At 42.6% G+C, this 288358-nt stretch overlaps 2 protein-coding genes across 11 annotated transcripts; one reads left to right on the top strand and one right to left on the bottom strand.

Moving 5' to 3' along the window:
• Positions 1-232804: 232804 nt before the first annotated feature.
• Positions 232805-236045, bottom strand: LOC123435617. 10 transcript variants are annotated; one of them, XR_006626929.1, is made up of 4 exons: positions 235710-235802; positions 235356-235422; positions 235211-235270; positions 232805-232848 (listed from the first exon to the last, which is right to left on the bottom strand). XR_006626929.1 is itself a non-coding variant. In XM_045115584.1 (3 exons), the coding sequence occupies exons 1-2, from the start codon at positions 236043-236045 to the stop codon at positions 235357-235359; spliced, it is 402 nt and encodes a 133-aa protein (XP_044971519.1). In that variant the 3' UTR covers positions 234128-235283; position 235356. The 10 variants fall into 10 exon arrangements, 2 of the variants coding, with proteins under 2 accessions (XP_044971519.1, XP_044971518.1); XR_006626886.1 differs by having other exon boundaries at positions 232807-232848; positions 234719-235270; XR_006626892.1 differs by having other exon boundaries at positions 232809-232848; positions 234771-235270.
• A 16612-nt stretch (positions 236046-252657) lies between these two features.
• LOC123435601 (homeobox protein BEL1 homolog) lies at positions 252658-258094 on the top strand. Its single transcript, XM_045115582.1, has 4 exons — positions 252658-253917; positions 254758-255143; positions 256599-256659; positions 257167-258094. The coding sequence occupies exons 1-4, from the start codon at positions 253207-253209 to the stop codon at positions 257797-257799; spliced, it is 1791 nt and encodes a 596-aa protein (XP_044971517.1). The 5' UTR covers positions 252658-253206; the 3' UTR covers positions 257800-258094.
• Positions 258095-288358: the final 30264 nt, after the last annotated feature.

The following is a 288358-nucleotide window of genomic DNA, read 5'->3' as shown; positions in this document are numbered from 1 at the left end:
AAGATTAAACCCAAACCCGAGACTAAGTGCTTCTGTAATGAGGGGAACAGTCACTGAGGCGGAGCAACCCTAGATACTTGGTAGATAAGAAGGCTGGCAAAAGTCGAAAGAAGTATATTTGATATACATCATGTTGATATGTACTTTACTAGTACTCCTAGTAGCATGAGGGTATTGGATACCAGTTCGGTTGCTGAGTGATTAGTAACACGAAATGAAAGCTACGACATAAATGGAGACTAGCTAAAGGCGAGGTGACAATACGTGTTGGAAGTATTTCCAAGGTTGATATGATCAAACGTCGCACGCTCCCTCTACCATCGGGATTGGTGTTAAACCTAAATAATTGTTATTTGGTGCTTGCGTTAAGCATGAACATGATTGGATCGTGTTTATTGCAAAACGATTATTCATTTAAAGAGAATAATGGTTACTCTATTTTCTTGAATAATCACCTTCAATGGTTTATTGAATCTCGATCGTAGTGTTACACATGTTCATGATATTGGTGCCAAAAGACACGAGGTAATGATGATAGTACCACTTACTTGTGGCACTGCCGCTTGAGTCATGTTGGTATAAATTACATGAAGAGGCTCCATGCTGATGGATCTTTATACTCACTTGATTTCGAATCACTAGTGACATGAAAATCATACCACATGAGCAAGGCCTTGTTTTCATTGAGATGAAACAAGATAGTAACTTGTTGGAAGTGATACATTTTGATGTATGCAGTCCAATGGGTGTTGAGGCACGCAGTGGATATCATTATGTTCTTACTTCACTGACGATTTGAGTAGATACAGGAGTATTTACTTAATGAATCACAAGTCTGAGATATTGAAAAGTTCAATTCCGTTTCAGAGTGAAGTTTGTCGTAACAAGAGGATAAACTGTCTACGATATGATCATAGAAATGAATATCTGAGTTACGAGTTTTGGTACGCAGTTAAGACAATGTGGAAATTGTTTCGCGGTTCATGCCACCTAGAACATCATAGTGTGATGATGTGTCTGAACGTCATAGCCACACACTATTTGGTATGGTGCATGCTATGATGTCTCTTATCGAATTACCACTATCGTTTATGGGTTAAGCATTAGAGACAACCGCATTCACTTTAAATAGGGCACCACGTATTTCCATTGAGATGACACAGTATAGACTGAGGTTTAGAGAAATCTAAATTGTCGTTTCTTGAAAGTTTGGGGTTTCGACACTTATGTGAAAAAGTTTCAGTCTGATAAGCTCGAACCCAAAGCGGATAAATGCATCTTCATAGGATATCCAAAACAGTTGGGTACATCTCCTATCTCAGATCCAAAAGCCAATTGTTTGTTTTCTAGAAACGGATCCTTTCTCGAGGAAAGGTTTCTCTCGAAAGAATTGAGTGGGAGGGTAGTAGAACTTGATGAGGTTATTGAACCATCACTTCAACCAGTGTGTAGCAGGGCGCAGGAAGTTGTTCCTGTGGCGCCTACACCAATTGAAGTGGAAGCTGATGATGGTGATCATCAAGCATCAGATCAAGTTACTACAAGCCTCGTAGGTTGACAAGGTCGCGTACTACTACAGAGTGGTATGGTAACCCTGTCTTGGAGGTCATGTTGTTGAGCAACAGTGAACCTACGAGTTATGGAGAAAGCGATGGTGGGCCCAGATTCCGACAAATGGCTGGAAGCCATGAAATCCGAGAGAGGATCCATGTATGAAAACAAGGTGTAGACTTTGGAAAGAACTACTTGATGGTCATAAGACTATTGAGTAAAGATGGATCTTTGAAAGGAAGACAGACGATGATGGTGATAAGTCACTATTAAGAAAAGCTCGACTTGTCACAAAGATGTTTCCGACAAGATCAAACAGTTGACTATGATGAGACTTCCTCACTCGTAGCGATGCTAAAGGTCTGTTAGAATTATGTTAGTTGTTGATGCATTATTTATGAAATATTTTACGTAGGATGTCAAAACATTGTTTCCTCGACGGTTTCCTTGAGCAAACATTGTATGTGATACAACCAGAAGGTTTTGTCGATCCTAAAGATACTAGCAAGTATGCAAGCTCCAGTGATCCTTCAATGGACTGGTGCAAGAATCTCGGAGTTGGAATATACACTTTGATGAGATGATCAAAGATTTTGGGTTTGTACAAGGTTTATGAGAAACTTGCATTTCCAAAGAAGTGAGTGGGAGCACTATAGAATTTCTGATAAGTGTATGTGGTAGACATATTATTGATCAGAAGTAATGTAGAATTTCTATAAAGCATATAAGGTTGTTTGAAAGGAGTTTTCAAAGGAATACCTGGATTGCGCTACTTGAACGTTGAGCATCAAAGATCTATGGAGATAGATCAAAAAGCGCTTAATGAAAGTTTCAACAAAATGCATGCCTTGACAAGTTTTTCAAGGAGTTCAAAATAGATCAGCAAAGAAAGAGTTCTTGGTTGCGTTGTGAGGTGTGAATTTGAGTAAGACTCAAAACCCGACCACGGCAGAAGAAAGAGAATAGACGAAGGTCGTCTTCTATGCCTTAGCCGTAGACTCTAAAGTATGCCATGTTGTGTACCGCACCTGATGTGTGCCTTGACTCAAAATCTGTTGAGAGGTACAGAAAGTGATCCATGATTGAATCACTTATCAGCGGTCAAAGTTATCCTTAGTAACTAAATAAGACTAAGGAATTTTTCTCGGTTATGGAGGTGGTTAAAGAGTTCGTCGTAAAGGGTTACATCGATGCAAGCTTTGACACTAATCCGAATAACTATGAGTAGTGAAACGGATTCGTATAGTAGAGTAGATATTTGGAGCATTTCCGAATAGCACGTAGTAGTAGCATCTATAAGATGACATAAAGATTTGTAAAGAACGCACGGATCTGAAAGTTTCAGAACCGTTGACTAAAACCTCTCTCACGAGCAAGACATGATCAGACCCCATAACTATATGGATGTTGGATTCGTTGGAATCGCATGGTGATGTGAACTAGATTATTGACTCTAGTGCAAGTGGGAGACTATTGGAAATATGCCCTAGAGGCAATAATAATTAGTTATTATTATATTTCTTTGTTCATGATAATCGTTTATTATCCATGCTATAATTGTATTGATTGGAAACACAATACTTGTGTGGATACATAGACAAAACACTGTCCCTAGTAAGCCTCTAGTTGACTAGCTCGTTGATCAAAGATGGTCAAGGTTTCCTGCCCATAGGCAAGTGTTGTTACTTGATAACGGGATCACATCATTAGGAGAATCATGTGATGGACTAGACCCAAACTAATAGACGTAGCATGTTGATCGTGTCATTTTGTTGCTACTGTTTTCTGCGTGTCAAGTATTTGTTCCTATGACCATGAGATCATATAACTCACGGACACCGGAGGAATGCTTTGTGTGTATCAAACGTCGCAATGTAACTGGGTGACTATAAAGATGCTCTACAGGTATCTCCGAAGGTGTTCGTTGAGTTAGTATGGATCGAGACTGGGATTTGTCACTCCGTGTGACGGAGAGGTATCTCGGGGCCCACTCGGTAATACAACATCACACACAAGCCTTGCAAGCAATGTGACTTATTGTAAGTTACGAGATCTTGTATTACGGAACGATTAAAGAGACTTGCCGGTAAACGAGATTGAAATAGGTATGCAGATACTGACGATCGAATCTCGCGCAAGTAACATACCGAAGGACAAAGGGAATGACATACGGGATTATCTGAATCCTTGGCACTGAGGTTCAAACGATAAGATCTTCGTAGAATATGTAGGATCCAATATGGGCATCCAGGTCCCGCTATTGGATATTGACCGAGGAGTCTCTCGGGTCATGTCTACATAGTTCTCGAACCCGCAGGGTCTGCACACTTAAGGTTCGACGTTGTTTTATGCGTATTTGAGTTATATGGTTGGTTACCGAATGTTGTTCGGAGTCCCGGATGAGATCACGGACGTCACGAGGGTTTCCGGAATGGTCCGGAAACGAAGATTGATATATAGGATGACCTCATTTGATTACCGGAAGGTTTTCGGAGTTACCGGGAATGTACTGGGAATGACGAATGGGTTCCGGGTGTTCACCGGGGGGGGCAACCCACCCCGGGGAATCCCATAGGCCTTGGGGGTGGCGCACCAGCCCTTAGTGGGCTCATGGGACTGCCCAAAAGAGCACTCTGCGCATTGGAAGAAAAATTAAAGAGAAAAAAAAAGGAGGTGGGAAAGGGAAGAAGGACTCCACCTTCCAAACCAAGTAGAATTCGGTTTGGGAGGGGGAATTTCATCACTACTCAAAGTTTTGATATCCTCTACTCCACTTTGAGTGCTTTTAGCATCAAGGTAGATAGACTCCGAATCATTGGGGCGTTTTCAACCAAAGTGGATTCATATCCAGCCCCATCATCATTAGGATTGAAATTATAAAACAAGGATTCAATAGGAGTCACACTAAGCACTTTAAGATCTTCGTGATTCTCATCACGTATTTCAGGTTTAGCAGCCATTTTATTGACTAAGGAAGCTTGTTTATCAGAAATCTGGCCTACCAATTTCTCAAGACGAGCAAATTGAGAATTTAACACAAGGAATTCTTTGGATATATCATCAACCTCTTTATTCATATAAGCCATAAAAGAATTTTGCTCCCTTAGTTCTCTACGAAAGTAGTTGTTATGATCAAACTATGTAGACATGAAGCTTTTAACACTAGTTTCAATCTCTTCCAACCTTTTATAGTGAGCACCATAATCATTTGGTTGGGCCATACAGGTCTTAGCAGGCAGTCAAGCGCACAAGCAAACAGAAAGCAAGCGAAAGAAAAGGGCGAACGAAAAAGGCAAATATTTTTGTAAATTTTGTTTTTTGAGAAGTGGGGGAGAGGAAAACGAGAGGCAAAGGGCAAATAATGTAAATGCAAGAGATGAGTTTGCGATAGTTACTTGGATAAGCTTCACTTTGAATACTCCCCGGCAACGGCGCCAGAAATTCTTCTTGCTACCTCTTGAGCTTGCGTTGGATTTTCCCTTGAAGAGGAAAGGGTGATGCAGCACAGTAGCAATAAGTATTTCCCTCAGTTTGAGAACCAAGGTATCAATCCAGTAGGAGTATCAAGATGAGGCACCAATGTACCTGCGCAAAAACAAACAAACTTGCACCCAATTCTATGAAGGGGTTGTCAATCCCTTCACGGTTATTTGCAAGGTGAGATCTGAAAGGTGAAAAGTGCAACAAAGTAACTTTGTGGATCTGAAAATAGGATGTGAAGTAGACCCGGGGCCATAGTGTTCACTAGAGGCTTCTCTCATGATAGCAACTATTACGGTGGGTGAACGAATTACTGTCGAGAAATTGATAGAATCGCGCAAAGTCATGATGATATCTAAGGCAATGATCATACATATAGGCATAACATCCGAGACAAGTAGACCGATACTTTCTGCATCTACTACTATTACTCCACACATCGACCGCTATCTAGCATGCATCTAGTGTATTGAGTTCATAACAAACAGAGTAACGCCTTAAACAAGATGACATGATGTAGAGGGATAGATTCATGCAATAGATATAAACCCCATCTTTTTACCCTTGATGGCAACAACACGATGCGTGCCTCGCTACCCCTTCTATCACTAGGTGAGGACACCGCACGGTATGAACCCAAAACCAAGCACTTCTCCCATTGCAAGAATTATAGATCAAGTTGGCCGAACGAAACGCACAACTCGAAGAGAATTACAAGGATACGAAATCATGCATATAAGAGATCAGAGGAGACTCAAATAATATTCATAGATAATCTAATCATCAATCCACAATTCATCGGATCTCGACAAACACACCGCAAAAGAAGGTTACATCGGATAGATCTCCATGAAGATCATGGAGAACTTTGTATTGAAGATCCAAGAGAGAGAAGAAACCATCTAGCTACTAGCTATGGACCCGAAGGTCTGTGGTGAACTACTCACGCATCATCGAAGAGGCAGTGGTGTTCGTGAAGAAGCCCTCCATGTCCGAATCCCCCTCCGGCAGGGCACCAGAACGGTCCCCAAATGGGATCTTGCAGAGACAGAAGCTTGCGGCAGCGGAAAAGTATTTTTGTGGCTCTCTCTGGTGGTTCTGGATTTTTAGGGAATTTATAGGCGAAAGAAGTAGGGAAAAGGAGCCACGTGGGGCCCACAAGCCTGCTAGGCGCCCCCCAGTCCGTGGCTAGGGGGCTTGTGACCTCCGCCGAGGTCTCCTCCCTTGGTTCTCAAGTCCCCTGTGTATCTTATGTTATGGAAAAAATCATCCCGCAGGTTTTATTCCGTTTGGACTCCGTTTAATATTCTTCTCTGGAAAAGGTCCAAAACTCGGAAAAAACGGAAACTGGCACTTGGCACTGAGTTAATAGGTTAGTGTCAAAAAAGATATAAAATAGCATACTCATGCATATAAAACATCCAAAGTTTACAAGATAATAGCATGGAACCATCAAAAATTACAGATACGTTGGAGATGTATCAATGTGCTAATATAGTTTCTAAGGGTTATTGTCGATATGATTACTCATGATTTACACTGAAAACTTGGGTGCTCTCTAAGCGTGTATATGTAAACAAGAAAAAAAGAGTTCATACAAGTTTTTCTTTATCACTTTTAGTTTGTCAACTGAATTGCTTTAGGACAACCAATGGGTTAAGCTTGGGGCAGTTGATACGTCTCCATCATATCTACTTTTCCTAACGCTTTTGCTCTTGTTTTGGACTCTAATTTGCATGATTTGAATAAATCTAACCCGGAATGACGTTGTTTTCAGCACAACTACCATGGCGTTGTTTTTTGCAGAAATAAAAGTTCTCGCAATTGAACGAAACTTTATGGAGATTTTTTATGGAACAAAATAAAAATACTAGAACCAAGACCCACTGGGGGTGTCGCAGGCGGCCACTAGGCACTAGGGCGCGCCACCCCCCTAGTGCGCCTGGTGGGTAGTGGGGCCCTCGGGGCTCCGCTGACCCTATCTCCAACACTATATATTCCTATTTTTGGAGAAAAAAATAGGAGAGGAGGTTTTATCGCGTTTCACGATACGGAGGCGCCTCCGCCTCGTGTTCTTCATCGGGATGCTAGATCTGGTTTCACTTTGGGGCTTCGGAGAGGGGAATCTTCATTGTTTTTCGTCAACAACCCTCCATCATCGCCAATTCCATGATGCTCCCCATCGGAAGTGAATAATTCCTTCGTAGGCTTACTTGTCGGTGAGGAGTTTGATAAGATTCATCATGTAATCGAGTTAGTTTTGTTAGGGCTTGATCCGTAGTATCCACTATGTTTGGAGATTGATATTGCTATGACTGTTCCATGCTTAATGCTTGTTACTAGGGCCCGAGTGCCATGATTTCAGATCTGAAGTGTTTATCTTTTTACCATTATATCTATGTTCTTGATCCGATCTTGCAAGTCATGTGCACCTACTATGTGTTAGGATCCACATACCGCAAAGTGACAATAATTGGGATTCTTTCGGTGATTACGTAGTATGAAGAGTTCATGTATTCACTATGTGTTAATGATTTGTCCTGGTTCTCTATTAAAAGGATGCCTTAATATCCCATAGTTCCTTATGGACCCTGCTGCCATGGATGGGTAGGACAAAAGATGTCATGCAAGTTCTTTTCCATAAGCACGTATGACTATTTACGGAATACATACCTATAGTATATCGATCAACGAGAGCTAGTTCTATGTCGCCCTATGTTATGAATGATACATGATGAATACCATCCAGCAATATCACCGATCCAGTGCCTACAAGTTTTCCACATATTGTTCTTGCTAAGTTATTACTGTTGCTACTGTTACAACTGCTATCAAAACTATCATATTACTGTGCTACTGATCACTCTGCTGCAGATACTAAAACTCCAAGTGTGGTTGAATCGACAACTCAGCTGCTAATACGTGCAGATATTCTTTGGTCCCCTTGTGTCAAATCTACATATTTGGGTTGAATACTCTATCCTCTAACATCGTCTACCCCGACCACTTCATCTACTCCGACCATCGCGGGCAACATCGCCCCCCGTTGATTTTCGCTGCAATTGTGGTTTTTTTTTTGCTAGCCACCTCGACATGGCATACCAGTTTGTGCAGGTCCTTGTCTACGCATGCCCGATGCTGGCAAAACCAACATGTGCCTCATCCCCGGTGTGTTTCCAGGCCAGGCAAACTTGGAGCGACCTATCATCAACATCGAATTTGTCCGCCTACGCATGCTCGGTGCTGGCAACACCGACGCGTGACTTCGTCACGATGAGTCCTCGGGCTAGGAAAACCCGATGCAACACATCGTCGACTACATCTTCTTCCCAACGCATCACTACTTTGGCACCAGTGGATCCATGACTAACTCGGCGCCTACTTGTGACCGTGGCTCCACGACGACTACCTTGACACCGGCCACCCTGACTCGACATCGACCACACCGTTCTTCGCATGGCTAGGTCGACCACGGCTATGCCACCCTACGTTCTCGGCTACCTCGACAATAGCATAAAGGGCTATCGCCTTGCTTGAGCAACCTCATTGGTTTCTACTCTAGCCACGACTTCCGCAATGCAACAACTGTTACGACTTTGGGGGTAGGATGACCGCCGGCTTACCTCTGGATTCTTCTCGAGCCTCACCGTCTCTGTCATTACCGTTGTGACTGTGGGGGTGTTGAGTATAATGATTAGTTAGGAAATATGTGATAGACTAGGATTTTTCCTGCCTTATCTTGTACTCTAAGTTGATCATGTACTCCTATATATATGCCTAGGAGGCTCAAACAATAAACATCAATTCCTCCAATCCCTCTCTATCCCTTCTAACACGCAACTCTTTATGCCAGACCTGGAGCTTGCTTGATTCATATCAATGAAAGTTGTTTGGATGGTGTCCTGAGCAATGAAAAGCCTATGTGGCCTGGAGCATTTTCCATATTGATTAGCCTTGCTGGAGCATCATGCACGGGTGTTAGGCTGGTCGTAATGGTAGTATCACAAGTAGTATCATGCATGCCAACTAGGCAATATTGAAGAGATGGCATAGAATTAAATGAAGGGAGAGAGGGTTAAGTATCATATTATGATACCGTATCATATTAAATGTTATGCTGCTATGTGTCATGCATGACAATAAATAACATATCCTATGATACTAACATATGATACTATGCATTACGGGTGTAGTATCATACACTAGTATCATATGCATGATACTAGCATATGATACTCCCCATTACAACCAGCCTTAGCCTAGTGCAGGCTAATGGAAATGGACGCCTGGCCATCTATAAATCTGTTTGGGCACACCATCCAAAGCAAATTATTTGTCAAGAGATTTTATTACTATTTTATTCAAAGTTACTCTCAACGAATGTGCTATTACCTTGAGGACACCAACCAAATGCTTCATGCCTAGGCCAGCCTAGCCACGCACAAATCAAAACCAACTCAGGCCCAGGACAAGCGCTAGTTTTTCCCAAGCACAAGGCCAGGTCAGCATCCAAACCAGCTCTTAATCTGTGAAAATATTTTTTGCAGAGAGTAAACTGTGTAATTTGGTAAAAAAATATGTCATAGCAAGCCACGGTTGTGTGTTAATATAGGGATGAAACTGCCCGTTCCATGGCATACATGATTCGGTTGTTAGACTTGAATGACAAGTAGTTATAGATATTATCGTATACGGTTTTGACTTTATCCGAATTGAATAGTGTACAAGATCATCTAGGGGATTCTGGTATGTGCAACACCCATCCTCATAACTCAATTCCACTTGTGTTTGTTTTTTGCGAGAAAATACCATATTTGTCAAGCTGAGATTGAGTCTGAATTCTTCTAGATCATCATAGTTGAGTTAGTAATTTTACACTTTCATTTGGTCAGAGGTGCCCTAGACCATCTCGTTTTTTCCATTTGTTTTTTGAAAACTACATTGAAACCCCTGGCATTGTCGTGCACCCGACACTGGGAGCCTAGGACAACCACTTTTAGAGTTCGGTCAGGGGTTAAACACTCACCACCCTCTCCTTACACATGATGATGCAAAGAAGATGACATGAGGTTTTTAAGTTCAGGCCACCCATACGTGTAAAACCCTATGTCTTGTTGTTTTTTCATTATTTGCTGGAATGTTTACACTAGTAGCAAACGAAGGTTCTTATCTTTGATGAGCTCCAGGAAGAAGGACTATTGTTGTTCGTGGAAACAACTCTCACCCTAACCACACTTTACTGATTATCCAAGGTTGTGAATGGATCGAACCCTCTTTTACGTGGCCATGGACCTCCTTTTATATGCTTGATACGCTCATTTTGCATCATGACTTATTATTGATATTTGTGTTAATCCTGTCCATTATCCTTTATTGTCATGCAATTTTTATGTTCTTTCTGAATGAATATGCAAGGTACATCGCTGAGAGGGAAATGTCTTGAAACTGGAGTTCTCGACCGGAAACCGAGAAAAATGCAGAAAAATCAACTTGCTCCAAATGACCTGAAACTTCATGAAGAATTTTTATAGAATATTTAAGAATTTATGGGCCAAAAATATACCAGAGAGGGGCCACCTGCTAGCCACAAGCCGATAGGGCGCCCCAGGCCGCGCCCTAATGGCTTTTGGGGCCCCTGCAGGTCCCATGACCCCTCTCTTCTTCTATATTGTGTGTTTTACCCTATAAATAAATCATAAATTATCTTTTGGGACAAAGCGCCCTCGTCTCGAGGCAGAAACCTGGTCAGAGGCCCTTTTGCTCTTGGGCAGATAGATACTACTCGGGAAACTTCCCTTCGGAGGGGAAAATCGAAGCTTCGTCATCACCAACGCTTCCTCCTTCTTGGGAGGACAAATCTTCATCAACACCTTCACCAGCACCATCTCATCTCCATCTCTAGTTCATCTCTTGTATCCAGTCAGTGTCTCAAAACCTCAGATTGGTACCTTGGGGTTACTAGTTGTGTTGACTACATCTTGTAGTTGATGCTTGTTGGATTACTTGGTGGAAGATATTATCTTCAGATCCTTAATCATTATTATTACACCTCTGATCTTGAACATGTTGATGAGGTGTGAGTAGTAAATATTGTTCCCAAGGACATGGGAGAAGTCTTGTTATAAGTAATCATATAAAGTTGGTATTAGTTTGATATTTTGATGATATGGGTGTTGTTACTTCTCTTGGTGGTGTCATGTGAACTTCGACTGTAGGAAGCTTCACGAATTCTCAAAGGGTTACTAGAGTAGACAACTACAAAGGTGTACAATGGTGCATTAAAATCTTGAACACAACATAAAGGAGCATGTGTCGACGGACCGCCGTTGACGTTTATTTCCTTTGTTATTCCACGTTGTCCTCTCCTCGACACCGAAACTAGCGTTCACGTCTATGCTCTTCGGCGCCCAGTTAGTGACCAAGTACGCCACATATGAACATGCACTTGCCATGATTCAAGGGTACTTATACATGTTTGTTAGCGTGTCTGTTACTTCTTGGTGTGTGTTCTCATATTTATTCTTGTTCATGTTAACACCGTTAGGGAATAATTTATAAAACAAACATGTATTAAACATGATGCACATAGCTTGCTTAACTTTCTAGGCACATTTGATCTTTATGACATTGTTGCAACGGGTCATCTAGTAATGATGAATGACCCGCGGGTCTGTATGGGCTGAATTTACACAGGTCCTAATGGGTTGTGTGTATTTGGGTTGTAAATGTCCTACACGCAAGCTGGCCATTAGCAAGACTACTATCATGGTTATAAACCTGAGAATAATATAAGGATGTGCATGGATCTTAGATCTATGGAGGCGCAAACGGCTGATAAAAGAGATTATACAGGTTCAGGCCCCTCGGAAGTGGAGGTAAGAACCCGAGTCCTGCCAACGGTGTTCGTGCATATAGTGGTGTTACAGAAAGTTCCCAACCCTCAGCCCATCGGCCAAGAGTGTCTTATATAGAGTGTGCCATTCTCGAGGTATTAAGGTTGGTCATTAGCACTCATCATAACATCATATTTAATAGGTGTAGTATCCATTCTATTATAGTAGTAACAGACACATTAATTCTCTAGTGGAAACTACTAGTAACAATGTATGAAATTCATGGCACACCAATATCCCTCTCATAGTGTTTTTGTTAGTGCTTCCTACCATTGACTTATGTAGAATTCGACTGGAGGTCTAGCCGAATGATGAACATCTCAGTTGGTGAGAAAATCAACTAATGCATGTTCCTCGATCGGGCCTCCACCTCGACTTATGACCTTCCCCTGGTTGTTGATCTTTACCAGGTCGTGCATATGTTTGTGGGCCTGGGATTCCTTAGGCTTCTCAGTGGACATGGCCTTAGGTCATCATGAGTATACCTGATGAGGAATTATGATACGTCTCCAATGTATCTATAATTTTTTATTGTTCCATGCTGTTATATTATCATTCTTGGATGTTTTATGATCATTTATAACAACTTTATATCATTTTTTGGGACTAACCTATTGCCATAGTGCCTAATGGCAGTTGTTGTTTTTGGTTGTTTCTTCCGTCGCAGAAAATCCATATCAGATGAGGTCCAATTGCCACGAAACTTTACTCAAATTGTTTTGGACCAGAAGGAAACCTGGGAACCAAGAATGAGTAGCACATGAAGCCCAAGGGGCCACTAGACATCAGGGCACTCCAGAGGACCCTAGCGTGTCTTGGTGTCTAGTGGGGGCCTCGGGCAGCCCCTCCACCACCTGTGAGCTCTATAAATAACCCAATATTCAGAAAACCCTAGAGGAGTCGACGAAAAATCGTTTCAGCTGCACCAAGTTCGAGAGCCACGAAAGCCAATCTAGAGCCCGTTCCAGAGAGGAACACGATCATGGAGGGGTTCACCATCCTCATTGGTGCTCCTCCGATGATGCATGGGTAGTTCATATCAGACCTATGGTTATGTAGTAAGTAGCTAGATGGATTTCTCTCTCGTATTGTTTCTCAATACAATGGTCTCTTGGAGATCCATATGATGTAACTCTTTATTTTGCGGTGTGTTTGTTGGGATCCGATGAATTATGAGTTTATGATCAGATCTATGAAAACATATTCATGCTTGATTCTTATAGCCTCGTATTTATTCTCTGATATTTGGTTTTTGTCTGGGTAACTTGATATTTTATCTTGCAATGGAAAGAGGTGCTTTGTGATGGGTTTGATCTTGGAGTGCTCAATCTCAGTGATAGAAAGAGACATGACACACATGTATCGTTGCTATCAAGGATAAAATGATGGGTCTATTCCTACATGAATAGATCTTATCTACATCATGTCATCGTTCTTAAGGCATTACTCCATTTCTCCATGAACTCAATACACTAGATGCATGCTGAATAGTGGTCGATGTGTGGAGTAATAGAAGTAGATGCATGCAGAAGTCGGTCTACTTATCTTGGACGTGATACCAATATACATGATCATTTTCTTGAACATCATCATAATTATTTGCTTTTCTATCAATTTCCCAACAGTAATTTTTCTACGCACCGTTTGCTATTTCTCGAGAGAAGCCACTAGTGAAACCTATGGCCCTCGGGTCTATTTCACATCTTCTATTTGCAATCTCTACTTTGTTATTTGCTTTTCTACTTTATTGGTTCTTTTGTTTTCAGGTCTATATTATCAAGAAAACCAAAAATACCTTGTTGTGTTCTCTTTGCTATCACTCTTATTTGCATCTATCAATCTATCCTTACTTTACCCATCAGGGATTGACAACCCTTCATGCGTTGGGTTGCAAGGATTATCTATTTGTGTGTATGTGTTGCTTAGATAGTCTTGTCGATCTTCCTACTTGATTGATACTTTAGTTTCTTAACTGAGGGAAATACTTGTGGTTGTTGTGCTACATCACCCTTTAAGCTTGGAGGCAAACCAACACACAAGTGAGCGTAAGGAAGATTTCTAGCGTCGTTGCCGGGGAAGATCAAGTTAATATCTATCATGTTACTACACACAAATCTCATCTCCTTGAAATTACATTATTTGCCATTTGCCTCTCGTTTTCCTCTCCCCCACTTCACAAAAAATGTGCATTTTCATTTGCCTTCTTTCTGTTTGCCTTTTTCTTGCTTGCTTGCTTCTATTGCCTTCATGACAACACTTGAAAATAAAATAAATAAATAGGAAAAGTAAATACATATGGATCCTCATGCACTTGCTAATATTTTCAAAATTTCTAATTATTTTGAGCCAATTTCTCGTGACTCGAGTGCTCTTGATTATTTTTGTGAAGTTTTGCTTGAAAATCATGAATCTGAATATTGTGATGAAGTGTTAAAAGAAAAAAATTATAAAGTGATTCATGATATCTCCTTGAATGAAAGGTGTAGCGACCCGACTCAAGACGAGTCAAGCCTCTGTGTATCTGTGCCATCCCTGGATCAGTATGATGGCACACACAGTACATCAATGTATATATCAAAGTGCAATCACATGGAAATAGCGTAAAACTGATATATACCTTAAATATCTCAGCGGAAACAGTCAAGGGAGTGGAGTCCCAATAAACACCAACGGCAAGTTGAGTGTAGACCGTAACCCTGAATCGTACTCTTACTCGTCGAAGAAAAATATCTGCAACATGAGACGTTGCAGCCGTGTAGGTCAGCATATTGAATACGTCGGCAAGTCACATATGAGAGGGGGTAAAATATCATCTATACTATATGCATATATGGCAGGTGGTGTTGTAAGTTTTTAGCGTAAAGGAAATTTTCTTCTACAACAAGAGAGGGGCTAAAAAGCAAAATATAACTACGTAGTTGGTTGTTAATGAGATGGTTCCGCCAACCAGTTCTCATACCCGAGTTATCAATATTACCCTCATCAAATATATATATAATGGTGTTGAGAAATCCAGATAACTTCATTTCCTTTGGCTCAAGTTGTCCATGACCGTGGACACGGCTAATCGATTAGGTTTGAGTACTCTGCAGAGTTTTGCACACGTTCCCCACAAGATTTGATCGCCTCCGTGTATGTCCTCGCACTTGAGGGTGTTTGAAGACCGGATGATCAAAAAATGGTCTTTCAACGGGTCCCTCTGAATCCCTGTCGGTGCCCATCCATTCCTACCGTTCTTCTACATCTGCTAGCAGCGCCTGTTCAGAGTCGCCGCGTTGTCCAACCAAGCCAGAGCCCATAATGACTTGTGGCTGTGCAGGTAAGCCTTGGGTCTTGAAAATATCCGTCCGTCTCTTTGAGCCTGGGTGAAGCTTTCCGCAGGATGTCATGGCCTCTCCAGCATCCCGGGTCATCCACTGGGTTCTCCAGGGAGCTGATCAACCGTCCTTCACCCAGAGTTGCATTGCGTCCGAGGTCTTGAAAATCTTGTCTTAACCGGTCTTGATTATTTAATCAACCTCGCATCACTCGTGTTATGCACTCAACCGAAGTCCCGTCTACTCAAGCATAGCAATATGAAATTTGTCTTCCCGGGGCCAAGTGTCGGGGTTGTTGTGTGCCTACCACATGATACTAAAATCTATACTAAAATTACCAAGTACCTACTCAGCATACAATTGGGCATAGGATGGTAGAACTAAGATGCATAAATCATAGGTGATAGTATGATCAAAGTGACTTGCCTGGTGATGTTGACGAAGAAGAATTTCTCGAGAAATAACTTGATAGACTAATCGTCACTCTCCGATGAAATCTATATAACAAACATATCATTCACATAAGCACTCATACTAGAAATCATTCTAACAATCAAAACAAAAGAGAGAACGAATAGGAATCCGAAAGAAACTTCAAATAAGACTAGGGAGTCTTCTACTACGTCAAACACTAAATAGTTTTGTCTAACAGAAAATAATAACAAGGAACTAAGATATAAGTTTAACTAAGATAAAATAAAATATTTTTCACAAAACTATTTGAAAGTATTTCCGAACGGGATTTGAAACAGTGGAGAAACCAATTGCAAGTTACTAAGGAACTAGAATTGATTTCATGAAAACAAATAAAAATAAAAACTTGTTGCAAAACTACTGTTTAACTAACATAAACAAAACAATAATGTTTCTGAAATAATAAAGAAAATATTTTCAAACAAATCTAGAAAAGGAATTAGCCGCAATCCTAAAAGAGGTGAAACAGAAATTGTTTCACCAGAAACAGTGATCTAAAATACTCAAACAAATCTGAAATTTTTACCACTGATAAATATGGTCACTAGTGATCAGTACCAAAAGGAATCAAATTAAAAGCTATTTTTAACTCCTGGAATAGGCAAAACAAGGTTTAAACTAAATCTGATCTAACTCAAATTTGAAAATTTCAAACATAGACAAATTATATGTTTTTAAGAACTACAGGAAATTTGTGAGCTACTGGAAAACGAATCACTATCATTGGACTTCGGGATCAAAAGTTATGGCCAAAACAAAACAAAAACTTTGCTGTTTTTGGAACTAGACAGAAAAAGAGAATAATTGCTACAGACACGTGGCGCCCACTGATTGGCTAAGGGTGTTTGTTGGTAACGTTAGGAGCGAACGGCCGAAGCCTAACAAAAACTTGCTGGCTAATAGTTAAGTGGAATAAAAGCCAGTGCGGTTTTTGTTTAAAAACTGAAGGGGTAAGTTACTCTAATCTACACCATGGGATCTAGATCTAACGGTAAAACTAAAAAAACAAAACAAGTAAAAGAAAAAAAAGAAAGGAGGGAGCCTTACCGTGATGGAAGTTGCTCCCGTGGTTGGAGCTTTCTCCGGCGAGGTGGCCAGCACTGGGAAATAGCTCTGGCGGGGATGGGGGTCGCCGGCGGGGGGAGGTGGGGTGGCAGGGGGCGGTGGGGCTCCAGGGAGGGGAGGGAGGCGAGGTGGAGGGGTGGCTGCAGGGGGGCGAGGTGGAGGAGCTGCTGGTCGGGGATAGGCAGTAGCTCTGGCGATGGTGGGGAAGGGCGAGGGGGTGGGGCGATGGTGGAGGGGGGCGAAGGGGTGGAGAGGGCTCGGCAGGGAGGGGTGCAGCGAGGTGGGGAGGGCTGCAGGGGCGATGTGGAGTTGCACGGAGAGCTCACTGGTGACCGACTCCGGCGAGGGTGGCGCGCGAGCTAGAGGCGAGGAGAGGGGATGGTTTCAACGGGAATGGAACGAGGAGGCCATGGGGGTTCTTATAGAGGCGACGGGAGGTGCTAGGAGGGAAAGGATTTCGCGAATCCCGGAGGTGGAGATCTCCCTCTCCATGGAAGGAAAGCTCCTGTGACGTGAGGGAGAGTAGAGGTAGGAGATGATCCTCTCTTGGGCCAAAAATAGGAAAGGTCTTAATGGGCCAGCAGGTCTTTCCAAAATAAAGGGATTCCTTTCCTATTTTTAAAACTAGGAAACTAAAACGATAAAAAGGAAATCAAATCAATTCGGAATAAAGAGTTTCTATATACTAAAATTATCAGAAAAATAAAATATAAATGATGGGCATTTTTCCATGGCAAAAATAAAACTTCAGAAAAAATTATTTTCACAAATTTGCCTAAAAGATTTATTTTCTTTTGCAAATAATTTTCAAATGACCCTCTAAGTTTTAGGGTTCAAATAACTTTCGAAATGCCCGTGGGTTTGAGGGTCATGTTCCTCCTCTCTAGAATGTATTTCCCGGCATTTCTTGCACGAAGAAAACAAATGGACATGCAAAAGAATTCAATTGCAAATATCTCCGTTCAAATTATTTATAGTTGAAGAAGTCATGTCATCTTCTCTCTTTGCTTTCAAAAGATTGAATTTGAATTCACCGGAGATGGGGAAAGTCATTTTATTCCCTCTCATTCAAAAGTTTTTGAAAGGTTTCAAATTTCACACAAGTTTCAATCACTCAAGCAAACAAACAAACAAACAAACTAATAATAATTATATTAACATTCCAAAATTTATAATTTTCGGATGTTACAAAAGGCATGATTGTAATGATGTTATTATTGTTGGAAATATGCCCTAGAGGCAATAATAAATAGTTATTATGATATTTCTTGTTTAAAGATAATCGTTTATTATCCATGCTATAATTGAATTGAATGAAAACGTAGATACATGTGTGGATATATAGACAAAACAATGTCCCTAGCAAGCCTCTAGTTGGCTAGCCAGTTGATCAAGGATAGTCAAGCCTTTCTGACTATGTGCAAGTGTTGTTGCTTGATAACTAGATCACATCATTAGGAAAATCATGTGATGGACTAGACCCAAACTATAAACGTAGCATATTGATCGTGTCGTTTTATTGCTATTGTTTTCTGCGTGTCAAGTATTTATTACTATGACCATGAGATCATATAACTCACTGGCACCGGAGGAATACCTTGTGTGCATCAAACGTTGCAACGTAACTGGGTGACTATAAAGGTTCTCTACAGGTATCTCCGAAGGTGTCCATAGAGTTAGTATGGATTAAGACTGGGATTTTTCACTCCGTGTGACGGAGAGGTATCTCGGGGCCCACTCGGTAATACAACATCACACAGAAGCCTAGCAAGCAATGTGACTAAGTGTAAGTCACGGGATCTTGTATTACGGAACGAGTAAAGAGACTTGCCGGTAACGAGATTGAAATAGGTATGCGGATACCGACGATCGAATCTCGGGCGAGTAACATACCGAAGGACAAAGGGAAAGACATATGGGATTATATGAATCCTTGACACTTAGGTTCAACCGATAAGATCTTGGGAGAATATGTAGGATCAAATATGGGCATCCAGGTCCCGCTATTGGATATTGACCGAGGAGTCTCTCGGGTCATCTCTACATAGTTCTCAAACCCGCGGGGTCTGCACACTTAAGGTTCGGCGATGTTTTAGTATAATTGAGTTATATGTGTGGTTACCTAATGTTGTTTGGAGTCCTAGATGAGATCACGGACGTCACGAGGGTTTCCGGAATGGTCCGGAAACAAAGATTGATATATAGGATGGTTTCATTTGGTCACCGGAAAGTTTCGGGCAATTCCGGCAGTGTATCAGGAGTGACGAATGGGTTCCGGGAGTTCACCGAGAGGGGCCCACCCACCCGGGAGTGAGACCAAGGCCCTAGGGTGGCGCCACAAGTCCTTAGTGGGCTGGTGGAGTCAGCCCAAGGAGCCCATGGTGCCACATAAAGAAAATACCAAAAGAAAAAGAAAAAGAAAAGGAAAGAGGGAGGTGGGAAGGAAGAGGACGACTCCTCCTTCCCAAACCGAATTGGAGGAGGAGTCGTCCTCCTCCCTGGCGGCAGATACGTCCATTTTGCATCATGCTTTCATGTTGATATTTATTGCTTTATGGGTTGTTATATTACTTTGTGGTACCATATTTATGCCTTTTCTCTCTTATTTTGCAAGGTTTCTTTGAAGAGGGAGAATTCACGCAACTGGAATTCTGGACTGGAAAAGGAGCAAATCTTAGTCCACTATTTTGCACATCTCTAATTGCCCTGAAAATTTACGTGGAATTTTTTGGGATTATATAAAAAATACTGGGCTAAAGAAGTACCATAGGAGGGCTACCAGGGCGCCACAAGCCCTGCCACCGCCACCCCCTGGTGGCGGCTAGCAAGCTTGTGGGCTCCCTGACGGCCCAGTGGCCCCCCTCTTTTGCTATATGAAGGGTTTCATTCCATAAAAAATCAATCGGGAGCTTTTTCGTGGTTTCGCCGCTGCCACGAGGCAGAACTTGAGCAGATCCAATGTAGAGCTCCGGCAGGACGATCCTGCCGGGGAAACTTTCCTCCCGGAGGGGGAAATCGTCGCCATCGTCATCACCAACACTCCTCTCGCCAGAGGGGAGGCATCTTCATCAGCACCATCTCCTCTCCAATCCCTAGTTCATCTCTTGTAACCAATCTCCGTCTCACGACTCCGATTGGTACTTGTAAGGTTACTAGTAGTGTTGATTACTCTTTGTAGTTGATGCTAGTTGGATTACTTGGTGGAAGAGTTTATGTTCAGATCCTTGATGCTATTCATTACACCTCTGATCATGATTATGATTATGCTTTGTGAGTAGTTACTTTTGTTCCTGAGGACATGGGATAAGTCATGCTCATAATAGTCATGTGAATTTGATATTCCTTCGGTATTTTGATATGATGTATGTTGTCTTTTCCTCTAGTGGTGTTATGTGAACGTAGACTACATAACACTTCACCATACTTGCGCCTAGAGGAAGGCATTGGGGAGTAGTAAGTAGATGATGGGTTGCTCGAGTGACAGAAGCTTAAACCCAGTCTATGCGTTGCTTCGTAAGGGGCTGATTTGGATCCACTAGTTTAATGATGTGGTTAGACGTTGTCTTAATTCTTCTTTCGTAGTTGCGGATGCTTGCGAGAGGGGTTAATCATAAGTGGGATGCTTGTCCAAGTAAGGGCAGTACCCAAGCGCCGGTCCACCCACATATTAAACTATCAAAGTAACGAACGCGAATCATATGAACATGATGAAATGAGCATGACAGAAATTCCCGTGTGTCCTCGGGAGCGTTTTTCCTCCTATAAGACTTTGTTCAGGCTTGTCCCTTGCTGCAAAAGGGATTGGGCCACTTGCTGCACAGTTGCTACTACTTGTTACTTGTTACTTTTCGCTTGCTACGTTTCACCTCACTACACCATCACTTGTTACCGCTACTTTCAGTGCTTGCAGTTATTACCTTGCTGAAAACCGTTTATGAGAGCCTTCTGCTCCTCGTTGGGTTCTACACTCTTACTTATAGAAAGGACTACGATTGATCCCCTATACTTGTGAGTCATCAAGACTCTTTTCTGACGCCGTTGCCGGGGAGTGAAGCGCCTTTGGTAAGTGGAAATTGGTAAGGAATCATTTTTTATACCGTGTTGAAATTTATTGTCACTTGTCACTATGGAAACTGTTCCTTTGAGGAGTTTGTTCGGGGTATCTTCACCACGAACGGAAGCACGAGGAGTTGTTCCTCAACCTGAGGTACCTACTGAAAATATCTTTTATGAAATTCCTTCGGGTATGCTTGAGAAACTGTTGTCTAATCCTTTCACAGGACATGGATCTTCACATACAGACTTGCATCTGATCTATGTAGATGAAGTTTGTGGTTTATTTAAGCTTGCAGGTTTTCCCAAGGATGAGGTAAAGAAGAAAGTCTTTCCTTTATCTTTGAAGGATAAGGCGTTGACATGGTATAGGCTATGTGATGATACTGGATCATGGGATTACAATCGGATGAAATTGGAATTTCATCAAAAGTTTTATCCTATGCATTTAGTACATCGTGATCGGAACTTTATTTATAACTTTTGGCCTCGTGATAGGGAAAGCATAGCTCAAGCTTGGGGGAGGCTTAAATCAATGTTATATTCATGCCCCAATCATGAGCTCTCGAGAGAAATTATCACTCAAAACTTTTATGCTCGGCTTTCTCATGAAGATCGTACCATGCTTGACACTTCTTGTACCAGTTCTTTTATGAAGAAGGATATTGACCACAAGTGGAATTTATTGGAAAGAATCAAACGCAACTCTGAAGATTGGGAGCTGGAGGAAGGTAAGGAGTCAGGTATGAATTTCCAGTTTGATTGCGTTAAATCTTTTGTTGAGACAAACACTTCTAGAGATTTTAGCGCTAAGTATGGACTTGACTCTAAGATAGTAGCTTCTCTATGTGAATATTTTGCTGCTCATGTTGATCTTCCCAAAGATAAGTGGTTTAAGTATCATCCTCCTGTAGAAAGCAACATAGTCAAAACCAGTCTAGTTGAGGAGAAAGTCATTGCTTTTAGTGATCCTCTTGTTCCTTGTGCCTACGCTGAGAAACCACCATACCCTGCTAGGATAAAGGATTACTCTAAAGCTCCAACTATGATACGTAGGGGTTACATTAGACCACTTGCACCCCCTGGGGAGATTAGAGTTGAACCTAGTGTTGCTATTATCAAAGATCTCTTAACCGAAGACGTAGACGGGCATGTTATCAAATTCTGTGAGGACTCTGCTAGAATTGCTAAACCTCACGCGAAAGACAAATACGGACTTATAGTTGGCCTGCCCGTTGTTTCTGTTAAGATAGGAGATCACTGTTGCCATGGTTTATGTGATATGGGAGCTAGTGTTAGTGCAATACCCCGTTCCCTATATGATGAAATCAAAGATGAGATTGCACCTGCTGAGCTAGAAACCATTGATGTCACTATTACGCTAGCTAATAGAGACACTATCTGCCCTTTGGGAATTGTGAGAGACGTAGAAGTCCTATGTGGTAAGACGAAGTATCCTACTGATTTCCTCGTCCTTGGTACTGCACAAGATAGCTTTTGTCCCATCATACTCGGTAGACCCTTTCTCAACACTGTCAATGCTCACATTGATTGCATTAAGCAGACTGTCAAAGTTAGTTTCGAGGGTGTGTGTCATGAATTTAACTTCTCCAAGTTTGGAAGACAACCCCATGAAAAAGAGTCGTCTCGTAGGGATGAAATCATTGCTCTTGCCTCTATTGCCATACCTCCTACGGATCCTTTAGAGCAATATCTGCTTGAGCATGAAAATGATATGCATATGGAGGAAAGAGATGAGATAGATAAAATTGACTTAGAACAATATCCTACTCTCAAGAATAATCTGCATGTTGAACTGCTTGGGGATCCCCCCCCACCAAAGGGTGATCCTGTGTTCGAGCTTAAACAGTTGCCTGATACTCTTAAGTATGCCTATCTTGATGAGAAGGAGATATATCCTGTTATTATTAGTGATCTCCTCTCAGAGAACGAAGAGAAGAAGTTACTAAAAACTCTAAGGAAGCACCGTGCTGCTATTGGATATACTCTTGATGATCTTAAGGGTATTAGTCCCACTCTATATCAGCACAAGATTAAAACCGATCCTGATTCTAAACCAGTTGCTGATCATCAAAGGAGATTAAATCCTAAGATGAAAGAGGTCATTAGAAAAGAAATATTAAAGCTTCTGGAAGCAGGAATCGTTTATCCTGTTGCTCATAGTGATTGGGTAAGTCCAGTACATTGCGTACCTAAGAAGGGAGGTATCATCGTCGTTCCTAATGATAAGGATGAACTAATCCCACAAAGGAATATTACTGACTATAGGATGGTGATAGACTTCCGGAAACTGAACAAGGCAACCAGGAAAGATCATTATCCTTTGCCGTTTATCGACCAAATGCTAGAAAGGCTATCAAAACACACACACTTCTGCTTTCTAGACGGTTATTTAGGTTTCTCGCAAATACCTGTTGCACAATCTGATCAGGAGAAAACCACTTTCACCTGCCCCTTCGGTACCTTTGCTTATAGACGTATGCCTTTTGGCTTATGAAATGCACCTGCCACCTTTCAAAGATGTATGATGGCTATATTCTCTGACTTTTGTGAAAAGATTGTAGAGGTTTTCATGGATGACTTCTCTGTTTACGGGTCTTCCTTTGATGATTGCCTCAGCAACCTTGATCAAGTCTTACAGAGATGTGAAGATACCAACCTCGTCTTGAATTGGGAGAAGTGCCACTTTATGGTTAACGAAGGTATCGTCTTAGGACACAAAATTTCTGAAAGAGGCATTGAAGTTGATAAGGCTAAGGTTGATGCAATTGAGATAATGCCTTGCCCCACAGATATCAGAGGTATACGAAGTTTCCTAGGTCATGTTGGTTTCTATGGAAGGTTCATTAAAGACTTCTCTAAGATTTCTAGGCCTCTTACCAACCTCTTGCAGAAGGATGTTCCTTTTGTTTTTGATGAGGATTGTGAGGAAGTTTTCGAAATACTTAAGAGGGCTTTGATAACCGCACCTATTGTCCAACCACCTGACTGGAACTTGCCCTTTGAAATCATGTGCGATGCTAGTGATTATGCTGTTGGTGCTGTTCTAGGACAAAGAGTTGACAAGAAGTTGAACGTCATTCACTACGCTAGTAAAACTCTAGACAGTGCCCAAAGAAACTATGCCACTAGGGAAAAGGAGTATTTAGCAGTCGTGTTTGTATGTGAAAAGTTCAGATCTTATATAGTTGACTCCAGAGTCATTATGCACTCTGATCATGCTACTATTAAGTACCTTATGGAGAAGAAGGACGCTAAGCCTAGACTGATCAGATGGGTTCTCCTGCTACATGAATTTGATTTGCATGTCGTTGACCGAAAGGGTGCTGATAACCCTGGAGCAGATAACTTGTCTAGGATAGAGAATGTCCTTGATGACCCACGACCTATTGGTGACAACTTTCCTAATAAGCATTTTAATGTCATCCGCACTTCACATAGTGCACCGTGGTATGCTGATTACGCAAACTATATCGTGGCCAAATACATACCACCCAGTTTCACCTATCAGCAAAAGAAGATATTCTTCTTTGATTCGAGACACTACTTTTGGGATGATCCTCACCTTTATAAGGAAGGAGTAGATGGTGTTATTAGACGTTGTGTGCCTGAACATGAATAGGGACAGATCTTGTACAAGTGTCATTCCGAAGCCTACGGAGGACACCACGCTGGAGATAGAACTACCCATAAGGTTTTGCAATCAGGTTTCTATTGGCCCACTCTCTTCAAGGACGCCCGTAAGTTTGTGTTGTCTTGTGATGAATGCCAAAGAATAGGGAACATCAGTAAGCGTCAGGAAATGCCTATGAACTATTCACTTGTCATTGAACCGTTCGATGTCTGGGGCTTTGATTATATGGGACCCTTCCCGAGTTCCAATGGGTACACTCACATCTTAGTTGCTGTGGATTACATCACTAAGTGGGTAGAAGCTATCCCCACTAAAAATGCTGGTCACCACACCTCTATTAAGATGCTTAAAGAAGTCATTTTCCCAAGATTTGGAGTCCCTAGATATTTGATGACTGATGGCGGTTCACACTTCATTCATGGTGTTTTCCGCAAGATGCTCACTAAGTATGATGTCAACCATAGAGTTGCATCTCCTTATCATCCTCAGTCTAGTGGTCAAGTGGAGTTGAGTAATAGGGAGATCAAATTGATCCTACAAAAGACCATCAATAGATCTCGAAAGAATTGGTCTAGCAAACTTGACGACGCACTATGGGCTTAGAGGACTGCTTATAAGAATCCCATGGGCATGTCACCGTATAAAATGGTTTATAGTAAGGCCTGTCATTTACCTCTTGAGCTGGAACACAAAGCTTATTGGGCAATCAGAGAGCTCAACTTTGATTTCAAACTCGCCGGTGAGAAGCGGTTTTTTGATATCAGCTCATTAGATGAATGGAGGGCCCAGGCATATGAGAATGCCAAGTTGTTCAAGGAAAAGGTTAAGAGATGGCACGATAAACGAATACAGAAACGAGAGTTCAATGTAGGTGATTATGTCCTGCTATACAATTCTCGTTTGATATTCTTAGCACGCAAGCTTCTCTCAAAATGGGAAGGTCCTTACGTTATCGAGGAAGTATATCGTCCCGGTGCCATCAAAATCAATAACACGGAAGGAAATTTTCCTAGAGTGGTAAATGGGCAAAGAATCAAGCATTACATCTCCGGTACTCCCATAAATGTTGAGACCAATATCATCAATGTCATAACTCTAGAGGAGTACATAAGGGATGTTTATCAGCCTGTTTCAGACCCTGAAAACAAAGAGGTATCTGTTTCGGTAAGAAATTGGACTCCAATGCGTTTTCCAATAGGAAAGTTCCTCCGTTTCTGTAGCGACCCGACTCAAGACGAGTCAAGCCTCTGTGTTTCTGTGCCATCCCTGGATCAGTATGCTGGCACACACAGTACATCAATGTATATATCAAAGTGCAATCACATGTAAATAGCGTAAAACTGATATATATACCTTAATATCTCAGCGGAAGCAGTCAAGGGAGTGGAGTCCCAATAAACACCAACGGCAAGTTGAGTGTAGACCGTAACCCTGAATCGTACTCTTACTCGTCGAAGAAAAATATCTGCAACATAAGACGTTGCAGCCATGTAGGTCAGCATATTGAATATGCCGGCAAGTCACATAAGAGAGGGGTGAAAAGTAATCATCTATACTATATGCATATATGGCAGGTGGGGCTATAAGTTTTTAGCGAAAAGCAAGTTTTCTCCTACATCAAGAGAGGGCTAAAAGCAAAATGTTACTACATTGTTTGTTGCGAGATGGTTCCACCAACCAATTCTCGTACCCATGTTGTCAATAATACCCACATCAATATTATTATTTGTATTGAGAATTTCATATAACTTCAGTTCCTTTGGCTCAAGTTGTCCATGACCGTGGACACGGCTAATCGATTAGGTTTGAGTACTCTGCAGAGTTTTGCACACGTACCCCACAAGATTTGATCGCCTCCGTGTATGTCCTCGCACTTCAGGGTGTTTGAAGACCGGATGATCAAAAAATGGTCTTTCAACGGGTCCCTCTGAATCCCTGTCGGTGCCCGTCCATTCCTACCGTTCTTCTACATCTGCTAGCACCGCCTGTTCAGAGTCGCCGCGTTGTCCAACCAAGCCAGAGCCCATAATGACTTGTGGCTGTGCAGGTAAGCCTTGGGTCTTGAAAATATCCGTCCGTCTCTTTGAGCCTGGGTGAAGCTTTCCGCAGCATGTCATGGCCTCTCCAGCATCCCGGGTCATCCACTGGGTTCTCCAGGGAGCCGATCAATCGTCCTTCACCCAGAGTTGCGTTGCTTTCTGAGGTCTTGAAAAGTCTTGACTTAACCGGTCTTGGTTATTAAATTATTCTCGCATCACTCGTGATAAACTCTCAACCAGAATCCCGTCTACTCAAGCATAGCAATATGAAATTTGTCGTCCCAGGCCAAGTAACGGGGTTGTTGGGTGCCTACCACATGATACTACAATATGAAACCATAATTTCCAAGTACCTACTCAGCATGCAATTGGGCATAGGATGGTAGAACTACGATGCATAAAACATAGGTGATACATGATCAAATGACTTGCCTGGTGATGTTGACGAAGAAGAATTTCTCGAGAAAATAACTTGATAGACTACTCGTCACTCTCCGATGAAATCTATATAACAAACATATCATTCACATAAGCACTCATACTAGCAATCATTCTAGCAATCAAAACAAAAGAGAGAGCGAATAGGAATCCGAAGGAAGCTTCAAATAAGACTAGGGAGTCTTCTACTACATCAAACACTAAATAGTTTTTGTCCAACGGAAAATAATAACAGGGAACTAAGATATAAATTTAACTAAGATAAAATAAAGTATTTTTCACAAAACTATTTGGAAGTATTTCCAAACGGGATTTGAAACAGTGGAGAAACCAATTGCAAGTTATCAGGGAACTAGAATTGATTTCATGATAACAAATAAAAATAAAATCAACACTTGTTGCAAAACTACTGTTAACTAACATAAACAAAACAATAATCTTTCTGAAATAATAAAGAAAATATTTTAAAAGCAATTATAGAAAAGGAATTAGTCATAATCCTAAAAGAGGTGAAACAGAAATTGTTTCACAAGAAACCATAAGCTAAAATACTCAAACAAATCTGAACTTTTTGCCAGTGATAACTAAGATCACTAGTGATCAGTAGCAAAAGGAATCAAACTAAAAGCTATTTTTAAACTCCTGGAATAAGCAAAACAAGGTTTAAACTAAATCTGATCTAATTCAATTTTTAAAATTTCAAACATAGACAAATTATATGTTTTTAAAATCTACAGAAACATTGTGATCTACTGGAAAAAGAATCAACTCTATTGGATTTGTGGATCGAAAGTTATGAGCAAAAGAAAATTGAAACTCTCTCTGTTTTAGAATTAAAAACAGAAAAGAAAAAATTGAATCTAATCGGACACTGTGTACACGTGGCGCTCTCTGATTGGTCCTAAGATGTTTGCTGCGAGGAATTCTAACAAACGGCCGGAATCTAACTAAAAACTCCGACTAATAGTTAAGTAAATAAAAACCGGCACAGTTTTGTTTAGAAGACCGAAAGGGTATCCTTACTCTATCTACACCGTCGACTAAGATCTAACGGATGAAAACAACGGGGAAAGAGCTCACCATGGCAGGAGGTTCTCCGGCGATGGCCGAGGCGGAGAGGAGTCGCGGAAGCGGCTCCGGTGATCCTCCGGCTGTGGCGACGGGTCGGGGAGGCGGCGGCGAGTCCCCTTCGGCAATTGGTGGCGACGGCGAGGCGAGGGAGGCGCCGGGGTGAGCAGAGGAGCTCGGGGAGCTTCGGGTGGAGCTCGGCTCCGGTGAGGGTGACGGGCGGCGCTGCGGTGGCGGGGAGCTCGGGCTGGTTGGGGGAACGGGGTGCGGTGGTGCTCCCGCGTTCGGTGGTGGCTGCGGCGAGGTGTGGCGTGGCTGGAGGCGAGCAGGGGAACTCGGGGAAGCTTCGGCCGAGGCTCGGAAGTCCGGCGAGGTGGCAGGGCGGCGTGGGTGGTGAGGAGCTCGGTCAGGGGAGGGGAACAGGGTGCGGTGGCGTTGGGGAGTATTTATAGGGGGCAAGGAGGCTCGGGAGGGGAAGGTGGAGGGAGATCCGGGCGGGGATCGGCCGGCCGGCGAGCTATGGAAGGAGCTCAGATGCGGGAAGGAAAGAAAGAAGAAGGGAGGAAGGGGGTGGCCGGCAGGTGGGCTCGGTCGGCCAGGGGGGGCCCACCTGGCAGGGAGAGGGAACGCGGCGGGGTCCGGTCCGTTGACCGATCCGAAGGGAACCGGTCCCAGGTCAGGCGGGATTCGGCTATAAGGCGCCCGAGGCGCTGGTGCGGTTTCTAAAAAAATACCTTTCCTATTTTTCTAAAATAGGAAGTAAAGCAAATAAAAAGGCAGGTAAATAAAATCCTAAAATAGGGGTATTATATACCGAAAAAATCAGAAAAATATCGTCTACTCGATTAACATTTTTCCACGGCAAAAATAAAAACTTCAGAAAAAATTATTTTCACAAAATTGCTTAAAAGATTTATTTTCTTTTGCAAATAATTTTCAAATGACCCTCTAAGTTTTAGGGTTCAAATAACTTTCAAAATGCCCGTGTGTTTGAGGGTCATGTTCCTCCTCTCTTTTTTGTTTGACAGAATGTATTTCCCGGCATTTCTTGCACGAAGAAAACAAATATAAATGCAAAAGAATTCAAATGCAAATATCTCCGTTCAAATTCTTTATAGTTGAAGAAGTCATGTCGTCTTCTCTCTTTGCTTTTAAAAGATTGAATTTGAATTCATCGGAGATAGGGAAAGTCATTTTATTCCCTTTCATTCAAAAGTTTTTGAAAAGTTTCAAATTTCACACAAGTTTCAATCACTCAAGCAAACAAACAAACAATCTAATAATTATTTTAACATTCCAAAATTTGGGATGTTACAAATCTACCCCACTTAAAATGAATCACGTCCTCGAGATTCGAAGAGGCTAGAAAGAAAGGCTAGGGTTTGGGGGTCTTCTAGCAATCCAATCCCTTGCAAAGTGGGATGCTACCACACTTAAAATGAGAGGTACTGGTCCCTTAAGATTTTAACAATCCTCTGGGGTTTTGGCAACTAACATCGCACAGTCTTCATATCTTTCGTTATATTCATAACGTCTCCATCAAAAATGAGGGCTCTTCCGTTGATATAAGCTTCTTCAGTTACTGGGTCTTCTTAACTGACAGTCTCGTGGTCAATTCTAAATAACATATCGATGGTTCTCATGGTGGTCTACCATTTGTGGCTATCCTGCAGAGAGAGGGGTCTTGGTTTCATTCTCACCGTAAAATTTCCTACGCGTGATAACAAGTGCCATGTACATGGGCTTTTCTTATACCATTCTAAGGCTTAAACAAAAGCTTCAAAGAACGTCGTCTCTCTATATGGGTAAGTCTCTCAGATTTACCATTCCGAATAGCAAGATAAATGATAAGAGTAAGTCATCATGGTGATCAATCCATTCCGCACCCAAATCATTTCTCTGTATAAGGTTTAGCGAATCTCGCATTCTAACACTTGGGCATCCTCACAAGCGTTGCAGAGTTTCTCTTGTCCACGAACGAAGTTCGGATAAACCATTGGTTCTGCAAGCTGAACAAAACATCTATCGTTTTCTTCACCACTCTCAGATTGTCGTATGCTCCTAAGAAAACGTTTGCTGTTCCATCATAGCTTCTTCCATAAATCATATTCATTTCATAATCAATCCTTATTACATCCTTGCTTTCTTCAAAATTCTAACTCAAAAGTAATTTATTACAAATGCTGCCATCCACATTGTTTGGTATGGTCAAGCATTTCTGCCAACTTTATTCATCTGTCTCTCTTGGAGGTACTTTAGTTCTACTCGAACTTTCCGAGGTGCTCCTTGAAATCATCCATCTTTTGCTTCATCATGGTGGTCATGAGCTTCATCTCCATCATCTCCGCACGTACCGCACGCAGGTATTCCTGGGTATGACGGAGTCTTGCTTCAAGTATTTCTCCAATCTGACGTATGGCTTCCATGGCAGCTTCATGAACAGCATCAAAGAAGGTTGCTCGTGGTACACGTGAAATGAAGAAGTATTGTCCCATAGTCTTTGGACAAACTCCTTTCACATGGTGGAGGTGTACTTCCACGTACCAAAGTTCCACTCCATTTTCCATGAATGGGTAGCCTTTCTAGACTGCATCTCCTTCAAGGTGAATGTGCTTCATCATGTCCTTCAGGATTTTCGGGTAATCATGATCACTGGTCAGGGTCATGATCGTTTCTGGGCCCTTGAGGAATGACTCGTAGAGAGTTGTCATCTGCAGGTGTCAGTAAATAGGTACTCAGAGGAATGTATATGTCTCCTTGGTAGTTATGGCACATTCCTACTCAGTGGATCTTGTGGGTTTACTGATTACTACCACACTTAAAATGAATTATACTCATGCCTGCATGGACCATATTTTCTCATATCCTCATAATTGTTCAGAGATCTTTGTTCGAAGAGAAACAACGCATACAGTTTCAACATAGGCAATCATGAGACAATAAATTCCATTTATTCATGATGTTATTACAATCTCAGGGACTTCTGTTACAAAAATTTCACTCCATGATCTCATGAAAAACAAGAGTTCTTCAGATTACACTAATTGCCGCGGTCAAAACTTAACTACTCCTTGTTAACTTTCTTCCTTTGTGGACAATCGCTAGCAAAATGTCCTGCTTCCTTGCAACGAAAGCAAATGAGTTTTGACAAGTCTCGAGGCGTCTTAGTGTTTGCTTTTGCTCCTTGGGTTTCCGGCTTCCTTCCTGAGCACATGTATTTGTGGTGGCCAAATTCCATACACTTGTAACATCTGACATGACTCAGGTCTATATCTGCAGAGATTTGACTCTTCCGAGGGTACTTTTTCTTCTTTCCGGACTCCTTTATTTTGGCCAGTTCTTCTATTTCAAGTTGATCAATCTCCACTTTTTCCGTTGGGAAGATTCCCAGATACTCTTGGCTTCCCTTCGTGCAATCCTGTGAATAATGTCCTTCCTCTCCACATGAGTAGCATGCATTGGAGAAAAATCTGGTCAGACCTTCTCCATCAGGGTCTTCAATATTTTCGTTCATCATCGGTTCTTCTAGAATCTTCTTCTTGAGTGTTTCCTTTACTGCATCTTTCTGCTGCTTGACAACTTGTTGCGCCTTGGGGTAAATGTGACACTGAGCTGGGTAGTGGGTGGTTCCTTCACAAAGGAAACAAGTCACCTGACTACTTGGGCACTCCTCAGCTAGGTGATTTTCTTCACAATGAGTGCATACATCCTTGTGTTCTTCCTGGGTGTGTCCTATTTCTCCACAGATCTTGCATGCACAAGTATTCTTCTTCGGATTATCATAGCACTTCTGAATAAGTCGGGATCTTAACAGAGTGTTCTTGAATTCGTCCCAACTTTCTGCTCCACTAAATCCTTGTATGGCATGGTGCATTTTCCACCACATAGCAGCACTTTGGGTAAAGTACTGGAGAGCGTGTTCCACTTCATACTTCCTTGAGATCAAGTTGCTCCCGAAGTGGTTCTCCATGTTCTGAATCCATATTTCAGCCTCCAGCTGGGTCATTGGTCCAGACACTACAAGTCCAGCTTCATACTCCATCTGGTAGGGTTGAGGTTTTGGGAATGAGACGGGTAAGAGAGGGAGATACACACAATAGAAACAATATTTTTGAGAATAGGTTTTATTTGTGGCCGTCGGAAAACACACACCAATGATGGCTCACAAACCATCGTATCTAACGTGGGTATATAATAGGGGTTTGGACTTCTAATGGTCATATAAATATTCGAACGCTTCAGGGTCTTCGAATTCTTCGGGTCTTGAGAGTCTTCAATTGGTGTAGCTTCAATTGCATGATGAAATCCTCTTTACTTTGAAGTAGAACTCCGTTGATTCTTCATGAGGTCAAAGGGGTAAGGGTATTGTCTAACTATTTGAGGTGAGAGGGAACATTCGATGAAATCAGAAGAGATGAGAAGTAAAAGGTGTTGTCGAAAATAAAAATTTTGAGAGATCCTTTCCTAAGAAATTTCCAGTTTCTAGGGTCACGTCCTACAGTCAACATGTGCTCTGATACCATTTCTGTAGCGACCCGACTCAAGACGAGTCAAGCCTGTGTGTTTCTGTGCCATCCCTGGATCAGTATGCTCGCACACACAGTACATCAATGTATATATCAAAGTGCAATCACATGTAAATAGCGTAAAACTGATATATATACCTTAAATATCTCAGCGGAAGCAGTCAAGGGAGTGGAGTCCCAAAAAACACCAACGGCAAGTTGAGTGTAGACCGTAACCCTGAATCGTACTCTTACTCGTCGAAGAAAAATATCTGCAACATAAGACGTTGCAGCCGTGTAAGTCAGCATATTGAATATGCCGGCAAGTCACATAAGAGAGGGGTGAAAAGTAATCATCTATACTATATGCATATATGGCAGGTGGGGCTATAAGTTTTTAGCGAAAAGCAAGTTTTCTACTACATCAAAAGAGGGCTAAAAGCAAAATGTTACTACATTGTTGGTTGTTAACGAGATGGTTCCACCAACCAATTCTCGTACCCATGTTGTCAATCATACCCACATCAATATTATTATTTGTGTTGAGAATTTCAGATAACTTCAGTTCCTTTGGCTCAAGTTGTCCATGACCGTGGACACGGCTAATCGATTAGGTTTGAGTACTCTGCAGAGTTTTGCACACGTTCCCCACAAGATTTGATCGCCTCCGTGTATGTCCTCGCACTTCAGGGTGTTCGAAGACCGGATGATCAAAACATGGTCTTTCAAAGGGTCCCTCTGAATCCCTGTCGGTGCCCATCCATTCCTACCGTTCTTCTACATCTGCTAGCACTGCGTGTCCAGAGTCGCCATGTTGTCCAACCAAGCCAGAGCCCATAATGACTTGTGGCTGTGTAGGTAAGCCTTGGGTCTTGAAAATATCTGTCCGTCTCTTTGAGCCTGGGTGAAGCTTTCCGCAGGATGTCATGGCCTCTCCAGCATCCCGGGTCATCCACTGGGTTCTCCAGGGAGCCGATCAACCGTCCTTCACCCAGAGTTGCGTTGCGTTCTGAGGTCTTGAAAAGTCTTGACTTAACCGGTCTTGGTTATTGAATTATTCTCGCATCACTCGTGATAAACTCTCAACCAAAATCCCGTCTACTCAAGCATAGCAATATGAAATTTGTCGTCCCGGGCCAAGTAACAGGGTTGTTGGGTGCCTACCACATGATACTACAATATGAAACCATAATTTCCAAGTACCTACTCAGCATGCAATTGGGCATAGGATGGTAGAACTACGATGCATAAAACATAGGTGATACATGATCAAATGACTTGCCTGGTGATGTTGACGAAGAAGAATTTCTCGAGAAAATAACTTGATAGACTACTCGTCACTCTCCGATGAAATCTATATAACAAACATATCATTCACATAAGAACTCATACTAGCAATCATTCTAGCAATCAAAACAAAAGAGAGAGCGAATAGGAATCCGAAGGAAGCTTCAAATAAGACTAGGGAGTCTTCTACTACATCAAACACCAAATAGTTTTTGTCCAACGGAAAATAATAACAGGGAACTAAGATATAAATTTAACTAAGATAAAATAAAGTATTTTTCACAAAACTATTTGAAAGTATTTCCAAACGGGATTTGAAACAGTGGAGAAACCAATTGCAAGTTATCAGGGAACTAGAATTGATTTCATGATAACAAATAAAAATAAAATCAACACTTGTTGCAAAACTACTGTTAACTAACATAAACAAAGCAATAATCTTTCTGAAATAATAAAGAAAATATTTTAAAATCAATTATAGAAAAGGAATTAGTCATAATCCTAAAAGAGGCGAAACAGAAATTGTTTCACAAGAAACCATAAGCTAAAATACTCAAACAAATCTGAACTTTTTACCACTGATAAATAAGATCACTAGTGATCAGTAGCAAAAGGAATCAAATTAAAATCTATTTCTAAACTCCTGGAATAAGCAAAACAAGGTTTAAACTAAATCTGATCTAATTCAAATTTTAAAATTTCAAACATAGACAAATTATATGTTTTTAAAATCTACAGAAACATTGTGATCTACTGGAAAAAGAATCAACTCTATTGGATTTGTGGATCGAAAGTTATGAGCAAAAGAAAATTGAAACTCTCTCTGTTTTAGAATTAAAAACAGAAAATAAAAAATTGAATCTAATCGGACACTGTGTACACGTGGCGCTCTCTGATTGGTCCTAAGATGTTTGCTGCGAGGAATTCTAACAAACGGCCGGAATCTAACTAAAAACTCCGACTAATAGTTAAGTAAATAAAAACCGGCACGGTTTTGTTTAGAAGACCGAAAGGGTATCCTTACTCTAATCTACACCGTCGACTAAGATCTAACGGATGAAAACAACGGGGAAAGAGCTCACCATGGCAGGAGGTTCTCCGGCGATGGCCGAGGCGGAGAGGAGTCGCGGAAGCGGCTCCGGTGATCCTCCGGCTGTGGCGACGGGTCGGGGAGGCGGCGGCGAGTCCCCTTCGGCGATTGGTGGCGACGGCGAGGCGAGGGAGGCGCCGGGGTGAGCAGAGGAGCTCGGGGAGCTTCGGGTGGAGCTCGGCTCCGGTGAGGGTGACGGGCGGCGCTGCGGTGGCGGGGAGCTCGGGCTGGTTGGGGGAACGGGGTGCGGTGGTGCTCCCGCGTTCGGTGGTGGCTGCGGCGAGGTGTGGCGTGGCCGGAGGCGAGCAGGGGAACTCGGGGAAGCTTCGGCCGAGGCTCGGAAGTCCGGCGAGGTGGCAGGGCGGCGTGGGTGGTGAGGAGCTCGGTCAGGGGAGGGGAACGGGGTGCGGTGGCGTTGGGGAGTATTTATAGGGGGCAAGGAGGCTCGGGAGGGGAAGGTGGAGGGAGATCCGGGCGGGGATCGGCCGGCCGGCGAGCTATGGAAGGAGCTCAGATGCGGGAAGGAAAGAAAGAAGAAGGGAGGAAGGGGGTGGCCGGCAGGTGGGCTCGGTCGGCCAGGGGGGCCCACCTGGCAAGGAGAGGGAGAGCGGCGGGGTCCGGTCGGTTGACCGATCCGAAGGGAACTGGTCCCGGGTCAGGCGGGATTCGGCTATAAGGCACCCGAGGCGCTGGTGCGGTTTCTAAAATATATATATATATATACCTTTCCTATTTTTCTAAAATAGGAAGTAAAGCAAATAAAAAGGCAGGTAAATAAAATCCTAAAATAGGGGTATTATATACCAAAAAAATCAGAAAAATATCCTCTACTCGATTAAAAAATTTCCACGGCAAAAATAAAAACTTCAGAAAAAAAATATTTTCACAAAATTTCCTAAAAGATTTATTTTATTTTACAAATAATTTTCAAATTACCCTCTAAGTTTTAGGGTTCAAATAACTTTCAAAATGCCCGTGTGTTTGAGGGTCATGTTCCTCCTCTCTTTTCTGTTTGACAGAATGTATTTCCCGGCATTTCTTGCACGAAGAAAACAAATAGAAATGCAAAAGAATTCAAATGCAAATATTTTCGTTCAAATTCTTTTAAAAGATTGAATTTGAATTCATCGGAGATGGGGAAAGTCATTTTATTCCCTCTCATTCAAAAGTTTTTGAAAAGTTTCAAATTTCACACAAGTTTCAATCACTCAAGCAAACAAACAAACAATCTAATAATTATTTTAACATTCCAAAATTTGGGATGTTACAGTTTTGGAATTTTTGGAAATTTAGAAAAATAAAAAGCAGTCCGGAGAGCGCACGAGGCGGCCACAAGCTTGGAAGCCGCCACCTACCCCCCTGGTGGCGGTTGGAGGGCTTGTGGGCACCTCGTGTGCCTCCCGGACTCCGTTTTCTTTCGGAGCACTCCTTCTGGTCCAGAAAAAATCAATATATATTCGCCCGAAGGTTTTGATCTCTTTATCGCATAGTCTTCCTCTTTTTTCGTTTCGAGCCTATTTCTGTGGCAGATCTAGATCATCATGACTTCCCCAAACGCTCCTAAGGACAAGATCTTCGAGAAAGTCATCAATCCCTACCTCACGGAAGTGTTGAAACACTCTCAATCTATCAAGATGAGCGAGGGGATGTTGCACATCTGTGATGTTGAGGGGCCTAAGAAGACCGGAAGCGTGGAGACGAGGCTCGAAGCAATGGAGCAACAAGTCTTCAAGTGCCAAGGGATGGTGGAGCGTGGACTCAAGGCCAACCACATGATGATCACGGAGTTCACTAGCAATCACAAGATGGATGCCATTGACATTGGGAAACATCTCTCCAGGCTCTATGACAGGGTTGATCAACTTCAGGGCCAGATCTATGACCTGCAGAACCAAAATTGTGAGTATGAGTACAGATTTAAATCAATAAGGTTGGCTGCAGATTTGAGGATTCCGGCAACTCGTTCATCCTGCCATGATGGAGCACCTATGCCTTGGAAGACGGAGGATCAGACTACTCCAACAACTCCACCACCATCACCACCAAATGAAGACAACTAAGCATTGGTATGGGCAATCCCCTTGGCTTCTGCCAAGCTTGGGGGAGTTGCCCTGGTATCGTATCACCTTTATATCTTTTGCTTTTACCTTTGTTTTAGTTCTTTCCTTTTCAGTTTTTATTTCTTCTCTTAGTGGAATAAGTCTTTAGTGTTTAGTTTGAGTCTTTTGCCTTGTGTCTCCCCCGATGTATTCGAGCTTGCGAGCTATATAATAAAGAGTATCTTATTCAAGGGATTTGCTTTGTGCCATGATCAAAAGTATGAAAAGAACAATAGCATGAAAGATCATGAGATGATCTTATGGGAAGTGATAACTTCACATATGACACATATGATGATTGAAACTTGTTGAGAATAAATCAACATACACCTCAGTCATTGTTGCAATTAATAAGAAGTAATAAGGAAAGAGAGGTTCACATATAAATATATCATCTTAGACACTTTTTACAATTGTGAGCACTCACCAAACTATTACATGCTTAGGAGTAGATGTTGGACAAGGAAGACAACATAATGAATTGTGTTTTCTTGGTTCCAAACAATGTTATATGATTAGAGATCCCTTAGCATGTGACGATTGCTTCCACCTCATACTAGCCAAAACTCCCGCACCAAGTAGAGATACTACTTGTGCATCCTTAAACCTTCAACCCAGTTTTTCCATGAGAGTCCACCATACCTACCTATGGATTGAATAAGATCCGTCAAGCAAGTTGTCATCGGTGCAAGCAATAAAAATTGCTCTCTAATATGTATGATCTATTAGTGTGTGGAAAATAAGCTTTGTACGAACCTGTGATGAGGAAGACATAAAAGCGACAGACTGCATAATAAAGTTCTTTATCACAGGAGGCAATATAAAGTGACGTTCCTCCGCACTAAGAGGACACGCATTCAAACCTCAAAAGCGCATGACAACCTCTGCTTCCCTCTGCGAAGGGCGTATCTTGTACCTTTACTTTTTGCCCTTGTAAGATTCATGGTGATCTTCACCAATTCCCTATTTTTGCCTTTGTCTTGGCTACCGTCACATGCTTAGGAAAGATTTATATTCATATATCAACTTGGAGTTGAGTACTTATGCTTTATTGTTGTTGACTTTACCCTTGAGGTAAATAGTTAGGAGGCAAAACTATAAGCCCCTATCTTCCTCTATGTCCAGCTGAAACTTTGACACCATGAGTACCACGTGAGTTGTAACAATTGTGGAAAACAAAAGAGATGATTGAGTATGTGGGTTTGCCTTACAAGCTCTTATTTGACTCTTTCTGATGTTGTGATAAATTGTGATTGCTTCAATGACTTTGGACTGTTGTTGGTTACTTCTCGGTAAGGTTTTTCCTTCATGCTTTGCTTTGTGATGGAATTGTTACTTTCCCATAAGAATCTTTATGATGTATTGTTGTTCTATGTGTGATCATGATGCCTTCATGTCCGTATTATGTTTTATCGACACCTTCGTCCCTAAACATGTGGACATGTTTATGGAACTCGGTTTTCGCTTGAGGACAAGCGAGGTCTAAGCTTGGGGGAGTTGATACGTCCATTTTGCATCATGCTTTCATGTTGATATTTATTGATTTATGGGCTGTTATATTACTTTGTGGTACCATATTTATGCCTTTTCTCTCTTATTTTGCAAGGTTGATTTGAAGAGGGAGAATTCAGACAGCTAGAATTCTGGACTGGAAAAGGAGCAAATCTTAGTCCACTATTCTACACATCTCCAAATGCCCTGAAAATTTACATGGAATTTTTTGGGATTATATAAAAAATACTGGGCTAAAGAAGTACCAGAGGGGGGCTACCATGGCGCCACAAGCCCTGCCACCGCCACACCCCTAGTGGCGGCTAGCAAGCTTGTGGGCTCCCTGACGGCCCACTGGCCCCCCCTCTTTTGCTATATGAAGGGTTTCGTTCCAGAAAAAATCAATCGGGGGCTTTTTTGTGGTTTCGCCGCCGCCAGAGGCGGAACTTGAGCAGATCCAATCTAGAGCTCCGGTAGGACGATCCTGCCGGGGAAACTTCCCTCCCGGAGGGGGAAATCGTCGCCATCGTCATCACCAACACTCCTCTCGTCGGAGGGGAGGCATCTTCATCAACATCTTCATCAGCACCATCTCCTCTCCAATCCCTTGTTCATCTCTTGTAACCAATCTCCGTCTCACGACTACGATTGGTACTTGTAAGGTTACTAGTAGTGTTGATTACTCTTTGTAGTTGATGCTAGTTGGATTACTTGGTGGAAGAGTTTATGTTCAGATCCTTGATGCTATTCATTACACCTCTGATCATGATTATAATTATGCTTTGTGAGTAGTTACTTTTGTTCCTGAGGACATGGGATAAGTCATGCTGATAATAGTCATGTGAATTTGATATTCGTTCGGTATTTTGATAGGTTGTATGTTGTCTTTTCCTCTAGTGGTGTTATGTGAACGTCGACTACATAACACTTCACCATACTTGGGCCTAGAGGAATGCTTTGGGGAGTAGTAAGTAGATGATGGGTTGCTGGAGTGACAGAAGCTTAAACCCCCAGTCTATGCGTTGCTTCGTAAGGGGCTGATTTGGATCCACTAGTTTAATGCTATGGTTAGACGTTGTCTTAATTCTTCTTTCGTACTTGCGGATGCTTGCGAGAGGGGTTAATCATAAGTGGGATGCTTGTCCAAGTAAGGGCAGTACCCAAGCGCCGTTCCACCCACATATCAAACTATCAAAGTAACGAACGTGAATCATATGAACACGATGAAACGAGCATGACAGAAATTCCCGTGTGTCCTCGGGAGTGTTTTCCCTCCTATAAGACTTTGTTCAGGCTTGTCCCTTGCTGCAAAAAAGGATTGCGCCACTTGCTGCACCGTTCCTACTACTTGTTACTTGTTACTTTTCGCTTGCTACGTTTCACCTCACTACACCATCACTTGTTACCGCTACTTTCAGTTCTTGCAGTTATTACCTTGCTGAAAACCGTTTATCACAGCCTTCTGCTCCTCGTCGGGTTCGACACTCTTACTTATCGAAAGGACTACGATTGATCCCCTATACTTGTGGGTAATCAGCAGCCGAGGCACCCTTGAGGCCTTGTGCCTCAAGGCTAGCCCCTCCCCCTCCCTCCTATATATAGTGGAGGTTTAGGGCTTTTTGAGACATAACTTTGCCACGTGCAACTCTAGCCTAAACCACACAGTTCCACCTCTAGATCGGATTTCTGTGGAGCTTGGGCGGAGCCCTGTAGGAGTAGATCGTCACCACCACCGGAGTGTCGTCACGCTGCTGGAGAACTCATCTACTTCTCCGTCTTGCTTGCTGGACCAAGAAGGCCGAGATCATCCTCGAGTTGTACGTGTGCTGAACGCAGAGGTGCCGTCTGTTCGGCGCTAGATCGGAATGGATCGTGGGACGGATCGCGGGACGGTTTGTGGGATGTTTCGAGGGTTGTGAATACGTTCCACTACATCAACCGTGTTTATTAGCGCTTCCTGCTGTGCGATCTACAAGGGTATGTAGATCCAAATCTCCACTCATAGATGGACATCACCTTGATAGGTCTTCGTGTGCGTAGGAATTTTTTTGTTTCCTATGCAACGTTCCCCAACAGTGGCATCATGAGCTAGGTTCATGCGTAGATGTTATCTCGAGTAGAATACAAAAGGTTTTGTGGACGGTCATGTTCGATTTGCTGCCCTCCTTAGTCTTTTCTCGATTCAACGATATTGTTGGATTGAAGCGGCCCGGACCGACATAACTCGTACGCTTATGGGAGACTGGTTTCATCGATTGACATGCAACCTCGTCGCATAAAGATGACTGGTGGGTGTCGGTTTCTCCAACTTTAGTTGAATTGGTTTTGACCGAAGCGGTCCTTGGAGAGCTTAAATAGCAATTTGCACATCTCCGTTGTGGTTTTTTGCATAAGTAAGATGCGATCATAGTAGATACCCATAGCAGCCACGTAAAACATGCAACCACAAATTAGAGGACGTCTAACTTGTTTTTGTAGGGTATGCTTGTGATATGATATGGCCAATGACGTGATGTGATATATTGGATGTATGAGATGATCATGTTGTAATAGTTAATATCGACTTGCACGTCGATGCTACGGCAACCGGAAGGAGCCATAGGGTTGTCTTTAAACTAACGTTTGTGTTTGCAGATGTGTTTACTATATTGCTAGGTTGTAGCTTTAGTAGTAATAGCATAGATAACATGACAACCTCGATGGCGACACGTTGATGGAGATCATGATGATGGATATCATGGTGTGGCGATGGTGACAAGAAGGTCATGTTGGTGCTTTGGTGATGGAAATCAAGAAGCACAAGATGATGGCCATATCATGTCTTGCATGTGATGTTAATCCTTTTATGCACCTTATTTTGCTTAGAACGACAGTAGCATTATAAGGTGATCTCTCACTAAAAATTCAAGACGAAATTGTGTTCTCCCCGACTGTGCACCGTTGCTACAGTTCGTCGTTTCAAGACACCACGTGATGATCGGGTGTGATAGACTCAACATTCACATACAACGGGTGCAAAACAGTTGCACGCGCGGAACACTTTGGTTAAGCTTGACGAGCCTAGCATGTGCAGACATGGCCTCGGAACACATGAGACCGAAAGGTTGAGCATGAATCATATAGTTGACATGATTAGAATAGAGATGCTTACCACTGAAACTATTCTCAACTCACGTGTTGATCGGACTTGAGTTGGTGAATTTGGATCATGTACCACTCAAATGACTAGAGAAATGTACTTTTTGAGTGGGAGTTTAGCAAGTAATTTGATTAGTTAAACTCTAATTATCTTGAACATAGTCTAAGTCCACTTTGAAATATTTGTGTTGTAGATCAATGGCTCACGCGACAGTCACCCTGAATTTTAATACGTTCCTAGCGAAAGCTAAGTTGAAAGATGATGGAAGCAACTTTGTAGACTGGGCTCCTAATCTTAAGTTGCTCCTACAAGCTGGAAAGAAGGATTATGTCCTTAATGCTACGCTAGGAGATGAACCACCCGCTACGGCTGACCAAGATGTTAAGAACGCTTGGTTAACACGTAAGGAGGACTACTCAGTAGTTCAATGTGCAGTCTTGTATGGCTTAGAGACAGAACTTCAACGTCGCGTTGAGCATCATGGAAGATATGAGATGTTCCAGGAGTTGAAGTTTATCTTTAAGAAGAACGGCCGTATCGAGAGGTATGAGACCTCCGATAAATTCTATGCTTGCAAGATGAAGGAGAATTCGTCTGTCAGTGAACATGTGCTCAAAATGTCTGGGTACTCAAACCGTCTAGCTGAGCTGGGGATTGAACTCCCACAAGAGACTATCACTGACAGAATTCTTCAATCACTGCCACCAAGCTACAAGAGCTTTGTGTTGAAATATAACATGCAAGGGATGAACAAGTCACCCGGCGAGTTATTCGCGATGCTGAAAGTCACAGAGTCGGAACTCCGGAAAGAGCATCAAGTGTTGATGGTCAATAAGACCACTAGTTTCAAGAGAAACTGCAAAGGCAAGAAGGGTAACTCCAATCCAACGAAGAAACCTAAGGCTGGACCTAAGCCTGAAACAGAGTGTTATTATTGCAAGGGACTGGGTCACTGGAAGTGCAACTGCCCCAAGTATTTGGCTGATAAGAAGGCGGCCAAGCAAAAATCAGGTACATTCTATATACATGTTATTGATGTGGACTTAACTAGCTCTCGTAGTAGTGCCTGGGTATTCGATACCGGTTCTTTTGCTCATATTTGCAACTCGAATCAGGAATGGCGGAATAAGCGAAGGCTGGTGAAAGATGAAGTGACGTTGCACGTGGGAAATGGTTCCAAGATTGATGCAATTGTCGTCGGCACAGTTTCACTTCAGTTACCATCAGGATTAGTTATGAACTTAAATAATTGTTATTTAGTGCCTGCATTAAGCATGAACATTATACCTGGATCTTGTTTCTTGCGAGACTGTTACTCGTTTAAGTCAGAGAATAATGGTTGTTCTATTTCTATGAGTAATATCTTTTATGGTCATGCACCCAATGTGGTAGGATTGTTCATATTGAATCTTGATAGCGATGATACACATATACATAACACTGAGACCAAAAGAGTTCGAGTTAACAATGACAGCGCCATGTTTTTGTGGCACTGCCGCTTAGGTCATATTGGTGTAAAGTGCATGAAGAAACTCCATTTCGATGGACTTTTGGAGTCACTTGACACGTGCGAACCATGCCGCATGGGCAAGATGAATAAGCTTCCATTCTTCGGAACAATGGAGAGTGCAAGTGACTTGTTGGAAATCATACATACCGATGTATGTGGTCCGATGAGTGTGGAGGCACGCGGCGGATATTGTTATTTTCTCACCTTCACTGACGATTTGAGTAGATATGGTTATGTCTACTTGATGAAGCACAAGTCTGAAACGTTTGAGAAGTTCAAGCAATTTCAGAGTGAAGTTGAAAACCATCGTAAAAAGAAGATCAAGTTCCTACGGTCTGATTGTGGGGGTGAATATGTGAGTTTCGAGTTTGGTGCTCACTTAAGACAATGTGGAATTGTTTCACAATTGACACCGCCTGGAACACCACAGCGTAATGGTGTGTCTGAACGTCATAATCGTACTTTGTTAGAAATGGTGCAATCTATGATGTCTGTTACCGATTTGCCGTTATCGTTTTGGGGTTATGCATTAGAGACAGTTGCATTCACTTTAAATAGGGCACCCACAAAATCCATTGAGACGACACTATACGAACTGTGGTATGGCAAAAGACCAAAGTTGTCGTTTCTTAAAGTTTGGGAATGTGATGCTTATGTCAAAAGTCTTCAACCTGAAAAGCTGGAACCCAAAGCGGAAAAGTGTGTCTTCATAGGTTACCCAAACGAGACAGTTGGGTATATCTTCTATCTCAAATCCGAGGGCAAAGTGTTTGTTGCTAAAAATAGAGCTTTTCTTGAGAAGGAGTTTCTCTCAAAAGAATTGAGTGGGAGGAAGATAGAACTTGATGAGGTTGTCGAACCTCTAAACCCTCTAGATGGTGGCAGAGGGCAAGGGGAATCCCCTGTCGTTGCGACGCCGGTTGAGGAGGAAGTTGATGATGATGATCATGAAGCTTCGGATCAAGTTCCTATTGGACCTCGTAGGTCGACAAGATCACGTACTACTCCTGAGTGGTACGGTAATCCTGTCTTATCAATTATGTTGTTAGACAACAATGAAGCTGCGAATTATGAAGAAGCAATGGTGGGCCCGGATTCCAACAAATGGCTAGAGGCCATGAAGTCCGAGATAGGATCCATGTACGAGAACAAAGTGTGGACTTTGGAAGTACTACCTGAAGGCCACAAGGCTATTCAGAACAAATGGATCTTTAAGAAGAAGACGGACGCAGACGGTAATGTGACTGTTTATAAAGATTGACTTCTGGCAAAGGGTTTTTCCCAAGTTCAAGGAGTTGACTACGATGAGACATTCTCACCGATAGCGATGCTTAAGTCCGTCCGAATCATGTTAGCAATAACTACATTTTTCAGTTATGAAATCTGGCAGATGGATGTCAAAACGGCGTTCCTCAATGGTTTTCTTAAGGAAGAGTTGTATATGATGCAACCCGAAGGTTTTGTCGATCGAAAGAATGCTAACAAAGTGTGCAAGCTCCAGTGATCCATTTATGGACTGGTGCAAGCATCTCGAAGTTGGAATAAGCGCTTTGATGAGGTGATCAAAGCATTTGGGTTTATACAGGTGGTTGGAGAATCTTGTATTTACAAGAAAGTGAGTGGGAGATCTGTGACGTTTCTAATATTATATGTGGATGACATATTGCTGATTGGAAACAACATGGAGTTTTTGGAGAGCATAAAGGATTACTTGAATAAAAGTTTCTCTATGAAGGACCTAGGATAAGGTGCTTACATTCTAGGCATTAAGATCTATAGGGATAGATCGAGATGCCTGATAGGACTTTCACAAAGCACATACCTTGATAAAGTTTTGAAGAAGTTCAAAATGGATCAGTCCAAGAAAGGGTTCTTGCCAGTGTTACAAGGTATAAAATTGAGTAAGACTCAGTGTCCAGCATTTGCAGAAGATAGAGAACAAATGAGTTCCATCCCCTATGCTTCAGCCATAGGTTCTATCATGTATGCAATGTTGTGCACTAGACCAGATGTCAGCTTGGCCATAAGTATGGCAGGTAGGTTTCAGAGTAACCCAGGAGTGGATCAATGGACGGCGGTCAAGAATATTCTGAAGTACCTGAAAAGGACTAAGGAAATGTTTCTCGTTTATGGAGGTGACGAAGATCTCGTCGTAAAGGGTTACTTCGACGCAAGCTTTGACAACGATCCGGATGTCTCTACATCGCAAACCGGATACGTATTTATTCTTAATGGGGGTGCGGTAAGCTGGTGCAGTTCCAAGCAAAGTGTCGTAGCAGATTCTACATGTGAAGCGGAGTACATGGCTGCCTCAGAGGCAACAAAGGAGGGTGTCTGGATGAAGCAGTTCATGACGGATCTTGGAGTTGTGCCGAGCACACTAAATCCAATAACTATGTTCTGTGACAACACTGGTGTCATTGCTCTAGCAAAGGAACCAAGGTTTCACAAGAAGACCAGACACATCAAACGACTCTTCAACCTCATCCACGACTACGTCGAAGGAGAGGACGTAAATATTTGCGACGTGCACACGGATCTGAATGTAGCAGACTCACTGACTAAAACTCTTCCACGGGCAAAACATGATTAACACCAGAACTATATGGGTGTTAGATTTATTACAATGTAAATCGCATGGCGATGTGAGGACTAGATTATTGACTCTAGTGCAAGTGGGAGACTATTGGAAATATGCCCCAGAGGCAATAATAAATAGTTATTATTATATTTCATGTTTAAAGGTAATCGTTTATTATCCATGCTATAATTGTATTGAATGAAAACATAGATACATGTGTGGATACATAGACAAAACAATGTCCCTAGCAATCCTCTAGTTGGCTAGCCAGTTGATCAAGGATAGTCAAGGTTTTCTGACTATGTGCAAGTGTTGTTGCTTGATAACTGGATCACATCATTAGGAGAATCATGTGATGGACTAGACCCAACCTATGAATGTAGCATATTGATCGTGTCGTTTTATTGCTATTGTTTTCTGCGTGTCAAGTATTTAATCCTATGATCATGAGATCATATAACTCACTGGCACCGGAGGAATACCTTGTGTGCATCAAACATTGCAACGTAACTGGGTGACTATAAAGGTGCTCTACAGGTATCTCCGAAGGTGTTCGTTGAGTTAGTATGGATTAAGACTGGGATTTGTCACTCTGTGTGACGGAGAGGTATCTCGGGGCCCATTCGGTAATACAACATCACACACAAGCTTTGCAAGCAATGTGACTAAGTGTAAGTCATGGGATCTTGTATTACGGAACAAGTAAAGAGACTTTCCGGTAACGAGATTGAAATAGGTATGCGGATACCGACGATCGAATCTCGGGCAAGTAACATACCGGAGGACAAAGGGAATGACATACGGGACTATATGAATCCTTGACACTAAGGTTCAACCGATAAGATATTCGGAGAATATGTAGGATCCAATATGGGCATCCAGGTCTCGCTATTGGATATTGACCGAGGAGTCTCTCGGGTCATGTCTACACAGTTCTCGAACCTGCAGGGTCTGCACAATTAAGGTTCGGCGATGTTTTAGTATAGTTGCGTTATATGTGTGGTTACTGAATGTTGTTCGGAGTCCCGGATGAGACCATGGACGTCACGAGGGTTTCCGGAATGGTCTGGAAATGAAGATTGATATATAGGATGGTTTCATTTGGTCATCGGAAAGTTTCGGGCAATTCCGGCAGTTTACCAGGAGTGACGAATGGGTTTCGGGAGTTCACCGGGAGGGGCCCACCCACCCGGGAGTGAGCCCAAGGCCCTAGGGTGGCGCCACAAGTCCTTAGCGGGCTGGTGGAGTCAGCCCAAGGAGCCCATGGCGCCACATAAACAAAATACTAAAAGAAAAAGAAAAATAAAAAGAAAGAGGGAGGTGGGAAGGAAGAGGAGGACTCCTCCTTCCCAAACCGAATTGGAGGAGGAGTCCTCCTCCTCCCTGGCGGTCGGCGCACCCTTGAGGCTCCCCCTCCCTCCTATATATAGTGGAGGTTTAGGGCTTCTTGAGACATAACTTTGCCACGGGCAACTCTAGCCTAAACCACACAGCTCCACCTCCAGATCGGATTTCTGCGGAGCTCGGGCGGAGCCCTACATGAGTAGATCATCACCACCACCGGAGCGCCGTCACGCTGCCGGAGAAGTCATCTACTTCTCCGTCTTGCTTGCTGGATCAAGAAGGCCGAGGTCATCGTCGAGTTGTACGTGTGTTGAACGCGGAGGTGTCGTCCTTTCGGTGCTAGATGAGAACGGATCATGGGATGGATCACGGGACGGTTCGTGGACGGTTCGAGGGACGTGAAGACGTTCCACTACATCAACCGGTTTCTTAACGCTTCCTGTTGTGCGATCTACAAGGGTACGAAGATCAAAATCTTCACTCGTAGATGGACATCACCATGATAGGTCTTCGTGTGCGTAGTAAAATTTTTATTTCTCATGCAACGTTCCCCAACAATTATACATTCTGTTATTGTCTATTGTGGTAATAATGCAAAACTACAAGCTTGGGGATGACAATCTTGTCATGTCCACAACTCATTGTAATGATCATGATTGGGGTGATGCTTCTTATGATCTTAAAAATTTATTTATTCCTCATGATGAATATGATATTGATAATAATTCTTGCAACAGTATTGAAAGTGGGATTGGAAGAGTGTCAACTTTAGGTAATAGTGATCCCACTATTTTCGAGAATTATCTATATCGTGAATTTTTTGACAAAAGTGGGTTTGGAGCGGTCATGACTTTGGTTAATATTAACCCCACTACCTTGGAAGATTATAAGACTTTTATGCATGTGGATCATGAAGAGAATATTTTATGTGATAGCTATATTGTTGAATTTAATATGATCCTACATGTAATTATTATGAGAGAGGGAAATATGGTTATAGAAATATTCATGTTACTAAATTATCTCACTTCATGTTGAGATTGTTATTGTTTATTTTTCTTCCATGCATATGTTAGATATTTCTTGTCTTGAAATTTTTTTACTTATGAGATACCTATGCATAGGAAGTATGTTAGACTCAAATGTGTTTATCTTATGCTACATGATGCTCTATTTGTGTTTCAACTACTATATTTTATGTGAGCATCAATAGACTCTCAAGCCTCCCTTAATGAATAAAATTTATTTTTAACTTTTGCTTTATGTTCTTGAGTGTTTTTACAATTATGCTCCTGTTATAATTGTGTTTTTTTATTTGGTGTTTGTGCCAAGTAAAGCCTTTGGGATCATGTGGGTGTTAGTTGCTTTAATCACTTTTGCGTCCAGTATAAAAAATCCTAAAAATCACAAAAATGTCAAAAGTATCTTACTTTTTTACACAAGATTAATATACAAATTCCCTATGTTTTCCTAATTTTCAGAAATTTTGGAGTTAAAGAAGTATAAGTAAATTTTGAATCTTTCAAATTGTTCTATTTTAAACAGATTCTGTTTTCTTTGCGCTCTGTGCTTATTTTAATGATTCTATGGTTTATATCTGTCGGGACCCCGACCCTAAGCCATAGGAATCCAGCCTGTAACACATTGCATCCCTTTGCGGTCTCACGCACGATTATCCCCACGGCTGCCACCTTACCTTAGCCGGGACCGTTTGCGCCTTTTGACTCACGTATGCATTAGTGTCGCTAGCATTCCAATGTCAAAGAACCCGGGTCGACATATCTAGTCATAAACTCAAGTGGCTCGACTGTACAGAGACAGGCATACATAACCCAACAAAGCAGGTGTCGGTCAACAGCGAGTGTAGATGAGTCGTAGAAAGCTACAAGGACTCCATTACACCATGTGACCTTTCCCCGTAGGGATAGACACAGTAGCTAAGAAGGATACATGCCGGTCAACCAATGTGTCCGGAGCAGTAGCGAACTACCAAGGCTCGGTGGAATCACAAAGGGGCATTTCTCTGTATAGAGAGCTACTAAGGCATACGACTAGGTGTCGAATCCCATACATATCACAGTGCATCACACGTACGCATGACATACTAGATATGTATAGATACAACAATGGCATCACAACATAACCATACAACATTACGACATTTATTTAGAAGACTCAGAAGAGTCTTGCATAATATGTTCATATAAACAGGGGTCCCACGACCCGACACTCAAAGTACTACAACCAAGTCATACAAACCAACAGAAGCATAAAAGATGTCTGAGTACAGACAAATGAAAGGATAAGGCATAAAGTCTGACTATCTATAGATCCCTTCTGAAAGGGGCCAGGTCGTAGCTGGGACACCAGCTACTCGTCATCATCGATGTCTAGAAAGAACCCACCTGTTGGATCGTGGGTATCCTCTGCAACAATTATTAAGCAAACATGAGTACAAAAGTACTCATCAAGAGTATAGAACAGATCTATCTACTCATGCTCAGGTATCAATAAAGGGGGTTGTGGTGTTTCATGCAGCAAGCCAGCTTTGACTCTTGGCTAGACTAAACTACATTTTAAATAGTTTTAAGAACTTTGATTTCTCGCACACGAGTCCACTAACTCCACAACAATACACCACCATGGAATCATTCCCGTCTTCCTACGGAGATGCCATCCATGACACTCACACTTATCTTGATACTTTTATGAGTAGCCATTAAAGTTATCTATGAACAACATATGTCTCCAAGTAGTCCATATCCGCGGACGCGGCTATTAGAATAGATCATAACCCTGCAGGGGTGTACTTCTTCATACACGCTCTCACCACTTATCTCTATGTGCACGTCATGCACCTCGGCAACCTTCAAGCGGAAGCCCAGCGAGGGAGTTGGCCACGACCGTTAACCACATTAGTACCTAGTCCAGGTTTATCGCCTATTTGAGAGTAACCCGCACAGAAGTCCGGCCGAGGTTTCCGCCATGGCCCCAAACGATGTGCACAGGGTTCCCAAGCCCACCATTTGGGTGCCACTTGGTACACCGTGCCACTGCCTGCCGCATCATAGCCCACCTCTAAGGTCAGCACTATGTGCGGCCTCCAGCATGACTATAAACACCAGAAACTACTTGCGACTCCTGGATCGAGTACTAAGAGATTAATAAGTCGAGCGGGGTCATATTTCAGGGCCCAACATGTGGTAGTATCTCGTCTTGGATTACATACACGGAACTCAGTTCCTAAGGACGGTTCCAATGAAACAACCCACCATATACTCCTACATAGCCTTTCATCGGTACCTTTACCAAATCAGGTTCCACACTTATTCCTTGTCACTAGGACAAATTCATCCATTCCTGTTCATCACCCAGATGAAACAGACCTGACACAACTCTAGGCATAGCAAGCATAGTAGGAATGAACACATCACAACTCAAGCATCTACCAGGTATGCTAGGTTGCATGGTTTGGCTATTTACTGTGACAATGACAGGTCATGCAAAGGAATAGGTTCAGCTACTGAAGTAAAGCATTTGAAATATTTTGTCCTAATGCAATAAGTGGGATCAGGAGCAGGAACATGCGATGATATCGGGATGATCAAAAGGGTGCTTGCCTTGTTGCTCAGCAGAGGGGTAATATCTGTGAGTCGGATATTCAGATGTATCCGGAGGGGCAGAGCCTAACGAAATAATAACAATCAATCAATAACAATCATATGCAACAATATGATGCATGATCATGGCATGAATTGAGTTGTAGCATGGGTTTAAGTGGATATCAAACTTATAGGATGGTGCTGATTTGAATTCAAATTCAAATATTAATTGAATTAACATATTTATCATCATTTAATTGATTTGACCTGATGTTGTTTCATAACTTTGTTTTTAATGCATGAAAGTAGCACCATTGTGTTCATTGAATTTTTCTGATCAATTTGCATATATTATTTGTGAAATTTGGAGTTACATTCAAATTTCTATGAATTTTCAAAGTTTTGAACTTATTCCGGAATTATATTAAATTAGAATTGGATTTATTGCATCAGCATGACATCAGCAGGTAAGTTGGCCGTTTGAAAGTCAAACCTGACCAGTGGGACCCACTGGTCAATGACTCTGGCCAGAAATTAGTTAAGTTTTAAACTAATTTGGTATTTAACAGGGATGGACCCACATGTCAGTGTCTGTTTAACTTTTAATATAATCATTATTTTTATTTTGACTAAACATAATTAGCCAGGGGGCTGGCCCCACTTGCCAGTGACTCAGGGGAGTCAACCCCACCGGCGATGGGGTCAAACCCACCAGCGGTGAGGCTCCGGCGACCACCAGAACGGCGGAGGGTATCGGGTTTCTGCTTCCGGCAACCAAACGAGCGGCGAAGGGAACCAAACGAACGAGCAGACGATCGCGGTTCCATTTTTGCACAGCACAGGGGCTAAGATGGTCGGGGATGACGCCGGCGACGAGCTCGGCGGCTGCCAGAGCTCGGGCCAGGTCGAGGTCATCAAACATGTGGCTAAAATGGGCAGGGCTTAGCTCCTACGGCATCTACGCGTTGCCCTAAAGCTGATGGTAGCTTCAGAACGACCAACCGATCATCGGAGAACTACCGGTGACGAGCTCCCGCGGCGGATCTCGTCGGGCTCCGGTGGAATTGGGTGATAGAGGAAGGAATCGACGGGGGAAACGAGGGGGAAAGACTCCTAGGCTCACTCGGGTTGCAGGGGCGTCGAGATCGAGCTCGGAGATGGACTGAGGAGGGAGAATGACGGCGGCGAACTCCGGGGATGCGAGGAGGAAGACAACGTCGACAGCTCAATGCAGGGCTCGAGGGCTTGCGGGGCTCACTAGGAAGCTTCACGGGGTCGAGGCGGTTCTTCTGAGCGGCTCAAGCAAGTCGGAGAGGGACTGGAGCGACGGGGAGCTCGAGATCGAGCTCGCTCCAATGGTGGCCGAGAGGGGAGAGAGCAGGGGGCGAATGGCGAGGGGATGAGCATGGGGAAGGTTGCGGAGCTTATCTCCTTCACGCCAGCGCGACGAGGCGGCCAGGCAGGCACGCAGGTGCGTGGCCGCGCCGGAGGGAGCGGCGGCCACCTCCTGCTGCTGACTGGGCCAGGTGAGCGAGGTACAATCTTTTTCCATTTTTATTTCTTTTCTAGTTTTCTGTTTTATCTTTTCTGACTTAGTTTTATTTTATTTTGGGCTCCAAAACTATTCTAAAATAGTGGAAGCAATATTGGGGTGTTATTTGGAATATTTCCAAACACATATAAAGTTTTCAACATTTTTTTGAAAATCTGAAATATTTGAAATCAAATATATAATTGATTTCAGTGACTTTTATAATTAAAATAAAATGCTAAAAGCATTTTGAAAATATATTTCACCCCTGATATTTTGTTTTTAATAATTATCAGAAAAGATGAACTTTTAAGAAGGCCATTTTGGATCCATTGATTTGTCACCTAGTTTGAATTGTTTTGAATATAGAGTTGCTAGGGTTTGCTCTTGTTTTCATTTCTTTGCTTTTGACTTCATTTCATTTTCTTGGATTCAATGAACAAGACATGAGCACAATCTTGCTAAACTATATTAGGGATTCAGGGATGTGACAACTCACCCCCACTCAAAAGAATCTTGTCCTGAGATTTGGAAGTCGTCGGGAATAGCGCGCGATACTCAAGTCGAAGACGATCCTCTCTTTCCCATGTTGCCTCTTTTTCAAAATGATTTGACCATTGAACTTTAAAAAACTTGTGGTTTCGACGTCGAGTGGTACGCTCAGCTTGATCAAGAATACGAACAGGGTATTCTCGGTATGAAAGGTTATCTTGGAGATCAAGCGTTTCATGGTCCACTTCATGGATAGGATCCAAAAAGCAACGCCTGAGTTGCGAGACGTGGAAAACATCATGAACCTTGGAAAGATGCGGAGGAAGTTCCAACTGGTAGGCAACTTCTCCACGTTTGGCAAGAATGCGAAAAGGACCGATGTAACGAGGAGCCAACTTGCTCTTGATGCCGAAACGATGGGTACCCTTTAGAGGTGTAACCCGAAGGTAAGCCTTCTCGTCAACTTCAAAGGTCACAGCCTTATGATGACGATCATATTGGCTCTTTTGATGAGATTGGGCTGTTTTCAACTTTTCACGAATAATGCGAGCTTGCTCTTCTGCTTCCTGGATCATATCCGGACCAATGAGTTGCCTGTCTCCGGTTTCTAACCAATTAAGAGGTGTTCAACATCTTCGTCCATAGAGAACTTCAAAAGGGGCTTTGCCCAAGCTTGATTGATAACTATTGTTATAAGAAAATTCGGCGAATGGAAGGCACTTCACCCAATTCATACCGAACAATATAACACAAGCTCGGAGCATATCTTCTAGGATTTGATTCACTCTTTCTACTTGACCACTTGATTGAGGATGGAAAGCAGTGCTAAAAGACAGGTGAGTCCTCATGGCATTCTGAAAACTTTCCCACAAGCGAGAAGTAAAAATACTCCCACGATTTGAGTTAATCTCCAGAGGAACATCATGAAGAGACACTATTCAAGAGATATATAACTCTGCTAGTTGGCTAGCTGTTATACTCTCACGATTTGGAAGAAAATGAGCTACTTTGAAAAGATGATCAATGACCACAAAGATAGCATTATTTCCTTTCTTGGTCTTGGGAAATCCAGTGATGAAATCCATACTAACTTTGTCCCATTTCCATTCAGGAATAGCTAAAGGTTGAAGGGTGCCAGCACGCCTTTGATGTTCTGCCTTAACTGGACGACAAACGTCGCAGTTAGCAACGAACTCAGCAATTTCTCTCTTCATCCTAGTCCAGCAAAACCTCTGGCATAGGTCCTGATACATCTTAGTACTATCAGGATGAATAGTGAGAGGAGAATCATGAGCGTCCTTAAGGATCAACTGCCTCAGGTGTGGATTCTTAGGAACCACTAGATGATTCTGGAAGAACACAACATCTTCATCATTCATGGAGAAATGCTTAGCGTTTCCGCTAATAATATTCTCCTTGATCCGTGATATACCCTTATCACGCTTTTGGCCAGCTATGATTTGATCCCTAAGAGTAGGTTTCGCCACCGGGTTGGAAAGGAATCCTTGAGGAACAATGTGAAGATTTAACTTCCGAAATTCCTCATAGAGATATGGTTGACCTCGTTGTAGCATCACATTGTTACAATAAGACTTACGACTTAGTGCATCAGCCATAACATTGGCCTTCCCCGTGGTGTAAGTTATCCCTAAGTCGTAATCTGTGATCAACTCAACCCACCGTCTTTTCCTGATATTCAAATCCGGCTGGGTGAAGATATATTTTAGACTTTGGTGATCAGTGAATATTTCGCAACGATTACCAAGAAGGTAATGTCGCCAGGTTTTAAGTGCATGGACTACAGCTGCAAGGTCAAGATCATGTGTGGGATAATTATCCTCATGTGGACGTAACTGTCGAGATATCCCGCATGAGAATGCAACCTAATCCTTGTCGCGAGGCGTCACAATAGATAACAAAGTCCTTAGAAAAATCTGGTGGTAGCAACACAGGTGCGGAAGTCAGGCGTCTTTTCAGTTCCTAAAAACTATGCTCACACTGTGGTGTCCACTCGAACTTTTTATCTTTCTTGAGGATTTCAGTTGGAGGTTTTGCAACCTTGGAGAAGTTCTCGACAAAGCGGCGACAATAGCTCGCTAGGCCAAGAAAACTCCTAACTTGCTTAATCGATTCAGGTTGAGTCCAATCAAGGACAGCTTGAACTCTCTCGGGATTGACAGCAATACCCTTACCAAAGATTACATGGCCTAGTTAGGTCACTTCTGGTAACCAAAATTCACATTTTGAAAACTTGGCATAAAGGCGATGCTCTTGAAGTTTCATCAATACCAGCCTTAGATGCTCGGCATGTTCTTATTCATTCTTCGAGTAGATGAGAATATCATCGAGGTATACCACGACGAATTTATCCAAATACTCCACGAAGATTGAATTCACCAAGCGACAGAAGGTGCCTGGGGCATTGGTTAAACCGAAGGACATGACGGTGTACTCGTATTTGCCATAACGAGTGACAAAAGACGTTTTTGGAATGTCCCCGTTATTGATCTTGATTTGATGGTAACCCAACCTCAAATCCATTTTAGAGAATACTGAGGATCCAGGAAGCTGATCATACAGATCGTTGATCCTGGGGAGCGGATACTTGTTCTTTATGGTGACCAGGTTAACTGGTCGATAATCTACAACCATCTGGTCCGTTCCATCCTTCTTCTTGACAAAGAGGACGGGACAAGCCCAAGGAGAAGAGCGAGGACGAATGAAACCTTTATTCAAAGCCTCATCTAGTTGTTTCTTAAGTTCGGCTAGCTCCAAGGGTGCCATTTTATAAGGTCTTCTGGCTATTGGGACAGTTCCTGGGACAAGATCTATCACAAACTCCACATCCCTGTCAGGTGGAATTCCTGGCAGTTCTTCTGGAAAAACATCCGGAAAGTCACGGACTATCGGAATGTCTTCAAGCTCTGGAAGAGGGTTGGCATTGAGGGAATAGAGTTGGCATTTGGCAACTTGATTAGAGACATTGACTATCTCACCCGATGGATGGGTAAGCTGAATATTTCTAGAATGAGTATCAATCTTGGCATAATGAGCTGACATCCAGTCCATACTCAAGATGATATTGATATCCGAGGATTTCAGGGCTACCAAGGATGCTAGAAAAACTAGCATGTCTACTAGGATTTCATTGTCATAGGTTATCCTGGAGGTTTGCCACTTACTACCAGGGGTTTGGACAACTAATGGGATTGGCATATCACAAAAGGACATGTTATGCAACTGTGCATAACTTTCTGAAATGAAGGAATGAGATGACCCAGTGTCAAAAAGAACAGACACTGGGTGATAATTGACAAGGAGCATACCCAATATGACGTCGGGATCCTCTGGAACTTCTTCTGCTGAAACATAATTCACGCGGCCACGTGCAGAAGTTGGCTTCACATAGTAAGCTTTGCCCGACTTGCCTTGCCCAACGGACTTTCCAGGTTGCTTGGCACCTATATTCTGGGGACACTCTCGTGAGTAGTGCCCTGGTTCTCCACACTTGTAACAGATCACCTGATTGGCACGTGGTGCGGCATTGCTAGCTGGACCACCATAGGTCTTTGCTGGATGGTTGGTCTGATTCGCCTGAGGCGCCACATAGGATGGCCTCGGGGTATATCTTGGCGGCAGAGAGCTATTTGGGACCCACAGCCTGCGTTTTGGAAACGCAGAACCAGATGAGGAGCCAGAGTCGTGGGAGTGCTTCTTCGTGGCTTCGTAGTCGGTATGACCAGTCTCGGCACTAATCGCCTTGTTGACAAGAGCTTGAAAGCATGTACATTCATGGAGGCGCAGGTCACGCCGAAGTTCAGGGCTCAGACCCTTACGGAATCTTGCTTGCTTCTTGGCATCAGTTGACACCTCTTCAGTTGCGTAGCGAGCGAGATTACCGAACTCGTGGCTATAAGCATCCACGGTCAACTTTCCTTGGGTGAAGGCACATAATTCCTCTCTCTTACGGTCCATCAGACCCTCTGGAATGTGGCACAGACGGAAGGCTGCACTGAAGTCTGCCCATGTGGCTGCTGGTCCAGCGGGACGCATAGCTTAAAAATTCTCCCACCACAGATTCGCGGGTCCTTCCAGAAAGTACGCCGCAAAGGTCACCTTGTCCGCCTCAAAAATATTGGCAGAGCGAATCTTGCGCGATATACTGCACAACCAGTCATCATCGTCGAGAGGATCGACGGAGTGATGGAACTTCGGGGGATTCAGCTTCATGAAGTCATTGAGGGACACTGCATCATTTCGCGGATGACGAGGCGTATTTTTCTCAATACGCTCTGGAAGACGGTTGGTCTCTCTTTTGTTTCTTTCCACCTCAAGCATAACTTCCGCCAGAGAAGGCGGGTGAGGCAATTCCTCGTGTGATGCCTGACTACGTTCTCCCTGCTCATGGGCAGGGGCACGGTTCAGCCTGGTGAACACCATCCTGGCAAACAAACTCACAGCTTGGACTAATATCAACATCAATACTAGCTATGGATTAAGAATGCACTGAACACATGGAATGCGGAAATGAACATCCGAACAACATGGTAACAAGCAACGGCTATATATACACCATGGTTCATACACACCATTACATAGTTCAGTACAACCTCAAACCAAAGAGCAAACTACTGAAAAGATGATACTACTCATCAGAGGCTTTCCAAGCTTCCTATACATTATTTATCTATGCCTCCGAAATTCATCTTACAACATAAGCATACTCCATAAGACACACAGGAATGTGGAAGTACAACTACTATCATACTATTCTTCCACTCATGGGTTCAAGCATCCGCATAAAACATCTCATAAAGATTGACTCCATGGCCTGGGAGCTCATCCTGCGGATAAGGAAATACTCGAGCCTGAGACCCCTGGGAACCGTAAGGACACGGGTGTGGCCTTGGTCCCGTGAGTGGTGGTGGTAGAGGTCCCCAAAGAGGAGTGACTCCTCCTATAGCAGGTCAGTCAACATGAGCTGGAAGATGGGTCTTAACAGGGTTCAACATCTCCATATCTCCATACCATGTCTGGACTACAGGTGCCAGCTGTGTCAAAGCCATCCACAGACGGGCACGTGTAGCATAGAGCTCCATACGAAGGGCACGAGCATCTCTGTCTCTATTCTCTAACATCTCAGCGGTGGACTGGAGCAGCGGATCCTCCATAAAGGAATCAAAATAGACCCCACTGAGGTATCCTTCTTCTCCTGGCTGAGAGGCGGGAACATAGCAGAACTATGAATTATGCAGCAGTGCATGTCTGGCTCTCATGATGGTCAACGTTGAATAGGCAGCATCTTGTACCGCCATGTCAACAGTAACCCCCAATCCATAAGACCAATGGATCGGCTCCTCGGCTCCAGGGTAATCTGGGAATACCCTAACAGTGCACATGTACTGACTCTGATTGAAATCCCGGTACTGCTCCTCCACTTTATACTCTGGGTACCAGCGGTAACCGGCTACTGACATCATCCTGACCAGCATGGCCGTGTGACCCGACACATCAATGCACCTGGTCAGACGGACCACCTAACGAGAACGACGGCTAGGCGTCTAAAAATAGAGAGCAATGCAAAAGGCATTAGAGCTCTGGAGACAAAATTGGGCAGCATAACGGTTGTAAATGCTCAAAAACAATTTTGAGATAACCCACGAGAAAGGATAGGATAGCATAACCACTCAACTATCAAGTTCAAATCCATGGTCATCAAAACTTATTTTCTTTTCCTTGGAACAAAAGAAACTCGGAGTAACTCTCGACTCGTTTTCCTACAATCTACCGATTAGTAATACACTATCATGAGAGAAAGATAAGTAACCTAGTTCTTAATACCCGCAGAAAAGACGAGGATGACCAGAAAAGAATGACTTTAGAAGAGAAGAAAGAATCTTACGTTCCCTTCTACAAACAATTCCCTTATATCTCAGACAAAGAGTAAATCAAGATGATCAACACACAAAGCATACAAGATGTACCGAGAGGGATCAAGTGATCCCATGGTATGGTAAGCATTGTCCATTACGTGTTTGTGTACTAACCCATGGTCTTCGTGAGAGTTCTATGTGGGGGTTAGGTGTGTTTCCATGGGCTTGCGTCAAAGAGAAGATCTCATACAACCCATGAAGTATGACGTCAAGTTGTGATCGTCATCAAGATTGCGATGTGCAAGTTCAAGTGGATCAACACGAAGATATCACGCTTGAAGCTTGCTGTCCATTGTGGTGGCAATGGACTTGTGAAGATATGCTGAAGATTGGCTCACCCATAGTGAGTATGGGGGAGCAATCAACTAGTCTTCATCAAGCCAACGCAATCAAGAAAGGTGGTCCATCTTGAGGAAGCCAAGATCATCATCTTCTAGCTCAAGAGGACGAGGTGCAAGGTATAGGTTTGCCCTTGATAGGTTTTCTGTTTAGGATTGATTGTTGTACTATCAAGGGGGGCTCTCAAGTGAGTAGCTTGATCGTATCGTTCGTTGAGAGCTCAAACCATTTGCATTCTTGCATCATACTTCTTGGTTCTTTTTTGGTGTTTCTCTTTGTGAGTTTTAGAGCTTATGGTCATCTTCGTGACAAGCTCGAGTTCATCGAAAACGGAGTCCATATGCATCTACTATGTTGTTTTCGATGTTGGTGTTTTTGCCGGTTCTTCATTCATAGAGGACTCACATCTCTATATCATTGGCATTTTCATATCTGCATGGTCTCTATATCGCTGTTTGGATAGCTCTTGTCGTCCTGAATCCAACAAGCTTGGGTTTGCTAGATTCGGAGCTCGTATGCGAAAGTTATGGCTGTTTCAGTGGCGAGCGGTAGTACCACTGGACCTAGCGGTAGTACCGCTAGAGTTGGCGGTAGTACCGCTGGCTGGCGGTAGTACCGCCCTTGGTCAGCAGTAGTACCGCTCCAGGAGCTTAGTACCGCCTGCCTATCGGTTGTTTGTGGACGGACCTTTTTGCGAAGACTTTGTTGGCGGTGGTAGTGCCTTTGCACTACCAGGGGCCCAACGGTAGTACCGCTGGAGTGCCAGCGGTAGTACCGCTGCAGCCAGCGGTAGTACCGCTAGCTGGCGATAGTACCGCCCCTGGTCAACGGTAGTACCGCTGGAGTGCTAGCGGTAGTAGCGCTGCAGCCAGCGGTGGTACCGCTGGGCTCGGGCTGTAAGTGGGGGTAACGGTCTGATTCCTTCCCCCACTATATAAAGGGGGTCTTCTTCCCCCTTGGCCTAATCCATCCGTTGAGCTCTTGTTCTACCTCCATTGTTGACATTCTTAGAGCTTGCTTACTCTCAATCCCTCCAATAATTCTTGCTTGTTCTTGAGGGAGAAGAGAGAGGAGATCTAGATCCACATCTCCACCAATCACTTTCTCCTCTATGTGAGGGGAACCCCTTGGATCTTGATCTTGGAGTTCTTTCTGAGCTCCTTGTTCTTCCTCTCATATTTCTCCATAGCTTTCGTTGTTGTGGAGGGATTTGAGTGTGAGGGACTTGACCACTTCGTGTGTTCTTGCCATTGCATTAGTTGCATCGGTTTGAGTTCTCCACGGTGATATGTGGAAGTGAAGTTTGAGAAGCTTATTACCTTTGGTACTTAGTACCCTAGATATTGTTTTTCGCGGATGCTTTGGCGTCCTAGAAGCTTGGTGCTGTCTCGGAGCTCAATCATTGTGGTGTGAAGCTCCGGGCAAGCGTCGGGGTCTCCAATTAGGTTGTGGAGATTGCCCCGAACAATTTGTACGGGTTCGGTAACCGCCCCCAAGGGTTGCCACATGTACGGGTTCAGTGACCGCCCCCAAGGGTTGCCACGTGTACGGGTTCGGTGACCGCCCCCAAGGTTTGCCATTTGTACGGGTTCGGTGACCGCCCTCAAGGGTCCCTTAGTGGAATCACGGCATCTTGCATTGTGCGAGGGCGTGAGGAGATTACGGTGGCCTTAGTGGCATCTTGGGGAGCATTGTGCCTCCACACCGCTCTAACGGAGATTAGCATCCGCAAGGGTGTGAACTTCGGGATACATCATCGTCTCCCCGTGCCTCGGTTATCTCTTACCCGAACCCTTTACTTATGCACTTTACTTTGTGATAGACATATTGTTTATTATAATATATCTTGCTATCACTTAGTTGTTTGTCTTGCTTAGCATAAGTTGTTGGTGCACATAGGTGAGCCTAGTTGTTTGTAGGTTTTGTGCTTGACATATTAAACGTTAGTTTTATTCCGCATTCGTTCAAGCCTAAACCTTAATTATTTTAAAGCACCTATTCACCCCCCCCCCTCTAGGCGACATCCACGTCCTTTCACCAGCATTGACTCTTGACTAGACTAAACTACATTTTAAATAGTTTTAACAACTTTGGTTTCTCGCACACGAGTCCACTAACTCCACAACAATACACCACCATGGAATCACTCCCGTCTTCCTACGGAGATGCCATCCATGAGACTCACACTTATCTTGATACTTTTATGAGTAGCTATTAAAGTTATCTATGAACAACATATGTCTCCAAGTAGTCCATATCCGCGGACGCGGCAATTCGAATAGATCATAACCCTACATGGGTGTGCTTCTTCACACATGTTCTCGCAACTTATCGCTATGTGCACGTCATGCACCTCGGCAACCTTCAAGCGGAAGCCCAGCGAGGGAGTCGGCTACGACCGTTAACCACATTAGTACCTAATCCAGGTTTATCGCCTATTTGAGAGTAACCCACACGAAAGTCCGGCCAAGGTTTTCGCCAAGGCCCCAAACGATGTGCGCAGGGTTCCCAAGCCCACCATCCGGGTGCCACTTGGTACACCATGCCACTGCCTACCGCATCATAGCCCACCTCTAAGGTGAGCACTATGCACGGCAACCAGCATGACTATAAACACCAGAAACTACTTGCGACTCCTCGATCGAGTACTAAGCGATTAATAAGTCGAGCGGGGTCATATTTTAGGGCCCAGCATGTGGTAGTATCTCGTCTTGGATTACATGCACGGAACTCAGTTCCTAAGGGCGGTTTCAATGAAACAACCCACCATGTACTCCTACATAGCCTTTCATCGGTACCTTTACCAAATCAGGTTCCACACTTATTCCTTGTCACTAGGACACATTCATCCATTCATGTTCATCGCTCAGATGAAACAGACCTGACACAACTCTAGGCATAGCAAGCATAGCAGGAATGAACACATCACAGCTCAAGCATCTACCAAGTATGCTAGGTTGCATGGTTTGGCTATTTACTGTGACAATGACAGGTCATGCAAAGGAATAGGTTCAACTATCGAAGTAAATCATTTGAAATATTTTGTCCTAATGCAATAAGTGGGAGGAGGAGCAAAACATGGGATGATATCGGGATGATCAAAAGGGTGCTTGCCTTGTTGCTCAGCAGAGGGGTCATATCCGTCAGTCGGATATTCGGACGTATCCGGAGGGGCAGAGCCTACTGAAATAATAACAATCATATGCAACAATATTATGCATGATCATGGCATGAATTGAGTTGTAGCATGGGTTTAAGTGGCTATCAAACTTATAGGATGGTGCTTATTTGACTTCAAATTCAAATATTAATTGAATTAACATATTTATCATAATCATTTAATTGATTTGACCTGATGCTGTTTCATAACTTTGTTTTTCATGCATGAAAGTAGCACCATTGTGTTCATTGAATTTTTCTGATCAATTTGCACATATTATTTGTCAGATTTGGAGGTATATTCAAATTTCTATGAATTTTCAAAGTTTTGAACTTATTCTGGAATTATATTAAATCAGAATTGGATTTATTGCATCAGCATGACAACAGCAGGTCAGCTGGCCGTTTGAAAGTCAAACCTGACCAGTGGGACCCACTGGTGAGTGACTCTGGCCACAAATTAGTTAAGTTTTAAACTAATTAGGTATTTAATAGGGATGGACCCACATGTCTGTCTGTTTAACTTTTAATATAATCATTTTTTTATTTTGACTAAACTTAATTAGCCACGGGGTTGGCCCCACTTGCTAGTGACTCAGGGGAGTCAACCCCACCGGCGATGGGGTCAAAACCACCGGCGGCAAGGCTCCGGCGACCACCAGAACGGCGGAGGGCATCGGGTTTCTGCTTCCGGCGACCAAACGAGCGGCGGAGGGCACCAAACGAACGAGCAGACGATCGTGGTTCCATTTTTGCACAGCGCACGGGCTAAGATGGCCGGGGATGATGCCGACGACGAGCTCGGCGGATGCCGGAGCTCGGGCCAGGTCGAGGTCATCGAACCAGTGGCTAAAATAAGCAGGGCTTAGCTCCTACGTCATCTACGCGTTGCCCTGAAGCTGGTGGTAGCTTCAGAACGACCAGCCGATCACGAGAGAGCTACCGGCGACGAGCTCCCGCGGCGGACCTCATCGGGCTGCGGTGGAATCGGGTGATAGAGGAAGGAATCGAGGGGGAAAACAAGGGGAAAGACTCCTAGGCTCACTGGGGTTGCAGGGGCGTCGAGATCGAGCTCAGAGATGGACTGAGGAGGGAGAACGACGGCAGCGAACTCCGGGGATCCGAGGAGGAAGACGACATCGACTGCTCGATGCAGGGCTTGAGGCTTGCGTGGCTCGCTGGGAAGCTTCAGGGGGTCGAGGTGGTTCTTGTACGCGGCTCAGGCAAGTCGGAGAGGGACTGGAGCGACGCGCAGCTCGAGCTCGAGATCGCTGCAATGGCGGCCGAGAGGGGAGAGAACAGGGGGGCGAATGGCGAGGGGATGAGCACGGGGGAAGGCTGCAGAGCTTATCTCCTTCACGCCAGCGCGACGAGGCAGGTGCGTGGCCACGCCGGAGGGAGCGGCGGCCACCTCCTGCTGCCGACTGGTAGAAGGTAGACGACAGGGCAGGAGTTGGGCCGGGCCACGTGAGCGAGGTATAATCTTTTTCCATTTTTCTTTCTTTTCCAGTTTCTGTTTTATCTTTTCTGACTTAGTTTTATTTTATTTTGGGCTCCAAAACTATTCTAAAATAGTGGAAGTAATATTGGGGTGTTATTTGGAATATTTCCAAACACATATAAAGTTTTCAACATTTTTTTGAAAATCTGAAATATTTGAAATCAAATATATAATTGATTTGAGTGACTTTTATAATTAAAATAAAATGCTAAAAGCATTTTGAAAATATATTTCACCCGTGATATTTTGTTTCTAATAATTATCAGAAAAGATGAACTTTTAAGAAGGCCATTTTGGATTCATTGATTTGTCACATAGTTTTAATTGTTCTGAATATAGAGTTGCTAGGGTTTGCTCTTGTTTTCATTCTTTGCTTTTGACTTCATTTCATTTTCTTGGATGCAATGAAAAAGACATGATCACAATCTTCTTAAACTCTATTAGGGATTCAGGGATGTGACAATATCGGGGGTCATAAAACATGTTAAAGTTAGAATACAAAAGGTATAATGCAAAAACAAAATTAGAATGGGTTTTCAACAGTACCTATAGTAAAGTTTGGTTTTCTTATACTAATGGATCTCATGAAATTTTGTTGAGTTTTGTGTGATTGAAGTTTTCAAGTTTTCAGTGAGATCACGATGGATGAAAGAATAAGGAGTGATAAAATCCTAAGCTTGGGGATGCCCATGGCACCCCAAGGCAATATCTAAGGAGTACCAAGCACCTAAGCTTGGGAATGCCCGGGAAGGCATCCCCTCTTTATTCCAAAAACCATCAGTAATTTTACTTGGAGCTATATTTTTATTCGTTACATACCATGAGTTTTGCTTGGAGCGTCTTGTATCATTTGTGTATTTGCTTTCTTTGCTGGTTAGTTTTTCCTAATAAACCTTGCTGGACACACCCATTTGAGAGAGCTAAGTTATGCTATGATTTTTTAGAATCGCTCTATATGCTTCACTTAAATTTTTTGAGCCATGGAATTGCTCAAGTGCTTCACTTATATATTTTTGAGCACAGTGGTGTTGTTATTTTGAAGAAATTTGCTCTCATGCTTCACTTAGATTATTTGGGAAGTTGCTGAAATTTTGAAGAAATCTCTCTTGCTTCACTTATATAACTTTGAGACTTATACTCTCGTTCTTCACTCATATAACTTTGAGACTTATACTCTCGTTCTTCACTTATACTTGTTTGAGAGCTTGTTATTTGCATTGGCAATTTTCTTTAAATGAAAATTAGTCCCAAAGTGATGAATGTCCAGTAAAGATATAATAAAAACTTTCATGAAGATCATTGGATATTAATCTTGATTCTTTGCAATACTTTTGCGATATGAAGATAGTAATATGTGAGTTATGTTGATGAGTAATTATGCTCTAGTAAGAATATTGGTGTTAAGGTTTGTGATTCCCTATGCATGCACATGAAGTCAATAATTATGCTATAAAATTACATCCTACTTGTGTTGCATTATTCGGTGTTAGTTATGTTTGATGTTCACTTATGATGATTTTGTTCCTTGGTTGGGCTCTTCTCAATCTACTTGCTAGCCTTCACTTGTACTAAGCAGGAATACTGCTTGTGCATCCAAATCCTAAACCCAAAGTTGTGACAAATGAGTCCATCATACCTACCTATATGCGGTATTTCAACGTCGTTCCAAGTAAACTTGTATGTGCCAACTCTAATATTCAAAATAAAATTCGGTTTTGTGTGCCCGTACCCATCATGAAGCGGCCAGGGGTGGTGGGTATCTTCCATGTTAAATAGGTTACTCTCAAGATGAGTGTTTATTCATTTGTCATTGCACGAGAGTATGGCGGTAATAGGGATGCCTAGTCCCAAAAATAAAAATATATATTTTTTATGTTGTCAAATAAGAAATTCCTTTGGCGAGGGGTGGTCTGTACCAATCAACATGGAGATGTTCACGATTGAAACCACCTCATCTCACATGATGATCGAACATGGATTGGTGGATTTGGGTGTCACACTCGAACAACCTGAAGGTTGTGGAGTTGATTGGGAGTTCTTAAGTAATATGATTAATTGAACTCATTATCATGAATATAGTCAAAATGCCTTTGCAAATTATGTTGTAGATCAATAGCTTGTGCTCTAGCTCCCCTATATTTTGATACGTTCCTAGAGAAAACTAAGTTGAAAGATGATAGTAGCAATTATGCGGAGTGGGTCCATAAACTGAGGATTGTCATTATTGTTGCATAAAAGGCTTATGTCCTTAATGCACCGCTCGGTGTGCTGCCCACCAAGCGTTGGTTGTGGATGTTGCAAACATCTAACATACATGTTTTGATGACTACAGGATAGTTTAGTGTGTCATGCTTTACGACTTAGAATTGAGGCTCCAAAACGTTTTGAACGTCATGGAAGATATGAGATGTTCCAAGAGCTGAAATTAGGATTTCAGGCTCGTGCCCGTGTTGAGAGGTATGAGACCTCCGACAAGATTTTTGCTTGAAAAATTAAGGAGAAAAGCTCAATCAGTGAGCATGTGCTCAGATTGTTTGGGTGCTACAATCACTTGAATCAAGTGGGAGTTGATCTTCCAGATGAGATAGTGATTGACATAGTTCTTCAAAGTCACCGCCACCAAGCTACTGAGCTTCATGATGAACTATAAACATACCAGGGATGGAGAAGATGATCCCCGAGCTATTTGTGATGTTTGACACTACAAAGGTAGAAATCAAGAAAAAGCATCAAGTGTTGATGGTTAGTAAAACCACTACTTTCAAGAAGGGCAAGGGAAAGAAGGGAAACTTCGGAATGACAAGTCAGTTGTCGCTCTAATGAAGAAACCCAAGGTTGAACCCAAACCCGAGACTAAGTGCTTCTATTATGAGGGGAATGGTCACTGAAGCGGGATTACCCTAGATACTTGGTAGATAAGAAGGCTGCAATGTCAACATAAGTATATTAGATATACGTGTTATTGATGTGTACATTACTAGTACTCCTAGTAGCACTTGGGTATTAGATATCGGTTCAGTTGATAAATGTTGGTAACTCAAAATTAAAGCTACGGAATAAACAAATACTAGCTAAAGGCAAGGTGACAATGTGTGTTGGAAGTGTTTCCAAGGTTGATGTGATCACTATCGCACGCTTCCTCTACCTTCAGGATTAGTGCTGACCCTAAACAAATGTTATTTGGTGTTCGCGTTGAGCATGAAGATGATTAGATCGTGTTTATTTCAATGCGGTTATTCATTTAAGTCATCGAATAATGGTTATTCTGTTTACGTGAATAATACCTTCAACGGTCATGCACCCAATGTGAATGGTTTATTGAATCTCGATCGTAGTAATACACATGTTCATAATATTGATGCCAAAAGATACAAAGTTAGTAATGATAGTACCACTTACTTGTGGCACTACCTCTTAAGTTATATTGGTATAAAACGCATGAAGAAACTCCATGCTAATGGATCTTTGTACTCACTCGATTTTGAATCATTTGAGACATGCGAACCATGCCTATTGGTGTAAACGCATGAAGAAACTCCATGTTGATGGTTCTTTTGGACTCACTTGATTTTGAATCGCTTGAGACATGCAAACCATGCCACATGGGCAAGATGACTGAAGGCCTCGTTTTCAAGTGAGAAGGAATGAGGAAGTGACTTATTGGAAATAATACATTTTGATGTATGCAGTCCAATGAGTGCTGAAGCACACAGTGGATATCGTTATGTTCTTACTTCACAAATGATTTCAATAGATACAAGTGTATTTACTTTATGAGTCACGAGTCTGAAATATTGAAAAGTTCAAGCAATTTCAGAGTGAAGTTGAAGATCGTCGTGACAAGAGGATGAAATGTCTACGATGTGATGCTAGAGGTGAATATCTAAGTTGCGAGTTTGGTATACACTTAATACAATGTGGAAGTTGTTTCATAACTCATGCCACCTGGAACACCATAGTGTGATGGTGTGTCTGAACGTCGTATCTATGCCCTATTGGATATGGTGCGTACTATGATGTCTCTTATCAATTTGCCACTATATTTTGGGGTTATGCATTAGAGACAACCACATTCACTTTAAATAGGGCACCATATAATTCCGTTGAGATGACACTCTTGTTGGAAATATGCCCTAGAGGCAATAATAAATTAGTTATTATTATATTTCCTTGTTAATGATAATCTTTTATTATCCATGCTAGAATTGTATTGATTGGAAACTCAAATACATGTGTGGATACATAGACAACACATTGTCCCTAGTGAGCCTCTAGTTGACTAACTTGTTTATTAAAGATGGTCAAGGTTTCCTGGCCATAGACAAGTGATGTCACTTGATAATGGGATCACATCATTAGGAGAATGATGTGATGGACAAGACCCAAACCATGAACGTAGCATATGATGGTGTCAGTTTATTGCTACTGTTTTCTGCATGTCAATGCATCTGTTCCTATAAACATGAGATCATGCAACTCCCGAACACCGGAGGAATACCTTGCGTGTATCAAACGTCTAAACATAACTGGATGACTATAAAGGTGCTCTATAGGTATCTCCGAAGGTGTCTGTTGGGTTGGCATGGATCAAGACTGGGATTTGTCACTCCGTGTGACGGAGAGGTATCTCAGGGCCCACTCGGTAATCCAACATCACAATAAGCATTGCAAGAAATGTGACTAAGGAGTTAGTCACGGGATCTTGTATTACGGAACGAGTAAAGGGACTTGCCGGTAACGAGATTGAACTAGGTATGGAGATACCGACGATTGAATCCCGGGCAAGTAACATACCAAAGGACAAAGGGAACAACATACGAGGTTAACTGAATCCTTGACATAGAGGTGCAACCGATAAAGATCTTTATAGAATATGTAGGAGACAATATGGGCATCCAGGTCCCGCTATTGGTTATTGACCGGAGAGTGTCTTAGGTTCTGTTTGCATAGTTCTCGAACCCGCAGGGTGTGCACACTTAAGGTTTGGTGACGTTTTGATATAGTTGAGTTATTGGTGTTGGTGACCGAAGATTGTTCGGTCACGAGGAGCTCCGGAATGGTCCGGAGGTAAAGGTTGATATATAGGAAGTCCTGTTTCGATCTTCGGAAAAGTTTTGGGATCATCTGTAGTGTACCGGGAGTGCGGGGAGGGTGTCGGGGGACCATATGGATGGGTGTGATGACCCAAGGGCTTCATGGGCTGTGAGAGGAGGTAGACCAGCCCCTGGTGGGCTGGCGGAAGCCTCTCCTAAGTTCCCATGCGGCTGGAGTGGAGGGATAAGGCAAAAAGGCAAAAAGGTGGAAAGAGTTTCCAATTTAGGAAGGAATCCTAATAGGATTCCACCTCCCTTGTGGGAGGTGGATTCCTCCCTTGTTTCGTTCGGCTGAACCTGCTTGGAGTAGGGGACAAGGCTGCCTCCTCTCCCCTTCCTCCTATAGATATTGAGGGAGGGTAGCCCCTAATCCTAATTGCCACTTGTTGCCCTCTTCTTCCTCTAGAACGCGGAGGTGCCATCCGTTTGGCACTAGATCGGGATGGATCGTGATTGGATCGCGGGACGAATCGTGATGAGATTGCGGTACGGGCTGCGATTTGATCGCGAAGATGTTCCACTACATTAACCGCGTTATATACGCTTCCGCTTAGCGATCTACAAGGGTATGTAGATTCACTCTCCCCTCTCGTAGATGATCATCACCATGGATAGGTATTGCATGTGCGTAGGAAATTTTTTGTTTCCCATGCTTCGTTCCCCAACAGTGGTATCAGAGCTAGGTCTATGCGTAGATGATATCTTTAGTAGAACACAAAAGAGTGTGTGGGCGTTGATGTTCAATTTGCTGCCCTCCTTAGTCTTTTCTGGATTTGGCAGTATTGCTGGATTGAAGCGGCCCGTACCAACATTACTCGTACTCTTACGAGAGACCAGTTTCATCAACTAACATGCAACTTGTTGCATAAAGATGACTGGCGGGTGTCTGTTTCTTCAACTTTAGTTCAGTCGGATTTGACCGAGGCGGTCCTTGGAGAAGGTTAAATAGCAATTTGCATATCACCGTTGTGGCTTTGCGTAAGTAAGATGCGATCATACTAGATACACATAGCAGCCACATAAAATTTGCAACAACAAATTAGAGGACGTCTAGCTTGTTTTTGCAGGGTATGCATGTGATGTGATATGGACAAAGACGTGATATGATATATTGGATGTATGAGATGATGATGTTGTAATAGTTAAATATCGACTTGCACGTCGATGTTATGGCAACCGGTAGGAGCCATATGGTTGTCTTTAACTATTTTTGCACTTGGTGATGCTTTGCTTTATCGCTATTAGTAGCTTTAGTAGTAATAGCATAGTTAGCGCAACAACCTCGATGGTAGCACAATGATGGAGATCATGGTGTGGCGCCGGTGATGATGGAGATCATGTCGGTGCTTTGGTGATGGAGATCAAGAAGCACAAGTACATGGCCATATCATGTCACTTACGATATGCATGTGATGTTAATCCTTTTATGCACCTTATTTTGGTTAGGATGACGGTAGCATTATAAGGTGATCCCTCACTAAAATTTCAATATAAAATTGTGTTCTCCCTGACTATGCACCGTTGCGACACTTCATCGTTTCGAGACACCACATTATGATCGGGTGTGATAGACTCAACGTTCACATACAACGGGTGCAAAACAGTTGCACACGCGGAACACTCGGGTTAAACTTGACGAGCCTCGCATGTACATACATGGCCTCGGAACACAAGAGACCGAAAGGTCGAGCATGAATCATATAGTTGATATGATCAACATGGAGATGTTCACCATTGAAACTATACTCAACTCACGTGATGATCGGACTTGAGTTAGTGAATTTGGATCATGCGACACTCGAATGACTAGAGGGATGTCAATTTGAGTGGGAGTTCTTAAGTAATATGATTAATTGAACTCATTATCATGAACATAGTCCAAAGGTCTTTGCAAATTATGTTGTAGCTTGCGATGTAGCTCTACTGTCTTAGATATGTTCCTAGAGAAAAATTAGTTGAAAGATGACAGTAACAATTATGCGGACTAGGTCTGTAAACTGAGGATTGTCCTGATTGCTGCATAAAAGGCTTATGTCCTTAATGCATCGCTCAGTGTGGTGAACCCCGAGCGTCGTGTGTGGATGTTGCGAACATCTGACATACACGTTTTTTATGACTACATGATAGTTCAGTGCATAATTCTTAAACGGCTCAGAACTGAGGCGTTGAAGACGTTTCGAACATCGCGGGACATACGAGAAGTTCCAAGAGATGAAATTGGGATTTTAGGCTCGTTCCCGTGTTGAGAGGTATGAGACCTCTCACAAGATTCTTTGTCTACAAAGGAAGGGATAAAAGCTCAATCGTTGAGCATGTGCTCAGATTGTCTGACTACTACAATCGCTTGAATCGAGTGGGAGTTGATCTTCCAGATAAGATAGTGATTGACATAGTTCTCCAAAGTCACTGTCACCAAGTGATACGTCTCCAACGTATCTATAATTTTTGATGGTTTCATGCTATTATCTTGTCAAACTTTGGATGTTTTGCATGCCTTTTATTTATTTTTTGGGACTAACTTATTAACTCAGTGCCAAGTGCCAGTTCCTGTTTTTTTCATGTTTTTGACCCCTTTCAGAGGAGATTTTGAAATGGAGTCCAAACGGAAGAAAATCCCCGAAAAGATTTTTTCTGGAACGGAAGAATATCGGAGAACTTGGGAGCCAAGCCAGAGGAGCTCCAGGGGCCCCACAAGCCCCCACACCGCGACTAGGGGGGGCGCGCCATCCAGGCTTGTGGGCCCCCTGGAGGTCCCCTGACCTAGGTCTTGCGCCTATATATTCCCAAAAATTCCCAAAAAAATGAGGAGATCATCGCAATCACTTTTCCGCCGCCGCAAGCTTCTGTCTCCGCAAGATCCCACGTGGGGCACGTTCTGGTGCCCTGCCGGAGGGGAGATTCGGACATGGAGGGCTTCTTCATCAACACCATGACCTCTCCGATGATGCGTGAGTAGTTCACCATAGAACTACGGGTCCATAGCTAGTAGCTAGATGGCTTCTTCTCTCTCTTGGATATTCAATACAAAGTTCTCCATGATCTTCATGGAGCTCTATCCGATGTAATCTTCTTTTGCGGTGTGTTTGTCGAGATCCGATGAATTGTGGATTTATGATCAGATTATCTATGAATCTTATTTGAGTTTCTTCTGATCTCTCTTATGCATGATTTCATATCCTTGTAATTCTCTTCGAGTTGTGGGTTTTGTCTGGCCAACTAGATCTATGATTCTTGCAATGGGAGAAGTGCTTGGTTTTGGGTTCATACCGTGCAGTGACCTCACCCATTGACAGAAGGGGTAGCGAGGCACGCATCATGTTGTTGCCATCAAGGGTAAAAAGATGGGGTTTTCATCATTGGTTTGAGATTGTCCCTCTACATCATGTCATCTTGCTTAAAGTGTTACTCTATTCGTCATGAACTCAATACACTAGATGCATGCTGGATAGCGGTCGATGTGTGGAGTAATAGTAGTAGATGCAGAAAGTATCGGTCTACTTGTCTCGGACATGATGCCTATATGCATGATCATTGCCTTAGATATCGACATGACTTTGCGCGGTTCTATCAATTGCTCGACAGTAATTTGTTCACCCACCGTAATACTTGCTATTTTGAGAGAAGCCTCTAGTGAAAACTATGGCCCCCAGGGTCTATTCCACACCATATTTTCAGCCTTACACTTTTTACTTCGTTGCACTTTCCGCCTTCAGATCTCACTTTGCAAACAATCTTGAAGGGATTGACAACCCCTTTGAAGCGTTGGGTGCAAGCTTGTTTGTGTTTGTGTAGGTACTCTGGACTTGACGAGACCCTCCTTCTGGATCAATACCTTGGTTCTCAAACTGAGGGAAATACTTACTGCTCTTGTGCTGCATCACCCTTTCCTGTTCAAGGGAAGAACCAACGCAAGCCCAGCCTCTGTCAACATGTCAACTTCTGGCGCTGTTGTCTGTGGGATAGCAGAAGAATTTCTGGCGCCGTTGCCGGGAAACGACTTTTGTTGCCGTAGCAGAAGAATTTATGGTGCCGTTGCCGGGGGGGAAGATCAAGTCAAGAACTCATCCAAGTAGGTGTCGCAAACTCATCTCTTGCATTTACTTTGTTTGCCAGTTGCCTCTCGTTTTCCTCTCCCCCACTTCACCAATTTGCCTTTTTCGTTCGCCCTTTTTCTCGCCTGCTTTTTGTTTGCTTGTGTTCTTGCTTGCTTGCTGAAGTCACCATGAACGAAAACACCAAACTTTGTGACTTCTCGAATACTAATAATAATGATTTTATTAGTACTCCGATTTATCCTGCCACTAGTGCGGAGTCATACGAAATCAATGCCACTTTGCTGAATCTTGTTAAGAAAGAGCAATTCTATGGCCTTCCTAGTGAAGATGTCGCATCCCATCTCAATACCTTCATTGAGCTTTGCGATATGCAAAAGAAAAAAGATGTGGCTAATGACGTGATTAAATTGAAGCTTCTTCCTTTCTCGTTGCGAGGTCGCGCAAAAACTTGGTTTTCTTCTTTGCCCAAAAATAATATCGATTCTTGGGATAAGTGCAAAGATGCTTATATATCCAAGTATTTTCCGCCGGCTAAGATCATCTCTCTCCATAATGATACCATGAATTTCAAGCAACTTGATCATGAACATGTTGCACAAGCTTGGGAGAGACTGAAATTAATGATTAGAAATTGTCCCGCTCATGGCTTGAGCCTTTGGATGATTATTCAAATCTTTTACGCTGGCTTGAATTTCGCTTCTAGAAATATCTTGGACTCTGCCTCAGGTGGAACGTTCATGGAAATCACGTTAGGGGAAGCCACAAAGCTCTTAGACAACATCATGACAAACTACTCTCAATGGCACACTGAAAGGTCACCTACTAGTAAGAAGGTACACGCTATAGAAGAAATTAACTCGTTGAGTGCTAAGATGGATGAGTTAATGAATTTGGTTGCTAGTAGAAGTGTTCCTTTGGATCCTAATGATATGCCTTTGTCTTCTTTGATTGAGAGTAGCAACGCTAGCTTGGACGTTAATTTTGTTGGTAGGAATAACTTTGGCAACAACAATGCCTTTAGAGGAAACTATGTTCCTAGGCCTTTACCTAGTAACTCCTCTAATAACTTTGGCAACTCCTACAACAATACTCATGGAAATTACAATAGATTACCCTCTGATCTAGAGAGTAATATCAAAGAGTTCATCAACTCTCAAAAGATTTTCAATGCGTCCATAGAGGAAAAACTACTCAAAATTGACGATTTGGCTAAGAGCGTGGATAGGATTTCTTGTGATGTTGATGCTTTGAAAATTAGATGTGCTCCTCCCAAAATCAATATGGATGAAACTTTGAAAGCTATGCGTGTTTCCATGATTGAGAGCCAAGAAAGAACCGCCCTAATTTGTGCTAGACATGAATGGCTTAAAAAGGCGTGTTCTCGTGATGAGAATCACGAAGATCTTAAAGTGCTTGGTGTGGCTCCCATTGAATCTTTGTTTTCTTGTGTCAAACCTAATGATTATGGGGCTGATTATGAATCCACTTTGGTTGAAAAGTGCCCCAATGATTCGGAGTCCATCTATCTTGATGCTAAAAGCATTAAAAGTGGAGTAGAAGATGTTAAAACTTTGAGTAGTAATGAAATTACTACCGTGGATTTCAAGGAATTCAATTATGATAGTTGCTCCTTGATTGAATGCATTTCTTTGATGCAATCCATGTTAAACTCTCCACATGCTTATAGCCAAAATAAAGCCTTTACCGATCATATCGTCGAAGCTATGATAAAAGCTCTTGAAGAGAAACTTGAATTGGAAGTATCTATCCCTAGAAAGCTTCATGATGAGTGGGAACCTGCCATCAAAATCAAAATAAAAAAACTATGAGTGCAATGCTTTGTGTGATTTGGGTGCTAGTGTTTCTGCGATTCCAAAGTCTTTATGTGATGTTCTAGGTTTTGATGAGATTGAAGAGTGTTCTCTTAATTTGCATCTTGCTGATTCTACTATCAAAAAACCCATGGGAAGGATCAATGATGTTCTTATTATTGCAAATAGGAACTATGTATCCGTGGATTTCATTGTGCTTGACATTGATTGCAATCCTACATGCCATATTATTCTTGGTAGACCTTTCCTAAGGACTATCGGTGCTATCATCGATATGAAGGAAGGGAATATTAGATTTCAATTTCCTTTAAGGAAGGGCATGGAACACTTTCCTAGAAAGAAAATAAGATTGCCTTATGAATCCATGATGAGAGCCACTTATGGTTTGAGCACCAAAGACGACGATACGTGATTCTATCGCTTCTATGCCTAGCTAAGGGCGTTAAACAATAGCGCTTGTTGGGAGGCAACCCAATGAATTTATCTTGTTCTTTCTGTTTTGTTGCGTCCACACTTTCACAATTCTGTTTTGATTGTGTTTTTCGTGTTTATTTTTGTGTTTGAGCCAAGCAAAACCTTTGTGACTAGTCTTGGTAATGGTTGTTTGATCCTGCTGGAAAAAGATAGAAACTTTTCGCTCACGAGATGATTTTTCATTTTTATTCAGAAAGAGCTTTTGAGTTGATTCTTTTTTATTCTGATTGATATACGTTTTACCCAGGCCTTCATAATGTTTCAGATTTTTTGAGGTACCAGAAGTATACGAAGTATACAGATTGATACAGACTGGTTTGTTTTTCACAGATTCTGTTTTTGTTGAGTTGGTTGCTTGTTTTGATGAAACTATGGTTAGTATCGGGGGGTACTAGCCATGGAAAAGTGAGAATACAGTAGCCCATCATCAATATATATGGGATTCAAGTTTTCCACAGTACCAAAAGAAGTGGTAGTTTGTTTTCTTGTACTAATGTTATCACAAGTTTCTGTTTAAGTTTTGTGTTGTGAAGTTTTCAAGTTTTGGGTGATGTTCTCATGGACAAAGAGATAAGGAGTGGAAAGAGAACAAGCTTGGGGATGCCCAAGGCATCCCAAACCAAATTCAAGGACACCAAAAAGCCTAAGCTTGGGGATGCCCCGGGAAGGCATCCCCTCTTTCGTCTTCAATCCATCGGTAACATTACTTGGAGCTATATTTTTATTCACCACATGATATGTGTTTTTCTTGGAGCGTCTTGTATCATAGGAGCCTTTTCTTTTTGTTGTGTCACAATCATCCTTGCTGCACACCTTTTTGAGAGAGAGATACATGCACTCATCATGACTTTGCTAGAATGCTCATAGTGCTTCACTTATATCCTTTGAGCTAGATACTTTTGCTCTAACTTCACTTATATCTTTTGAGCTAGATACTTTTGCTCTAGTGCTTCACTTATATCTTTTGAGCTAGATACTTTTGCTCTTGTGCTTCACTTATATCTTTAGAGCATGGCGGTGCATGACTTGGTAGTTGGCTTATGCTATGAAAGAAGTCCCAAATGTGATAGGTACCCAAAGAGGATGCAAAAACCTCCATCATCATGTGCATTGAGTAGAAAGAGAAGTCTTGATTCCTCTCGAATAGTTTTGAGACATGGATTTGGTAATATTAAAAGTCATGTTAGTAGGGTGTTGTGAATATAGAAATACTTGTGTTGAAGTTAGTGATTCCCGTAGCATGCACGTATGGTGAACTGCTATGTTAGGAAGTCGGAGCATAATTGATCTATTGATTGTCATCCTTTATGTTGAGGTCGGGATCGCGCGATGGTTTACACCTACCAACCCTTCCCCTTGGAGTATGCGTTCAGTACTTTGTTTCGATTACTAATAAAAAAATTCGCAACAAGTATGTGAGTTCTTATTGACTAATGTGAGCCCATGGTATAGATGCACTTTCACCTTCCACCATTGCTAGGCTCTCTAGTGTCGCGCAATTCTCGCCGGTGCACAAACCCACCAAATTCCTTCCTCAAAACAGCCACCATACCTACCTACTATGGCATTTTCATAGCCATTCCGAGATATATTGCCATGCAACTCCCACCGTTCCGTCTCATGACTTGTGCCATCACACTCATATTGCCATTACATGATCGTAAGATAGCTAGCGAGATGTTTCAACGGCATACGCCATGCTAGATCGTTGCACATCCCGGTACATGCTGGAGGCATTTCCTATGGAGTCATCACCATTGTGATCTTTGAGTTGTGAGTAAATAAAAGTGTGATGATCGTCATTATTATACCATTGTCCCATGTGTGGAAATAAATAAATAAAGAGGCCAAAGAGCCCAAAAACAAAAAAAGGGGGAGAAAAAAAGAGAGGCCTAAGAGCCCAAATGAAAAAAAAAGAAGGGACAATGCTACTATCTTTTTCCACACTTGTGCTTCATGATAGCACCATGTTCTTCATGATTGAGAGCTTCTTGCTTTGTCACTACCATATGCTAGTGGGAATCTTCGTTTTATAACTTGGCTTGTATATTCCAATGATGTGCTTCCTCAAAATTGCCCTAGGTCTTCGTGAGCAAGCAGGTTGGATGCGCACCCACTAGTTTTCCTCTTGAGCTTTCACATTCTTATAGCTCTAGTGCATCTATTGTATGGCAATCCCTACTCATTCACATTGGTATCTATTAATGGGCATCTCCATAGCCTATTGATACGCCGAGTCAGTGTGACCATCTCTTCCTTTTTGTCTCACAACCACCACCCCACTCTATTCCACCTATAGTGCTATATCCATGGCTCGCGCTCATGTATTGCGTGATAGTTATAAAAAGTTTGAGAAAGTAAGAGTGTGAAAACAATTACTTGGCCAATTCCGGGGTTGTGCATGATTTACATTAGTTGTGTGAGGATGATGGAGCATAGCGAGACTATATGATTTTGTAGGGATAACTTTCTTTGGCCTTGTTATTTTGAAAGGTCATGATTACTTTGCTAGTTTGCTTGACGTATTACTGTTTTCATGTCAATAGCAAACTATTGTTTTGAATCTTACGGATCTGAACATTCCTGTCACGTGAAAGAAGTTGCAAAGGACAACTATGCTAGGTAGCATTCCACATCAAAAATTCATTCTTTATCACTTCCCTACTCGAGGACGAGCAGGAGTTAAGCTTGGGGATGCTTGATACGTCTCCAACGTATCTATAATTTTTTATGGTTTCATGCTATTATCTTGTCAAACTTTGGATGTTTTGCATGCCTTTTATTTATTTTTTGGGACTAACTTATTAACTCAGTGCCAAGTGCCAGTTCCTGTTTTTTTCATGTTTTTACCCCTTTCAGAAGAGATTTTGAAACGGAGTCCAAACGGAAGAAAATCCCCGAAAAGATTTTTTCTAGAACGGAAGAAGATCAGAGAACTTGGGAGCCAAGCCAGAGGAGCTCCAGGGGCCCCACAAGCCCCCACCCCGTGGCTAGGGGGCCGCGCCATCCAGGCTTGTGGGCCCCCTAGAGGTCCCCTGACCTAGGTCTTGCGCCTATATATTCCCAAAAATTCCCAAAAAAGTGAGGAGATCATCGCAATCACTTTTTCGCCGCCGCAAGCTTATGTCTCCGCAAGATCTCATCTGGGGCACGTTTGGGTGCCCTGCCGTGTGACAGCCCGATGCCGACGTTCCAGAAGATTCCCTTTTTCTTTCCGTATTCGTCGTGTGTCTATTTTCTTTTGTCGCATCATCATCACATCATGCGCATCATCTGCATCGCATCGGCATCTCCATTGCCACCAGTTTTCAAACTTGCATCCATTAGTAGTTGTCGGTTCTCGTCATTGTCCGTTCTGAGTCCGACCACACTCCCACACGCCCGCGGCATCGTCAAATCCCTGTTTTTAAAAGTGTGCGTAAAACTTTCTCTGATCGGGGTGAAAATTGGCATGCGGTCGTAATTAGTTCTAGCTAGGCCGCCTGTCGAATTTCGTCACGATCGGAGTCCGTCTGGTACCCGAGCGGTCGACCGTAGCGGCACCGTATTCGGTCTATCGTCGGAAGTGTGTCGGTGTTTTAAATCCTATTGCCGCGCCACACTATTTCCCTCACTCCCCTACTTAGCACGTCTACACAGGTCGGTAGTGCCACCTAGCCACTTCCTCCGTTCGTGGTCATCGGATCGTGATCGGACGGACCAGGTCCACCCGACCAGAGACCAACCCTATATAAGTATCACCCCCCTAGAGAGACCCTCTCACTTCACTAGGGTTTCCCCTAGCCATTTTTGCAGCCACCCCCCTCAAAAACTCCACCTGCTAGCCCAAACCCTTCAAATCCCGCAGCCCTAGCCTCCCTATTCTTTCCCATCCCTCAGATCTCAGATCTGGGGCTCAGATAGCCCCAAATCCCCACCTACCGGACATATCTGTGGTCAAATCGGACATGTCCGGGCGACCACAGGAGTTCTCCCATGCCCGCAGACTCCCGTAGCTCCTCCCGAGCCCCTCGCCCCACAGCCCCGCAGCAGCCGGAGCCCTAGCCGGAGCACCAGCCCTTCTGCCACCTCCGGCCAGCCAGATCGCCGCCGCCGCCTCGGATCGCGCCGCCATGGCCTGTCTAGGCCGACGTGAGCAGCCGCAATAGGAGCAGCCGCCACCCCGCGGCTTCCCCGTCATTCTTAGAGCCCATCGCCGGCCGGCGCCGCCGGGAACTGGTGGATCCTGCCCAGATCAGGCCATCCGCGCCGCCCCTCGCCTCCCTCGCCTCGCTAGAGGTCGCCGGCCCCGTCGTCTCTCGCCGCCGCCAGCAGTTCCGCTCGGGAGAACGAGGGAGCCCTCGTTCGTGCGCTGCCCGTTGACCACCTCGTGGGCCAACGCATGTGCCGCGTCCCAGCTCCACCCCGCGCCGGCCAGGCCCACTCCGCCGAGCCTCCCTCGGCCCAGCTGGCCACTGCGCCTTAGGCCTAGCTTCGGCTAGGCCGACGGCCTCCTCCACGAGCCGGGCCAAGGCCCAAGGTAAGTTCCCCCCAGGCCTCTATAATGCGCCGCTTGCACACTATGTTTTACTGCGCCCATGCTCTGTGTAGCTTGTTCGGAATAGATTCGGCCCGCGTAGTATATTAGGTATTTTCGGAATTATTAAATTCCAGAAAATTGACAAATATTAGAACGCGTGTAGTTTTATTACCGTTAGTCGGATCGAGGCGTATTTTATATGGTTTTGGGGTAGTTTTGCGAGTAGAACACGATTTCACAACTTGCATATTTATTTGACGTTGTTTGACGTGTCGTATGTCTAGTTTAGTGTGATGTCTCGATAGGTTTATTGTCGTAGTTATTTTTCGTGCGTGCCCGAATAGCTCGAATACCGTAATAGAAATGCCCATGCTTTAGGAACTAATTTTCCATGTATTTTAGAGTGGTCATTTGTATTTTTATGTGTAGGGATTTGCCGCTAGTTTATTTTCCCGTATATAGGTTATTTTCCCGCATTTATGTGTGGCTTTATTTTTGTTGTGCAACCCTACATATTTTATATGTTTCCGGGGTAGAAAAATCCATGGGATTTTTCTGTGCAATTAGTTTTAGCTTTTGAGTAAGTTAGTTCGCGCGATATTTTGCCGTGATGTCCTTTTGTTTATTTTGTAGGATTTATTCTGTGCTTCGTTTGAAGGAGTCGTCAACTAGGGAGTTGTTCTTGGGTGTTTAGTCTAGCCCCTGGTATTTTTGGTTGCAATAGAAATGCATGTTTAGGTGTGGTTTGCTTGCTCTCAAGTTGCTAGAAATAGTGCTGATTTGGAGGTGCTGAAATATTTCTAAGTCTGGAATCTGTTATATTTTGTTGCTGTCTTGTCTTGCTTGTATCTTGTGATCTGTAACTCTTTTGAGGTTGGTCCAATGGAGTAAGTTGTAGTCCTTGTGTTTCTCTAGCTTTCTGTGAATTTTCATGCTATTTAGAGTCCAGTAGCTATTGGTTTTGCTGCTGTCAATATAGCTTTAGATCGAAAACTGCACTTTCATGAGGTGTAATTTTCACTAAGTTTGAAATAGTGTGTGAGATGCCATTTTGTGTCTTCTTTCCCTAGTGATCCATGATGTCATGTTAGTTGTTGTTAGTTGTTTGTAGTAGTGCTTCTTGCCCTCTTTCGTGTCATGCCTTGCTTGAGTTTATCGTAGTTGTGTAGCCCGTAGTTGTGGGGTGTAGAAAATGCTATGTGGCTGATTTTGGCAGATTGTAGTCATTTCTTGTTTTGCTCGTAGTTGTTGAACCGTAGCTCCGATTTGAACGTGTCCTATATGAAACTTGCTTAGAATCTCGTGTAGTTTCATTTTCTCTTGTTGGTTGTATGTTTTGAAGTGCTCGTGACCACCGTTGCACACATATTGCGTTCATGCCATCATATCTTGCGGTGCTTGTATCTTTTGATCCGTAGCTCCGTTGGAGATGATCTCTATGTGTAAATTGCTTGAAATGACACGTAGAATCACGTGAACCTATTTGTTTTGCTGTTTAACAACTAATTAAATGTGTTAGTTCAGATCTGGACAGAACTGTAAATTAACTTGTGAGGTCGTTTCGGAGATGCTATATGTCATTTCCGACCTCATTTAAAATGCCTAGATAGGTAGTTAAATTACGCTTCACCTCTTGCCATGTTTAACCACATTTAATATTGCCGTGTAACTAATCGGGATAGAACTAAATAAATAAACGAAGAGTTTCGTCAATATGCAACTCGTTGCATATTGAACTTCACTTAATGTGTAGTGTTTGATTGTGTGAATTGTCTTGTCGTGACTTGTTTGCGTTCAGCCTGTCCATGCATCATATGTGTTGTGCATCGTGTAGTGAATATCGTGTGTTGATGCTTGTTCCGGTTTTCCCCGTCTCGATAGAGTTCCGCAAGCGTGTCGGATGTGAGGACCCGTTCGACTACATCGGTTCGTTTGCTTGACAGAGGCATTCTTCTTCCAAGCGGGATCTCAGGCAAGATGACCATTTCCCTAGATACCATTACTATCATTGCCATGCTAGTTTTATCGCTTCTCTCGCTTATGTCTCGTTGCCTACCACATGTTAAATATCAGCCTCTCAACAATGCCATGAAACCTTCAACCTGTTCGACCTAGCAAACCATTGATTGGCTATGTTACTGCTTGCTTAACCATGTTGTTAGCGTTGCTAGTTGCAGGTGCAGTTGCTTCCATGTGATAACATGGGTTCCTTGTTATATCACCATATTAAATGCTATTTAATTTAATGCACCTATATACTTGGTAAAAGGTGGAAGGCTCGGCCTTTCTAGCCTGGTGTTTTGTTCCACCTTTGCCCCCTTAGTTTTCGGCTACCGGTGTTATGTTCCATAAATGAGCGCTCCTAACACGATCGGGGTTGTTATGGGGACCCCCTTGATAATTCGTTTTAGATTAAGACTGGTCTGGCAAGGCCCAAATTTGGTACTACATTTGCCTAATAACCTAATAATAATGCACAGGGACCCGACGGCACCCGAGGAAATTTAATCAACCCCCGGGCCAGTGCTCCTCATGAGTGTTGGTCCAAACTGGCAGACTACGGGGCCACCGCGGGGCAACCCGAGGTTTGGTACTCCTAGTGTGACCCATCCGTCGTGTCCCGAGAACGAGATACGCGGCTCCTATCGGGTTCGTCGACACGTCGGGCGGCCTTGCTGGATTAGTTTTACCTTTGACGAAATATCTTGTGCATCGGGATTCCGGTGATGCTTTGGGTAATCTCAGAGTTGAGGTTTTTCACTAGGGAATCCGACGAGATCGCGAGCTTCGTGATTGAGGATTTATATGCGGCTTGTGGTAATTTGTGATGGACTAGTTGGAGCACCCCTGCAGGGTTAAATCTTTCGGAAAGCCATGCCCGGTTCTAGATAACTTGAAGTTAACTTAATTAAAATATGCCAACTGTGTGCGTAACCGTGACTGTCTCTTTCGTGAGTTCCTTCTCTGATTGAGGACACGGTGGGGTTATGTCTGACGTAGGTAGGTGTTTAGGATCATTCATTTGATCATCAGTAGTTCACGTCTGTTATGCGTAGATCACCCCCCCCCCTCTTATCCTTGTACTCGTAAGTTAGCCACCAAATATATGCTTAGTCGCTGCTGCAACCTCACCACTAAACCACGCCTCACCCATTAAGCTTTGCTAGTCTTGATACCTTTGGAAATGAGATTGTTGAGTCCCCTGTGGCTCACAGATTACTACAACACCAGTTGCAGGTACAGGTAAAGGTTACTCGACGCGAGCGCGTTGATTGTTCATTTGGAGTTGCTTCTTCTTATTCTTCATCGATCTAGGATGGGTTCCAGGCCGGCAGCATGGGATAGCAAGGATGGACGTCGTTCTTCTTTTCTCGTTTGTTTTCGTCCGTAGTCGGACCCTGCTCTTACTCTTGATGATTATGTAATGTACTGATGTGACTCTGATGTAGCTTGTGGCGAGTGTAAGCCAACTCTATATATATCTCTTCTTTTCAGTACATGTACTTGTAACGATATCCATTCTTGCGACACGACGAGATGCGCTTCTATCCCTCACGAGGCCCTCGTGCCAAATTGAGGATAGGGTCGCATCTTGGGCGTGACATGCCGGAGGGGAGATTCGGACACGGAGGGCTTCTTCATCAACACCATGACCCCTCCGATGATGCGTGAGTAGTTCACCATAGACCTACGGGTCCATAGCTAGTAGCTAGATGGCTTCTTCTCTCTCTTGGATCTTCAATACAAAGTTCTCCATGATCTTCATGGAGATCTATCCGATGTAATCTTCTTTTGCGGTGTGTTTGTCGAGATCCGATGAACTGTGGATTTATGATCAGATTATCTATGAATCTTATTTGAGTTTCTTATGATCTCTCTTATGCATGATTTCATATCCTTGTAATTCTCTTAGAGTTGTGGGTTTTGTCTGGCCAACTAGATATATGATTCTTGCAATGGGAGAAGTGCTTGGTTTTGGGTTCATACCGTGCGGTGACCTCACCCAGTGATAGAAGGGGTAGCGAGGCACACATCATGTTGTTGCCATCAAGGGTAAAAAGATGGGGTTTTCATCATTGGTTTGATATTATCCCTCTACATCATGTCATCTTGCTTAAAGTGTTACTCTGTTCGTCATGAACTCAATACACTAGATGCATGCTGGATAGCGGTCGATGTGTGGAGTAACAGTAGTAGATGCATAAAGTATCGGTCTACTTGTCTCGGACGTGATGCCTATATGCATGATCATTGCCTTAGATATCGTCATGACTTTGCGCGGTTCTATCAATTGCTCGACAGTAATTTGTTCACCCACCGTAATACTTGCTATTTTGAGAGAAGCCTCTAGTGAAAACTATGGCCCCCAGGGTCTACTCCACACCATATTTCCAGCCTTACACTTTTTACTTCGTTGCACTTTCCGCCTTCAGATCTCACTTTGCAAACAATCTTGAAGGGATTGACAACCCCTTTGAAGCGTTGGGTGCAAGCTTGTTTGTGGTTGCGCAAGTACTCTGGACTTGACGAGACCATCCTTCTCGATCGATACTTTGGTTCTCAAACTAAGGGAAATACTTACTGCTCCTGTGCTGCATCACCCTTTCCTCTTCAAGGGAAGAACCAACGCAAGCCCAGCCTCTGTCAATGTGTCAATTTCTGGCGCTGTTGTCTGTGGGATAGCAGAAGAATTTCTGGCGTCGTTGCCGGGAAATGACTTTTGTTGCCGTAGCACCAAGCTAGAGAGCTTCGTGATGAACTATAACATATCAGGGATAGAGATGATGATCCTTGAGCTATTCGCGATGTTTGACACCGCGAAGGTAGAAATCAAGTAGGAGCATCAAGTGTTGATGGTTAGTAAAACCACTAGTTTCAAGAAGGGATACTTCATGAAAGGCAAATCAGTTGCCGCTCTAGTGAAGAAATCCAAGGTTAAACCCAAAACCCGAGACTAAGTGCTTCTATTATGAGGGGAACAGTCACTGGAGCGGAACTGCCCTAGTTACTTGGTAGTTGAGAAGGCTGGCAAAGTCGACAAAAGTATATTGGATATACATGATATTGATGTGTACTTTGCTAGTATTCCTAGTAGCTCCGAGGTATTAGATACCGGTTCGGTTGCTAAGTGTTAGTAACTCGAAATAAAAGCTACGGAATAAACGGAGACTAGCTGAAGGTGAGGTGATGATGTGTATTGGAAGAAATTTCAAGGTTGATGTGATCAAAACATCACACGCTCCCTCTACCATCGGGATTAGTGTTGAACCTAAATAAATGTTATTTGGTGTTTGCGTTGAGCATGAACATGATTAGATCGTGTTTATTGCAATATGGTTATTCATTTAAAGAGAATAATGGTTATTCTGTTTGCTTGAATAAATACCTTTAATGGTTTGTTGAATCTCGATCGTAGTGATACACATGTTTATGATATTGATGCCAAAAGATAGTAGTAATGATAGTACAACTTACTTGTGGCATTGCCGCTTGAGTCATATTGGTGTAAAACGCATGAAGAATCTCCATACTGATGGATCTTTGGACTCACTTGTTTTTGAATCGTTTGAGACATGCGAACCATTCCTATTGGTGTAGACGCATGAAGAAACTCCATGTAGATGGATCATTTGGACTCACTTGATTTTGAATCACTTGAGACATGCAAATCATGGGCAAGATGACTGAAGGCCTCGTTTTCTAGTGAGATGGAACATGAAAGTAACTAATTGGAAGTAATACATTTTTTATGTATGCAGTCCAATAAGTGTTGATGCACGCAGTGGATATCGTTATGTTCTTACTTCACACATGATTTGAGTAGATACAGGTGTATTTACTTGATGAATCACCAGTCTGAATTATTGAAAAGTTTAAGAAATTTCATAGTGGAGTTGAAGATCGTCGTGACAAGAGGATAATATGTCTACGATGTGATCGTGGAGGTAAATATATATCTGAGTTGCGGGTTTGGTATACATTTAAGACAATGTGGAAATTGTTTCACAATGAATGCCACGTGGAACACCATGGTGTGATGGTGTGCCCGAATGTCGTAGTCGCGCCCTATTGGATATGGTGCATACTATGATGTCTCTTATTGAATTACCACTATCATTTTTGGGTTAGGCATTAGAGACAACCGCATTCACTTTACATAGGGCACCACATAATTCCGTTGAGATGACACCGTATGAACTACGGTTTGGATAAACCTAAGTTGTCATTTCTTAAAAGTTAGGGGCTGCGATGCTTATGTGAAAAAGTTTCATCCTAATAAGCTCGAACCCAAAGCGGATAAATGCATCTTCATAGGATACCCAAAATAGTTGGGTATACCTCCTATCTCAGATCCAAAAGCAAAGTGTTTGTCTCAGGAAATGGGTCCTTTCTCGAGAAATAGTTTCTCTCGAAAGAATTGAGATGGAGGATGGTGGAACTTGATGAGGTTATTGAACCGTCACTTCAACCAGTGTGTAGCAGGGCGCATGAAGTTTTCCATGTGGCGCCTACACCAATTGAAGTGTAAGTTGATGATAGTGATCATGAAGCTTTGGATCAAGTTACTACAAACCTCGTAGGTCGACAAGGTCACGTACTGCTCCAGACTGGTACGGTAACCCTTTCTTGGAGGTCATGTTGTTGGACAACAATGAACATACGAGCTATGGAGAAGCGATGGTGGTCCCGGCTTCCGACAAATGGCTGGAGGCCATGAAATCCGAGAGAGGATCCATGTATAAAAACTAAGTGTGGACTTTGGAAGAACTACTTGATGGTCGTAAGACTGTTAAGTACAGATGGATCTTTAAAAGGAAGATATACGATGATGGTGAAAAGTCACCATTAAGAAAGCTCGACTTGTCGCAAAGATGTTCCCACAAGTTCAAAGAGTTGACTATGATGAGACTTCCTCACTCATAGCGATGCTAAAAGTCTTTTGGAATTATGTTAGTAGTTGCTGCATTATTTTTTAAATCTTGCAGATAGGATGTCAAAACATTGTTTCCTAGACGGTTTCCTTGAGGAAAGGTTGTATGTGATACAACCAGAAGGTTTTGTCGATCCTAAGGATGCTAACAAGTATGCAAGCTCCAGCGATCCTTCTATGGACTGGAGCAAGCATCTCGGAGTTGGAATATACGCTTTGATGAGATGATCAAAGATTTTGGGTTTATATAAGGTTTATGAGAAACTTGTATTTCCATGTAAGTGAGTGGGAGCACTTTAGAATTTCTGATGAGTATATGTGGTTGACATATTGTTGACCGGAAATAATGTAGAATTTCTGGAAAGCATAAAGGGTTGTTTGAAAGGAGTTTTTCAAAGGAAAACCTGGATTAAGCTACTTGAACATTGACCATCAAGACCTATAGAGATAGATTAAGACGCTTAATAAAACTTTCAATCAAATGCATCCCTTGACAAGTTTTTGAAGGAGTTCAAAATATATCGGCAAAGAAGGATTTATTGGATGTGTTATAAGGTGTGAATTTGAGTAAGACTCAAAAGCTCGACCACGTCAGAAGAAAGAGAAAGGATGAAGGTCGTCCCCTATGCATTAGTCGTAGGCTCTATAGTATGCTATGATGTGTACCGCACCTGATGTGTGCCTTGCCATGAATCTGTGAAGGGGTACAAAAGTGATCCAGGAATGGATTACTGGACAACTGTCAAAAGTTATCCTTAGTAACTAGTGGACTAAGGATTTTTTTTCTTGATTATGGAGATGATAAAAGAGTTCGTCGTAAAGGGTTACGTCGATGCAAGCTTTGACACTAATCCGGATAACTCTGAGTAGTAAACCGGATTCGTATAGTGGAGTAGTCATTTGGAATAGTTCCAAATGGCGGGTGGTAGCAGCATCTATAGGATGAAATAGAGATTTGTAAAGCACACACGGATCTGAAATGTTCAGACCCATTGCCTAAAAACCTCTATCACAAGCAAGACATGATCGAGCCCCGGAACTTTAGAGTTCTTTCCGAATGGTCGAGGGTGGAGGAGAGGTCGCTGGAGGACAAAGAATGGTGGTGGAAGAAGGGGCTGAGAGCCATCTCCAAGGGGAGGCTGGCCGTTGTCCTTTTGGCTGGTGGTGAGGTAATCTGATAAGATGATATAGAATCCTAAAAATCATGTTGTCTGCTACTACAATCCATGTAGTCTCTACCGCGCTGTGGTAGCATTATACTTGTGATCTAACTTTTCTTCTCATGTTGTGCCTTGTGTGTAGGGGACTCGGCTTGGTAGCTCAGATCGTAAGGGGTGTTTCAGTAAGTCGATTCCGTGTCGGTTCTTGTTTTCTTGGGGATAACTAACTGCAATGGAGTATGATTTCCTTCAGCCGTCGCAGGTTCGATTCTCATCAGTCAATCCCCGGGCAACCATGGTGGTGCGGGGCCACCAAGATCTGGACGCCAACATCATCCGCTGGGGCCTCCACCATCTCCTCGACGGCGATGCATGCGTGTATCGCCCTCAATCCCCCACCACCGACTACGCCCCGCCGCCACCGCTGCCCCACCACGCTAGCGCCCTCCTCGACGCCCCCGCCCTCGCCGAGGTCAGGGTCGACGCGGTCGACAACGACGAGGTCATCGCGCACGCGTTGCAGGAGGAGCTCGCGCAGGTCGCCATGGCTGAGGCGTCCGAGACCGCCGGCGGCGAGCCCGACCGCCGCGCCACCGTCCTTGCGCAGCACTGGTTCCGCCCCGAGGCCGTCCTTCTACGACCCGCCGCCGACCCCGGCGAACCTGGGCCTGAGCATCGTCCCGGATAAGAATGCGTTCGTGGTGGAGCGCTTCGATAAGTACCTCAAGACGCTGTCGTCGGGGATCCACCTCCTCATGCCCGGCGTCGACCGCATCGCCTACGTCCACTCGCTCAACGACAAGCCGGAGGTCGCGCGGGCGGGCGGCGCACGGACAAGCAGGGTCGGCGCCTCGAGGTGTACAACGAGGTGCTCGCCCGCCTCCGCTCCGCCGGGGGCACCGAGATCTCGCCGGCCTTCGAGGACACGCTCTGGGCGCACATCCACCGCCTCCTTGCCCGGTGAGCCCTCTCCCCCGCAACCCCGCCACCCTATCGGCACTGCCGGTCTCCGCACACTGTCCTGCTGACGCCGTCCGTCGTGCGCGTGACGTCTGTTCTGTGCAGGTACGCGCTGGATGTGAACGTGGAGAGGGCGGAGGACAGGCTGAAGTGTGAAGTGTCACTCGAAGTGTGAATGAAAATGCCTCAAGTAATGTTTTGTTCAAACTTTACTTTTTCAGGCTTCTGAACAGGAATATGAAAAAGAAAAGCTAAACGAGAGGATAGCTAAACTATCTGGTGGTGTTGCTGTCATTCAGGTACTTGTGTTGTTTCATATTGAGCTGTCTACTGGTGCACTAGGCTGCAATTGCAGAACAACGACTGGTAGTGTGCTAGCATAATATAACAGCTCTTGGTTTGTAGGTAGGAGCACAGACTGAAACTGAGCTCAAGGAAAAGAAACTGAGGGTTGAAGACGCACTGAATGCAACAAAGGTGATGCTTCCTTTGGTGCAAGTCTAATTACATTTTGGGATTTATGATCCCACTCAGAAAAGCCTTCTCGTGCACTGTAGTATTGTACCGATTTTACTTTTACACCGAACTCTATGTAATCATTGCTTGTTAATTGACTGCTTGCTTTGTGGACAGGCCGCTGTGGAGGAAGGTATTGTTGTCGGTGGTGGTTGTACCCTTCTAAGGCTTGCATCAAAAGTTGATGCCATTAAAGAAACTCTTGAGAATGATGAGCAGAAGGTATGGAAAAGGCAAACGAGATCGCCTTTCTAGAAGTTTTGACATTTGAATGTTATCCTTGGTTCAGAGAGCTGGTTTCTTCCATCAAAATTAACTAATTGTCTGTTTTCCTTTTCAAGGTTGGCGCTGAAATTGTATGGAAATCCTTGAGTTATCCACTTAAACTGATTGCGAAAAACGTTGGTGTCAATGGCAGCGGGGTCACTGAGAAGGTCTGGATTCAGATTTCTTCTCTTATATGAACCTGATACCAGCAACGTGTGCGTTTCTAATTTGGAGCATACCTGCGTTCAGGTCCTTGTGAACGACAACTTCAGGTACGGCTATAATGCTGCTACAGGGAAGTATGAGGATTTGATGGCTGCTGGTATTATTGATCCCACCAAGATACGAGCAAACTGTGTTGACATCTTTTTGTCTTTTCTCAGAACATCTTTTCTCAAACTAAATATTTCTTTGTAAAAATAGTGTTATTCAAGTAAGAGGCAGGGGTTCTGCCCCTGGAATACTGTATCCACCCTCCGATTTCTTCGCAAACAGTGGGCCCATAAACTAACCTGATTTCTCGCAAAACAGGTTGTGAGGTGCTGCTTGGAGCATGCCGCATCGGTGGCCAAGACATTCATCACCTCTGACGCCGTCGTGGTGGACATCAAGGAATCTGAGCAGACACCTGCCGCAAATCCAATGGCCGGTTCAGGTATGCAGAGACAACAAAATATGTGCTCGTTGCCAATATAATAAGTTTTCATCTAACTTGTTTTGATGCTGTCTACAGGTTACGAGTTCTAATATACAACAATATCCACAACTGTTTTGGTGTCCCTTCGGTGCATATTGTGTCGGAGGTTATACTTTGAGAAAAGAAGCGTGATGCTATTGTGTTGCGGGTCAAGACCGGAAACTATTTTGTTGTGCTATTGTCGGTTTTAGCAGGCGTGCTGGTGCTCACATGCTTATCCATTGTTGGATATTGCTAGAATAAAAAACAACAAGTGTAATCTGGACGTGTACTGATGTTCCATGTACTCGTTTGTCTTTAATACAATACCTCTTAAAAAACTTTCACCCGAGGAAGAATCTATCAGGTTGAGCACTGACCTACTCGACCCATTCTTATTGTTTACATAGTCTGCAAAACCTGTCACCGTTGCAGGACAAGGCACAGATCGCCATGTTAGGCATTGTGTATGGACGGCGACGATAAGCGGGTGTCCGGACCCGTGGGACCTAAAAATCCAATCTCTTAAGAGTATCTATATACTTTTTATTCTTTCTCATGATGATAAGTATGTATGTGTGGAATTCAAGTTTGAGTCACATGTTTTGGTTTAGTGTTACATTGTATAGGGACGAAGGTATAAGACTATTTTATGGGATGATCGCCTCTAATGAAAGGGTTGTTAGGGCCATGAGAGGGTGACAAACAATGATGATGAGCGACGTGCAAGTTTATTATCCCGTAGCAATACACTCTTCTACCATGATTGGTTCATCTATGCTTTTCTATTCTCTGACCCTATCATGGGTTTCATGTTTTTCTATCTTTCTCAATCTCATTTCTATCTAGGCTTAGCATATTCTTTCATGTGGACATACTACGTTCATATATACATGTTGCTGACAGTGTAGATGTAAGTTTTATGTGTTATGCTACTTCTAAGTTTGTAATTTCAGCAATATACAAGTGTCACTGTGTTATATGTTGGAATGTTACTTGTGTATTTGCTCAAAGAAAATAATTACCTCGATCAAGAATGAGCACATGTATGTGTCATACAATGTGGTTTCACTCTATTGTTTTCATCCCACATTAACTGACTGACAACCTTATTCGATTACACGTGCGTTGCACGTGCACTGTTACTAGTCCGTTTGAGGGTTCCAACGCCCCTGATTTTAGGAACCTTCTAGAGGTTCTCAACTGGGTTTTTCTGGTTTTAGAAGTAGAAGGTTCCCTAAATTGGTTTTCTGGTTTTCTTTTTTTTTTTGGTATTTTTGTTTTTCTGTTTATTTTTTCTTTCTTTTTTCTTTTCTCTCTTGTTTTTCTTTCTTGCTTTCCTTTTTTATTTTTATATATTTTAAAATTTGTTCACAATTCAAACAATATTCAAGATTTGAAATTTTGTTAATAATTTGAAAAAAATATGGTTTCAAAATTTGTTCATAATTCGAAAAATCTTCATGATTGGATAATTTTGTTCTTGTTTCAAAATTTGAAAAATGTTCGCGCTTTCAAAATTTATTCACAATAAAAAAATATTCACAATTTAATAATTTTGTTCATGAATTTGAAATTTATTCATGTTTCAAAAAAATTCACAATTCGAAAAATGCTCACAGTTTCAGAATTGTTCGCAATTTGGAAAATGTTCATAATTTTATAAGTTTGTTCACGAATTTGTAATTTGTTCATGTTTTCAAATTGGTTCACAATTCAAGAAATGTTTGCAGTTCCAAAATTTGTTCACAATTTTATAATTTTGTTCACTAATCTATATTTTTTCACATTTTGAAAAGTGTTCGTTGTTTCAAAATTTGTTCCCAATTCGAAAAATCTTCATAATTTTATAAATTTTTTAAGAAATTCCAAACAAAAGAACTTCAAATTTTGTTGCTCATTTACGAATAATATTTGATATATAGAAATGTTTAGAATGCAAAAATATGTTTGCATTTTCTTTCCCGAACTAAAAAGTTCAAGTATTTCAAGAAATTGTTCAGACATGCAGAAAATGCACAAGTTTAAAAATATGTTTACTTTTTAGTTCTTTCTATAAATGAAAAGAAAGCTCAGGAACTTCAAAAAATGCCTATGTTTTAGAAATTTGTACACAAATTAAAAAAATCTTCACGTTTTGAAAATTTGTTCAACAATAATAAGATGTACGGAGTGAACTTCAATATTTCTTTTATTTTTGTAAAAAATGTTCATAATTTAAAAAACGTTCACGTTTTCACTTTTGTTCCTGATTTTCCAATATATGTTCATAAAAAATTCTTTCAAAAATTTCGCAAACTGGTTTTTAAGTTCTATCGCCGCTGCTTGTTTCTTTAAGTATCACTTGTAATTCTTTCATTTGGGGCAGGCCAGTTGTAGTGGTTAGAGCGATTGTGCATCTGCAGCATGTGGTGAGTTTGATTTGCGGTAATTGCAAATTGTTTTTGTGATTTTTAAGTCACGAAGTGGAGCCACTGTAAATGGCCTGGCCGAAGTTGAGCTGCCGAAACCAGGACTTTTTTCAATTAATGTTTTGCAAATAGTGAAGCCTTCGCAGTAGGGCGGGCATAAATGGCCTGGTCCAACTGTCATTTTGGCGGGCTGTATTCATTTTTTTCCACTTCCGGTATTTCTCCTTTTTCTTCTGTTTTGGTTTTTTCTATCTGTTTTTTTTTGCGAAACTTCTATCTGTTTTTCCTTTTCTTGTTTCAGATTTAGTTTGTCCTTTGTTTAATTTTTTAATTTGGCCTTTTAGTACCTTTTGCAATATACAGTAGACATTTTTAAATGTACGATGAATATTCTTTAGTACAGGTGAACATTTTACATATACACGGTGAACTTTCTATTATATACAATGAACACTTTTGCTGTAGAGATAATTCTTTTTTCTAATACACATTGGACAAGTTTTTAATACACGGGTAATTATATTAGTAGACATTGATTTTTTTTATTATATATCATGAACATTTTCCTTGTAACCATGGATTTTTTTTTAATATACGATGAATTTTTTTGTTGCACACCCATTTCGTAATATACATTGAATAGTTTTTTAATATATAGTTAATATTTTTCTAAACACATCCTGAATTATTTTCTGAAATATATGTCTCAATTTTTAAGAGAGTTTAGAATATCTCATAGAAAATATGAGGCTGTTTTCTGTTTGGAAAAATTACTAAACAAACAGCTCGTGGGAAGACTGGGCTAGCCCACTAGCGTGTGTCTTCAGCCAAGCCTCAAGTATTTGCCGCCCGAGGGTAGGAAATAGGAGCTCTGGTGAGACTTAGCCGCGCCCCCAAATTGCTACGGTGGCGTTAGAGCATTTTCAATAGTATCCCTATTTTTGAGCTCGACACAGTTTTTACGTATGAAGGGGCAAAAATAACCACGAACAACTGCCTAATCACATTTTTTGCAATTTTTTACGCTGTCCTAGAATACATCTCCAAGTGTTGCAAATATACAACACTTGAGGTGCCGCTGTAAATCAGAAACAACTCCAAACATGACGTAACCACTTTCTCCCCGATGCGAGTCGCACACTCATGATGCCGTCGTTCGCACATCCGCCACCTCCGGATCCACTCCCCCGCCACACCCCGCTGATACATCTCCAACGCATCTGTAATTTTTATTGTTAAATACATTATTATCAGTTTTATATATCTTTATATTATTACTATATATATATATATTTAGACTAAACTATTAATTTAGTAAAAATGCTACACCTACGTAATCTATTACTTAAGCTTACGTTTCTTTCCTTCTCAACTAATCATCTCCCCCCTGATTTTCATAGGGTGGGCCTGGGCCTTTTTCCTCTTCCAACCAGATTAAGCCAAATCAGCCCTTACGTAACTTTCTTAAGTAGTTTTACGTAGGTGTAGCAAAGCTCATTAATTTAGTGTCTAGTGTGAATTCGAGTTTTAACTTGTTTTTGATTTCACACAAAATCCATATCTATGAGGGTCAAAATATGATGCCAGTTTCTAAGGATTTTTTCACACAACAAAGGACCCTAGAAGTTTGGGGGGGGGGGCTCCACGGGACCCATGAGGCAACCACATGGACATGTGGCGCGGCCAGGGATGACCACGCCAGCTTCCGATGTGGGGTTCATGAATCTCTGTTTGACCTAATCCTTTCGCCTATAAACCCTATTATTCCTGAAACCCTCAAAAGCAAACTCGAGAGAATTTTATCGCTGCCAAAAGTCTCTCTTCCAAAGCAATCCCATCTAGAGCCCATTTTCGGTGTTGTGCCGAAGGGCGAAGCCACAACGCTAGTCCTATTCATCAACCTTGTTGCCTCTATGATGATGTGTGAGTAGTCCCTTTGGGGCCTACGAGCCCATAGTAGTAGCTAGATGGCTTTTTCTTCTCTCTCTCCCTCCCCCATCCCTCTCTCTGAGCTTCAGTATAGTGATTTCTTTTGGGATCGATCCGATGTAATTCTTGTGGTGTGTTTATTAGGATCCGATGATTTGTGGATTTGTGATCAGATCGTTTATTGAATATAATTGAATATTTTCAAGTTTATTTATTGTATGATCGAGTAACTATGTATGCTTTCCCAGTTATTTGTCTTCTCTTGCCAAGATAGGCCGGTAATTCTTTGGAGGGAGTGGTGCATAGTAGTGGGTTCAATCTCACATTGAGCTATATCCCAGTGACAGAAGGGGGAGAAGGCACATGATGTGTTGCTTCCACTAAGGATAAAATGACGAGGATTGATCTTATTACTAGGTTTATTTCTGTCTACATGATGTTATCTTGCTTATTGCATTACTTTTTTTTTATTAAACTTAATACCTTGAGATGCATGTTGGATAACGGTTTCGGCGTGGATTAATAGTAGATGCAGTTGGATTATGGTCTACTTTGTCACGAACATGATGCCCATACGATATTATGACAAGAATGATCATAGTTATGAATGTTGCTTATCTGTCAATTACCCAACAATAATTTGTTTACCATGCCATTACCTGCTTTCGAGAGAGATTACACTAGTGAACCTATGGCCCTCGGGTCCATTATCCATTAATACTTGTATGCTCAAATTGCTCTTTTATTTACTTTTACTATTTTACTGTTTTGCCATGTCACTATCTATCACTATTTTATTTTAACCTTACAACTAGCAAGACGAGGGGATTGATAACCCCCTTGCCAAGTTTGGTGCAATCATTTATATTATTTGTGTGCAAATGTTGCTTATATTTTTAGCTTGTAGGCTCATACTGGTTCAATTAAACCTTGGTTCTTAACCGAAAGAAATACTTTCTGTTCTTGTGATACATCACTCTTCCCCCTCGAGGAAATCCAACAACTCATACGACAGTAGCAGAAGAACCTCCGGCGCCGCTGCCGAAGAGTCTACATATACCAAATTAGGTGTTTGCGCACAAACTTATTTTTTTTATTTCTTGCCTAGTTATGTTATCTTTATGTTAGACAAAAAATGGTTCCTTCTCCACTAACTGGACTTTCCAAAACATATAATTATGATAAACAAATAGCTAATGATAACAACACTATGGTTGTAAGCTGCTTAAAAGAAAAGATGGAGTTGAGTGCACTTCTTTATCTTTTGTGAGTTTTTTTCTTGAAAATCGTGAATCTGAGAATTATTATGAAGTGCTAAAATAAGAATTATATAAAATGATTAATAAAAGTTCCTTGAATGAAAATCATGATTGCAATGATATTAGTATGAACTCCATGAATAACGATTGTGCTAATGGTATGCAAATCTATAAGCTTTGGGATGATGAGTTTGATGAACATGATATTTTAGCCCCCTACTAATGAAGAAGCTATGAAACAAAAAATTATGATTGGGATAAACATGATAAAATTTACGATTTAAGTGATGAAGATGACATACTTGATGATGATATTGCATTTGGTTGTGAAACTATGTATGTAGGCACTATTGATGATGATTTTGTTATGCCTATAACTTATTGTAATGGTCATGATTGGGTTCATAATATCATGCTTATTTTGATCTTGAAAATTTATTTAAGACTCATGATGAATATATTATTGATAATAATATGTGTAACACTATTAAAAGTGGGTTTGGAAGAGCGATAACTTTAGGCAGTAATGATCCCACTATTTTGGAGAATGATCAATCTCATGAAATTTTTGAAAAAAGTGGGTTTTTATAGCTAGTTGATGTTAATCCCACTATCTTAGAAGATTACAATTTATTTATGCATGTGGATCATGGAGAGTATGTTTTACATGATAGCTATATTATTAAATTTGATTATGATCATACATGTAATTATTTTGAGTGTGGCACATATGGTTATAGAAATTTTCATTTTACTCAATTACCTCTCTTTGTGGTAGAATTGTTAATGTTTCACCCCTCTTTCTTACATGTGCTACATATTACTTGCCTTGATAATTTATTTTCTTATAAAGGGCCTATGCATAGGAAGTGATTTAGACTTAACAAAAATAATTTGCTACCCATGGTGGTAGCCACACACGGCCCCAATTTTTATCTCTAATTATTTGTACCATGAAAAATTAACTCTATAATTAAAATATCATTAATTTGGCCAAGTCAGGCAATAAAACACGCAATTATGTAAAATAGCTAAGCAAAAAGACTGGGAGAAGTGAGAAAACACCATTTCTACACAACGGGAAGACACTTTTGTCAAAAAGGTAATAAAAAAAGACATGGAGAGGTGATAAAAAGTCATTTATATCAACAAAAATGCACTTGCGCCAATGTCATTGAAACTCGACACATCATATATCAAGAAAGGGCACTTGTTCCAAAGGGTGTGTAGCGACCACCATGCATAGGAAATGGCCTCTCTTAGACTTAAATTTGTATGTTACTTGCTTATTGATGCTTTCTTTATGTTTCAATTCTTGTCTTTTATGTGAGCATAATTAAATTCTCAAACCAATCTTAATGGCTATAAAAGAAGAGCTTGTTGGGTGGCTACACAATATTTATACTTTACTTTTGTTCTTATTGAGTGTGTCAACATGATTATTTTTACTATAGCAATTATATTTATATGTTTATTTTTATTTTCATGCCAAGTTAGACCTTTGGAACATTGCAAATTCTTGTTTATTAGGTCTGTGCAAAAACATAAACTTTCGCCCAATGATTGCATTGTTGATCTTTACTAGAATGTGATCAACTTCTGCATTATTACACCTTATTGAATTAGAAAAAAATGTTGTGTCCTAATTTTTGAGAGTTTTAGGAGTTACAAAAGTATGATAATTAATTAGATATTTATGCATTCTTCTATTTTTGATAGATTTTGGTTTGTTTTTTGTTTGCTTCTTTTAAAGTTTCCATGACATATACTAGGGGATATAAATTGTGCAAATGATAGAATATAATAGATAGCAATCGCTAATGATTTATGAATCTTGACTTGAGAGTACATGGGTTAATGATTTGTTTTTGCGGATTTATATCTGTGTGCCCCCGGTTCGTTACTTCTACTCAGTTTTACCCAACCCTCTAAGGAGTCCTCACTTTTTCTCTACTCCATCTAGCTGAACCTCACATATGGCCAAATGCAGTATTTTCGTTGAGACAACCCCTTCGACCATTAGATTGATGAGTGGGCCATTGTAAACTATCGTGTAAGTGCATCTAGTACCCCTTAGTGATTTTGGTGTATTGAAGACCGAAAGGACGTGGATGTCTCCTAGAGGGGGGGGGTGAATAGGCGCTTTAAAATAATTACGGTTTAGGCTTGAACAAGTGCGGAATAAAACTAATGTTTAACTTGTCAAGCACAAAACCTAAAATAACTAGGCTCACCTATGTGCACCAACAATTTACGCTAAGCAAGATAAACAACTAAATGATAGCAAGATATATAACAGGAAACAATATGGCTACCACAAAGTAAAGTGCATAAGTAAAGGGCTCGGGTAAGAGATAACCGAGGCACGCGGAGACGATGATGTATCCCGAAGTTCACACCCTTGCGGATGCTAATCTCCATTTGGAGCTATGTGGAGGCACAATGATCCCCAAGATGCCACTAAGGCCACCGTAATCTCCTCACGCCCTTGCACAATGCAAGATGTCGTGATTCCACTAAGGTACCCTTGAGGGTGGTCACCAAACCCATACAAACAAGGTTGGGGCAATCTCCACAACTTAATTGGAGGCTCCCAATGACACCATGAAGCTTCACCACAATGGATTGTGGCTCCGTGATGACCTCAAATGCTCGGGACAATCTCCAGAACTTAATTGGATACCCCGACGCTTGCCCGGAGCTTTACACCATAATGATTGAGCTTCGAGGCACCACCAAGCTTCTAGGACACCAAAGCATCCACGAAGAACAATATCTACGGTACCAAGCACCCAAGGGTAATAAGCTTCACAACTTTTTTACTTCTACGTATCACCGTGGAAAACTCAAACCGATGCAACTAATGCAATGGCAAAACACAAGAAGTGGTCAAGTCCCTCACACTCAAATCCCTACATAACAACAAAAGCTATGGAGGAATAAGAGAGGAAGAATAAAGAGCTCACAAAGAACTCCAAGATCAAGATCCGAGGGGTTCCCCTCACATAGAGGAGAAAGTGATTGGTGGAAATGTGGATCTAGATCTCCTCTCTCTTTTCCCTCAAGAACGAGCAAGAATCATTGGAGGGATTGAGAGTTAGCAAGCTCTAAGAAGATCAACATTGGGGGAAGAACACGAGCTCAACGGATAGAAAACCATTGGGGAAGAAGACCCTCTTAAATAGTGGGATGAAAACTGGCCATTATTCTGCCCAACGACTCAGCTAAGTGGTAGTACCGTGCACCTGGGCGGTACTACTGCTTGGGTGGTACTACCATCCTACAGAGAATGGTACTTCCTCTTAGCCTAGTCAAGGGGAGGTAAGACACCAGAAGAATTTTCTAAGCGGTAGTGGGAGCAGCATAGGGGGGCGGTAGTACCCCTGGAGCGGTACTACCGCTCCCCCCTAGGCGGTACTTTCGGCCAAAAATAGAAAATGCCCCCATGATGCCAAGAGAAAAGATAAGCAGAAGAGAGGCTGGTAGGGGAGGGCGGCAGTACCGCCGGAGAAGTACTACCGCTCTACCCCAGCGGTACTTTCGCCCGAGAGAGAAAACCTGCCCAGAACTACCATAACTTTCGCATACGAGCTCCGAATTGAGCAAACTCAATCTTAAGAACATGCACTTATGAAAATGCCAATGATATAGAGATGTGAAACCTCTATGAATGAAGAACCGGCAAAAACTCCCAACATGGAAAACATCATAGAAGATGCATATGGACTCCGTTTTCGATGAACTCGAGCTTGTGATGAAGATGAGCATAAGCTCTACAACTCACAAGGAGAATCGCCAAACAAGAACAAAAAAAGATGTTGCAATGATGCAAATGGTTTGAGCTCTCAACGAAGTATACGATCAAGCTACTCACTTGAGAGCCCCCATTGACAGTACGACAATCTATCCTAAAATAGAAAAACCTATCAAGGACAAATCTATACCTTGCACATAGTCCAGTTGAGCTAGATGATGACGATCTTAACTTCCTCAAGATGGACCAACTTTCTTGATTGTGTTCGCTTGATGAAGACTAGTTTATTTCTCCCCCATACTAACTATGGGTGAGCCACTCTTCAACACACATTCACAAGTCCATTGCCACCACAATGGACGGCAAGTTTCAAGTATGATATCTTCATGATGCTCCACTTGAACTTGCACACCACAATTTTTATGACGATCACCACTTGACGTCATCCTCCATGGGTTGCATGAGATCTTCCTCTTGACGCAAGCCCATGGAAACACACCTAACCCCACATAGAACTCTCACGAAGACATGGGTTAGTACACAAAGCATAATGGACAATGCTTACGATACCATGGGATCACTTGATCCCCTCTCGGTACATCTTGTACGCTTTGTGTGTTGATCGACTTGATTCACTCTTTGACTTAGTCTTGATCAACCTTGTGTCCTTATGACCTATCTTTGGATAAAACCTTGAATGCCACCTTGGTCATCATATAATATCCTTGAAACCAACACATGGACTTCAAGAAGTGCATATGGACAAATCCTACAAATATAACTTAAGATAACCATTAGTCCATAGGGATTGTCATCAATTACCAAAACCACATATGGAGAAATATGCTCTAACGAAGACTTATAGGTTAAGAAACTAATATGTTTATGAGTGTACACATGCTATATAAGTCGCTGAGAAGTTTGATACATTCGAAGAAATCGACCCCTAAAAATGAATGTCTTCAACTGAAGACTTTGATATTTTCCTGAAGACTTTGAAAGTGAGAAAATTGGTGTGTCCTTGAAGATATTGAAGTGAGGACTATGAAGCGTGACAACTATTTTTGTAGTTTCATTTCCTTATTTTGAGTCATAGGAACACTGTATTGTTAAAGGGGGTCGAGGTAACACTATGAAAAAAAATCCAAGTGATGCTCATCTCAAAGCCTACTCATAACCAATTCTTTGAATGAAGCCTCTGGAAATCTTTTGCAGTTCAGTCGATTTCTCCAGTAATAGAGACGAAGTTCTTCTGGTCTCTGAGGTAATTGTTCTTGCTGAGGAGTTAGGATTTCGCTAGTGCGAATTTCTGACAAGTGAGGAACATGATAGATCTGAGGATTTTCATAGTTCAAAATTCTGACCGTTGTTGTGCTTTGCGCCAGCTATCCCCAAAATCTTATCCACATAACGGTCATATCATTGGAGGCATTTATGTCATATCATCTTGGGTTGCATCCTCGCTATAAATAGCTGCCCCCTACAACCACTAGATGGCAGGTTGCTCCGAGAGAGGACTTGACACTTGTCATTTGAGAGCATCCCATCCCCCGAGGACTTTGAGAGAAAATCATTAGCGAGGAAAAACACAAAACCCAAACAAAAACCCAAAGTGATTGAGCATCACTTAAGAGATTGTTCGTGTGTGTGTAACTGATGCTTGTTTCCTTTGAAGATTGTGTATCTTCCAGACGGTTAGGAGTCAAATGGTCTAGAATATCCAGTAGTAAATTGTGAATTGCTGGGTGAACGGGTTTGTGAGGGTTTCGAAGTCTGCCCTGAAGACTTACTATGAGTGTTGGGCAAGGTCTGTGTGACCTTAGCTCAAGGAGAATACGGTAATGACTGTGTATCCTTTGGTTTAAATACCAAGCCGCTCCAAACCAGACGTACGACTGTCACAACAGTTGGAACCATGTCATCAAATAATTGTTTTCATCGAGCCCCTGGTTCTATTTCCTCAACTCTTTCATTTCCTCGTATACTTGTTGATGTAATTTATCATTACAGTTTGAAGACTTTGACTGAAGACTTTCTCTATTTCCTCATCTCAAATTCTTCAGTCACCTTGTTCTTCACATGATTATCCTATTTCACGCTACTTGCACTCTGTGTATGTTTCATTTTGCCTAGGATGACTATGCTCCTGCCATGCCATGCTTACATTTGAGTACTTACTCCGCTGCAAGTAGTTCGTCTCTTAGCAATTTCCTCAAGTAGAAATTCCTTAGTGAAAAGTTTGTAAAAATCGCCCATTCACCCCCTCTAGTCGATATAATGCACTTTCAATTGGTATCAAAGCAAGGAACTCCCTTTTTTGTGTGTGATTTTGGTTTAACCACCTGGAGTTTTAGCTATGTCGACTACACGTAGGATAAATATATCTACGGGTTGTCCTACCTTTCAAGGGACAGACTACCCCTACTGGAAGAACAAGATGTGCATGCATCTTGAAGCAATTGACAACGATCTCTGGTATGTTGTGGAAAATGGTGTTCCCTGTGTCTCCCCATCTATCAATGTTGCTAATGTGAAGAGATACAAGCAACTTGACTCTCAAGCGAAGAGTAACATATGTGGTCGTCTGAGCAAAGTTTAGTATGGTAGAGTAAGTGCTTTGGGATCCGCAAAGATCATCTCGGACAGGCTATCCAAAGTCGAATCTCAACTCAACATGACTCTCGGGTTGATGTTCTTTGTAATCTCTTCAACCGCTTCAAAAAAATCGAGAACAAAAATGTTCAGCAAACATTCGATCGCCTCACTGACATCTCCAATGATCTCCAAGCTCTTGCTACCACTGACATCACCAACCATGAGGTGATGAAGAAATTACTGAGATCTCTTGATTCCTCATTCGATACACTTTCTTTGATGATTCAAGAGCGTGGAGACTACAAATCACTAGATCCTCCTAATATTCTTGAGAGACTCAATACTCATGAGTTCCAATAATGTGAGAAAAGAGATCTCTATGGGCCAAGCTATGGAAGATCTTGTGCACTAAAGACAAATGCAATTTCATCATCTAAAGAAGAAGAATCTGATTGCAGTCTTGGTGATCCTAAAGAATTTGGTCAGGAACTCGCAATGCCCGTGAGGAAATTCCAGAAGTTTTCCACAAGAGGTCAGTTTGGAAAATCTTCAAGAATAGATATGAAGAAATAAGAATCTTCATCTGAGGATTACAAGAAAAGAACTTGTTACAAATGCAAGAAATCTCGCCACTACATTGCCAATTGTCGTCGCTAAGTAAAGGCATCAAAGAAGAATAAGTACAAAGATGTCAGTTCTGGTGACTCAAAGAAAAAGAAGACATCTTCAAAGTCCACATCTTGAAAGTCCTCATCGCACAAGAAGAAGAGTTACAGAAAGGCTCAGACTCTTATTGGCAAAGAAATGGATTCTAAGGAAGAATCTGAAGAATGCGAAGAAGTGGAAGGATCTAAGGAGGAGTCAGAGTCTAGTGTGGCAAGCCTAGCTCTTGCTACTGCATTCGTCAGCAAGTCCATCTTCAACCTTGAAGAAAATGATTTCGTCAACAACATTAATGACTGTGAAGATGACTCTGCCCCCACCTATTGCTTCATGGCTAAAGGTGCCAAGGTACTCAATCATGCTACCTCGTCTGACTCAAGTGATGAACCTGAAGATTATCAGAAACCTGGTTAGTACAAACTTGCTAATATTGCCACTAAGAAACATAATGCTATTGTGAAGCTTCAGAAACTGCTAGACCAAAGCGATGACATGTTGAAAAAGGAAATGGATCGGACACAAACTCTAATTGATGCTTTCAACGTCTTCAATCAAAGTTTGATAGCCTTCAAGGTCGTCATGAAACTCTCTTAGCTGATCACATGAATCTTTCTTATGAATTTCTTCAAAGGAAGGAAGATCTTGAGAAACTAAGAATGTCTCATGATGATCTTCATAGGGAAAAAAATTATTTGCTTGTTCAACAGATCAGTTCCACTCACGAAGAATTCATTCCAGCATGCTTGAAATGCATCGATCGTGAAACTGCTAATTCTTCACCTAAATGTTCAAATGTTTCTATTGCTGCAAATTCTTCAACTATATATGTGGTCACAAATTCCTCACTTGAGGAAGCCACAAATGTCACTGGCGAAAATGCAGGGTTGAAGGAATTGTATGTGACATGCATATACAAAAGTCACAAAGGGCATCAAACCCTTTCTGATGTGCTTAAAAAGCATATTCTGAACAAAAACCTAGGAAAGAGGGTATTGCATTTGAAAGGAAATTGAATGCTGATGGATCTTATTGGAAACTCGAGAAGTATCCCAAAACCTCATGGGTTGCTGCAAAAGGACCTCCTGTAGATCCCTCCAACTTATGTTGATTTACGTGTGAATCTTCATATTCCTCTGATGAGTCATTTGACTCCAACTATAAACTGTTCAAAAATTTGAATGGTGAAGTATTTGCTAGATATGTTGGAAGTAACTACAAGAATGAACCGACTTTGAGGAAAATCTGGCTTAACAAAAGATATTTGTAAAACCTTCAGGTAAATGTCCTCATGACACCACCCATGAAGAATAGGAACCCTAGTCTAATTCCTCAAATGGACCAAAGTCTTCACATGGATCATATTACTCATATGGTCATAATTCTACTCATGCATGTGTTAATGCTTCTGTTTCGCAGGGAAACTACAAGGGTTATGAATATTTGCATTATTCTTCAAATCATTATGTTCATAAATCCTCGAAAAATTTCTCTGCTTATGCATTTGAGTACGCTAACCCCCACTGTGAAACGAAGTGCATTAGCTTCAATGCCTAAATTTTCATATGGTGCTCGTAGAATGATGAACTCTTTGCCACCCCTCCAGATGTGGGTGATGAAGAAAATGAACTGACCACCTATGCAGGTCAGGTCTCTAGACGAACTTGAACATCTGAGGAATTTGGTGGAGACCTGAAGAAATGCTTGAAAGGATGCAAACTAATCATAATGAAATGAGTTAATCATTTCACACGTCCTTGTTTTATATTACCTCTACACTATTTGATGAATTTGATATCATATTCTTCACTCTAAAGTATATGAGATGTTAAGGTGTACTAATTCATCTGCACGATGAAACTCCTAAAGCCACTAAGTGGGTCCTCGACAGTGGATGTTCAAATCACATGACTGGTGACAAGAATCTATTGATGGACATTCCATTAACTCCATATGACCTGAAGCATATCACCTACACAGATAAAGGAAAAAAAGTAAGGCATTGGGTCTAGGTAAGGTTGCAATCTTGAAGGACCGACACATGGATAAAGTCATGCTTATCGAATCCCTCGGATTCGTACTCATGTCAGTCTTAATGCTTTGTGATCTTGATATGATTGTCATATTTGGCAAATATCACTGCATAGTTGTCATGGAATCTGACAAATCCAAATTCTTCGAAGGATTTAGGAGAGAACATCTGTCTATTTTTGATTTCTCTATAGGTCCACAACCGGCCACGTGTCTACTTGCGAAAGCTTCATAAGGTTGGCTATGACATCGATGACTTGGTCATGCTGGCATGAGGAACTTGCACAAACTCGTGAAGAAGAAGCATGTCATTGACATCGAGGGCGTCAAATTCCTCAAGGACCATTTGTGTGGGGGCTTGTGAGTCTGGAAAGATGACCAGATCCAACATCCCTTGAAGACTATCATGACTACCACTCGTCCCTTTGAATTGCTTCACATGGACCTCTTGGGCCCTACTCATTATGCCACACTAACCAATGACGCATCTTTATATGGCTTTGTCATTGTTGATGATTATTCATGTTACACTTGGGTGCATATTATCTATTACAAAACTGAAGTGCGTGAAGTCTTCAGATGATTTTCCTCAAGGGCATGATGAATTTCAGTATCAAGATCAAGCACATCAAGAGTGATAATGGTACCAAGTTCAAGAACAGTGGTCTTGATGATTATCTTGATGAACTTGGTATTACTCATGAGCTATCTACCGCATATACCCCTCAAGAGAAAGGCGTCGTGGAGTGCAAGAATATGACTCTTGTTGAGATGGCTTGCACTATGCTTGAAGAATACCAGACTCCTCGTTGTTTCTGGCCTCCGACTATCAACACTTCCTACCACATCACCAACATGGTATATCTTCACAAATTCCTAAAGAAAACTTCGTATGAACTCCTCACTCACAAGAAACGCAATGTAAGTTATTTCAAATCTTCGGTGCATAATGCTGGATTAGAGATCCTCACCATAGTTCCAAATTTGCATCGAAAGCACATCAAGGTTTTATTCTAGGTTACAGAAAGGACTCGCACACTTACAGAATCTTCAACACCTGCCACAACAAGGTTGTTCAAACTGTAGATGTGCAGCTCGATGAAACTAACGGCTCACAAAGAGAGCACCTACATCCTATATTAGATGAAATGCCTCCCGATGAATCCATTAGGTTCAAGGCTACTGAAGATATCATACCCACTAAAGAACCTCTACCAGCTGGTGAAGTCATCCCGAACAATGAAGAAATTAATGCTAGTGCACCTGAGGAAAATGGTGTTGATGATAATCCTCAGACCCAACAAAGTCGTCAACCTGCTCATCCAATAGTGCAAATGAAGTGCAGATTGACAAAATCCTCTACGACATCAATGCACCAGGTCCCCTCACTCGCTCAAAAGCTTCACATTTAATAAACTTTTGTGGGCACTTGTCTTGTATGTCTATCACAACACCCACAAAGTTTGATGAAGCCTTTATGGAGCCTTAGTGGATTCAAGCAATGCAAGGGGAATTGCATCAATTCAAGCTCAATAACATGTGGGAAGTTGTCAAGCGGCACGATCCTCGCAAGCATAACATCATCGGTACCAAGTGGGTCTACCGCAACAAGCAAGACAAAAATGGTAAAGTGGTGAGGAATAAGGCTCGTCTTGTAGCACAGGTCTACACACAGGTTGAGGGAATTGATTTTGAAGAAATCTTTGCCCATGTTGCTAGACTTGAAGCTATTCGAATATTGCTTGCTTATGCTAACCATCACAATATCATCTTATATCAAATGAATGTGAAAAGTGCATTCCTCAATGGTAAGCTCGAGAAAAAGTATATATTTCTCAGCCCCCAGGTTTTGAAGACCCAAAGCATCCTGACAAAGTCTTCACACTGAACAATGCCCTCTATTTCCTCAAGCAGGACCCTAAGGCATGGTATGACACTCTGAAGGAATTCCTCATGAAGATAGGCTTCAAACCGGTTCACTCGACGCAACTCTTTTCACAAAATCCTATGACAATGAACTAATCGTATGCCAAATATATGTAGATGATATTATCTTTGGTTGTACTAACAAACGTTACAGTGACGAATTTGGCTAATTGACGAGCGAAGAATATCAAATGTCCATGATGGGGGAGTTGAAATTATTCTTAGGTCTTCAAATTCGTCAACAACGCAACGACATCTTCATTTCTGAATAGAAATACCTCAAGGATGTCCTGGAGAAATTTGGCATGCAAGATTGCAAAGCTATCAAGATTCCAATGCCCACTAACGGCCACCTATGCACTGACGAAAATGGTAAAGATTTCGATCAGAAGGTATATAGCTCCATGATTGGCTCCTTATTGTACCTATGTGCATCTAGGCCAGATATTATGCTTAGTGTTTGCATGTGTGCCCATTTCCAAGAAACACCGAAGGAATCACACCATAAGGCTGTGAAGCATATTCTTTGATATCTATCTCACTCACCAATGCTTGGATTATGGTACCACAAGGGCTCAAATCTTGATCTTATTAGATACTCTAACTCTGACTATGCTGGTGATCGAGTTGATCGCAAGTCAACATCATGCACATGCCATTTCCTCGGACGATCCTTAGTTTGCTGGTCCTAGAAGAAACAGAATTGTGTGTCACTATCTACTGCTGATGCTAAGTATATCACTGCTGGTTCGTGTTGTGCTCAATTGCTTTGGATGAAGCAAACCCTCAAGGACTACAACATCAAAGTGAAGAATGTGTCTCTTTATTGTGACAATGAGAGTGCAATCAAGATTGCTCACAACCTAGTTCAACTAAAGACAAAGACCATCTAGATTCGTCATCAGCTTCTTCATGATCATGTACTCAAGGGCGATATCTTCGTCGACCACGTGAATACTGAAGAACAACTAGCTGATATGTTCATGAAGCCCTTGTATGAAAAGAGATATTGCAAGTTGCTGTGTGAGCTAATTATCTTAGAATCTTCGAATGTTCTGTGAAAGAACACACATCCTAACACTAATGCAAAATTGATGACTTAGATGTGCAACACATGGAGCAACGTTTTTCTTCAATCAATGAAGACAAACCCTCTAAGTGTGACGAAACTACTGAAGAATTTGATTCTCAGAACCCTACGACAATTGTACGTGGTGTGTGAAATCATCATTCTTATAGGGTGGGTCACGCCACCAACCAAAGTTGAAATTCTTCAAAACTGATATTTTTGCAAATTCTTCAAAGTTTCAAGTTTGCAAAAATATACACACATTTGAGCTTTCAAAGTCCTCAACAACATTCACTTATTGCTAATTCTTCAAATTGTTTTTCTTCTAAGTGAATGTGATCGGACCCGTCCCCCCTCTATGCTAAGCTCAACCCAGTCTATTCACAAATTATTCATATGCGTTCGACTTCAAACCCGTTCAAAGTCTTCATTGGGTCCTTGTCAAATGAAGAATTTGCGAACAAAGTCTTCACTCGGTCCTTGTCAAATGAAGATTTTGCGAATGTAACTTTAAAATTATCCCATCAAATTATTGACGGTTGCCGCTCAAACTGATCCCACTTCCCACGACTGGATAACCCATGACCCCCACAATCTCCACCTCTCAGTACATGGGTGACACATGTCGCATGGATAGGAAGGGTCAGGGGTAAATAGGTCCAAAATCTTCGGGCCAAACGGTTTTACCTACACTATAAATACCCCTTCACCCCTTCACTGTCTTAGTTACTCTGCTCGCTCTCACCTCTCCCCCTGCTCGAGCTCAGACCTAGCGCCGCTGCTACTCCTCATTGTCACTTGAGAGGAAGAGATTAGTTTCCTCAACCTCCTCATCATCGTACTCATGCCGATCGTGAAAAACTCCACTCCACCGCCGTCGTAGTTGGCTTCTGCTGCCAAGTTAGGGCGCATGAGATCTGAACTGACAGACTCCTTCACTTTCACTGCGTGTTCATCGTGTTCTTCAATAAGGGTAATTAAAATATATTTTTACTGCCCTATTTAATCTTTATGACTTCATAATTTCTTCGAAAGATGTTTATTTCTCAACAGTCAATCATGTAAATACCTTAAACAACTTCATTTCCCTTGATTTGTTTCTCTAAGTCATGATTTTCTTCAAAAGATTCGTCAGTTGTGTAAATTTTCAAATCTGCACAACTTTGGAACCTAAGTTAAGAACACTTAGCGAAATTCTTCAAGACATATCTGGTCAAATTCCTCAACATGATATACTTTTGAAAAAATTCTGAGAATGCGTATGGCCTCTTCAAATTCTTCGCACCTATACCCTGTTCACACGTACAGAATGTCTACTCATGAATTTGTAGGTTCTCACCAACCTAACTCATTTGCAGCTTCCTTGGAGAAAATTTGCACACTTCCTCAGAATCATCAAAAGTTCAGATTCCTCAAGTGAAGACAATGGTTGAAGGGAAAGACCCAGAAAGGAGGAAAGAAGGCAGAAACCAATACTGCCTTCAAAATCCTTGAGGATATATATGATGACTACTGCACTCCTGATGAGGAGATATATGGCAAGGGGACCAAAGATAAGTGCAAAACGCGCATCCAGAAAATAGAGAGGAGATGGGCAAAGGAACGGAGGGAGTACTTATATGTTACTCCAAAGTACATGAAGAAATTTGTAGTGAATACTCCATGCGCAAGACCTCCACTTGCTGACTCCACCAGCATTGTAAGTGGTGAAGAATTTCCCAAGGAGTGGGCCAAGCACCAAGACAAGCTGCAGAAGATTTCTGGAGAGGCAATGAGGAAATTCAACCTTGAAACTACTGCTGCTGCTACTGCTACCTCATCTGCTATTGAAGCATCTGTAAGTGCAATAGCTCCAAAACAAGCTATAGTGAAGAAACCTATTGTGAGGACCAAGTCCTTAAGTTCAAATCCCTTACAACAAATTCCTCAACCAACTCCCTCTCTGGCTGCCATTTTCTCAACTGCTGCCACAAAGACCTCAACACCCATAAATCTTAAAACATGTGAGCAAACTGTTGGATTCACAATTCCCCGAGGGACCTGTGCAACTGTCTCCTCTCTCACTTCTTTGAGTGCCACAACCATGAAAAAGAAGATGACCACTCGATGAGGAAAAAGACCAAGTCCTCACAAGGTGGTCTTCAATGTCCACTCAACATAAAAGGATGATGAAGCCAATGATGAAGAACTCACTGAAATCATTAGAAGCAAACAACAGAGAGTGGTCCAAGCAAAGGGCACTCAAATACCTCTCATGCTTGACCCAAGAACTCTCGTGGATTTGGTTGATGTCTGGTATAAAGACCTTCAAACCCCAATTAACGATCTGAAACTGCCACCTGGTGCAAGCTACATGTTGACGTCTTTCATTGCTGAAGAAAAATGGAAGTTTGAAAAGGCCAAAAGGGACAGAAGGGAGTAGAGCAAGAAGGAACGATTTCTCAAGAACAACATTCTCTCCCTGACTCCAGACCAACTCATTTCTCCATAGATTGAGATTAAAAACATCAGTGAAGAATACAATAGATATCATGTTGATTCGAATGTCGCTAAGGTGAGGTTCGTCAATGTGGCTACCAAAGCCATCATTGACCACAACACAAGGGTTGCAGCTCCATCGCAACCACAAATTGCTTAGGCTAGTTCCTCTCCTCGGCCTAATGAAGAAGCTGCTTAGCCCACACGAGAAATTCTAGTGACTGAAGAAATTGTGAGTACTATGAATAAATTGCACCTCATGAATAAACTGCCAGGGTAATTTTCACCGTTGCTCCCGAGCAAACTATCAAGCCAGCTAAAGAAACTCTTCCGCCTGAAGAAATTGCAATTGTCAGGATGACTGCATCAGTCGTTCCTGAAGAACTTGCATCAACTTCACCCTCTGCTCCGTCAGCAAAATCTTGAAAAGTGAAGAGATTGATACTTCCTTCTGCATCAGAAGCAAAGAAAGCCAAGGCTGTGGAAAAGGAAGCCGCACGAAAGCGGAAGACATCATCCACTGCAAAATCCTTAGAAGACAAGCGGTTGAGGATTTTGCCAAGTTCCTCAGCTAAAACGATTGATGCAACGCCTATCACCTCTATACCCTCTTATGAAATGGTACCATTTGGTGAATGCTATGTCATCCCAAATCCAGAGGATGAAGAAAATCAATCTGCTGCTTCCTTAGAGCCGATCGATGAAGAAATTTAGGTGGATGTGACCACTTCACCCCCTCTGGTATCATCGCCCGAGCATCAGTTCACTTCAGATGAGGCTGGTGTTGAAGAAATTTAAGAGGATGTGGACATTGGTTGCACTAATCCTATGATCAACGACGAATATTGGGAAGCTGCACACCCAAATTCACCAATGGACACCCCCATTAAGTTAAATTCCTCGGTTGCCTACCCAGACAAAAGAAATTCTAACGAGGTCTGACGGCCGCCCCACTCCTCTCAAGATAGTAGTTGAAGAAATTCCAACTGCATCAGCTGATGAAATTATTCCTCTCCTAACACAATCAGGAGAACCACTTGTTGAAGCGATTCCAGCTGCGGTAGCTAAAGAAACTACTGAAGAAAGTCACACCCATACTGTGGTTGAAGAACCTACTATTAAAATTCATCAGTCTGAAGAGACCATGGCTGAAGAAACAACACCTCAAATTCCTTTGCCATCAGTTGAAGAACCAGAGGTTGATATAATTAACACTCAGACTGCTCCTGAAGAACATGTGATTCAAAATCCTCACTCTATAGTTGTTGTGGCACAAGTTCATCAAACAAAATAGCTATTGTGCATAGAGGACTTGTAGGGCGATACAAGCCAAATAGTCGGCCCAAGCCTATTCAACCATACAAAGGCACAAAGCGACCCAAATTTGTCAAGGATAATTTCTATGATGAACATCATTTATTCACGGGTGAAAATCCCTATGACACTTTGAGGATAAGGCGCAAGAGGTTGTGGACTTCAACCCAGATTAACTTCTACAGTGCTGTCTTATTTGACAAGAACAAAATCTTCCAGCATCGTCAATTTCCTCATGAAAATATGGAGTTCATTCTATGCTTCTCCCCAGTACTCAATGTTCTTCATGAAGTTGGACTCTTGCCATTCTGCATTGATATCTGTGACTAGAATGAAGAACTCATTCTTCAGTTCTATTCAACTCTGCACATCTCCGGTGAAGCACATGATATCAACACGTGGATACTTGACTGGATGACCGAAGACACACACTATAGTGCTCTAGAAACTGAATTGCTTTGTGTGGTCCCAGTCAGTATTCCCTCAGAAGGTGCAAGATGTATCTATGATGAACCTAAACTTCCAAATCATCTGATGGAGGTGTTAATGAAACCTTTGGCACCTGGCCAAGCGCTCAAAACCACCTTCCTAGTGAAGTATTTTCTCTATGTGCCCAAAAAGATATATCGCATCTTGGCCAAAACCGTTAGTCCTATCAAGGGTCACAATTCTGAAGAAGAAGACGTGGTTGGAATCACGAATAACCTACTACTCAATATTATTCATAGGATTCCCATCAACCTTCACCATTTCTTCATGAGGACTTTGGCCAACATTGATTTATCAACATTTGAACTAAAGCCATATGCTCCCTCGATTATCAAATTCATCATAGAAATATCTTCAATCCCTTATCAAGCGGATTTTCAAAATCATTTCAGCTTTTTGCCCCCAATCGAAGTCATCAAGAAGACATTGTCCTCAATGGAAGGAAAGGAAAAAGCTGTCATCGATGAAGGATCATGCCCTCTGGATGGGAAATTTCATCAAGATCCTTCTTACTCCACCGATGACACGACATCTCAAGATTCTGCAGCAAAAGGTTCAGCACAATTTCCTCGAGAAACTGCCCCACGAGTGATGACCGATCGTGAGCTTCTTTTAAGTCTTAATCAGAAGGTCGATCGCAACCACAAGTGGGTAAAACGTCAGTTTGGTGCAATTCTTTGTGACATGTCTGTCACACATAACTAAGTGAGGAAGAATCACTACTATGTGCATGAAATATTCGATTGCACATGGGCCATTCTATCTCACCACAAGCCTCATGGAGAACTTGCTCAGATGGAATTTCAACACGACGTTGACTGGTCATATCCACCAAAGAAGAAATTCAAGAAAGTTCAAGTTCCTTAGCTGGTAACAAGATCATTTTCTTCATCATGCTCGATGGATGAAGCCGAGGACCTTGACAATACTGCTGCATGCCCTTCATCGACAAACAACCCCGACAAGGCCTGCGCTCCTCCACCACCATCGAGATGATATTCTTCAGGGGCGTTAGTCCTCACTTTTGTCCTTTTTTCGTCAATTGATGACAAAGGGGGAGAAATTTGAGTTAGTCTTCAAGCAGGTCTACCTATGTGGGTTGCTTTTTTGTTAAGTTGCAACTCTCGTTCTTCTGAGGTGTTTGGTTGTATGAGTTGTAAACTTAAGTCCGATGGTGGTCTAACACTTTTGAACTTATTTTCATGCATGCTTATTCCTCATGTTGATTAATGCATGCATGCCGAATTTCATCAGACACTGCTATCCATCATTCATTACAATTTCCTCATGCTATATGTTAAATGCGTGTATGGATTATAACATATAGGGGGAGATCTCCCTGATTAACCCATCATGTGCATTTGCAGTCCAAAGCAAATACCTCAAATATGGACATATTCAGGGGGAGTTTCTCTATATCTTGCAATCAAATTCCTCAAACTCAGTACTGACACTTCATATATTTATCCCTGTTGAATACTTAACCTATTTGCCATCAATCACCAAAAAGGGGGAGACTGTAAGTGCACCTAGTGCCCCTTAGTGATTTTGTTGTATTGAAGACTTATAGGTTAAGGAACTAATATGTTTATGAGTGTAGCTCCATAAGTCGCTCAGGAGTTTGATATATTCGAAGAAGTTTACCCCTAAAAATGAATGTCTTCAAGTGAAGACTTTGATATTTTCCTGAATACTTTGAAAGTGAGGAAATTGATGTGTCCTTGAAGATATTGATGTGAGGACTATGAAGCGTGAAGACTTTTGTTTTTTTAGTTTCATTTCCTTTCTTTTGAGTCAAAGGAACACCATACTGTTAAAGGGGGTCGAGGTAATACTAAGGAAAAAATTTCCAAGTGATGCTCATCTCAAAGCCTACTCATAACAAATCCTTCGAGTGAAGCCTTTGGTAATCAATTTCAGTTCAGTAAATTTCTTTAGTAAGAGAGACGAAGTTCTTCTGGTATGTGAGGAAATTGTTCTGGCTGAGGAGTTAGGATTTCACAAGTGCGAATTGCCTACAAGTGAGGAACATGATAGATGTGAGGATTTTCATGGTTTGAAATTCCGACCGTTGTTATGCTTTGCGCTAGGTGTCCCCAAAATCTTATCCACATAACAGTCATATCATCGGGGCATTTATATCATATCATGCCGGGTTGTTCCCTGGCTATAAATAGTCACCCCCTGATATGCCTCCAACATATCTATAATTTTTGATTGTTCCATGCTACTATATTATCAACTTGGGATGTTTTATATGCATTTATATGCTATTTTATATCATTTTTGGGACTAACCTATTAACTCAGTGCCCAGTGCTAGTTTCTGTTTTTCCGTGTTTTTGACCATTTTCAGATAAGAATATTAAACGGAGTCCAAACGGAATAAAACCTTCGGGATGATTTTTTCCATAACAGAAGGGATCCAGAAGACTTGAGAACCAAGGCACATGGCCACAGAGGAGGCCACGAGCCCCCTAGGCGCGCCCCAGGGCGGCGCCTAGCAGGCTCGTGGCCCCCCCGTGCCTCCTTTGCCCTACCTCTTTCGCCTATAAATTCCCTAAAATCCCCAAATCAACAAAGAGAGCCACGAAAATACTTTTTCGCCACTGCAAGCTTCTGTTTCCGCGAGATCCCATCTGGGGACTGTTCTGGAGCACTGCCGGAGGGGGATTCAGACACGGAGGGCTTCTTCATCAACACCATTGCCTCTCCGATGATGGATGAGTAGTTCACCACAGACCTTCGGGTCTATATCTAGTAGCTAGATGGCTTCTTCTATCTCTTGGATCTTCAATACAAAGTTCTCCATGATCTTCATGGAGATCTATCCGATGTAACTTTCTTTTGCGGTGTGTTTGTCGAGATCCGATGAATTGTGTATTTATGATCAGATTATCTATGAATATTATGTGAGTCTCCTCTGATTTCTTATATGCATGATTTCGTATCCTTGTAATTCTCTTTGAGTTATGGGTTTCGTTTGGCCAACTTGATCTATAATTCTTGCAATGGGAGAAGTGCTTGGTTTTGGGTTCATACCGTGCGGTGTCCTCACCTAGTGACAAAAGGGGTAGCGAGGCACGCATCATGTTGTTGCCATCAAGGGTAAAAAGATGGGGTTTATATCATATTACATGAATTTATCCCTCTACATCATGTGATCTTGCTTAAGGCGTTACTCTGATTGTTATGAACTTAATACACTAGATGCATGCTGGATAGTGGTCGATGTGTGGAGTAATAGTAGTAGATGCAGAAAGTATCGGTCTACTTGTCTCGGACGTGATGCCTATATGTATGATCATTGCCTTAGATATCGTCATGACCTTTCGCTATTCTATCAATTGATCCACAGTAATTCGTTCACCCATCGTAATACTTGCTATCATGAGAGAAGCTTCTAGTGAACACTATGGCCCCCGGGTCTATTTTACACATTATATATTCAGATCTACATACAAAAATACCAAAAATACCTTGCTATACTTTTATTTATTTATTTATATTTACCTTTTATCACTATCAGATCTCACTTTGCAAGTAATTGTAAAGCTATTGACAACCCCTTTATCGCGTTGGGTGCAAGTTTGTTTGTCTTTGCGCAGGTGCCTTGGTGCCTCATCTTGATACTCCTACAAGATTGATACCTTGGTTCTCAAATTGAGGGAAATACTTATCTCTACTTTGCTGCATCACCCTTTCCTCTTCAAGGAAAAAACCAACACAAGCTCAAGAAGTAGCAGGAAGAATTTCTGGCGCCGTTGCCGGGGAGTATTCAAGTGAAGCATATCTACCAAGTACCTATCGCAAACTCATATCTTGCATTTACATTATTTGCCATTTGCCTCTCGTTTTCCTCTCCCCCACTTCTAAAACAAAATTCACAAAAATATTTGCCTTTCTTTATTTTGCTTTTTTCGTTCGCCCCTTTCTTTCTCTTACTTTATGTTTGCTTGTGTGGGTTAGTCTACTTATCCTTATGGCTAGTCCTATCGCTATGATCATTACTCCCAAGAGCGAGGTTCTTAACTTTAAACAAAATGAGGGAGAAAACTTAAAAGATGCTTGGTATAGAATTTGCAATGCTCAGGATAGACCTACTCGTAAGCAATCTACTACCGTTCTACTTCTCAATTTTTATGTGGGTATTTCCCCTTGGAATATTTATGTTCTTGACACCATCGTAGGCGGAAATTTCTTGGGTAACCATACCGTTGATTCTTATGGTGCTTTAATAAATTTGGTAAGCTCACCCCCACTCATAGTTAATGGAACTACTTTAACTTTTGAACATGTGATGCGTAGGCTGGATATTATTGAAAATAAAGTTGCTACGATAGAACTCATTGAAAATTTGGATAAAAAGATCCACAATCAAATCAACCAATATGGATCCAAGGTAGGAATGACTTTGAAATATTTAAACGAGAAGGGACCCATAGTTAATGAAAAACTAGATCATGATTCCGCTAGAATTGGCAAACTAGAGGATGTTATAACCAACTTGGGTTCCGCTTTTGCTGCTGTTCAGAACACTCCAAATTTTGCTCACAATAAGGCCACTAAGCTTGTTTATGTTCCTAAAAACAACGGTGAACCATCTAGTAAGAGAGATGAAGATCTTAAAATGTTGAGTGTTCACCCTACCTATCTTGATATCTTAAAAAAACCTATCATCACTAATGATTATCTTTGTTTCCTATCTAGGAGTATAATTATTGATAAAATTAAAGAACTCCCTAGTAATGATGATGGTATGAGTGGTTTGAGCACTAAAGATGACAATACTTGATTCTATTGCCTTACGCCTAGCTAAGGGCGTTAAACAATAGCGCTTGTTGGGAGGCAACCCAATGGATAATTTTTTTTTGCTTTTTATTTTATGTTTTGTTGAGTACACACCATCATTATTCTGTTATGATTGTGTTTTTATGTTTTAATTAGTGTTTGTGCCAAGTAGAACCTTTATGATTACTTTTGGTGATAGTTGTTTAATCATGCTAAAAAAGACACAAACTTTGTGCTCACAAAATTATTTTTAGTTACTATCTAGAAAGATCTTTTGAGTTTATTATTTTTGATTCTGATTTATATGAAAATTTCCCTAATTTTCGTAATTTTTTCATAATTTTTGGGATAGCATAGGTATACGAAATATACAGATTGCTACAGACTGTTCTGTTTTTGACAGATTCTGTTTTTGTTGTGTTGATTGCTTATTTTGATGAAACTATGGTTATTATCGGGGGGTACGATCCATGGAGAAGTGAGAATACAGTAATATAACATCAATCTAAATGGAAATTAAGTTTACTACAGTACCTAAAAAGTTGGTGGTTTGTTTTCTTATGCTAATGATATCACGAGTTTCTGTTTAAGTTTCGTGTTGTGAAGTTTTCAAGTTTTGGGTAATGTTCTTATGGACAATGGAATAAAGAGTGGGAAGAGACTAAGATTGGGGATCCCCAAGTCATCCCAAGCCAAATTCAAGGACACCAAAAAGCCTAAGCTTGGGGATGCCTCGGGAAGGCATCCCCTCTTTCGTCTTCAATCCATCGGTAACGTTACTTGGAGCTATATTTTTATTTACCACATGATATGTGTCTTTCTTGGAGTGTCGTGTATTATAGGATTCTTTGCCTTTTGTTTTATCACAATCATCCTTGCTGCACACCTTTTTAGAGGGACATGCACTCATAGTGAATTTGTTAGAATACTCAATGAGCTTCACTTATGTCTTTTGAGCTAGATAATTTTGCTCTAGTGCTTCACTTAAATCTTTGTAGAGCACGACAGTGCCACATTTTGTAGAAATAAAAACTCTCGATCTTCACTTATATCATTTTGAGAGCGCTCTCTCTAAGTAACTTGGTAATTGGTGTGTGTTATGAAATTAGTCCTAAATATGATAGGCATCCGAAGAGGATATAATAAAAACTTTCATATTCAAGTGCATTGATTAGTAAGCGAAGTTTGATTCCCCACAATTAGTTTCGAGATATGGATATGGTAATATTAGAGTTATGATAGTAGGGTGTTGTGAATCTAGAAATACTTGTGTTGAGGTTAGTGATTCCCGTAGCATGCACGTATGGTGAACCGCTATGTTATGAAGTCGGAGCATAATTGATTTATTGATTGTCATCCTTTGTGTGGCGGTCGGGATCGCGCGATGGTTAACTCCTACCAACCCTTCCCCTAGGAGTAAGCGTTTAGCACTTTGTTTTGATTACTAATAAAACTTTCGCAATAAGTATATGGGTTCTTCATGACTAATGTGAGTCCATGGTATAGATGCACTGTCACCTTTCCACCATTTCTAGCCTCTCTAGTGCCGTGCAACTTTCGCCGTGCACAAAACCACCATATACCTTCCTCAAAACAACCACCATACCTAACTATGTTGGCATTTTCATAGCCATTCCGAGATATATTTCCATGCAACTTCCACAGTTCTGTCTCATGAAATGTGCCATAACTTTCATATTGCCATTGCATGATCGTAAGATAGCTAGCGAGATGTTTCAACGTCATACGCTAAGCTAGATCGTTGCACATCTCGATACACTGCCAGAGGCATTTCATATGGAGTCATTATTGTTCTAAGTATCGAGTGGTAAGTAAATAAAAGTGTGATCATCATCATTATTAGAGCATTGTCCCATGTGAGGAAATAAAAAAAAGAGGCCAAAGATGCCCACCAAAGAAAGGGGAAAAATGAAATGAAAAAAAGAGGCCAAAGAGCCCAAACAAAAAAATGAGAGAAAGAGAGAGAAGGGACAATGCTACTATCTTTTTCCACACTTGTGCTTCAAAATAGCACCATGTTTTTCATGATAGAGAGTCTCTTGTTTTGTCACTTTCATATACTAGTGGGAATTTTCATTATATAACTTGGCTTGTATATTCCAATGATGGGCTTCCTCAAAATTTCCCTAGGTCTTCGTGAGCAAGCAAGTTGGGTGCACACCCACTAGTTTTTATTTTTGAGCTTTCATACACTTATAGCTCTAGTGCATCTGTTGCATGGCAATCCCTACTCATTCGCATTGATATCTATTGATGGGCATCTCCATAACCCATTGATACGCCGAGTCGATGTGACCATCTCCTCCTTTTTGCCTCACAACCTCCACCACACTCTATTCCACCTATAGTGCTATATCCATGGCTCACGCTCATGTATTGCGTGAGAGTTGAAAAAGTTTGAGAAAGTAAGAGTGTGAAAACAATTACTTGGCCAATACCGGGGTTGTGCATGATTTAATTTCGTTGTGTGGGGATGATGGAGCATAGCCAGACTATATGATTTTGTAGGGATAACTTTCTTTGGCCTTGTTATTTCAAAAGTTCATGATTACTTTGCTAGTATGCTTGAAGTATTATTGTTTTCATGTCAATGTTAAACTATTGTTTTGAATCTTATGGATCTGAACATTCATGCCACAATAAAGAAGTTACAAAGAACAAATATGTTAGGTAGCATTCCACTGCAAAAATTCGGTCTTTATCACTTCCCTACTCGAGGACGAGCATGAGTTAAGCTTGGGGATGCTTGATACGTCTCCAACGTATCTATAATTTTTGATTGTTCCATGCTACTATATTATCAACTTGGGATGTTTTATTTGCATTTATATGCTATTTTATACCATTTTGGGACTAACCTATTAACTCAGTGCCCAGTGCCAGTTTCTGTTTTTTTCCGTGTTTTTGACCTTTTTTAGATAAGAATATTAGACGGAGTCCAAACGGAATAAAACCTTCGGGATGATTTTTTCCATTACAGAAGGGATCCAGAAGACTTGAGACCAAGGCACAAGGCCACGGAGGAGGCCACAAGCCCCCTAGGCGCGCCCCAGGGGGGCGCCTAGCAGGCTCGTGGGCCCCCTGTGCCTCCTTTGCCCTACCTCTTTCGCCTATAAATTCCCTAAAATCCCCAAACGAACAAAGAGAGCCACGAAAATACTTTTCTGCCGCCGCAAGCTTCTGTTTCCGCGAGATCCCATCTGGGGACCGTTCTGGTGTCCTGCCGGAGGAGGATTCGGACACGGAGGGCTTCTTCATCAACACCATTGCCTCTCCAATGATGCGTGAGTAGTTCACCACATACCTTCGGGTCCATAGCTAGTATCTATATGGCTTCTTCTCTCTCTTGGATCTTCAATACAAAGTTCTCCATGATCTTCATGGAGATCTATCCGATGTAACTTTCTTTTGTGGTGTGTTTGTCGAGATCCGATGAATTGTGTATTTATGATCAGATTATCTATGAATATTATTTGAGTCTCCTCTGATTTCTTATATGCATGATTTCGTATCCTTGTAATTCTCTTCGAGTTATGGGTTTTGTTTGGCAAACTTGATCTATAATTCTTGCAATGGGAGAAGTGCTTGGTTTTGGGTTCATACCGTGCGGTGTCCTCACCTAGTGACAGAAGGGGTAGTGAGGCACGCATCGTGTTGTTGCCATCAAGGGTAAGAAGATGGGGTTTATATCATATTGCATGAATTTATCCCTCTACATCATGTCATTTTGCTTAAGGCATTACTCTGTTTGTTATGAACTTAATACACTAGATGCATGCTGGATAGCGGTCGATGTATGGAGTAATAGTAGTAGATGCAGAAAGTATCGGTCTACTTGTCTCGGACGTGATGCCTATATGTATGATCATTGCCTTAGATATTGTCATGACCTTGCGCGATTCTATCAATTGCTTGACAGTAATTCGTTCACCCACCGTAATACTTGCTATCATGAGAGAAGCCTCTAGTGAACACTATGGCCCCGGGTCTATTTTACACATTATATATTCAGATCTACATACAAAAATACCAAAAATACCTTGCTGCACTTTTATTTATTTATATTTACCTATTATCACTATCAGATCTCACTTTCCAAATAATCGTAAAGGGATTGACAACCCCTTTATCGTGTTGGGTGCAAGTTTAATTGTCTTTGCCCAGGTGCCTTGGTGCCTCATCTTGATACTCCTACTGGATTGATACCTTGGTTCTCAAACTGAGGGAAATACTTATCTCTACTTTGCTGCATCACCCTTTCCTCTTCAGGGAAAAAACCAACGCAAGCTCAAGAAGTAGCACCCCCTACATGTTGGGGAACGTCGCATGGGAAACAAAAATTTTCCTACGCGCACGAAGACCTATCATGGTGATGCCCATCTACGAGAGGGGATGAGTGATCTACGTACCCTTGTAGATCGTACAGCAGAAGCGTTAGTGAACGCGGTTGATGTAGTGGAACGTCCTCACGTCCCTCGATCCGCCCCGCGAACAATCCCGCGATCAGTCCCACGATCTAGTACCGAACGGACGGCACCTCCGCGTTCAGCACACGTACAGCTCGACGATGATCTCGGCCTTCTTGATCCAGCAAGAGAGATGGAGAGGTAGAAGAGTTCTCCGGCAGCGTGATGGCGCTCCGAAGGTTGGTGTTGACCTTGTCTCAGCAGGGCTCCGCCCGAGCTCCGCAGAAACGCGATCTAGAGGAAAAACCGTGGAGGTATGTGGTCGGGCTGCCGTGGAAAAGTCGTCTCAAATCAGCCCTAAAACCTCCGTATATATAGGTGGGAGGGAGGGGAGGAGGCAGCCTCAAACCTTATGGGCCTTAGTGGGAACTTATTCCAGCCCACTAGGGGCTGGTTTATCTCTTCCCATAGCCCATGAGACCCCTTGGGGCGTGACACCCCTCCCGATGGTCCCCGGCACCCCTCCCGGCACTCCCGGTACACTACCGATGAGCCCGAAACTTTTCCGGTAATGCACGAAAACCTTCCGGTAACCAAATGAGGTCATCCTATATATCAATCTTCGTTTCCGGACCATTCCGGAAACCCTCGTGACGTCCGTGATCTCATCCGGGACTCCGAACAACATTCGGTAACCAACCATATAACTCAAATACGCATAAAACAACGTCGAACCTTAAGTGTGCAGACCCTGCGGGTTCGAGAACTATGTAGACATGACCCGAGAGACTCCTCGGTCAATATCCAATAGCGGGACCTGGATGCCCATATTGGATCCTACATATTCTACGAAGATCTTATCGTTTGAACCTCAGTGCCAAGGATTCATATAATCCCGTATGTTATTCCCTTTGTCCTTCGGTATGTTACTTGCCCGAGATTCGATCGTTAGTATCCGCATACCTATTTCAATCTCGTTTACCGGAAAGTCTCTTTACTCGTTCCGTAATACAAGATCCCGCAACTTACATTAAGTTACATTTCTTGCAAGGCTTGTGTGTGATGTTGTATTACCGAGTGGGCCCCGAGATACCTCTCCGTCACACGGAGTGACAAATCCCAGTCTCGATCTATACTAACTCAACGAACACCTTCGGAGACACCTGTAGAGCATCTTTATAGTCACCCAGTTACGTTGCGACGTTTGATACACAGAAAGCATTCCTCCGGTGTCCGTGAGTTATATGATCTCATGGTCATAGGAACAAATACTTGACACGCAGAAAACAGTAGCAACAAACTGACACGATCAACATGCTACGTCTATTAGTTTGGGTCTAGTCCATCACATGATTCTCCTAATGATGTGATCCCGTTATCAAGTGACAACACTTGCCTATGGCCAGGAAACCTTGACCATCTTTGATCAACGAGCTAGTCAACTAGAGGCTTACTAGGGACAGTGTTTTGTCTATGTATCCACACAAGTATTGTGTTTCCAATCAATACAATTATAGCATGGATAATAAACGATTATCATGAACTAAGAAATATAATAATAACTAATTTATTATTGCCTCTAGGGCATATTTCCAACAGTCTCCCACTTGCACTAGAGTCAATAATCTAGTTCACATCACCATGTGATTCCAACGAATCCAACACCCATATAGTTATGGGGTCTGATCACGTCTTGCTCGTGGGAGAGGTTTTAGTCAACGGTTCTGAAACTTTCAGATCCGTGCGTTCTTTACAAATCTTTATGTCATCTTATAGATGTTGCTACTACGTGCTATTCGGAAATGCTCCAAATATCTACTCTACTATACGAATCCGTTTCACTACTCATAGTTATTCGGATTAGTGTCAAAGCTTGCATCGACGTAACCCTTTACGACAAACTCTTTAACCACCTCCATAATCGTGAAAAATTCCTTAGTCTATTTAGTTACTAAGGATAAATTTCGACCACTGCTAGTGATTCAATCATGGATCACTCTCTGTACCTCTCAACATACTTTTGAGTCAAGGCACACATCAGGTGCGGTACACAGCATGGCATACTTTAGATTCTACGGCTAAGGCATAGAAGACGACCTTCGTCTCTTCTCTTTATTCTGCCGAGGTCGGGTTTTGAGTCTTACTCAAATTCACACCTCACAACGCAACCAAGAACTCCTTCTTTGCTGGTCTATTTTGAACTCTTTCAAAAACTTGTCAAGGCATGCATCTTGTTGAAACTTCTATTAAGCGCTTTCGATCTATCTCCATAGATCTTTGATGCTCAACGTTCAAGTAGCGTAATCCAGGTACGCCTTTGAAAACTTCTTTCAAACAACCTTGTATGCTTTATAGAAATTCTACATTACTTCTGATCCACAATATGTCAACCACATATACCTATCAGAAATTCTATAGTGCTCCCACTCACTTCTTTGGAAATACAAGTTTCTCATAAACCTTGTACAAACCCAAAATCTTTGATCATCTCATCAAAGTGTATATTCCAACTCCGAGATGCTTGCACCAGTCCATTGAAGGATCACTGGAGCTTGCATACTTGCTAGTATCTTTAGGATCGACAAAACCTTCTGGTTGTATCACATACAATGTTTGCTCAAGGAAACCGTCGAGAAAACAATGTTTTGACATCCTACGTGCAATATTTCATAAATAATGCATCAACAACTAAAATAATTCTAACAGACTCTTAGCATCGCTACGAGTGAGAAAGTCTCATCATAGTCAACTGTTTGATCTTATCGAAAACATCTTTGCGACAAGTCGAGCTTTTCTTAATAGTGACTTATCACCATCATCATCTGTCTTCTTTTAAAGATCCATTTTTACTCAATAGTCCTATGACCATCAAGTAGTTCTACCAAAGTCTACACTTTGTTTTCACACATGGATCCTCTCTCGGATTTCATGGCTTCCAGCCATTTGTCGGAATCTGGGCCCACCATCGCTTTCTCCATAACTCGTAGGTTCACTGTTGCTCAACAACATGACCTCCAAGACAGGGTTACCGTACTACTCTGCAGCAGTACACGACCTTGTCGACCTACGAGGTTTGTAGTATCTTGATTCGAAGCTCAATGATCATCATCATCAGCTTCCACTTCAATTGGTGTAGGCGCCACATGAACAACTTCCTGCGCCCTGCTACACACTGGTTGAAGTGATGGTTCAATAACCTCATCAAGTTCTAGTACCCTCCCACTCAATTCTTTCTAGAGAAACCTTTCCTCGAGAAAGGATCCGTTTCTAGAAACAAACACTTTGCTTTCGGATCTGAGATAGGAGATGTACCCAACTGTTTTGGATATCCTATGAAGATGCATTTATCCGCTTTGGGTTCGAGCTTATCAGACTGAAACTTTTTCACATAAGTGTCGAAACCCCAAACTTTCAAGAAACGACAGTTTAGATTTCTCTAAACCTCAGTCTATACTGTGTCATCTCAACGGAAATACGCGGTGCCCTATTTAAAATGAGTGCAGTTGTCTCTAATGCATAACCCATAAACGATAGTGGTAATTCGATAAGAGACATCATAGTATGCACCATACCAAATAGTGCGTGGCTATGACGTTCAGACACATCATCACACTATGATGTTCCAGGTGGCATGAACTGCGAAACAATTTCCACATTGTCTTAACTGTGTACCAAAACTCGTAACTTAGATATTCATTTCCATGATCATATCGTAGGCAGTTTATCCTCTTGTTACGACGAACTTCACTCCGAAACGGAATTGAACTTTTCAACATTTTAGACTTGTGATTCATTAAGTAAATACTCCTGTATCTACTCAAATCGTCAGTGAAGTAAGAACATAATGATATCCACTGCGTGCCTCAGCACCCATTGGACTGCATACATCAAAATGTATCACTTCCAACAAGTTACTATCTTATTTCATCTCAATGAAAACAAGGCCTTGCTCATGTGGTATGATCCGCATGTCACTAGTGATTCGAAATCAGGTGAGTACAAAGATCCATCAGCATGGAGCCTCTTCATGCAATTTATACTAACATGACTCAAGCGGCAGTGCCACAAGTAAGTGGTACTATCATCATCAACTCGTATCTTTTGGCACCAATATCATGAACATGTGTAACACTACGATCGAGATTCAATAAACCATTGAAGGTGATTATTCAAGAAAATAGAGTAACCATTATTCTCTTTAAATGAATAATCGTATTGCAATAAACACGATCCAATCATGTTCATGCTTAACGCAAGCACCAAATAACAATTATTTAGGTTTAACACCAATCCCGATGGTAGAGGGAGCGTGCGACGTTTGATCATATCAATCTTGGAAACACTTCCAACACGTATCGTCACCTCGCCTTTAGCTAGTCTCCGTTTATGCCGTAGCTTTCATTTCGCGTCACTAATCACTTAGCAACCGAACCGGTATCCAATACCCTCATGCTACTAGGAGTACTAGTAAAGTACACATCAACATCATGTATATCAAATACACTTCTTTCGACTTTTGCCAGCCTTCTTATCTACCAAGTATCTTGAGTTGCTCCGCCTCAGTGATTGTTCCCCTCATTACAGAAGCACTTAGTCTCGGGTTTGGGTTTAATCTTGGGTCTCTTCATTAGTGCAGCAACTGTTTTGCCGTTTCACGAAGTATCCCTTCTAGCCCTTGCCTTTCTTGAAACTTAGTGGTTTTACAAACCATCAACTACTGATGCTCCTTCTTGATTTCTACTTTCGCAGTGTCAAACATCGCGAATCGCTCAAGGATCATTGTATGTATCCTTGATATGTTATAGTTCATCACGAAGCTCTCACAACTTGGTGGCAGTGACTTTGGAGAACTATCAGTATCTCATCTGGAAGATTAACTCCCACTTGATTCAAGCGATTGTCGTACTCAGACAATCTGAGCACATGCTCAACGATTGAGCCTTTTCTCCTGTGCTTTGTGGACAAAGAATCTTGTCGGAGGTCTCGTACCTCTTAACAAGGGCACAAGCATGAAATCACAATTTCATCTCTTTAGAACATCACTTATGTTCCGTGACGTTTTACAACGTTTTCGGCGCCTTGCTTCTAAGCCATTAAGTATTTTTGTACTGAACTATCGTGTAGTCATCAGAAACGTGTATGTCGGATGTTCACAGCATCCACAGACGACGCTCGAGGTGCAGCACACCGAGTGGTGCATTAAGGACATAAGCCTTCTGTGCAGCAACGAGGACAATCCTCGGTTTTACAGACTCAGTCTGCAAAGTTTGCTACTATCAACTTTCAACTAAATTTTCTCTAGGAACATATAAAACAGTAGAGCTATAGCGCAAGCTACATCGTAATTCGCAAAGACCATTAGACTATGTTCATGACAATTAGTTCAATTAATCATATTACTTAAGAACTCCGACTCAAAAAGTACATCTCTCTAGTCATTTGAGTGGTACATGATCCAAATCCACTATCTCAAGTCCGATCATCACGTGAGTCGAGAATAGTTTCAGTGGTAAGCATCTCTCTGCTAATCATATCAACTATACGATTCATGCTCGACCTTTCGGTCTCATGTGTTCCGAGGCCATGTCTGCACATGCTAGGCTCGTCAAGCTTAACCCGAGTGTTCCGCGTGCGCAACTGTTTTGCACCCGTTGTATGTGAACGTTGAGTCTATCACACCCGATCATCACGTGGTGTCTCGAAACGACGAACTGTAGCAACGGTGCACAGTCGGGGAGAACACAATTTCGTCTTGAAATTTTAGTGAGAGATCACCTCATAATGCTACCGTCGTTCTAAGCAAAATAAGGTGCATAATAGGATTAACATCACATGCAATTTATAAGTGACATGATATGGCCATCATCACGTGCTTCTTGATCTCCATCACCAAAGCACCGGCACGATCTTCTTGTCACCGGCGTCACACCATGATCTCCATCATCATGATCTCCATCAACGTGTCGCCATCGGGGTTGTCGTGCTACTCATGCTATTACTACTAAAGCTACGTCCTAGCAAAATAGTAAACGCATCTGCAAGCACAAACGTTAGTTATAAAGACAACCCTATGGCTCCTGCCGGTTGCCGTACCATCGACGTGCAAGTCGATATTATCTATTACAACATGATCATCTCATACATCCAATATATCACATCACATCGTTGGCCATATCACATCACAAGCATACCCTGCAAAAACAAGTTAGACGTCCTCTAATTTTGTTGTTGCATGTTTTACGTGGTGACCATGGGTATCTAGTAGGATCGCATCTTACTTACGCAAACACCACAACGGAGATATATGAGTTGCTATTTAACCTCATCCAAGGACCTCCTCGGTCAAATCCGATTCAACTAATGTTGGAGAAACCGACACTTGCCAGTCATCTTTGAGCAACGGGGTTACTCGTAGCGATGAAACCAGTCTCTCGTAAGCGTACGAGTAATGTCGGTCCAAGCCGCTTCAATCCAACAATACCGCGGAATCAAGAAAAGACTAAGGAGGGCAGCAAAACGCACATCACCGCCCACAAAAACTTTTGTGTTCTACTCGAGAAGACATCTACGCATGAACCTAGCTCATGATGCCACTGTAGGGGAACGTCGCATGGGAAACAAAAATTTTCCTACGCGCACGAAGACCTATCATGGTGATGCCCATCTACGAGAGGGGATGAGTGATCTACGTACCCTTGTAGATCGTACAGCAGAAGCGTTAGTGAACGCGGTTGATGTAGTGGAACGTCCTCACGTCCCTCGATCCGCCCCGCGAACAATCCCGCGATCAGTCCCACGATCTAGTACCGAACGGACGGCACCTCCGCGTTCAGCACACGTACAGCTCGACGATGATCTCGGCCTTCTTGATCCAGCAAGAGAGATGGAGAGGTAGAAGAGTTCTCCGGCAGCGTGATGGCGCTCCGGAGGTTGGTGATGACCTTGTCTCAGCAGGGCTCCGCCCGAGCTCCGCAGAAACGCGATCTAGAGGAAAAACCGTGGAGGTATGTGGTCGGGCTGCCGTGGAAAAGTCGTCTCAAATCAGCCCTAAAACCTCCGTATATATAGGTGGGAGGGAGGGGAGGAGGCAGCCTCAAAACCTAAAGGTTTGGCCGAAATTGGAGGTGGAGGAGTCCTACTCCAATCCTACTTGGAGTAGGATTCCACCTTCCCACTTGGAAACTCTTTCCACCTTGTGTTTTTTCCTTCTCAAACCTTATGGGCCTTAGTGGGAACTTATTCCAGCCCACTAGGGGCTGGTTTATCTCTTCCCATAGCCCATGAGACCCCTTGGGGCGTGACACCCCTCCCGATGGTCCCCGGCACCCCTCCCGGCACTCCCGGTACACTACCGATGAGCCCGAAACTTTTCCGGTAATGCACGAAAACCTTCCGGTAACCAAATGAGGTCATCCTATATATCAATCTTCGTTTCCGGACCATTCCGGAAACCCTCGTGACGTCCGTGATCTCATCCGGGACTCCGAACAACATTCGGTAACCAACCATATAACTCAAATACGCATAAAACAACGTCGAACCTTAAGTGTGCAGACCCTGCGGGTTCGAGAACTATGTAGACATGACCCGAGAGACTCCTCGGTCAATATCCAATAGCGGGACCTGGATGCCCATATTGGATCCTACATATTCTACGAAGATCTTATCGTTTGAACCTCAGTGCCAAGGATTCATATAATCCCGTATGTCATTCCCTTTGTCCTTCGGTATGTTACTTGCCCGAGATTCGATCGTTAGTATCCGCATACCTATTTCAATCTCGTTTACCGGCAAGTCTCTTTACTCGTTCCGTAATACAAGATCCCGCAACTTACATTAAGTTACATTGCTTGCAAGGCTTGTGTGTGATGTTGTATTACCGAGTGGGCCCCGAGATACCTCTCCGTCACACGGAGTGACAAATCCCAGTCTCGATCTATACTAACTCAACGAACACCTTCGGAGACACCTGTAGAGCATATTTATAGTCACCCAGTTACGTTGCGACGTTTGATACACAGAAAGCATTCCTCCGGTGTCCGTGAGTTATATGATCTCATGGTCATAGGAACAAATACTTGACACGCAGAAAACAGTAGCAACAAAATGACACGATCAACATGCTACGTCTATTAGTTTGGGTCTAGTCCATCACATGATTCTCCTAATGATGTGATCCCGTTATCAAGTGACAACACTTGCCTATGGCCAGGAAACCTTGACCATCTTTGATCAACGAGCTAGTCAACTAGAGGCTTACTAGGGACAGTGTTTTGTCTATGTATCCACACAAGTATTGTGTTTCCAATCAATACAATTATAGCATGGATAATAAACGATTATCATGAACTAAGAAATATAATAATAACTAATTTATTATTGCCTCTAGGGCATATTTCCAACACTACGACCACTAGATGGTTGGCTGCTCCGAGAGAGAACTTGACACTTGTCATTTGAGAGCATCCCATCCTCCGAGGACTTTGAGAGAAAATCATCAGCAAGGAAAAACCCAAAACCCAAACCAAAACCCAAAGTGATTGAGCATACTCAAGAGATTGTTCGTGTGTGGAACCAATGCTTGTTACCTTTGAATACTACGTATCTTCCAAACGGTTAGACGTAAAATGGTTTAGAGCATCCAACAGTAAATTGTGGATTCTAGGGTGACTGAGTTTGTGAGGGTTTGGAAGTATGCCCTGAAGACTTACCACGAGTGTTGGGCAAGGTCTATGTGATGTTACCTCAAGGAGAATACGGTAAGGACTGTGTGTCCTGGGACTGTGTGTCCTGAGACTGTGTGTCCTTTGGTTTAAATACCAAGCCGCTCCAAACCAGACGTACGACTACCACAATAGTTCGAACTAGGTCATCAAATCATAGTCCTCGTCCAACCCCTGGTTCTATTCCCTCAACTCATTCATTTCCTGATATACTTGTTAATGTAATTGATTGTTACTTTTTGAAGACTTTGACTGAAGACTTTCTCTATTTCCTCATCTCAAATTCTTCAGTCACCTTATGATTCACCTGCTTATACTTTTTCACGCTACTCGCACTCTGTGTATGTTTGAATTCTCCTAGGATGACTATGATGCTGCCATGACATGCTTACATCTCAGTACTTATTGTGCTGCAAGTAGTTCGTCTCTTAGAAATTTCCTCAAGTAGAAATTCCTGAGTGACAAATTTGTAAAAATCACCTATTCACCCTCCCTCTAGTCGATGTGATGCACTTTCATTTGGCCATGCGAGCCAACTGGCGGTTAGTCTCCGACACATAGCACATCAAAGCAGAGTTGCTCGTCATACCGATTCCAGTGATGGATGGACCGTATCTTGGCCTCTACCAGTTGTTGGTGCTCGTGTGTGTCGAGGGGTGGCGGCAGGGTTGCTGATGGTGGACGGAAACAACGACAGTGGGTGAGTACCATTTTGGCCAGAGTTTGGCGTTTGTAGGCAACAAAGCTATAGCATGGATTCAAACTAGTTTTCATGCTGGTATTGTTCTATAGCTGCTTGCGGTGCAGTTTGACATGTGCGCGTGATTAAATGGTCACAAGACCATCTTAATGAGATGAGGCAGGAGTAGAAAAGGGAGCCTGCAATTAATGGCACTACGATAAGAAAACGAGGACAACGAGAGCTCGGAAATCTACCGAGCTCACGGTAAAGTTGTGGAGAACATTAGGGAGCTTGTGGATGGGTTGTAGACGACGAATAGACACCCGCGTCCTCGACTACATGCATCAAAGAAGGAGACGATTAAGCGCGTTCGATCTAGCGAACTTCATCATAGAAGTTAACACTTTAGAGGCGAAGATAATTGATACTGTGGTGAGGCGATGAGAGCATAATGGCTACAATGGTTGGTGTCGGTGCTCTCGGATGCGTCGTCCTCTGCGAGTAGGAATTTATTTTGAATTTCCGAACCGAAACATTTTTAGAACTATCCCGAAAATTAAGTGTGAATTTAATGTTTTTTTACAAAATCATGGACATTTAAACTCCGATGGCTACACATGAAATGCAGTCCCACGAACATCGCCCGAGCGTCCCCCCTCTCCCCACACCGCCGTACTGAACGATGTCGATTAGTCCCATATCATCGCACGAGAGGCTCGTCAACCACCAAATTCACTAAACCACTTCTATTATAATAGAACTGTCAGTGCTTGCTTTGTGATCATCTCCTTCATAGAGAAAACATAGCCAATTCTATCAAAATAAAAGTATTTTTTAACTCACATATTTTCACAATTTACTTGTACGATTTAAAACTTCAAATTTAGAAGTGGCATTAATTTTTTTTTTCAAAAAAAATAAAAGGAAAGTTTAAATTTGGCACACCCATGGGTGTTATGTTTGTGATCAATGGTTTCATAAGAGTATCACTTTTTTGGAATAAGAATGATCATTTTCATTATTCAAGTGCTAGGAATGGATTTTTTTGAATGAAGTGGATGAAATAGGTTATAAAATTGGGTATTTTATTTTTTCGCCCATAGTAGATCACACTGGAAGCCCATTTACCAAGTTTCATGATTTTCAGAATAATATTGCTATATTTCAATGATTTAATAATTTCCAATGAATTATGTGAACTTGCTCAAATTCGGACTACAAGCGTGATTTAGTTTGGTCCAGGAAACTCAGAAAAGTCATTTTACTCTCTAATGTTGGTGGTGCATGCACTTGGGACAAGAAAAGTTGAAATTTCTAAACATTTGGTATGGACGGACATCATTGCAAGTTTGGCCCCATTATGCGGAAAATCAAAGAAAAGATGCTCAAAACTTCAAATCCTTGTGCATGAATCCCTATTGTGTGCCATAACAAGTGGGAAAAATCATAAACTAGCAACACCACAAGTTTTTTAAAAAAAATCACAAAATGGACTATCTAGTATGAACTTTCATGGATTTCAAGGTATATGCCCATGGTACTGGCCACTTCCATGGCACAACCAATGATAACATCTTAAAATTTGGCACACCCATGGGTGTTACAATTGTTATCAATGTTTCGATAGGAATAATAAGTTTGTTTGAAATGCTTCATGCGCTTCACTTAAATTTTTTAAGTATGGGTTTATAGAATGCTTCATGTGCTTGACTTATATATTTTGAGCTTGGATATTGGTCTCCCTATATTCATTAAAAAATGCTCTATAGCTTCACGTATATCTTGTTGAGAGTAGTTTGATGATCACTCTTGTGCTTCACTTGTATTCTAAGAGAAAATGTTGAATGAATTGAATGTCATAAAACGTGAAATTATATAAGCTTCATATGCTTGTCCCATGGGGAGTAGTGACTTCACATACTAAGAGTATAAGCAATAAAATTTGTTGGAGGTTAAAAACATGGCATTTGTCACTTGAACAATTCATGAAAGAATAATGAAGGAAGAGAGATTTCACATATAAATATACTATCTTGGACATCTTCTATGATTGTGAGTCCCCCATTAATCATTTTCAAACTTAATCAAGTAGTTGACGTTGGACAAGGAAGACACCGTAATGTTTACGTTTGCTTATATTCACATAGTAGTTATATTGTCATGGATCCTTTAACATGTGGTGCTTGCTATAGATCCTTTGCTAGCCAAAAATTTCGCACTAAGTAGAGATACTACTTGTGCATCCATAACCCTTAAACCCGGTTTCTTGCAATGAGAGTCCACCATACCTACATATGGATTGAGTAAGATCCTTCAAGTAAATTGACATCGGTGCACAAAGCAATAAAAAATGCTCCTAAGCATGTATGATCTTTTATTATAAGGGAAAATAAGATTTGTACGATCTTGTGATGGCAAAGAAATACAAGTGATGGACTGCATAATAAAGTTTGCAATCGCAAGGGGCAATATAAAGTGACATTCCTTTTCATTAATAGATTGCACGTACAAAAATAAAAAGCGCATGGCAACCTATGCTTCCCTCTACAAAGGGCCTATCTTTTACTTTTCTATTTTTACTTTCATACAAGAGTCAATAATGTTCATCCCTATTGCAATCTATTAATCCTTTAGGTTGCAAGCATCATGTGGTAGGGAAAGATCCAGACACATATATCCAGTTCGATATAGGTGATCATGATTCATTATTGTACACATTATCCATAAGATAAATAAGTTGGGAAGTGGAACATTAAGCCCCTATCTTCCTACATGTTTGATTGAAATTACTTGTTCTAAAAATATGCTTTGAGTGTCAACACTCATGGAAGACTAAATGATAGTTGATTATTTGGAATTTACTAAATCAAAGCTCTTACATAGACCCTTCCTAAAAATAAGATGAATTGTAGTTGTTTGATGACTGAAAACATAGTTGGCTAATTTTCAAGAAAGTTTATGCTCTATACTTTAACATGTGAATATCTTGTTACTTGATTATGAGAAGTTCTATGAGAAAAGAGTTGTTGTTTATGATGCTAGAAAAAAGTGATTGGAAGTAAAATTTATCAAACTTATATACTATGCTCGCATTCACACTTCATAAATTATTTCTTTTATCATTTACCAACTCGAGGACGAGCAAGAATTAAGCTTGGGGATGCTGATATGTCTTCAACACAATTACCGTGGTATTATTTTTTGACAGAAAATGAAAGTTCTTGGAATCACTAGAAACTTTCTTATGATTTTTTTCTGGAATATATGAGCAACATTGGAGCGAAGAACCACCATAGGGGGGCCCCTGTTGGGCATCACACAATAGGGCACGACCGGGGGGGGGTCAAAGGGCCGTGTTAGCTCGTGGTCCCCTCGTAACTCCTTTTTTGCATGATTTCAACGCCCAAAAATCCTATAAATAGAGAAACCCTGAGAAATTATGATAGACTCTCTGCCTCGCCGCCGCAACTCTGTGTATCGATGAAAAACCAATCTAGAGAGAAAATAGTAGCAAAAACATGAGAGAAACTGAGAGAGAGATCCAATCTCGGAGGGGCTCTCGCCCCTCCGGGAGCCATGCGGCCAAGAACTATATGGGAGATCCTCTACTCATCTAGGGATAGGCCATGGAGGAGGAAGCCTATGGGTAGACTGTAGCGACCCGACTCAAGACGAGTCAAGCCTCTGGTGTTTCTGTACCATCCCAAGATCATGCTGGTACACACACAGTACATAATGTATATATTCAAGAGTTCAATCACATAGCTTTATTAATCGAAATCTCATAAATAGTACTTTATTACAATAAAGGATTACAATAAAGTGGCTGAAGGCCAACTCATGAGATATCTAACGAAGACTAGCGGAAGCATCAGGTAGACGAGTCCATCCGACTCCAAGGGCATGTCGCTGAGCGTAGATCGTGGCCTCACTCCTGGTCAGAAAAGTACTCTGCAACATGATACGTTCCAGCCGTGTAGGTCAGCATATTGAATATGCCGGCAAGTCATCAAAGAGAGGAGTAAAAATAATAATCAACTATCTCTACATGCATATTTGGCCGGTGGAGCTAAGTTTTGCATAAAGCCAGTTTTATCCTACAACAAGAGGGGTTGAAAGCAAAATATTACTACAGTGTTTGTTGTTAACGAGATGGTTCCGCCAACCAATTCTCGTACCCGAATAGTTGTTAACACCCACATCATTATTAAGTTGTGTCGAGAGTTCAGGGGAAATTCAATGCCTTCGGCTCAAGTTGTCCATGACCGTGGACACGGCTAATCGATTAGGTTGGGCACTCTGCAGAGTTTTTCACACGTTCCCGACAAGATTTGATCGCCTCCGGGTTTGTCCTCGCACTTCAGGGTGTTTGAAGACCGGATGATCAAAACATGGTCTTTCAACGGGTCCCTCTGAATCCCTGTCGATGCCCATCCATTCATACCGTTCGTCTACATCTGCTAGCATCACCTGTCCAGAGTCGCCGCATTGTCCAACCAAGCCAGAGCCCATAATGACTTGTGGCTGTGCAGGTAAGCCTTGAGTCTTGAAGTCTCCGTCCGTCTCTTCGAGCCTGGGTGAAGCTTTCCGCAGGATGACATGGCCTCTCCAGCATCCCGGGCATCCACTGGGTTCTCCAGGGAGCCGATCAATCGTCCTTCACCCAGAGTTGCATTGCGTCCAAGGTCTTGAAAATCTTGTCTTAGTTCGGTCTTGATTATTATATCAACCTCGCATCACTCGTGGTATACACTCAACCGATAACCCGTCTACTCAAGCATAGCATTAAGAAATTGTCGTCCCGGGGCCAAGTGTCGGGGTTGTTGTGTTCCTACCACATGATACTACATCTTATACTAAAGTTTCCAAGTACCTAGGCAGCATGCAATTGGGCAAAGAAGGTGATCTACCATGCATCAAAAACATAGGTAAAATAACATGATCAAAATGACTTGCCTTGATGATAGTTGTCTTGCTCGCGCGCTTCTAAGTAACACGCTTCGCACTCCAGATGATCTACCGATACAAACACAAAGCACACCATAAGCACTTCAATCATGCAACAAGTAGAAATAACATCACAAGTAGGGATTGCTAAAACCTAAGCAAAAGAATTCATCACGCGCCGGTATGGCAGAAACTTGTTTCTGTTGAAAACACCAGTAATAATACTTTAAAATTTTTGAAACTTCTACCACAGTAATATTTTATCACTAGGAAGCAGTAGCAAAAAGAATCAACTCCAAATCATTTTTCAAACTCCTCGAATAGGCAAAACAAGGTTTAAACTAAATCTGCTCTAACTTATATTTAAAATTTCCAACATAGACAAATTATATGTTTTTAAAAACTACAGGAAATTTGTGAGCTACTGAAAAAAGAATCAATGTCATTGGACTTGGGGATAAAAAGTTGTGGCCAAAACAAAACAGAAAGTTTCTGTTTTTGAAATCAGGCAGAAAAAATGAAAAGCTAACTAGCTAACTAATGGGGTACACATGGCAAGTGGCTATTGGCTGCGGATGGTGTTTGTTTCATGGTTTGGAGCAAACGGCCTAACTCTAACAAAAGCTACTGGTTAAAACATAAGTGAGAATAAAACCGCTGGTTTACTGAACTAAACCGAAAGGTTATTTCCTAGATCTAATCTAAGCCATTGCATGAAGATTGAAGGGCTACTAATCAAAGAAGAGAAAATCAGAGAGGGGAGGAAGAGAGTACCGTGGCTGGGCAGTACTCCGGCGAGTCACGTCGCCGGCGAGGGGGGAGGGGGGCTCCGGGGCGGTGGGGAAGATGGGGAGGCGGCGGCGGGGGTCCTCCTCCCCGGGGGGAGGCGCTCGGGGGAGAGAGGCGGCGACGGGGCTGCTCCCAGGGGCGGGGTAGACGGTGCAGTAGCTTGCTGCCGGCGAGCTCGTGGTGGCAGGGGCTTTGGGTGGCGGTCCGACGAGTTAGGGTTGGGAACGGGGTCGGCTAGGGGTGGGGAGTATTTATAGGCTAGGAGGAGGGCGAGCTAAGGAAGGGAGAGAGAGCTTCGGGGAAAGAAATCGCGGCTGGGAGGAGTCGGTCTCGGTTCCGGTACTGGTATCGTAGGGGAGGAGAGGTAGGAGAAGGGTGACGTGGAGGGAGAGGGTTCGGCCAGGGTGGGGACCGCAGGTAAGAGAGAGGGGGAGAAGAGGGAAGGGATCGGTCGCCCAGTTTTAAAGGGATTCGATCCCAGGACGGGGGGGTCTCGGCCCAAACTATCTAGCGCCCAGGGGCGGTGGCTAAAAAAACAAAAGGTTTCCTAATTAAAACCTTTTTCCGAAACAGAAAGTAAAAGCGAAAAAAAGTAATAAATCAAAATATTTATATATGGTATTATATACCAAAAAATCAGAAAAAAGATCTCTACCAGAATAACATTTTTTTAAAGCCAAAATAAAAACTTTTAAAAAATGTTTTTTCAGAAATTCCCAATTTTCTTTATTTCTTTTTGCAATTATTTTTGCAAAAGAACTTTGGGTTTTCTTGGCTCAAATATTTCAAAAATTTTGCCCGCACTTTGGAGGGTCATTTTCCTCCGCTCTCTCTCTTGCGTGCAAGAGAGTTTTCTCCGGGCATTTCTCGCGCGAGGAAAAAAATTGAAATGCAAATCAGAGATGAAGGAAAATTCACTAGCAAAATTTATTTCAATCACTTATGCATAGATGCTTAGCTACAATGTAAAACATTCCCAATTAGGAAAATTGGGATGTTACATAGACTCCCTCCCCTCTCTTGTGGTGGCACCGGAGTGCCACCGGGGCAACCATCACCGATGTGATCATCTTCATTAACATCACCGTCTCCATCACTTTCCCTCATCCATATATGGCGGTCCACGCTCCCGCACCCCATCGTAATCCCCTACTTGTACATGGTGTTTCATGCCACATTTATTAATCAATGATGTGTTCCCATCCTATGATGTTTGAGTAGATTTATGTTGTCCTTTGGGTTGATTGATGATCTTGATTGATTTGAGTGTATATTTTATTTTGGTGCCGTCCTATAGTGCCCTTCATGCCGCACACACGTGAGGAATTATCGTTGTATGGCTTGCACGTTCATGATTCACTTGTAGTGGGTGGCTAGAGTGACATAAGCTTTCACCCGAGTAACATTTTTTGCGCATGGGAGTAAAGGGGACTTGATGTTTAATGCTATGGTTAGGTTTACCTTGATAATTTCTAGTAGTTGCGTATGCTTGCTATATATCTAATCATAACTTCATATGTTCCATGTATGGAAAGTATGTTAGCTCATGCCTCTCTCTCATATAAAATTGCAAGAATGATTACCGATCTTGTTATCAATTGCCTAGGATGATTCCGCACACCATACCATCATTATTCCACACTCGCTATTTGTAATATATTGTAATATGTTCCAACTTTATTTAGGCAGCGATTATTTTCACATGTTTGTTCTCCAATATCATGCAAAGCTATCCTCTTTATACCCACAACACAGTTTCATTTCTTGTTATTAGATAGAAGCAAACATTTGGTGTATGTAGAGTCATATCGGTGGAAGATAGGACTTGCGAGAATATTGATCTTAGCTTTAGCTCCTTGTGGGTTTGACACTCCATACTTATCAATTCCATGTTTGGAAAGTGCTATGATGATTCCTTGCACTTGGGGATTATCAAGCTCTTTCCGGGCGCCATTGTCAGGGAGCAATAGCACGGGGTTAATATTTTTGTGCATGCTTGTTTGCTTCTAACACTAAGTAGATTTTGTTTTCTTTTTGTTTCTGTTTTTTGGTTTTATTTCTTTAGTTGTGGGTGAAACAAACAAAATTTTGGTGCATGCTTGTTTGCTTCTATCACTAAGTAGATTTCATAAAGATGCAGAGAACTTCAATTTCACCAAGATTTGGATGACATGTTTAGGATGGTATTATCTCTAGATTAACATGTCTCCAAGAATGATTGTAGAACTTTCTCCCCTAAATATGGACATTAGTTTATTCCCCCTAAATCTTAGCATGTAGATATTGGGAGTAGGTAGGGTGAGACATAACTTAATCATTTATTCCTCTCTTTTTTGAAATAATGAACTGAGTTGATCTCTCCCCCTTAATATTAGCTTTGAGATTTTAATGATTACCCCCCTGAAGCTTTGAATTTAAGCTTTGATATTTCTCCCCCTTTGGCATCAATTTCCAAGAACTGTCATAGGGTAAGGGATCCTTGAGAATAAGGGTCATGGAGAAGATAGTTCTGAAAATGTCAAGAATATGGAAAAGGTCACAAGTAGCAGCAAAAATTGGAAGCTCTAAGGCAAGTTTGATCGGTGGAACCGAAAAGTAAATTTGGGTGAAATCGGTGATGCCGAAGATTTCCATGTCGGTTGTACCGGAGAAGATTTGAGTAGTATACCTGCCACATCGGTGAGGCCAATTTACTCATGTCGGAGTATCCGAGTTGCAAATAGAAAACTTGGCAATTTTGTCAAATAAAAGTTTCAAAAAGAGTTGACAGATTTTACAAGAAATTTTCAGTAACATTTGCAAGGAATTTTCAAGAAGATTTGCAAGGAATTTTCAATAAGATTTGCAAGGAATTTTCATCTAAGTAAGAATTGAATGGGAACAACAAAGTATACATCAAAAGAGAAGTTTTCCATTCAAGATCCTTATCTAGATGTTGGGCGGTGACTAGGTCACCTATATTGGAGTATATTGACTTAAGGAGCCAAGTAAGAATGCTTTATCATTGGTCATACTCAATATTGATCTCAAAATGGGGTTACCATTTTTTGTTTAAGCATTTTATTGTCTTCATATCACTTGAATTGCTTCATCTCATGACTTGGAGTAAAGCTTTTGAAGGATATGAGTTCATACCTTTGAGTGATGTAGAGCATGTGGCATTTAGGTGGGCTTGCTATGGATGCTCAAGGTTGATGAATATGATATTGAATTGGGAGCAACCCTTGATTGTTTTGGTCCCCTCCACACTTGAATGGGTTAGTCATGCAAGGAAGAACATGATATATCCAAATGACAATAGTGAGATTGTTCAACTAATGGTTGTCAAGGATATGGTTTGTGTTGTCCTCTTCCTTCATCACAAAGAGGGGTTGTTGATACTTGGTCATGATGAGATTTCTTTTGGTATGAGTTTATGCCAATCTTGTGAAGTGTAGTTTCTCCAAGTACCTTCAAAATATTAGATACAATACTTGTGAGCATATGTTTCCAAGATATGAAGAATCATCATGTTAATGATATCAAGGTATGGTAACAACAAGCCCATGCCCTTTGGATGCATCTGAGTGAGTCTAGCTCAAGTTTGAAGCATAAATGATGTTCAAATCACTCCTCAAGTGAGAAAACACTTTCTCATCAAGTGGCTTGGTAAAGATATCGACCAATTGTTTGTTAGTATGAACATGCTTGAGATCTCCTTTGGCAACATGATCACGAATGACGTGATAACGAACATGAATATGTTTAGTATGAGAGTGTTGCACATGATTATGAGCAATCTTAATAGAAGTCTCATTGTCATACAATAATGGAACATGCTTCACATGTATACCATAATGTTTAAGAGTTTGAGTCATCGATAGTAATTGTGCACAACATGATCCGGCGACAATGTATTCTGCTTTGGTGGTGGATAGAGATAACGTGTTTTTTTCTTGGATGGCCGTGATACAAGAGATGTCCCAAGAAATTGGCAAGTAACCAAGGTGGATTTTCTATAAACTTTATCTCCAACATAGTGCGAGTCAGAATAGGCAACAAGATTGAAAGAAGATCCCTTGGGATACCAAATGCCAAAGTTTGGTGTATGTATCAAGTATCTCACAATTATTTTCACGGCCTTAAGATGACACTCTTTGGGTGTAGTTTGATATCGGGCACACATGCACACACTTATCATGATATGTTGACGGGAGGCACATAGATATAGCAATTAACCGATCATTGATTGATAAACCTTTTGATCAACCGGTTTGTCCTCTTGTGTGAGGTCAACATATCCACTCGTAGGCATGGGAGTTTTCATAACTTTGCACTCTTGCATGTTGAACTTATTGAACAAGTCTTTCGTATACTTGGTTTGAGAGATAAATGTACATTCTCTTGTTTGGTTGATTTGCAAACCAAGGAAAATTTTCAGCTCACACATCATGGACATCTCATATTTATCTAACATCAACCTTCCAAATTTCTCACTAAAATGTGGGTTAGTAGATCCAAAGCTAATATCATCCACATAATTTTTGCACACAAATAATTCATCGTAAACTCTTTCAGTGAACAAGGTTGCATCAATTTTACCAATCTCAAAACCCTTTTCAATGAGAAACTTGGTTAGACATGTGTACCAAGCTTGAGGGGCTTGTTTAAGACCATATAGAGCTTTACGAAGTTTATAAACATGATTAGGTTTCATAGGGTTCACAAAGCCAGGAGGTTGTTTAACATAAACTTCCTCCCCATTTTCACCATTTAGAAAATCACTTCTGATATTCATTTGGTAAAGAGTAATATCATGGTGATTGGCATAAGCAAGAAGTATACGAATATATTCAAGTCTAGCAACGGGGGCATAAGTCTCACTGTAGTCCATACCTTCGAATTGAGTGTAACCTTGAGCTACGAGACATGCCTGGTTGCCTACAACTTGACCATCTTCATCCTGCTTGTTTTGAAACACCCATTTAGTTCCAATGATGTTGTGCTTATCCTTGTGATTCTCCACTAGTGTCCATACTTCATTCCTCTAGAAGTTGTGTAGCTCTTCGTGATGGCATTCACCCAATCCGGGTCTTCAAGTGCTTCTTCTACCTTCATAGGCTCAATACTAGGTATAAATGAGTAATGCCCACAAAAGTTAGCTAACGAGTTTTAGAGCAAGTGATTCTCCCGGTTTGTATGTCATCAAATATTTTCTCTAAGGGATGATTCTTGTTCACTCTTCCTCGAACTTTTGGTAGCTTTTGCTTGTTGGATGGTGGAGATTCCTCATCATTATTCTATTCTTTGTTGTTGTTGAAGGTGGCGTTTCCTTGTGGGGGTGGTGAAGGAGGTTGAGGTGGATCAACTTGATGTGCTTCTTCTTCATCTTCATCTTGACGTGTACCGCTTGTGGATGCCTCCATGTCATTTTGTGGTTCACCTTCATGCGAAGTAGGAACTTCCACTTGTGTTGATGAAGTACTTTCCTTCACGTCCATGGGACTAATATTGCCGATGGACAAGTCTTGAATGGTTTCCAAACATTCATTATCTCCTACATCATTTTGCAATTGTTCGATTTGCGGACCATTAGATTTATCAAACTTGACATCTACCGTGAATGGAACTATCATGAGATATGACCACCTTATCAATGCATTTTTAAAGGAACTATCATGAGACATGACCACCTTACCAGGACATTTTGAATGGAACTATCATGAGATATGACCACCTTACCAATACCAAGTACCTTACCCTTGGATTTGTCTCCGAAGGTCACATACCTACATAGTCCATGGTTTGGTGTGATCTCGTGAAACATGTCTCTATCTCTAGTCATGTGATCCTGCATCTAGTATCAAGAATCCACTCTTTTCCTTCGGACATGTAGTCTTTGAAATTTTCCATGAGACTTAGATTCTTCATAGTCTTCTCATATTCAGTGTCAAACTTCTCATCTTCATCATAGTAGTCATGTTCCACACCATCATCATCAAATGGAATATCCTCGTCACAAAAATCAAGAGATTCGTTACAATTTTGACCATGACATCTATGAATGAGAATGGCTTCAACAATGATGTTGTTGATGGTACTCACATCTCCTTTAGCACGGATGAAGTCATGAATCTCAAATAAGCATCTATCGAAGTTTGTATCACTAGACTTCATTTTGTGAAAGGCAACAATTTTATGGAGAATGACATCAACTTTTTTAAAGAGTTGTTTGGACATCTTTTCTCTAAATCTTTCCACAGAGTATAAGAACACTCAAAGTCCCTCATCTGATCAAACAAAAATCTTGGCAATCCTCTAATGATAAGTTTAACAGTTCTAAGATTACGAAGCATATCAGTTTCTTCCTCGTGAGAAGGATGTAAGGGATCAATAGAAGGCACAAAAGGACTTATTTAAACATACTTGCTTGAATGGAATTCATCAAATAGATAATAATTTTGTTTTTCCATCGACTATACTACTACCTGAGGGAGTCGAGGACTAAGGGGTCCTCGGGCCTCTGACCTATTTTCATGGGCCTGACTCATGGGCTGCCCTATGATTATCATTGTGGCCCAAATCAAAAGACGCCACCGAATCTAGAGCGAGCTCTTCTGAAGACTTGGTGTACGCTCCAAGGCAAGACAATAATATAGGCATGTCTACCTCCTAGTATAACCAACATTTTGTAAACCTAGTACCCCTGGTATCTATTATAAATCAGAGGTTTTTAGTCCAGAGCACATTAAGATCATTACTCCTAGGGTTTTAGACCACAACATACGATCTTGAGGTTGATCAACTCTATATTTGATACTCCATCATCAATATAAACCAGAGCAGGACATAGGGTTTTACCTCCATCAACAGGGCTCGAACCTAGGTAAACATTATCTCCCTTGTCACCTGTTACCTATCGATCCAAGATCTAGAGTTTGGGACCCCCTACCCGAGATTTGCCTATTTTGGCACCGACATTGTTGATTTCATTGAGAGTTCCATTGTAGGTTCGCCAGAGGGATCGATGGCTCGCTTGGTCACCATCATTGACATCGGCACCGATGATATCTTCGTCCCCGACCACCTCTCTGCGTTTAGCAGCGTTGCCTTGCATGTAGAGGCAACTCATCACCTCGTCCAGATCGACGGGTTCACCGCGGGTCAAGGAATCAAGTTCGCAACCTAGATTACTTCGTCGATGCCCAAGGCGATCTGGTCCTCGTTGGGTTCTCGGCTTCGTCCAATGAGCCCGGAAATGCCAAAGCCTTGACATCGGGTCTCCTCCACGACTTATTGACCGGGACGGTGCCCACTTCGGATCCAGTCTCGAGCACGGATCTGACCATGCCGTTCAAGGATCTGGGGTTAACCGTGGCCAAGCACACTCCCTATGACGATGAAACGGAGATCAACTTCGCCAAAACTCCAAGGATTAGTTTGGCTAATCCCTTGTTATCAAACAATATGTTCGCCCGAATACGAACTATGGGAATTTCGAATGACACGGCCCCAACCTGCGCTTAGTACAACTTCAAGCCCGGTCACTCGAAATTTTATTTCCCACCCACCAACTTGATAGACACTATCGAAGATTTAATCGATATGCTAGACTTCTCCTCAGACGAAGGAGAAGATACATATACGGATGTCGACACACCTTATTGAAAGTGCGTTATATCGACTAGAGGAGGGGGTGAATAGGCGATTTTTAGAATTTCATCACTGAGGAAATTCCTTTTGAGGAAATTCCTCACTGATGAATAACTTGCAGTGGAAACAGCAAAGGATCAGAAGTGCAAAGACTACAACAACAGTTTTCTCGATCAGGATTATGAAAAACAGTTTGCACAGTACACATACACACAGTAAGCAGGTGAGGATTAACGGATGTGAATAATTTGGGTTGAGGAAGTTCAGAGAAAATCTTCAGCAAATTCTTCAAACAGAGACAATGAAAGTCGTCAACATACAATATTGAGGAATTGAAAGAGTTGAAGAAACAGAACTCGTATCACAGTGAAGACAATTGTTGATGACCCAGTTCCATCTGTTGTGACAGTCGTACGTCTCGTTTGCAGCGGCTTGGTATTCAAACCAAAGGACACACAGTCCCGGGACACACAATCCCTACCGTATTCTCCTTGAGCTAAGGGCACACAGTCCTTGCCCAACACTCGTGGTAAGTCTTTAGGTCAGACTTCCAAAACCTCACAAACTTGGTCACCCGACGGTCCACAATTGACTGCTGGATTGCTCTAGACCATGACGCCTAACCGTGTGGAGGATGCACAATCCACAAAGGTAAAAGGCTTCAGTTCCACACCGGAACAAATTCTTCAGTGATGCTCAATCACTTGGTTTTTGGTTTGTGGTTTGGTGTTTGGGGTATTTCCTCACTGATGATTTACTCTCGAAGACTCTGAGGAATTTGGGTTGCTCTAAATGACAAGTGTCAGTTCCTTGCGGAGCAGCCAACCAGCTAATGGTTGTGGGGGTGGCTATTTATAGCCTGGGAGCATCCCAACATGATTTGACATAAATGCCCTTAAATATTTTGACCGTTGGTGTGGATAAGATCAGTGAGGTGGCGTGAATTGCGGCAACAGTCGGGACTCTCAACTGTGAGAGTCCTCATGTCTCTCATATTCCTCACTTGAGGATTTTGTAGGATTAGGCTTGGGTTGAGCATCATGAGGAAATTCATTCTGTAGTATTACCTCGACCCCCTTTAACAGTATGGTGGTCCTATGACTCAAGAGTGAAGAAAATGAAACAGAAAGAAAGTCTTCATTCTTCAAAATCTTCGGACTGATTTTCTTTAGGACACACCGAGTTCCTCATCGTCAGTATCTTCATGAGGAATATCAATTTCATCACAATTTCTTCGCGATCCAAATCTTCAGCATAAGATCAATTTCTTCAGCCGAAGATATACATTTTTAGGGGTCGATATTCATCGTATAACTCAAACTCCTCAACGACTTATAGATCATGTGTACACTTATAAATACATTAGATACTTAACCTATAAGTCCTCAAACCACCAAAATCACTAAGGGCACTAGGTGCACTTACAATCTCCCCCTTTTTTGTGGTTGATGACAATTAGGTTAAGTTTTCAACAGGGATAAAAATATGAAGTGTAAATACACAGTTTGAGGAATTTGAAATCAAGATACTGAGATACTCCCCCTTAAGATGTGCACATTTTGAGGAAATTGCTTTTCACGGCAGATGCACATTGATGATTTATATCATGGAGATCTCCCCCTGTATCTCGTAAATCATGCATACATTTGACATATAAAATGAGGAATTTGAGAATGCATGATGAGAAATGGTATCTGACGAATTTCAGCATGCGTGCATTAATATTTTGAGGAATAAGCATGCGAAGAAAAACGTTCAAAAGCGTCAGAGTACCATCGGCTTAAGTTACAACTCATTACATAAAACACTTCAGAAGAACCAAGGGTTTGTAACTTAATAAAGTTCATACACCCCAAAATATATCCCTCATGAAGACTAACTCATATTTCTCCCCCTTTGTCATCAGGTGACGAAAAGGGACAAAGCTAAGGACTAACGCCCCATGAATACTTTCACTTCTTGCTGATGAAGAGGCATGAGGATTCTTGGCGACGGGCGTCTTCCTTGGTCCAGTAGCAGTGTCTTCTGGTTCTTCATCACATTCTGCAGTGCGGAATGAAGAAAAAGAACTGTCCTCAAGGTCTGGAACTGGAATTGGCTTGAATTTCTTCTTGGGAGGCCACGACCAGTCGAAGTCCTGAATGAACTCCAATTCATCAAGTTCCTCTTGAGTCTTCAGATGAGCCAAGGTGGCCCAGGTACGGTCAAACACCTCATGAAGATAGTAGTGATTCTTCTTCACTGCATTCTGAGTAGCATTGAGGGTTTTCACAATGGCACGGAATTGACGTTTTACTCATTTGTGATTGCGATCGACCTTCTGATGAAGACTGAGGAGTAGCTCTCTGTTATTCCTCACTCTTGGGGCAACATGGCTTGGTGGATCTTGGGTAGTAGTGTCATCATATGAAGAATATGACTCTACTTCACGGAACTGGCCATCTAGGTGCCTTTTTCCTTCATCAATGACATATTCTCCTTTGCCTGCAACTGGCTCAAATGTCTTCTTGATGACTCTGACAGGCGGTAGATACCCAATGTGGTTAGAAAATCAGCAAGGTAGTTGATGCCTGACCTGCTTCTGATGAATGTCATGATCCAAGGAGCATAAATCTTCATGTCGAAGGGCGACAGAGCATTATCAGCCAGAGTCCTCAGGAAGAAGTCGTGAAGGTTTATTGTTATGCCATGGATGATGTTGAAGAGGATATTCTTCACGATGCCTATAACATCTTATTCTTCATCATGGCCTTTGATAGGAGCGATGACATTGCACAGGATCCTGTAGACGGTTCATGATTCATACTTCAAGTCTTGAACCAGAAAGCTAGTCCTTGGAGGTTGATCCTTGGCCAAAGGCTTCATGAGGAATTCCATCAGTCTGTTGGGCAACTCCCGTTCATCATACATTAGCACTGCATTTTCTGAGGGAATTGAGACTGGAAGCGCACGAAGCAATTCAGTGGCAGGTGCTTTGTAGTGTGTGTGCTGAGTCATCCAGTCCAATACCCAAGTGTTGACATCCTTCGGTTCTCCAGAGATATGAAAAGTAGCGTAGAATTGAAGAATTATGTCACTGTTCCAGTCACCTATGTCAGTGCAGAGAGGCAACAGTCCAGCTTCATGAACAACATTGAGGACTGGAATGAAGCAAGGAATTTCTTCCATGTCAACATGAGGAATATGCTTGTGCTGAAATATTTTGTTCCTCCCACAAAGCACAGAGGCATAGTAGTTGAGCTGAGTCCTCATCCAGAATTTCCGGTGCCTGATGCGAAGCTTATCATATGGATTTGCACATGTGAAGTACATCTATTCTTCATAGAAAGCTTCCTTTTGAAACTTTGGCCTCCTTGACAAAGGCTGATTTTGTTGCGGTTGAAGATTATGCTGCTGTTCTTGAAGAGGAGCTACTATCATTGTTGTTTCTGTGTTGACCACAACAATAGCAGTTTCGGTGTTAGGTGCAAGAGCATTTTATTCATTTTGACCTTTTTCCTCAGGTTGAGGAATTTTCTTGGTGGAGGAGGCAAAATCTTCAGCTGATGCAGCTGATCCTTGAGCAGATTCATCACAGACGGTTTTCCCATAAGATCCTGTGAGGATTTCTATTGCAGCAGGAGTAGAAGGGATTTGGGTTGACCTTGGTGAGCAATGAGTGTCTTCCCAGAAGTCATCACGGAAAACTGGAGTGGTGCAATCAATATCATCAGATGTCCTTTGAGGAATGAAGGATTGAGGAGCATCATCGATTTGTATTTCCTCATCCATGATTTCTTCATATTCAACATCTTTCATTTCCTCATCTTCTTCAGGAATGACATAGTCAATTCCGAAGGGAACAAGTGCGTAGGATGGAGCTACATTCGCAGGTGTAGCATCCACTGGGGCAGTTGAATACTCTGTCTGAGTGACCTTTGGGCGCTTGGCCTCTGATGATTCTGAGGTCATTGAAGCTTTTCGTTTCTTTGCTTCTTTCTCTGCAGCCTTGGTATTCTTCACGTCTGATGCAGATGGAACCATCTTGTTCACCTTTGAGGGTTGAGGTGAAGGAATTCTTTTTTCAGGAGCTGGTGCAGTCTCAGTCCTCGTAGTTTCCTCGGCTGGAACATTTTCGTCAGCTGGAGCAGATTCATCAGCTGGAGTCTCTTGAGGAATTTCCTCAGCAGCAGGTTCATCATCTTCTTCGGTCAGCTGAACTGAATAGCTGGACTCGGGAAGCTTTTGCTGCATAGGAGGAGCATCCTTCTTGTTGTATTCATCAACTGCATGAGTTGCAAACTTGATGAAATTCACCTTGAGACTTTCACGATCAGATAGATTTCTGTACTTGTCAGTCAAAGTCTTCAGTTCAGTCAGGGTGGACACAAGAGCTTCAGGCGTCAGATTGAGGAGATTCTACCTGAGGAATTTCTCCTTCTTTAGTTTCGCAACCTTTGCTTGCTTGGCTTGCTGCTCTTTCCATTTTGCTTCATTGATGAATGTGGCAACCATGTAGCTGAGACCAGGGGGAAGCTTCAAATCATCAATGGGAGTGTTTGGGTTTTCATACCAGACATTGATGAAGTCCAGCAGAACCTTGAGGTCAATGGCAAGAGGAATGGAGCTGCCTGAGGCTTGTGCAACTCGTTCTTGCTTGTTTTTGATGATTGCTTGAAGAGTTTCATCATCGAATTCCTCACTCCCTTTTGATGCACAAGGAATGTTGATGACTTTGCTTGGGCTGGGCCTGCTGCCTCTTCTAGCAGTCATTTTAGTCATCAAAAGAGTTGGTGAAGACTTTGTAGCTGAGCTCGTGGCAGATGGCAGAGAGGAGATAGAATAAGCAGACTGATGCTTGACTATATGCTTTTGTTCAGGCTTTGAGGCATGTGTTGCTGTTGGAGGTTTTGGCGCTGGTGCAGCCTTCTGAGGCAATTGCTCTTTAGGCAGTGAGGCCTTTGGTTTCTTTGGCACAGTCTTCATTGAGGAATAGTTGTACCAGAAGCTTCAACAGCAAAAGAGGTGGCTGCAGTGGCAGCAATAGATTCCTCATTGAATTTCTTCACTGCAGCTTCTGCTTTCCTCTATAGTTTAGACAAGTGTTTGTCTTTCTCCTCAGGGTAATCCTCAACTGTTTTGACGCTTGAGGGATGTGCAACCTGTTGATTACCAAGAGGAGGCCTCTTGCAAGGTTGCTTGAGGGCGAATTTCTTCGCATACTTTGGAGTGACATAGCGATATTCCTTCGACTCCTTGGTCAACCTGCGTTCTATTTTGTGAAGCCTTATTTTACGCTTCGGCATGGGTTCTTTGCCATGTATTTCCTCATTAGGCATGCCGTAATCAGCGTTTATGTAATCAGGAATATCAACTGCAGTGTTCTGTTCAAGTTTCTTTCCAGGTTTTTGCTTTCTGTCATCTTCCATTTTCTTCAACTAATGCTTTTGCTGAGGAATTTGCACTCTTGAAGATTCTGATGACCTTGGTAAAGTTTCTTCAAGGAACGCTGCAAATGAGTTAAGTTGATGAGAACCTAGTGATTCATCAACTGACATTTTGTACCTGTGAATAGAGTATGGGCGCGAGGAATTTGGAGAGGTCATATGCGTTCTCAGATTTGAAGAAATTGAAATTTTAGAAGTTGAGGAATTTGACCAGTGGGTTGAGGAATTTGACTAAGCATTCCGATCTTGGGTTCCAGAGTTGTGCAGATTCGAGAATTTACACAATTGAGGAATCTCATGAACAATTTTAGTGGCTTAGTGAAATTCATCAAGTGTTTGAGGAATTGAGTGTGCGAGGTTGACAAACACTGAGGAAAAACAGTTTTTTCGAATCTAAGTTGAAATAGTAGATCAACATGGGCAATAAAATAAGATTTTAATTACCCTGAGCGACGAACACGAAGTACAGAGGCAGTAACAGTGAGAAGCTCTTCGGTTCAGGTCTGTTGCGCCCTAACTTGGCGGCAGAAGACAACTACGGCGGCGATGGAGGAAGATATTCCTCTCCCGCCATGATTTCGGCGACGGCGAGGTCGAGGCAGTGAAGCTGTTCCTCATCGGCGACGAGATTGCTAGCGGTGGCGCTAGAATTGAGCTCGAGCGGAGAGATGAAGACAGGTCGAAGGGTTTTAACTGAGGGGGTAGGGACCTATTTATAGCTCAGGTGGAAAACTGTTCGAGCGAATCTTTAGGACCGAACTTCCCTTGCCTGTTCGTCTCTACACGACATGTGGAGCTCACGATAGAAGTGGTGGAGATCGTGCTTATCCTAGCGTGGGAAGTGGGTTCAGTTACTGTGTAACATCATAAAATTCATGTTTGAAGATTTGAGGATTTCGTTGCAAAATCCTGAGCTGACAAGGACACTGTGAGGGGATTTTGAACAAAGTTTCAAGTAGAACGCATATGAAGAATTGAATAGACTGGGTTGAGTATAGCATAGAGGGGAGTAGGGTCCGATCAGATTCACTTAGATGAAATATCAAATTGAATAAATAGCTATAAGTGAATGTTGTTGAGGACTTTGAAATCGCAGTCTCTCTCTCTCTCTCTCTCTATATATATATATATATATATATAAATATAAATATATATATATATATATCAAGTGTTTTGAAGATTTTGAAAAACTTGAGGATTTTGTGACAAAGCGTCAGGTTCATGAATTTCAACTTTGAAGTAAAACAGCTTGAAGAATTTCAAAGTTGGGTGGTGGTGTGACCCACTCATACGTCTCCGTTGTATCTACTTTTTCGAACTCTTTTGCCCTTGTTTTGGACTCTAATTTGCATGATTTGAATGGAACTAACCCGGACTGACGCTGTTTTCAGCAGAATTGCCATGGTGTTGTTTTTGTGCAAAAATAAAAGTTCTCGGAATGTCCTGAAAATTTACGGAGAATTTTTCTGGAATAAAATAAAAATACCTGCGTAAAGATCCACCGGAGGAGGCGTGCAAGTGGGCCACAAGCCCACAGGCCGCGGCCACCCCCCAGGCCGCGCCGTGAGGGCTTGTGGGGCCCACGTGGCACCACCGCCTCCAAACTCAGCTCTATATCTTCCGCCTCGCCCGGAAAAAAAATCGAAGAGAAGGTTTCATCGTGTTTTACGATACGGGGGCGCCACCACCTCCTGTTCTTCATCTGGAGGGCAGATTTGGAGTCCGTTTCGGGCTCTAGAGAGGGTAAATAGTCGCCATTGTCACCATCAACCTTCCTCCATCGACAATTCCATGATGCTCTTCATCGTTCGTGATTAATCTCATCGTAGGCTTGCTAGACGGTGATGAGTTGGATGAGATCTATCATGTAATCGAGTTAGTTTTTGACGGGGATTGATCCGTAGTATCCACTATGTTCTAGATTGATGTTGCTACTACTTGGCTATGCTTAATGCTTGTCACTAGAGCCCGAGTGCCATGATTTCAGATCTGAACCTATTATGTTGTCGCCAATATATGTGTGTTTAGATCCTATCTTGCAAGTTGTAGTCACCTACTATGTGTTATGACCCGGCAACCCCGGAGTGACAATAGCCGGAACCACTCCCGGAGATGACCATAGTATGAGGAGTTCATGTATTCACCAAGTATTAATTCGTTGGTCCGGTTCTTTATTAAAAGGAGAACCTTAATATCCCGTAGTTTCCATTAGGACCCCGCTGCCACGGGAGGGATGGACAATAGATGTCATGCAAGTTCTTTTCCCTAAGCACGTATGACTACATACGGAATACATGCCTACATTAGATTGACGAACGGGAGCTAGTTACTTATCTCTTCGTGTTATAGCTGTTACATGATGAATCACATCCGTCGTACTTATCCATCACCGATCCACTGCCTACGAGTCTTTTACTACTAGTCCTTGCTACGTTACTTTGTCGAGGCTTGCCCCTTGCTACAAAAGGGATTGGGCCACTTTGCTACTACTGTTGCCACTGCTGTTACTCTGCTGCTGCTACTATTGCTATTCCTTGCTACTTCGTTGTTACTTGTTGCAAGATTCTTTTCCGACACCGTTGTCGGAGAGGAATAGTTCTCCGTCCACGTGCAACCTACTAGCGCCATTAATACAACAGTTAGGAATAATCTGCCGTCAACATATCGTTTCTGACACCGTTGCTATCATACTACTTTGCTACTGATACTTTGCTTGCAGACACTAATCTTTCAGGTGTGGTTGAATCTGGCAAACTTAGCTGCTAATACTCGAGAATATTCTTTAGCTTCCCCTTTGGTGAACCAACAAATTTGGGTTGAATACTCTACCCTCGAAAACTGTTGTGATCCCCTACACTTGTGGGTTATCAAGACCTTTTTCTCGTGCCGTTGCCGGGGAAGCACAACTATATTCTCTGAGTCACTTGGGATTTTTGTCTGCTGATCACTATGAGGAATCCGAAAGATCCAAGAACTAAAATCTTGCCTTCCACTAATAGGAGAGGTAAGGAACTGCCATCTAGCTCTGCACTTGATTCACCTTCAGTTATGAGCAAGTTTGCGACTTCGCCTCCTGCTAGAAATCTTGATATGTCGCCTATGCTTGATACTATGCCTGATGATGCTATGCTTGATACTATGCGTGATGATGCTATGCTTGATACTATGCCTGATGATGCTATGCTTGATACTATGCCTGATGATGCTATGCTCGATACTATGCGTGATGATGCTATGCTTGATACTGCTTTGCCACTTGGTGCCCTTGATGCACATATTGCTAGAGTTGCTGCTAGATGTGATGATACTTCTGAAACTGCTGATACTATTGAAGTAGAACCTGCTATGGCTGAATTGCCTGTTATCCCTGATACGCACTATGTTATGGAGGGAGAAATAGCTGAGGATTTTCTTGCGTGTAAGGATAGCTATGATGTTGAGAAATTACTGCGCAAGTGCAAATAAAAATCTCTGAACGCTAGGATGAAATACGACCCGAAGTTTGCCACTTCGCCTATCTTTGTGACCGATAAGGATTATGAATTCTCTGTCGACCCTGAGTTAATCACTCTAGTCGAATCTGATCCTTTTCACGGTTACGAGTCTGAAACGGTTGTAGCCCATCTTACCAAACTGCATGATATAGCCACCCTATTCACTAGTGAGGAAAAGATTCGCCACTACTATATGCTCAAGCTGTTTCCTTTCTCGCTAAAGGATGATTCTAAGACCTGGTTCACTTCTCTTGCTCGTGGTTGTGTGCGTAGCCCCCAGGATATGATCTACTACTTCTTTGAAAAATATTTCCCTTCCCGTAAGAAGCAAGCTGCCTTGCATGAAATATACAACTTTGCTCAAGCTGAAGAAGAGAGTCTCCCACAAGCTTGGGGGAGGCTCATCCAGCTACTGAATGCTTTGCCTGATCACCCTCTTGAGATGAATGAAATACTTGATATCTTCTATAATGGACTTACCGATGCTTCCAAAGACCACCTAGATAGTTGTGCTGGTTGTTTTTTAGGGAACGAACTGTAGAACAAGCTGAGATTCTATTGAATAACATCTTGTGCAATGAGAATGCTTGGACTATTTCCGAACCACCTCCTAAGCCAACTCTGAAGAAAAGAGGTATTCTATTCGTCAGTCCTGAAGATATGAAAGAAGCCAAGAAATCTATGCGAGAGAAAGGCATTAAATCTGAAGATGTCAAAAATCTACCACCTATTGAAGAGATCCATGGTCTCGATAACCCGATACAGGTAGTAGAGGTAAATTCTCTGCGTAGGTTTGATGAGAGTGATATTCCTTTTGATAAACCTGCTAGCCTATGCGTGGATGAATTTGATAACTTTGTTGTCAAACAACAGAGTTTCAATGATTATCTTAGCAGACAATTGGAACAGAATGCTCGTATGCTTAGTCATTTAAGTGCTTGTGTGGACAAAAACGTCAATGATCTTAAACTTCTGAGTAAGCATGCCTCTATGGTTACTACTCATGTAGAACAAGTACTTAAAGGTCAAAATGACTTGCTCAATGAGTTGAATGACAATTCCGTCAGAGTCGTCACTAGAAGCGGTAGAATGACCCAGGAATCTTTGTATCCCGAGGGTCATCCGAAGAGAGTTGAACAAGATTCTCAAGGAGTTAGCACTGATGCACCTAGTCATCCTAGAAAGAAGAAGAAAGACGATAGGAACCTGCACGCTAGCAACCCTATTGCTGCTACACTTGAGAGTCCAAACGACGTCTCTGTCTCTGATGCTAAAACACAATCTGGTGATGAACATGAGCCTAATGATAATATCAATAGTGATGTTCATGTTGATGCTCAACCTAGCAGTGATAAGGATGTGGAGATTGAACCTGTTGATCTTGATAACCCACAACCTAAGAATAGAAGATACGCTAAGAATGACTTCGCTGCTAGGAAGCACGGTAAAGAAAGGGAACCATGGGTTCAGAAACCCATGCCCTTGCCTCCCAAACCATCCAAGAAAAAGGATGATGAGGATTTTGAGCGCTTCGTTGAAATTATAAGACCTGTCTTTCTGCAAATGCGTTTGACGGATATGCTCAAGATGTCTTCTTATGCTAAGTACATGAAAGATATTGTGACTAATAAGAGGAGGATACCTGAGGTTGAGATTTCCACCATGCTCGCTAATTACACCTTCAAGGGTGGAACTCCTAAGAAACTAGGTGATCCCGGTGTGCCCACTATACCTTGCTCCATTAAAGGCAACTACATTAGAACTGCGTTATGTGACCTTGGAGCCGGTGTTAGTGTTATGCCTCTTTCTCTTTATCGTAGACTTGAACTAGATAAGTAGACACCCACTGAAATCTCTCTGCAAATGACCGACAAATCAACTGTTTTCCCTATCAGCATTTGCGAGGATGTGCCTGTTGTGGTTGCTAACACCACTATCTTAACAGACTTTGTTATCTTGGATATTCCCGAGGACGATGCCATGGCTGTCATCCTCGGAAGACCCTTTTTAAACACTGCAGGGGCTGTTATAGATTGCAACAAAGGCAATGCCACTTTCAATGGTAATGAGCATACGGTGCACTTTCCGAAGAAACAGTATCGAGTACATTGCATCAATGCTATCGAAAAGACTTCATCGATTCTTATTGGGAGCTTTGAATGCCCTATTCCTCGTGTCAAGATGAAGTATGATTTTCTTGTTGGGGAGATACACATCCCCATTGAGGTGACCTAGTGACTGTTCGAAAATTCTTCGTTCTCTTTTGCGATTCGAAAAGGTTTGTCGAGGGGATTTGATCAACCCCATTGATGGATTTCTTTCGATGACCATGAGATGGATGAATCGAGGAGTCACAAACCTCTATTTTAAGCTTTCACTTTAGGTTCCTTAGAAGAAAAATGATAGATTTAGTTTAGTTTTCCCTGTTTTCTGTTTTAGCGTCCGGTAGAAAAGTACCCCGAAAATAAAAGTTTTCTCAACGTCCTAAAAATCAAGTATGCTTTTTTATGGAATTTTTGAAAAATTCTGAGACAAAGAGCTTGTCTGGGGAATCCACTAGTGGGCCACAAGCCCTTGGGGCGCGGGCACCCCCCTGGCCGTGCCACCTAGGCTTGTGGGGCCCATAGGCACCCCCTCCACTCATTCTTGCTCTCATCTGGTTCTCCTACCACCAGAAAAAATCGTTTCACAGCTCAAACCCGTGTTCTTGCTCCTCTTGCTGGGATTTCCGATCTCTTTGCTCAAATCACCATTCTCCGAACTGTTTTGGGGAAATTACTCCTTGGTAAGTGACTCCTCCATTGGTCCAATTAGTTTTTGCTCTAGTGCCTTATACTCCGCGTATTTTTGCTGCCTTGGTGACCATGTTCTTGAGCTTTCCATTATAATTTTAGCTGATCCCAAGTAGTTTTGATGCGTAATATGGCCTCTAGGAACTTGTTGGAGTACTTGCTATGAGTTTAGTTGAGCCTTGTTCACTTTTCCTTAGAGTCACCAAAAATTTGAGAAACGGAAGATGTTCAGGAGAAACTATCATGGTGGTTCTTCAAGCAAGAGAGGTCCCCGACTTGCGATTCGGGAGCCTGATCCTTACCAACCAAGGGCGCGCAGGTACAACCATGTGAATGGCCTTGTGATGAATTTATGATTGAGGCAGGTTTCAAAGATGAGTTTGATGCACTTGTTCACAACGTCGGACTCGAAGAATTCATCTTCAATAAATGTGAACAATATGTTGCTCTCACTGCCTCTTTTGTTCGTAGATTCAAGTTTTCAGCTGGCCGTGAGACATCGGTACTGTTTGATCTCTATGATAAATCGTATACCATGGATTTAGAGGATTTCAATAGAATTTGCAAAATACCTATTTGGGGTAGCCTCAATGATTCTCCTAAATCTTCGGTTAGAGATTTTTGCTCTGGTATTACAGTTGGAGAAACTAGAGACATTACGCAAGCTACCATGGGGAGTATTCATTTTTCTGCCTTGCATTACTTTACCCTCTTCATAGTCAGATGCATTAATGGCAAGATTGAGCATTGTCACCTCTGCGCACCCGACCTCAGTATCCTTAAGAGCGAAGTGACGGGTGACAAAAGCTTCAACATGGGAGCTATAATAGCAAGGAGGCTGAATAAGAATGCTAATGAAGGGGATTTATTTGGTGGGATCTATGCCACTCGCATAGCAAATTTTCTTGGAGTACCCATCCACGAAGGAGATCCCCCGCTCCATACATCTTTCCTTGACCGCGTCGCTTTGACATGCTACCGGTTCCTTGAGAGCGATGATGAATCCCTCCTATATCGTTTGATATTTAACCGGCAGCGTGTTTTCCATATTACCCTTCCTGCTCCTGCCTTCTTTGACTTTCAGGTAAAACAGAGATATTACATAACTAGAGGAGAGGCAGAGGAGTATGAGAGGGAGACAAAGGCTGCTCGTCTCCGTGAGGCAGCTATTCAGGCAGTGGCTGCAGCGCTCCCGTATAACCCCCATTATGATTTTGGGTTTCGCCAGGACCATCCTTGGGAGTAGACCAACTTAGGCCAAAAGCCTAAGCTTGGGGGAGTACGTGTTCTCACCGACTTTACATTCTTGCTTATGCTTTCACTTTGTTCGTCAGTGTTCACATTTTGCCACTATATCATCCATTTATTTTCTTTTTCTCGTTTTCTTTTCGTGTATCTGTCTAGTTTGAGAAAACCCAAAAAGATTTTCTTTTTCTTCTTTTGCTTGTTGGGAGCTTTCCCGTGTAGATAGTTTTCTTTTTCTTTGGGTCAAGGTAGAAGATAATGGTTACAATGTTTAGTGGCTCCTACAAGCATACATGTTTAGCTTTCATAGAGCCATATTACTTTGTCTTCTCCTTTGTGTTTGCCTGCAGATTCCAGCGTAGTCCAATGCACAAGAACTCTTATTGTTGTTCACATCGTTCGGTCGTGCAAGCGAAAGGCAATAAAGACGATATATGATGAAGTGACCGAGCTTGGAAAAGCTGGTATGAACTCGATCTATTTTGTTTTTGTAAATATGACTAGCTCGCTGTTCCTAGTTCAACTTTGTTGTGAGAGAAACATGTTTGCAATGACAACTTAGACATCATAGTTGCTTATGCCATGCTTACTTAGCTAGGAGCTTATAATGGTCTGTCTTGGTTGCCAACATGAATGTTGAGATGACTATGATGTAGTATGATAGGATGGTATCCTCCTTTGAATGATTCAAGTGGCTTGACTTGGCGCATATTCACGCATGTAGTTGAAACAAAATCAACATAGCCTCTATGATATTCATGTTCATGGTGATTTGTGTCCTACTCATGCTTGCACTCAATGCTAGTTAATCTCAATGCATTTTGATGACTGTTGTCGCTCTCTAGTTGGTTGCTTCCCAATCTTTTGTTGGCCTTCACTTGTACTAAGTGGGAATACTGCTTGTGCATCCACTTCCATAAACCCAAAGTTGTTCCATTTAAGTCCACCATACCTACCTATGTGCGGTATCTACCTGCCGTTCCAAGTAAATTTGCATGTGTCACTCTCTAAATCTTCAGGAAATAATCTGTTTTGCATGCACGAACCGCTCATGTAGTGACAGGGGGCTATCAGTATCTTCCATGCTAGGCGTGTTATCCTCGATATGTGTTTATTCACTATCATTCACGAGAAAGGGGCCGGTAATTGGAATTCCCAGTTCCATGCTCAAATTGAAAAGATAATTGCAAACAAAACTCCCCCTGGATTGATGTTGGTATGGACGGTACCTGAGGATTTGGCTAGCCGTGGAGTGTGATTGATTGGTTGTGGGGGAGTCAAAACTTTACTTTCCTGTTTGGGAACCGCCTATAGGATGTGTAGCGTGGAAGATGTTGAGAACTCTTGGTCATTGCATTGACAATGAATGCATTCCACCCAAAATTATTATCTATGTTTTCAAAGCTTGAGCTCTGGCACCTCTGCAAATCAAGGCTTCCCTCTGCGAAGGGCCTATCTATTTATGTTCCTGTTGAGTCATCCTCCTCTTACAAAAGCACCAATTAGAGAGAACCTCTGTCATTTTTATGCTTTGCTTTTAACTATGTTGAGTATGACTGTGACAGGATCTTCTTTGCCATGAATTACAATGTTTAGTCAGCCCTTGGTCTTTGAAGGTGCTTTTGATTTATGTTTTGCGGTCTCAGAAAGAGCTAGCAAGATAGCATCTATTCGTACTGCTTCATGTTGTTGTGATTGAAGTGTTGACATTTGAGGATTATTATTATTTGCTCGCTAGTTGATTATGCCATTGATATGAGTTTACCGTGAGACCTAGATGTCATTTGCTTATGTGGTTTGCTTGTGATCTTGCTGAAACTCTGGATATGAGTTAGACATAGTTGCAACAACAAGATCAAACAGAGTTCGTCAAAGTTCTTCTTTTGTCTCTTTCAGTTTGTCAACTGAATTGCTTGAGGACAAGCAAGGCTTTAAGCTTGGGGGAGTTAATACGTCTCTGTCGTATCTACTTTTCCGAACTCTTTTGCCCTTGTTTTGGACTCTAATTTGCATGATTTGAATGGAACTAACCCGGATTGACGCTGTTTTCAGCAGAATTGCCATGGTGTTGTTTTTGTGCAGAAATAGAAGTTCTCGGAATGTCCTGAAAATTTACGGAGAATTATTCTAGAATAAAAGAAAAATATCTTCGCAAATATCCACCGGAGGAGGTGTGCCAGTGGGCCACAAGACCACAGGCCACGGCCACCCCCTTGGCCGCGCCATGAGGGCTTGTGGGGCCCACGTGGCACCACCGCCTCCAAACTCAGCTCTATATCTTCCGTCTCGCCCGGAAAAAATCAGTGAGAAGAGTTCATCACGTTTTACGATACGAAGGCGCCGCCACCTCCTGTTCTTCGTCTGGAGGGCAGATCTGGAGTCCGTTTCAGGCTCCGGAGAGGGAAAATCGTCGCCATCGTCATCATCAACCTTCCTCCATCGACAATTCCAAGATGTTCTTCATCGTTCGTGAGTAATATCATCGTAGGCTTGCTGGACGGTGATGAGTTGGATGAGATCTATCATGTAATCGAGTTAGTTTTTGACGGGGATTGATCCCTAGTATCCACTGTGTTCTAGATTGATGTTGCTACTACTTGGCTATGCTTAATGCTTGTCACTAGGGCCGGAGTGCCATGATTTCAGATCTGAACCTATTATGTTGTCGCCAATATATGTGTGTTTTAGATCCTATCTTGCAAGTTGTAGTCACCTACTATGTGTTATGACCCGGCAACCCCAGAGTGTCAATAGCTCGAACCAGTCCCGGAGATGACCATAGTATGAGGAGTTCATGTATTCACCAAGTGTTAATGTGTTGGTCCGGTTCTTTATTTCAAGGAGAACCTTAATATCCCGTAGTTTCCATTAGGACCCCGCTGCCACGGGAGGGATGGACAATAGATGTCATGCAAGTTCTTTTCCCTAAGCACGTATGACTACATACGGAATACATGCCTACATTAGATTGACGAACGTGAGCTAGTTACTTATCTCTCCGTGTTATAGCTGTTACATGATGAATCACATCCGTCATACTCATCCATCACCGATCCACTGCCTACGAGTCTTTTACTACTGGTCCTTGCTACGTTACTTTGTCAAGGCTTGTCCCTTGCTACAAAAGGGATTGGGCCACTTTGCTACTACTGTTGCTACTGCGGTTACTCTGCTGCTGCTACTACTGCTGTTCCTTGCTACTTCACTGTTACTTGTTGCAAGATTCTTTTCCGACACCGTTGTCGGGGAGGAATAGTTCTCCGTCCACGTGCAACCTACTAGCGCCATTGATACAACAATTAGGAATAGTCTGCCGTCAACAGATCGTTTCTCGCACCGTTGCTATCATACTACTTTGCTACTAATACTTTGCTTGCAGACACTAATCTTTCAGGTGTGGTTGAATCTGACGAATTCAGCTGCTAATACTCGAGAATATTCTTTCGCTTCCCCTTTGGTGAACCAACAAATTTGGGTTGAATACTCTACCCGCGAAAAACTGTTCCGATCCCCTACACTTATGGGTTATCACCCATCGTATAAGAATGATGATTTCAGGCACCGCATACAATTGTCGTAGGGCCCTGAGAACCAAATTCTTCATTAATTTCCTCACACTAGGAGTGATATTCTTCATTGATTGAAGAAAATCGATTCTTCGTGTGTTGCACATCTAAGTCATCAATTTTGCTTAAGAGTTAGGATGTGTGCATGTTTTCACAAAACATTTGAAGACTCTAAGATATTTAGCTCACACCTCAACTTGCAAAACCTTTTCTCATCCAAGGGCTTAGTGAAAATATCTTCTAGTTGATCGTCAGTCTTCACATGGTTGATAACCCACAAGTATAGGGGATCGCAAAAGTTTTCGAGGGTAGAGTATTCGACCCAAATTTATTGATTCGACTCAAGGGGAAGCGAAAGAATATTCTCAAGTATTAGCAGTTGTGTTGTCAATTCAACCACACCTGAAAGATTTAGTGTCTGCAGCAAAGTATCAGTAGCAAGGTAGTATGATAGCAGCAGTAGCAACAGTAACCAGTAGCAGCAAAGTAACAGCAGTAGCAACAGAGTAACAGTAGCAACAGTGACAACAGTAGCGGCAAAGTAACGTAGCAAGGACCAGTAGGAAAAAATCGTCGGCATTGGATCGGTGATGGATGATTATACCTAATGTGATTCATCATGCAACAGTTATAACACGGAGAGATAAGTAACTAGCTCCCGTTCGTCAATCTAATGTAGGCATGTATTCCGTATGTAGTCATACGTGCTTAGGGAAAAGAACTTGCATGACATCTATTCTCCATCCCTCCCGTGGCAGCGGGGTCCTAATGGAAACTACGGGATATTAAGGTTCTCCTTTTAATAAAGAATTGGAGCAACGCATTAACACTTGGTGAATACATGAACTCCTCATACTATGGTCATCTCGTGGAGTGGTTCCGGCTATTGTCACTTCGGGGTTGCTGGGTCATAACACATAGTAGGTGATTACAACTTACAAGATAGGATCTAAAACACACATATATTGGCGACAACATAATAGGTTCAGATCTGAAATCATGGCACTCGGGCCCTAGTGATAAGAATTAAGCATGGCAAAGTAGTAGCAACATCAATCTCAGAACATAGTGGATACTAGGGATCAATCCCCGTCAAAACTAACTCGATTACATGATAGATCTCATCCAACCCATCACCGTCCAACAAGCCTACGATGAGATTACTCACGAACGGTGAAGAGCATCATGAATTGGTGATGAAGGAAGGTTGATGACGATGATGGCGACGATCTCCCCTCTCCGGAGCCCAAAACGGACTACAGATCTGCCCTCCAGAGGAAGAACAGGAGGTGGCGGCGCCTCCGTATCGTAAAACGTGATGAACTCTTCTCCTTGATTTTTTTTCCGGACAAAAGAGGTTATATAGAGCTGGAATTGGGGGCAGCGGAGCTCCGAGGGGCTCAGAAGCCTGCCAGCCCTGGCCAGGGGGGGGGCGGGCATGGTGGGCTTGTGAGATCCTGGCTTCGTCCCTCCAGTTGATTCTTGCGCCAGTATTTTTATATATTCCACAAAAATTCTTCGTAGATTTCCTGGTCATTCTGAGAACTTTTATTTCTGTGCAAAAACAACTCCATGGCAATTCTGCTGAAAACAGCGTCAGTCCGGGTTAGTTCCATTGAAATCATGCAAATTAGAGTCCAAAGCAAGGGCAAAAGAGTTCAGAAAAAGTAGATACGACAGAGACGTATCAACTCCCCCAAGCTTAAAGCCTTGCTTGTCCTCAAGCAATTCAGTTGAAAAACTGAAAGAGACAAAATAAAAACTTCGATGAACTCTGTTTGATCTTGTTGTTGCAACTATGTCTAACTCATATCCAGAATTTCAGCAAGATCACCAGCTAACCACATAAGCAAATGACATCTAGGTCTCACGGTAAACTCATATCAATGGCACAATCAACTAGCGAGCAAATAATAACAAGTCTCAAACGTCAACACTTCAATCAAAACAATCATGAAGCAGCATGAATAGATGGTATCTCGCTAGCTCTTTCTGAGACCGCAAAACAAAAATGCAGAGCACCCTCAAAGACCAAGGGCTGACTAAACATTATAATTCATGGCAAAGAAGATCCAGTCCCAATCATACTCAACACAGTTAAAAGCAAAGCATAAAAATGACAGTGGTGCTCTCTTATTGGTGCTTTTTCAAGAGGAGGATGACTGAGCAGGAACATAAATAGACAGGCCCTTCAGAGAGGGAAGCATTGATTTGCAGAGGTGCCAGAGCTCAAGCTTTGAAAACAGAGATCATAATTTTGGGTGGCATGCTTTCATTGTCAACGCAATGACTAAGAGTTCTCACCATCTTCCACGCTACACATACTATAGGCCGTTCGCAAACAGAAAAGTAAAGTTTTGACTCCCCCACCACCAATCAATCACACTCCACGACTAGCCGAATACTCGGGTGCCATCCATACCAACATCAATCCAGGGGGAGTTTTGTTTGAAATTATCTTTTTGATTTGAGCATGGAACTGGGAATTCCAATTACCGGCCCCTTTCTCGTGAATGATAGTGAATGAACACATATCGAGGATAACACGCCTAGCATGGAAGATATTGATAGCCCCCTGTCACCACATGAGCGGTCTGGGCATGCAAAACAGATTATTTCTTGAAGATTTAGAGAGTGGCACATGCAAATTTACTTGGAACGGCAGGTAGATACCGCATATAGGTAGGTATGGTGGACTCATATGGAACAACTTTGGGTTCATGGGAGTGGATGCACAAGCAGTATTCCTGCTTAGTACAAGTGAAGGCTAGCAAAAGACTGGGAAGCGACCAACTAGAGAGCGACAATAGTCATCGAAATGCATTGAGATTAACTAACATTGAGTGCAAGCATGAGTAGGACATAAATCACCATGAACATGAATATCATAGAGGCTATGTTGATTTTGTTTCAACTACATGCATGAACATGCGCCAAGTCAAGCCACTTGATTCATTCAAAGGAGGATACCATCCTATCATACTACATCATAGTCATCTCAACATTCATGTGGGCATCCAAGACAAACCATTATAAGCTCCTAGCTAACTAAGCATGGCATCAGCAACTATGATCTCTAAGTTGTCATTGCAAACATGTTTCTCTCACAACAAAGCTGAACCAGGCACGATTAGCTAGTTATATTTACAAAAACAAAATAGATCGAGTTCATACCAGATTTTCCAGGCTCAGTCACTTCATCATATATCGTCATTATTGCCTTTCACTTGCACGATCAAACGATGTGAACAATAATAAGAGTGCTCGTGCATTGGACTAAAGCTGGAATCTACATGCAAACACAAAGGAGAAGACAAAGTAATATGGCTCTTTGATAGATAAACATGTATGCATGCGAGAGCCACTAAACATTGTAACCATGGTCTTCTACCTTGACCCAAAGAAAAAAGAAAACTACTTACATGGGAAAGCTCCCAACAAACAAAAGAAGAACAAGAAAATCTTTTTGGGTTTTCTCAAACTAGACAGACACAGGAAAAGAAAATGAGAAAAAGAAATAAACTAGCATGGATGATACAGTGGAAAAGTGTGAACACCGACGAACAAAATGAAAGCATAAGCAAGAATGTAAAGTCGGTGAGAAACACGTACTCCCCCAAGATTAGGCTTTTGGCCTAAGTTGGTCTACTCCCATGGATGGTTCGGGCGATATCCAAAATCATAATGGGGGTTGTACGGGCGCGCTGCAGCCACTGCCTCTCGGAGACGAGCAGCCTTTGCCTCCCTCTCATACTCCTCTGCCTCTCCTCTGGTTATGTAATATCTCCATTTTACCTGAAAGTCAAAGAAGGCAGGAGCAGGAAGGGTAATATGGAAAACACACTGCCTGTTAAATATTAAACGGTATCGGAGGGATTCATCCTCCCTCTCAAGGAACTGCTAGCGTGTCAGAGCGACACGGTCAAGGGAAGCTGTATGGAGCGGGGGATCTCCTTCGTGGATGGGTACTCCAAGGAAATTCACTATGCGAGTGGCATAGATCCCACCAAAGAAATCCCCTTCATTAGCATTATTATTCAGCCTCCTTGCTATTATAGCTCCCATGTTGAAGCTTTTGTCACCCGTCACTTTGCTCTTAAGGATACCGAGGTCGGGTGCGCAGAGGTGACAATGCTCAATCTTGCCATTAATGCATCTGCCTTTGAAGAGGGAAAAGTAATGCAAGGCAGGAAAATGAATGCTCCCCATGGTAACCTGCGAAATATCTCTAGTTTCTCCCACAGTTATACTAGAGAAAAAATCTCTAACCGAAGATTTAGGAGGATCATTGAGACTACCCCAAATAGGTATCTTGCAAATTCTATTGAAATCCTCTAAATCCATGGTATACGATTTTTCATAGAGATCAAACAGTACAGATGTATCACGGCCAACTGAAAATTTGAATCTACGAACAAAAGAGGCAGTGAGCATAACATACTGTTCACATTTATTGGACATGAATTCTTCGAGTCCGACGTTGTGAACAAGTGTATCAAACTCGTCTTTGAAACCTGCCTCAATCATGAATTCATCAGAAGGCCATTCACATGGTTCTACCGGTGTGTTCCTCGGTTGGTAAGGATCGGGCTCCCGAATCGCAAGACGGGGACCTCTCTTTCTTTGGGAACCACTATGATAGTTTCTCCTGAACATCTTCCTTTTCTGAAATTTTCAGTGACCCAAAGGAAAAATGAACAAGGCTCAACTAAACTCATAGTAACTACTCCCACAAGTGCCTAGAGGCCTTATTACGCATCAAAACTACTTGGGACCAGCTAGAATTGGCATGCAAAGCTCAAGAACATGGTCACCAATGCAGCAAAAATACGTGAAGTATAAGGCACTAGAGCAAAAACTAATTGGACCAATGGAGGAGTCACTTACCAAGGAGTAATTTCCCCAAAACAGTTCGGAGAATGGTGATTTGAGCAAAGAGATCGAAAATCCCAGCAAGAGGAGCAAGAACACGGGTTTGAGCTGCGAAATGAATTTTTCTGGAGGTAGGAGAAGTGGATGAGAGATAGAACGAGTGGAGGGGGTGCGTGTGGGCCTTACAAGCCTGCCAGCCCCGACCAGGGGGGTGGCCGGGCCTCCTGGGCTTGTGACCCACTGGCGCATCCCCCAGACTAGCTCTTCGTCTCAGTATTTTTCAAAAATTCTAGAAAAAGTCATACTTGATTTTCAGGACGTTCGAAGAACTTTTATTTTCGGGGTACTTTTCTACGAGACGCTAAAACAGAGAACAGGGAAAACTAAACTAAATCTATCATTTTTCTTCTAAGCAACCGAAGGTGAACGCTCGGAACAGAGGTTTGTGACTCCCCGATTCATCCATTTCATGGTCATCGAAAGAAATCCGTCAATGAGGTTGATCAAGTCTCATTGACAAACTTTTTCAAATCTCAAAAGAGAACGGAGAATTTTCGAATAGTCACTAGGTCACCTCAATGGGGATGTGTATCTCCCCAACAAGCAAATCATACTTCATCTTGACAGGAGGTATAGGGGATTCAAAGCTCCCAATAAGAATCGATGAAGTTTTGTTGATAGCATTGATGCAATGTACTCGATATTGTTTCTTTGGGAAGTGCACCATATGCTCATTACCGTTGACATTGCTTTTGTTGCAATCTATAACAGCCCCTGAGTGTTTAAAAAGGGTCTTCCAAGGATGACCGCCATGGCATCGTCCTCGGGAATATCCAAGATAACAAAGTCTATTAAGATAGTAACATTGGCAACAACAACAGGCACATCCTCGCAAATGCCGATAGGGAAAGTAGTTGATTTGTCGGCCATTTGCAGAGAGATTTCAGTGGGTGTCAACTTATCCAGTTCAAGTTTACAATAAAGAGAGAGAGAGGCATAACACTAACACTGGCTCCAAGGTCGCATAAAGCAGTTCTAACGTAGTTACCTTTAATGGAGCAAGGTATAGTGGGCACACCGGGATCACCTAGTTTCTTAGGAGTTCCACCCTTGAAGGTATAGTTAGCAAGCATGGTGGAAATCTCAACCTCAGGTATCCTCCTCTTATTAGTCACAATATCCTTCATGTACTTAGCATACGGAGACATTTTGAGCATATCCGTCAAACGCATTTGCAGAAAGACACGTCTAATCATTTCAGCAAATCGCTCAAAATCCTCATCATCCTTTTTCTTGGATGGTTTGGGAGGAAAGGGCATAGGTTTCTGAACCCATGGTTCCCTTTCTTTACCATGCTTCCTAGCAGCGAAGTCATTCTTATCGTATCTCTTGTTCTTAGGCTGTGGGTTATCAAGATAAACACTAGGTTCAATCTCCACATCCTTATCATTGCTAGGTTGAGCATCAACATGAACATCACTATTGAGATTATCATTAAGCTCATGTGCATCACCAGACTGTGTCTCAGCATCAGAAACAGAGGCATCGTTTGGACTCTCAGGAGTAGCAGCAACAGGGTTGCTAGCGTGCAGGTTCCTATCATCTTTCTTCTTCTTTCTAGGATGACTAGGTGCATCAGTGCTAAGTCCTTGAGAATCTTGTTCAATTTTCTTTGGATGACCCTCAGGATACAAGGGTTCCTAGGTCATTCTACTCCCTCTAGTAACGACTCTGACAGAATTGTCATTCAACTCATTGAGCAAGTCATTCCGAGCTTTAAGTACTTGTTCTACTTGAGTAGTAACCATAGAGGCATGTTTACTCAGAATCTTAAGATCACTAACATTTCTGTCCACACAAGCACTTAAATGACTAAGCATACAAGCATTCTGTTCCAATTGTCTGCTAACATAATCATTGAAACTCTATTGTTTGGCAACAAAGTTATCAAATTCATCCAGGCATAGGCTAGCGGGTTTATCAAAAAGAATATCACTCTCATCAAACCTACGCAGAGAATTTACTTCTACTACCCGTATCAGGTTATCGAGACCATGGATCTCTTCGATAGGTGGTAGATTTTTGACATCTTCAGATCTAATGACTTTCTCTTTCATAGATTTCTTAACTTCTTGCATATCTTCGGGACTGAGGAATAAATACCTCTTTTCTTCGGAGTTGGCTTAGGAGGTGGTTCGGGAATAGTCCAAGCATTCTCATTGCACAAGATGTTATTCAATAGGATCTCAGCTTGTTCTACAGTTCGTTCCCTAAAAACACAACTAGCACAACTATCTAGGTGGTCTTTAGAAGCATCGTAAGTCCATTATAGAAGATATCAAGTATTTCATTCTTCTTAAGAGGGTGATCAGGCAAAGCATTCAGTAGCTGGACTAGCCTCCCCCAAGCTTGTGGGAGACTCTCTTCTCCAACTTGAGCAAAGTTGTATATTTCCTGCAAGGCAGCTTGCTTCTTATGGGCAGGGAAATATTTTTCAGAGAAGTAGTAGACCATGTCCTGGGGGCTACGCACACAACCACGAGCAAGAGAAGTGAACCAGGTCTTAGCATCATCCTTTAGCGAGAAAGGAAACAGCTTGAGGATATAGTAATGGCGAATCTTTTCCTGATTCGTGAATAGGGTGGCTATATCGTGAAGTTTGGTAAGATGGGCTACAACCGTTTCAGACTCAAAACCGTGAAAAGGATCTGATTCGACTAGAGTGATTAACTTAGGGTCGACAGAGAATTCATAATCCTTATCGGTCACAAAGATAGGTGAAGTAGCAAACTTCGGGTCATATTTCATCCTAGCGTTCAGAGATTTTTCTTTCCACTTGAGCAGTAGTTTCTCAACATCATAGCTATCCTTACACGCAAGAAATTCCTCAGCTATCTCTCCCTCCATAACATAACATTCAAGCATATCAGGCAATTCAGGCATATCAAGCAATTCATGTCCAGGGGAGCTAGTTCTAGCAGACAACATAGAAGGTTCTACAATAGTATCAGCAGTTTTAGAAGTATCATCACATCTAGCAGCAACTCTAGCAATTTGTGTATCAAGGAATGCACCTAGTGGCAAAGCAGTATCAAGCATAGCATCATCATAAGCATCATGGGCAGCAAAAGTAGCATCATCAAGCACATGCGACATATCAAGATTTCTAGCAGGAGGTGGTGTCGCAAACTTACTCATAACTGAAGGTGAATCAAGTGCACAGCTAGATGGCAGTTCCTTACATGTCCTTGTAGTGGAGGGCAAGACTTTAGTTCTTGGATCTATCGGATTCCACATAGTGACCAGCAGACGTAAATCCCAACTGACTCAGAGAATATAGTTGTGCTTCCCCGGCAACGGCGCGAGAAAAAGGTCTTGATAACCCACAAGTATAGGGGATCGCAACAGTTTTCGAGGGTAGAGTATTCAACCCAAATTTATTGATTCGAATCAAGGGGAAGAGAAAGAATATTCTCAAGTATTAGTAGTTGAGTTGTCAATTCAACCACACCTGAAAGATTTAGTGTCTGCAGCAAAGTATAAGTAGCAAGGTAGTATGATAGCAGCAGTAGCAACAGTAACCAGTAGCAGCAAAGTAACAACAATAGCAACAGAGTAACAGTAGCAGCATTGACACAAGTAGCGGCAAAGTAACGTAGCAAGGACCAGTAGGAAAAACTCGTAGGCATTGGATCGGTGATAGATGATTATGCCGGATGTGATTCATCATGTAACAGCTATAACATGGAGAGATAAGTAACTAGCTCCCGTTCGTCAATCTAATGTAGGCATGTATTCCGTATGTAGTCATACATGCTTAGGGAAAACAACTTGCATGACATCTATTGTCCATCCCTCCCGTGGCAGTGGGGTCCTAGTGGAAACTACCGGATATTAAGGTTCTCCTTTTAATAAAGAACCGGACCAACGCATTAACACTTGGTGAATACATGAACTCCTCATACTATGGTCATCTCCGGGAGTGGTTCTGGCTATTGTTACTCCGGGGTTGCCGGGTCATAACACATAGTAGGAGACTACAACTTGCAAGATAGGATCTAAAACACACATATATTGGCGACAACATAATAGGTTCAGATCTGAAATCATGGCACTCGATCCCTAGTGACAAGCATTAAGCATGGCAAAGAAGTAGCAACATCAATCTCAGAACATAGTGGATACTAGGGATCAATCCCCGTCAAAACTAACTCGATTACATGATAGATCTCATCCAACCCATCACCGTCCAGCAAGCCTACGATGAGATTACTCACGAACGGTGAAGAGCATCATGGAATTGGCGATGAAGGAAGGTTGATGATGACGATGGCGACGATCTCCCCTCTCCGGAGCCCAAAACGGACTCCAGACCTGCCCTCCAGAGGAAGAACAGGAGGTGGCGGCGCCTTCGTATCGTAAAACGCGATGAACTCTTCTCCTTCATATTTTTCCGGACGAAAGAGGTTATATAGAGCTGGAATTGGGGGCGACGAAGCTCCGAGGGGCTCACAAGCCTGCCAGCCCCGGCCAAGGGGGGCCTGGTGGGCTTGTGAGCTCCTGGCTCCATCCCTCCAGTTGATTTTTGCGCCAGTATTTTTTATATATTCCACTAAAATTCCTCATAGATTTTGAGGTCATTCCAAGAACTTTTATTTCTACGCAAAAACAACACCATGGCAATTCTGCTGAAAAGAACGTCATTCCGGGTTAGTTCCATTCAAATCATGCAAATTAGAGTCCAAAACAAGGGCAAAAGAGTTCGGAAAAGTAGATACGACAGAGATGTATCAATGGTCAATGATGATATTTCCCTTGAGGACATGTCCCCGAAGAAAATGATGACGAATTTGGATGTGCTTAGTATTCGAGTGTTGTACTGGGTTGTAAGCAATCTTGATTGCATTCTCATTATCGCAGTAGAGAGGCACATTCTTCATGTTGATGTCGTAGTCCTTGACGGTTTGCTTCATCCATAGCAATTGAGCACAGTAGGATCCAGCAGCAATGTACTCAGCTTTGGCAGTGGAGAGAGAAACGCAGTTCTACTTCATTGAGGACCAGCAGACTAATGATCTTCAGAGGAAATGGCAAGTGCCAGAAGTTGACTTGCGATCCACACGGTCACCAGCATAGTCAGAATCAGAATATCCCATGATATGAAGACTTGAGCCCTTGGGGTACCATAATCCTAGTGTTGGTGTGTGAGCTAAGTATCGAAGAATATGCTTCACAACCTTATGGTGTGATTCCTTCGGTTTTGCTTGAAAACGAGCACACATGCAAACACTAAGCATTATATCTGGCCTATATGCACACAAATACAATAAAGATCCAATCATCGAGCGATATACCTGCTGATGGAAATCTTTACCATTTTCGTCAGTGCAGAGGTGACCGTTGGTAGGCATGGAAGTCTTGGCGCCTTTGCATTCATGCATGTCGAATTTCCTCAGAACATCCTTGAGGTATTTCTCCTGTGATATGAAGATGCCATTGCGTTGTTGACGAATTTGAAGACCTAAGAAGAATTTCAGCTCCCCCATCATAGACATCTGGTATTCTTCACTCATCATGTAAGCAAATTCATCACTGTAACCTTTGTCAGTACAACAAAATATGATGTCATCGACATATATTTGGCACACAAATAGTTCATTGTCATAGGATTTTGTGAAAAGAGTTGGATCGAGTGAACCAGGTTTGAAGGCTTTCTTCATCAGGAATTCCTTCAATGTATCATACCACGCCCGAGGGGCTTGCTTGAGGCCATAGAGTGCCTTTTTGAGTCTGAAGACTTTGTCTGGATTCTTCGGATCCTCAAAACCTGGGGGCTGAGGAACATAAACTTCTTCCTCAAGCTTACCATTGAGGAATGCACTTTTCACATCCATTTGATATAAGGTAATGTTATGATGATTAGCATAGGCAAGTAGAATTCGAATAGCTTCAAGTTTAGAAACATGTGCAAAAGTTTCATCGAAATCAATCCCTTCAACCTGTGTGTAGCCTTGGGCTACAAGTCATGCCTTATTCCTCACCACTTGATCATCCTCATCTTGCTTGTTTCGGAAAATCCACTTGGTGCTGATGATATTGTGCTTGCGAGGATCTAGTCGCTTGACGAGCTCCCACACGTCATTTAGCTTGAATTGAAGAAGTTCATATTGCATGGCTTGAATCCACTCAAGTTCCATGAAAGCCTCAACAACTTTTGAAGGTTCTCTGATAGACACAAAGGAAGAATGCCCACAAAAGTTAACTAAGTGTGAAGCTTTTGAGTGAGTGAGAGGACCTGGCGCATTGATGTCATCGAGGATTTTGTCAAGTTCTACTTCATTTGCAATCCTCGGATGAGCTGGTTGAGGATTTCGTCTGAGCGGAGGAATTTGATCTGGAGCAATTTCCTCAAGAGCATCTTCTTGAATTTCATCAGTGTTGGGGACGCTTTCTTCAACAATTTCCTCAGTAGGAACAACGTCCCCAGTAGCTTTGAACTTGATTGCTTCCTCAAGAGATAATTTATCTGGATCAGGAGGCAATTGTTCTCTTTGCGAGCCATTAGTTTCATCGAACCACACATCTATAGTTTCAACAACCTTGTTGTTATAGGTGTTGAAGACTCTGTAGGTGTGCGACTCCTTTCCAGAACCGAGCATAAAACCCTCATGTGCTTTAGGTGCAAATTTGGAGCTATGGTGAGGATCTCTAATCCAACATCTTGCACCGAAGACTTTGAAATAACTTGCATTGGGTTTCTTGTCAGTGAGGAGTTCATATGAGGTTTTCTTGAGGAATTTGTGAAGATATACCCTATTGATGATGTGGCAAGCGGTGTTGATTGCTTTAGGCCAGAAACGACGACGAGTCTGCTATTCTTCAAGCATGGTCCGTGCCATTTCAACCAGAGTCGTGTTCTTTCTTTCGATGACGCCATTATGTTGAGGAGTATAAGGAGCAGACAATTCGTGAGTAATACCAAGTTCATCAAGATAATCATCAAGACCTATGTTTTTGAATTCTGTCCCATTATCACACCTGATGTGTTCGATCTTGATGCCGAAGTTCGTCGAGGCCCTGGAAAATCGTTTGAAGACTTCCTCCACTTCAGTTTTATACAGAATGTTATGCACCCAAGTATATCTAGAATAATCATGAACTATGACAAAGCCGTACAAAGATGCTGCATTTGTTAGAGTGGCATAATGAGTCGGTCCAAATAGATCCATGTGAAGAAATTCAAACGGACGAGTAGTGGTCATGATAGTCTTCGAGGGGTGTTTGGATCTAGTGATTTTTCCAGACTCACAAGCACCGCAGAGGCGGTCCTTCAGGAATTTGACAGATTCGATGCCAATGACATACTTCTTCTTCACCAGCATGTGTAAATTCCTCATGCGTGCATGACCAAGTATTCAATGCCATAGCCATCCTTCTGAGGCTTTTGCTAGTAAGCATGTGGCTGGTTGAGAACCTGTGGAAAAATCAACAATGTACAAATCTCCTCTCCTAACACCTTCGAAGACTTTGGATCTGTCAGATTCTATGATGACTACACATCTATATTTTCCAAAGATAACAACCATATCAAGATCACAAAGCATTGAGACTGACATGAGGTTAAACCCAAGGGATTCAACAAGCATCACTTTGTCCATGTGCCTATCCTTGGAGATAGCCACTTTGCTAAGTCCCAATACCTTGCTTTTACCTTTGTCAGCATAAGTGATTTGCTTCAGTGGTGATGGAGTTAGTGGCATCATCAGCAAGCTTTGTCACCAGTCATGTGGTGTGCGCAGCCACTATCAAGAACCCACTCAGTACTCTTGAGTTTGTCATCCTGCAGATGAATTAGTACAGCTTACCATCTCATATGCTTCATACTTGAAGAATATGATATCAATTTCATCAAATAGGAATTCCATCATAAACAGTAAATTTTAGGACGTGTGAAATGTTATCATTTCATCAATGTTAGCTTGCGTCCAATCAAGCATTTTCCTCAGGTCTCCAGCAAATTCGTCAGATGGTGATTTTCATCTGGAGACCTGACGTGCAGAAGTGATTAGTTCAATTTCTTCACCACCCACATCTGAAGGGGTGGCAAAGAGTTCATCATCCTGCGAGCACCATATGAGAAAGGGGGCATTCAAGCTAATGCACTTCTCTTCACAGTAGGGTGGTTAGAGTACTCAAATGAATATGTAGAGAAGTTCTTTGAGGATTTATGAACATAATGATTTGAGGAGTAATGCTCATATTCATATCCCTTGTAATTTCCCTGCATATCAGAACCATTAGCACGAGTACGAGCATAGTTTTGACCAGTTGAGAATTTTGATCCTCTTGAAGACTTCAGTCCACCTGAGGAATTTCATCTGGGGTTCATATTCTTCACGGGTGGTGTCATGAGGACATTCACCTGAAGATTTTCCAAGCAACTTTTGTGGACCCAGATTTTCCTCAGGGGTGGTCCATTCCTGCAGTTAGTTCCAACATATCGAGCAAATACTTCACCAGATTGATTTTTGAACAGTTTATAGTTGGAGTCAAATGACTCATCTGAGGAATAGGATAATTCACATGCAAAGCCTGTTAGATTGGATGGATCAACATGAGGTCCTTTAGCAGCAACCCATGAGTTTTTGGGATACTGCTCAAGTTTCCAGTATGATCCATCAGCATTCAGTTTCCTTTCAAAGGCAATTCCTTCTTTCCTCGGGTTCCTGTTCAATATCCGCTTTTTAAGAACATTGCAAAGGGTTTGATGCCCTTTGAGACTTATGTACATGACTATCACATACAATTCCTTCAGCCCTGCAGTTTCATGAGTAACATTTGTGGTTTCCTCAAGTGAGGAATTTGATACCACATGAGCAGTTGAAGAATTTGTAGCAATAGAAGCATTTGATGATTTTGGTGAAGAATTGGCAGTTTCACGTTCGATGCATTTGAGACATGGTGGAGTGAATTCAACCTGAGTGGCACTGATCTGTTGAGCAAGTAATGAAACGTTTTCCATTCGAAGATCATCATGATACATCTTCAACTTTTCAAGAATAAGTTTCCTTTGAAGAAACTCATAGGAAAGTTTCTCATGATCAGCCAAGAGTGTGCCATGACGATCTTGAAGATTATCAAATCTGGACTGAAGACTTTTCATATCTTCAGTGAGGATTTGGGTAAGATTTATTTCATCATTCAACATGTCATCGCTTTTGTCTAGCAGTTTTTGAAGCTTTTCAAGGGCAGTTTGTTGTTTAGTTGCAATGTCGACAAGTTTACTCTAACTGGGTTTTTTATAATCATCCGGTTCACAGTCACTTGAATCAGAGGAGGAAGTGTCATTCAGTACCTTTGAACCTTTTGCCATGAAGCAATAGGTTGGAGTAAAGTCATTAGCATAGTCATCAGTGTAGATGGCGTTGTCGTTTTCTTCAAGGTTGACAAATGTGGTAGCCAGTGCAAGACTTGCCACACCTGACTCTGAGTCTTCTTCAGAACCTTCCTCTTCATCACATTCCTCAGGTTCTTCCTCAGAATCCATTTCCTTGCCAATGAGTACCCGAGCCTTTCTGAAACTAGTCTTCTTGTGCGAGGAGGACTTTGAGGATGAGGATTTTGAAGATTTCTTCTTTTTCTTTGACTCATCAGAACTTTCATCCTTGTATTTCTTCTTCTTTGATTCCTTCACCCAACGAGGACAATCAGCAATATAGTGACCTGATTTCTTGCATTTGTGGTAGGTTCTTTTCTTGTAGTCCTCATATGAAGATTCTGATTTCCTCATATCCCTTCTTGAAGATTTACCAAACTGGCCACGTCTTGTAAACTTCTGGAATTTCCTCACGAACATTGCAAGCTCCTATCCAAGTTCTTCAGGATCACCAGTGCTGCAATCTGAGTCTTCTTCTTCAGATGAGGAAATTGCTTTGGCCTTGAGTGCACGAGGTCTAGAATAGCTTGGTCCATACTAGTCTCTCTTTTCTTCCTGTTGGAACTCATGCGTATTGAGTCTTTCGAGTATAGCAGCAGGATCGAGCATCTTCTAGTCCGATCTTTCTTGAATCATCAGAACCAAAGTATCAAATGATGAATCCAAAGATCTTAGAAGTTTCTTCACAACTTCATGGTGAGTAATGTCTCGAGCTCCCAGTGCTTGTAGTTCATTTGAGATGTCAGTGAGGCGATCAAAGGTATCTTGGCAGCTTTCATTGTCAAGCCTCTTGAAGCGATTGAAGAGATTATGAAGAACATCAACACGAGAGTCACGCTGAGTTGATATTCCTTCATTGACTTTGGACAACCTATCTCAGATTTGTTTTGCTGAGCCCAAAGCACTCACTCTGCCATACTGACCTTTGCTCAGATGGCCACAAATGATGTTCTTCGCTTGAGAATCAAGTTGCTTGAATTTCTTCAGATCAGCGGTAGAGACAGTAGCAGCGATGGAGGGAACGCCATGTTCCACAATATACCAGAGATCATTGTCAATAGCTTGAAGATGCATCTGCATCTTGGTCTTCCAATAGGGAAAGTCCTTTCCATCGAAGATAGGACATCCTGTAGTAACTTTGATCATGCCTGCAGTCGACATAACTAAAACTCCAGGTGGTTAAACCAAAATCACACAAAACAAGGGAGTACCTTTCTCTGATACCAATTGAAAATGCGTTATATCGACTAGAGGGGGTGAATAGGCGATTTTTAAAATTTCATCGATGAGGAAATTCCTTTTGAGGAAATTCCTCACTGACGAATAACTTGCAGCGAAAACAGGAAAGATCAGAAGTGCAAAGACTACAACAACAGTTTTGTTGATGAGGATTATGAAAAACAGTTTGCATAGTACGCAGGCACAAAGTTAGCAGGTGAGGATTAACGGGTGTGAAGAATTTGGGTTGAGGAAGTTCAGAGAAAATCTTTAGCAAATTCTTCAAACAGAGACAATGAAAGTCTTCAACATACAATATTGAGGAATTGAAAGAGTTGAAGAAATAGAACCCGTATCACAGTGAAGACAATTGTTGATGACCCAGTTCCAACTGTTGTGACAGTCGTACGTCTGGTTTGGAGCGGCTTGGTGTTGAAACCAAAGGACACACAATCCCGGGACACACAGACCCTACCATATTATCCTTGATCTAAGGACACATAGTCCTCGCCCAACACTCGTGGTAAGTATTGAGGGCAGACTTCCAAACCCTCACAAACTTGGTCACCCGGTGATCCACAATTGACTGCTGGATTGCTCTAGACCATGAAGCCTAACCGTCTGGAGGATGCATAGTCCTCAAAGGTAAAAGGCTTTAGTTCAAGACAGGAATGATACGTCTCCATCGTATCTATAATTTTTGATTGTTTCATGCCAATATTCTACAACTTTCATATACTTTTGGCAACTTTTTATACTATTTTTGGGACTAACATATTGATCAAGTGCCTAGTGCCAATTCCTGTTTGTTGCATGTTTTTTGTTTCGCAAAATATCCATACCAAACGAAGTCCAAACGCAATAAAAAACCTATGGTGATTTTTTATGGAATATTTATGATTTTTGGGAAGAAGAATCAACGCGAAACGATGCCCGAGGGGGTCACAAGCCCAGGAGGCGTGACCCCCCTAGGGCGCGCCTGACAGGTTTTTGACCAATAACTAAGGCGGTTGGGGCCCTTCTTTCGCCGCAAGAAATCTAATATCCAGAAGAAAATCTTGTTAAAATTTCAGCACAATCGGAGTTACGGATCTCCAGGAATTTAAGAAACGGTGAAAGCGAGAATCTGGGAGCGCAGAAACAGAAGGACACACAAAGACAGAGCTCCAATCTCGGAGGGGTTCTCGTCCCTCTGCCGCCATGGAGACCATGGACCAGAGGGTAAACCCTTCTCCCATCTAGAGAGGAGGTCAAGGAATAAGAAGAAGAAGGGGGCTCTCTCCCCCTCTCTCCCGGCGGTGCCGGAACACCGCCCGGGACATCTTGTGTGACGGCGATCTTCACGAACACCTCCGTCAGCTTCACCAACACCTACATCACCTTCCCCCATCTATATTCAGTGGTCCACTCTCCCGAAACCCGTTGTACCCTCTACTTGAACATGGTTCTTTATGGTTCATATTATTATCCAATGATGTGTTGCCATCCTATGATGTCTTAGTAGATTTTCGTTGTCCTCTCGGTGATTGATGAATTTCTTTGATTGGTTTAATTTGCTTGTGGTTATGTTGTTGTCCTTTGGTGCCTATCATATGAGCGCGCGCGTGGATCACACCATAGGGTTTGTAGTATGTTAATAGGACTATGTATTGGAGGGCAAGGGTGACAGAAGCTTCGGCCTAGCATAGAAACTGATGCATACGGGATTGAAGGGGGACCAATATATCTTATTGCTATGCTTGGGTTTTACCTTAATGAACGTTAGTAGTTGCGGATGCTTGCTAATAGTTCCAATCATAAGTGCATAGAATTCCAAGTAAGGGATGACATGCTAGCAGTGGCCTCTCCCACATAAAACTTGCTATCGGTCTAGTAACGTAGTCAATTGCTTAGGGACAATTCCGCAACTCCTACCACCACTTTTCCACACTCGTTAAACTAACGTAATAGTTTCTTTATCTAACCAGCCCCTTGTTTTATTTACGTGTTCTTTAGTTTCTTGCATCCTATCCTATCACTCCTACAAAGTAGTTCTAGTTTCATACTTGTTCTAGGTAAAGCAAACGTAAAGTGTGCGTAGAGTTGTATCGGTGGTCGATAGAACTTGAGGGAATATTTGTCCTACCTTTAGCTCCTCGCTGGGTTCGACACTCTTACTTATCAAGAAAGGCTACAATTGATCGCCTATACTTGTGGGTTATCAAGACGTTTTTCTGGCGCCTTAGCCGGGGAGAGATAGCGTGGATGGAATATTCTCGTGTGTGCTTGTTTGCTTTATCACTAAGTAGATTTATTTGCTGTTCTAAGTTGTTCTCTATCTTCAGTTATGGATATGGAACACGAAATACCAAAAAAATTAGGTGTACTTGCTACTCATGGAGATGGAGAACCTCCTAAAACCCTCGATGCTCGTTATGTGGAAAATATTATGCACTTCTTTAATAATCCTGAGAAAACCCCATTAAATTATATAATGAGATACACATTGGATCAACGTGAATATTTTAGGGATTATCGCTTGACTCAAAAAGGGAAACTATTATGGGATCAAATTCATATGTTGAAATTGTATGCTTGGGAGCTATGCTTGAGATATGATATTACTGGTTGCTCTAGGATGAAGGCTAAACACCTTCCCTTTTCTTGTAAATTTAATGCTAATGAAACCTTGGCTTCTTATGCTAATAGTATATATGACTATGATGTGGAACAAATAGAAGAGTTTGTTGCTTTTATGGGTGCTTATGAAATTGAAGCTCTATTTAAAGGGTGTGATGCTAATGATGATGCTTCTTACCGATCTGAAAATTTGGTTATGCTTCGTTATTGTTATACTCATTATGAATATAATGCCCATATTTATCGATTTATGGAGAAATTCTATGGTGCCCAAGAAGAGACTAATATTTTGCAGGAAACTGTGGATGAAGAAAATGCTGAAACTGTGAGCTCATTAGATGAAAAAGATGACGAGGAGAGCGAAGAACAAGAGGAGGAAGAGCGGACTAGCTACCCGTGCCCACCTTCTAATTAGAGTAACTCTTCAACTCATACATTGTTTAATTTCCCTTCGTTCTTACCGAAGGATGAATGCTATGTTGATTGCTATGATCCTTTGGATTCGTTTGAAATATCCCTTTTTGATGAACTTGATGCTTGCTATGCTTGTGGCCATGATGCCAATATGAATGATGCTTATGAATATGAACTTGCTATAGTTCCTTATGTTAAACATGAAATTGTTGCTATCGCACCCACTTATGATAGTCCTATTATCTTTTTGAACTCTCCCAACTACACTATATCGGAGAAGTTTGCTCTTATTAGGGATTACATAGATGGGTTGCCTTCTACTATTACACATGATGATTTTGATGAATATACCATGCATGTGCTTGCTGCTCCTACTTGCAATTATTATGAGAGAGGAACTACATCTCCACCTCTCTATGTTTCCAATACGATAAAGTTCCAAGAAACTGCTTATGCTATGTATTGGCATTTACTTGATGTGCATGAATTGTTCTTTTATGACATGCCAATGCATAGGAAGAGAGTTAGACTTCACCATTGCATGATATATGTTACCTGGTGCTCACTACTAAATTACAAATCATTGTTAATTAAAATTGGCTTTGATATACCTTGGGATCCGGGTGGAACCATTACTTGAGCACTTTATGCCTAGCTTAATGGCTTTAAAGAAAGCGCTGCCTGGGAGACAACCCGGAAGTTTTAGAGAGTCATTTATTTCTGTTGAGTGCTTTTATATAGTTTAAAAACAAAAAAATATAGAGGGGAACTTAAAACTTTTTCAAAAAGAGAAGCAATTGAATGGTGATGCATTGCGGAAGTGAGGGTCGACCTTGAACACTTGTGTTCATGCTCATGGAAACAATGTAGAATTTTTCATGGAAGTTTCTCGCAAAAATAATTATTCCCTTGTACAATTCTATTGTATTATAAAAATAATGTGCCAAGTAAATCCTTTATGATTAGTTTGGGTGATAGTTGTTTGATCATGCTGAAAAAGACAGAAACTTTGTGCTCACGAAATTATTTTAAATTCCTATCCAGAAAGAGATTTTGAGTTGATTCTTTTTTCTGACGATTATGCAAATTTACCTAATGTTCATAATTTTTCAGAATTTTTGGAGTGTCAGAAGTACGGTATATGTTCAGATTACTACAGACTGTTCTTTTTTTGACAGATTCTGTTTTCTATGCATTGTTCTCTTATTTTGATGAATCTATGGGTAGTATCGGGGGTATGAACCATGGTGAAGTTGGATTACAGTAGATATAATGCTAATATGAATTTGGAATGAGTTCACAACAGTACTTAAAGTGGTGATTTACTTTATTATACTAACGGATCTCATGAAGGTTTTGTTGAGTTCTGTGTGATTGAAGTTTTCAAGTTTTGGGTGAGACCACGATGGATGAAGGAATAAGGAGAGGCAAGAGCCTAAGCTTGGGGATGCCCGAGTCATCCCAAGGTAATATTCAAAGAAGACTCAAGAGTCTAAGCTTGGGTATGCCCCAGAAGGCATCCCCACTTTCGTCTACAATCTATCGGTAATTTTACTCGGAGCTATATTTTTATTCGTCACATGATATGTGCAAATGCTTGGAGCGTCTTTTGTGTTTATTTTTCCTTTTTATTTTATGCACCATGCTGGTATGAGATAGTCCTTGGTTGATTTATAGAATTCTCTTTGCACTTCACTTATATCTTTTGAGTATGGCCTTATAGAATGCTTCATGTGCTTCACTTATATCATTTGAAGTTTGGATTGCCTATTTCCCTACACATAGAAAACTGCCATTTGTAGAATGCTCTTTTGCTTCACTTATATTTGTTAGAGCGGGGCATATCTTTTATAGAAAGAATTAAACTCTCATTCTTCACTTATACCTATTTAGAGAGTTAACAGGAGTTGGTCATTCACATGGTTAGTCATAAAATCCTACATAAAACTTGTAGATCACTGGATATGATATGTTTGATTCCTTGCAATACTTTTGTGAGATGAAGATGTGATATTAGAGTCATGCTAGTGAGTAAGTGTGTATTCGTAGAAATACTTGTGTTAAGGTTTGTGATTCCCGTAGCATGCACGCATGGTGAACCGTTATGTGACGAAGTCGGAGCATGATTTATTTATTGATTGTCATCCTTTGTGTGGAGGTCGGGATCGCGTAATGGTTAACTCCTACCAACCCTTCCCCTAGGAGCATGCGTGTAGTACCTTGTTTTGATAACTAATAGACTTTTGCAATAAGTATGTGAGTGCTTTATGACTAATGTTGAGTCCATGGATTATACGCACTCTCACCCTTCCAACATTGCTAGACTCTCTAGTACCGCACAACTTTTGTCGGTGCATTACAACCACCATATACCCTTCCTCAAAACATACACCATACCGGCATTTCCATAGCCATTCTGAGATATATTGCCATGCAACTTCCATCGTTCCGTTTATTATGACACGCACCATCATTGTCATATTGCTTTGCGTGATCGTAAGATAGCTAGCATGATGTTTTCATGGCTTGTCTGTTTTTTGATGTCATTGCTACGCTAGATCATTGCACATCTCGGTACACCACCGGAGGCATTCATATAGAGTCATATTTTGTTCTAATTATCGAGTTGTAAGTAAATAAAAGTGTGATGATCATCCTTATTAGAGCATTGTCCCATGTGAGGAAGTTATAAAAGAGCCCAATGAATCCCAAATAAAAAAAGAGGCCAAAGAAGCCCACCAAAAAAGGAGAAAATAATAATAAACAAAAAAATGAGAGAAAAGAGAGAAGGGACAATGCAACTATCCTTTACCACACTTGTGCTTCAAAGTAGCACCATGATCTTCATGATAGAGAGTCTCCTATGTTGTCACTTTCATATACTAGTGGGAAATTTTCATTATAGAACTTGGCTTGTATATTCCAATGATGGGCTTCCTCAAATTTCCCTAGGTCTTCGTGAGCAAGCGAGTTGGATGCACACCCACTAGGTTCTTTTTAACTTTCATACACTTATAGCTCTTGTGCATCTGTTGCATGGAAATCCCTACTCACTCACATTGATATCTATTGATGGGCATCTCCATGGCCCGTTGATACGCCTAGTTTATGTGAGACTATCTCCTCCTTTTTGTATTCTCCACAACCACCATATTCTATTCCACCTATAGTGTTATGTCCATGGCTCACGCTCATATATTGCGTGAAAGTTGAAAATGTTTGAGAATACTAAAGTATGAAACAATTGCTTTGCTAAAACCGGGGTTTGCATGACTTAAATACGTTGCATGGGGAAGATGGAGCATAGCCAGACTCTATGATTTTGTAGGGATAACTTTCTTTGGCCATGATATTTTGAGAAGACATGATTACTTTATTAGTATGATTGAAATATTACTGTCTTTATGTCAAATGATAGACTATTGCTTCGAATCACTCGTGTTTTAGTATTCATGCCATGATTAGATTATATGATCAAGATTATGCTAGGTAGCATTCCACATCAAAAATTATCTTTCTTATCATTTACCTACTCGAGGACGAGCAGGAATTAAGCTTGGGGATGCTGATACGTCTCCGTCGTATCTATAATTTTTTATTGTTTCATGCCAATATTCTACAACTTTCATATACTTTTGGCAACTTTTATACTATTTTTGGGACTAACATATTGATCGAGTGCGAGTGCCAGTTCCTATTTGTTGCATGTTTTTTGTTTCACAGAATATCCATACCAAACGAAGTCCAAACGCAATAAAAAACCTACGGTGATTTTTTATGGAATATTTATGATTTTTGGGAAGAAGGATCAACGCGAAACGATGCCCGAGGGGGTCACAAGCCCAGGAGCGCGACCCCCCTAGGGCACGGCTGGCAGGCTTGTGACCAATCCCTAAGGCGGTTACGGCCCTTCTTTCTCTGCAAGAAAGCTAATATCTGGAAGAAAGTCGTGTTAAAATTTCAGCCCAATCGGAGTTACGGATCTCCAGGAATTTGAGAAATGGTGAAAGCCACAATCTGGGAGCGCGGAAACGGAAGGACACACAGAGAGAGATCCAATCTCGGAGGGGCTCTCGCCTCTCCGCCGCCATGGAGACCATGGACCAGAGAGGAAACCCTTCTCCCATCTAGGGAGGAGGTCAAGGAAGAAGAATAAGAAGGGGGGCTCTCTCCCCCTCTCTCCCGGCGGCGCCAGAACGCCGCCCGGGACATCAGCGTGTGACGGCGATCTTCACCAACACCTCCGTCATCTTCACCAACACCTCCATCACCTTCCCCCATCTGTATTCAGCGGTCCACTCTCCCGCAACCCGTTGTACCCTCTACTTGAACATGGTGCTTTATGCTTCATATTATTATCCAATGATGTGTTGCCATCCTATGATGTCTGAGTAGATTTTCGTTGTCCTATCGGTGATTGATGAATTGCTATGATTGGTTTAATTTGCTTGTGGTTATGTTGCTGTCCTTTGGTGCCCATCATATGAGCGCACGCGTGGATCACACCATAGGATTAGAAGTATGTTGATAGGACTATGTATTGGAGGGCAAGGGTGACAGAAGCTTCAGCCTAGCATAGAAATTAATGCGTACAAGATTGAAGGGGGACCAATATATCTTATTGCTATGGTTGGGTTTTACCTTAATGAACGTTAGTAGTTGAGGATGCTTGCTAATAGTTCCAATCATAAGTGCATAGAATTCCAAGTAAGGGATGACATGCTAGCAGTGGCCTCTCCCACATAAAACTTGCTATCGGTCTAGTAACGTAGTCAATTGCTTAGGGACAATTCCGCAACTCCTACCACCACTTTTCCACACTCGTTAAACTAACGTAATTGTTTCTTTATCTAACCAGCCCCTAGTTTTTATTTACATGTTCTTTCTTTTCTTGCATCCTATCCTATCACTCCTACAAAGTACTTCTAATTTCATACTTGTTCTAGGTAAAGCAAACGTAAAGTGTGCATAGAGTTATATCGGTGGTCGATAGAACTTGAGGGAATATTTGTCCTACCTTTAGCTCCTCGTTGGGTTTGACACTCTTACTTATCGAGAAAGGCTACAATTGATCCCCTATACTTGTGGGTTATCAAGGAACAAAGTCTTCAGTGATGCTCAATCACTTGGTTTTTTGTTTGTGGTTTGGTGTTTGGGGTATTTCCTCACTAATGATTTAGTCTCAAAGACTCTGAGGAATTTGCGTTGCTTTAAATGACAAGTGTCAGTTTCTTGCGGAGCAGCCAACCAGCTAATGGTTGTGGGACGGCTATTTATAGTCTGGGAGCATCCCGACATGATTTTACATAAATGCCCTTAAATATTATGACCGTTGGTGTGGATAAGATTGGTGAGGTGGCGCGAATCGCGGAAATGGTCGGGACTCTCAACTGTGAGAGTCCTCATGTCTCTCATATTTCTCACTTGAGGCTTTTGTAGGGTTGAGCATCATGAGGAAATTCATTACGTAGTATTACCTCGACCCCCTTTGACAGTATGGTGTTCCTATGACTCAAGAGTGAAGAAAATGAAACAGAAATAAAGTCTACATGCTTCAAAATCTTTGGACTGATTTTGTTGAGGACACACCGAGTTCCTCATCATCAGTATCTTCATGTGGAATATCGATTTCATCACAATTTGTTCATGATCCAAATCTTCAGCATAAGATCAATTTCTTCAGCCGAAGATATACATTTTAGGGGTCGATATTCATCGTATGACTCAAACTCCTCAGCGACTTATAGATCATGTGTACACTTATAAACACATTAGATACTTAACCTATAAGTCCTCAAACCACCAAAATCACTAAGGGCACTAGATGCACTTACACTTATCGTCCCGCAACTGGACGATGGATGGCCACCTGCACCTATGATGTATACGTGGTGGACACCCCTAAGGACGATGATGCCACAAGGAAGAGCGATAATGACAATCGTATAAAAAACAGTGGCGATGAACTACCCAGGCGCCGGCGTCAACGCAAAAATCCCAAGGCATGCAAGGGCAACGAAAGCAATATGTGTACCAAAGAAAATGCTACCCCAGGCAACCCAGAAAACCTTGTTGACCATGTTGCTCCCGAACACAAGCTTAATGATTCAGAGGGGCATACGGATCCAGAAAAACCTAAGGACCTCGACGATTCCGAAGATAGCAACTACCTGCCTCGTTCTTAAGAAGAGGATAGTATCGGAGACGAGGATTTCATCGTCCCCGAAGACCCGCTAGACCAAGAGCGGTTCAAATGGCAACTCATAACCACTGCTCTAAGCCTCAAGATAAAAAATAGCAAATCAAAGACGAACAAGACTCCATCAATGAAAGATGGATGCAAGTCCTAGCCGCCGAAGAAGGGTACGACAAGGAATGGCAGGGACAAAACAAAAGTTACCCGCACTGTCGCTTACTGCCAGAGTTCGAAGACGAGGCCTTTGAGCCCGCACTCTCCAAACACACTCAAGGCAACTAGCCAGACCACCCCCTCGAGGATGGGATAGGACGGCTGGAGTAGCCGGTGAACAACCCAAACATCTTCGGAGAAGAAGGAAAGGGCAAGCATAGCCCAGAGACCCATCTGACCTGCGATACAAATCCTAAAGTAAGGTAGACAAGATCCATCTATGGGTCCATAGGACGCACTCCCGCTAGATTGGACAAGTACCAAGCTCGGATCGATCAGAATGATAGAGTTCAGAAACCACCTTAGGCCAGGACTTCATTCAACCTCCAGCATGACATAGCTCGGGTCAGGGGCACCGCTCAACCAATATGTTTTACAGATGAGGTGATGCAATACTAGTTCCCTGAAGGGTTTAATACTGTAAATATAGAACAATATGAAAGGACCACAAACGTGGTCGTGTGGATCGAAGACTTTCTTCTTCACACTCATATGGCCCGAGGCGATGACCTCCGTGCCAAAAAATATTTACCATTGAAGCTCAAGGGACCAACCTGGCATTGACTAAACAGCCTCCCCAAAAACTCCATTTGGAGTTGGGAAGGGATCAAAGATGCTTTTCGAGCTAACTTTCAAGGCACCTATGTTCGGCCGTCGGGTTCCGATGACTTGAGCCACATTATACAACAAGCTAGTGAGTCATCTCAAAAAAATCGGAAACGATTCCTGACCAAGAAATATCAAAACATCGTATGTTCGGACACCGATGCACTATCCTCCTTCATAAACAATACCCGGGATGAATGGCTACCCCGGACGCTCGGCAGGATAGGCCAAGAACAACGGTGGCCCTTACCTCGCTTATGACCCACTTTTGTGGATGTGAGGATAGTTGGCTTTCTTGTCAAAACAACCCTCCCAGAAACCCTGAAACTTCTGAAGTTCGGGATGATAACGGGAAGACCCGGCGCAACAAGAGCAAACGTCGACATAATGGTGGTGGAGCCGAAGACACGGTACTCATTATCAGATTCAACAACTCAAGGTCTGGACTGCGGAAGAAACACTCGACGGGAATCGGGATGGACCAACCACACTGGACAAAATACTAGAAAAGCCCTGCCAAATCCACGGCACCCCTAACAAGCCTGCTACTCACACCAACTGTAAGTGTTGGGTGATCAAATAGGCGAGCAAACCGACAACCGAGGACCAGGGCAAGACTCCCCATAGCAAGGACGATGAGGAACCACGCATGCCGAACAATGGAGGCTAGAAGCAATTCCCTCCTGAGGTCATAACTGTGAACATGATTTATGTCACACACATACCAAAGAAGGAGAGGAAGTGCGTGCTTCGGGATGTCTATGCCATTGAACCCATGGCACCAAAGTATAGCCATGACCGGCATGCCCGATCACCTTTGATCACACGACCACCCGACTAGTATTTGGCACGGGGGTTCGGCGGCCTTGGTACTTGACCCCATTATTGATGTGGACCACCTCACTAGGGTCCTCATGGACGAAGGTAGTAGCTTCAATCTGATTTACGTAGATACGGTGAGGGAAATGGGTATCGATCCATCAAGGATCAAACCCAGTAACACCACCTTTAAAGGAATAATCCTCGACATCGAGGCTCGTTGCTCGGGCACCATAACTCTGGAAGTTGTATTCGGCTCGCCCGATAACTTCTGCAACAAGGACTTGACCTTCGACGTTGTCCCTTTTCGTGGCGGCTATAATGCACTCCTCGGTCATACAACGTTCGCTCACTTTAATGTTGTTCCCCATTATGCATACTTAAAGCTTATGATACCAGGACCCAAGGGTGTTATCACTATCAATGGTAACACTAAGCAATCTCTTTGAACCGAGGAACATACAACGGCTTTGGCACCTGAAGTCCAGACAGGTAATGCAACTCCTAAGCCCTAGTTTGTCGTCAAGAAAAAAGGGTGAATAAGCGAGCCCGGGTCCCACAACTGTTCCCGGATTCCTCCCATGCTCAAAACAAATAGGGATATGCTCCCCACATCAGGGCCTTACTATCCGTTGATGTCTACTACACAACCTTCTTCTTGTAGACTTGTGTTGGGCCTCCAAGCGCAGAGTTTTATAGGGAAATAGAAAGTTTCCCTCAAGTGGATGACCTAAGGCTTATCAATTCGTGGGGGGCATAGGATGAATATGGTTTCTCTCAAGCAACCCTACAATCAAATAACAAAGAGTCTCTTGTGTCCCCAACACACCCAATACAATGGTAAATTGTATAGGTGCACTAGTTCGGCGAAGAGATGGTGATACAAGTGTAATATGGATGACAGATATAGGTTTTTGTAATCTGAAAAATAAAAAAACAGCAAGGTAACTAATGATAAAAGTGAGCACAAACAGTATTAAAATGCTTAGAAATAAGGCCTAGGGTTCATACTTTCATTAGTGCAAGTTCTCTCAACAATACTAACATAGTTCAATCATATGTAAATACCTCTCGTGCGACAAAGAGTTCATTCCAAACTCACACATAGCGGAGAACAAACGAAGAAATTATTGTAGGGTACTAAACCACCTCAAAGTTATCTTTTCTCATCAATCTTATGAGCTATCCCTATAAGTGTCACGAACAGCCCTAGAGTTCGTACTAAAATAACACCTTAAGACACACATCAACCAAAACCCAAATGTCACCTAGATACTCCAATGTCACCACAAGTACCCATGGGCTTGATTATACGATATGCATGACATAATTTCAGATTCATCATGTTCAATCCAACACAAAGACCTTCAAAGAGTCCCCAAAGTTTCTACCGGAGAGTCAAAATGAAAACGTATGCCAACCCCTATGCATAGATTCCCAAGGTCACACAACCGCAAGTTGATCACCAAAACATACATCAAGTGGATCAATAGAACATCCCATTGTCACCACGGATATCCCATTGCAAGAAATACATCAAGTGTTCTCAAATCCTAAAGATTCAATCCTACAAGAAAACTTCAAAGGGAGAACTCAATTCATCACAAGAAGATAGAGAGGGTAAAAATCCATATGATTCATCTATATTAATAAAGCTCGCGATACATCAAGATCGTGCCATCTCAAGAACACAATAGAGAGAGAGAGATCAAACACATAGCTACTGGTATATACCCTCATCCCCGAGGGTGAACTACTCCCTCCTCGTCATGGAGACCGCCGGGATGGTGAAGATGGCCTCCGGTGATGGTTTCCCCCTCCGGCAGGGTGCCAGAACAGTCTCCCGGTTGGTTTTTCTTGGCTACAGAGGCTTACGGAGGCGGAACTCCTGATCTAGGTTTCTTTTCGGAGGTTTGGGTATTTATAGGAGTACTTAGCATTGGAATCACGTCACGAAGGTTCTCGAGGAGGTCACAAGCCACAGGGCCGCGACTAGAGGGTGGCTGCGCGTGGCAGGCTTCTTACCTCCTCGTCCACTTCCTGGCCCAGTTCTTCACTCCAATATTTTTTATATTTTCCAAAAATATTCTCCATAAATTTTCAGCCCATTCCGAGAACTTTTATTTCTCCACAAAAACACCACCACGGTAGTTCAGCTGAAAACAACGTCAGTCCGTGTTAGTTCTAATCAAACATACCAAAATAATATAAAATTATTGTAAACATGGCATGAATACTTCATAAATTATAGATACGTTGGAGACATATCAGCATCCCCAAGGTTAACTCCTGGTCGTCCTCGAGTAGGTAAATGATAAATGAAATAATTTTTGAAGTGTGAATGTTAGCAAGTGCACATGGTTGATTAATGATACTTCCAATCACTTTTTCTATTATCAATATAAACCATAAACAGAAGCTCATCTCATAAAACTTCTCATGATCAAGTAACAAGCTATTCACATGTTAAAGTATAGACTATAAAGTTTCTTGAAAACTAACAAACTATGCTATCAGTCACCAAACAATTGCAATTCATCTTATTTTCTAAAAGGCTATATGTAAGAGATTTTGATTTAGCAAATTCCACATACTCAACTATCATATAGTCTTCCATGATTGCTAACATTCAAAGTATATTTTTAGAGCAAATGGCATGCATCGAACACAGAGAATGATAGGGGCTTAAAGTTTCGCCTCCCAACTTATGTATCATAGAGATAATTGTCAACAATAATAATTCATGATCAAATATATTTGATGTTGGGGAACGTTGCATGGGAAACAAAAAAATTCCTACGCACACGAAGACCTATCATGGTGATGTTCATCTATGAGAGGAGATTATATCCACATACCTTTGTAGATCGCTAAGCGGGAAGCGTTAAGAAACGTGGTTGATGTAGTGGCACAACTTCGTGATTCAAATCACCGTCGTCCCATGATCCGTCCGACGATCCGTTCCGATCTAGCGCCGAACGGACGACACCTCCGCGTTCAGCACACGTACAACTCGATGACGATATCGGCCTTCTTGATCCAGCAAGAGAGACGAAGAAGTAGATGAGTTCTCTGGTAGAGTGACGACTCGCCGGTGATGGTGATGATCTATTCCTACAGGGCTTCGCCCGAGCTCCGCAGAAATCCGATCTAGAGGTAGAACTACGTGGTATAGGTTTGAGTTGCACGTGGAAAAAGTTGTGTCTCAAAAGCCCTAAAACCACAAATATATATAGGAGGAGGGGAGGGGCTAGCCTTGGGGCTCAAGGGAACCCCAAGGGCGCCGACCAAGCAGGAGGAGGTGGACTCCCACCCCAGTTCGGTTTGGGGGAAGGAGTCCACTCCTTCCTTCCCACCTCCCTCTTTCCTTGTTTTTCTTTTTTACTTTGGTATTTTTATATTGTGGCGCCATAGCCCTATTGGGCTGGCCTCACCAGCCCCCTAGGGCTGGTGCGCCACCCTAGGGTTACTGGGCTCACTCCCGGGTGGGTGGGCCCCTCCCGGTGAATACCCGGAACCCATTCGTCACTCCCAGTACACTGCCAGTAATGCCCGAAATCTTTCCAGTGACCAAATGAAACCATCCTATGTATCAATCTTCATTTCCGGACCATTCCGGAAACCCTCATGACGTTCGTGATCTCATCCGGGACTCCGAACAACCTTCGGTCACCAACACATATAACTCAACTATACTAAAACATCATCGAACCTTAAGTGTGCAGACCCTGCGGGTTCGAGAACTATGTAGACATGACCCGAGACACTCCTCGGTCAATATCCAATAGCGGGACCTGGATGCCCATATTGGATCCGACATATTATACGAAGATCTTATCGGTCGAACCTCTATGCCAAGGATTCATATAATCTCGTATATCATTCCGTTTGTCCTTTGGCATGTTACTTGCCCGAGATTTGATCGTCAGTATCCCTATACCTATTTCAATCTCGTTACCGGCAAGTCTCTTTACTCGTTCCGTAATACAAGATCCCGTGACTTATACTTGAGTCACATTGCTTGCAAGGCTTGTATGTGATGTTGTATTACCGAGTGGGCCCCGAGATACCTCTCCGTCACACGGAGTAAAAAATCCTAGTCTTGATCCATGCTAACTAAACGGACACCTTTGGAGATACCTGTAGAGCACCTTTATAGTCACCCAGTAACATTGTGACGTTTGATACACACAAGGTATTCCTCCGGTGTCAGTGAGTTACATGATCTCATGGTCATAGGAATGAATACTTGACACGCAGAAAACAATAGCAACAAAATGACAAGATCACATGCTACGTTTATAATTTGGGTCTTGTCCATCACATGATTCTCCTAATGATGTGATCCCGTTATCAAGTGACAACACTTGCCTATGGACAGGAAACCTTGACGATCTTTGATTAACGAACTAGTCAACTAGAGGCTCACTAGGGACAGTGTGTTGTCTATGTATCCACACATGTATTTTGAGTTTCCAATCAATACAATTCTAGCATGGATAATAAACGATTATTATGAACAAGGAAATATAATAATAACTAATTTATTGTTGCCTCTAGGGAATATTTCCAAAATTTGAATGTCCATATATGTTGGATCTTTCCCCACCAAATGATGCTTGCCAAGAGAAAAAGGCAAAATATAGGAAGTGGTTAAGATCACCATGACTCTTGTATAAAGGTAAGTAGTAGAAAGTAAAAGATAGGCCCTTCGCATATGGAAGCATTGATTTGCAGAGGTGTGATGACCCACAAGTATAGGGGATCTATCATAGTCCTTTCGATAAGTAAGAGTGTCGAACCCAACGAGGAGCAGAAGGATCTGACAAGTGGTCTTCAGCAAGGTAATATCGGCAAGCACTGAAATTATCGGTAACAAGTAGTTGTGTGGTGAGATAATTCGTAGCAAGTAGCAAGTAACAAAAGTAACAACAGTGCAGGAAAGTGGCCCAATCCCTTTTTTAGCAAGGGACAAGCCTGGACAAACTCTTGGATACTGCCCTTACTTGGACAAGCATCCCACTTATGATTAACCCCTCTCGCAAGCATCTACAACTACGAAAGAAGAATTAAGACAAAGTCTAACCATAGCATTAAACTAGTGGATCCAAATCAGCCCCTTACGAAGCAACACATAAACTAGGGTTTAAGCTTCTGTTACTCTAGCAACCCATCATCTACTTACTACTTCCCAATGGCTTCCTCTAGGCCCAAATAATGGTGAAGTGTTATGTAGTCGACGTTCACATAACACCACTAGAGGAAAAACAACATACAACACATCAAATTATCGAACGAATACCAAATTCACATGACTACTTATAGCAAAACTTATCCCATGTCCTGAGGAACAAAAGTAACTACTCACAAAGCATAATCATATTCATGACCAGAGAGGTAATGAGTAGCATCAAATATCTGAACATATAATCTTCCACCAAGTAATCCAACTAGCATCAACTACAAAGAGTAATTAACACTACTAGCAACCATACAAGTACCAATTGGAGTCACGACACGGAGACTGGTTACAAGAGATGAACTAGGGTTTGGAGATGAGATGGTGCTGATGAAGATGTTGATGGTGATGAGTCCCCTCCGATGAGAGGAGTGTTGGTGATGACGATGGTGACGATTTCCCCCTCCGGGAGGGAAGTTTCCCCGGTAGGATCGTCCTGCCGGAGCTCTAGATTGGTTCTGCTCAAGTTCCGCCTCGTGGCGGCGGCGAATCCTCCGAAAAGCCTCCTCCTGTTTTTTTCTGGAACGAAACCCTTGTAGCAAAAGGGGGGAGCCAGAGGGCCAAGTGGGAGCCCACAAGCCCCCTAGGCGCGGCCAGGGGGGAGGTCACGCCTAGCAGGCTTGTGGCCTCCTGCTGGTGCCCCCTCTGGTACTTCTTCGGCCCAGTATTTTTTTTAAATCCCAAAAAAATCCTCGTTGATTTTCACGGCTTTTGGAGGATCGCAGAATAGGTATTTCAAACTTGCTCCTTTTTCAGGCCAGAATTCCAGCTGCCGGCATTCTCCCTCTTCATGTAAACATTTCAAAATAAGAGAGAAAAGGTATAAGTATTGTACCATGAAGTGTAATAACAGCCCATAAAGCGATAAATATCAACATGAAAGCATGATGCAAAATGGACGTATCAACTCCCCCAAGCTTAGACCTCGCTTGTCCTCAAGCGAAAGCCGAGATCAATAAATATGCCCACATGTTTAGAGAGAGAGAGGTGTCGACAAAACGAGATACGAACCTGCAGGCATCATGATCATTGTCAGAACAACAATACCATCATATCATCTCTTATGCTAAAGTGAGAATTCCTTCACAAAGTAAAGCATGGATCAAGAACCTTACCGAGAATTAACAACCGATAGCCTTTAGTCATTGAAGCAATTGCAATTTATCACAACATCGGAAAGAGTCATATAAGAGCTTGTAAAGCAAATCCACATACTCAATTATCTTTCCGTTCTCTACAATTGCTACAACTCACGTGGTACTGATGAGATCAAAGTTTCAACTGGACACCGAGAAAGATAGGGGCTTATAGTTTTTCCTCCCAACCATTTACCTCAAGGGTAATGTCAACAATAATAATTCGTGAATACTTACTTCCAAGTTGACATATGAATATAGATCTTTCCCAAGCATATGACGTTAGCCAAGATAAAGGCGAAATAAGGAATTGGTGAAGATCACCATGACTCTTTCAAGGGAAAAAAGTAAAGATACAAGATAGGCCCTTCACAGAGGGAAGCAGAGGTTGTCATGCGCTTTTGAGCTTTGGATGTGCGTCCTCTTAGTGTGGAGGAACATCACTTTATATTGCCTCCTGTGATAAAGAACTTTATTATGCAGTCTGTCGCTTTTATGTCTTCCTCATCACAGGTCCTTACAAAGCTTATTTTCCACACACTAATAGATCATACATATTAGGGAGCAATTTTTATTGCTTGCACCGATGACAACTTACTTGAGGGATATTATTCAATCCATAGGTAGGTATGGTGGACTCTCATGGTAAAACTAGGTTGAAGGTTTATGGATGCACAAGTAGTATCTCCACTTGGTGCGGGAGGTTTGGCTAATATGAGGTGGAAGCAATCGTCACATGCTAAGGGATCTCTAGTCATATAACATTGTTCGGAGCCAAGCATACACAATTCATTATGTTGTCTTCCTTGTCCAACATCTACTTCTAAGCATGTAATAGTGTAGTGAGTGTTCACAATCATAGATGGTGTCAAGGATGATACATTTATATGTGAACCTCTCCTTCTTTATCACTTCCTATTAATTGCAATAATGACCAAGGTCTACGTTTGTCTACCCTCAACAAGTTTCAATCAACATTCTTTTTATATGTGAAGCCATCACTTCCCATAAGATCATTACATGATCTTTCATGCTTTTGTTCTTTTCTCATTCTCTTGATCATGGCATGGGACAAGGCCCTTAACTAAGACACTCTTTATTATATGGCTCACGAGCTCGAATACATCGGGGGTGACACAAAGCAAAACTCAAGCCTAAAACACTAAGACATTTAATCTACTAGAGAAAGATAAAACCAAAGAGGAACGAACTAAAACAAAGGTAAAGGCAAAAGATGTGATGGTGATACGATACAGGGGCAACTCCCCCGAGCTTGGCACAAGCCAAGGGAATTGCCCAAACCCATGCTTAGTTGTCTTCCTTTGGAGGTGATGGTGGTGGAGTTGTTGCAACCTTTGATTCCAAGAGGGCCATCAATCTTTGATTTATACCTTGGAGCTCTGTGATATGTTTCTCCAGCAAAACAACTTCACGAGTGAGATAAGTATGGCGAGCACGAGTTGTTTCACAAAACGTCAAGAGTTAAATCAAGGATGGAGACAGTAGGTGGAGGTAGGGTTGAAGGAAATCCACTTCTTCAACTTCTTCCTTGTTGAACACAGATTGCCCTTCATCCCACGCCTGATTATCCTCCTTAGTTTTGCCCTTGGTTTCTTTAGGTAGCCTTTCCTTGGCCTCCATGACCTCCATTCTTTTCAGATCAGCATTTACTTCTCCATAGACTTGAGGGAGATTGTTCACCCCCACAGATTCCTGAGACGACAACTTGCTCTAAATCTGCGGCAGAAAACAGGCTCGAAACGAAAACAGAGGAAATTCGCGTGATACAAGGGTCAGACCTTACGGGAGAATATATAATTATTTTTTCCAGACCAGAAGGAGTACTCCGCAAGAAAACGGAGTCCGGTAGGCACACGAGGTGGCCACAAGCCCCTAGGCGCGATTAGGGGGGTGGCCCACGCCTGGCAGGCTTGTCGCCTCCTCGTGCACTTTCCGGACTACTTCAAAATTTTCTAATTTTTCAAAAATTCCAGAACGGAGGAAAAATCCTAGTGGAAAAGTTTTGGAGTCTGTTTACTTACCGAATCACATACCTCTTTGTTTTCGGAGTCTGAAACAGGCTGATAATTATCCCTTAGGTACTCCTGCGGAGTTATGGTATTAATAATATTGCTTTCAACATTTATGGGAGTACCTAAGATATAATGCTTGATTTTAGGCCCATTTACCACTCTCGGAAAATTACCTTCCATGTTGTTGATCTCTATAGCACCGGAATGATATACTTCCTCAACAATATAGGGACCTTCCCATTTAGAGAGAAGCTTGCCTGCAAAAAATCTTAAACGAGAATTATATAGCAAGACATAATCACCTAAATTGAACTCACGCTTTTGTATCCTTTTATCATGCCACCACTTAACCTTTTCTTTGAACAACTTGGCATTCTCATATGCCTGAGCTCACCATTCATCAAGCAAGCTAATGTCAAATAACCTCTTCTCACTAGCAAGTTTGAAATCAAATTTGAGCTCTCTGATTGCCCAATAAGCTTTATGCTCTACCTCAAGAGGTAAATGAAATTCTTTACCGTACACCATTTTGTACGGAGACATGCCCATGGGATTCTTATAGGTAGTTATATAAGCCCACAGTGCATCATCGAGCTTCTTAGACCAATTCTTTCTAGACCTGTTGACAGTCTTTTGCAGAATTAGTTTAATCTCTCTATTGCTTAGCTCTACTTGACCACTGGACTGAGGGTGATAGGGGGACGCAATTATATGGTTGACATCGTACTTAGCAAGCGTTTTACGGAAAGCACCATGAATGAAATGTGAACCACCGTCGGTCATTAGATATCTAGGGACTCCAAATCTAGGGAAAATAACTTCTTTAAGCATCCTGATAGAAGTGTTGTGATCAACACTACTGGTTGGGATAGCTTCTACCCACTTAGTGACGTAATCAACAGCAACTAGGATATGAGTATACCCGTTGGATTTTGGAAAAGGTCCCATATAATCAAAGCCCCAAACATCAAATGGTTCGATGACAAGTGAATAGTTCATAGGCATTTCCTGACATTTATTGATATTACCTATTCTTTGACATTTGTCACAAGACAAGACAAACTTACGTGCATCCTTGAAGAGAGTTGTCCAATAGAAACCTAATTGCAATACCTTGTGTGCAGTTCTATCTCCCGCATGGTGTCCTCCGTAGGCCTTGGAGTGACACTTCTGTAGGATCTGTCCCTGTTCATGTTCAGGTACACAACGTCTAATAACACCATCTACTCCTTCCTTATAAAGGTGAGGATCATCCCAGAAGTAATGTCTTAAATCAAAGAAGAATTTCTTCTTTTGCTGGTATGTGAAACTAGGTGGTATATATTTGGCAACGATATAATTTGCATAATCAGCATACCACGATGCACTACGTGAAGCATTGATGACATTCAATTGCTCATCAGGAAAGCTATCATCAATAGGTTGTGGGTCATCAAGAACATTCTCCATCCTAGATAAGTTATCTGCTACTGGGTTCTCAGCACCCTTCCTATCGACGACATGCAAACCAAATTCTTGTAGCAAGAGAACCCATCTGATAAGTCTAGGTTTAGCATCTTTCTTCTCCATGAGGTACTTAATAGCAGCATGATCAGTGTGAATAGTGACTTTGGAATCAACTATGTAAGATCTAAACTTTTCACATGCAAACACGACTGCTAAAAATTCCTTTTCAGTAGTAGCATAGTTTCTTTGGGCACTGTCTAGAGTTTTACTAGCATAGTGAATAACATTCAACTTCTTATCAACTCTTTGCCCTAGTACAGCACCTACAGTATAATGTCTAGCATCACACATGATTTCAAAAGGTAAGTTCCAATCAGGTGGTTGAACAATAGGTGCAGTTATCAAGGCCTTCTTAAGTATCTCGAAGGCTTCCTCACATTCATCGTCAAAAACAAAAGGAATATCCTTTTGCAAGAGATGGGTAAGAGGCCTAGAAATCATAGAGAAGTCTTTAATAAACCTTCTATAGAAACCAGCATGACCAAGGAAACTTCTTATACCTTTGATATCTGTGGGGCATGGCATTTTCTCGATTGCATCAACCTTAGCCTTATCGACTTCAATACCTCTTTCAAAAAATTTATGTCCTAAGACGATGCCTTCATTAACCATAAAGTGGCACTTCTCCCAATTCAAGACAAGATTGGTGTCTTTACATCTCTGCAAGACCCGATCAAGGTTGTTGAGGCAATCATCAAAAGAAGACCCATAAACGAAGAAGTCATCCATGAAAACCTCAAAAATCTTTTCACAAAAATCAGAGAATATAGCCATCATACATCTTTGAAAGGTAGCAGGTGCATTACATAAGCCAAAAGGCATACGTCTGTAAGCAAAGGTACCGAAAGGTCAGGTGAAAGTGGTTTTCTCCTGATCAGATTGTGCAACTAGTATTTGGGAGAAACCAGAATAACCATCTAGAAAGCAGAAGTGTGTGTGTGTTTAGACAGTCTTTCTAGCATTTGGTCGATAAAAGGCAAAGGGTAATGATGTTTCCTAGTGGCTTTATTCAATATCCTAAAATCGATCAACATCCTATAGCCAGTAATAATCCTGTGTGGGATCAATTCATCCTTATCATTAGGGACAATGGTAATGCCTCCCTTCTTAGGGACGCAATGCACCGGACTCACCCAATCACTATGAGGAACAGGATAGATAATACCTCCTTCCAGGAGCTTTAGTATTTCTTTTCTTACTACCTCTTTCATCTTAGGATTTAATCTCCGTTGATGATCAACAACTGGTTTGGAATCAGGATCGGTTTTAATCTTGTGCTGGCATAGAGTGGGACTAATGCCTTTAAGATCATCAAGAGTATATCCAATAGCAGCACGGTGCTTCCTCAGAGTTTTTAGTAATTTCTTTTCTTCATGCTCTAAGAGGCTAGCACTAATAATAACAGGATATATCTCTTTTTCATCAATATAAGCATACTTAAGAGTATCAGCAACTATTTAAGCTCGAACACAGGATCACCCTTTGGTGGGGGTGGATCTCCAAGCAGTTCAACGGGCAAGTTATTCTTAAGGACAGGATATTGTTCTAAGACAACTCTATCTATCTCATCCCTTTCATCCATATGCATATCATTTTGATGCTCAAGCAAGTATTGCTCTAAGGGACAAGTAGGAGGCACGGCAATATAAGCTAAGGCAATAGTTTCATCCTTACTAGGCAACTCTTTTTCATGAGGTTGTCTACCAAACTTGGAGAAATTGAACTCGTGTGACACACCTTCAAAGCTAACAGTGACAGTTTGCTTCTCACAGTCAATATGAGCATTGACAGTATTGAGAATAGTTCTACCAAATATGATGGGACAAAAGCTATCTTGTGTGGTTGCAAGAACGAGGAAATCAGCAGGATACTTCGTTTTACTACACAAGACTTCAACATCCCTAACAATTCCCACGGGGCAGATAATATCTCTATTGGCAAGCTGAATAGTGACATCAATGGGTTCTATCTCGACAGGTGCAATCTCGTCTTTAATTTCATCATATAAGGATTGAGGTATTGCACTAACACTAGCACCCACGTCACATAAACCATGATTTAAATGATCTCCTATCTTAACAGAAACAACAGGCGTGCCAACAACAGGCCTATGTTTGTCTCTAGCGTGTGGTTTAGCAATTCTAGTAGCATCTTCACGGAAGTGAATATCATGGCCATCAACATTGTCAGACAGGATATCTTTGATAATAGCAATGCTAGGTTCAACTCTAATTTTCTCAGGGGGTGTAGGTGTTCTAATGTAGCCCCTACGTATCACATTTGAAGCTATAGAATGACCCTTTATCCTAACAGGGAAAGGTGGTTTCTCAATGTAAGCACTGGGAACAATAGGATCATTATAGGCAATGACTTTCTCTTCAACTGGATTGGGTTTAACTACATTGACTTCTAAGGGACGATGATATTTAAACCACTTCTCTTTGAGGAGACCAATATGAGAAGCAAATGATTCACACAATGAAGCTACTATCTCAGAGTCAAGTCCATACTTAGCGTTAAAATCACAAAAAGTATTTGATTCAACAAAGGATTTAACGCAATCAAACTTGAAATTCATACCTGACTCCTTACCTTCATCCAGCTCCAAATCTTCAGAGTTGCGTTTAATTCTTCCCAATAAATTCCATTTGAAGTCAATGTCTCTCTTCATAAAAGAACCGGTACAAGAAGTGTCAAGCATGGTGCAATCATCATGAGAAAGTCGAGCATAGAAGTTCTGAATGATAATTTCTCTCGAGAGCTCATGGTTGGGGCATCACGGGGCCAAAAATTATAAATATAATTCTGATCACGATGTACTAGATGCATAGGATAAAACTTTTGATTAAATTCCAATGTCAACCGATTGTAGTTCCATGATCCAGTATCATCACATAGCCTATACCATGTCAACGCCTTATCCCTCAAAGATAAGGGAAAGACCTTCTTCTTGACCTCATCCTCGGGAAAACCTGCAAGCTTAAATAAACCACAAACTTCATCTACATAGATTAGATGCAAGTCGGGATGTGATGTTCCATCTCCTTTAAAAGGATTAGCTAACAGTTTCTCAAGCATACCCGAAGTAAATTCATAGAAAATATTTTCAGTAGGTGCAGCAGGTTGAGGAGAAAATCTTTGTGCTTCCGTTCGAAGTGAAGATACCCCGAACAAGCCCCTCAAAGGATTAGTTTCCATAGTGACAAGTGACAATAAATTTCAGCATACTATATAAATGTTTCCTTACCAAATTCCACTTACCAAAGGCGCTTCACTCCCCGGCAACGGTGCCAGAAAAGAGACTTGATGACCCACAAGTATAGGGGATCTATCATAGTCCTTTCGATAAGTAAGAGTGTCGAACCCAACGAGGAGCAGAAGGATCTGACAAGTGGTTTTCAGCAAGGTAATATCTGCAAGCACTGAAATTATCGGTAACAAGTAGTTGTGTGGTGAGATGATTTGTAGCAATTAGCAAGTAACAAAAGTAACAACGGTGCAGCAAACTGGCCCAATCCATTTTGTAGCAAGGGAGAATCCTGGACAAACTCTTATAGGAGGTAAAACGCTCCTGAGGACACATGGGAATTTCTGTCAAGCTAGTTTTCATCATGTTCATATGATTCGCGTTCGCTACTTTGATAGTTTGATATGTGGGTAGGCCGCCGCTTGGGTACTGCCCTTACTTGGACAAGCATCCCACTTATGATTAACCCCTCTCACAAGCATCTGCAACTACAAAAGAAGAATTAAGACAAAGTCTAACCATAGCATTAAACTAGTGGATCCAAATCAGCCCCTTGCGAAGCAACGCATAAACTAGGGTTTAAGCTTCTGTCACTCTAGCAACCCATCATCTACTTACTACTTCCCAATGGCTTCCTCTAGGCCCAAATAATGGTGAAGTTTTATGTAGTCGACGTTCACATAACACCACTAGAGGAAAAAAAACATACAACACATCCTCCGAAAAGACTCCTCCTGATTTTTTTCTGGAACGAAACCCTTCTTGTAGCAAAAGGGGGGAGCCACAGGGCCAAGTGGGAGCCCACAAGCCCCCTAGTCGCGACCAGGGGAGGCCACGCCTAGCAGGCTTGTGGCCTCCTGCTGGCGCCCCTATGGTACTTCTTCGGCCCAGTATTTTTTATAAATTCCAAAAAAAATCCTCGTTGATTTTCACGGCTTTTGGAGTTGTGCAGAATAGGTATCTCAAACTTGCTCCTTTTTCAGGCCAGAATTCCAGCTACCGGCATTCTCCCTCTTCATGTAAACCTTGCAAAATAAGAGAGAAAAGGTATAAGTATTGTACCGTGAAGTGTAATAACAGCCCGTAAAGAGATAAATATCAACATGAAAGCATGATGCAAAATGGACGTATCAAGGTGCCAGAGCTCAAGCTTTTAAAACAGAGACGAATAATAATTTTGAGCGGTATGCTTTCATTGTCAACATAACAACGGAGAGATATTGATATATTCCATGCTAGATACATTATAGGCGGTTCCCAAGCAGAATGGTATAGTTTTTACTCCCCCTCCACCAATCAATCACACTCCACGGCGAGCCGAATCCACGGGTACCGTCCATACAAACAACAATCCTCGGGGAGTTTCGGTTCATTATATTTTGATTTGATTTTTTTAGCATGGGACTGGGCATCCCGAATACCAGCCACTTTCTCGTGAATGATAGTGAATCAACACATATTGTGAAAATAACTCACCTTGGAAGGAAGATACTGACAGCCCCTAGTCACTATATTGAGTGATTCGAGAATATAAAACATAATATTATTTGAAGGTTTAGAGTTTGGCACATGTAAATTTACTTGGAACGGCGGGTAAATACCGCATATAGGTATGTATAGTTGACTCATATGGAAGAACTTTGGTTTTAAGGGTGTTTGGATGCACAAGTAGTATTTCTACTTGGTGTGGAAGCTTTGGCTAGTATGAGGTGGAAGAAAGCACCACATGTTGGAGGATCCATAACAATATAACTTCTATACAAATTTACCCAAGCATAACTCATTACGTTGTCTTCCTTGTCCAACTTCAACTAATTTGCTCAAGTTTGAAAATAATTAATGGGTATTCACAATCATAGATGATTTCCAAGATAGTATATTTATATGTGAAATCTCTCTTCCTTCAATATTCTTTCATGAATTGTTCAAGTGACCAATGCGGTGTTTGCTAACTTTCAATAAATTTTACCACATATACTTCTTATATGTGAATTAATTACTCCCCATAGGATAAGAATATAAAACATATATAATATGCGATTTATGATATTCAACTCATTCAACCATTTACTCGATATAAGTGAAGCACGAGAGTAAATGACAAAACTACTCCAAAACATATAAGTGAAGATCAATGAGTAGTCAAACAATCAAGTAGCTATGTGAGAACTTTCTATCTCCCTCTCAATAAAGATTCTCAGATCTTAGTATTTTAATTAAATATCAAGCAAAATAAAAATAGCACTCCAAGAATAGGACGAATCGTGTGAACGAATAAAAAAAATTGGGCTCAACATAGGCTAACCGATAATTGTTGATGAAGAGAGCTGGGATGCGTAGCATCCCCAAGCTTAGATGCTTGAGACTTCTTGATATATTTACTTGGGGTGCCTTGGGCATCCCCAATCTTGGGCTTTTGTATCTTGTTCAATCCTCTCGTATCCCGGTTTCACCTATTCTCAAAAACTTCATCCACACAAAACTTGAAAAGAACTCATGAGATAGGTTAGTGCACATAATAATAAAACAACTATTTATGTACTGCCAAGACAAGTTGCATAATAATTGCAAACATAATCTACTGTTTATTATCATTTACACAATTTATATCTATCAATATAGGCTATGGAAACTATAGGATAAGTAGATAACAAAACTATAACTGCAATCTGTCCAAACAAAACAGTATGTAGAAATTTATGAAAACAGTGTACTTCTGTAACTCAAAAAAATATTAAAATTTAGGCCATGCTATAAAATTTATATTAAAATACTTTTTTAAAAGTTTCAGAAACTTTCCACGTTCCAGTAAAATATGAAAATTCAAACACTACAGCAAAACTTTCTGTTTATACACAACACACATCAAAACATGCAATGCAAGCATCCTAAGGCAATTCTTGGAACTTTTTATAGAAAAACAAGATTATAAATAACATCTAACAGAGAAAAACAAAATAAATTATGCTCCAAGCAAAACTCATATTATGTGATGAATAAAAATATAGCTCCAAGTAAAATATACCAATAATGTTGAAGACGAAAGAGGGGATACCTTCCGAGGCATCCCCAAGCTTAGGCTCTTGAGTCTTCCTTGGATATTACCTTGGGGTGCCTTGGGTATACCCAAGATTAGGTTCTTGTCACTCCTTATTATCCTCATATCGGTGCCTCACCCAAAACTTGAAAACTTCAATCACACAAAACTTAACAAAACTTCGTGAGATGGGTTAGTATAATAAAAAATGATCATTCACTTAGGTACTGTCAAGACAAGATTCATAATTGTTCCCACATGGTAAATACTGTATTCTACTATACCCATAATTTTTATCACTGAATATAAGCTATAGGAACACTAAAACAAGCAAACTATGCATGCAAAACAGAATCTGTCAAAAACAGAACAGTATGTGCAGATCTGTAGTGTAACCATACTTCCGTGTCTCTAAAATTCTAAAAAATTAGGACAATCCAGGCAATTTGTATATAAGTCATGTGCAAAAATTCAGATCAAAAGCATGTTCCAGTGAATTTACAAAATTCCTGGATTGGGAGCAAATGTTTCTGTTTTTGCACAGAATCAAGTCAACTATCATCCACACTATCCCAAAGGCTTTATTTGGCACTTTATTGAAATAAAAGGCATAAAACATGATTACTACAGTAGATTCATCATGTGAACAAAAAAACAGAAAGTAAAAGTGTTGGGTTGTATCCCAACAAGCGCTTTTCTTTAAAGCCTTTTAGCTAGGCATGATGATTTCAATGATGCTCACATAGGAATAATATTTATAACATGCAAAAGAGCATCATCAATCTCATGACAAGCACATTTAAGTCTAACCCACTTCCTATGCATAGGGATTTTGTGAGCAAACAATTTATGGGAGCAAGAATCAACTAGCATAAGACGGCAAAACAAGCATAACTTCAAAACTTTGAACACATAGAGAGGAAACTTGATATTATTGCAATTCCTACAAGCATATGTTCCTCCCTCATAATAATTTTCAGTAGCATCATGAAGGAATTTCACAATATAAACAGCACATAAAGCATTATTTTCATTATCTACAAGCATAAAAATTTACTACTCTCCACACAAGAAAATTTCTTCTCATGACTAATAGTGGGAGTATCATAAAAGAACTGAATACTACAAATTGGTTCCACATTAAAAGAGTAATAATAAGTAAAAGGATATTAATAATTATGACAAGTATCATAATAGTAATCATCACTTTTCATCACATAAGTATCATCACAATAGTCATCATAAGTAGGAGGCATGCAATCATCATAATAGTTTTGCTCATCAAAACTTGGCGGACTAAAAATATCATATTCATCAAGCATAGCATCCCAAGCTTGTGGCTTTGCATATCATTAGCATCATGAATATTCAGAGAATTCATACTAACAATATTGATATCATGCTCATCACTCAAAGATTTAGTGCCAAATATTTTAATAACTTCTTCTTCTAACACTTGAATACAATTTTCCTTTCCATCATTTTCACGAAAGACATTGAAAAGATGAATCATATGAGGCAACCACAGTTAAATTTTTTTGTAGTTTTCTTTTATAAAACCAAACTAGTGAAAAACAAGAAACTAAAAGATTTAATTGCAAGATCTAAAGATATACCTTCAAGCACTCACATCCCTAGCAACCGCTCCAGAAAAGAGCTTGATGTCTACTGCACAACCTTCTTCTTGTAGACTCGTGTTGGGCCTCCAAGCGCAAAGTTTGGTAGGAAAATAGAAAGTTTACCTCAAGTGGATGACCTAAGGTTTATCAATCCGTGGGAGGTGTAGGATGAAGATGGTCTCTCTCAAGCAACCCTGCAATCAAATAACAAAGAGTTTCTTGTGTCCCCAACACACCCAATACAATGGTAAATTGTATAGGTGCACTAGTTCGGCGAAGAGATGGTGATACAAGTGTAATATGGATGGTAGATATAGGTTTTTGTAAGCTGAAAATATAAAAACAGCAAGGTAACTAATGATAAAAGTGAGTACAAACGGTATTGCAATGCTTAGAAACAAGGCCTAGGGTTCATACTTTCACTAGTGCAAGTTCTCTCAACAATACTTACATAGTTGAATCATATCTAAATACCTCTCGTGCGGCAAAGAGTTCACTCCAAAGTCACAAAGAGCGGAGAACTAACAAAGAAATTAGTGTAGGGCACGAAACCACCTCAAAGTTATCTTTTTCGATCAATCTTATGAGCTATCCCTACAAGTGTCATGAACAGCCCTAGAGTTTGTACTAAAATATTAAGACACACATCAACCAAAACCCTAATGTCACACAAATACTCCAATGTCACCACAAGTACCCATGGGCTTGATTATACGATATGCATCACACAATTTCAGATTCAGCATGTTCAATCCAACACAAAGAATTTCAAAGAGTGCCCCAAAGTTTCTATCAGAGAGTCAAGACGAAAACGTGTGCCAACCCCTATGCATAGATTCCCAAGGTTACGGAACCCGCAAGTTGATCACCAAAACATACATCAACTGGATCAATAGAACATCCCATTGTCACCACGGATATCCCATCGCGAGACATACATCAAGTGTTCTCAAATACTTAAAGACTCAATATGATAACAAAACTTCAAAGGGAAAACTCAATTCATCACAAGAAGATAGAGAGGGTAAAACTCCATATGATTCATCTATATTAATAAAGCTCGCGGTACATCAAGATCGTGCCATCTCAAGAACACGAGAGAGAGAGAGATCAAACACATAGCTACTTGTACATACCCTCAGCCCCGAGGGTGAACTACTCCCTCCTCATCATGTAGACCGCCGAGATGATGAAGATGGCCTCCGGTGATGGTTTCCCCTCCGCCAAGGTGCCAGAACGGGTTCCCGATTAGTTTTTTGTGGCTACAGAGGCTTGCAGCAGCAAAACTCCTGATCTAGGTTTCTTTTTGGAGGTTTTGGTATTTATAGGAGTACTTAGCATTGGAATCACGTCACGAAGGTTCCCGAGGAGGTCACAAGCCACATGGCCACGACGAGGGGGGTGGCCACGCCTGGCAGGCTTGTGACCTACTCGTCCACTTCCTGGCCTAGCTCTTCGCTCCAGTATTTTTTATATTTTCCAAAAATATTCTCCGTAAATTTTAAGCCCATTCTGAGAACTTTTATTTCTGCAAAAAAACAACACTACGGTAGTTCTCCTAGAAACAACGTCAGTCCAGGTTAGTTCTAACTCATACAAACATCATATAAAATTATTGTAAACATGGCATGAATACTTCATAAATTGTAGATACATTGGAGACGTATCAGCATCCCCAAGCTTAATTCCTGGTCGTCCTCGAGTAGGTAAATGATAAATGAAATAATTTATGAAGTGTGAATGCTAGAAAGTGCACAAGTTTGATTAATGATACTTCCAATCACTTTTTCTAGTATCAATATAAACCATAAACAGTACCTTATCTCATAAAACTTCTCATAGTCTGATTGCCTTGATTCCTTCCGCACTACCGCCTTTGAGCACCAAGACATTGGCTAATGGTAATAGTGCGAAAGCCAAAAATATCCCTGATGGCATCTACCACGGGGCTGAAGCCGATGACTCAAAACTATCAAGTTAAAACAACCACACATGAATCAAAATTAAATAGAGCGAGGCAAAATATATCATGTAAGGAAAAAACATTCTATTGCACAAAAGTTTAACCATAAATACAAGATATTATCTTCATTAAATAATTACATCCTTTTTGCACTGGGTTTCTATCACCGTAGCACCGTCCATAACATTAGGAAAATATAGTTGAGGGCGCCTATGCTCCCTGTCGAGCGGTGGAGGTCCCGTGGCCATATCGGTTGGCTTCAACTTCGGACAATGCACCATGGTATTCTCGAATGCCATACGAGCTCCCTCAATGCATATGCGGTGCTTCAGGATGTCACTTCGGGGCGTGACAGCGGTCAGCTTCTACATCAGGCCAAATTAGCTGCTCGGCAGCGGCTCTATAGGACATAGCATGACGCATATATCCTTCATGGCTGGCTCTGCCATCCAATGCAACTCCATCCTCTATTTTAGCTGATTGGAGATGAGGAGACGCTGCTCAGGGGCTTGGATTTATGCCCAGAACAACCTCAGCTCGGCATTCCCTTCCTCGGACGTATAGTGCCTTGAAGCATTTGTCGCACTTTTCGGGAGGTCCGCAAACATGACAGGAGAATGACATACTCTCGTAAGCAATGCAAACCTTTTCCCGCCAAAGATACATTGCATTAAGTATCGCTTGCCATGTGCAATGCATTTGATTTGGTGCATCTCCTTTTGATGGCCTTGCACCTCCATCCGCACCTCCTGGAGTGTTATGCCAAAAGAGGATGGCTCGAAAGCTTGCTCCTTATTTTTCTACTCAAGGACCTCACATTTCGTGAAGGAGTCCGTGAGCTCTTTCTGCACCTCAGCAACCCTAGCCTCATGCTTGTCACCGACGGACCTCGCCGTCAACAGTTCGACAACTGCTCGTCCGGCTGTCACCTTTTGTTCGACAGCCTCTTATCTCGCCTTATAGCTCGGCCTTGAGCTTCTCGACCTCCGTGGCAGCAACTACAATGTCATAAAAACACTCCGCACTTAAGGATACAAGTAAAATACCTCACCTTGATCAGAAAATTACTGATAATAGTCTAGTCCGGACTTACCTTGTCTGTCGTTGAACCACTTGTTAAGAAGGTCGAGCTGCTCCTCGGAGGTCTTAAGCTTCCGATTCATTTCCGCCAACTTCATGGAGTTGGGGGCTATTGACAAAGACGAGGCTTACATAATCAATTCATGCATGTCAAACTCCCAAGTTATAGGATTTTTGAATCCTGTGCTAGGTTTTTTCTATCATCCTACTAGAGTCTTGGGGGCTACAACTCATTTTTAATATTATATGTCTGTTTTCCACACTACTTTGACCCCGAATAAGTTTTTCAAACTCACACAGGGATCGGGGGCTACTAAATATGGGGATTGTGTCGAAACCCATAAATTAAAACTACTTTGTAAAAAAATATTGTGTATATTACCTTGAAACCCGTTAAGAGGTCGTCGAAAGCTCATTTCAATCTACCGTCAACTGATCGAATGTTCTATAGAAATGCACTCAGAAGAGTGCGGTGTTCTTCAGCGATGGAGGAGTCATTCCAACCCTCCTCCATCATGGTCGGCCACACGATTTGGTGTAACTTTGTTGCAGACGGCTTCAGGTGCGGCATTGCAGTTTCTCCTCTTGGAGAAGATGGTCTAGATGATTCCGGAGGATTGGAGGTCTCCGAAACTGTCTTTGGAGAGAGCTTGGGTTGTACGGGCTCTCGCTCTTTGCTTGCCAGTAGGGACACCTCCTCCTGGTCTTTGTCTGCCAGGTGTTAGCATCGGCCATGATATTATCACCCCATCCCTAGTGTCTAGCTCCGGGAGGGTCCTTCGGGATACCACCTCTCTAATCTCCTCGACGATCAGGGGAGGTGTATTGTGCGAGCCGGTTCTACTCTCCACCAGGTTGGTTGGCAAGGAGTCCCCCTCAGAAACTTGATCGGTGGGGAAATCACATGGAGGGCTACAATACAGAAAATATGCCTATCGCCAATAGTAAAATCTCAATGTGGGAATATGTTAGGGTCTTTGGATTCATACCTTTGCGCTCGAGGCTTCACCCTGAGGGTCCTTTGAGGAACCCTTCCAGAGCCTTCGGACTCCTTGATGGAGTCCGGAACATCATCGAACAGGGCCACCTTGGCCCTAAATTTCCTATTTGAGCAATGGGAGCTAGATCTCCCTCGACGTCTTCAAACGCTGCCCTTTTCTTCATGTGGGAGGATCCTCTCTCCTCCCCGCCCTCTTCCTCCTCTCCCTCGAGAGTAGATGGAGCATGTGTGTCTTTGGACCTGGTGTCCAGAGGTCCTTTCGAGCAAAGTCCTCCTCAGGCCTTATTCTTCTCCTCCTTCTTTTCTTCCTTCTTCTTAGGTGCCATGTATGGCTTTTCGACCAGCATGGCCGTTAATAAAGCTGTCCTAGGCCCTCCATCAATGGTGTCCGGCTGTTGATTCACCGGGACTTCTCGTGCCAAATCTATGAATGCGAAGGCAAAGCGGAATAAGAGCCTTGTTAAAAGGGGAAAATCCGAACACATGTAATGACATCTTACCGGTTGGGTGGAGGTTATTGTTGTCAATGCCGATGTCTTCCTCTTCATCCGGCAAGTCTTGTGCGGCTTGAATAGCACCTTCCATAGCTTTTCATGGGTGATGCATAAGAAGTTTTACACATTAACTGGATCATCCGGACAGTAAGACCACGTAGGAGCAGCCTGATGCTAACAAGGGAGGAGGCGGTGGTTTACCATGACCTGAACTACGTTGGTCACCTCGATTTTCTTCTTCAGCAAGATGGAGACACACCTTTGCAGTGCCTCCACCTCTGCATCTCGCCCCCAATCGAGTGCCTTCTTCGTCCATGACACCGGTATGATGGGAGGAATGGATATAAATATGTGGGGGGGGCACTCCGCGTCACGTGGTTTGGTGATGTAGAACCACTCTTGCTACGAGACCTGGATGGTATCTATGAAGGAACTGACCAGCCATTGAACCAATGGGAGCTTGCTAATCATCGCTCCCCCGCAGTCTGCCTTCTCACCACTAACTACCTTAATCTTGAGGTTGAAGACCTTCAACCACAAGGTAAAGTGGGGTTGGACCCCAAAAAGGCCTAGGAGACAACAATAAAAGTTGAAATATGGAAGAAACAGTTCAGGGAGGGGGGATCATGGAAATCCAACCCGTAATAAAACATTAGATCCCGCATGAAGGGGTGGAGAGGGAAGACGAGGCCCCAGAGGAAGTGAGGAATAAACACCACTCTCTCGCCTTGTTTAGGTGTTTGGATGACCTGGCCCTTCGCTGGAGCATGGTGGACAATGTTTGCCGACAAGTAGCCGGCATGCTTGAACTCCAAAATGTCATTATTGGTGACACTGGAGACCTCCCACTTGCCTTTCAAACCTGAGTCGGCCATGACCGAATTGGAAAAAGGGTTCGAGGAGATTGGTAAGACGGTGAAGCTTGGAAGCTTGGAGCTCTGAGGATTAGGGAAGGCTATGGCGATGTGAGATCTCAGGAGCATATGGAGGTTGTGGTGATGGTTTCCTTTTTGTAAGCCATTGTAATATCAAGAGCCCCTCTGTCGCGCTGCGAACCTCAACACTTCCCGAGAAATCATGCAGTTGCATGTGTGGGATAGCCCAAATCATAAACCATATCCCCTATAAAGCAGGGCACGATCTCCGTATTGATGGAAAGTGTCAATGAGAAAACTGTCTCGAACCGCATTTTTGTAACTAGTGAATGGTCATGACTAGCTGCGATCTTTTAGTAAAAAGGTGTCACACAAAAGTGCTATTGACAATCAAATGGTTGGCCTTCGAGTCTAAGGCCCTGTTTGGAACCATAATAGATTATGATAATCTGGATTATGAAGATAGATTATATAATCTGGTTTATAAAAATAATCTAGGTGGACATGTTTGGAGGCCAGATTATACAAACTGTAATCCAGGTTTTACATTGCATAATGACCTTTCTGCCCTCTGTTTTTTTTTAAAAAGGAGGATGGCGGTGGTAGAATGTAATTATCTCCAACTTTACAAGGGTAATGGGTCATTAGTAATCCATAATCTGATTTTAGCTGGTATAGAGTAGATTATGAGTTTTTAATAATCTATCCATTTAGTTTTTATAATCTACACCATAAGTTGTCCTGTTTGGAGACATAATAGATTATAAAAACTGGATTATATAATCTGGGTAGTTCCAAACAGGGCCTAAGTCACATATATTGTTTGGAAACAGGAAGTCATCAGTGACCGACCAAGTATAGATGGGGAGGAACTCACCCCGCAAGCCGAAGATCTTGGACGCAAGGAGCTACTCGAAATCAAGAGTACGTCATTGGAGGCTAGTTAGTTGGATACTTAGGGAGTCCGGGACTAAGGGGTCCTCGGGCCGCTGACCTATATTTGTGGGCCGGACTCATGGGTTCTCCTATGATTATCATTGCAGCCCGAATCCCGAAGACTTGGTGTATGCTCCAAGGCAAGACCATAATATTGGCATGTCTACTTCCTGGTATAACCAACATTGTGTAAACCTAGTACCCCTGATATCTATATAAACCAAAGGGCTTTAGTCCGAAGGGCAAACTAAGATCATTAATCCTAGGGTTTTATACCACAACATACGATCTTGAGGTTGATCAACTATGTATTCGATACTCCATCTTCAATACAAACAAGATCAAGACGTAGGGTTTTATCTCCATCAAGAGGGCCCAACCTGCGGAAACATTGTCTCCCTTGTCTCCTGTTACCTATCGATCCAAGATCTACAGTTCTGTAGACATTGTTGATGTCTACTTTGCAACTTTATTCTTGTAGACATTGTTGGGCCCCCAAGTGCAGAGTTTTGTAGGACAACAACAAATTTTCCTCAAGTGGATGACCTAAGGTTTATCCATCCATGTGAGTTATAGGATGAAGATTGTCCCTCTCAAACAACCCTGCAATCAAATACAAGAAATTTCTTGTGTCGCCAACAAACCCAATACAATGGCAAATTGCATAGGTGCACTAGTTCGGTGAAGATATGGAGATACAAGTGTAGTATAAATAGTAGAAATACATTTATATAATCTGAATAAATAAAAACAGCAAGGTAATAAATGGTAAACAACGAGCATAATGTTATATTAATGCTTGGAAATAAGGCCTAGGGCTCATACTTTCACTAGTGCAATCTCTCAACAATGCTAACATAGTAGAATCATATGATCATCCCTCAACGTGCAACAAAGAATCACTCCAAAGTTCATATCTAGCAGAGAACATAAGATGAAATTGTTGTAGGTAGTAGAACCACCTCAAAGTTATTCTTTCCAATCAATCTTTTGGGCTATTTCTATAGGTGTCACAAACAGCCCTAGAGTTCGTAGTAAAATAACACCTATGATACATATCAATCAACCCTAATGTCACCTACATACTCCAATGTTAGCTCAAGTACCCGTGGCTCAATTATTATACATGCATCAAACAAATTTAGATTCATCATATCCGATACAACACGAAGAACTTCAAAGAGTACCCCAAGGTTTATATCAGAGAAAGTCATATGAAAATGTGCAATCAACCCCTATGAATAGATCCCCAAGGTCATCGGAATCCGCAAGTTGATGTCATAACATATATCAAGTGAATCAATAGAATACCCCATTGTCACCACCGGTGTCCACATGCAATACATACATCCAGTATTCTCAAATCAAATATTTAGTCCAACATGACAATATCTCAAAGGGAAAGATTCAATTCATCACAACAAGATAGCAAAGGATGAACACCATATGATCCAACTACATTAACAAAGCATGTGGTACATCAAGATTGTGACATCTCAAGAACATGAGAGAGAGAGATCAAATACATAGCTACTCGTACATACCCTCAACCTCAAGGGTGAACTACTCCCTCCTCGTCAGGACCTCTGTTCGGATGATGAAGATGGCCAGTGATGATTATTCACCCCTCCAGGAGGGTACTGGAAAGGCTCTAGATGCATTTTACTTCAATATAAAGAGTTGCGGCAGTGGAGCTGAAGTTCTAGGTTACTTTTCAGAGGTTTTATATATATAGGATTTTTTAGCGTTGGAATCACATCAAACGGAACCACGTGGGCCCCATGAGCTATCAGGCCGCGCCGAGGGGTGAGAGTGCCATGTTTCCTCGTGTCCCATAGGTGGCTCCCCTTTGGTGGTTCTTCGATCCAGTATTTCTAATTTTCTCTTCAAAAAATCATAAAAAGGTTCGGGTGATTTGAAAAACTTTTATTTTCTACAAAAAAAACAACACCATGGTAATTAACTGAAAACATCGTTAGTCGGGTTAATTCTAAATAAATCTATTGAAGTGCATCAAAACCATATAAAAGTATTGTAAACATAGGAAAATATGGCATGAGTACTTCATAAATTATCGATACGTTGGAGACGTATCGGCATCCCCAAGCTTAATTTCTACTCGTCCTCGAGTAGGTAAATGATAAAAGAAGTAATTTATGAAGTGTGAATACTAGCGTAGTGAGTAGTTTTGATCACTGATAATTTCACTCACTTTTCTAGCATCATAGCCACCAAATTTTTCTCATAAAAATCATGATGATAGAGTAGCAATCAATTCACATGTCATCGTTCAAACAATGCATTCTCTTGAAACTTAAGAACATATGTTCTTAGTCATCAAACAGTTTCAATGCATCATCAAGTCTAAGTAAGAGATCCACATACTCAATTATCATATAGTATTCTATGATTGCTCAAACTCAAAGCATATTTTTAGAACAAACAACATCCATCGAACATAGATAAAGATAGGGGATTAATGTTTCGCCTCCCAATGTACTTATCATGAAGATAATTGTCAATAATAATGAATCATGATCAAATATATTTGACTAGATATATGTTTTTGGATCTTTCCCCGCCACATGGTGCTTTCCAACTAATATATTGAGGTTGGAATAAGATCAAGTTTACTCAACATGAAAAGTAAATACGATGAAAGTAAATAGATTGTCCCTTTGCACAGGAAGCAGGGATTTATAAAGGTGCCACAACTCATTTTTAAAAACAGAGGTGAATATATTTTGGGTGGTGTGCCTTTCCTATCAACGTTACAACAAGGGATTTAAATATATTCCATGCTAATCACATTATTGGTGGTTCCCAAATAAAATTGAAATTTTACTCCCCCACAACCATTCAATCACATTCCATGGCTAGCCATATCCACGGGTGCCCTACAAACAATCGACTTTCTGGGGAGAGTTCTTATTTATTTATTTTTGTATTATGCAGGATCGGGCATCCTTTTTACCGGCCTATCTTGTGCAATGACAAGTGAATACACACTCATCATAAGAGTAACCCGCTTAGCACGGAAGATATTGACCACCCCTATCTCTCCATGAGTGGTACGGGCACACAAACCGGATGTTTATTTGAAGGTTTTAGAGATGGCACATACAAGTTTACTTGGAATGGAAGTGAAATACCATATATAGGTAGGTATGGTGGACTCTCCTGGAAGAAACTTGGCTCAAGGATTTGGATACGCAAGTAGTATCTCTACTTAGTATGAATTTTTGGTTACCAAAAGGTTCTAAACAAGCACCACATGTTGGATGATCCAGAACAATATAACTCCTATGAAAATATACCCAAAAATAACCATTAAATTTTCCTCCTTGTCCAACTTCAACTATTTGATCAAGGTTGAAAATAATTAATTGGTATTCACAATCATAAAAGATGTCCATGATAATATATTTGTATGTGGAAGTTCTCTTTCTTATACTTATCATTCATGAATTGCTTCTATGCCAATATTGTGGTTGTCAAACTTCAATAGATTTTACTTTATGAACAAAATGTGAAACTACTACTAAGATATAGCACACTGATAATTTTAGATTTATGATATTTCATTCATTCACAATTTACTCTTAGGATAAAAGTGAAGCACAAGAGTAAAAATCAAACTACTCTCAAAAGATGTAACTGAAGATCAATGAGTAGTCAAATAATAAGGTAGCTATGTGGGGACTCTCTCTCAAAAAGGATTTTCAGATCTGAGTATTTTATTCAAAAAAAACTCCAAGAATAGCACATACCATGTGGACAAATAAATACTTAGGTTCAACATAGCCTAAGTGATATTTGTTGACGAAGGGAGGTGGGATGTGTAGCATCCCCAAGCTTCGATGCTTGATACTAATTGTAATATTTACTTGGGGTGCCTTAGGAATGCCCAATCTTGAGCTTTTGTATATCATTAAATCCTCTCATATCCTGGTTTCACCTAAGTCCCAAAAGTTCATCCACACAAAACTCGAAAAGAACTCGTGAGATAGGTTAGTACACATAAGAATAAATGAACACATCATGTACTGTCAAGACAATCTGAAAAATAATTTTCAAACATTAGGTACTGTCTACTATCATTTATGCAATTAATATCTACCAATATAAGCCATGAAAAATCTAGGATAAGTAGATAACAAAACTATGACAACAATATGTCCAAACAGAACAGTCTGTAGCAATCTATTTAAACAGTGTACTTATTTACCTCCAAAAATTCTGAAATTTTAGGAAATTGTAGATAATTTGTATGAAAGTACTGTGTAAATTTTTCTTAAACTTTTCACTCTCCAGCAAAAATCTCATAATTCAAATACTACAACAAAAGTTTCTATTTTTGTACAGCACACTTCACACTTGCAATTCAAGCATTCTAAAGGAAATTATTGGAACTTTTTATTGAAAAAATGTAAATAATATCTAACAGATAATAATGAAATAAAATTATTATCCAATCAAAACATATTTCATGTGACGAATGAAAATATAGCTCCAAGTAAGATATACCGATATTGTTGAAGACGAAAGAGAGGATGCCTTCCGGGGCATCCCCAAGCTTAGACGCTTAAGTTTTCCTTTGTTATTACCTTGGGGTGCCTTGGGCCTCCCCAATCCTATGGTATTTCCACTCCTTATTCTCCTCATATAGATATCTCACCCAAAACTTTAAAACTACAATCACACAAAACTTAACAAAATTTCATGAGATGAGTTAGAGTAATAAAGATAGATCATTCACTTAGGTACTAGCAATACAATATTAATAATTGTTATCACATAATAACTAATGTATTATATCATTACCATAATTGATATCACTAAATATAAGCTATGTAAACACTAAGACAAGCAAACTATGTATTCAAAATAGAATATGTTAAAAATAGAAGAGTTTCTGAAGATCTCAATGAACACCATACTTCCCTGACTCCAAAAATTCTGAAACATTAGGACAATGTAGAGAATTTTCATGTAAATTTTGTGTAAAAAATTAATAATTGTTTGAATGTCTAGTAAAATCACATAATCCGTATAATGGACACAAAAGTTTCCGTTTTTGCACAGAATCAAACAGACAAGTATCTACACTATCCCAAAGGTTTTACTTGTTACTTTATTGAAATAAAAGACAAAAAAATGATTAATAAAGTATATTAATCATGTGAACACACAAAAACATAAACGATACTTGTTGGGTTGTCTCCGAACAAGCGCTTTTCTTTAATGCCTTTTAGTTAGGCATGATGATTTGAATGTCGCTCGCATTGGAGGTAGTAATTGAAACATGCAAGAGAGCATCATGAATCATATGGAAATACCATTTCAGTCTAACACACTTCCTATGCATAGGGATTTTGCAAGCAAAAAAATTATTGTAGCAAGAATCAACTTGCATAGGAAAGCAAAACAAGCATGACTTCAAAACTTTGAACAAACACAACATATGTTCCTATCTCATAATAATTTTCAGTAGCATCATGAAGGAATTCGACAATTTGACTATCACATAAATCATTATTTTCATGATTCACAAGAATAGAATTTTCATTACTACCCACACAAGCAAAATTATTCATTAAAAGTAGTGGGAGAAAATTCAACAAATAACATCATGAGATACTTGATTGATATAATCCAAATGAAAATTAAAATCATGATGACAAGTTTCATGGTTATCATTATTATTTATAGCATACATGTCATCACAATAATCATCATAGATAGAAACTTTGTTGTCATAGTCAATGGAAACATCTTCACAAATACTAGAATCATCACTAAATAAATTCATGACATCTCCAAATCCACTTTTATCATTATGAAAACATTCAACACCCTCCGAAATAGTGGGATCATTAGGACCTAGAGTTGACACTCTTACAAACCCACTTTCATCAATGTAATCATCATAAATAGGAGGCATACTTTCATCAAAACTTGGGGGATTAAAAATATCATCCTCATCAAACATAGCATCCCCAAGCTTGTGGCTTTGCATACCATTAGCATCATGGATATTCACAGAATTCATACTAACAACATTCCAATCATGCTCATCATTCAAGGATTTCACATTAAGCATTTTTTTTAATTTCTTCCATTAACAATTGAGCACAATTTTCCGAACCATCATTTTCACGAAAGACATTAAAAAGGTGAAGCAATTGAGGCAAACTAAATTCCATTTTTTGGTAGTTTTCTTTTATAAAAGCAAACTAGTGATAAACAAGAAACTAAAAATTCAATTGCAAGATGTAACTATATACCTTCAAGCACTCACCTCCCCAGAAACGATGCCAGAAAAGAGCTTGATGTCTACTACACAACTTTATTCTTGTAGACATTGTTGGGCCTCCAAGTGCAGTGTTTTGTAGGACAACAAAAAATTTCCCACAAGTGGATGACCTAAGGTTTATCAATCCTTGGGAGGTGTCGAGTGAATATGTTCTCTCTCAAACAACCTTTGAATCAAATACAAGAAATCTCTTGTGTCCCCAACACACCCAATACAACGACAAATTGTATAGGTGCACTAGTTCGGCGAAGAGATGGTGATACAAGTGTAGTACAAATAGTAGAAATACTCTTATATAATATGAATAAATATAAATATCAAGGTAATAAATGGTAAAAAACAAGAAAAACATTGTATTGACGCTTGAAAAGAAGGCCTAGGGTTCATACTTTCACTAGTGCAATCTCTCAACAATGCTAACATAATAGAATCATATGATCATCCATCAACGTGTAGAAAAGAATCACTCCAAAGTTCATATTTAGAAGAGAACATAATATGAAATTGGTGTCGGTAGTAAAACCACCTCAAAGTTATTCTTTTCGATCAATCTTTTGGGCTATTCCTATAGGTGTCACAAACAACCCTAGAGTTCTTAGTAAAATAACACCTATGATACATATCAATCAACCCTAGTGTAACATAGATACTCCAATGTCACCTCAAGTATCCATGGGTTAATTATTCTGGATGCATCAAACAATTTCAGATTCGTCATATTCGATACAACACAGAGAACTTCAAAGCGTACCACAAGATTTCTATCGGAGAAAGTCGGATGAAAACGTGCAATCAACCCATAAGCATAGATCCCCCAGGTCACCGGAATCAGCAAGTTGATACCATAACATATATCAAGTGAATCAATAGAATACCCCATGGTCACCACGGGTATCCACATGCAAGACATACATCAAGTGTTCTCAAATCCAATATTCAATCCAACATAATGAGATCTCAAAGGGAAAGATTCAATTCATCACAACAAGATAGCAAGGGAAGAACACCATATGATCCAACTACATTAACAAAGCCCATGGTACATCAAGATCGTGGCATCTCGAGAACACAAGAGAGAGAGAGAGATCAAACACATAGCTATTGGTACATACCCTCAGCCTCGATGGTGAACTACTCCCTCGTCATCATGGCCTCCACCGGGATGATGAAGATGGCCACCTGTGATGATTTCCTGCTCCAGTAGGGTACTAGAAAGGCTCCACACTGGATTTTCTTTGATAAAGTGACTTGTGGCGGCGGAGTGGAAGTTCTAGGTCAACTTTTCGAGGTTTTTGTATATACAGGAATTTTCAGCGTTGGTATCACGTCAAACGGAGCCACGTGGGCCCCATGAGCTAACAGGGCACACCTAGGGGGTGGGGTGTGCCCTCTTGCCTCGTGGCCCATAGGTGGCTCCCTTTTGGTGGTTCTTTGCTCCGGTATTTCTCATTTTCTCATTTGCAAGTGTTGGCTTGTTCTGAGTGCTCTCACTACGAATGAGAGGGAGGTAGATGGGTATATACATGCATCCCCAAAAATCCAACCATTACAACATTATTGCCCAAGCTGGTGGAATGAGAGTAAAAACTTGTTTGTACCGACTAGTGCAAAATGTGGCAACTTTTGGCGTTTCATTTAGGCCGATATATAAATCTTGGTGAGTCCGATTTTGGCTGGCCTAGGCAGTTACGCAAACTCGATGGCACCGACTTGCAAAAATAAGAAATTGTGATTTTAAGCAAATGGACATGAGTGAGTTGGTCACTCTTTTCGGTTGCACTGAAATAAAATTTGTCATCACCGAGAGGTTAGGGTTGGCGGTGGATTCTCTCCAGGGTAAAACTCGGTAGGGATGATTTTGGAAAGTTGGTGGCACTGAATTTAGACTTTGGGGTTTGGACAAAATAAATTTGTGGAAGAATTCATGAGGGTTTTTGGTGGCTAACTCTAAGCACAGGAGCAAGCAGATTATCATAGATACCTCATCCCCTTTTAATACTATTGGTTTTCCTATGGATTCAAACGTGATTTCTCACAAAATGCAAAATGTAGAGTCTTGAAGCTTGAAGCTTAGCCAATCCTATTCTTCTCCTTCCTTGGGGCTTCTCCTCGCATTTCTAGGCAGCAATCTCTTGACTAAATCTGAAGCACTAGCTAGAACCAATAGTTCAAGAGATAATGCATATTGTCATGAATTATCAAAGCCACCAAGGGAGCATATGTGCTTTCAGTAAACAAATTACTGTTGGCCAATTGAGAGAAAAGCGCATAGTTGTGTAATATTTATTCGCGTCAATGATCATATATATAGGCATCACGTCCATAAGCAAGTAGTCTAACTCCTGCGTGCATCTACTACTATTACTCCACTCATCGACCGCTATCCAGCATGCATCTAGAGTATTAAGTACGAAACTGAGTAATGTTTGGAGTAAGATGGCGTGATGTACAAAATGAATAAACCCCCTCTTTTATCCTTAATGGCAGCAATACAAATACGTGCCATGTCCCGTTCTGTCAGTGGGATTGAGCACCACAAGATTGAACCCATCACAGTACACCACTCCCATCGAAGATAAAACAATCTAGTTGGCCAAACCAAACCGATAGAATGAGAGAAATACGGAGCTATCATAATCATGTATATAAGAATTTAGAGATGGCTCAAATATTTTTTTGTGAATAATATGAACATAAACCCAGAATTCATCAGATCCCAACAAATACACCGCAAAAGAGGATTACATCAAATAGATCACGGTGAACTTTGTATTAAAGAACATAGAGAGATAGAGATAGATGTGATAGCCTGGCTTATTAGGGATGATAGACTACTCATATCAATAAGGAATTCCTTCTTTTCCGGGAGCCCATTCAAACAGAACTCCAAGGTTAAGCGTGCTCGGCTTGGAGTAGTTCTAGGATGGGTGACCGACCGGGAAGTTGTTCTCGGGTGCATAACTCCCAGGTTAAGCGTGCTCGGCTTGGAGTAGTTCTAGGATGGGTGACCGACCAGGAAGTTGTTCCCGGGTGCGCATGAGTGACGACAAAGTGCGCAGAAAAGACTAGTATTGATATATGGGGACAGTCTAGATCCCGATATATGGGGACAGTCTAGATCCCGCCAGGAGTAACGACCGTCGACGGGTGTGTCCGGGGCATTACAATAAAGCACCATCTAGTTACTAGATATGGACCCGTAGGTACGTGGTATATTACTCACACATCACGTGGGAGCAGGAAGGTTGATGTAGAGGCCCTTCGTGGTTGACACCCCTCCGGCAGGGAACTAGAAGAGGGCTCTAGATGGGATCACGACGGAACATAAGGTTGTCACGGTGGAAAAAGTGTTCCAGGTGGCTCTCTGGTGTTATCCCAGATTTAGGAGATTAATAGAGGCAGAGTTAGGCCACGAGACACCACGGGGTGGTCCCAAGCCATCTGACCGCGCCTATCCTCATGGGCGTGCCCTGTTGGCTTGGCACCACCTCGCACTAGGTTAATCGTTAGTTCCCACAAATGATATTAAACAACATAATAATGCATATAAAGCATCCAAGAATGATAATACAATAGCATGGAACAATAAAAAATTGTAGATATGTTGAAGACGTATCTGCATCCCCAAGCTTAATTCCTGCTCGTCCTCGAGTAGGTAAATGATAAAAACTGAATTTTTTATATGACATGTTACCTAACATGTAATCTTTTTCACGTATGATCATTGAGAAATGATGAACTAATAAACATCAACATAGTAATATCCATGAACATAAATAACATAATCATTAACTTCCCAGATATATGATCCCTAAAGAATGTTACTCCCGGTTCATTTTATCATATTAGTATGACATGGCTCCATTTTCACTACATAAGTACAGATGATGAGCACCACAATGTTAAGTCAGGCAATTAGATATTACTTCTGACGTGCTTCAACATTTTCAACTTCACTCAATACATGAGCGTGAACAATGGACATAGCATATAGGTGGAATAGAGTATGGTGGTAGGGATCAAAATGTGCAAAAGTGGAGAAGATAGTCTCGCATCAACTAGGTGGACCAACGAGCTATGAAGATGCCCATCAATTGATATCAATGCAAGGAGTAGGAATTGCCATGCAACAGATGCAGTGGAGCTATAAGAGTATGAAAGCTTAGCAGAAGTTAAGTGGGTGTGCATCCAACTTGCTTGCTCATGAAGACCTCTCGCATTTGAGGTAGCCCGCCATCGGAATATACAAGCCAAGTTCTATAATGAAAAATTATCACTAGAATATGAAAATGATAACTCATGAGACTCTCCAAATGAAAAACATGGTGCTTTCTCAAAGCACAAGTGTGGAAAAGTAGGTAGTAGCATTGTCTCTTCTCTCTTTTCTCTCATTTTTATTATTTTTTCTTTTTTCTTTCTATGTTTGTTTCTTGTTTTTCTTTGTTTTTTGTCCGGAGTCTCATTCCGACTTGTGGAGGAATCATAGTCTGTATCATCCATTGCTCACTCACACAATGCTCTAATAATGATGAACATCATACTTCTATCTACTTACAACTCGATATGAAAAACTACTAAATAAGATGACTCTATATGAATGCGTGTAGCAATACCAGGATGTGCAATAATCTAGCATAACATGTAAATAATGATGAATAGTGTCTGTGCCATGAATACTATGGCAGCTACATGATCATGCAAAGCAATATGATGATGAACACACAAGTCATTTGATGTAATGGTGGAAGTTGCATGCCAATATATCTCGAAATGGCTATGGAAATGCCATGATAGGTAGGTATGATGTCTGTTTTGAGGAAGATATAAGGTGGCTTATGTGTGATAGAGCATATCATATCATGGGTTTGGATGCATCGGCGAAGGTTACACCGATCCTTCAGGTGAGAATGGGCAATGCACTGTACCGAAGAGGCTAGCAAATATGGAAAGGTGAGTGTGCGCACATCCATGGATTCACATTAGTCATAAAGAACTCATATACTTATCACAAAGCCTTATTGCGTCTCTCGAAGGAAAGTACTACCGCATGCCCCTTCGGAGGAGGTTGCTAGGAGTTAACCATCGTGCACCCCCGACCTCACCAACACTAGGATTTCAACGAAAGATAAGAATGCTCACACATCATCATCATGCCATAACCAATATTTAGATGAACAACAAGTAACACCCTTTAACTATTGATATGTCTACTAACCAACAACCATGTACTCAAGCCCTTTCATATTACCACATCAATATCATTAACTCGCAATTTCTCTTTTATGTGCTACATGAAAGTTTTTATTATATCATCCTTGAATACCTATCTTTTTTGGACTAGTCTTATAACCCATGAAAATTAAGGTCACTCCCTATTAGATTCTCAAACAAATATAAGTGAAGAATGAGAGTGCAATTATTTTTACAAAATCTACACGCCATCGTGCTCTAAAATATATAATTGAAGCACTTGACAACTGCTTAGCTCAAAAGTTATAAGTGAACCACATAGAGTATTTTTGAAAATCATGATGAACATGTGTCTATATGGAATGGGTGTGCCCAACAAACAATAATTGTTGAAAACTAAAGTAATAAAACTATAATACACGACGCTCCAAGCAAAACACATATCATGTGATGAATAAAAATATAGGTCCAAGTGACATACCGATGGAATGGAGACGAAAGAGGGGATGCCTTCTGGGACATCCACAAGATTAAACGCTTGAGTATTCCTAGGGAATTACCTTGGAGTTCCTTGTGCACCCCGAACTTAGGGTCTTACTGCCCCTTATTACTTCATCCATCGTGATCACAGCCAAAGCTTGAAAACTTCAGCACACAAAACTCAACAGAAACCTCGTGAGATCTGTTAGTATAATAGGAAAATCATAAACTTTAGGTAATGTTATAAATTGATTCATATTTAATTATTACATAATGTACTCTATTCTAACTTCTCGATGACTTATACCCCCCCTGATATAATCCATAGCATCATCAAAACAAGCAAAAAACAAAATATATCTAAACAGAACAATCTGTAATGATCAACACCAAAACCACACTGCTATAACTTCTAAAATTCTGAAAACCTCAGAAATTTGTATATTAATGATGTGTAACATATTCAGGTCAGAAAGACAATTCAGTAAAATCATAGAAATTCCGCACTGGACATAAAAGTTTCTGTTTTTGCACATGATCAAATCTATTGTCGTACAAATCATTCCAACGGTTTTAGTTGGCAAAAACACTAATTAAAACATAAAAATACAATCATTACACTAGAAAAAATCATGTGAACACAAAATAATAGAAAGTAAAACACAAATATTAGGATAACTATTGATTTTCCTTCCAACAAGCGCTACCGTTTTACACCCATAGCTAGGCATAATACATAGTATAAGGTATTGTCATCCTTAGCTGTTGCATCTTGAGATGTGTGTTCTTTGGGAATCTTTTCAAAGAAAGTGTGAGACACAACATCTATTAAAATCTTAGCATTCTCGAGGCTACTTTCTTTGAACCATTCTTGGTTCTCTTTCACTATCCAAGAATATTGTTGATTAATACCATTGAAAACTTGTTGAATAATATGTATAGGAGGAACTTCCTTCTTAGTATTTTAATCAAAAGTATGATTACCACAAAACACATACGTCATAATGTAATCCTCATTATATTATATTTCATCTATCACACAATGTTCATGACTCATGTTATAGAAATCAAAGATCTCTCGAGCCTCGCATTATATAATCAAATTCATTCATGAGGATAAGAGTGGCTATCTTCTTAGCCTTAGGGTTTCTTATAACCGGTAATTCGGAGAAAAGCCTTTGCAAAGTGGGAAGGGTGTGCAGGAATATTCTTTCAAGTCTAAGAACAAGCGCTGAAATAGCATCATCATAACTACGGGTTCTTTTAAGATTAGGCATGTCATCGCAAACCAAAGTAGTCGTGCAATGAAAGAATTCTTGGATAATTCTTATCCCTATGAAATTTCCCTTTCTCACTACAAAATATTTTACCTCTTGATTTGAGGGGATTTCTACTTTAGGGGGTTTGCAATCCTCACTTTTTTCAATGACAAACTCACACATGATAACAACTTCAGACAAGCAACACAAGTGAACTAGAGAGTAAAGCAAGCAAACAAGTAAACTAACAAAGATATTTTATTTGTATTTTTGATATTTTTAGGCAAGAAAAGATAAATTAAAATTAAAATTATAACAAGTGAATGATAATTTGTATGAATGAACCTCATGAGAATTTGAATATACTCAATCCCAAAGACACTAGAAATTCTTCCTACTACTTGTAAACTACGTTGGGTTTCCCCCCGAAGAGGAGAGGACATGCAACACAACAGATATAAGTATTTTACTTAGTGAGAACCATGGTTATTGAAGCAATAGGAGAACCATGCAAATTCTCGTCGCCAGCACCTACATAAAAAGAGCAAACACTTGCACCCAACGCGGGCAAGAGGGTTGTCAAGTCCCTTGAACTAGTTACTTGCAAGCATTAAGTAGCGATATAGAGATAATATAAATATAAAATAAAATAACATAATATAAAAGCAGAAATATTTTTAGGGTTTTAGTAATATATTTTCTAAAGACCCTGGTGCCATAATTTTTGCTAGAGTATTCTCTCTCAAAGATAGCATAAGGTCGGTAATCAAAATATTGTTAGACAATTGATAGAAAATCGCAAGGTTATGTAATATTTCTCACGACAATGATCATATATATATATATGCATCATATCAATAAGAAGTTAAACCGACTCCTGCGTCCATCTACTACTATTACTCCACTCATTGACCGCTATCCAACATGCATCTAGAGTATTAAGTATGAAACACAGTAATGCTTGGAGGAAGATGACATCATGTAGACATGGTAAACACAAGAACTAAGAATAAGTCCTATATTTTTATCCTTAATCACAAAAATACAAATATGTTTCATATCCCCTTCTTTCACTCGGATAGAGCACCGCAAGATTGAACCCATCACAACACACCACTCCCACTAAAGATAAATCAATCTAGTTGGTCAAACCAAACTGATAGATAGAAGAGAAATATGAAGCTATCATAATATTGCATATAAGAATTCAGATATGACTCAAATATTTTCATGAATAATCTAAACATAAACCCACAATTCATTAGTTCCTAACAAACACACCGCAAAGAGGATTGCATTAAATAGATCAACGCGGGAATCGTGGTGAACTTCGTATTGAATAACATAGAGAGAGATAGACATCTAGGTAATAGCTATGGATCCATAAGTCTGTGGTAGACTACTCACACATCACCGTGGGGGCAACAAGGTTGATGTAGAGGCTGTTGGGAATATGCCCTAGAGGCAATAATAAAATGGTTATTATAATATTTCCTTGTTCATGATAATTGTCTATTGTTCATGCTTTAATTGTATTAACAGGAAACAGTAATACATGTGTGAATAAATAGATCACAATGTGTCCCTAGCAAGCCTCTACTTGGCTAGCTCGTTAGTCAATAGATGATCATGGTTTCCTAATCATGGGCATTAGATGTCATTGATAACGGGATCACATCAATGGAAGAATGATGTGATGGACAAGACCCAATCCTAAGCATAGCACTAGATCGTATTGTTCGTATGCTAAAGCTTTTCGAATGTCAAGTGTCTTTTCCTTCAACCGTGAGATTGTGCAACTCCCGGATACCGTAGGAGTGCTTTGGGTGTATCAAACGTCACAACGTAAATGGGTGACTATAAAGGTGCACTACGGGTACCTCTGAAAGTGTCTGTTGGGTTGGTACGAATCGAGATCGGGATTTGTCACTCCGCGTGACGGAAAGGTATCTCTGGGCCCACTCGGTAGAACATCATCATGAGCTCAATGTGACTAAGGAGTTAGTCACACGATGACGTGCTACGGAGCGAGTAAAGAGACTTACCGGTAACGAGATTGAACAAGGTATAGGTATACCGATGATCGAATCTCGGGCAAGTTCTATACCGACAGACAAAGGGAATTGTATATGGGATTGATTGAATCCTTGACATCGTGGTTCATACGATGAGATCATCGTGGAGCAAGTGGGAGCCACCATGGGTATCCAGACCCCGCTGATGGTTATTGTCCGGAGAGGTGTCTCGGTCATGTCTGCCTGTCTCCCGAACCCGTAGGGTCTACACACTTAAGGTTCGATGATGCTAGGGTTATAGGAAATTGTTATACGAGGTTACCGAAAGTTGTTCGGAGTCCCGGATGAGATCCCGGACGTCGCGAGGAGCTCCGGAATGGTCCGGAGGTAAAGATTGATATATAGGATGGATGGTTTTGGACACCGGAAATGTTTCGGGTGTCACCGGTAGTGTACCGGGACCACCGGGACCACCAGAAATGGTCCCGGGGGTCCACCGGGAGGGGCCACCAGCCCCAAGAGGTAGCATGGGCCAAAGGAGGAAGGGCAACCAGCCCAAAGTGGGATGGTGCGCCTCCCACAAAGGGGCCCAAGGCGCAGGAGGTGGAGAGGGGGGGAAACCCTAGGCGCTGGTGGGCCTAAGGCCCACCTAAGGGTGCGCCACCCCCTCCCCCTGCCCTGACCGCCGCACCTCCCATCTGGGGGGGCTGGCGCACCACCTAGGATGGGAAACCTAGGGGTGGCACCCCCCTCCCCTCCTCCTATATATAGTGGGGGTTTTGGGGCTGTTTAACACACGGTTTTCCCTCTCCCTCGGCGCAGCCCTGCCCCCCTCCTTCCTCCTCTCCCACGGTGCTTGGCGAAGCCCTGCCGGGAGACCTCGTCTCTCCATCGACACCACGCCGTCGTGCTGCCAGAGATCTTCCCCAACCTCTCCCTCCTCCTTGCTGGATCAAGGTGCGGGAGACGTCACCGGGCTGCACGTGTGTTGAACACGGAGGTGCCGTGGTTCGACACTAGATCGGAATCACACCGCGATCTGAATCGCCGCGAGTACAACTCCATCAATCGCGTTCTAGCAACGCTTCCGCTTAGCAATCTTCAAAGGTATGAATATGCAACTCACCCCTCTCTCGTTGCTGGTCTCTCAATAGGAAGGTCTGCATATGCGTAGGAATTTTTTTGAATTTACGCTACGTTACCCAACAGTGGCATCCGAGCCAGGTTTTCTATGCACGAGTAGAACACAAAAGGTTGTGGGCGATGATTTGTCAATTGCTTGCCGCTACTAGTCTTATTATTTTCCGGCGGTATTGTGGGATGAAGCGGTCCGGACCGACATTACACGTACGCTTACGTGAGACTGGTTCCACCGACAGACATGCACACCGTGCATAAAGGTGGCTAGCGGGTGTCTGTCTCTCCCACTCTAGTCGGATTGGATTTGATGAAAAGGGTCCTTATGAAGGGTAAATAGCTTTGGCATATCATCGGTGTGGCTGTCACGTAGGTAAGAAAGCGTTCTTGCTAGAAACCCAAATCAGCCACGTAAAACTTGCAACAACAATTAGAGGACGTCTAACTTGTTTTTGCACGGTTTGATAGGTGATGTGATATGGCCAAAGTTGTGATGTTGCATGTATGATGTATGAGATGATCATGTTATTGTAATAGGTTTGACGACTTGCATGTCGATGAATATGACAACCGGCAGGAGCCATAGGAGTTGTCTTAATTTATTGTATGAGATGCAACGCCATGTGCTTACTACTTTTACTTCATTGCTAACGGTTAGCCATGGTAGTAGTGATAGTAGCAGTTGGCGTGACGACTTCACGAAGACATGATGATGGAGATCATGGTGTCACGCCGGTGACAATGATGATCATGCGATGCCTGAAGATGGAGATCGAAAGAGCAAAGATGATAATGGCCATATCATGTCACTATATGATTGCATTGTGATGTTTATCATGTTTTTCATCTTATTGCGTAGAACAACGGTAGCATAATAAGATGATCCCTCTTAAAATTTCGAGAATGTATTCCCCTAAGTGTGCACCATTGCGAAGGATCGTTGTCTCAAAGCACCATGTGATGATCGGGTGTGATAGATTCTAACATTCGCATACAACGGGTGTAAGCCAGATTTACACACGCGAAACACCTAGGTTGACTCGACGAGCTTAGCATGTACAGACATGACCTCGAATACAAGAGACCGAAAGGTCGAACATGAGTCGTATGGTTGAATACGATCAGCATGAAGTTGCTCACCATGATGACTAGTCCGTCTCACGTGATGATCGGACACGGGTTAGTCAACATGGATCATGTGTCACTTAGATGACTGGAGGGATGTCGATTTAAGTGGGAGTTCATACTTAATTTGATTAAATGAACTTAATTGTCATGAACTTAGTCTAAAAGTTGTCTTTATAAATATTGTAGATGGCCAACGTCAACCTCAATTTCAACGCATTCCTAGAGAAAAACAAGCTGAAAGATGATGGTAGCAACTATGCGGACTCGGTTCGCAACTTGAAGCTCATCCTTGAAGCAGCTAAAAAGGCTTATGTCCTTGATGCGCCGCTAGGTGACCCTCCCGCTCCCGCAGCAGCCCAGGACATTCTGAACGTCTAGCAAACGCGGAGTGATGACTACTCTCTGGTTAGGTGTGGCATGTTATACAGTTTGGAAACAGGGCTCCAAAGGCGTTTTGAGCAACACGGTGCATATGAGATGTTCCAAGAGCTGAAACTAGTTTTTCAAGCTCATGCCCGTGTCGAGAGATATGAAGTCTCCGACAAGTTCTTTAGCTGTAAGATGGAGGAGAACAGTTCTGTCAGTGAGCACATACTCAAAATGTCTGGGTTACACGGTCGTCTGACTTCACTTGGAGTCGAACTTCCGGATGATGCTATAATTGACAGAATCCTCCAGTCTCTCCCACCAAGCTACAAAGGTTTTGTGTTGAACTACAACATGCAAGGGATGGAGAAGTCCATTCCCGAGTTGTACTCGGTGCTCAAGTCTGCAGAAGTAGAAATCAAGAAAGAGCATCAAGTGTTGATGGTCAACAAGACCACTAGTTTCAAGAAGGGCAAGGGTAAGAAGAACTTCAAGAAGACGGAAAGCCGTTGCCGCGCCCGGTAAGCCAGATGACGGGAAGAAGAAAAAGAATGGACCCAAGCCTGAGACTGAGTGCTTCTATTTCAAGGGAAAAGGTCACTGGAAGCGGAACTGCCCCAAATACTTAGCGGACAGGAAGGCCGGCAGCGTTAAAGGTATATGTGATATACATGTTAATGATGTGTACCTTACCAGCGCTCGTAGTATCTCCTGGGTATTTGATACCGGTGTTGTTGCTCACATTTGCAACTGAAAGCACGAACTGCGGAATAAGCGAAGACTAGCCAAGGACGAGGTGACGATGCGCGTCGGGAATGTCTCCAAGGTCGATGTGATCGCCGTCGGCACGCTACCTCTACATATACCGTCGGGATTAGTTTTAAACCTTAATAATTGTTAATTAGTACCAGCTTTGAGCATAAATATTGTATCAGGGTCTTGCTTAATGCGAGACGGCTACTCATTTAAGTCACAGAATAATGGTTGTTCTATTTATATGAGTGATATGTTTTATGGTCATGCTCCGTTGGTGAATGGTTTATTCTTGATGAATCTCGATCGTGATGTTACGCATATTCATAGTGTGAGTACCAAAAGATGTAAAGTTGATAATGATAGTCCCACATACTTGTGGCACTGCCGCCTTGGTCATATCGGTGTTAAGCGCATGAAGAAGCTCCATACTGATGGACTATTAGAGTCTCTTGACTTTGAATCATTTGACACATGCGAACCGTGCCTTATGGGCAAGATGACTAAGACTCCATTCTCAGGAATAATGGAGAGAGCGACCGACTTATTGGAAATAATACATACTGATGTGTGTGGTCCAATGAATGTTGAAGCTCGCGGTGGCTATCGTTATGTTCTCACTCTCACCGATGATTTGAGTAGGTATGGGTATATCTACTTGATGAAGCACAAATCTGAGACGTTTGAAAAGTTCAAGGAATTTCAGAGTGAGGTCGAGAATCAACGTGACAGAAAAAATTTAGTGTCTACGATCTGATCATGGAGGAGAATATTTGAGTCACGAGTTTGGCACACACCTAAGGAAGTGTGGAATCGTTTCACAACTGACGCCGCGTGGCACACCGCAACGCAACGAAGTGTCTGAACGTCGTAATCGCACTTTATTAGATACGGTACGATCTATGATGTCTCTTACCGACTTACCGCTATCAGTTTGGGGATACGCATTAGAAATTGCAACATTCACTTTAAATAGGGCACCGTCTAAATCCGTTGAGACGACACCGTATGAACTATGGTTTGGCAAGAAACCTAAGTTGTCATTTCTTAAAGTTTGGGGCTGCGATGCTTATGTGAAGAAACTTCAACCAGAAAAGCTCGAACCCAAAGCGGAGAAATGCGTATTCATAGGATACCCTAAGGAAACTATTGGGTATACCTTCTATCTTAGATACGAAGGTAAAACCTTTGTTGCCAAGAATGGATCCTGTCTAGAGAAAGAGTTTCTCTCGGAAGAAGTAAGTGGGAGGAAAGTAGAACTTAATGATGTAATTACACCCCCTCTCGAACAGGAAAGTAGCGCAGCGCGGGAAATTGTTCTTGTGGCGCGTGCACCAACTGAAGAGGAAGTTAATGATAACGATTATGAAGCTTCGGATCAAGTTATTACTGAACCGTGAAGGTCCACAAGGGCACGCTCCGCACCAGAGTGGTACGGAAACCCTGTGATGGAAATCATGTTGTTAGACAACGGTGAACCTTCGAACTATGAAGAAGCAATGGCGGGCCCGGATTCCAACAAATGGCTTGAAGCTATGAAATCCGAGATAGGATCCCTGTATGAGAACAAAGTATGGACTTTGGTGGACTTGCCCGATGACCGGCGAGCCATAGAAAATAAATGGATCTTCAAGAAGAAGACTGATGCAAACGGTAATGTAACCGTTTATAAAGCTCGACTTGTCGCAAAGGGTTTTCGATAAATTCAAGGAATTGACTACGAAGAGACTTTCTCTCCCGTAGCGAAGCTGAAATCAGTCTGAATCATGTTAGCAATTGCCGCCTTTTATGATTATGAAATTTGGCAAATGGACGTCAAAACAGTGTTCCTTAACGGGAACCTTAAGGAAGAGTTGTATATGATGCAACCAGAAGGTTTTGTCGACCCTAAGGGTGCTAACAAAGTGTGCAAGCTCCAGTGCTCCATCTATGGGCTGGTGCAGGCATCTCGGAGTTGGAACATTCGCTTTAATGAGGTGATTAAAGCGTTTGGATTCATACAGGTTTATGGAGAAGCTTGTCTGTACATGAAAGTGAGTGGGAGCTCTGTAGCTTTCCTCATACTGTATGTAGATGACATATTATTGATGGGGAATAATATAGAGATGTTGGAGAGCATAAAGGCATATTTGAACAAGAGTTTTTCAATGAAGGACCTTGAAAAAGCTGCATACATATTAGGCATCAAGATCTATAAAGATAGATCGAGACGCCTCATAGGTCTTTCGCAAAGTACATACCTTGACAAGATATTGAAGAAGTTCAATATGGAAAACTTAAAGAAAGGATTCTTGCCAGTTTTGCAAGGTGTGAGATTGAGTAACACTACTAGAAAAAGGCCTGCTAGTGGCGCATCTGTTTTGGCTACTAATGGCGCACTACATATGCGCCACTAGCATCACGCCATTAGAATTTTTTACTAATGGCGCACCACATGTGCGCCATTAGTATCTGGTACACTAATGGCGCACCAGGCAGTGCGCCATTAGTATAGCCCATGGTGCTCCATTAGTATGCCTCCCAGGGCTATATACTAATGGCGTACCAGGCAGTGCACCATTAGTATAGCCCATGGTGCTCCATTAGTATGCCTCCCAGGGCAAATATACTAATGGCGCACCAGGCAATGCGCCATTAGTATAGCCCATGATGCTCCATTAGTATGCCTCCCAGGGCATATATACTAATAGCGCACCATGCAGTGCGCCATTAGTATAGCCCATGGTGCTCTATTAGTATTTGGTATTCTGGCATATATATGTTTTGTTTCAAAACCACAAATTCAATAGCATATAACATATATATCAAATATATAATACATAATATGTGCCCAATAGTTTTACGGGTTCACAACACATAACATATATGCAAAGTTGCATAACAAATTTCATGATCCATATATCAAAATTCCATAGCATCCATACATCCAAAATTCCATAGCATCCATATATACATATAGTTCCATAGCATCCATACATACATAGCTCCATAGAAATATAATACACAACGATACTTTGGGGGCATTAGTAAGTAATATTTGGCACTAAAACAAATGCCTTCATGTTCATATCGTAGTCCAAAGAGCATCCGTGTGGCAACCTACAAGATGAAATCATCAAACATGTCAAATTTAACACTCTAAATCATGAAGATCTTCAAGAATGGTCTCTAATTATAAATTTGATCTTCAAATGGGTCAAATGATCTCTACTTACATGTTTTGAGCAACAATGCTAGTGATGCAGAGGCGAAAAGTGCAACCTCTAGCAAATTACAACACTTGAAAACCATGGAGATTTCTATTGATAAATAGATAGGAGTAGAGGATACATCATGTGCAGATCCTATGAGTGCATTTAGACTTTGACCATGATCTCTTCCTATACTTCATACTCTACACAGAATGAATGTTTCATCATATATATGTGAATGAGGCAGATGGGTCTCTTAAAAGTTTTAAATACGGATATATGGTGTACAAGTTGGTTCGACTAATCAAGGCACACATGAATCCGGTTTGTGCTTTTATTTCTTCGATGTTCAGAAATCTTTGTTATTTACTCTATTTTGAAGTAACCCATGCACAATGCATAGGACTCCCCCCCCCATTTACAAATTTTGAATTTGAAATAGTTTAATTGATTTTTTAAGTTCGCTTTGGTGCACTAGTCACAGTAAGGTAGCCAGGTAGGAACTGATGAGGTCATGTTTGGTTAGGCAGGAAGGAACTGATGATTGTCATAGAAGTTTTACATACGGATACCAAGTCTCCGGTCACCACGCTGCTGTTTCAACCACCGCTCCGACACCCTGGACCCACATGGTAGTCACCGGACGTCGTTGGACCGTGAGGACCGCCGGTCCACACCGAGCTTTACGTTTGCTGGTCCGGTCGCTGAAATTAGGACCGCCGACGGCCAGTCCAAACGACGACTCAGACCGGGACCGGACTGGCCCGGACCGTGTCCACCCTGAGGTGTTGCCAAAACAAACGACGCCGAAGTCCGGCTACCACGGCATTCGACTGTCTCAGCCCGACCGCTACGGTGCCGAGCTGCAGTGTGATGACCAGCGCCATTGGCTCAACACCTTTGAGCGGCGGAGGTCGCAGTTCGAGCCTTCGACATCGTGTGTTGGAGGCTCGGTCGACCGCATCATGAGCTTAACTTCCGGAAGATCAAATCCTAGGCGACGGTGGAGTTTATTGGTTCATCGCTCAACATTCTATCTCGCAAGGAGAAGAGGGATAGACGCATCGTCGTGGAGTAGCGGGACACCGAGAGAGCGATGAGGAGGCAATATCAAGGTTCGTGAGGGAAAATACGCACGTGTACTACGGGGCGGAGTTCTTTCGAAAGATGGACCATGAGCACTAGAGGACGGAGCACAAAGAGGACGAGGCTGGCCCCTCTAGGTTGATCAAGGTCTGAATCCGACAATGAGGTTTAGGAAGAGGATGTCCAACACGACGAAGAGGATTCGTGACTGGGAGTATCATGAGTGTGAGAGTGTTGATGAGTAGTTTTTGACAGAGCGCAAAGAGGATGAGGTTGGCCCCTCCACGGTGATCAAAGCCGATTCCGACAATAAGGTTTAGCAGGAGGATGCCGAGCATGACAACGAGGGTTCCGGCATTGACTGGGAGGACCTTGAGCGTAAGAGTGATGAGCAGTAGTTGTCTAGCGTATGTAGTGTCATTGGGTTGTTTAGGAATTGCCCGTGCTATTTTAAAACTTCGAATGTTTGGACATTTAAATCATTGCATGTTTGAAACTTTGAATGTTTGAAAGTTTGGATCGAAGTACGCAATGCTGCATTAACAAACATAACATGAACACTAACCCAAATAAGACAAAGATCAAACCCTCAAACACATAAAGGTTGGCGATCAAGATGCAGAAAATGTATGTAGGACAGAAGACTGAATATGCAGAATTGTAGTAGGAGTCCAAAGGAAAACAAAACTGACTATGCAAAATTGCAGACTCGTCTATTGCCCAATGAGCACTTCAAATTGTTACCTCCTTCTCTAATAGGATGCAGCTCACATAGCTAACCCGTACTAGATCCCAGTGCCATGCTTGTTCAAGAGTACCTTCAGGTTTTTCAGTATTTCATGACCATGACCATACAGAAATGTGCACACCTTCAACATTTTAAATAGAAAATATGGCCAAAACTGCTGCTCAGGGCATCCTTATTTCCAGAAACGAAACCGAGTCAGATCTCTTTTCAGAAAAAAAAGAGGAAATTGTTCTCCAATACCTGCCTACAAGATGTAGGGTCTTAGTACTGGTTTAATTGCACTGTGTGCTAATCAATGATAAACTCCCACAACCCCATAATTCAAGTATCTGAGACTAGCACTAGCAAGAGCTTAACACCAAAAAATCGCAATTTTGAGCAACATCCCATCCCTATATAAACAATTCGATAATAAGCAAGTAAATGAGCAACTAACCATTGGAATGTTCAATGTTGTAGCAAGCTTCAGAGTACAGAAGGCAGGAACTTGCATAACCTGAAATCCAGCTCTATCCATTTTAAGTTTTTAACTGATAAAGGAGCAGGCTTCGAAAAGACCATCTTTAGCACAACCTGTTTACCTTAAATTCCACAGGATTCGCCGCAAAGTTTCCCATAGACAGCCAATTTTGTCAAAATGATACGGCACTGCGTTTATGGAAAAAAATCACCTCAATTCCCTGCCAAGCTCCAAGTAAGCAGGTCCAATTTCAACTACACGGTGTTCACCTCAGCCTTCGACGGCTTCCAACCCAAAGTCCACCCAGCAGGGGGAACGGAAAGACTAAAAAAATGTGCACGAATCACCCAGAATTGTACTAGTTAACCCACGCGAAGCTCCGCCAGAAAAAGGAAAACATACGCTGCTGCAGATCAACGACTCGGGCGCGCACAGACCCTAGAAGGAAGTACGCGGGCGGTGGCGCGGGGGTTACCTCCTTGGGGTGCGAGGAGTAGGGGTGGGAGGCGTAGCGCGAGGCCTCGAGCGCCTCCTCCAAGTCGGGCTGCGCGGCGGCGTCGCGGCCGATCCGCTCCGAGACGTGCAGCCCCGCCAAGGCGACGTCGGGGCCAATGGCCTCGTCCTCCGCCCACGCCATCATCGGAGCGCCGCGCCTCTGCGGGGAGGAGGGGCGGGGGACGGCGGAAAACCCTAGAGCGCAAGTAGCTGTGCACGTTTGACAATTTACATGGGTGGATTTGGTGGAGAAAGAAGGTGGCGGCGGCAGAGGACTGGGGAGGGGACGGGGAAGGAAGGAAAGGTTTCTCTCCATATCTGTTTTACCAAGGGAGGTTACCAATGACGCACCACCTATAAATGCGCCATTAGTAACCCTGGTTACTAATGGTGCACCAGTTGGTGGTGCGTCATTAGTAGTTTTGTAAAAAAAAAATCTAGTAGTGACGCACTGGGTGAGTGGTGCGTCATTACTAGTTAAACTAGTAATGGCGCACTGTTCCTCGATGCGCCATTAGTACTTTTGGAAAAAAAAAGTTTGTTAGTAGTGGGGCACCGTGTGTGTGGTGCGCCATTAGTGTCCATTACACTAATGACACACTTGCACATGGTGCGCCACTGCTATATAGTAGTGACACACCACTTGTCTGGTACGCCATTAGTGTCTATATTATCTATAGCCCTTTTCCTAGTAGTGTAAGACTCAGTCACCGACCACGGCAACACATAGAGAGAAGATGAGTACTGTCGCCTACGCTTCAGCCGTAGGCTCTCTAATGTATGCCATGCTGTGTACCAGACCTGATATAAACCTTGCCATAAGTTTGGTAGGGAGGTACCAAAGTGATCCCGGTATGGAACACTGGACAGCGGTCAAGAATATCCTTAAGTACCTGAAGAGGACTAAAGAGATGTTTCTCATTTATGAAGGTGACGAAGAGCTCGTCGTAAAGGTTACGTCGACGCTAGCTTCGACACAGATCCGGATGACTCTAAGTCACAGACCAGATACGTATATGTTTTGAATGGTGGGGCAGTGAGCTGGTGCAGCAGCAAGCAAGAAGTCGTGGCAGCGTCTACATGTGAAGCGGAGTACATAGCTACTTCAGAAGCAGCTCATGAAGGAATTTGTATGAAGGAGCTCATCACCGACCTTGGAGTGGTTCCAAGCGCGTCGGGTCCGATGACACTCTTCTGTGCTAACACTGGGGCCATTGCCATTGCCAAGGAGCCCAGGTTTCACCGAAAGACCAAGCACATCAAACGTCGCTACAACTCCATCAAGGACCATGTCCAGAGTGGAGTAATAGATATTTGTAAAGTACACATGGATCTGAATATTGCAGACCCGTTGACTAAACCTCTTCCACGAGCAAAACATGATCAACACCATAATGCTATGGGTGTTTGATACATCACAATGTAACTAGATTATTGACTCTAGTGCAAGTGGGAGACTATTGGAAATATGCCCTAGAGGCAATAATAAAATGGTTATTATCATATTTCCTTGTTCATGATAACCGTCTATTGTTCATGCTATAATTGTATTAACAGGAAACAGTAATACATGTGTGAATAAATAGATCACAATGTGTCCCTAGCAAGCCTCTATTTGGCTAGCTCGTTAGTTAATAGATGATCATGGTTTCCTGATCATGGGAGTTAGATGTCATTGATAACGGGATCACATCATTGGGAGAATGATGTGATGGACAAGACCCAATCCTAAGCATAGCACTAGATCGTATTGTTCGTATGCTAAAGCTTTTCTAATGTCAAGTGTCTTTTCCTTCGACCGTGAGATTGTGCAACTCCCGGATACCGTAGGAGTGCTTTGGGTGTATCAAACGTCACAATGTAACTGGATGACTATAAAGGTGCACTACGGGTACCTCTGAAAGTGTCTATTGGGTTGGTACGAATCGAGATCGGGTTTTGTCACTCCGCGTGACGGAGAGGTATCTCTGGGCCCACTCGGTAGAACATCATCATGAGCTCAATGTGACTAAGGAGTTAGTCACACGATGACTTGCTACGGAACGAGTAAAGAGACTTACAGGTAACGAGATTGAACAAGGTATAGGTATACCGACGATCGAATCTCGGGCAAGTTCTATACCGACACACAAAGGGAATTGTATACGGGATTGATTGAATCCTTGACATCGTGGTTCATCCGATGATATCATCGTGGAGCAAGTGGGAGCCACCATGGGTATCCAGACCCCGCTGATGGTTATTGGCCGGAGAGGTGTCTCGGTCATGTCTGCCTGTCTCCCGAACCCGTAGGGTCTACACACTTTAGGTTCGATGACGCTAGGGTTATAGGGAATTGTTATACGAGGTTACCGAAAGTTGTTCGGAGTCCCAGATGAGATCCCGGACGCCACGAGGAGCTCCGGAATGGTCTGGAGGTAAAGATTGATATATAGGATGGATGGTTTTGGACACCGGAAATGTTTCGGGTGTCACCGGTAGTGTACCGGGACCACCGGGACCACCAGAAATGGTCCCGGGGGTCCACCGGGAGGGGCCACCAGCCCCAAGAGGTAGCATGGGCCCAAAGAGGGAGGGCAACCAGCCGAAAGTGGGCTGGTGCGCCTCCCACAAAGGGGCCCAAGGCGCAGGAGGTGGAGAGGGGGGGAAACCCGAGGCGTTGGTGGGCCTAAGGCCCACCTAGGGGTGCGCAACCCCTTCCCCCTGCCCTGGCCGCCGCACCTCCCATTTGGGGGGGCTGCCGCACCACCTAGGGTGGGAACCCTAGGGGTGGCACCCCCCTCCCCTCCTCCTATATATAGTGGGGGTTTTGGGGCTGTTTCACACACGGTTTTCCCTTTCCCTCGGCGTAGCCCTACCCCCCTTCCTTCCTCCTCTCCCACGGTGCTTGGCGAAGCCCTGCCGGGAGACCTCGTCTCTCCATCGACACCACGCCGTCGTGCTGCCAGAGATCTTCCCCAACCTCTCCCTCCTCCTTGCTGGATCAAGGTGCGGGAGACGTCACCGGGCTGCACGTGTGTTGAACACGGAGGGGCCGTGGTTCGACACTAGATCGGAATCACACCGCGATCTGAATCGCCGCGAGTACAACTCCATCAATCGCGTTCTAGCAACGCTTCCGCTTAGCGATCTTCAAAGGTATGAAGATGCACCCACCCCTCTCTCGTTGCTGGTCTCTCCATAGGAAGGTCTGCATATGCGTAGGAATTTTTTTTTGAATTTATGCTACGTTACCCAACAGAGGGCCCCCGTGATTGATCCCCTATCCAGCACGGTATCGGAAGAGTGCTCCACACGAGATCACGGCGGAACATAAGGTTGTGACGGCGGAAAAAGTGTTTCGGGTGGCTCTCTGGTGTTTTCCCTATTTTAGAAGATTTATAGAGGTGGAGTTAGGTTAGCAAACACCAGGGGGTGGTCCCAAGACATCAGTGCGCTCCTACCCCCCTAGGCGTGCCCTATTGGCTTGGCACCAAGTCGTGGGGTGTTTGGCCTCCTTCCGAAGCTTCGAGGTCGTATTTTTGTCCAAAAAAAATGTCAAAAAGTTTGGTTACATTTGGACTTCATTTGGTACTGATTTCCTGAAAAGCCAAAAAAACACGCACAAAACATCAACTACCACTAAGCACTAGGTTAATAGGCTAGTTCCAAAAAATGATATAAAATAACATAATAATTCATATAAAGCATCCAAGAAACATAATATAATATCATTGAACAATAAAAATAATAGATATGTTGGAGACATGTCAGTAATGTTCAACTTAAAGCAAGTCTCAACTTCTTTCCAAACCAACCTAGCCACTACATGTTCAAAAAAAATGATGAAAAACAGATTCAATTTTTGTGCGGTGCACACTCTCCAGGGGCTTAGCTATCGCTCTTCCTCAAATTATCACAAGTCATGATTTTATTCTGTGAAAACAACCACAGAAAACCTTGTATCATGGGTGCAACTTTTATCTTCCAAACACGAGGTAGGAAAATAGGTTTCACACCCCTAAAATTAACCATATCATATAAAGACTTCGAAGAGTAAATTCCTTTAGATTCATATGGCTAGACTAGAGAATCATCCTCCCGATACAAGTTAGTAGACCTGGCAACACCGACGGGTCAAACCATTGGTACATGAGTTCATTAGAAAAGATCCTTTTGAATGTGCATTTGAGCTCATGTCCATCCCAAAGTTTAGCAATAGTTTTATTCTTATAATTAACTAAAAGCACAAATCCCATAATTGAGTAGGTAAGGGGCGTTGACATGCCAGATGTCTTCCCAAAATCTAATCAATTTCCCATCACCTACTAACCACCTACATCATATCTTAACAGCATGCATGGCACACATAACACTTTTGCAAAACCGTGAAACATTATCATTATGACATCATAGAATGTTTGGGTTCCTAGTGTTATACTTACTATCCAAAACTCTCCTCCAGAGAGATGCTTCCCCAGCTATATACCTTTTGATCCAAGAATCAATCAAACACACATTCATGTCTTGGAGGTTTAAAACACCTATGCCACCAAACTCTTTTTTCATGCAAATGGAAGGCCAATTAACTAGATGAATTTTATGGTCCCCTCACTATCACTCCAGAGGCAGTTGGCCATATGAGAGTTTATTTATATAAAGGACATTAAATAAAGGGGTATACTAGCTAAGCAAGATCTGATCAGAGTGACCTTGCCGAGGAAAGACAACAGTTTGCCCCTTCACCGAACTATTCTGGCCAAGATCTTGTCTATCACAAAATGCAAGTCCTATCTACTTAGTTTGTTATAGTGTAAGGGCGCACCCAAATATTTGATAGGAGAATCGCCCACACACATTGAAAAATAACTATAAAGGGATTCCATTCTTTAGAGGCCATGCTAATAGGAATCAGAGCACTTTTATGATAATTAATCCTCATCCCTCATAATTGTTCAAAACATGTGAGAATCCATTTCAAGTTAAGAGCAACTCTACAATCAGTTTGTAGGAAGAAGAGGGTGTCATCAGCATATTATAGACACATCACCCGTCCTTCCGCGAAATTAGGACACAACATACTAATCAACCAAGCTCTACTACCTTTAATCATCATCCTAGAGAACACATCTACAACTAGATTGAATAGAAAGGGAGAAAAAGGGTCCCACTTTCTCAAGCCTTTTACAATGAGCAAAAAAAACAATTTCTATACCATTAAGTTTCACTCCAACACAACCTTGTTCTGTCAGGCTTTTAACCGAACCAATCCACTTACTTCCAAAACCCCTCACGACCAAGACCTCATACACAAAATCTAAATTTCCTTTATCATAAGGTTTCTCATAATCAATTTTAAAAACCAATCCTTTGCTACCACATGAGTGTACTACATGAACAATTTCATGTGCAGTCACGACACTCTCTAGTATATATTCCCCCTAATGAAAGCTGATTGGCACTCACATATTAATCTGCTAATAGTCAGAGTTAATCTATTAGTTAGAACTTTGAAGAAGATCTTAAAATTAGAATTAAGAAGGCTAATGGTGTGAATTTGTTCATAGTTCTAGCATCATTTTCTTTTGGAATAATAGTAATCATAGAAAAATTCAATCTAAATATATATTGTCCCCCCCTCAAACCAGGCATCAAACATCTTGATCAAATCCCTCTCACAATGTCCCATAACTGCTCGAAGAACATGAAAGGTAGCCCATCAGGCCCATGTGCCCTCCAGCGGATCTATTTTTTTCTTCCTAAGAAAAGCTTCTATTCTTACTCCAACCTCTGGCCATTTTCCTAAAAAACCTAACCTTGTGTTGCCATATATCTAGAGGGTTATCACTATAGCACCTACTACTCCAGGCTTTCTCAATATGCCCCTTGAAATTAGGTCTGGTAATCCACCATTTTTAAAACTTAAAACTCTTGTAATTAGAAGGACCACCTACACCAGAGTCCCAAACAATGGGTGTATGGTCATTACCAACTCTAGGGAGAGCTCTAGCAGTTGCTACAAGATACTTAACATCAAACTTTGTAGAGCAAAAAAATCTGCCTATCTTGGACATTATCAGATTCTCCTGATTATTATCCCAAGTATACATTCTACCACACATGTTCATCTCCAGTACAGACCACATGACAATCCAGATATTAAACTTATCTACCCATCTATAGTTTACATGTCCATTATTCTTATCATCAGGGCACCTTACGAGGTTAAAGTCACCCCTAAAAATGCAAGGTCCTGACCACCCCAGACCATACACAATAGTAACCCTAGCAACAAAATCATTACTCCTATCCTTAATCACCACACTAAGAGAGTACTTCTTAATTTCCCAACTAATAATATCATAAACATCTACATCTACACCAACCAAAATGCCTCCAGCACAACCATTGAAAGGAAGGAAATTCTAAGAGAGATTTCTATTACCCATCATGTGCTTAAGATTTTTCTAGAAAAATCACATTGTTTTATCTCTTGAAAACCTACCACAACAGGTTTCAAAGGCCAAATGGTGTCCTCAATACGCTTTTTACTTCCAGGGGCCAGCAACCCATGGAATTCCAAAAATGTATTTCATTGGAACTTTTTCCTGAGGTGCTTGCCCCCATCTAGTTTTTAGTCCCTGGGACCAACTCCTAGCTAATTCTTCATCATCTACATCACAAGAATTATCTGATTTGTCTAGAGTCACATCACTCTTCTCATCAGAAATATCAATCCTATCAGCCTCTATACTAGTAATGCTTTTCTCATTAATCATCACATCAGCAGTGTTAGTCGTTTCTACTAATTCATGAACCCGAAGAACATTAAATGGTTTATTAGCACCCATACCTTGTATGTTGGGTATTTCCAGTTTTATCTTCATCTGAATCAGTTTAGCTATCTCCATTGTTGGGGAACGTCGCCTGGGAAACAAAAAATTTCCTACGCACACGAAGACCTATAATGCTGATGTCCATCTACGAGAGGGGATTTCCGATCTATGTACCCTTGTAGATCACACAGCAGAAGCGTTAGTGAACATGGTTTATGTAGAGGAACGTCCTCACGTCCCTCGATCCGCCCCGCGAACCGTCCCGCGATCCGTCCCACGATCTAGTGCCGAACGGACGGCACCTCCGCGTTCAGCACACGTACAGCTCGACGATGATCTCGACCTTCTTGATCCAGCAAGAGAGACGGAGAGGTAGATGAGTTCTCCGGCAGTGTGACGGCACTCCGTAGGTTGGTGGTGATCTAATCTCGGCAGGGCTCCGCCTGAGCTCCGCAGAAACGCGATCCAGAGGAAAAACCGTGGAGATATGTGGTCGGGCTGTCGTGGCAAAGTTGTCTCAAATCAGCCCTAAAACCTCGGTATATATAGGGGGAAGAGGGGGAGCCTTGCCTTGGGGCTTAAGAGGCCCCAAGGGGGTCGGCCGAGCCAAGGGGGGAAGTCCTCCCGTTCCAAACCGAATCCAATTAGGTTTGGAAGGTGGAGTCCTTCTGTCCTTTCCCACCTCCTCCTTTTTTTTCTTTCTCTTTGATTTCTTATCCTTTGGCGCATAGGGCCTTCTTGGGCTGTCCCACCAGCCCACTAAGGGCTGGTGCGCCACCCCCAAGGCATATGGGCTTCCCCGGGGTGGGTTGCCCCCCCCCCCCCGGTGAACACCCGGAACCCATTCGTCATTCCCGGTACATTCCCGGTAACTCCGAAAACCTTCCGGTAATCAAATGAGGTCATCCTATATATCAATCTTCATTTCCGGACCATTCCGGAAACCCTCGTGACTTCCGTGATCTCATCCGGGACTCCGAACAACATTCGTAACCAACCATATAACTCAAATACACATAAAACAACGTCGAACCTTAAGTGTGCAGACCCTGCGGGTTCGAGAACTATGCAGACATGACCCGAGTGACTCCACGGTCAATATCCAATAGCGGGACCTGGATCCCACATATTCTACGAAGATATTATCGTTTGAACCTCAGTGCCAAGGATTCATATAATCCCGTATGTCATTCCCTTTGTCCTTCGGTATGTTACTTGCCTGAGATTCGATCGTCAGTATCCGCATACCTATTTCAATCTCGTTTACCGGCAAGTCTCTTTACTCGTTCCTTAATACAAGATCCCGCAACTTACACTAAGTCACATTGCTTGCAAGGCTTGTGTGTGATGTTGTATTACCGAGTGGGCCCCGAGATACCTCTCCGTCACACGGAGTGACAAATCCCAGTCTCGATCCATACTAACTCAACGAACACCTTCGGATATACCTGTAGAGCATCTTTATAGTCACCCAGTTACGTTGCGACGTTTGATACACACAAAGCATTCCTCCGGTGTCAGTGAGTTATATGATCTCATGGTCATAGGAACAAATACTTGACACGCAGAAAACAGTAGCAACAAAATGACACGATCAACATGCTACGTCTATTAGTTTGGGTCTAGTCCATCACATGATTCTCCTAATGATGTGATCCCATTATCAAGTAACAACACTTGCCTATGGCCAGGAAACCTTGACCATCTTTGATCAACGAGCTAGTCAACTAGAGGCTTACTAGGGACAGTGTTTGTCTATGTATCCACACATGCACTGTGTTTCCAATCAATACAATTATAGCATGGATAATAAACGATTATCATGAACAAAGAAATATAATAATAACTAATTTATTATTGCCTCTAGGGCATATTTCCAACAGTCTCCCACTTGCACTAGAGTCAATAATCTAGTTCACATCACCATGTGATTCCAACGAATCCAACACCCATATAGTTATGGGGTCTGATCACGTCTTGCTCGTGAGAGAGGTTTTAGTCAACGGTTCTGAAACTTTCAGATCCGTGTGTTCTTTACAAATATTTATGTCATCTTATAGATGCTGCTACTATGTGCTATTCGGAAATACTCCAAAATCTACTCTACTATACGAATCCGTTTCACTACTCATAGTTATTCGGATTAGTGTCAAAGCTTGCATCGACGTAACCCTTTACGAGGAACTCTTTGACCACTTCCATAATCGAAAAAAATTCCTTAGTCCATCAGTTACTAAGGATAAATTTTGACCGCTGCTAGTGATTCAATCATGGATCACTCTCTGTACCTCTTAACAGACTTTGAGTCAAGGCACTCATCAGGTGCGGTACCCAGCATGGCATACTTCAGATTCTACGGCCAACGCATAGAAGACGACCTTCGTCTATTCTCTTTATTCTGCCGGGGTCGGGTTTTGAGTCTTACCCAAATTCACACCTCACAACGCAACCAAGAACTCCTTCTTTGCTGATCTATTTTGAACTCCTTCAAAAACTTGTCAAGGCATGCATCTTGTTGAAACTTCTATTAAGCGCTTTCGATCTATCTTCATAGATCTTTGATGCTCAACGTTCAAGTAGCGCAATCCAGGTATTCCTTTGAAAACTCCTTTCAAACAACCTTGTATGCTTTACAGAAATTCTGCATTACTTCTGATCCACAATATGTCAACCACATATACTTATCAGAAATTCTATAGTGCTCCCACTCACTTCTTTGGAAATACAAGTTTCTCATAAACCTTGTACAAACCCAAAATCTTTGATCATCTCATCAAAGTGTATATTCCAACTCCGAGATGCTTGCACCAGTCCATTGAAGGATCGCTGGAGCTTGCATACTTGCTAATATCTTTAGGATCGACAAAACCTCCTCGTTGTATCACATACAATGTTTGCTCAAGGAAACCGTCGAGGAAACAATGTTTTGACATCCTATGTGTAATATTTCATAAATAATGCAGCAACTACTAACATAATTCTAACAGACTATTAGCATCGCTACGAGTGAGAAAGTCTCATCATAGTCAACTGTTTGATCTTGTCGGAAACATCTTTGCGACAAGTCGAGCTTTTCTTAATAGTGACTTATCACCATCATCGTCTGTCTTCCTTTTAAAGATCCATCTTTACTCAATAGTCCTATGACCATCAAGTAGTTCTTCCAAAGTCTACACTTTGTTTTCATACATGGATCCTCTCTCGGATTTCATGGCCATCAGCCATTTGTCAGAATCCGGGCCCACCATTGCTTTCTTCATAACTCGTAGGTTCACTGTTGCTCAACAACATGACCTCCAAGACAGTGTTACCGTACCACTCTACAGTAGTACGCGACCTTGTCAACCTACGAGGTTTGTAGTAACTTGATCCGATGCTCGATGATCACCATCATCAGCTTTCACTTCAATTGGTGTAGGCGCCACAGGAACAACTTCCTGCGCCCTGCTACACACTGGTTGAAGTGATGGTTCAATAACCTCATCAAGTTCTACCACCCTCCCACTCAATTCTTTCGAGAGAAACCTTTCCTCGAGAAAGGATCCGTTTCTAGAAACAAACACTTTGCTTTCGGATCTGAGATAGGAGATGTACCCAACTGTTTTGGATATCCTATGAAGATGCATTTATCCGCTTTGGGTTCGAGCTTATCAGACTGAAACTTTTTCACATAAGTGTCGAAGCCCCAAACTTTCAAGAAACGACAGTTTAGATTTCTCTAAACCTCAGTCTATACTGTGTCATCTCAACGGAAATACGCGGTGCCCTATTTAAAGTGAATGCGGTTGTCTCTAATGCATAACCCATAAACGATAGTGGTAATTCGATAAGAGACATCATAGCATGCACCATACCAAATAGTGCGTGGCTATGACGTTCAGACACATCATCACACTATGGTGTTCCAGGTGGCATGAAGTGCGAAACAATTTCCACATTGTCTTAACTGCGTACCAAAACTCGTAACTCAGATATTCATTTCGATGATCATATCGTAGATCGTTTATCTTCTTGTTACGACGAACTTCACTCTGAAACAGAATTGAACCTTTAAATATTTCAGACTTGTGATTCATTAAGTAAATACTCTTGTATCTGCTCAAATCATCATTGAAGTAAGAACATAATGATATCCACTGCGTGCCTCAGCATCCATTGGACTGCATACATCAAAATGTATCACTTCCAACAACTTACTATCTTGTTTCATCTCAATGAAAACAAGGCCTTGCTCATGTGGTATGATTTGCATGTCACTAGTGATTCAAAATCAGGTGAGTATAAAGATCCATCATCATGGAGCCTCTTCATGCAATTTATACCAACATGACTCAAGCGGCAGTGCCACAAGTAAGTGGTACTATCATCATTACCTCGTATCTTTTGGCACCAATATCATGAACATGTGTAACACTACGATCGAGATTCAATAAACCATTGAAGGTGATTATTCAAGCAAATAGAGTAACCATTATTCTTTTAAATGAATAATCGTATTGCAATAAACACGATCCAATCATGTTCATGCTTAACGCAAGCACCAAATAACAATTATTTCGGTTTAACACCAATCCCGATGGTAGAGGGAGCGTGCGACATTTCGATCATATCAACCTTGGAAACACTTCCAACACGTATCGTCACCTCGCCTTTAGCTAGTCTCTGTTTATGCCGTAGCTATCATTTCGTGTTACTAATCACTTAGCAACCGAACCGGTATCCAATACCCTCGTGCTACTAGGAGTACTAGTAAAGTACACATCAACATCATGTATATCAAATATACTTCTTTCGACTTTTGCCAGCCTTCTTATCTACCAAGTATCTAGAGTTGCTCCGCCTCAGTGACTGTTCCCCTCATTACAGAAGCACTTAGTCTCGGGTTTGGGTTTAATCTTGGGTCTCTTCATTAGTGCAGCAATTGTTTTGCCATTTCACGAAGTATCCCTTCTAGCCCTTGCCTTTCTTGCAACTTAGTGGTTTTACTAACCATCAACTATTGATGCTCCTTCTTGATTTCTACTTTCGGAGTGTCAAACATCGCAAATCGCTCGAGGATCATTGTATCTATCCTTGATATGTTATAGTTCATCACGAAGCTCTCACAGCTTGGTGGCAGTGACTTTGGAGAACCATCACTATCTCATCTGGAAGATTAACTCCCACTTGATTCAAGCGATTGTCGTACTCAGATAATCTGATCACACGCTCAACGATTGAGCTTTTCTCCCTTACTTTGTGGACAAAGAATCTTGTCAGAGGTCTCGTACCTCTTAACAAGGGCACAAGCATGAAATCACAATTTCATCTCTTTAGAACAACTCTTATGTTCCGTGACGTTTCAAAACGTCTTCGGCGCCTTGCTTCTAAGCCATTAAGTATTTTGTACTGAACTATCGTGTAGTCATCAGAAACGTGTATGTCGGATGTTCACAGCATCCACAGACGACGCTCGAGGTGCAGCACACCGAGTGGTGCATTAAGGACATAAGCCTTCTGCGCAGCAACGAGGACAATCCTCTGCAAAGTTTGCTACTATCAACTTTCAACTAAATTTTCTCTAGGAACATATAAAAATAGTAGAGCTATAGCGCAAGCTACATCGTAATTCGCAAAGACCATTAGACTATGTTCATGACAATTAGTTCAATTAATCATATTACTTAAGAACTCCCACTCAAAAAGTACATCTCTCTAGTCATTTGAGTGGTACATGATCCAAATCCACTATCTCAAGTCCGATCATCACGTGAGTCGAGAATAGTTTCAGTGGTAAGCATCTCTATGCTAATCATATCAACTATATGATTCATGCTCGACCTTTCGGTCTCATGTGTTCCGAGGCCATGTCTGCACATGCTAGGCTCGTCAAGCTTAACCCGAGTTTTCCGCGTGTGCAACTGTTTTGCACCCGTTGTATGTGAACGTTGAGTCTATCAGACCCGATCATCTCGTGGTGTCTCGAAACGAAGAACTGTCGCAACGGTGCACAGTCGGGGAGAACACAATTTCGTCTTGAAATTTTAGTGAGAGATCACCTCATAATGCTACCGTCGTTCTAAGCAAAATAAGGTGCATAAAAGGATTAACATCACATGCAATTCATAAGTGACATGATATGGCCATCATCATGTGCTTCTTGATCTCCATCACCAAAGCACCAGCACGATCTTCTTGTCACCGGCGTCACACCATGATCTCCATCATCATGATCTCCATCAACGTGTCGCCATCGGGGTTGTCATGCTACTCATGCTATTACTACTAAAGCTACGTCCTAGCAATATAGTAAACGCATCTGCAAGCACAAATGTTAGTTTAAAGACAACCCTATGGCTCCTGCCGGTTGCCGTACCATCGACGTGCAAGTCGATATTAACTATTACAACATGATCATCTCATACATCCAATATATCACATCACATCGTTGGCCATATCACATCACAAGCATACCCTGCAAAAACAAGTTAGACGTCCTCTAATTGTTGTTGCATGTTTTACGTGGTGACCATGGGTATCTAGTAGGATCGCATCTTAGTTACGCAAACACCACAACGAAGATATATGAATTGCTATTTAACCTCATCCAAGGACCTCCTTGGTCAAATCCGATTCAACTAAAGTTGGAAAAACCGACACTTGCCAGTCATCTTTGAGCAAGGGAGTTACTCGTAGCGATGAAACCAGTCTCTCGTAAGCGTACGAGTAATGCCGGTCCAAGCCGCTTCAATCCAACAATACCGCGGAATCAAGAAAAGACTAAGGAGGGCAGCAAAACGCACATCACCGCACACAAAAACTTTTGTGTTCTACTCGAGAAGACATCTACGCATGAACCTAGCTCATGATGCCACTGTTGGCGAACGTCGCATGGGAAACAAAAAATTTCCTACGCGCACGAAGACCTATCATGGTGATGTCCATCTACGAGAGGGGATTTCCGATCTACGTACCCTTGTAGATCGCACAACAGAAGCGTCAGTGAACGCGGTTGATGTAGTGGAACGTCCTCACGTCCCTCGATCCGCCCCGCGAACCGTCCCACGAACCGTCCCGCGATCTGTCCCACGATCTAGTGCCGAACGGACGGCACCTCCGCGTTCAGCACACGTACAGCTCGACGATGATCTTGGCCTTCTTGATCCAGCAAGAGAGACGGAGAGGTAGATGAGTTCTCCGGCAGCGTGACGGCGCTCCGGAGGTTGGTGATGATCTAATCTTGACAGGGCTCCGCCTGAGCTCCGCAGAAACGCGATCTAGAGGAAAAACCGTGGAGATATGTGGTCGGGCTGCCGTGGCAAAGTTGTCTCAAATCAGCCCTAACACCTCTGTATATATAGGGGGAAGAGGGGGAGCCTTGCCTTGGGGCTTAAGAGGCCCCAAGGGGGTCGGCCGAGCCAAGGGGGGAAGTCCTCCCCTTCCAAACCGAATCCAACTAGGTTTGGAAGGTGGAGTCATTCTCTCCTTTCCCACCTCCTCCTTTTTTTTCTTTCTCTTTGATTTCTTATCCTTTGGCGCATAGGGCCTTCTTGGGCTGTCCCACCAGCCCACTACGGGCTGGTGCGCCACCCCCAAGGCCTATGGCCTTCCCCGGGGTGGGTTGCCCCCCCCCCCCCCGGGTGAACACCCGGAACCCATTCGTCATTCCTGGTACATTCCCGGTAACTCCGAAAACCTTCCGGTAATCAAATGAGGGCATCCTATATATCAATCTTCGTTTCCGGACCATTCCGGAAACCCTCGTGACGTCCGTGATCTCATCCGGGACTCCGAACAACATTCGGTAACCAACCATATAACTCAAATACGCATAAAACAACGTCGAACCTTAAGTGTGCAGACCCTGCGGGTTCGAGAACTATGCAGACATGACCCGAGTGACTCCTCAGTCAATATCCAATAGCGGGACCTGGATGCCCATATTGGATCCCACATATTCTACGAAGATCTTATCGTTTGAACCTCAGTGCCAAGGATTCATATAATCCCGTATGTCATTCCCTTTGTCTTTCGGTATGTTACTTGCCCGAGATTCGATCGTCAGTATCCGCATACCTATTTCAATCTCGTTTACCGGTAAGTCTCTTTACTCGTTCCGTAATACAAGATCCCGCAACTTACACTATGTCACATTGCTTGCAAGGCTTGTGTGTGATGTTGTATTACCGAGTGGGCCCCGAGATACCTCTCCGTCACACGGAGTGACAAATCCCAGTCTCGATCCATACTAACTCAACGAACACCTTCGGATATACCTGTAGAGCATCTTTATAGTCACCCAGTTACGTTGCGACGTTTGATACACACAAAGCATTCCTCCGGTGTCAGTGAGTTATATGATCTCATGGTCATAGGAACAAATACTTGACACGTAGAAAATAGTAGCAACAAAATGACACGATCAACATGCTACGTCTATTAGTTTGGGTCTAGTCCATCACATGATTCTCCTAATGATGTGATCCCGCTATCAAGTAACAACACTTGCCTATGGCCAGGAAACCTTGACCATCTTTGATCAACGAGCTAGTCAACTAGAGGCTTACTAGGGACAGTGTTTTGTCTATGTATCCACACATGCACTGTGTTTCCAATCAATACAATTATAGCATGGATAATAAACGATAATCATGAACAAAGAAATATAATAATAACTAATTTATTATTGCCTCTAGGGCATATTTCCAACATCCATGACATGCTGAGATCCCAGATTTCTCGCACTTTTCCTTGGAGCTTGTACATGCCCCCAAACCTTCTTCTTCTTCCCTTTCCTAGCATCACCCCGAGTGGTATTAGTATCCTCCTTTGTTTCTTCTACTCCCATCTGACTGAAATCAGGCATGATGTCATCTGGAAGACAACTATCATCCAGATCAGAGCTCATCTCCTCATTGTCCCTGCCCATCAAATCCACACTGAGAGAAATTTTATGTGGCATGTCCTCATCAACCCGCTGGAGCCCGGTGAAAATGAATTTTGTAGCCTCCCTAACATGTTCCTTCCTTGGCATCATAGACCCACAGTCCAACCCCTTTTCAAGCCTTGGAAGCCCTCATCATCAACTATGTTTTCCACCTGTTCTAACTCCTTCACAACAATCTGCCTCCCTACAATTCCATTGCCACATCTATTCCCTACCGCACTTTCCTGATTTTTTTTTCATTTGCTGAGCTGGTGGGATTCTCTTTGCTCCCTCCAGTTCCTTTATCAGTGTCCATCTGTTCTCTTTGCCGATCCTCCTCTCTTATCTCCACTATCACTGTTCCTAGTTTTGTACTCCCTCTGTACCATAATATTTGTTGTTGGAGAGAACTAATCTAGTTCTTCCCAACAACAAGTATTTAGAAACGGAGCGAGTACATCTCAGCATCCTTCCTGGCTATAGATACTTCCACAATCAACTGCACTTTCAAAGTCTTGCCCCCAATCCCAAACAACCTCTCGGATGGGATTTTGGATGGATCCCTACACTGTATCTTAACTCTGACATGCTACTGGAACATTCCCTGCCGCATGGATGAATCTTGTCGCATTGACTTCCAAAACGTCTGAACGTTTGTTCCTCTAGACAATATACTTTATTAGTATTCAACAATTCTAGCAATGCATCGGTTTATCGACCACTCCGTAGCAAAAACGACAGACCCTCCCTCCAGTCCAACTCATACTTTCACACCTTCCATCTCTCCTGCCCGCCTATACGTACGTACGTCGGCACACGAAGAAAACAATGGAGGACGAGTAATAATACTCCAGTAGTAAAATACATTGCCCAGGAGATCTCTCTCTCACGCACACACAAAATCCACCAGACTAGCAAGCAACCCGGGAGATGCGCGAGGGCGACGTCGGCGGTGGTCCCGGCGTCCTGCCCAATAGGCCAGTTTTCCCAGTGGCGATTAGTTGGTCCGTCGACGACTGGCCGTACGTGGACCACTCCTGCCCCCGGACCAGACGTCGTCGGCGCCAGCGGCCAGCGTGCAGCGCCCCCTTCTCCCCCGGAGGTTTGCAGCTAGCCCAGCCGCAAGTTGCAGCGGGGGAGAGGCGAGCGACCGGGAGCCCGACGCCGCAACCACCGCGTTTTTCATTTCCGGGCGCCGTGTGCCCTGCCCTGCCCAACCAAAACCAACGCCCACCACCTCCCTCACACTTTTCCCCTCTCCTTCCCAGCCCAAAGAAATGACCGTCGCGTGCGTGCCACCTCCCTGTGGCTGTGTGTACTTGCACTACAGCTATAGCAATCCAGCGTAGGTATACTCCTGGCGCTGGTACTGGTAGTCGTAGGCACTGTCGTAAGGGCGGGCGGTACGATCAAGTCCATCTCCTGCTGCTGCTGCTGCTGCTGCTGCAAACATCGATCCCATACCAATCCCATCCACCAATCTCATTCCCGTCGCACGTCTCGTCTCCTCCCCTCCCCTCCCCAGAAAGATATGGCCCTGAGCGAGCTCCTCTTTTGCGCAAAGGCGCGTCTCCGTCCCTTTGTTTATTTCCTTCCCCTCCCTCTCGGTGCTCGCCTGCCCTTGTCTTGCTTTACCGCTCCACTTTTCGTTTTCTGAGCTGCTAGCTTTCTCTCCCGTGCCGTCGCCCCGCCCGTCCATAGATTGATTGATTAACCGGAGCCGCGCGCGCGGGAGCGGAGGTCGAGTATAAAGAAAGATGGCGCACGATCCGAGCCAGCTGGTAGGGTACGCGGACTACTTCGCGGCGCCGGGGAGCAACGGGGGCGGCGTGACGCTCGTGGTGCCGCCGGAGGTTGACGCCCGCGCGGAGCATCAGATGTATGGCGCCGGATTGCACCACCACCATCATCATCATCATCATCACTCCGGGGCGGACATGTTCGGGGCCAGGGGCTTCGGGATGGCGCCGGCCGGCGAGGAGTCCGCGCAGAGCAAGGCCGACGTCGACGGCTCTTCTACCATCAGCTTCTTCCGCGGCGAGCACCAGCAGCAGCACCACCACCACCAGCAGCAGCTGCAGATGGGCCAGGCTCCTTTGTCGCTGTCGCTCCACGGGCCGCCGGACGCCGGGTCGTCGTCGTCCTTCATGCTGCACCAGCACCTCGGCGGCGGCGAGCCCCGGCTGCAGCAGCACCAGCAGACGGCCGCATGGCAGGTGCAAGGCGCCGGCAGCGGCTGGCAGCTGCGCGGGTCCAGCTTCCTGCTGCCGACGCAGCAGCTCCTGCAGGAGTTCTGCAGCATCCCCGCGGACGCCGACAGCAAGGCGCCTAAGAAGCCGACGGCGCAAGAAGAACACGGCGGCTCCTCGTCCTCCGCCTCCTGGCCGCCGTCGTCGGCGCAGATCCAGGGCATGGACGCCGCCGAGCTGCAGAGGCTCAAGGCCAAGCTCTACACCATGATCGAAGAGGTTTGCATATATAGCTCCATATAGCTAATTAAATTACAACGCTGATTAACCAGCACGTAGGTACACCGCTCACGCCGGATTCCTCGACCGATATATCGTCGATCAATCACGGGTCAAGCAAAAGGCCTTCCGTTCGTCAGGAGCTACGTAAGCCAGCTTCTTGGAAATCTAAAAGGCTGCAGGCGAGTGGGGTGGCACTCGCAGTTCCATTATGGCTTGCCCAAAGAGGGTTCCTGGGACTGGCACAGTGGGGGCGATTCCCTCCTGGGCCTCCCCGTCCGTTTATGGAAACCTCTATTCCTTCCCCTCGCTCGCTGGCTCGCTCGCTGCAGGTCTAGCTACTAGGCGTCTGCACTGGGCATGCGACCCCTACACCCACCTCTCTTTCTCTCTCTATGACTCTCTATCCCTCTGCATGCATGGACTCGCAGTCTCACAGACCATTGCACCATGGCGACGCAAGCGATCTCTGCACTTGTGTGCAGGCCACCGCTCTCCCCCTACCTTCGCCCGTTTCATGGATGGGTCATGGGCTCAGCATGGACATCTATCCACTCACACATTTACTGCTTCCGTTGCCTTTCTTGTGTTACTGCACACTTCGATCTACAGTCCAATTCATAGGTAGGTGCTGTGCGGCCTGGCGTTGTCAGAGTTCTAGGCCTAGCTAGCTAGGCACGAAAAAGAGCTACAGCTAGTCGTGTAGATCAAGGGTCAAACACTGTTGCACGAGAGAAGCCAGCAACAGCGATCAGAATTTCTTTCTTCCCAACTGTTTCTTCACCGTGGCTTGTGACCATCCATGCTTGTGACTGATTCTATGGCATGGCATGCATGCAGGTGGACAGGAGGTACAGGAGGTACCGGGAGCAGATGCGGGCGGTGGCGGCGTCCTTCGAGGCGGTGGCGGGGCAGCGCGCGGCGGCGGTGTACACCAGGATGGCGTCGCGGACGATCTCCAGGCACTTCCGGAGCGTGAGGGACGGGGTGGCCGCGCAGGTCCGGGCGGTGCGGGGAGCGCTGGGGGAGAAGGACGCCGGGGCCGCCGTGCCCGGGATGACCAAGGGGGAGACGCCCAGGCTGCGGGCGCTGGACCAGTGCCTCAGGCAGCACAAGGCGTACCAGTCCGGCATGCTCGAGAGCCACCCGTGGCGCCCGCAGCGCGGCCTGCCGGAGCGCGCCGTCTCCGTCCTCCGGGCCTGGCTCTTCGAGCACTTCCTGCACCCGTAAGCGATCATCCTTGCTTAAAACCCTCCCATTTCGTGGCATGTTAACAAGATTAAATGTCTTTCTCTTTCCACAGCACCGTATGCATGTAAGCAGATTAATTAACGTACATTGTCTCATAAAGATTTTAATTCGAATTTAACAGGAGAATTTAGCTGATCGCTTAGAAATAAATTATATAGAAAGATTTTAATTCCAATTTAACAGCGTTTTTGACACTTCTAAAATGTTGTTATACTATGGGACAGATCGAGTGAGTAGCATATATCCAAAGAAGTAGTATTGATTAGTTTGCACGAAATGAACTAGAGTTTGTTTTGTTTTCAAAATGAACAAAAATTAATTAAGCCCAAGTACTAAAAAAATAACGTAAGTAGGTACGTCATCTGCTTGCAGGAGGTGTTAACGAACTAAATCTACATGTTTGGACATCAACTGATGCTGAGGAGTGTGATCCTCTCATTCTAAAATCGTTTGGCCTTGTGTTTTATTCTGTGGCATTGCTCTCCCCGTGCCATATTTGTCTTGCATTACATATGTGATTAACAAATACTAGCTGCTTTGGCTTGATTTAACTTATAGGATCATTTCCCTTTAATTTTGTGAAGCTGAAGAAGTTTTTGATCTGATGCAACTTAGGTTCCTTCGTATGTCCCCATCTATGTGCCATTTTGCTTATATGTTCACTCTCCTAATTTTTTAATTTGCTGTCCTAATTATTCACCTAAACACATAACTTCCAACTATATTTAGGTATATTCATACGCGGACAGATGCTCTTTTTCCTCTAGCAATGTTATTAGAATGTCCACATCAAATACCACACTTGTCTTATAGGAATATTCCATATATATATCACACATATGAATAAAACTTACACACCACTATCCTCAGGGACGGAGCCAGGATCCATGAAGGAAGAGGGGCGGGGTGAGGGGGGGGGGGGGCAAACACAAACAACCAAACTTTAGGGTGGGGGGGGGGGGGATGGCAAACACTAATTTAAAGGGTGTCCTTGCAATTTTTTTATGAAATTTAGAGGGTATATGGCAAAAATTTAAAGGGGGGGGGGGGGGGGGCAAACACAGACAAACAAACTTCAGGAGGGGCTGCGCGGGGGGGGGGGGGGGGGGGGGGCTAACACGAACAACCAAACTTTTTAGGGTGTGTGTGTGGGTGGGTGGTGGCAAACACTAATTTAAAGGGTGTCATTGCAATTTTTTCATGAAATTTAGAGGGTATATGGCAAAAATTAAATGGGAGGGGGGGGGGGGGGCAAACACAGACAACCAAACTTTAGGAGGGGGGGGGGGCACTAATTTAATGAGTTTGTTTGCAAATTTTACACAGACAAGTTAGGTTTGTTCGTTGTAGACATGTAACCTCTGACTGTATGCATGTAGACTTGGAAGCAGGCAGGTTACCTTACCTTAAATTGGCATGTTCTCATCCAGGTACCCGAGCGACGTGGATAAGCACATCCTGGCGCGGCAGACGGGCCTATCGCGGAGCCAAGTACGTACTCACTCACTCACTCCTCCACACAATCGGTTCATCATCACATGATCGGTCGATGGATCCTTTGCAAAAGAAAAAAAAAGTTAACATGTTCCTATCCAATTATTACCAACACACTGCTGGATACTGATCGATCATCACATCGTAATCATTGCGTTGTTTGTGTCGATTGGCCACGCATGCATATAAACATACACATAATGCTGGCCGGTTTCGTGCCACCAATTTAAATTGATTGTTTCCACGTACACGCATCCATCGTTGCGAGCTGTGCAACTTGCCATCGACATGACACGTCAACGTACTCGTCGATCGTCGTCGGTCGGGTGACACGTCGTCGTCGTATGTACGTTCGTTCGTTCGTGTCTTCACGTGCTGGTGAACGTTCAGCGGAGGAATCTAATTGTGTGTGTGGTGTGCGATGCGATGCGGGTAGTGTTCGTCCTTTGTTGTAATCGTGGGAGAGAAGATTAATTTGTGTGTGCGACGTATGGATGGATGCAGGTCTCGAATTGGTTCATCAACGCGAGGGTGAGGCTGTGGAAGCCGATGGTGGAGGAGATGTACGCGGAGGAGATGAAGGACAAGGAGGAGGGGAGCGGCGGCGACGGCGGCGGCCAGCCGGCGCTGCAGGCGGGCGACCTGGCGAACCCTAGCCCGGCGGCGGCCGGGAGCTACGCCTCCGAGGGGCGCGGCGAGCAGAAGCCGACCCGGGCGCAGCTGCACCAGCTGCACGACGCCGGATCGCTGGCCTCTGTCGTGAGCATCGGCCAGAGTGCCGACCCTCAGGGCCTCAACTTCGGCATGATGGACCAGCTCGACTTCGACGCCTACGAGGCGGCAACGGCCGGGTTCGGCAACGGCGTGTCGCTGACGCTGGGGCTTCAGCACCAGCAGCAGCAGCACCACGGGGGAGTGAACGTTGCCGCGTTCGCCGCCGCATCCCCGTCGTCGTCGTCTGCGGCGCATGGCGGCGCCGGCGCAGCCGAGTTCGTGTTCATGGCTGGCGAGGGCGTGCACCCGTCTGCTAACGGACAGTTCGGGGCGGGCATGGGGTCAGGCGCCGACGTCCCGTCGCAGTACCACCGGGGGCTGGGGGTGGGCGGGTTCCACCTCCTCCGCGACCTCGCCGGGTGATTCGATCCGTACGTCGGTCAATCTGGACGGCATCATATGATCACGTGCAGGGATCATCATATCATGCACCGGAGGTCGGGGACGGAGGCGACGACGCCTGATATATGATGATGCGGATGGAACTGAGGATTTGGGGGATGTGTAAACGGCGGCCGGGCTGGCGTGCATGCATGGTTGGTAGCTCAGCTCGCGCGCGTACGTACGTCGACTTGCTTAGCCGGTGTACGCAGGCGGCTTTGGATTTTTGTAGCGCGTAGATACCTCTATTTAATTCTTGGCGGGATGTCGCCGTCTATGTATGCTGTGTTCCACTCGACGGCGGCCGCGCGCACGTCGCTGTTGCCGCGGAGGCGCGGGCGTCGATCGATCGCCGGGCTCCGCCGTGTGATCGAGCTAGCCGTCCAATGGCCAGAGGTACTCTTGCTGGCGACAAGTCCGGAACTCAGCAGGATGGGGTACATGGTACGTACGTAGTACCAAACTACCAATGGCAACGCACCGCTAGCGTTAATTACATGGTACAACATCTGCCTAGCTACCGTTGTTCCTAACGTAAGCGTTCGAATATTTTGTTTGTTGGGATGTCCTTTTCGTATCTTTGGTCTTGGCGTTGGGTTTCCATCGGGAGATGAAAGCAAGTGGTACACTTGCAACGGCGAGCAGGCTCTTCACATGAGGCAAGAGGGAGCCGGTGGATTCCCTTTCTTAAGGGGAAGAGAATGCCAACAGCTTTGATATTGTCTCCTCGTGAAAAAACCCAAAGATGTCAACATGAAACATGTCAAAATCAAAGATGGATTCTATAGTGTGTCTAGCGTCATCGGAGCTCGTGTGGTGTTATGCACGGGCGAAGCTACAACAAAACCGAATGGACCGTGGTCCGTCCTGCTTATGAAATATTATACACTATATACATCTACTCTTGGGCCTTGAAACAACAAGCCACAACCTATTTGCTTCTGTTTGGCCCGCCCAGGTTTCTGCCGCAAGCTCCACCACTTCTGTTATGTCACGTTGGATCTCGCGGATTTTGTTGGTGTTGGTCTTCAATGAATATGTTTGGATCCAGTATACCTTCGTTAGAGGGCGTGTGATGGTGTGCCGGAAATGTGAAACAAAAGTTTTTCCCTCGAAGGTGACGATAGCCTTGCAGACGCGGAGTAAAAGAATACCGAAGTTCCAAAATGGAAGCGGTCTCCGTCGGATCTCGCAAGATTCGATCACTTTTGGTTTTGAGTGGATCCGTTTGGACCAATATTCGCTCATTAGAGGGTATCTGGTGGTGTGTCTCCATCGGATCTCATGTGATTCGGTCGGTGCTGGGATTCAATGGATATGTTTGGATCCGGTATCCGTTCCTCTTTGGTCGTGTGTCCATAGGTTTGATCCTTGTGATCTATGGTTATTGTCATCAGCGACGGTTCTTCTTCTTGTGCATTGGTCCAGTGTGGCCTTAACACGATGACTTGATGTTTGTCTACTACAACAAGGTTTGACTCGCTCCGACGAGGGAGGTGTGATGACAGTGTTGCACCTTCGACTTGCTCCAGTGCTAGTGCTTGTAGTCGTCGCTAGGTGGTCCATGAACCTAACCATATTTTTTATTACTTTTGGTGTTCTCTGTATTGCCGTGATAAATGATGAATTGCTTGGAAGTTTCTTTCACAAAAAAAGAATTCCATGGATTTGATATTGTGCACTTGAGAGTTGTATAAAGGGCAGCTCATTATAGGTAGGTCCTGCATAAGCAGGGTCCGGTGAAGGGTTTGCATTGTGCAATTTCGAGGAGAGTTGCATCTCGAAAAAAATTGAGGGATTTTTTTGGGGGGGGGGGGGGGTAGGCAAAGGGGCTAGATCCACAAGTATAACACAAATCCATGAAAAAACATATTGCAAGAAAATTTGGTGAGGCTATCTTTCTGGAGATTTTTGAATTAGGCAAAAACAAAAGTAAAACTAGTCTACAAAAGTGAGGGCAAGAGGTTCCAAATTCTAAGAACCTTGCTCATGGTATCAAATGATGTAGCGCAAAGACCTAGGTTGTCCTAATCTTAAAAACTAAAAGTTGCAAAGGGGAAGATCTTAGAGAACAAAAGAACTCAAGAGGACTAATGAACAATGTTCATATCACACATGTCATCTCAAAGCATCCAAAGTAAGAGAATTATCAAGATCCACAAACAACAAATGAAAAGGTAAAAGGGTGGAGTTATTCTTGAATCTCTAAGAGAGATGAGTCCTTGAAAGATATTGTTTCCCAAACACTATGAGGGAAGGAGGTCTTGATGATCCAATGGAAATTCCTTCACCCTTTGGAGGTCTTGATTTTCTAGGAGGTGATAAGGTGTGCAAATCTCTCTCAAGTTCTATGTAACTAGATGAAATGTTGCGCCATTGGCATGAAGCCCAACTAGAGACAAAAAATGAAGAGAAACTTACGAACAACATATTGTACGGTTGCGCCGTTGGCGTAAAGCCCAACCAGAGACAAAACATGAAGAGAAACTTATGAACAACATATTGTACGAATGCAGAGACAAGATGCGAAGCAACTTCTGAGCAACATATTTTGCGAATGATCGACCCAGCGTCGACCAACATGAAACATAAATATGTTTTCAAGAAAACTGGGAGAATTGCATGCCTTTGTATTGAAAGAGAGAAGGGTTTGTCACGGGGAAGCATCTCGAAGCATCCATCCGCGTGACAAATTATTCATCGCAAACTGGCATGAAAGACACCAGATTAACCATGTTAGACGTGTTAGACTTATAGATGCGAGTTATAGTCCTGTTTAAACTTTCCATCGCTTCTTGTGGTTGTACTCCTCCTCTTCGATGTAATATTTTCCTATCTTTTTCGTGTACGATTCTGGAGAATCCTAGCGACCTCCCAAACTTGTAAGCCACAGAAATACATCAATATATACGTGCAGCCGAGACCAAAGGGTTCTACGCTTCCTTACATGATCATCAGAGCCCTTCCTCTCATACGTCTAGCAACTCCCAAAAGAAATAGATCTAGCTGATCCAAAGAGAGAAGAGAAGCCTATCAGAGAGAGAGAGAGAGAGAGAGAGAGAGAGAGAGAGAGAGAGAGAGAGAGAGAGAGAGAGAGAGAGAGAGAGAGAGAGAGAGAGAGAGAGAGAGAGAGAGAGAACCATGACAGGCACCACACCTTCCAGCTCCTCCACCCACTCGACCGCCGTGAGCACCCTTGCCACCCAAACCTCCACCTCCATGTTTACGTCATCATCATCAACCACCTATCTCGGACCTCCTCCAAAAGAGAAGCTCACGAGGACAAACTTTCTCTTGTGGAAAGACATCATGCTACTCCATATAAAGGGAGCACAGATGGAACACTTCCAAGACACCACAAGCCCGGCGCCCTTGCCACCATCACCATCACGAAGGATGAGAAGGAAGAGCAGGTCTTCAACGTCGCCCGCGCGATATGGTTTGCGCAACAACAACATGTGTCGTGGTTTTGTCACGACACATGTCCTCCTGAAAGGACTTAGTGATGAGGCCATCACAGCTATGTGGCGACTCAAAGGTGTTGATCGGGAATGAGAGATGAGTTTACCCAGCTTCGGCCCCTCCGATGGAGGTAAATGTTGGAAATATGCCCTGGAGGCAATAATAAATTAGTTATTATTATATTTCTTTGTTCATGATAATCGTTTATTATTCATGTTATAATTGTATTGATTGGAAACACAAATACATGTGTGGATACATAGACAAAACACTGTCCCTAGTAAGCCTCTAGTTGACTAGCTCATTGATCAAAGATGGTCAAGGTTTCCTCGCCATAGACAAGTGTAGTCACTTGATAACGGGATAACATCATTAGGTGAATCATGTGATGGACAAGACCCAAATTATAAACGTAGCATGTGGTCGTCTCATTTTGTTTCTATTGTTTTCTGCGTGTCAAGTATTCATTCCTATGACCATGAGATCATGTAACTCACTAACATTGGAGGAATACCTTGTGTGTATCAAATGTCACAACGTTACTGGGTGACTATAAAGGTGCTCTACAAGTATCTCCGAAGGTGTCCGTTGCGTTAGCATGGATCAAGACTGGGATTTGTCACTCCGTGTGATGGAGAGGTATCTCGGGGCCCACTCGGTAATACAACATCACATATAAGCCTTGCAAGCAATGTGACTCAAGTATGAGTCACATTGCAAGCAATGTGACTCAAGTATGAGTCACGGGATCTTGTATTGCGGAACGAGTAAAGAGTCTTGCCTGTAACGAGATTGAAATAGGTATAGGGATACCGACGATCAAATCTCGGGCAAGTAACATACCGAAGGACAAAGGGAATGATATACGAGATTATATGAATCCTTGGCACAGAGGTTCAACCGATAAGATATTCATAGAATATGTAGGATCTAATATGGGCATCTAGATCCCTCTATTGGATATTGACCGAGGAATTCTCGGGTCATGTCTACATAGTTCTCGAACCCGCAGGGTCTGCACACTTAAGGTTCGATGATGTTTTAGTATAGTTGAGTTATATGTGTTGGTGACTGAAGGTTGTTCGGAGTATCGTATGAGATCACGGACATCACGAGGGTTTCCGGAATGGTCCGGAAACAAAGATTGATATATAGGAAGTTGGTGTTTGGATTCCGGAAGGTTTTCGGGCATTGTCGACGGTGTACCGGGAGTGACGAATGGGTTCCGGGGGCCCACTTAGTGGGCCCACCATGCCCCAAGGGGTCCACATGGGTTTATTGGATGCACAATAAGGTATAATGGGCTGACAAAGTCATCCAAGGAAAGCCCATGAGGAAAATGTGAAAAATCCAAAAGAGGTGGGAAAATAAGGAAGGAGCCCTAATCCAAGTGGGATTGGAAAAGGACTCTTCCCTTCCCACTACGACTGACCCAAGGAGGGCCTCTTTGGCCGGCGCCCTAAGGGCTTGCCCCACCCCTTGACTCCTCCTATATATACTTGAGGTTTAGGGCTGTTTGAGACACAACTTTGCCATGTGGAACTCAAACCTACACCTCGTAGTTCTTCCTCCAGATTAGATTTCTGCGGAGCTCGGGCGAAGCCCTGCAGGAATTGATCATCACCAACACCGGCGCGCTATCACACTGCCAGAGAACTCATCTACTTATCCGTCTCTCTTGCTGGATCAAGAAGGCCGAGATCGTCATCGAGCTATACGTGTGCTGAACGCGGAGGTGCCGTCCGTTCGGCGCTAGATCGGAACGGATCGTGGGACGCATCGCGGGACGATGTTGATTTGAATCATGAAGCTGTACCACTACATCAACCGCGTTTCTTAACGCTTCCGGCTGAGCAATCTACAAGGGTATGTGGATCAAATCTCCCTCTCGTAGATGAACATCACCATGATAGGTCTTCGTGTGCGTAGGAATTTTTTTGTTTCCCATGCAAAGTTCCCCAACAGTGGCATCATGAGCTAGGTTCATGCATAGATGTTATCTCGAGTAGAACACAAAAGTTTTTGTGGGTGTTTATGTTTGATTTTCTGCCCCCCTTAGTCTTTTCTCGATTCTGCGGTATTGTTGGATTGAAGCGGCCCGGACCGACATTACTCCTACGCTTACGAGAGACTGGTTTCGTCGACTAGCATGCAACTCGTTGCATAAAGATGACTGGCGGGTGCCTTTTTCTTCAACTTTAGTTGAATTGTATTTGACCGAGGCGGTCCTTAGAGAGAGGTTAAATAGCAATTTGCACATCACCGTTGTGGTGTTTGCGTAAGTAAGATGCGATCATACTAGATACCCATAGCAGCCACGTCAAACATGCAACAACAAATTAGAGGACGTCTAACTTGTTTTTGCAGGGTATGCTTGTGATGTGATATGGCCAAAGACATGATGTCATATATTGGATGTACGAGATGATCATGTTGTAATAGTTAATATCGACTTGCACGTCGATGCTACGGCAACCGGCAGGAGCCATAGGGTTGTCTTTAAACTAACGTTTGTGTTTGCAGATGCGTTTACTATATTGCTAGGTTGTAGCTTTAGTAGTAACAACATAGATAGCACGACAACCTCGATGGCGACATGATGATGGAGATCATGGTGTGGCGCCGGTGACGATGAAGATCATGCCAGTGCTTTGGTGATGGAGATCAAGAAGCACAAGATCATGCCCATATCATGTCACTTATGAATTGCATGTGATGTTAATCCTTTTATGCACCTTATCTTCCTTAGAACGACGGTAGCATTATAAGGTGATCCCTCACTAAAATTTCAAGATGAAATTGTGTTCTCCCCGACTATGCACCTTTGCGATAGTTCGTCGTGTCGAGACACCACGTGATGATCGGGTGTGATAGACTCAACGTTCACATCAACGGGTGAAAAAAGTTGCACATGCGGAACACTCGGGTTAAACTTGACGAGCCTAGCATGTGCATACATGGCCTCAGAACACAAGAGACCGAAAGGTCGAGTGTGAATCGTATAGTTGATATGATTAGCATAGAGATGTTTACCACTAAAACTATACTCAACTCACATGATGATCGGACTTGAGTTAGTGGATTTGGATCATGCACCACTCAAATGACTAGAGGGGTGTATTTTTTGAGTGGGAGTTCTTAAGTAATATGATTAATTGAACTAATTATCATGAACATAGTCAAAAGGTCTTTGCGAATTATGATGTAGTTTGCCCTATAGCTCTACTGTTTTTTATATGTTCCTAGAGAAAATTTAGTTGAAAGATGATGGCAGCAACTTTGCGGTCTGAGTCCGTAAAACTCAGGATTGTCCTCATTGCTGCGCAGAAGGCTTATGTCCTTAATGCACCACTCGGTGTGCTGCACCTCGAGCGTCGTTTGTGGATGTTGCGAACATCTGGCATTCACGTTTTTGAAGACTACGTCATAGTTCAGTGCGTAATACTTAATGGCTTAGAAGCAAGGCGCCGAAGACGTTTTGAAATGTCACGGAACATAAGAGATGTTCTAAGAGATGAAATTGAGATTTCATGCTCGTGCCCTTGTTGAGAGGTATGAGACCTCCGACAAGATTCTTTGTCTACAAAGTAAAGGAGAAAAGCTCAATTGTTGAGCATGTGTTCAGATTGTCTGAGTACAACAATCGCTTGAATCAAGTGGGAGTTAATCTTCCAGATGAGATAGTGATGGTTCTCCAAAGTCACTGCCACCAAGCTGCTAGAGCTTTGTGATGAACTATAACATATCAAGGATATAAATGATGATCCTTGAGCGGTTCACAATGTTTGACACTACGAAAGTAGAAATCAAGAAGGAGCATCAATTGTTGATGGTTAGTAAAACCACTAGTTTCAAGAAGGGCAAGGGCTAGAAGGGATACTTCATGAAACGACAAACCAGTTGCTGCTCTAATAAAGAAACCCAAGATTGAACCCAAACCCGAGACTAAGTGCTTCTGTTATGAGGGGGACAGTCACTGAGGCGGAGCTACCCTAGATACTTGGTAGATAAGAAGGCTGGCAAAGTCGAAAGAAGTATATTTGATATACATGATATTGATGTGTACTTTACTAGTACTCCTAGTAGCACGAGGGTATTGGATACCGGTTCGGTTCATAAGTGATTAGTAACTCAAAATGAAAGCTACGGAATAAACGGAGACTAGATAAAGGCGAGGTGACGATACGTGTTGGAAGTGTTTCCAAGGTTGATGTGATCAAAACATCGCATGCTCCCTCTACCATCGGGACTGGTGTTAAACCTAAATAATTGTTATTTGGTGTTTGCGTTGAGCATGAACATGATTGGATCGTGTTTATTGCATTTAAAGAGAATAATATTTATTCTATTTGCTTGAATAATTACCATCAATGGTTTATTGAATCTCGATCGTAGTGTTACACATGTTCATAATATTGGTGCCAAAAGATACAAAGTAATAATGATAGTACCACTTACTTGTGGCAGTGCCGCTTGAGTCATGTTGGTATAAAATGCAAGAAGAAGCTCCATGTTGATGGATATTTGTACTCACTCATTTTTGAAACGTTTGAGACATGCAAACCATACCTATTGGTATAAACGCATGAAGAAACTCCATGCAGATGGATCGTTTGGACTCACTTGATTTTGAATCACTTGAGACATGCAAATCATACCACATGGAACAAGAAAGTAACTTGTTGGAAGTAATACATTTTTGAAGTGTGCAGTCCAATGAGTGCTGAGGCACGCAGTGGATATCATTATGTTCTTACTTCACTAACGAATTGAGTAAGATACAGGAGTATTTACGTGATGAATCACAAGTCTGAAATATTGAAAAGTTCAAGGCTATTTCAGAGTGAAGATCGTCGTGACAAGAGGATAAACTGTCTACTATATGATCATAGAGATGAATATGTGAGTTGTGAGTTTTGGTACACAGTTAAGACAATGTGGAAATTGTTTTGCAATTCATTCCACCTAGAACACCATGGTGTGATGGTGTATCTAAACGTCATAACCGCGCCCTATTTGATATGGTGCATACTATGATGTCTCTTATCGAATTACCACTATCGTTTATGGATTATGCATTAGAGACAACCGCATTCACTTTAAATAGGGCACCGCGTATTTCCGTTGAGATGACACAGTATGAACTATGGTTTGGAGAAACCTGAGCTGTCGTTTCTTGAAAGTTTGGGGCTGCGACGCTTATGTGAAAAAGTTTCAGTCAGATAAGCTCGAACCCAATGCGGATAAATGCATCTTCATAGCATATCCAAAACCGTTGGGTACATCTCCTATCTCAGATCTGGAAGCAAAGTGTTTTGTTTCTAGAAACGGGTCCTTTCTCGAGGAAAGGTTTCTCTCAAAAGAATTGAGTGGGAGGGTGGTGGAACTTGATGAGGTTATTGAACCGTCACTTCAACCAGTGTGTAGCAGGGCGCATGAAGTTGTTCCTGTGGCGCCTACACCAATTGAAGTGGAAGCTGATGATGGTGATCATTAAGCTTTGGATCAAATTACTACACACCTCGTAGGTCGACAAGGTCGCGTACTACTACAGAGTGGTACGGTAACCCTATCTTGGAGGTCATGTTATTAAACAACAATGAACCTACGAGCTATGGAGAAGCGATGGTGGGCCCGGATTCTGGCAAATGGCTGGAGGCCATGAAATCCGAGAAAGAATCCATGTATGAGAACAAAGTGTAGACTTTGGAACAACTACTTGATGGTCGTAAGACTATTGAGCAAAGATGGATCTTTAAAGGAAGACATATGATGATGGTGAAAAGTCACCATTAAGAAATGCTTGACTTGTCACAAAGATGTTTCCGACAAGTTCAAAGAATTGACTATGATGAGACTTTCTCAATCGTAGTGATGCTAAAAGTCTGTTGGAATTAGGTTAGTAGTTGCTGCATTATTTATGAAATATTGCACATAGGATGTCAAAACATTGTTTCCTCGATGGTTTCCTTGAGGAAAGGTTGTATGTGATACAACCAGAAGGTTTTGTCGATCCTAAGGATACTAACAAGTATGCAAGCTCCAGCGATCCTCCTATGGACTGGTGCAAGCATCTCGGAGTTGGAATATACGCTTTGATGAGATGATCAAAAGCTTTTTGGCTTATACAAGGTTTATGAAAAACTTGTATTTCCAAAGAAGTGAGTGGGAGCACTATAGAATTTGTGATAAGTATATGTAGTTGACATATTGTTGATCGGAAGTAATGTAGAATTTCTGTAAAGCATAAAGGGTTGCTTGAAAGGAGTTTTTCAAAGGAAGACCTGGATAGAGCTACTTGAACATTGAGCATCAAGATCTATAGAGATAGATCAAAACGCTAAATAGAACTTCCAATGAAATGCATGCCTTGACAGGTTTTTGAAGGAGTTCAAAATAGATCAACAAAGAACGAGTTCTTGGCTGTGTTGTAAAGGTGTGAATTTGAGTAAGACTCAAAACCCGACCACGGCAGAAGAAAGAGAAAGAACGAAGGTCGTCCCCTATGCCTTAGCCATAGACGCTAAAGTATGCCATGGTGTGTACCGCACCTGATGTGTGCCTTGCCATGAGTCTGTCAAGGGGTACAAAGAGTGATCCAGGATTGAATCCCTAAACAACGGTCAAAGTTATCCTTAGTAACTAGTGGACTAAGGATTTTTTTCTCGATTATGGAGGTGGTTAAAGAGTTCGTCGTGAAGGGTTGCGTCGATGCAAGCTTTGCCACTAATCCGAATAACTCTGAGTAGTAAAACAAATTCGTATAGTAGAGTAGATATTTGGAATATTTCCGAATAACACGTAGTAGCATCATATATAAGATGACATAAAGATTTTTAAAGCTCACACGGATCTGGAAGGTTCAAAACCATTGACTAAAACCTCTCTCACAAGCAAGACATGATCAAACCCCAGAACTGTATGGGTGTTGGATTCGTTAAAATCACATAGTGATGTGAACTAGATTATTGACTCTAGTGCAAGTGGGAGGCTGTTGGAAATATGCCCTAGAGGCAATAACAAATTAGTTATTATATTTCTTTGTTCATGATAATCGTTTAATATTCATGCTATAATTGTATTGATTGGAAACACAAATACATGTGTGGATACATAGACAAAACACTGTCCCTAGTAAGCCTCTACTTGACTAGATCGTTGATCAAAGACGGTCAAGGTTTCCTGGCCATAGAAAAGTGTTGTCACTTGATAATGGGATCACATCATTAGGAGAATCATGTGATGGACAAGACCCAAATTATAACCGTAGCATGTGATCGTGTCATTTTGTTGCTATTGTTTTCTGCGTGTCAAGTATTCATTCCTATGACCATGAGATCATGTAACTCACTGACACCGGAGGAATACCTTGTGTGTATCAAACGTCACAACGTTACTGGGTGACTATAAAGGTGCTCTACAGGTATCTCCGAAGGTGTCCGTTGAGTTAGCATGGATCAGGACTGAGATTTGTCACTCCGTGTGACGGAGAGGTATCTCGGGGCCCACTCGGCAATACAACATCACATATAAGCCTTGCAAGCAATGTGACTCAAGAGTGAGTCACGGGATCTTGTATTACGGAACGAGTAAAGAGACTTGCCGGTAACAAGATTGAAATAGGTATAGGGATACCTACGATCAAATCTCGGGCAAGTAACATACCGAAGGACAAAGGGATTATATACGGGATTATATGAATCCTTGGCACAGAGGTTCCATCGATAAGATCTTCATAAAATATGTAGGATCCAATATGGGCATCCAGGTCCCGCTGCTGGATATTGACCGAGGAGTGTCTCGGGTCATGTCTACATAGTTCTCGAACCCGCACGATGTGCACACTTAAGGTTCGATGATGTTTTAGTATAGTTGAGTTATATGTGTTGGTGACCAAAGGTTGTTTGGAGTCCCTGATGAGATCACGGACATCGCGAGGGTTTCTAGAATGGTCCGGAAATGAAGATTGATATATAGGAAGTTGGTGTTTGGATTCCGGAAGGTTTTCGGGCATTGCCAGCAGTGTACCGGGAGTGACGAATGGGTTCTCGGGGCCCACTGGGCGGCCCACCACGCCCCAAGGGGTCCACATGGGTTTATTGGATTTACAATAAGGTATAATGGTCTGAAAAAGTCATCCAAGGAAAGCGCATGAGGAAAAAGTGGAAAATACAAAAGAGGTGGGAAAATAAGGAAGGAGTCCTAATCCAAGTGGGATTGGAGAAGGACTCTTCCCTTCCCACTTCGGCCGACCCAAGGAGGGCCTCTTTGGCCGGCGCACTAAGGGATTGCCCCACCCCTTTACTTCTCCTATATATATGTGAGGTTTAGGACTGTTTGAGACACAACTTTGCCACGTGCAACTCAAACCTACACCACGTAGTTCTTCCTCTAGATTAGATTTCTCCGGAGCTCGGGCGAAGCCTTGCAGGAATAGATCATCACCAACACCGGCGCGCAATCACGCTGCCGGAGAACTCATCTACTTCTCCATCTCTCTTTCTGGATCAAGAAGGCCGAGATCGTCATCGAGCTGTACGTGTGCTGAATGCGGAGGTGCCGTCCGTTCAATGCTAGATCGGAACGAATCGTGGGACGGATCATGGGACGACGATGATTTGAATACTCAAGACATGGGTCCTAACTCCATAACTAACCTAGGCCAATTCCAAGTATTCTGTGATATGTACATGGGAATGGAGCACACTGTCCTTCTACCCAGGGAATTCTTTTATCTGAACCGCCAAACTGAATTTGCCAAAGGACCCTTCTTAGAACTTGGCGGTGCAACAATCCAGAGATGATGGGAATGTCGTTTTCCGGCTGCTACCTTACCTAGTCACCCTAAAGGTTGGGGTAAGACTTGGTTTTATTGCAAGAACACAACCCCGGCCAACGAAAATCCTCTGCCAGGTTTCACAGAAGACCGCCTTCCAATGGATTTTGAACTACCTGGCCCACTTACTCCTGAGGAACGTGCCCAACTCGCCATCGTATGGCCCAAACTCAAAGCTTTGACAGTCAGTGGCTTAATCGGAATTGATTTGACCCGGTGTTGGGTGGGTTGGCGGATCATATGCCCCTGAGTCATCGCGACGACTTAATGTCGGAATATGACAGCGACTTGAATAATGCACAATGCTTCAACAACCTCACCCTCGACTCAAGCGATGTCAATAAGGCTGTGAATAAGCTGTTGGGTCAAACAAAAGAAGCTTGTTGTAAAATTGGCCTGAAGCTGTTCTATACCCAGAACCCGACTCCCGAGGTAACAACCTTTGAAATCTCTTACTTTGCTTATAAACTCCTTCATTGTTCAAAATTTTCTTTTCTCTGTCAATATCCCTGCAGGCAAACTCGTCGTTCTGGAAATGAAGGCACCCTAAAGTTGTTGCCAAGAAAACGGAAGCCGCCCCAAGCAAAAATAAAAATACGGCGGCTGTTCAGGAGTCGTCTGTTATGGGCGAGTCACTGATAGCAATCTCTGGCGATAGCTAGACGAATGCTGATGACAACAAACCTTCCCCGGCAACGACGCCAGAAAAATGCTGATTGCAATCTCTGGCGATAGCTAGACGAATGCTGATGACAACAAACCTTCCCCTGCAACGGCACCAGAAGAATGCTGATAGCACTCCCCAGTAATGAAACTATAAGAATGTTGTTGACGGCCCACCAGCGCGTGGGTTCACAGCAGTTTTCGAGGGTAGAGTATTCGACCCAAATTTGTTGATCGCCTATAGGAGGTGAGAGAATACTCTCGAGTATTAGCAGCTGAATTTGTCAGATTCAACCACACCTGAAAGATTAGTATCTGCAAGCACAGTAGTAACAGCAAAGTAACGAGTAACGACAGTGTAACGAGCAACAACAGTGGCAAGGAACAACAGTAGCAACAGTAGTAGTAATAGCAGAGCAAGACAAGTAATAGCAGTAGGAACAGTAGTAGCAGCAGCAGCAGAGCAAGACAAGTAGCAACAGTAGGACAAACTTGTAGGCAATGGGTCGGTGATTTGTTTGGATGATATTCATCATGCAACAACTATAACACGGAGAGATATGTGGCTAGCTCCCGTTCGTCAATGTGATGTAGGCATGCATTCCGTGTGTCGTCATACGTTTTTAGGGAAAAGAACTTGCATGACATCTATTGTCCATCCCTCCCGTGGCAGCGGGGTCCAAAAGGAAACTACGGGATATTAAGGTTTCCTTTTAATAAAGAACCCACTACTGAAATTCAGAAATTTGCCGTCTGCCAAGGCGGACGGCAAAGGGGGCCACCACGGACGGCAAAGGCTTTGCCGTCCGCCCCCTCATGGCAAAGTAGACGGTAAAAAAAATCCGGTGAAGAGGCTCTTTGCCGTCTGCTTTAACAAAGCGGACGGCAAAGAATCTTTTCCATGAGGGGGCAGACAGCAAAATAAGTGGGACGGCATATATTGCAACGTCCCCGTTAAGTGTTAACGGCAGGCCTCCTCTCTTTGCCGTCTGCCTCCCCCCTTTTCCATGTGGGGGCAGACGGCAAAGAGGGGAGAGAGAGGGGGCAGATTCTCTCTTTGCCGTCTGCCTCCCCCCTTTGCCATGTGGGGGCAGACGGCCAAGAGGGGAGAGAGGGGGGGAGATTCTCTCTTTGCCGTCTGCCTCCCCCCTTTGCCATGTGGGGGCAGACGGCAAAGAGGGGAGAGAGAGGGGGCAGATTCCCTCTTTGCCGTCTGCCTCCCCCCCTTTGCCATGTGGGGGCAGACGGCAAAGAGGGGAGAGAGGGGGGAGATTCTCTCTTTGCCGTCTGCCTCCCCCCCCTTTGCCATGTGGGGGCAGACGGCAAAGAGGGGAACCAGCCCCTTTTTCATTTGTTTTTTGTTATATCCAGCATTTTTAACAATAATCAGGATATATATATATATATTTGACATAAATAAATTTCTTTCCGTACTCATAACCATATTAAAATAACTCTCATCCATAGTGCATACATATTATGGAAGTTACATCCGTACCAAACCATATATTACACCAGTTTCATCCACGTGCATACAAAGTTTCATATATTCATATACTACAATAGTTTCAATACAACCCATGGTACAAGAAATCATCTTCAAGCATTCCATCAACCAAGCTTCCCGTGAAGTGAAGGTAATCTGCAAAATGACAAATAAGAAAGTTAGAAAAATAATACTAGATGAAGTAGTGTATATATATGTTATTTCGGAGAGAAATTAGCTAAGTATAGACCATTTAGGAGCTAACTAAGCTAATTATGTCATTTAGGTGGAACCCTAGCTAACTATAGGAGAAGAGAAAGAGAAGAAGAAGTAAAAGAAGGAGGAGGAGAAGGAGAAGGAAGAGGAGAAGAAGAAGAAAAAGGAGGAGGAGGAGGAGGAGGAGAAGGAGAAGAAAGAGGAGAAGAAGAAGGAGAAGAAGGAGAAGAAGAAGGAGAAGAAGGAGAAGAAGAAGGAGAAGTAGCGGGAGCTCCTTCTTCTTCTCCTTCTTCTCCTTCTTCTTCTCCTTCTTCTCCTTCTTCTTCTTATCCTTTTGTCCCCTTCTTCTTCTCCTCCTCCCTCTCCTCCTTCTTCTTCTCCTTTTTCCTCTTCCTTCCTTTCATTTTCCTCTTTTTTTCTTCTTGTCCCCTTCTTCGTGCTAAATTGGCTAAGAATGCCTTTTTGGAGCTAATTATGTCATTTCGAGGATAATTAGCTAAGTATAGGTCATTTTTTATTAAATAGGCCATTTTGGAGCTAACTAAGCTAATTATGTCATTTCGTAGGATAATTAGACAATTTAGCCTTTCTTGGATGAGTCTAAGCTACGTAGAAGAAGAGATAGAGAAGAAGAAGTAAAATAAGGAGGAGGAGGAGGAGGAGGAGGAGAAGAAGGAAGAGGAGAAGAAGAAGAAAAGAAGAAGGAGAAGAAGGAGAAGAAGAAGGAGTAGGAGGAGCTCCTTCTCCTTCTCCTCCTTCTTCTCCTTCTTCTCCTTCTTCTTCTCCTCCTCCCTCTCCTCCTTCTTCTTCTCCTCCTTTTTCCTCTTCCTTCCTTTCATTTTCCTCTTTTTCTCTTCTTGTCCCCTTCTTCGGGCTAAATTGGCTAAGAATGCCTTTTTGGAGCTAATTATGTCATTTCGAGGATAATTAGCTAAGTATAGGTCATTTTTTATTAAATAGGCCATTTTGGAGCTAACTAAGCTAATTATGTCATTTCGTAGGATAATTAGCCAATTTAGCCTTTCTTGGATGAGTCTAAGCTACGTAGAAGAAGAGATAGAGAAGAAGAAGTAAAATAAGGAGGAGGAGGAGGAGGAGGAGCAGAAGAAGAAGGAAGAGGAGAAGAAGAAGAAAAGAAGAAGGAGAAGAAGGAGAAGAAGAAGGAGAAGGAGAAGGAGGAAGAAGGAGGAAGAAGAAGGGGAAGGAGGAGCTCCTTCTCCTTCTCCTCCTTCTTCTCCTTCTTCTTCTCCTCCTCCCTCTCCTCCTTCTTCTCCTCATTTTTCCTCTTCCTTCCTTTCATTTTTCCTCTTTTTCTCTTCTTGTCCCCTTCTTCGGGCTAAATTGGCTAAGAATGCCTTTTTGGAGCTAATTATGTCATTTCGAGGATAATTAGCTAAGTATAGGTCATTTTTTATTAAATAGGCCATTTTGGAGCTAACTAAGCTAATTATGTCATTTCGTAGGACAATTGGCCAATTTAGCCTTTCTTGGATGAGTCTAAGCTACGTAGAAGAAGAGATAGAGAAGAAGAAGTAAAATAAGGAGGAGGAGGAGGAGGAGGAGGAGGAGAACAAGAAGGAAGAGGAGAAGAAGAAGAAAAGAAGAAGGAGAAGGAGAAGGAGGAAGAGAAGAAGAAGGAGGAAGAAGAAGGAGTAGGAGGAGCTCCTCCTCCCTCTCCTCCTTCTTCTCCTTCTTCTTCTCCTCCTCCCTCTCCTCCTTCTTCTCCTCATTTTTCCTCTTCCCTCCTTTCATTTTTCATCTTTTTCTCTTCTTGTCCCCTTCTTCGGGCTAAATTGGCTAAGAATGCCTTTTTGGAGCTAATTATGTCATTTCGAGGATAAATAGCTAAGTATAGGTCATTTTTTATTAAATAGGCCATTTTGGAGCTAACTAAGCTAATTATGTCATTTCGTAGGATAATTAGCCAATTTAGCCTTTCTTGGATGAGTCTAAGCTACGTAGAAGAAGAGATAGAGAAGAAGAAGTAAAATAAGGAGGAGGAGGAGGAGGAGGAGAAGAAGAAGAAGGAAGAGGAGAAGAAGAAGAAAAGAAGAAGGAGAAGAAGGAGAAGAAGAAGGAGTAGGAGGAGCTCCTTCTCCTTCTCCTCCTTCTTCTCCTTCTTCTCCTTCTTCTTCTCCTCCTCCCTCTCCTCCTTCTTCTTCTCCTCATTTTTCCTCTTCCTTCCTTTCATTTTCCTCTTTTTCTCTTCTTGTCCCCTTCTTCGGGCTAAATTGGCTAAGAATGCCTTTTTGGAGCTAATTATGTCATTTCGAGGATAATTAGCTAAGTATAGGTCATTTTTTATTAAATAGGCCATTTTGGAGCTAACTAAGCTAATTATGTCATTTCGTAGGATAATTAGCCAATTTAGCCTTTCTTGGATGAGTCTAAGCTACGTAGAAGAAGAGATAGAGAATAAGAAGTAAAATAAGGAGGAGGAGGAGGAGGAGGAGGAGAAGAAGAAGGAAGAGGAGAAGAAGAAGAAAAGAAGGAGAAGAAGGAGAAGAAGAAGGAGTAGGAGGAGCTCCTTCTCCTTCTCCTCCTTCTTCTCCTTCTTCTCCTTCTTCTTCTCCTCCTCCCTCTCCTCCTTCTTCTTCTCCTCATTTTTCCTCTTCCTTCCTTTCATTTTCCTCCTTTTCTCTTCTTGTCCCCTTCTTCGGGCTAAATTGTCTAAGAATGCCTTTTTGGAGCTAATTATGTCATCTGTCAGAAACTATATCTCCCCCCTCTTTCAAGAGATCATCTGTCAGAAACTATATCTCCCCCCCTCATGGCAAAGCACTTCTTTGCCATCTGTCAGATCTTTGCCATCTATTTTTTGGTAGCTGACGGCAAAGAGCTTCTTTGCCATCAGCCAGCGGACGGCAAAGATCAGGCAGACGGCAAATTCTCTGATTCCAGTAGTGTTACATCGAATAGATCTCCATGAAGATCATGGAGAACTTTGTATTGAAGATCCAAGAGAGAGAAGAAGCCATCTAGCTACTAACTACGGACCCGTAGGTCTGAAGTGAACTACTCACGAGTCATTGGAGGGGCGATGATGTTGATGTAGAAGACCTCCAACTCCAGAGTCCCCTCCGGCAGGGCACCGGGAAGGGTCTCCAGATGAGATCTCGCGGAAACGGAAGCTTGCGGCGGCGGAAAAGTGTTTTCGTGAATTCCCTCATTTTTTTTGTATTTTATGGAATATATAGGCGAAGGAGCTAGGTCAGGGGGCGCTAGGGAGGCCACAAGCCTGCTAGCCGCCGCCCCCCCTAGTGGCGGCTATAGGGCTTCTGGGCCCCCTATAACTCTCCTGCCTTGGCCCTCCAGCCCCCTGATCTTCTTCCGTTCGGGAAAAAATTATTTCGGGGATTTTATTCCGTTTGGACTCCGTTCCAAAATCAGATCTAAAAAGAGCCAAAAACACAGAAAAAACAGGAACTAGTACTTGGCACTGAATTAATAAGTTAGTCCCAAAAAAGATATAAAAGGTACATAAAACATCCAAAGATGACAAGATAACATCATGAAACCATCAAAAATTATAGATACGTTTGAGACGTATCATTTATTAGTTGTATGTTGTAGTGCTTCTTGCCCTCTACCGCCTCATGCTTTCTTTGAGCCTATTGGATTTATGTAGCTCGTAGTTGTGGGGTGTAGAAAATGCTATGTGGCTGATTTTGGCAGATTGTAGTGATTTCTTGTTTAGCTCGTAGTTGTTGAACCGTTGCTCCATTTGGATCGTGTCCTATATGAAACTTGCTTAGAATCTCATGTAGTTTCATTTTATATTGCTGGTTCTATGTTTTTAAGTGCTCGTGACCATCGTTGCACACATTTTGCATTCATGCCATCATATCTTGCGGTGTCCGTATCTTTTGATCCGTAGCTCCATTGGAGATGTTCTCTATGTGTAAATTGCTTGTAACGACGCGTAGAATCACGTGAACCTATTTGTTTTGCTGTTCAACAACCATTTCAACATGTTAGTTCAGATCTGGACAGAATTGTAAATTAACATGTCAGGTTGTTTCGGAGGTGCAATATGTCATTTCCGACCTCATTTAAAATGCCTAGATAGGTAGATTGATTATGCTTCACCTCTTGCCATGTTTAACAACATTTAATACTGCCATGTACCTAATCGGGGTAGAATTAAATAACTCGTATGTCGAGTTTCGTCAATATGCAACTCGTTGCATATTGAACTTCACTTAATGTGTAGTATTTGGTTGTTGTTTATTTGACATGCCGTGACTTGCATGTATTCAACCGTTCATGCATCATATGTGTTGTGCATCATGTGGTGAATATCGTGTGTTGATGCTTGTTTCCGGTTTGCTTCTTCTTGATAGAGTTCTGCAAGCGTGTCGAATTGTGAGTTCCCGTTCGACTACATCGGTTCGTCTACTTCACGGAGTCATTCTTCTTCCAAGGGGGATCTCAGGCAAGATGACCATTTCCCCAGATACCATTACTATCATAGCCATGCTAGTTATTTCGATGCTATCGATTATGTCTCATTTCCTACCACATGTTAAATATCAGCCTCTCAACATTGCCATGAAAACATTCAACCTGTTCACAACCTAGCAAACCACCGATTGGCTATTATACTGCTTGCTTAACCATGTGTTAGCGTTGCTAGTTGCAGGTGTAGTTGCTTCCATGTGATAACATGGGTTCCTTGTTATATCACCATATTAATGCTATTTTAATTTAATGCACCTATATACTTGGTAAAAGGTGGAAGGCTTGGCCTTCTAGCCTGGTGTTTTGTTCCACATTTGCCCCCTTAGTTTTCGGCTACCGGTGTTATGTTCCATAATTGAGCGCTCCTAACACGATCGGGGTTGCTATGGTGACCCCCTTGATAATTTGTTTTAGATTAAAGCTGATCTGGCAAGGCCCAACATTGGTACTACATTTGCCCAACATAATAATTTTGTAAATACTAAAAGCTTAGGGCGTCATGAACCCAAGGAGTAATTTTACATAATACAAGGAGGGCGAGTGCTGATGGTGCTGGTCCAAAATAGAGCAGCTTACTAATGCTATCCGGGGCAACTCGGTGTCTCGCATGGTAACCATCGCTCATCCGTCGTGTCCTGAGAACGAGATACGCGGCTCCTATCGGGATCGTCGACACGTCGGGTGGCCTTGCTGGATTAGTTTTACCTTTGACGAATGTCTTGTGCATCGGAATTCCGGTGATGCTTTGGGTAATCTCAGAGTTGAGGTTTTCCACTGAGGAGTCCGACGAGATCCCGAGTTTCGTGATTGAGGATTTCTATGCAGCTTGTGGTAATTTGTGATGGATTAGTTGCAGCACCCCTACAGGGTTAAATCTTTCGGAAAGCCGTACCCGCGGTTATGTGGAAACGTGGAAACTTTGTCTAACACTGGTTGTAGATAACTTGAAGCTAACTTAATTAAAACTTGCCAACCGTGTGCGTAACCGTGATTGTCTCTTTCATGAGTTCCTTCTCCGATCGAGGACACGGTGGGGTTATGTCTGACATAGGTAGGTGTTCAGGATCATTCATTTGATCATCAGTAGTTCACGTCCGTTATGCATAGATCATCCCTCTCTTATTCTTGTACTCGTAAGTTAGCCACCAAATAAATGCTTAGTCGCTTGCTGTAGCCTCACCACTTAACCTACCTCACCTAATAAGCTTTGCTAGTCTAGATACCTTTGGAAATGAGATTGTTGAGTCCCCTGTGGCCCACAGATTACTACAACACCATTTGTAGGTACAGGTAAAGGTTACTTGACGCAAGCGCGTTGATTGTTCATTTGGAGTTGCTTCTTCTTCTTCTTCATCGATCTAGGATGGGTTCGAGGCCGGCAGCCTGGGATAGCAAGGATGGACGACGTTCTTTTTTTTCTCGTTTTTTTTTCGTCCGTAGTTGGACCCTGCTCTTCTTCGTGATATTTATGTATTGTACTGATGTGACTCTGATGTAGCTTGTGGCGAGTGTAAACCAAATCTATATATCTCTTATTTTCAGTATATGTACTTGTAAAGATATCCATTCTTGCGAAACGACGAGATGCGCTTCTATCCCTGACGAGGCCCTCGTGCCAAATTAAGGATAGGGTCGCATCTTGGGCGTTACAAGTTGGTATCAGAGCAGTACCGACCTAGGATCCCCCTTGATTGATCGAACTTGGCCGAGTCAATTCTAGTGAAAAAATTACTTGAGTCTAGTTATATATCGGAGAGTAGGTTTCTTTTTTCTCCTCTTCTATGCTCTGTTGAGGAATCTTGACGTAATATTTTAATTCTACTCCTCTTCTCACTCAAAAAAAATTAGGATCACGCGGGTATTTTTGGAATCTATATGATGCCGATGTGACGGAGTTCTGTCTTGGTGCCTCATGTCTGACTTGATTTCTTCCAGGGAGTTGATCTCCAGGGGATTCTTGAGCACATCGTTATCATTCAGATTTCTTAGTATCTCACGATGAAGGATGTTCGTAGTTGCTTCAATACTAGTAGTGGCGAGATAACCCCGATGTCCCCAGTACTGGTGCAGATTTTTCGGGAGTACTGCCATACTTTGTATCATTGTGATCACGAGGGTCTGTAGTAGATGAAGGTCCGAGATTCTGGTTATGTGTTGATGGATGTGATACACTGGACGGGTTAGTATAGGAGTTGTGTGACATATTACTCCTTGTATTCGTGTACGAGATTGCATGACCAGAAATTTCGGGAATTCTTAGGTGGGAATTCAAGTAGTTGCTTATAGGACAATCTTCCAACAAATGCATGATGTTAGGTTGGGGCTTGTCGGGACCCCGATCCTAAGCCATAGGAATCCAGCCTGTAACACATCGCATCCCTTTGCTGTCTCACGCACGGTTAACCCCACGGCTGCAGCCTTACCTTAGCCGGGACCGTTTGCGCCTTTTGACTCACGTATGCAATTGTGTCGCTAGCATTCCAATGTCAAAGAACCCGGATCAACAAGTCTAGCCATAAACCAAAGTGGCAGTACCGCACAAGGACAGGCATACATGACCCAACAAAGCAGGTGTCGGTCACCAGCGAATGTAGACGAGTCGTAGCAAGCTACAAGGACTCCATTACATCGCGTGACATTTCCCCAAAGGGGACAGACACAACAGCTAAGAAGGATACACGTCGGTCAACCAATGTGTCCGGAGCAGTAGCGAGCTACCATGGCTCGTTGGACCACAAAGGGGCATTTCCCTATAAGGAGTGCTACTAAAGCTTACGGCTAGGTAATCGAACCCCATACATATCAAGTACGACACACGTACGCATGGCATGACCGATATGTATAGATACATCGATGGCATCACAACATAACCATAAACATACAAGCTTTATTTAAGAGGCTCAGAAGAGCCACACACACATAATATTACATAGTAAGGGTCTCACGACCCATAATAGCAGTCATTCAGTTACAAGCCAGCGGAAGTGTTTAAAACTGTCTGAGTATAGACAGGTGAAACTAGAAGGCACATGGCCTGACTATACTACAGACCCAACCTAGGGCCAGATCGTAGCTGGGACACCAGCTACTCGTCGTCGTCGATGTCTATGAAGAACCCTCCATTGGGGTCATTAGCAACCTCTGCAACATTTATTAAGCAAACATGAGTACGGAGGTACTCAGCAAGACTATAGGATAACTATCTACTCATGCAATGTATCAATAAGGTATTGTGGGGTTTCATGCGGAAAGCCAGCATTTGACTCGTGGCTAGACAACTTGCATTTTTAAATAATTTTGACAACTTGATTTCTCGCACACGAGTCCACTAACACCACAACAATACTCCATCGTGGAGTCATTCCGTCTTCATACGGAAATGCCGTCCACGACACTCACGCTTATCTTGACAATTTTATGAGTAGCCATTTAAGTTATCTATGAACAACATATGTCTCCAAGTAGTCCATATCCACGGACGCAGCTATTCGAATAGATCATAATCCTGCGGGGGTGTACTTCGTCACACACGCTCTCGCCACTTATCGCCATGTGCACGTCATGCACCTCGGCAACCTTCAAGCGGAAGCCTAGCGAGGGAGTCGGCCACGACCGTTAACCACACTAGTACCTAGTCCAAGTTTATCGCCTATCTGAGAGTAACCCGCACGGAAGTCCGGCAGAGGTTTCCGCCATGGCCCCAAACGATGTGCACAGGGTTCCCAAGCCCACCATCCGGGTGCCACTTGGTACACCGTGCCACTTCCTACCGCATCACAGCCCACCTCTCATGTCAGCGCTATGCACGGCCTCCAGCATGACTATAAACACCAGAAACTACTTGCAACTCCTGGACCGAGTACTAAGCGATTAATAAGTCGAGCGGGGTCATATTTCAGGGCCCAGCATGTGGTAGTATCTCGTCTTGGATTACATACAGGGAACTCAGTTCCTAAGGACGGTTGCAATGAAACAACCTGCCATGTACTCCTACATAGCCTTTAACCGGTACCTTTACCAAATCAGGTTCAACACACAACCTTTGCTTACCGAACACATTCTCACAATTCTGTTCATCTCCCAGATGACAGACCATACACAACTCTAAGCATAACATGCATAGCAGGATAAGGCACATCATGGCTCAAGCAACTACCAGGTATGCTAGGTTGCAAGCTTCAGCTATTTACTATGACAAGGATAGGTCATGCAAAGGAAGTGGGTTCAACTAACGTGGCAAAAGAATTTGAAGCATTTGATCCTAATGCAATAAGTAAGTGCAGGAGCAAGAACATGGGATTTATCGGGATGATCAAAATGGTTGCTTGCCTTGTTGCTCAGAGGAGGGACGATATCCGTCAGACGGATATTCGGTGGAATCCGGGGGAGTGGAGCCTACCGAAAGGAATGACAACAATCAATAACAAACATATGCAACAAGATGATGCATGAGCATGGCATGAAGATGCAAAGTGGTATACTATTATAGCTAACATTTATTAGGTTTGAAGTTGATTTGAATCAAATTCAAATATCACTTCAAACGAGGTATTCTCAAATACCATTTTAATTGATTCGACCTGATGCTCAGATCACTTGCTTTTAACATGCATGGAAAAACATGTTAGGTTGCTGGTTTGTGATTTGAACATTGTTTGATCATATCATTTGTAGTGAAATTTAAATATTTTTCAAATTCCATCTCCAAAGTATTTATGAAGGTTAGTTTATTCATTAATCCATATGTTTGGGTTCAGTAACATTTTCAAACATGTTTTAAAATGACATATTCAGATTCCTTGAATTTTTCTGAAACTTTTTCATATATAAATTATTTTCATTGGAGTTACAGATTAACTTCTATGATTTTTAGAAGTTTTCGCATTTTTCTGGAATTCTTTTAAATCAGAAATTCACTTATTGCGTCATAACTGCATCATCATGGCGTCAGCAGGTCAACTGACCTGATCAGGTCAAACCTGACAGGGGGGACCCACTGGTCAGCGTCTCAGGGGCTAATGCCGCGCTGACCAGCCCTAAGTTGGTTTGACTTGGCCTTGGGCCCATTGGCAGTGAGCGATTAGGGTTTAAACTACTCGATTAAGTTGGCCACGTCGTTCTCCATCGGAGCCTGGCCGGCGGCGACCAGATCCGCGGCATAACCTCGCCGGAGACACGCTATAGCGTGTTGTGGTGCTCGGAAAAGGATGCCGGGAGCACTCGGATGATCCCCAGGCTCGACCTCATCCAGCGCTGGCCTCAGGGAGGGCTATAGGTGGCCGAAGCAAGCCGGCGACGTGCCGGGGCGGCTGCCGGAGTACGGGTTCGATGGTCCAGTGGCTAGGGGCACGGATCCGAGGGGAAGGAGAGGGGAAATGATCGCAGGCTCACGGTGGAGGTGAAGCTAGGCTCAGACTGCTCGGGGAGGGGTTGTAGCCGGTGTTTCACCGTCGATTTGCCGGCGACTGAAGGTTGAAGACGATGGCGTTGGGGACGTTGTAGAGCTCGGGGAGGCTTCAGCCTTTGCAGATAGAACTAGCTCGATGAGGCGAAGCTACTGGACTACTCGGAAGGGAGGTCCTGTGGCTAGAGGCGCGGCGGCTCGAGCTCGAGCTCTTGGCAATGGCGGCAGAATTAGGGAGGAGCCGAGAGGAGGGGGAAACTAGAGCTGGGGAACGGATCGAGACGGGCTCGGGGTGGATATCCCCGCTGTCGCGCTGTCCTGGGGGGCACTGGAAGTCACCACGGCGAAGCAGGAGGTGGAGGGGGCCGCCATGGTCGATCTCCCCTTTGCCAGAAGGCAGAGGAAGAAGACGACCCTGCCCTTGGTTGGCTGGGCCTCCTCAGGCGACAGGTAAGGTTTTCCTCTTTTCTTTCTCTTTTCTTTCTGTTTTGTTTTTTGATATTGCTAACTATTTTGATTTGCTTTTTTTTTTATTTCATCTCCAACATAGTTTATAAAAATATTTTGAACACACCAGAATATTAGTTGGGATGTATCCAACCATTCCTAAAGTTTTCAACATTTTTGAAAACTTAAAGTTTTTGAATTCAAAATTAAAACTTGAAACCAGTAGCTTTTTGTATTTATTTAAAATGCCAAGAGTATAAAAGAAATGGTTTCCTTCATTGCTTATTTGTTTCCAAGAATTATCAGAAAAGTTGAACTTTTCTTGAGGCCATTTTGGGTTCATTGATTTTAACTAGTTTGAAATTTCCTTTAATTTGAGAAGTGGCTAGGGTTTTTGAGTTTTCCTTCACCACTTACTTTGTTCTTGTTGAAAATTTCCTAGATGCAATGCAAGGAAGACATGAGCACAAAGCTAACTTGATTAAGGTGTCAGGGATGTGACAACTCACCCCCACTCAAAAGAATCTCGTCCCGAGATTTAGAAGTCGTCGGGAATAACGCAGGATACTCAAGTCGGAGACGATCTTCTCTTTCCCAAGTTGCCTCCTTTTCAGAATGATTTGACCATTGAACTTTAAGAAACTTGAGGTTTCGACGTCGAGTGTTACGCTTAGCTTGATCAAGAATACGCACGGGGTATTCTCGGTATGAAAGGTTATCTTGGAGATCAAGCGTTTCGTGGTCCACTTCACGGATAGGATCCGAAAAGCAACGCCTGAGTTGCGAGACGTGGAAGACATCATGAACCTTGGAAAGATGCGGAGGAAGTTCCAACTGGTAGGCAACTTCTCCTCGTTTGGCAAGAATGCGGAAAGGACCAATGTAACGAGGAGCCAACTTGCCCTTGATACCGAATCGATGGGTACCCTTCAAAGGTGTAACCCGAAGGTAAGCCTTCTCGTCAACTTCAAAGGTCACAGCCTTATGATGACGATCATATTGGCTCTTTTGATGAGACTAGGCTATTTTCAACTTTTCACGAATAATGCGAACCTGCTCTTCTGCATCCTGGATCATATCCGGGCCAAAGAGTTGCCTCTCTCCGGTTTCTGACCAATTAACAGGTGTTCGACATCTTCGTCCATAGAGAACTTCAAAAGGAGCTTTGCCCAAGCTTGATTGATAACTATTGTTATAAGCGAATTCGGCGAATGGGAGGCACTTCTCCCAATTCATACCGAATGATATAACACAAGCTCGAAGCATATCTTCTAGGATTTGATTCACTCTTTCTACTTGACCACTTGATTGAGGATGGAAAGCAGTGCTAAAAGATAAGTGAGTCCCCATGGCATTCTGAAAACTTTCCCAGAAGCGAGAAGTAAAGATACTCCCACGGTCCGAGTTAATCTCCAGGGGAACACCATGAAGAGACACTATTCGAGAGATATATAACTCCGCTAGCTGGCTAGCTGTTATACTCTCACGAACGGGAAGAAAATGAGCCACTTTGGAGAGTCGGTCAATGACCACAAAGATAGCATTATTTCCTTTCTTGGTCTTGGGAAATCCGGTAATGAAATCCATACTAACTTTATCCCATTTCCATTCAGGAATAGCTAAAGGTTGAAGGGTGCCAGTAGGCCTTTGATGTTCTGCCTTAACTCGACGACAAACTTCGCAGTTAGCAACGAACTCAGCAAAATCTCTCTTCATCCTAGTCCACCAGAACCTCTGGCGTAGGTCTTGATACATCTTAGTACTACCGGGATGAATGGTGAGAGGAGAATCATGGGCCTCCTTAAGAATTAACTGCCTTAGATGTAGGTTCTTAGGAACCACTAGACGATTCTGGAAGAACACAACACCTTGATCATTCATGGAAAATTCTTTAGCGTTTCCGATAAAAAATATTCTCCTTGATCCGTGATATACCCTTGTCACGCTTCTGGCTAGCTATAATTTGATCCTTAAGGGTAGGCTTCGCCACCAGGGTAGAAAGGAATCCTTGAGGAACAATATGAAGATTCAACTTCCGAAAGTCCTCATAGAGATGTGGTTGACCTTGTTGTAGCATCAAATTGTTACAATAAGATTTACGACTTAGTGCATCGGCCATAACATTAGCCTTCCCCGGGGTGTAAGTTATCCCTAAGTCGTAATCCGAGATCAACTCAACCCACCGTCTTTGCCTGAGATTCAAATCCGGCTGGGTGAAGATATATTTCAGACTTTGGTGATCAGTGAATATTTCGCAACGATTTCCCAGAAGGTAATGTCGCCAGGTTTTTAGTGCATGGACCACAGCTGCAAGCTCAAGGTCATGTGTGGGATAATTATCCTCATGTGGACGCAACTGTCGAGATGCGTATGCGATCACATGATGATCTTGCATGAGAATGCAACCTAATCCTTGTCGCGAGGCGTCGCAATAGATAACAAACTCCTTAGAAAAATCTGGTGGTAGCAACACAGGTGCGGAAGTCAGGCGTCTTTTCAGTTCCTGAAAACTATGCTCACACTGTGGTGTCCACTCGAACTTTTTATCCTTCTTGAGGAGTTCAGTTAGAGGCTTTGCAACCTTGGAGAAATTCTCGACAAAGCGGCGACAATAGCTCGCTAGACCAAGAAAACTCCTAACTTGCTTAACCGATTCAGGTTGAGTCCAATCAAGGACAGCTTGAACTCTCTCGGGATTGACAGCAATACCCTTACCAGAGATTACGTGACCTAGATAGGTCACTTCTGGTAACCAAAATTCACATTTTGAAAACTTGGCATAAAGGCGATGCTCTCGAAGTTTCATCAATACCAGCCTTAGATGCTCGGCATGTTCTTGTTCGTTCTTCGAGTAGATGAGAATATCATCAAGGTATACCACGACAAATTTATCCAAATACTCCATGAAGATTGAATTCATCAGACGAGAGAAGGTGGCTGGGGCATTGGTTAAACCGAAGGACATGACGGTGTACTCGTATTGGCCATAACGAGTAACAAAAGCCGTTTTTGGAATGTCCCCGTTCTTGATCTTGATTTGATGGTATCCCAACCTCAAATCCAGTTTGGAGAACACCGAGGACCCAGCGAGCTGATCGTACAGATCGTTGATCCTGGGGAGCGGATACTTGTTCTTTATGGTGGCCAGATTAACTGGTCGGTAATCTACAACCATCCGATCCGTTCCGTCTCTCTTCTTGACGAAGAGGACGCGGCAAGCCAAAGGAGAAGAGCTAGGACGAATGAAAGCTTTATTCAAGGCCTCATCTAGTTGCTTCTTAAGTTCGGCTAGCTCCAGGGGTGCCATCTTATATGGTCTTCTGGCTATTGGGACAGTTCCCGGAACAAGATCTATCACAAACTCTACATCTCTGTCAGGTGGAATTCCTGGCAGTTCCTCTGGAAAAACATCCGGAGAGTCACGGACTACCAGAATGTCTTCAAGTTCCGGAAGAGGGTTGGTATTTAGGGAATAGAGTTGGCATTTGGCAACTCGAGTGGAGACATTGACTATCTCACCCGAGGGATGGGTAAGCTGAATATTCCTAGAATGAGTATCAATCTTGGCATAGTGAGCTGACATCCAGTCCATACCCAAGATGATATTAATATCCGAAGATTTCAAGGCTATCAATGAGGCTAGAAAAACTAGATTGTCTACTAGAATTTCATTTCCATAGGTTATCCTAGAGGTTTGCCACTTACTACCAGGAGTTTGGACAACCAATGGAATTGGCATATCACAAAAAGACATGTTATGCAACTGTGCATAACTTTCTGAAATGAAGGAATGAGAAGACCCAGTGTCAAAGAGAACATACGCTGGGTGATGATTAACAAGAAGCGTACCCAGTATGACGTCGGGATCCTCTGCAGCTTCTTCTGCTGAGACATAGTTCACACGGCCACGTGCAGGAGTTGGCTTCACATAGTAAGCTTTGCCCGACTTGCCTTGTCCGACGGACTTTCCGGGTTGATTGGCTCCCACATTTGGAGGACACTCACGGGAATAGTGCTCTGGTTCTCCACACTTGTAGCATATCACTTGGTTGGCACGTGGTGCGGCATTGCTAGCTGGACCACCATAAGTTTTTGCTGGAGGGTTGGTCTGATTCGTCTGAGGCGCCACGTAGGATGGCCTCGGGGGTGTATCTTGGTGGCAGAGAACTGTTCGGAACCCACAGCCTGCGTTTTGGAAACGCCGAAAGCCAAAGTCACGGGAGTGCTTCCTTGTGGCTTCAAAGTCAGTTTGACCAGTCTCGGCACTGATCGCCTTGTTGACCAGGGCTTGAAAGCTTGCACACTCGTGGAGGCGCAGATCACGACGAAGCTCGGGGCTCAGACCCTTACGGAATCTTGCTTGCTTCTTGGCGTCAGTAGACACCTCCTCTGTTGCATAGCGGGCGAGGTTACCGAACTCGCAGCTATAGGCATCCACGGACAACTTGCCCTGGGTGAAAGCACAGAACTCCTCTCTCTTTCTGTCCATCAGGCCCTCTGGAATATGGTGCAGACGAAAGGCTGTACTGAAGTCTGCCCATGTGGCTGCTGGTTCAGCAGGACACATAGCTTCAAAGTTATCCCACCACAGATTGGCGGGTCCTTCGAGGAAATACGCCGCAAAGGTCACCTTGTCAGCCTTAGAAACATTCGTAGAGCGAATCTGGCGTGAGATGCTGCACAGCCAGTCATCAGCGTCGAGGGGATCAACAGAGTGATGAAACTTTGGAGGATTCAGCTTCACAAAGTCGTTGAGGGACACTGCAGCATTCCTAGGCTGACGAGCCGTATTCTGCTCAATACGCTCTAACAGTCGGTTGGTCTCCCTTTTGTTTCTCTCTGCCTCAAGCATAACTTCCGCCAGAGAGGGCGGGTGAGGCAGGTCTTCCTGCGACGCTTGACTACCCTCGCCTTGCTCATGAGCAGGGGCACGGTTCAACCTGGTGAACACCATCCTGACAAACAAACTCACAGCTTGGACCAAAATCATATCAATACTAGCTATGGATTAAGAATGTACTGAACACACGAAATGCGGAAATGAATATCCGAACAAACTGGTAACAAGCAACTGCTATATATACACCATGGTTCATACACACCCTTACATAGTTCAGTACAACCTTAATCGAAGAGCAAACTACTGAAATTATGAAACTACTCATCAGAGGCTTACAAGCTTCCTATACATTATTTATCTAGGACTCCGGAATTCATTTCACATCACAGGCATACTTCAGAAGTCACGCAGGACTGTGAACATACGGCTACTACCATACTATCCTTCCGCTCATAGCTCAGGCATCCGCATAGAACAACTCATAGAGATTACCTCCATGGCCTGGAAGCTCAACCTGCGGATCAGGAAACACTCTGGCATGAGATCCCTGGGATCCATAAGGACACGGATGTGGCCTTGGTCCCCTGACTGGTGGTAGTAGGGGTCCCCGAAGAGGGGTGACTCCTCCTATAGCTGGCCAGTCAACGTGGCCCGGAAGATGGGTCCTAACAGGGTTCAGCATCTCCATATCTCCGTACCCTGTCTAGACTACCGGTGCCAGCTGCG

This window comes from Hordeum vulgare, chromosome 1H, assembly GCF_904849725.1.
Source record: "Hordeum vulgare subsp. vulgare chromosome 1H, MorexV3_pseudomolecules_assembly, whole genome shotgun sequence".
NCBI lineage: Eukaryota > Viridiplantae > Streptophyta > Magnoliopsida > Poales > Poaceae > Hordeum > Hordeum vulgare.
This window is presented reverse-complemented; position numbering and strand designations above follow the sequence as displayed.

Excerpts from the sequence above, each read along its gene's own strand:
- LOC123435617 (XM_045115584.1), bottom strand. The coding sequence starts at position 236,045 with ATGGAGAGAAACCTTTCCTTCCTTCCCCGTCCCCTCCCCAGTCCTCTG. Across the intron at positions 235,423-235,709 it reads ACTCCTCGCACCCCAAGGAG|TGCCGTATCATTTTGACAAA; the intron begins GTAACCCCCGCG and ends CCATAAACGCAG.
- LOC123435601 (XM_045115582.1), top strand. The coding sequence starts at position 253,207 with ATGGCGCACGATCCGAGCCAGCTGGTAGGGTACGCGGACTACTTCGCG. Across the intron at positions 253,918-254,757 it reads TCTACACCATGATCGAAGAG|GTGGACAGGAGGTACAGGAG; the intron begins GTTTGCATATAT and ends GCATGCATGCAG. Across the intron at positions 256,660-257,166 it reads CGGGCCTATCGCGGAGCCAA|GTCTCGAATTGGTTCATCAA; the intron begins GTACGTACTCAC and ends GGATGGATGCAG.